This window comes from Pteronotus mesoamericanus, unplaced genomic scaffold (assembly GCF_021234165.1).
Source record: "Pteronotus mesoamericanus isolate MK-2021 breed Mesoamerican mustached bat unplaced genomic scaffold, CSHL_Meso_final scaffold_31, whole genome shotgun sequence".
NCBI lineage: Eukaryota > Metazoa > Chordata > Mammalia > Chiroptera > Mormoopidae > Pteronotus > Pteronotus mesoamericanus.
Genome location: NW_026555312.1, coordinates 6,956,364 through 7,244,721, shown reverse-complemented (window position 1 = coordinate 7,244,721; position 288,358 = coordinate 6,956,364). Strand labels below are relative to the sequence as shown.

At 38.5% G+C, this 288,358-nt stretch overlaps 2 protein-coding genes and 1 pseudogene across 2 annotated transcripts; 2 read left to right on the top strand and 1 right to left on the bottom strand.

The window, feature by feature from the left end:
• Window positions 1-15,819: 15,819 nt before the first annotated feature.
• On the top strand, window positions 15,820-20,660 carry LOC129085768 (eukaryotic translation initiation factor 3 subunit E-like; annotated as a pseudogene).
• Window positions 20,661-30,862: 10,202 nt separating this feature from the next.
• On the top strand, window positions 30,863-50,108 carry NRSN1 (neurensin 1). The gene is made up of 4 exons (XM_054592063.1): window positions 30,863-30,971; window positions 32,784-32,850; window positions 38,054-38,251; window positions 48,470-50,108. The coding sequence occupies exons 3-4, from the start codon at window positions 38,063-38,065 to the stop codon at window positions 48,866-48,868; spliced, it is 588 nt and encodes a 195-aa protein (XP_054448038.1). The 5' UTR covers window positions 30,863-30,971; window positions 32,784-32,850; window positions 38,054-38,062; the 3' UTR covers window positions 48,869-50,108.
• An 18,393-nt stretch (window positions 50,109-68,501) lies between these two features.
• Window positions 68,502-231,513, bottom strand: DCDC2 (doublecortin domain containing 2). Its single transcript, XM_054592062.1, has 10 exons — window positions 231,221-231,513; window positions 227,290-227,344; window positions 175,646-175,722; window positions 175,383-175,514; window positions 170,829-170,975; window positions 168,883-168,937; window positions 158,358-158,520; window positions 89,597-89,697; window positions 71,412-71,717; window positions 68,502-68,606 (listed from the first exon to the last, which is right to left on the bottom strand). Exons 1-10 carry the CDS (start codon window positions 231,511-231,513, stop codon window positions 68,502-68,504), a joined length of 1,434 nt encoding a protein of 477 aa, XP_054448037.1.
• Between the last annotated feature and the right edge of the window lie 56,845 nt (window positions 231,514-288,358).

The following is a 288,358-nucleotide window of genomic DNA, read 5'->3' as shown; positions in this document are numbered from 1 at the left end:
GAACTACACACAAGACAAAGGTTTGGATAATTTTCAATACAGGATTTAGTTTCAGAAACCTCTCAGGAGTAAAAGGATGTGACAACAAACTGAGGTCACATGAGATAGATTTGCATCTTCAATTAAACCAAAAATGCCCTGGAAGAAGAGTTCCTTATCTGTCAGCACAAGGGATTCCCCATTTCTGACAGATACCAAGCACCACCTACAGCTAAATGAGTATTATGTTACATACATATATACCCATTTGGTGAATGATAAATCACATTTAAGAATCACTTTACTCACAGTAGCATTTTAAAATTATGTGTATTCTCAAACAACACTTACTAGAATAACTGCTTTCACATAAGACTTGTCATATTTGAAAAGGGTAATCATATGCTATGTGGTTTCCTGGCCTGAGCAGCAGTGTAAGATCTGGGTATGGATCTTAGATTCTGAACCCCATATGATCCTCAGAAGATGTGTGAGCAGGTCAGATGGCTGATTGGAGTATGTACTATAAGCATCACTCTACTGACTGATATCTGACCTCAACAGGCACTCTCTTCAGATATCATCTGTGCTGTGTTATAGGGAGACTTAACTCATAAAAAAGGGTTCATCTAGGGAAAGAAATGGTACACAGAGAAGATGGCTCATCACCCGTACTATCTTCATTTGTCCTGATTCTCTTTGGAACTCCAGAAAATGCTCTCTCAGAGATCAGAAATCAGTCCTTGTCAACCTTATCAACACCATTGTTATCGTTATTGATTCTCCAAAAATAAATCTAGGCATGCAATATAATTTCCATCAAAACTAGACAGTTTCTAAAAAATCAAGATGGCAGAGGAGTGAATGGAAGTCACACTGACCTCCTCCCAGGACCAACCTGGAATTACAACTAAATTGTGGATAAATCACCTGGAACAAACAACCGAACAAGAGTGACAGAGAAGTCTTATAACTTCAGACAAACAGAAGAATCAGCTTTAGCACAACCTAACTGGTAAGGAATTCAGTAGAGACTTGAAAAGGTGGGCGGGGTGCCCATGGGCAGCAGCAACAGAAGGATATTGAAACAGCCAGTTGAATCCCCCTGAGAAGAGCAGGGTCTAAACCATAAGTAGGGACCTCCAGCCTACAGCACCAGAGCCCAAAAAGCACACAGATAACAACCAGCTGTGAAAAGAGCCAGGGTTGCTCTCTGCCAGAGACAGGCAGCTGGAGATACAAAGAGCTTTTAAAAGGCCAATACATACATTTTTATTTGCACCACTTACCCAGGTCTCTGGCAAAGGTGGGGGCAGAGTGGACTAGAGACGCTAGAGGAGAGACTGGAGGAGGCGGCTCTGGGGAGAGAATGGAGAGAGTAGCTGGTGGGATCCTCGTGCTGTCTCCTCCCCCAAATGGCAGCAGCCATCTGCCACAAGCAGACCACTTCCCTGAGCAGCAGCAGCAGCAGCATGAGAGGACCCTCCCCACCCTGTGGTGTCTCTAAGCTGGTCTGCTGAGTGCAGAGTGACAAGATTAACAGCTGAAGGAGACAGCCACAGACAGTAGATTCCTGGAAGTCTCAAACAGACTGCTTAAGGTCAGATGGCGTCAATATCTGATATCATTAGAGGCAGATCCAGAAAGTAGAAACAGCGGTCTCCTACCATAGAAGTTCACACCACAAAGTCAAACTGAGGAGATCAAGACAGGTCAATTTAAGAAGCAGAAGCATAAAAGAAGAGTCTCACAAATAATAGGAAAACAAAGAAACACCACTCAGTCAAAGAGAAAGGAGGAATACCCAGAAAGAGAACTAAAGAAAATAGAGGCAAGTAAATTATCAGATACTGAGTTCGAAACAATCATTCTAAGGAAGCTCAATGAGCTCAGTGAGCTCAGAAAGAATTACAAAAAACTACAGGGAAACTACGAGGAACTTACTGCAAGCTATATCAGCATGAAAAAAGACATAGAAACTATCAGTAAGAGATAAGAGGAAATGAAGAATACCATTTCTAAATTGAAGAACACAGTAGAAGGAATCAAAGGCAGGCTAGATGAAGCCAAGGATTGAATCAGCGAGCTGGAAGACAAGGTAGAAAAAAGCTCCCAGAAAGAGCAAGAAAATGAAAAAAGATTCAAAAAGAATGAAGAGGCATTTAGGGAAATGCAGGACAACCTGAAGCGTAATAATATCTATATAATAGGGATACCAGAAGGAGAAGATGAGGAAGGGATAGAAAACCTGTTTGAAAAAAGTAATGATGGAAAACTTCCTTAATTGGAGGAGGGAAAAAGTCACACAAGTCCTGGAAGCACAGAGGGTCTCATTCAAGAGGAACCCAATGAGGCCCACTCCAAGACACATCATCATTAAAATAGCAAATATCAAAGACAGAGAATCCTAAATGCAGCAAGGGAGAAACAGGTAGTAACATATAAGGGAGCCCTGGTACAGCTAGCAGCTGACTTCTCAACAGAAACACTACAAGCCAGAAGTGAATGGCAAGAAATATTTCAAATCATGAAAAGCAAAGGCCTGCAACCAAAACTGCTCTACCCAGCAAGGCTCTCAATTCAAATGGAAGACGAAATAAGGAGTTTCCCAGACAAAAGAAGGCTAAAAGAATACACTTCCATGAAACCAACACTACAAAATATGCTAAAGGGACTGCTTTAAGATGAAGAAAAGGAGTCTATGAATACCCAGTTCCTTTCACAGTCAACAATACTTGATATTAGCAATATTTTTAATACTTATTAATCAGATTGGGACACTGTGTTGTTTTAATTGTTACTTTATTATTTGTTGAAACTAAACCTGTTTTTGTATACTTCTCGCCTATTTCTATTATTTTTAAGAAAGCTTTAAGTGACTTTTTGCTATTATTTATCCATTTTTTGATTAAATGTTTGTAGAAATTTTTCCCTAAAAAAACCTATTAACCCTTTTTTAAATGTTGCAAATACTTTCCTATTTTATTACTTGTCCTTTAACTTTTTTATATGTATATTACTGTATTGTCTTAAATGTTTAATATAGTCATATTGTCAATATTTTACTTTATAGCATCTGGGTTTGAATATTTTACTTCAAGGTAAGAAAAATATTATTTTGTATTTTCTCCAAAAACTTCTTAGATTTTACATATTGACTTTAAACTCACTTGAATATTTTTTGTATAATGTGTGAAATAGGGCTCTATGTTTGCTTTATTTCAAGCAATAGTGGTCCATGCACTTTATTTGTTGAATAAGCCTTATATTCCCCATTGATCTTAAATATCAATTGAATCATATATTACATTGTCAGACAGATACATATGATTGTTTCTAGAATGCTCATTTTATTTCATTGATCTACTTGATTATTTCTATGCTGGTGTCATGATGTTTTAATTGCTGAGACTTTATAATGGATTTAAATTTTTTAATATTTTATAATTAACCTTGACATGTAAAAATAAATAAATAAAATCAATCTGCATTTTAAAAAAAGAAATAAAGAAAGAAGGAACTCCTACCTTTTGCAACATAGGTGGAACTGGAGAATATTATGCTACGTGAAATAATCCAGTCAGTGAAAGACAAATACCATATTAGCTCAAGTATAAGTGGAATCTATTCAACAAAATAAACTAAATAAACTAATGAACAAAATAAACCACAGGCATGGAAACATTGAGCAGACTGAAAGTGACAGGGGGCATGGGGATGGAGGATAATGGTGCAAAGAAGGGGAAGGGACTAGACAAAGAACAGGTATGAATGACCCATGGACATGGAATGGACAACAGAGTGGGAACTGACTGTGGGAATGGGATGGGGGGTGGGGTAGGATGGGTGGAAGAGGGCAAAGGGGGAAAATTTGAGACAACTTAATAGAATAAAAATTATTTAAAAATAAAAATTAAAAAAAAAACAAACAGTTTCTTCATGTAACACTCACACTGATTCTAGAATTCATTTGGAAGAACAAATGGGCAAGAATAACAAGCCTTCCTAGGTGTCAGTACATAAATTAAAAATTATAGACTTATATGGTATTGTTGTAGGAATAAGGAGGTTATTTGAAAAGAATTAAGAACTAAAAGAGATATATTTAAGAATTTAATATTTGATAAAGGTGACACTGTAAATCCATGAAGAAAGATTAGTCAATAAGTGATACTAGGAATAATATACTTTTTTTGAAACAAAAGAAAATTTCTTCATATGGAGATTCTATATGGATTAAAGATATAAATATAAAAAATATATAAAAGTACTAAGAGAAAACATTAGAGAATGTCACTGTGATTTTGAGGGTAAGAGAAATTCTCCTTAATCAAGATGCAAAAAAGCAAAAATCACCAAAAAATGATAAATTTAACTAAATCAAAATGTAAAACTTTTATTTTTCAAAAGATACCATAAACAGAGTTGAAACATAACAAAAAATTGGGAGAAAATATTTGCAACATAGAGAACAAAAAATTAGTGTCCCATATTAATAAGAAAAAGTCAAACAAGCCAGTAGAAAAATGGACATTTATTATCAGGCAATTCACAGAAAGGGAAATGTAAATGGCCAACAAGTATACAAAAGAATATAAAACCACACTGGTAATTAATACCTTGAAAGCACAAATGATATTTCTTTTCTTTTTCACCCAAAAGATTATGAAAAACATTTACAGTATTGACAAGTTTGACAGAGTACAAGGAAAAGATTACTCTCATGTGCTGTGGGTTAAGATTTAAACTGGTATAGCCACTTTGCTCGTTATTATACAGAACTGATTGAAGCTAAAAATGTACATACCTTATGATCTTACCTATCTCATTCCTGATAGTTCCCCTTAGAGAAATACCTGCACAAGTGAGCAATAAAGATGTTGCAACATTGCTTGGGCAAGTGAAAAACTAAATATCCCTCAAGGGGAATGGCCCTTAAAAATATGATGCACACACAAAAAAGGGGATGCTGCCATAGTTAGAAACAGTAAGATTATTCTACATGTTAACTTGGATAGATCTCAAAACTATACTGAGTAGAAAAGAAAAAAGCTGTAGAATAATACTATACATTTTCTCTGAGAGGGGAAAGATGATAGAGAGAGAGAGAAAGATTTAGATAGATGATAGATAGATGATAGATAGATAGATAGACAGATAGCTGTAGATATATAAATATAGAAATGTATAGCAAAAGACCAGGAAAGATACATTAAAAAATGTCAAGAGTAATTGCCTCTTGGGGTGGAGGAGGTAGGGAGCTAGGAATAATTGATATTGGGGATAATGAATTGCTTGAAGGGAGCTTTGACCATATCTGTAATATTTCTTTCTTTTTTTTTTTACAGAGACAATATCTTTTTATATAATTAAAAATTTAAAAATAAAACTGTAACTTGGTATGTATTGAAAGTTTATGTGTCAGAGACTCTACAAAGTGCTTTATGTGAATTATATTATCTGAAGCTCAAAAAAAGCCTCCATGTATTACTACTCCCATTTTACAGGTGAGAAAGCTGAGCTTAAGAGATCGTAAGTTGCAGGTCTGCCTGGCCTTGGTAGCTATATTTTGCTGCCTTCTCTTCAAGTGAATTTGAGGGTTGCTTAGGCAGGTTTTGTCTCCTTGCCCATGAATAAGTCTTTCTCTAGAACAGATGTCAGGAATTTGAATTTCTGCTTCATAAAGCATACACAGATTCAGCTTCAACAGATTTCAGTGAAAATTGACCCCTCAAAATTACTGTGCCAGTTTATACTAAAGCTTTCAATTTTTAGAGGAGGAGATTCTGGCCCAGGAACAAAAGATTAGTCCCAGCATCCCTGGTCATTGTCTTACCCACCATGCTATATCCTATTATGGAACTCGATTCCAAGCCCAGACTAACATTTCCCAAATCCAAATGCTGGAGTTGATGGGGCACTGGCTAACATCTGTTAAGTGAGAATCAATGGCCAAACAGTGCTAATCTTCCATTTAAGGGTCCCTGCAGCTACTGACAGTGGGTTCTAATTGGGGCTTCTATTAAAGCAATTTTTCCCTCAGTGATTTATCATAAAGATATAAAACAATTAAGTCTCATTTGGAAACACTAATGAATTAATTAGCATGGGCCAAGCAAAAGAAAACTTGACCTGTGTTAGCCTCATCTGAGATAAAGGAAAAACATTTTGAAGAAAGACTAAAAACTGTAGGTGGGAGAGTGGAGAGTTTTATATTACAACAGCCCCCCAGAGATAGTCATCCTCATTCTAATGGATTTCTCATCCCAATCTATTCTGCACCAATTCACAGGTAAATCTTGGGAAAGTTCCATTTGCTCAATCTTGTCCTTGTTTTTCACTAACGCAGGAAATTCGGATAAAGTCACTTAGTAGGGCATCCAACTCTCATTCTACCAGTTCCTCCCTTTTTGTGTCTTTGTCTTGATCATCACACAGAAAAGGAAGGTGGTTCGATCTCTGACCTTCGCAAATGTTTTCTTAAAGAGCCTATCCCCAACGGTACTAAATACCATATGACCTCTGCACAAAAAGAGACTGACTCAGGAAACTAGGCCGTTTGTTTTCACACCAAAAAGGACGCAGGTATGTCCAGATCTAAAACACTAGCACATTCTCTATAGATTTCAGCTAAGCTTGGCATCAGAATTAACCATGAACATGATTTATTTCTGCCTGTCTGATGAAGAGAAAAATGTCACAATTTATAGCAGCCATTTATGCCTTCAAGGGGAATGAATGGAAAGATATTTCTCCACATGTAAATTTTCTGAAGTGGTGGTCTACCACTAAAATGACTCACCAAAACAATACAAAAACAAACAACTATTTTGTCGCATTTGTCAATCTTTGTGGTGTAAATACTGCTACTATGGCCAATTCCAAGCTACCAACAGGCCCCAAATTCCTGAATATGTTATGATCAGCTCTTTCTAGCCAGCCCTAGCTGACTCCAGCACACAGAAGACTCTGATTGGATTCTTTGAATAGGGAAGATAAGCCCCAAAGGCAGAAAAAGAGACAGTAACTGAATCAATCTATCTGTTCATTGAAATGAGCAGTTGACTTAAGCAACTAAAGCAGTAAGTAAAGGTGTTTGGGGAGGAGAGGAAGTCAAAGAGAAATTCCTGTGGTGGTCTCCTTTAAGAATTTAAAAATCAGGCATGATATGTTCATTTAACTTAAATAATTTGCAATGTTATAAATTCACTCTATAACTCTGAAGCTTCAGGATAAGTCAGCCTCCCTCTAGATTCTGTGGAGATAGTATTCTTAGGAGCAAGAGCACACCTGACATTTCCAGCACAGAGTAATATAAAAAGGAGAAAGAACAGCACACAGAGGGTGCTGAGGCTAAGACAATTCCAACAAACTGGGTGAATTCAATAGAAGCAGATAAACAGAGTTAATTAAGGAAAACTGCCCAGCTCGCTGCATTCATCCAAAATTTCCCCAGAGACTGGACGTATCCTACTGCCAGAGGAAGGAAGGTTCAAGTGAATTCCACTTAACCTTGAGATGTCAGGGTGGTCCCAGTGGACACCTGTATTACTGAGTCAGAGTAAATGGCTTTCTTTCCTCTTTTACCTTTATGTATCACGTCAGACACAAAAAACAAAGGGGGCAAGAGGACAACCTCAAAGAGCTGAAGTCCCAATGTCAGCTGACAAAAATAGAAACGAGAATAAAGTTGGATATGAGGAAAGGTATCGGCTAAGAGGTCAGCAGCTGTAGGTACAACAAGAGATCTGAACCAAAGTCTGAGAGGCAAGCACAGGTGAAGGAGGAAGATGAGGGAAGCATTTTCCAAATGGGCAAATAAAATTTTTGGTTCAAAAGTCCATACAGTTGAGTACGACAGAAATTCAGTGAGCCAAAAACAGATGAACTGCACTTGCAGGACCAAGGACTCAGTAGGAGCAGGAGGGGGAGGCTGGCATCCTAATAAATGGCTCAGGAGCTAAAGGGACAGCTTTCCCAAGGTGGCACTTGGGGATTTTGATTGCTGCTCACCAAGACATAAGCAGATGCTCTCTGCCCAGGCTCCCTCCTCCACGTGGGTAAGCAAATGCCAGGCTATAGCCTCAGCTGTTGGAAAAAGGCAGGGAATCCACAGCCTGTGGCTGAAGCTGACAATCTCCCCTTGAGATTTTAATGGTTTCCCAGCTCTGCTCTCAGGTTACATGTCAGCACTGTAGGCTACAAACTTCCTTGATTAAACTACAGGTGGACAACAAGTCATCATCTTTTGTCACCTTTTTCTTTCTGTGGGAAGCCAGTCCTCAAGAGGAAGGTCCTTCCAGTTGATCAGTCTAATTCATCCCTGGGAAATGAGCCTGCTAACTCTAATTGGGTGACTCTAATTGGGTGACTCTTGTTCACCTTTGGAAACCATAAAGGAAAACAAAATATAACGACTTTCATAATGGAAGGGGAATATTTTAATGGACCTTACAACAATCTGCAAAATAAAAACCAGGAAGCAGTACTGAACATCAAATACCCAAAGAGCCCAGTAACAGCAGCCACATTATAGACCAGCAACATCACCTTTAGCTGTCTGAGTCCTTGTTGTCCCTTTGGAACAGAGAAGAATAAACTCAGGGGCAACATACTTATGAGAGAACTGATTGTTTTGAAACACTGGCCCAATTTTTCTCCTCATTGGAATAAATGGTTTTGGTCCTTAGCATCATGCAGCTCAAAAAGAAGAAGCTTGACAATTAACATGCTGTGCACACACTCAGAGAATCTCATACGGTCAGAGATACCCTGGAATTCATCTTGGCGATTTTATTACACTCAGCTCTAAATTTGTTATTCAGAGCTCAGAATTGGTACCACAGGAGGCTGAAAGAAGTCATCTGGATTCCCAACGTTTCCATGTCCTCCTGGTCATCTGGTCAACCACTATTACTGAGGAAATTTGGCAAGAATATAAAGGACCAAACCATCTTTTAAAGCCAGCATTCCCCCCCAGCTCACTGGTCCCCCCCCCCCAGCTCCGACCCCAGTCCTCTCCAGAAGGTTCTCCTGCACCCGGGTTCTCCCTTTACTTTCACAGAGCAATCTAGAGTGATCTTTTTTCAAGAAAAGAATCTCATTATTTTGTTGCTCTGTTTAAAACAATTCAAAAGGTTCCTATTGCTTTTAAGATACAGAACAAACTCCTAAACATGGCTTAGAAGGCCCAGCATGATTTAGCCACTTCCTTTATCCCTAACTTCATTCCTCAGCTCTGTCTCACCGCAACTACCCCTGTCCCCTGGCTCCAGTAACACCAAACTTCAGGTCGTGGAGTAACCTCCCCTCCCCCATTTCTGGACCTTCACATCTGCTATTCAGTCTGGCAGAAACAATGATCTCCTTGCTCCTTTGTGTAATTAAGTCTGATTGACTCATCCCAGGTCAGATGCAGTTTACTCTGGAAAGCTTGTCTAGAGTGAGGGACTCACAGCTTTGGCCAGCATCTGCCACAGTCTTAATTATGCTGATTTCTTGTCTGCCAGTCATGGCCACATGGTCTAAATTCTGCAAAGCCAAGCGCAAGGTTTGCCTGGTTCACAGATACATCTGCAGCACCTAACAGAAAGCCTGCACATAGTAGGTGTACAACGGATATCTACTAAATATATGGAAGAAAACAAGAAGCACTGAGTAAGTATAATACACTTTATATGCATTATCCCAAGTAAATTTTTTAAAAGACAGAAATACTTACATAAAAATTTAATGTTTTTTCTCAGTCTCTGATTTTTAAAATTTTTTGCAAATCTCTCACAACTAATAGATTAGGGGTCTAACAGAAATTTCCCATAACTAATAGATTAGGGATTTGACAGACAAGTGTTTGTTCACAACCTCAGAAATTTCCATACACAAAGGGCAAGAAGAGGTGAAAGAAAGAGACAGGCCACTCAGATTGTTAAGTGACAGGTTCAATAAGCAAGGGAACTTACACACATAGCTTGTCCTGTGCAGCTGGAAGATGAGTAGATGCTGCACCTGCTGGCCAGAGTCTTACAAGTTTAGATAGAGGCCTTTCCTAGGTTCAGTTACATATACTATCCAGAAGGTTACAACACCACATTGACCTCTCAAGTTTGTGTCCCTGAAAACCTCCAATTGTCCCAGTCTAGCCTGCAGATCAACTGGTGGCCATGTCCTCTTAATGATTCCTCCCACAGCAAGCCATAGAAGTTGGGAGATTTGTAATTTGCCTAAGGTCCCCATACAAGGTGTTGCTAGACCCTGCACAAGAGAGTCCTGCCTGAAATGTTCTCCACTGTACCTGACCACCCAGTACTTCACATAAGAAAAAAAAAATCTGATTTCTGACAAAAGAAAGAGCTTCAAGGGATTGTTTTACATAACATTTAGAGAACAAAAGAAGACATCATGCAGTCTATGATTATCTTCAGATTATTTTTATGTTGTTAATAGTTGTTATTTTCTTCAAATTTTTGGAAGAAAAATTCACAGAGTAGGCAATTTCATTTGTCCATTTTATTTCTTTAAATGGGAGAAGGAAAAATTCTAAAAAATCAGAAAAGAATAATTTTTATAACACCATATACATCAATCAAAGAAAAATGCAGGGAGGAGGCCAACTGAGGTTGAAGAGGGAAGATGACCAATAAGAGAGCCCAACTCATTTGTTTCTCTGTCTTCTTAAACGTGTTATTGCTGGCCAGCTCTGGACGCAAAAATTGCCACCTACACCCTTCTTACCAGTCACGGCTGCTAACGAGCCCTGACTACTGGTCAAACTTAATTACCTAATAAAAGAGAGAGTGAGAATGTGAGAAAAGGGGAAAGTGAATAAACCAGAGCCAGTCTTTCCAAAGATATTTGAAAACCAAAACATTTGTAAGGGTTTGAAAAGCACTTGATGGTCATAGCCTTTTCTCCTCTGTCCTCCTTTTTGTAGACTAAATAGTCTACAAATGTTTCTTGGTAGCAAGAAATCAACCAACAGAATATTTCAGCACCTGCTATGTTCCTGGCCCTGTGTTTCATCTGGTTCAGTATGTAAGGGAACCTCTGACCTCACAGAATTTCAAATCTCATTGGAGTACCAACACACATAGAAAAAAAAGAAATGTAAATAAATATGAACAGAGAATTCACAGCTGAAAATGAAGACATTAAATTCCAACTTGCCAGACCAATGAGATACCTCTAACAACCAACTGTCAGAGCTAAAAACAAAAAAGCTCAAATAGGAAGTGCAACTCTCTTACATTGCTGGAGGGATTGCACAATGGCACAATCACTTGGAAACCTGTTTGGCAGCTCCTGGTAAAACTGAAAATACACTTGACTAACAAGTGCACTCTGGTACCCACTGGAAATGAAAATGTATGTCCACAAAAAGACTTGTATAAGAATGTTTATAGCATTCCTACTCATGGTAATCAAAACTGAAAACAACCCAAATGCCCATCAACTAGTGAATAGATAAATAAACTGTGGTATATCCATACAATGGAATGCTACTTAGTTATTTAAAAGAATGATTTACTGATATATGAAATAGTGTAAATGAATGTCAAAATATTATATTGACTAAAAGAAGCCAGACACAAATGATTATAGACTGTATGATCCCATTTATAGGATGTACAAATATAAGAAAAACTAATATATTGTGCTATAAATCAGAAAGTTGCTGAAAGTAAAAATTACCAAAAGGGTGCAACAAGCTTTTTGAGGGAGATGGGAATTTTATGTATCTTATTTAAGGTGGTAACTTCATAAGTATATATAATTGTCAAAATTGATCAAATTCTTAAATCCATGAGTTTTATTTTGTGCTGTTTACTTCTCAATTTAAAAAAAAAGCACCTTCTTCCTTCTTAAACCCTTTATATACCCAGACCTCCCAAAAGAGGAACTGCTAAACATCTCCAGCCTTTGGGGATACATATTGTACTAACAGAAAGCTAATATTATTATTCCATCTTACACTACGAAATCAGAGTCTAGGGAGGTTAAGGAACTCTCCTAATGTTTCTTACCTGGTAAATGATAGAATCAACACTCAGTATCTGTGTCTAAAGTTTATGCTCTTTTGAACACCCCTATGACATCATTTGTTACAGTAGGTACTTCTCATAAATGCAGTGTCAAGATTCTGTATCTAGTGTTCCAAAATGGGAGAGAATTCTATGACCCACAGAGCTGCTCAGGGAAAGTGAAATTAATACCCATTAATAGGGAGAAAGGGAAGGTTTAATTAAGAGTAAAAAGTAAATCCTTACATGCCTTTGATAAACAAATTCTAACATCCAAAATATATAAATATCTCCTACAATTCAGCAAAGAAAAATATTAACAACCCATAGAAAAAAAGGAAAGAATGTTATGAAATGGTAGTTTATGAAAGAAGTAGAAGAGCCAAAAATCAAGCTCAGTCTTGTTAACAATAAAAGAAACATGAGGTAAATAATGAAATATGAATTTTGTCCATAAGTTTGTCAACTGTCTTTGAAAAAGATAATATCCTATGTTGGCAAGAAGGCGGGGTACTCATATACACAGTGAAGAAATAGTATAAATTGGTTCCACCTTTTTGGAAGATTTGATAGTCTCTATCAAAATATAAATCATAAATTCCCTTCAACCCAGTTTCCCTTTCATCTCAGAAATACAAACACTGAGTCACAAAGATAAGGGTATAAAGATTTTCATTTAAGTATTGTATGCAATGGGAACAAGTAGTAGCAGTGTAAGTGCCCATGAAGAGGAGACTGATTAAATATTTAATGCTAAACCACATGGTAAAATACTACGCAACTGTTAAAAGAGTCAAGTCGTCTTAAAGTTGCAAAAAATGTACTATAATTGGAAGGTTGTCCAACCTAACTAAATGAATAAAGCAAGCTGCAGAAAATGTATATAAAATGTTGTCATTTTAATTTTAAAACAGAGTAGGCAGGAGCTAAACTATATCCTGGGCAATGATGCCTGATCGACTAGACCTTCAGGAATTAAACAAAATTAGGTTTTTGAACATAGAAGGAATACTGTTCGAATTTGAATTGTAAGCAATCAGCAAAGAGAACAGGAATTCTTTCTCTTTCTTTGCAGGAATCCAGGAGTTGAGACAAGGTTTGGTCTTGAGAATCCGTGAAGATATAAGTGACAGCAATGGTTTAGATTTCTTTAGCACTTCAAAATTTATAAAGTATATTCATATATATTCTATTAACTTAGTGTGCTCATCAATTTTTTGAGATTGGCATTGATGTTCTCACACTGTGATAAGGAAATATGCAGAAAGCTTAAGTGAATAAACCATATCAACTTTATTTTGATTTTATTTATTTTTAGAGAGGGGTGAGAGAAGGAGAAAGAGGGAGAGAAATATCAATTCATGATGCCCGAGAGAAACATTGACCTTGTTTCTCACAAGCCCCTAACTGGGAACCTGACTGGAAACTCAGACACATGTCCTGACTGGGAATCAAACCTCAGCTTGGTTTGTGGGACAACACCCAACCCGCCGATCCACACCGGTCGGAGCTCTCCATGTCAACTCTAGGAAGACAGAGCTCTCTGGCTATTTCCCCTACAAAGTCCCAGGCTCCTATCACAGTATATCACACACACAAGTGCTCATAAATTTATTTAGTATCTGAGAGGGAGGGAGGGAGTAAGAGGAGGAAAAGTAAATAAATTTGCCCCCAGGTCTTATTTGCAGACAGAACATCTTTCCTTCCAACTTCACCACTGCCAGGAAATAGGCAGGAAGGAGGTGGTTAATATGAAACAGAGTATTTCAAGAATGGAAACTAAAACATGTGGCAGCCACATCTGCATTTGTTATAGTAGTGAAAGTCAAACTGCCTAGGTCAGAAGCAGTGTCGTCCAGTTCTGGGTGCCTCTGCCATAGTCACCGATGCAGACAGAACCCTCAGTGCAGCCCAGGAGAGTCCCTGCGACACTGCAGTTCCCTGAGTTCCTGCTCCATGATACTACTGATGTTTCTTGCATCAAAATATGGTACGATGGGGCAGAGACCTGACTTCATGTCTCAGCTCTGCCTCTTACCACCTTCATGGATTGAGGCAAATCATGTACCTTCTCTGAGCCTCTTTTGCCTCATCTGTAAAGCAGGGATGGTAATGATTGCTACACAGAAGGGATATGAAGGATAAATGTGATAATGCAAGTCAAGCATAGCATCTGATACGTAGCAAACACTCAACAGTTGCTAATAGTTTCTAATTATGACATTGTAGAATAATGATCAAAAGAATGGCCGCAGAAAACCTACAGAGAGCCTGTTAAGCAAAGTATATGTGTGCACTATGTGCATGTGTATGCATGCACATTTGTGTGTGTGTATGTGTGTGTGTCCAAGGAGAGCGGGGAGCCTGAGACCTGAGCAGAAGCAGGTTAGTGTTTTGATACCAGGGCTACTTCAAAGAAGCTTTCTGAAGAGTGGGCTCTCAGGCTGGGTTACTGCACTTTCAGAAAGCCATCAAGGCCCATACCAAAGACTGGAGTCACCCCAGGTATTTCTTCCACACCTGGGAAGCCTTTCGAACATCCTTTCACACATATGGGTACAATTAGGGATCCTGTAAGAAAAATGCATTCTAACTGAAGGCTTGCTGTTTCATCATTCAGTCCCCTCAAGTTCTGACGTTTTTCTACCTGATTGTTGTAAAAAATGAGGGTGATGTCACAATTGCTGTTCCTTCGTATCTCAATCACATTTATTAATAAAGAATCTCTATTCCAACATGGTACCAAAATGTTATTCCTTCAAATTGGAGATGTCTCCTTTAGCAATTTTGCACAGAGCCTAAAAACACTGGGGGAACAGGAAAAAAAAAAAAAGCTTTCCTGTTATCACTCTCCTTTCCCACCCAAGACTGTTCACATTCCTGCTGTTAACAGAGTGGCACCAATCACAGGAGATCAGCCCTGTTTCCGTCACTGGCAGGGTTGCCACAATACTGTAAGTAAGCTCCACCAGCAGGGCAGAGCCTGGGCAGGGCCTGCTTTCTCTTTAAAACCATCTAACACAAGATCTTGAAAAATGTCATGGTGTGGCACAGGAAACAAAGAAGAAGAAAAATTTTCAGGACATTGTGTTTTTTTAACTCCACACCAACCCTTTCTCAAAATTGAGCTTTTCCCCAGGAGAACTGCCTGTGCTTTCTGTTTCTTTCCAGGAGAGAGAAGAGAGCAGTAGTACACTCCCCACTAGTCTGTCAAAATTCCGGCAAGCTCACCCGGGCACAGCCTGTGCTGAGCCATGGAGGCTGTCTATTCTTTACCAGAAATGGCTCAGCTTGGATGTGGGGTCAGGTGCCCTCTTGTCTATTTTAAGGGCACTGAAAACCTTTGATTCGGGACACTAAGCAGAAACACAGAAAGCCATAGTGTGGTGGTGGCCAGTGAGAAGGGAGGCAGAGTTGGCTCTGAGTGTTGCTAAGGTAACAAGAAATCTGGGTGGCCCTTTCTAGTGGCCTCTACATGAGCTGTCTACTAACCAGGACTACCCATGAAGGGTCAACACAAAAGTTTGGTTGTACCAACATATGTATATCATTGTCCTAACGCTAAGTATGTAAAAAAGAGCTCAGCACTTGTCTGGCCCTTGAGGAGCTCAGAAGCTAAGGCTCATTTTGCAAACTTGTCAGGCCCTGAGCCTCTGACATCCCTACAGGAGTTTTATGGTCTTTGGGATTGAAAATAGAGTTAACCTCATCTAAGTAGTAAACAAGGTAAATTATGTTGCCCTGTTCATTCCATTTCAGAGAACCCAGGCCTAAAGAAGGTGGTCCCTCTTGGAGGTGCTGCTAGCCCTGGGTAGCCCTAACCATGCCGACTCCATTTTACATGCCCTGGGAATTCAGACCTGCTACTGCTTTGTCATCAGGTATTGCACACTTCAGGGCCTTTGGAAACCAGCCTAAGCCAGGTGAGAAGCAGATATGTAGGCAGACCTTCTAATCTTTCAAAACTTTACCAAAACCAAGTGTAATCATTTCATTTTTCCATGTTGATAGATATTTTAATTATGTTACATGCATAAAATGGAATAGTTCATAACCAGCAAAAATCAGATTTTAAAAAAATGACAAAATACGATATTGTTTTTCATGGCTTGTATTGTGTCCCCCTACCCCCCAAAACGGTATGTTGAAATCCTAACCCTCAGTTCCTGTGAATGTGACCTTATTGGACAAGAGGTCATTGCAGATGTAATTAAGTGAAGATCAGTTCATTTAATGCAGGCTCTCGTCCAATGCAATTGGTGTTCTTATAAAAGGGGAAAAACGCCAGTGAAGGCAAAGACACACAGGGAAAAGGCCACGTGAGAACAGAGGTAGAGATTGGAGAGATGCAGTGGCACGCCCTGGGACATCCAAAATTGAAGGTCACCACTAGAAGCTATGCAGAGGCAAGGAAGGATTCTACCCAGAATCACAGAGCAAATATGATCCTCCCAACACCTTGATTTTGGACTTCTGGCTACAGAACTGCTAGAGAACAAATTTCTGTTTTAAGTGACCTAGTTTGTGGCACTTTATTACAGCAGCCCTAGGAAACTTATACACTTACCATATACTGTTAAAAAAAGACATAAACTCTTATTTGGTACCTACTGAGCTAATACAGGGTCCAGTAGAAGTAACATCACTGAGTGTGGTTGGTAGGGTATGTGAATGTCTCACATGAGGTGGACAACAATTTGAACATGTCATATGGTGTGTTTGAGTGTGATATTATGTTACAGAATTACATGCTTATGATTTTGTAATAAAAGATTTGGTATAGATTACCAGCTCATCAAAAGGGACTGTCATTTGTGCTGGACCTGTATTTTTCCCATGTTTATTGACCCTCTTAATTTCTTATGTGAATGTTCTATTCACACACTTCCAGGAAAAGTAATTCCTGAGGTTGAGAATTAGTCACCGTTGCAGCTCAGGGTTCTGGGTACTCTAGGGATGAATTCTTGGCCAGCCCCAATTCCTTTTGCTCTACTCTGAACAGGAGGCCAATGCTGAGGGTTAAAATCTGATCCCTTTTATTGACCCTTCCGAGGTGTGCTGTGGCCGCTGACCTAAGCTTCATCTTTGGCATATAACATATTTACTACAAAACTATTTAGCTTAAATTACTTTCAGTGTTTTGAGTAAATTTCCCATTTTAGGACCATAGAATTAACACAAGTACAATCGGTTAGGAAAATTAAACTGCATAAATTGCCTGATTGGATTCTTAACTATCGACAGGTTCTTGGCTGAACATCATGGGAATTTAAGATGGCTCCAACTGGGAAGGATGTATATGTCTTTCCTACTCCTTCCCTTCCTCACCCAAGTGCTCCTCATAACTCAAACATTTTGCAGTGGGCATTCATAAGCATTAAAATCTGCAGTGTTGGTCTTCTTCTACAGCCCTCCTCTCTATAGTAAACCACAGCCTCTGTCCCTCTCCAGAGGAAGCTGGCCACAGGGCAAGGCTGGTGATGCAGGGATAGGGCATTTAACAAGAGACCCATTATGGCATCTGTTGCTTGCTGAGTACCTTCAAACTATATATTCTTCTCATTGTAGGGATTTTCAAACATCTGCAGTTGTTGTAATTTTTCCACAAGTAATCTGTTATCTGTTTTAATCTCAAACTAATGACCCTCAAATTGGGAACATTCAAAGCAGTTGCCAAGCATAAACTCTGATTGTATTATAGCCCATATCGCTCTGTGTTGTTTTATGTATGTGTATGGATTTCCATACTAGATTATTATCTTAAATTCAGAATCATGATTTACTTATTTTTGTATCTTCCAAGCTTGTGTCTCAAGTTGTACATTGGTCAATGTAGCCAATGTTTATTTGAAAATAAGCCTTGACTTAACTGAAAAGTGTTGAGAGCTTAATCTGGATCTCTTCAGCCTGAGTGGAACAGGATAGAGGGACATGTGGAAAGAAGTTGGGGAGTGATAAGTATTCACTTGTGATGTGGTAGCCAGAGCAGTTTAAAGAATGTCTTCCAGTTGAGGTGACCTTTGATTCGGGCCTTGAAAATTACTACAGTTCCACCAAATGGAAAGGAAAAATGATGGAGAGAGTAGCATGAGATGGTAAACAGGCAAGTTTTTGGAAAACTATAATTTACTTGGTGTGTCTGGAGCATAAGGAGGGGAAAGAACCTGATGGAAACTTGCAAGCAGTTGCAGTGTTTTTCCATATTAACTTTTCATCAGTAATGAGCATCATCATTTTACTGTTGTATGCCCCTTACTTTAAACCCAACTGGTCTTTTTCTCATTCAACAAACACATTGACCATCTGTAAAATTTGGGGCACTTTGTTAGGAATCAGTATCTGGCTCAGTTCCCCCTCTCCAGTAGGTTACTCATTGCTTTAGAAAAGTTTTGTAGATGGTTTATGTAGTTTGCCTTAGTACTGATCCTTATAAAACAAGCTAGGAACTGCATCTTTGATTTGTTTATATCTTCCCACAAAAACCACATAAATGTTTGATGGACACTTTTGTTTAATAAATGCTTTTGAATTGAGTTAACTTCATGTGGAACCATAAAAGAAAGAAGAGGGCTAATAGGCAGAAGAATACATATTAACAAAGAAGACCTTGAAAGAAATATATTAATGCAAGGAGGAAAACAATTAGAACTGAGATTTAAGGAGGATTACTTAGAGGATGTTAAAAAGCATATAATCTTAGGTCTTAAAAGGATAAATTTAGGTTTAGATGTATTTCTAGAAGCCACACTTAAGGACACCTAATTAGGAAAAAGGATGGATTAGACTCTATCATTTTCTCTATTGCTAAGGTTCTAGGAAGCACACAGCAATATTGTTTTAACTCAGGTTTGACTAAGCAACCTGAGGACTATTTAAATAACCCCAAATTTGTGGTCCTCATGCCCATGTTTTGAGTCATCTGGAAAAAGGTGAGATGGTAGTTACAGCAGCTGAACTAACTCTTCAATACTGGGTAAACTAATTTAATAGAATTTCAAAATATGAAAAAAATCACAGTGCCCTTTCTTCTCTATTTCCAAAATACAGTATCCAAGTTCTGGGCCGGAGGACCCTGGCTATACTGCATTATGTATCCACATTCATTATTTTGACAAGCCAAGTTAACTGCACTGTTTCCAACTTGTGCAAATCAAACTGCTTCTCAAATTTGTTGCTCCCTGATAGGAGAAACAATCCCTCAAAGTTCCATTTCTCCTTTATGGCCCTAGTGGTCATATGGGTGTCACAGTAGTGACACATAACTCTCCTGTAATGTTTTTGTTGCATCTGGTTTGAGTAGACCTTGGGCAAAAAATGACTAATGACACCCCCTCCTCCTTCGGTGAGAAGCAAATGAATCAAACACTACACCAAAAGGCAATGGAAATATGAATCAGGTGTCTTAAATTTTTATCTCTAACTAGTGATAAAATATTGCAAAAGTCCCTCTAGGCATCATTGATTTCTTCCTTTTTAAAATGTGTCCCCATTAAACTTTAACATCTTGACTCTTGACTATTCCTTCCAAATCTAATTGAATTGCTATTTATTATGGAACAGATTTTATATTTTCACTGTCAGAATATTTTGTAGGACAAAGTACTCTGTTCAGGTATTTGGACACCTGATGAAAAACACACCAAGCTTATGCATAAGATTTATCTCCATGGCAGCAATTTAAAATAGAGGAAGCCTTTGGCACTGATTCTTCCACAAAGGAAAGAAGCTGCTGTGCACAGGGTCTGCCATTTCATTAGATGGACATTTTGAGGGCATCTGCATCCACCTGGCAAAGCTGAAGCCAGGATCAGCTGAGGAGAATGCTATAGTACAGAAACTGGCCTCTGAAATCTTAATGCCAAATTGGGATAAGCCATGGAAGACCTTAGATAACAACCCTATGACTTTTCCACTCCAGTGTCTTCAGCAATGAACATGGCTCATTCACTGGTCTCTGTTTGCTTTTTTTCAGCCACCCCAAAGGGCATAACATTACTGATCTCTACCTTAACCATCCACAGTATTTTAATGTATCTACATATTCTTTGCTATTGGACTATAGCAGTTCAAAACAAACAAAGATGCTCAAAAACATTGGCAGGCACTAAGAGATCTGGTCAAAGTTATTCAACAGGAGTCTTACACATAGAAAGACCCAAATAGAGAGTTTGTTGAAAGCATATGCGTTAACTTTGACTTCGACAGGTCTCAGAAATAGCTGAGGGAATGTGAAAATATGCTTGTGAATGACTTCTTGGTCGCTTGTCTTGAGAATTGCACTGAAAATATCTGTCTCTTCATATCTGAGATTTTTTTTGTCACATCTGCCATTGTGTCAGCATTAACATGTTGGCAGATAAATTGAACATGACTCCAGAAGAAGCTGAAAGGCAGATAATAAATTTGATTAGAAATGCAAGACTGGATGTCAAGTTTGATTCCAAATTAGGTCATGCAGTTATGGGTAGCAATGCAGTTTCACCCTATCAGTACGTGATTGAAAAGACCAAAAGCCTCTCATTTAAAAAACAGATGTTGACCATCAATATTAAGAAAAAACTTAATCATATTAGTAGATCAGAGGTTCCTAACTAGGCAACTCAAGACTCTGGCTTCTACAGAAGAACTATAAAGAAAATATTTAAAAAGTGTTATGAAAGATGAAATAACAAAACTATAAGTGACACAGTTTAGAAACAATGAAAATATTGAGTATATATTTTAGGGAATTTGAATAAAATTGGCTGTGCTTCTAAAAAAAGAAGCTATAGCACACACTTAGTCATTTTAAATTATAAAACTGTGCTTTCATTTCTCCTCCGAAAATTCAAAGAACTCATTCATCAGACCATTAGACTATACAATAAAACAGAACTCAGAGTGAAACAAAGCATTAGTCACTTGCTTCCCAAGAGGTAGGAATGTTTCAAGTTTTTTGAGCTACTGCATTAACGTTGTAAGGTAATATAAATATGCTAATCTTGGTACTGATAGTTCTTATATTTGCCACAATAATAAAGGGGAAGTTTCCACCTTTAACCCAGAATTTCTTCTCTGGCCCCACTGATACTGTAGTCACTTCCTTTGATGCTCTCAGGCCCTTTATTGACCAATAGATATAAAGAATTGCCAATCCCTCATGGAGAAATTAACTGGATAAATTTATACACTGGAAGGGGGATATTTTGGAATATTTTAGAAAATAGAAGTTGGGAAAGGACTTTTTGAGCAACAAGCTTCCCTAGAGCCATGGAAATCACAGTCCTCCTACATGTCAGCCCATTTTGTATCCTGTCACATAGAATTCCCTCAGCAGGCATGATGCCAACCAAGTATAATTTTATGGATCACCAGCAACTTGTAACATGAACCAATTATCTATAAGTCAGCTCAGGCCCTGCCAGCTTTTCTTATGGTTTAAAACTGAACTCCTAAGTCTGAAATGATTTTTGAAACTGCCTAAGGCTGTAAAAGTGAGCCGGAGAAATATGTACCTGGCCCAGATTACCCTTCAAAATAAATCAGGAGGTTTTCTGGTTAGCAAAGGTTTAAAACAAAGGGAATCAATATTTCCTTCTAAGCACCAAGCAATGGTGATTGAATGACATCACTAAAGGACCTCTGCCTGGAGCAGAGCTGGAGATAATCTAATGAATTCTACCTCTTAGATTCTAAGTCTACATTTCCCCTCTCACTTCAGGTATGACCAGAGAGCTATGACTTGAGTAACAGCAGAGGTGAGTTAGGACAATACTCAAAGGCTGGTCCAAGTATAAAGATGGGCAAAGAAGGCAATGCAGAATCAGGTAAGTTGCTGTGTCACTCCATTTAACCATTGAACCAGTTAATACATCATGCAGCAGATGTGCATGTGGTTAAACATTCCTGGTGGTAATCTATGTATTGACTTCTTGTGCATACCTCATTCCTCCAGAGGCCTAACCAAAGTTTGGTGGCCTCAGCAGCCAGTGTGAAGTAAGGAATTTATCAAGTCAGAGGAGCTAAGATCTATTATAGGCATATTGCCACTTATACCACATTAAACTTGGCAGTTTAAAAAAGTAGGGAGGCCATGTCTGTACTCTTCTGTATGATTTTAAGAGGAATTTCATGTTTCACCAGTCACATCCTTCGATTTTTTATAACTTTCTGTACCATCAAGTCTTCAGTGCAATACACAAGCCATGACCTACCCAAGAAGGCAACTGAATGTGTTTTAGTGTTTTGAGAAACAACCTAAAACTCTGGGCTATATTTGAGAGATGTTCTGGTCCTACCCCCAAACATCTTTTACATATCCATATCCATACTGCTATCCATAACCAACATATGTATATATTTACTAACTTCTGTCTCAGTTAATAACCTTATTCTTGGCATTAAAGCCACAGTATAGTGATCTCTCTGTAGTCCAACGCAAAGCATACCAGAAACCTGCATTTAAAACTCCCTATCATAATGTATCACATAAATATATCCCAGTCCATTCTCACATGATACCAACTAGTTATAAAAGCTTCTCTCTCCAGACATTAAACATGGTACATGATTAAATCTTGACACATCATATCTCTATTTCTCTATTTTTCATAAAGAACATAAAAGTTCAGACAGCAGCAATCATTATGATCACAAAACATTTACTGATCATGTGTTAAGAACTAGAATTAGGAATACTTGAGAAGATTCAAATCTAATCAGAGGAGGTAGGACATAAACGGGGTGGGGGGGAGGTGGAAGGACAAACTCATAGATTTTCTTGAGCTATAGGAGTCCACAGTGGTTACTTCTCCAGTCCCATTTCTGAATTTCCTCCCTGTCATCATGAGTTTAAAAATCACGCTTAATGTTTTAAGATCCAGGTCACTGGCCACACTTTTTGCAAAACCTTCCCAGATCTATCTCATTTATTCCAAAATCAGAAGTGATTTCTCAGTTCTTTCAGCTCCCACAGCAGCTTATGTTTCTCCTCTAGGATACCCTCTACTCTACCTTGTATCATAATTATTTATGTGCATGTCTTATTTCTGGGGCCAGATGAAATCAGAAACCTCTGGGGAACCAAATCTATTTATTTTTGAATCATAACTTCACCTAGAAAAAACACTGACTGTAATAGATAATAAATATTTGAGGATTTTATCATGTTTTATAACTGTCATTTGACAGTTAAAACAACTAAAAACTAGAGAAACTATTTAAATATCTTGTGGAGGGTCATGCCATTGGGGCTGATATTCAGCTGGGAAGCTCCTGTAAGACCTTACAGAGTGGGAGAATACTGAAATACATCTCTCCCAGTTTATAAGTAGTTTCTGATCCTAAGTGGCCCCTTGCTGTCCTAGCATGCTGGGAAATCCCTTGGAATCCCCTGGATCCCTCATTTAGCAACTACAAAAGTGATAACCAGAAGAGCAGGGAACTTCCAAGACACTCTATCTGTTCTGCAGTTGACAACCATTTTTATTGTTCCCTGCTCCTGCCAGACCAGTTATTAACATTTTGAATATCACCTGGCATACAATACTTACTTATAGGGCTCTGACAAGGAACAAATGTCTTACTATTCTTCCAAATATATTGATGCTAACTTAACATATGACAAACTGAGTTCTATGAAAAAGAATTCCGAGTAATGAATTATTAGTAATTGGATTTTTAAAATTAAGTGGAACCAGGCCTCAGTGTTGAATGACATGAAAAAGCTGAAGAAGCAGAGTTGGAGGAGGACACTCCAAACATAAAGGTGAAATTAAACAATAGCTTGGAAGTAGACTTTCATTTGACACATTAATTCAGTGCAGGCTACATAATTTGCAGAGCCTGGCGTAGAGGAAAATTGCAGAGCTTCTTTCCCCAAAAAGTAGAAAAAAAGCCTTTTTCCCTCTTTCTGTAGTCTCTCTCCTGACCTTGCATGGTGTTTTTTATTTGTTATTTAAGGATGTTCCCCATTGAGGACAGGATGTTCACAAGAGGAGTACACACCCTCACAAGTGTCCAGGGCTCTGCTCAACACAGAGAAGGTGGGGAGGCAGCAGGAGGTGGAACCACATGTAAACGAGGCCCACGCATGCTTCAGGTTATAAGCCAAAAGACCTCAGTCACAGTAGCAGACCCTGCAGTGGCATAAACTGGCTCCAACCCCTCTTGGCTATGGTCCACTTTCTTAGAAAACACTTTCTTAGACAAATTACCCTAAAACATGACAGCGTTTGCGAGAGCCCGGCAATGTCCCATATTGCCACTAGACTTCACTTACAAAACACAAATTCAAAGAAAATTATTAAGAATTCCAAGAGGGCAACCATGGAGCATTAAACCCTAAGTGTGGGACCAGCTTTTGGGCACAGAACCCTGAGCACTGCCCTGTGAAACTGTGTGCCCATGAAACTGGAGCTGGATGTGTCTGGAAATCCAGAAGCAACAGAGTTAGATGGGAGTGTGGGGTGAATGGAGGCGAGGAGTAGAATGGAGCATCAGAGACAGATAAATGTGTGGAGACAGCCACAGCGATTGCATGTAGAACCTAGAATAATTTCTATATCCCAGAAATCAATTACTTTGGGTATCCAAACAAAATTAAGCAATAGATGAAATTTCCGTCCACCTCTGTAGGATCATCTCCTCAACTTCTAAAAACAACCATGAAGGGAACTCCACCCCCGCTCCACTGTTGCCACCATCACCAGTGCCACTCGCAGCCCCACTGGCCTCTCTGCTGCTGCTGGAAGTACATCAGCATCACGGTGGCAGCAGACATCCCTCACTGTTGCCCCTCTACAGAAAACTGTCTTCCTTCCACAGACAAAAGTATCTCTGAGGGAAATATGGAATCCAGTCCCTTATGCTAAGGGACTTGGGAGGAACTTGACCACCCATGCATAGGGTAATGGGCAGACAGAAACCTGATCTTACACCACTTACAAAAATTAACTCAAAATAGATTAGAGATTCAAACATAAAGTCATACATCTCCTAGAAGGAAAGTTCCTTGGAATTGGTCTTAGCAATGATTTTTTTTGGAAATGACACCAAAAGTACAAATCACAAAAGCAAAAATAAACAAGTGGGACTACATCAAACTGAAAAGCTTCTGCACAAAGAGACAACAAAATGAAAGGCAAGGTATGAAAATGAAGAAAATATTTGCAAATCATACTCATATATCTGATAAAGGGTTAATATCCAAAACAGATAAAGAATTCTTACAACTAAATGGTAAAATAGTTCAATTAGCAAATGGACAAAGGACCTATGCAGATGACTTTTTCTAAAGACTTGCAAATGTCTAACAGATACATGAAAAAAAGTGCTTAACATCACTAATAATCAGGAAAGTGCAAATGAAAACCATAATAAGATGTCACCTCATGCTTGTTAGAATGGATTTCATTAAATCACAGAGAGAAATAACAAGTGGTGGTCGCATGTGGAGGAAAGGGAACCCTTGCGTCCTCTTGGTGGGAATGTAAATCGGGGTACTCATTATCGAAAACAGTATGTAAGTTATTCAATAAATTAAAAATAGCACCACTATTCCAGTAATTCCACTTCTGGGGTATATCCAAAGGAAATAAAAACAGGTATCTTTCACCCTACTGTTCATTGCAGCATTATTCACAATAGCCAATACCTGAAAAACAACCCAAGTGTACATCATTAACAAATAAATGGATAAAGAAAATGTGGCATGTATCTATACAATGGAATATTATTCAGCCACAACAATGGAAATCCTGCCACTTGTGACAACATTGATGGACCTTGGGGCATTATGTTAATTGAAATAAGTCAGAAAGAGAAAGACAAATACTGTATGATCTCACATGTGAAATATATAAAAGTCAAACTCATAGAAACAGAGAGAAAAGTAGTGGTTGCCAGGGTCTGGTGAATGGAGGAAATGGAGAGACATTGGTCAACAGTTACAAACTTTCAGTGATAAAATGAAAAAGTTCTAATTTAAGTGTGGTGTCTATAGTTAATAATACCATATTATGTACTTGAAAGTTGCTGAGAGTATATCTTAAATGTTTTCACCAGAAAAAGAAACAGTAATTAGGTAACACAAGGGAGGTGTTAGATAATACTGTGGTGGTAATCATTTTGTAATATACGTGTATCAAATCAACACAGGAAACCCTAAACTTACACAATGTTATATGTCAATTATATCTCAATAAAACTGGGGGGTAAACAGAAAAAAACTACTATGCAGATGTACCACTCTGAAAATATACATTTCCACTCTAGCCCTAACTTATTCCTTCTCCATCCCCAAATCATTGTTACTAGACAGGATCTGACTGACTCTCTTACTGGTAACTAAAGATCAGCAAACATATTTCCCTTTCCAAACAGAATCTTCTAAGAAGAAACTATGTCAAATGTCAAATACTTTCTTCTAGCAATGCATTTAGAAGATCAGCAAAGGTCCTACTGTTAGTGGGAGTGAAAACAATGCAGAAAAGCAAAGCAAATATATTGGAAATATATTTGGGTGGAGACCATGCCTGGTACTCCCTCCAATCACCTGCCTCACCTGAGTAAGGCTAAGTGCTGCTGCCACTCATTGCCACTGCACCCTTGGTCAATGCTAATCGGTAAAGTGAAGATTCACTCAAAAGGGGAGGATGGGCCTCACAATGGGCCAAACAGAATTTCTCAGCCACAGTGTTTCAGAAAATGTGAAATTGGATCTTGATCATGGAGAACCTGTCATTATCATTAAGCAGAAAAAAGCAGACAGACATCTGCTCTGTCTGGGAACACAGAGAGCATACTAATTACAAGCTACTGCCTGGTACAGAACACTGTAGCCTCAGATTGGACAGCTGTCAGCCAGGCTGACAGAGGCTGACCACGCAGTCATCCCAGAACCAATGTAAACCACCATTGAAGTGTCTAGGGGCTCAGGGCTCTGCCTGTCATGGGCGAGTCAATGAATTATATGGTACTCCTTCTTCATCACTGTCCCATCCTCCTCTTTCAGACCCTGAATTTTAGGAACAAATCTCTGAACTAAGCCTGCGTCCTGAACCTTGTGCTTTTCATAGCCTAAGTGTATCATCATAATACCCTCTTCTCTCCTGCTTTTTCAAAGAGTTTACCCATGTGACAAGGCTCATCTCTACATCCACATCATTAATGCACTAATTTGTTCATTCACCAAAAATAAGTACTTAATTTGTACAAAGTGATGTATTAGTTATTTGCAGAATACAAAGTGAATTGAGGTTAAGTCCTTCTTTCAAGTGGCTTACAAGCCTACCAAGGGAAGAGTAAATAGATACCCAAACAATGCCAATACAAAGCAATAAGTAAGTAAATAAGTAAATGAATACATACATACATACATACATGCATACAAACTGGCAGGTAACACAAATAGGACTAGATGCTTTAGGAGGTTTAAATAAAAAACAATGAATTGTATTCAAGCATATTCAAAGAAGGCTTTATTGAAAAAGTGGTGCTCATGTTAGGACTTGGCAGTACTCAAAGATACACATATATGGAGCAATATGCGTAGAGAGCCACCAAAATAAGTAAAGAGAAGGAAGAAAATGCAAGCTGCGCTTGAAAAATACAGAATAAACTAAGTATGATAAGAAATAAACTTCTAAGGAGCCTCATGAAACATAAGGTTATAAGGAGAGGTTGAAGCTTAGTTGCAGCCTTTTGGAAAATAACCCAGGAATCTACAACCTCTGCTGACCTTTCTTCTCTGTGACTTTCCATAATGCTTGTTTGTGTCCCACCCTTTGTGCTCTAAATGAAAGACATTCAATAAATGTGTGTTGAATAATGAATTAAGATATTCACTAGTAAATGCTTCTGTAACTATACACCGGGAAATTATGCAATATGTTATAAATGAAAACTTGGTTGTTTCAAGGGTTCTTTGAACATCTTCGTTCCCTAATGTTTGCAAAACTAATAAATAACAGCTATGGTTGGCCAAAAGCAAGATAATGGTGATAATTTACATTTTAAGGGCATCCTGGAATGTGTAAATCATATTTTACTTTATCTCAGTAATTCACGTTACTTCAGATTGAGAGAAAAGCAAAGGCGGATGTACGGGTGGAATCTGGCAGGCCTGTGCTGTGCCCAGGCTCCTGCATAGGCATATCCATTCCTGTGACACCTCATCAGAAACTTCCACTGAGAGGCTAGTGACAGCACAGGTTGGAAGCGTATGTGGTAAAAGAAGAGATGGGGCAAATGGAGAGTGCTCAGAACACTTAGAAGCCTTGAGACTCCAAGCTGAAAATTTCCTTAGACTCTCACAACATTTAGCGAATAACAACAACAATAATAGTTATGATTATAATTTATTGAGTATTTACTGTGTATCGGTGTTTATTATTTGTTATAATACTTTATAATTGTAACTTCTCTTAATTCTCATAACTACTGTATAAAGTGACATTATTATAACCATTTTCTAGATGAAGAAAATGTGGTACAGGTTCGTGAAGAAACTAGACCAGGTTAAACAGCAGGAATTGGCAGAGCCAGGATTAAAACCCAGGTCTGTCTGACTTGAAGCTCTGTTTAAACTATCTCTCTGAATTAATGGATTAAGGATTCTTCATGCATTATTAAAAAAGACCAGGACACTTATCAGAAACCAACATGGTAAATATCAGGAAGTCAGCCCTGCCCTTGCTGAAGCCCAATCTCTGATAAAGTATCACTTAGAACCTCTAGATTTTTGCATGTGTGCTGATGTTTATCAACTTTTAAGGATGGCAAACACATTGGTCATGTCACAATCTAAGAACAAATAGATGTTCACAAGACCCACACACTAAATATGAGACGTTAACAAGCAACATGTCAAAACACCCAAAAGATGCACTTTCATAAATACTGAGAAGGGAGAAAGAAAGAAATGGCATCTACAGGCTTAACTAGTGTTGAAAAGTACAGTAGTCTCCACGCTCCCCAGTCCACGGTTTTGCTCTTGCGTTTTAAGTTGCCAACATTCAACCAGTCTGAAAATATTAAGTGGAAAATTCCAGAAATAAACAATTCAGAAGTTTTAAATTGTGCGCTGTTCTGCATAGCATGACAGAATCCACACCATCCCACTCTGTCCCACCCTGGACGCAAATCATCCTTTTGTACAGCATCTCCACCCTGTAGATGCTCCTGCCTGTTGGTCACTTAGTAGCCACTTCAGGTATCAGACCTATGACATGAACTGTTGAGGTATCACAATGCTTGCACTCCAGTAACCCTTATTTTACTTAAGAATGTCCTGAAAGTGCAAAAATAGTGATGCTGGCAATTCAAATATGCCACAGAAAAGCTGTAAAATGCTTCTTTTAAGTGATAGGTAAAAGGTTTTGACTGAATAAAGAAAAAAATCCTAATTTATAAATTAAACTTTGTCACAGGTATGGATTATAGGGGGAAAAAAACAAAACAGTATATACAGGATTCAGTACTATCCATGGTATCAGGCAAATATCTGGGGCCTGGGACCATATGCCCGATGGATAAGGGTGGGGACTACTATGCTGTTGAAATAGTAAGAGTTGTGAACAGGTGGAACAGAGATACAACCATCCCTGTCCTTGGTTCCTTTTGGAAAAATTGCTCAACTGCTTTGGTCTGTCCACTTTTTAATAAAAATAGTTGTTTCTTGTGTTTTTTAGGCAAAATATCACTTACACCCTAAATCTTCTCTAGAAGATAATCCTGTAGATTCCAGCTCACCTCTCCCATTTAGTAGTTGTGTGGCCATGACAAGTGGTTGTAAAGCTTGTACCATCATGGATGCAAGTCGCTGCCCTCTATGCCTCAGCCTCTTCATCTACAAAATTGGAATCATAAAGAATACTTACCACTTAGGGCTGATGTGAGGACTGAATGACTCCATGTTCACATAATTAATGTATATGTAATGTACTTAAGACAATACGTGGCACATAGTAAGCACTATGAAAATGTTAGGTGTTATTTTATATGTAGAATGGCTGTGCAAATATAAACTACTTTAGGAATAATTTGCATTAAATGTCACTTACCAGTGGTCTGCAGAAAATCCCATGAAGCAGAAGGGTCATTGTGTTTATATGTTCTCTTGCCCACACCCACACAAATTATGAGATATTCACAGGTATTTTTCTCGTGTGTTCTTGTCTTCGTGTGTGTGTGTATGTGTGTTTCTTTAATCTCATCATATAATCCATTTTCTTAATTGTTCTTCTATTTCACTGGCTGAAACTCCCTGATGTTGGTTGGGGTAAGGGGCAAAGTGAGGCACTGAACGTGCGCAATGCTGACAGAGGTGAGAAGGTTCTTTCAGTTGGGCAGCGCCCTGGGAGCCAGAGAAGCTCTTCACCTATGTCTCCCGAAGGATTCCCCCCCGCCGACCCCGCAAAAAAAGAAAAAAAAAAAAACGGTGGGGAGAAAACTCTACACATCCCAAATGGGGCGGTGGTTGAATAAGCAGACATCTGCCTGCTTTCTCCACTCGTTAAAAATATACGTGCATTCGTGTACTCAGCCTGTCATGGCCAGACGTTGTGCTGGGCAAGAAAAGAAAAGGGTGGACCAGACAGAAAGCCAGACAAGATGCCCGGCCCTGACCCATGAAGCTTCCTCAGGGCACAGCGCCAGATCTTCCACATGGCAGTCGCTCTCCAGGGAAGCAGAGACCTGGGGTGCTGGCGGTGAGGAAGCCGACGCGCCGCGTCGCTCGAGGCCCCGCCTACTCACCACTCGGGGCCGCCCACTCGCTGCGCGCCCCGGCAGCGCGGATCCCGCCCCTTCAGCTACGGCGGCGGCTGCGCGACCCTCGGCTGCGCGGGCACGCGGGGCGCCCAGCTGTCAATCTTGAGCAAGCTGAGCTTGTTGCCGAGGGAGCGGCGGCAGCGGTGGCGGCGATGGGACCCCGGCGAGAGATCTGCGGCTAGCTGGCTGCACTTGCTCCACGGGTCAGGGAAACGAAGGGAGCAGGTAAAGCCCAGCGGTGCAGGGATCTATACTCGGTGTGCCTCTCCAGTTCTCCCTACCCTTTCTCTTTCTTTCTGCACAAATATTCATATTCATTCTCTCCCCCCCACCACACACACACACACACACACACACACACACACACACACGCTACTCATTCATGTTTATTATAGGTGCACAAATCTCTACAAAAACCATGGTATTAAAATCTGTGTATAAATAAGGGTTAGCCAACTCCATGCTTTGACGGTTTGTGGTTTGTGTTATGTAAGAATTTGGGAGGTATACAGGGAAAACTTACGAGTTTCTTTCCTGTGAGACAAGAAAAGTTGTATAATAGGTTAAAGTTAATCCTATGTATTTGGAGATTGGAAAGCTGGTTTGATTTGTTTTCCAGGATGAATTTAACCCCCACTTGCCCTCCCCACTCCTTTGCCACGTCTAAAAATGTTTAAGTATTTTCATGTTACCTCAGAACCTACTTCTTGTGTAGTTAGAAAGGGGCGCTGGGTGGGGGTAAGACCAAGGGTGATGACCTCAAAGAAAACAGAGCTGGAGTTAAACAGCCGTTGTTTATTCAATTGGTTCCTGGCTCAGCAGCAGAAATGTTTTCAGAACCTTGGAGAGCTCCTTGGGCTCCAGGCCAGCCTTTGGTGAAGGGCAACTGTGGAGTCAATTCCGGCAAAGAAAATGGGGCAGGCGACAGATAAAGGAGGGAGATTTAATCGAAAGGCACAGGCACAGATCAGGGAGGGAGGGAAGGAGGGGGAGAAAGAGGGGAAAGTGAAGAGAGAGAGAGAGAGAGAGAGAGAGAGAGAGAGAGAGAGAGAGAGAGAGAGAGAGAGGAGGAGAAGAGTAGGAGGAAGGAGAAGTGAGGAAGGAAGGAGGAGGAGGAGGAAACAGGGAAGAGGGGAAAAATAATAGTGGCTTGTGTTTTGCTTATCCAGATTCAGGATGCCCACAAAATAAAATTTAGGAGCAAAAAAGTGAATCTTGGAGTAGGTTTGGCTATGGTTCATATACACTGAACCTTCAAAATGCTGAAAACAGTTTGTCAGTTCTCAACTAGGCTTACTCACCTCAAGTCTTTGAAGTTCTCCTGAAAATGGATGGGAAACTGTTTATCAGAAAGAATTATTAATGATCTCTTGAAAAATATGCCCCAGTTATTATTTTATTTTACATGACTAGAGTAATGCAGGAAACCAATAGCTCTATAGCTGGCAATGGCTTTTTAATTTAATCTTGCAGGCACCTGGTTTTCTTAGTCAGATGGAAAGTAAAAATGATCATGATGGGAAGAAAAGGATATAGAAGTGAAGATCAACTTAATGAGTAAATCATCCAAAGAGCCTTACTAAGTATAAAATGCATATAAATAGATCAGAAAAATGCAATGGCTATAAGATTCATTTATTTTACAATGTAATGGAACGGTTTATGTAGTATCTTGGAAGGAAGTAATCTTTTTACTTAGAATTCATAAAATACAAATGAATCCATCTAATTTGTATCATTGATTGCATGGGACATAATTATATTGAAATAAGAATAGTGTTTGTATAGTGTGTTATAGTTTACAGAGTCCTTTTCATTTATATTGCCTTATTTACTCTATAAACTCTCATAAGTCCATTAAAAAGTTACAAAATATATACTTTTATAAAAAAATACTATCTCTGCTCTTGAACAAAAAGTTTTTTGTTAATGTTTTTGTCAATGTGAAATGATTCTTTATAAGTTATACGAATGGATCGTGAAATTTAGGTTTTTATTTGGATCACATTCTGCAGAGATTTTTTTTTTCTTAAATAGGACTGAAGAATGTGCCGTTAAAAAGAAAGTTTAAAGAATAAACAAAAAGAGGAAGAGGACTTCAAAGGTAAGACTCAAACCTTATCACATGTTGATTTATAAGCACCTTGTGATCTGCATGTAGACAAAGAAGAGATTTAAAGAGAATATGAGTTCTTTTCATTTTGGTTTTGGACTTTACATACCTTTCTTAAAATTACATCTTGAAGGAGTAAAATAATAAGATAATTGCATATCATTACCCCTCTGTTAAAAATTACATGGTGGCTGCATAGCCAATGGCTTAGAGGTATAAGAAAAATCTCATAATATAGAGCAACAATCTCTACAACTGAAATGATCTGTTGGTAAAAACACATTTTCAAGTTTTAAAGTCATGCTTATGTAATTCCAGAATGCCTGATTTAAAAGTGGAAAAGCTGTTACCAGGCTTTCATGTCTTCCTGCATCCATTCTGAGTCTTTTAAGTGAATTGGCCATTTGGTTTGGTGCTGAATAAATGGCCTAAATCAGCTGTGTACCTATACCTCGCAGCACTGGCCCTGTAGAAAAGTGACTCTAATGGGAACTTCACTCTCATTATCTCAAAATGATTTTATGGAAGGGAAAAGCAGTATGAAAATTGAATGACAATTTCAAATAGAATAAATAGAATAGGGACTGTGCCTGAACTCACAACTGACTCACACAGAGCCATGGGGAAATATTCATCCTTTTTGTACCTCAATTTTCTGTCAACCTTCTCTTAAGGAGACCATGAAGACAAATACAAAGTCTGTGATACTCTTAGAGAGTTTCATGAAGCATATATTTTTTCTGTTTTCATGGTTATGTACATTTTTAAAGTAAAATAAAAAGTAAATGCATATATTAGACAAATTCAAATTTCCTGTAAGTTGACACTGTAGGATACTGGAACACATAGAGATCAAAATAACATGTGTATGGATTTGTTTGTCAGATAGAGGAATTGTTCAAGGGATCCTCAGCATTTGTACTTCCTCCTGCGGCAAATATCTCATTTTGGTTCTTGTTTTCTTGCAATTATTACTTTCTGAATGCTTCTCCTTCTAATCCAAGAGTCTATTAAGAGCAGACTATGCCTTGCTCATCTTTGTAGCCATTATCTCACATAATCTGGCACATAATTAGGGCTTTAAAAATACTGAAGGAACAGAGGGATGAAAAATGAAGGACCATTCTGGCTGTCACCCACACTGACCTATGTAGAACTCTGTGCCAAGAAGTTTCAAAGTGGTAAACACTCCCTGCCCTTCTGTAGCTTACAATCTATCATGTGCCTGGGCTATCAGATATGACACAATGGAACATCAGTCAATAACAAATGCTATGAAGACAAACAAATTTGAATAAGAGGATAGAGAGTGACAGAGGGCTGATATTTAATATTCTGATTTCACAAAGCCTCTTGAAAGATTTAAGAAGGGGAATTAAATTATGATTGATTTCCTCCTTCTATGGGTATCTGAGGTATGATATGTGCACTGTGTTGCTAATAACTGAATATCCTTTCAATGTATAATTGTACAAGAAATTGAGATGACAGATTATTAAAAGAAAAAACAAGGATGGATCCTCACTTATCAGCCCCTATAATGTCCTTCAGGAAGAACACAAACAACTGCCTCCTCCTAGGTGACCAAGCAGCCAGACACTAATGTTGCCTGTGTTCCATCAAGATGGCCGCACTGGCAGTGAGGATGCAGTGGACTCCATAAGAGCATCCATAAAATGAGTATTCACAGGACTCATTCAAACACAATACTGGAAAATATTTTCACTCACCTCTCTACACTATTTATGCACTTCCTGGAATGTTAAGGCTTTCTCTAAAAAAAGGGAGCCCTCCAGGATCTGTCACTTAACAACAGTCATAGATTTAATGTTACTCTTTTTGCTGCTGTTACTACTATAACTATTGAAATATAAATATCAGAATTCTCATGAAACTTGATCATTAAGTAAATGCCAAGTCAAAATAAAAAGACTTTGACATATCTTTCATTTCTCCTCAACCCTAGTTTGTCATGTAATAATTTCCCAGCTTTTAAAGTGACTTTATAATGTGACTTTGTGTATCCTCTTTATGATACTGGAGGTGTTAATCAGTGAAGTAGATTCCAAATCACTGTAGCATTTTCTATATTGGGTCAAAAAGTTACTGGCTTCCCTATGAAGACTATAACTGCTGAGATTCTGTAGGGGAAAAATTCTCATTCTAATGTGTTATATTTTAAAATTCACGTTCTTCTAAGTGGTCATTCTCCTCTAGGAGTAAATCCTAAGTTAAATGTTTGGTAAGATATACAAACCTCTAAGACCCCCAGGAACTACTAGTTTAGGCCACATACATGTTATTGAAGTTAGCGTATTAAACAAACCATTACACAACCATTCATTCTACTTAATACCAAGTAATTAATCTAATTAATAGCTTAAATGCTCTTTTGAATGGACGATTCATACATACAATAATAAAGCAGAATTTTGGACAATGGCAATCAATCAATGAGGGTTTAGAAAGAGGTGGGAAATTAGTAAACCCAGTTGTTTATCCAACAAAAATAATTTACTCAGTCTGTGTTTCATGGCCAAAGACTACTGGACAACTATATCTGGAAGGAGTCAGAGGTTATGTGGTGCAACCATCTTATCTTAAGGTTGCTAAAACCAGAGCCCAGAGAAGTTAATGAGCTTGCCTGAAATGTCATGACCGGTAAGTTGCAGATCAAGAACTGGCATTAGAGCCCATTCTCTGCTCTGTGTGGTTAGCACAGCACAGGCCATGTTCCTATGTTTGGAGAGGGGGAAAGCCTTGTTAGGATTCCTTTTCTAGAATGTACCTAGCATTGCTAAAAATCCATTTCAACTTAGAGTAGAGCCTTCCATCACTCAGCATCAAAAACATTTGTTTTATGACACTTTCTATATCTCTTATGTGTTTCTATATCCATATAGTGTTTAATAAAGTTAGATTACTGAACCTCATCCTATAAAGCAGAAATAGTTAACCTGGTGTGCTGGGAGCCAGCTGTGCAAGAAATGACTAAAGTGCGCACATGGTTCTACTCTGCATGAAATCTTAATCCTGAGAAAGAATTAGTTCAGATCTAAGAAAAATAAATCTTACTGTTGCTATAACATCTACTTTTTTTACTTGTTTATGTTAAAGTCTCTGATACTTTATAAAAATTTGAAAAACCTATATTTGAATGATTTGGTTCTAATTATCTAAATGTGTGATTCAGTCCATGTATTGTCATGTTTCATCTGCTCCCTGACTCATGGAATAACCTTTAGCAGATGATTCTTCTATGCCTCAGTTTCTTCAATGACAAAGCAGAGGAGTAATAATAACCCTGTCTCCCTTTGACTGAAATTTTGTTAGAATGTCTTAAAAGAAAGTGCCTTTAAAATTGTTCTACTTATATATCACTAGCAATAGGCCCTTATTAATCATCTTCATTGTACAAGCACTAAATAAAAGGTACCAAAAAGTCATCTTGGCATTTAAAATATGAAAACTAGGTTACAAAGGAATTTGATTCATCTGACTTTGCCGTTCTAATCAGGCAAAGTACATTCTAAAACCTTGATTTTTAAATGAAATGGTAATATCCTTCTGAAATTCTTAAAAGTTAAAAAAAAACCCTGCCTACCTGCTCTCTCCTCCTGGGTGATTTCTGTCATGGTAGCTCCACTGAAACAGGAAGAGGGCACAGGCACGGGGAGTTGGGCACTACATGTCATAGTAACCAGTACTTATAAAGATGAGACTATTGGTCACCATCTTCAGTGTCTGATTGCACCATTTATTTTTAAAGGTCGTAGCCATATTTTCCTAAAATTGACTACATTTTCTAACTAAAACCCATTATGGCCAAGGGCAAACATTTACAAGACATTCTTATAGGTTCACTTTGTGGCCATGGGACAGGAAAATGCTAAATATCTCTGGCTTCAATTTAGATTTTAACCCATGATTCTAGCCATCGAAACTAAGTGGCTACACGGGGGCACTTTGCGGAAATTTAGATTAGTTTTTTCCTTGTAGATATACATGATTATTTGATTTTTTGATAAGTAACTGGAAACATTTAATGTCTTCTATTAACCTGAACTATGTACAAGTGCTGAGGAAACCTGGTTCAATTGGGAAAATACCCTTCTGTATTGTTCCTTGCTTTCTCATTTTCAGGTTGTGTCCACACAGGGGAAACCATCTAGAGGATAACTGAAAACTCTAAACAACATTGCATGTCTCCAGCTACATATTAATCTGCTTATATGGAGATCAGAAAACCAAAGGACAGAATAACTCAGAATTCCCTTACTCACCGAAATTGTTATCTTCCAGTAATTCCTTTTATTTTTTGCCATGAATTAATAATCAGGTGCCTCTCTCTATTGGTAATTATTAGGTCAATAAAGAAGAAGTTGGAGTCCCAAACAACCTGTCAGAAATAGAGTTTAATTTAATAATTCTCTGAATTTCTATTTATACTAGACACTTAATGGGAAAAAATAAAAGGCTGGGTCTACTCTCTACATAACACGTTAGCATCCCACATGGACAGATGTATCCACAATAATGACTGAATTACCTGGTGTTAAAGTTAATGAGGTGTAAATTATTGTCCAAGTCATTTGTGATTAATAAAGTATGCAGAGTAAGTTGCTCAGAAGCTTTTTAATAAAGCTTCTGTACAACTTGACAATTAGTTAAAATGTTGAAACAAGATATATTAGATCCAAAGAAAGGCAAAATTTCAAACTGCTAAGAGTAACACTATGTAGTTTCCACAAGGAAACACAGTTAAGCATCTGAGAGGACAGGCCAAAACAAATTCCATCTGTAGAAAGTGAGTGCCTGCCTAATTCTTTATATGTATGTGTAAAGGCTACTGGATTCCAAGAGATTAAAGATTGCTTGTCAAGACAGTAAAAATCTCAGCTTCATTCTTTCTATTTTTCATGTGCTTCCTGCTTAAATGTACGCGTAAATTAAGTGAGCTGTGATGTTATGTCTGGTTTCACTAACGGAAAACCAGTTCTAATCATTGGTAATTTAGGGAAAGTTTGTATTAAGCTTATAAGAATGGCAGGTCTTGAAAAGTGTCTTTTCTCTCAAGAAAAGAGTATTGTTCAAATAAGCTGATATTGCACAGCCTGGTTCTCATCTTTAATATGCCTTCTGACCCTGTGGCCAGAGCCCGTGGGGCTGATACATATGGATGTTGTCATTCCAGCTGGGAAGGATGAGTTCTTGCAGCAATGTCTGTGGGTCCCAGCAGACACAGGCTGCTCCCGAGGGTGGGTACCAGCGCTACGGAGTCCGGTCTTACCTGCACCAGTTTTATGAGGACTGCACCACCTCAATCTGGGAGTATGAGGATGATTTCCAGATCCAGAGATCACCTAACAGGTGGAGCTCAGTATTCTGGAAGGTAAGTCAAGAGCATGTGTTTAACTTGGGAAATGGAATAGTTATTGGATATGGTAAGTACAATACCATTGCTGTAGAGAGTTGTAAGGTTTGGAACTTTGCATGTGCACCCCTCTGGTGATATGAAATGCAGTGTTCATCCCTTAGGAAAGTAGAATGTAAACCATGGGCTGAAGAAAGCCTCTAAACAGCATTATTGTTGATTTTTAAGTTAAACATGAATAAGTACAATTACCATCATTAATTATTATTATTTTTGCTACTGTTATTAATGTGCCACTAAATTCACCAACTGTGAAGCCGCCCATAGGCAAAATACTATATGCTTCTAGCACCCGTTACAGTCATAGTAAGTATCATTTGACAACTTACAATAATTATTAAAAAGAAATAATTGGGTATTTAGAGAGGTTAATGCTGAGACATAATAAAACGTCAGTATTCCAGCTCTAGCTCTACCAGATATGTGATCACGAGGCTCTCTGAGCTTCAACTCCTCCATGAAGGAGCCTTATTGGACAATGTATTCAGTCATTCAACATACAATTAGTGAGCACCTATTCTGTGCCAAAAAGTTTCAAGGTGCTGGAGATTAAAGTGGTAAACAGAAGAAGAAAAAGCCTCTGCCCTCACAGAACTTACCATCTATCATGGTAAACAGACCATTATCAAATAAGCCACATGCTAGAATGTAAGGTAGTGGGACAAGTACAATGAAGAGAAATAAGTCAGGGAGTAATGAAGGACATGTATTTAGATATGCTGATCGTAGAAAGGCTTTCAGAAGAGATGACATTCAAGCAAATACCAGAGTGAGCGGGGGAGCAGACCTTAAAACCATCTAGCTGAAGGCCATTCCAGGGTTGCAAAACAGCAACACAAAAGCTCCTATATGGAAACAAGTTCGATGTGTTTGAAAAAATAGCAAGAGGTACAGTCTGACTAGACTAGAATGAAAGGGGGAAAGGAAAGGCAATGGATTCAGAAAAATAGCAGGGCACAGATGATTTATGTAGAGCCTTATAAATGATAGCAAGGACTTTGGCTCTTACCTTGAGAGATATGAGAAGCCATGTGGACATTTTATACAGAGGAGTGAAATTATGCTATTAATATTTTAACAGGAAAATTCTGACTAATGTACAAAAAAGAGGTTATAGAAGAAAAAAGGTAGAAGCAACTAGATTATTTAGGAGACTATTAAAGCACCTCAGCAAGAGATGATGGTGGCTTAGATTAAGGTGATGTTAGTGGAGATGATGATAGGTAGTCCAATTTAGCTAAAGTTTGAAGGCCAAGCTGTCAGGACATGCTGATGAATTAGATAAAACCAAGTGGAGTCAAACATGACTTCAAGGATTTCAGCCTGAGCTATTTCATGAATGATGTTATCATTTACCAGGATGGAGAACCAAGGAGAGCAGTGGGATGGGTAGGGAACTGAGAGTTTGATTTCAGTTGTTTTATTGCTGATGCCTATTGCAAGTGGTGGTCCCTAGTGACAATTTAAATATACTGATCTGCGGCTCATGGATTGGGAATCATTAGTATATAGAATGTGCATAAGGCACTAGGCTAGATGATACTACCTGGGAAGACAGCTGGACATAGAAGAGAAGGGTCATTGGGACATTCTAACATTTAGAAATCAAGGAAAGGCTGAGGATTTGGGAAGGGGTGCTGAGATGCAGCCTTAGATGATGTCTCTGGTCCCATCCAGCTTTAATATTCGGTGCCTCAGGGGTTGCCAATCATCCTGACTTTCTCCCAAAATATCTCAGAATTTTGGACATTGATATTGACATAAATTTGCAATTAATTGGCAATAGTGTAACAGGAGACAAAATACAGCATGATTGTGAACATGGACTTAGTCCTCCTACTATGTGGTTCAAATCTCAGCTCTTCCATTTAATAGCTCTGCAACTTTGGGCAAATAGGTGACCTTAATGGGACTCTTATGGTGATACTTATAGTGCCAACCTCATCAAATTGTGAGAATTAAATAAGATAATACTTACAAAGAGCTAGAACAATGTCTGATATGCACTTGTGTTTTGTTTTGTCCATGAGTCCTTGCTATATGTTCCTTGACTTTCCCCTTCCCTTCCTTTTCCCCTGCCCACCCCTCCCTCCTTCCCTCTTGTCTCTGTTGGTTTCTTTTCCTTTCAGTGTTGCTGGTCTTATTTTCCTTGCATCTTTGTATTGTTGGTTAGGTTCCACTTATAGGTGAGATCATATGGTATTTGTCCTTTGCCCCCTGGCTTATTTCACTTAGCATAATGCTCTCAAGTTCCACCCATGCTGTCGTGGAGTTTAGTAGTTCTTTTTTTCTTTCTACAGCATAGTATTCCATTGTGTAAATGTACCATAATTTTTTATCCAATCATCTACTGATGGGCATTTAGGTTGCTTCCAACACTTGGCTATTGTAAATTGTGCTGCTATGAACATTGGGGTGCATAGGTTCTTTTGAATTGGCGTTTGGGGATTCTTAGGATATAGAATAATAAGCTTAAGCATTCAATGCCACATGGAACATTAAGTCCTGAAATGGAAATAAAACCAGAAATCTAGTTAATAAAATACTGGATAGAATAGTTGGTAACATAAGTTACCCGAGACCTGTGTTAATTCAAAATTTCATTCATGTCACATGCTCTGTATTAGAATTGATCAAGCTATCATTTTGACCCTGTCACTTCTGATGAATTCTTACTGGCCTCGACCAATGAAATAAGTAGCCAAGCTTGGCACATATTGTATTTACCCACATAAGTGGGTGGTTGTTTCAGTATGTGTCAAAAAACAAATATTTGCCTCACAGATCTGTTGTGCCAAGAGCCTAAAATGCCACTGACATATAAAATATTGTCAGCATTTGTGTAGATCCAAAGCACTGGTGGTTATGTGATTTGTGGTGCTATAAATTCATCAAACAACCTAAAGGTATGGATTTAAAATAAAGAACTCACAGTAAATTACCAAACCCAGAATTTAGATTTCAATATTTTTTCTCTTTTATTTTATACAAACAAGATCCAAAAGTATTTGTCCCTGTTGTGCTAGACCTACTGCAGAAAGAAAGAAAAAAAAACAGGCAAAATCCATGGCCTCATAGAGATTATCGTCCAGCAAAATCTAAATTTTAGGTTCCTATGGGAATCCGTAAACTTGGACTTTCAGTACCCTACAGTCAACCCAAATAACATAAGAATTACTGTCTTAAAGACCTCACCTCTACCAAGGGAAAACCAACCACTCTTGGCTTCTCTCCTCAGAAATTTAAGTGAATTCATTTCAGTAGGTTTATGAAGTGCTTTCTACCAATACAGAGAAAATCACTGGTTATACATATGGTTCTATTATGATTCTTTTCCATGTTTTTTTTTCTTTCACTTTAAATTGCATCTTAGATGGTTCAAGCTGTGGGCTTCCCCTTCCCCCTCTCCCATCACAGGGTGCCTCTGCTCATAGAGCCTCAGTGGGACTCTGCCCTCAAGCCAGGTCCTAGCTGTGGGCAGCATGGAGGCACTTCATGAGGATGGAGATGGGAATCAGATGGGCCAGAGTTAGAATCTTTGCTCTGTCACATGGATCTACACATTATCTATCTCACAGTGCTATCCATTCTACAAATGTATATATGTCCACTATGCACAAGAATATGTGGTAGGCTCTAGGATTCAATTGTGAATATGATGTTATTCTTCACCTATAAATAAGATATAGCCTTAACTTAAAAGAGTTAGAAAATAGGAAAGGTAGATATATACATATTGTTACAATCTAACTAGTAAACATTCCCCTAAAAATTGTCTAGGTAAGTTACTAGGGAGCACAGGGTGGTGAGAACCTGATGTAGTCTGAGGAAGACATAGCTTCACAGAAAAGATCAACTGTGGTCTTTGCAAAGACAGGAAGGAAGCTTTGCAAAGACAGAGTCATGATAGAAGATGATATGATTGAGAAACTGCAAATAGTTCAGGGTGCCTGGGTAGTTAGAAGTTAGAGGAATGAGGTCAAGAGATCAATGTTGGATTCTCTTGACCTCATTCTCTGTGCTTCGCAGGTTCTGTATTACCTCATGGTTGCCTCAGCCTTTACTAATTTATCCCAGTGCCTGAAAGAGCTGCCATATGGAAAACTCTGTGACATGGTCCCACCTACCCCCAGCCACCTTCTGCTGCTGCCAAGGTAGAATTCTTCTTTCTTATCCTTGCCCTAGACCTTCACCAAAGCTGTTGTGCCTTGATTGTGCAGCAAACAGCCTCAGCATGGCAGGTATGAACTAGTGGGAGCAGTCTCCTCACACCCAGTCATACTCTCCCCACCTCAGGGTTATTCTCCTTTTTACCTTCTCTCTTCAATCCATATGAGAAACCACTCAAAGGTACAAGGCAAGTGCCTCCTCCACAGCTTTATGAAAAGTGAAAGTGACTGTAGTCCCTCTCTTTTCTCTCAAGACCCTCCTCCTATCACTCCAGTTTCCCCCCTAGGCTAAGCTAGAGCTTCAGCTTACATCTTAGATTTCTCTCCCAAGTTTTGCTAGACATTAAGGAGATATTTCCATACTAAAAATGAGAGGAGCTATGGGAACCTCTTAAGAGAGAATTCATGTGGTATTCATCCTGTTTTTAAATGTTTCCTCAGATGACACTTGAAGAAGGATAAGACTAGCAATGGAGGCCATCAGAATGCAATTGTGATGATCAGAATGAGACACAATAATGGTCTGCACCATTAGAGTAGCTGTGGCAATGGAGAAGAGAGACAAGATTCAAGAGAGTTTTGTGAGGTAGAACCAATAAGATTTAATTAACTATTGACTGAATGTGAGGAAAGAGTCAGTGAATGGGTTGCTGGCTGGAACACAGATAAGAAAAATGAGAAAGGAAGGAGGAAGGAAAGAGTATAATTTTGTACATTTGGGTTTGATGAGCCTTTGAGACCCCCTATTGTCTACCCCACCCTGTGCTCCCAGTAACTCCTAAGACTACTTTTAGAGGAGTGTTTATCACATTGGATTGTAATAATTCTCCTATTGACTGTCAGAAATATGAGGCTCCAGCCCAAGAGAATGATTTAGGCTGGAGTTACAGATTTGGAAATCGTTGGTATATAGGTGGTAGTTGAAACGTTAGCCACAGATAAAAGCCTAGAGGAAATATTGAACAAAAGGTATGAGTCAAGGATGAAAGCCTGGAGAACCTGGCAAAGCAGGCTGAGAGTGAGTTGTTAAGGAAGTAGATGTAGAATGAGAAGAGTTTTATCAGGAATAACAACAGGGGAGAGTTTTAAGAAAGCATGAGTGTTTTACATCAATGACTGCAGAACATTCAAATGAGATAAGTAGAGAAAAATCACCTGGGATTTGAAAATTAGGAGGTCATTAGGGACCTTGGAGAGAGCAATTTCAGTGAAATCATGGAGGACTAAGCTTGGCTGTCAAAAGGAGGACTGGCTTCAAGCAGTAGCTAGGGACGAACACAGGATCTAAAATAGGTTTTGAAGACTGAAGCAACTGAATGTGTTCATATGTTAGAGGGACAGAGCCTCTGTAAAGCAGAAAAGCTAATGCAGGATAATGGGTATCACTACCCAGGCGAAGGGGGACTGTGAAGACAGTAGGAGGTAAGGCATGTGAAAGGACCTAGATCATAGCCTGGCATAGGTTTTTGACTTTGTTAAGCTCCATGTCCCTACAGGCAGGTCAGGCAAGAAGGCCAGGACATAAGTTTGAACCTGTCATCACTGCTGGCAAGTGACACCACTCATAGCTCAGATCCTGCTAAGGAGAGGTCAGCAGCAGCCCCTGGGGCTAATGAAGAAGAAAAGCCAGTCTTCACTCTTGATGTGCTTCCTTTGAATTACCTCTAACCCAGATGGCTCCTTTCACATTTAGCTCCATCCAGCATTTCCCCCTACACGCTGTTCTCCCCTGCCACAATAGTTCTTGCTTCCAACAGTCATTACTGCCTCCTCTCTGCCAGAACAGCTGCGTTGCTACTGCTGCCAATTCTGCTTATTGAAGGAAACTGCATTTTCAGAATTCATCAGCTCACAGCGATACAACAAAGGGGATATTGGTCACAATAACAGCAGTCTCTGGCTTATCGCCCCAGCAGCAGAATTTCTGGAACCCAAATTCTTCTCCCTATCCAGTCCTCTTTGCCAGCAGTGGGGACTGGATTTTCACAGATGGTCCCCACAGCCAGGAGAGTCATCAGAAGTTGCAGCTCAAAAACTGTCCTTGCTGTTGCCTTGCTGTTGTCACAGCCTCGGAAGGTTCCTATCTCTCAGTATCAGTATTGTTCAAACCACCCCATGGCCCAGGCTGTTCTGGTAAGCGTTGGGGAGGCCCCAGGCCCAACAGCATTTAAACTCTTCTGAATGACCCTAAACAGGGCTACTTTGACCTCTTAGACCCTTAAAAGACCTCTGTGTTGCATTTTTAAAAACTTTAATAGAGCCCCTATCCTCCTAGACCTAGGACCACTTCAACTTAGAGCTGTGTCCAGGGACAATTGTTATGATAATGTATAGCCTCGCTCTCCAATTTTTTTTCTTTCCAGTATTCCAACATGTGCCAGAATTAAGCTCATGTATGCCAACATCCTTCCTCACCTCCATTACAGGCTCTGGAAATTTAAGACACAGGAACTTGGGATCTCATCATTGCTCCTTCACGCCCACCATCCCAAGCTCTCCCTGACATGTTTTAATAGATTTGGAGTTCCTCTCTGGGCACACCTCTTGAAGATTCTCATTAGACTTGCATTGATGGCACCCTCACAATCTTTGGAGTTAGCTGTTCTTTACATTGTGCTCCCCTCCGCAGACATCTCTGATCCATGGATATAACAAGGAAAAGGGAGAAGGCTCAGGAAGCCAGCCACTTTCCAGTTCTTAAAGTGAGCAGAAGTTCTGCCATCTGCAAGTCATGGTTTGCCTTTTTAGCTTCTGAGTGACACTCCAAGAGTGGATTTTAATCTGTAAAACACTTGCTCAGTTGAGGAGCCAACTGCTCTGAGAATCAATCACCTGGCTCCATATTCAGCAGTCTGGTGGTTTAGGTTAGTCAGTCAGGAATATTTATTGAGCATGGGTTGGAATGAGAACTGTGGAGAGACAAGACAGAAATAGAAGATGGAGAGCTTTGGCCTCAGTTGCTCTTAAGAACCTCAGAAACTAAGATGGATACATTTTTGCTGCCCTCAATTTTTGAGAATTAGTGCCAGCTCTTGAGGAGGGAAGTAATTTAGAGACATATGAAACATGTCACCATGGATATTTAAGTTAATTTAGTTTGTGCATTCAGAATTTTCCAATGTGAGTCATTTTTTTAAAGTTATTTTTAAATAATGGTTAGTCTTTGAAGGTAAATTTATTCACCACCAGTTTTAGAAAAATGTAGAAAGTCATTTGAAATGTTATATTTTACAACCCAATTTCCCCTGTACTACTTATATCTTATGGAGAATAGTTTCTATTTTTTTCTGAAAAGATTATATTGACTCTTTTTGTTTTTCAGTATCCTCACAATATTACATAATGGAATTTTGTCCATGTATGGTAACAAAAGCTCTGTTACAATAAAAAAATAATAGCAAGTAATATACAAAATAGTAAGTGGTGAAATATCATGAGAAAATAAAACAGGTGGGGAGGCTTAGAAGACCAGGGAGGGTTAGAGTCCAGTCAAGTCATCTCCTAACTGAAGGACCTTGAACTGTGCCTCTTCACCCCTATGAACCTCAGTTTCTTATAAGTGAAATAGGAATAAGAGTATCTACATCTCCTAAGGCTGGTGAGGATAAAGCAAAAACCACACCTAACACTATGCCTAAACCATAACAGATGCTGTCAACCAAAGGTCACTGCCATCAATCCAATGCCAACAAGAGTTTCCAATCTGGAGTGTGGTAAAAGGAGAAACTTTACTCAGGTAAAATAATTTGCAAACCAGAGAAACTCAGCTTTTGGGAGAAACTGAAAGTCAGTTCCCCAGAGACAAAGGGAGGTCTGCCTTATATAGAGAAAGTTCCCACCCTGGCCCCTGATTGGCCCGTTTTCGTGTAAATGAAGAATCTAAATTTGTGGTTTCACTGGTCTAAATAGCACTGTCATGATTGGTTGGAATTGCCTGTTCTGATGGTCATTATGGAGCTGCTTTAAATAACTGGTTAGTAAATATGCAAATGAGGACATAGCTGTGTGGCTCTGATCAGATGAGGCAGATCTCAGCCTGTTGGTTGAAGTAGGAAGCCAGGGACTCCTTTATAAGGGCCAGAGCACACTGTGCAGGAGCACCATGCAAGTGGCCACAGCTCAGCCTGTGACTTTCTCCTGAAACGCAGTGTGTATGAGAGGCCCTGCCAGCAATGGTTGCTAGACTCCAAATAGGAATTTGAGCCCAATTAACCATAAGGAATTCTTGCTGGCAGATATATTTCTTCTTGAGGTTCACAATGCTCAATAATACTAGTTCTCCTTTCCCCCCTTTGTTAAAGTGATGGATTTGCAAATGTTTTCCTTCTATTATCTAAACCCTCTTTATTAGTGTCTTACCCTGAAGTTTAATAAGTAGACATGTTAAATAAACATACTTTAAATATTCAAGATTAAATGGTGTTATGCATTGGGTTATTTTTCCAACCTTGTTATTCTACCTAAAAACAATTAGAAGCAGGAGGAAATGAAAATTATGTTTAAAAAATAAATAACTATTATCCGTTCTTTATTCTAAGTACTGAATAATTGTTGTAATGCAGTTGTTAATGTAGCATAATTTTACGAGAGATACATTTCCAAATAATAACAGCTACTTATGACCGTGTATTACTTAAGCAAAGGGCTAAGTCTTTCATGCATGGTCTCGTTTAATCCTCACAACATCTCTATGAGGTGGGTGCTATATCATTTATCATTTTATAGGTATACAAGAGCATTTAAGTAACTTTCCTTATATGATTCAGTGCTAGTTCACACTGCTAGAATCCAAGCCTGTGGAATTAACTCAGAAGTTAATTCCAAACCTCTGAGTTTAAACCACCACATGGTATATTACTTTCCATCTTCAGCATGTTACATTTTATTAGAACTTGAGCTGTTGCAGTGTCATTTCCATCTGCTACTCCTAACACTTCTCAGCATCTGCCCAAGCCCAGCCCAGTGGATCCATGTTAGAGAAAGAGCCCTGGCCTCAGGTCAGATCTGTGGCTGCCAGCCCGGCCTCTGCAACTTGCTAGCTGTTCGTCCTGGGCCAGTGACCTGCCTTCTGCAATGTTACGTTTCCTCAGCTGTGAACTGGCAACTATGGTTCCTTCCCCACTTACTTGGGGAAAGGGTGAGTAGGTACAGACTGTCAATGTCTTCCAGCCAACATACCAGGACATATCTCTACATTGAATGAGTTAAGCTTATTACCCATCACAGTGAGAGAGATGGCACCATGAGGGGTCCTGAGGTAATCCAATAAGGGAGTGGGAGGAAGGATGTGTTACAGGATGTGGGCTTTGGTTGGGTGATTTGGGGGAGGGCTGAAGGAAAGAGGAGTTCACTCGGGATTGTTAGGGGCAATTCTATGATTGAATTTCTTAATGAGTCTTACCTATTGGGAGGGCAGCTTAGAGTGAGACAGAAGATGTCATTGGTAAAGGAACAGCCATCATTTATATTGGCAGAGAGGAGAGGAGGTGCTGGGTATTTGACCTTGTTTTTATCTATGCTTAGAGAAAACTATGAAGTAGTCTTACTTCATCACCGGGGCAGAATGAGCTTGTCTGATGATATTCTGTGAGACTGATTGTGCCAACAGGAGAAAAACATGGCCTCGCTGTGAACTCCAGGCAGCTTCTAACAACATCAAGGCCTAGTGAAGAGAGTCAGGCCAGCTCCTGGATGTCAGGGCTGCTTTTCTCTTCCTCCAGACCAAAAGGGACAATGTAAGCAAAAGGGGATTTTGTCAACTGCGAAGCATTGTACACACCGAAAGCTCAAAGGGAAAATCAAGACAGTGATGTAGTTTCTGGTTGGCAACAAAATCAGAAAGGTGCTCCTTTCACCTTTTTGAACCAGATAATTATGTAGGCTTCTTATACATATTCGGAGTGACTGGGAAAATTCACTTGCCCAAAAGAGAAGTCCTGCCTTGCAGGACCCACAGAGAGCAGAAGCATTGTGCTTATCTGTCTTGTCTCATTGTGTCTTTCTCTAGGTCGGACTCATCTCCGGCACAGTCTTTGTGATTCTCGGACTGATTGTTCTGGCGGTGGGCTTTCTTGTGCCCCCCAAAATCGAAGCCTTTGGTGAAGCTGATTTCGTGGTGGTCGACACACATGCTGTTCAGTTTAATGGAGCCCTTGACATGTGCAAGCTGGCGGGAGCCGTGCTCTTCTGCATTGGGGGCACATCCATGGCTGGGTGCCTGCTGATGTCAGTGTTTGCTAAGAGCTACTCCAAAGAAGAAAAATTCCTGCAACAAAAGTTCAAAGAGCAGATTGCAGACATCAAGGCCCACACCCAGCCTATTACAAAAGCTCCAGGCCCTGGGGAAACAAAGATACCAGTCACTTTGTCCAGGGTTCAAAATGTCCAGCCTGTATTGGCAACCTGAACCATCCTCACCCCCACCACCACCTCCTCATCCTCTCCTCTCTAATTTACACACATGGTTACAATGAAGCAGGCCAGCTTTTGAGGTGATAAGGATTGGGCATTGATTTGTCCCATGGCTATGCTCGGCTATGGGCAGCATAGGGCATGAGCTCACACACTCAGCTCAGTGGCTCTAATGAGGGTGGATGCCATGTGTCAACCTGAGTACAGGCACCCAGCTGCTTAGAGGGTGCTGCTGTGTGCCCGCCAAGAGCCCTCTGAAACTCCCCTCTCATAGATTGTGGCTTAGTGTCATGTTCCGTGTTATTGGAAAGCCCTGAACAGTTTAGACCAGCCTACCAAACACTGACGTGGCCTGTTTTATTTTCTAACGTTGGTTTTTCTAATATTCCCTGTGTGGTGCTACCTACCATTCCTGTCTCACTGTGTGTAAGATATTGTCATATGTGGTCTTAGAAAAATCAAGTTCCCTGATTTTGACCCAAACATTATTAACCTTCTAACTATATAAGATATAGTTAAGAACACGAGGTTCTTGAGATTGGATATATTTATCAGAGTTCTTCACAAATCTTTTTTCTTTTCTCTAGTTTTCTTTCATGTAAGCTAAAATATAACCTTAGGAGGAAAATTTGTGTTGGGAGTATCTATTGATGTAAGCAGTATCCAAATGCACTTAATCAGAAGCCAAGAAATTTGATTCCTACTGAGAAACAGCTGTGTGACCTTGGGGAAATCATTTAACTTCCCAGGCCTCAGTTACCCCATTTATATGGGGTCCTGGGCTGTAATGTCTGAGATCCCTTTTCCTGCCATGTGTCATTGGGTCTCCCCAACCCCCAGAATGTTTACAATGTCCTATGGCCCTCGCCACAGTGAGGTGAGGTTCTTTGAGACTTGAACTCCAGGAGAGTCTCCAAGTCAGCGGCCTCCGTCCACCTACCCTTAAACATGTAACCCAGCAGTTTATATGAGGCTGCAATATTTTTATAAAGACGAAAGTAAGCCATCCTCAAATAAGAAACCACTGAGTAGATATTAACATTAAAAGGGATTTTCTTTCTCCAATAAGACATTTTATTCTCCAGCAAGATATTCATCTCATCCCTTTGCACTTTTATTTAATCTGCGAATTTCAATGGACTGAGGAAAATGGAAGATGTGACCTTGGTATTCATTCTGTCAGAATTGGTGCCCCTTCGTATTTTGTTTCCCCCTTTTCCCTTTCCTTCACTGGATAAATAAAATATGTGAACCAGCAGAACTTGAATTGCATTGTCATGCCTTCAGTGTAGCTATTTTCTCTCCAACATGTAATTTTCCATTCTGAGGCTGAATAAGCTCTGCTCTTCCCCTGACTAAATGGAGGAATGAATGAAGCAATTAGTGCTCTTTGTGCACACTGTTTATTTTGCCTAGTCCAGCATAAAACACAGGGAAAATCAGCCCCTCAACAAGTATCGTTGGCCAGATTTAGGGGAAATCGTTCCAGTTTCCTCAGGTTCTCTCCCTTCCTGTGGAAATGCCATTTTAACTTTAATCTTTGAAGGCTTCTACAAGCTCCCAAGCATCTGTTCAAGGCAACAGCATATGAAACTTTCCATGGTTGCTTCTGTGCTGTGTACCAAGGAATCTCTGAGGATGACACTTGACTTTTAAAAGACTCCAAAATGAGAAGTAGTAGCTATCTAGCATGGAGACTTTCAGGTACAAGCATGGTAGCAGCCATTAAAAAAAAAACAAACAAAAACAAAAACAAAAACAAAAACAAAAACAAACAAAAAAACCCAGCTCTCTTCCTCAAAGGCCTGAAAGAAACCAACATGAATAAAGTAGGAGCTGGGTCTCAAAGCGTACCTTAGCCTATCCTGCCTTCCCTGTACTGTCCAGGTTTTGGGGGACCAGGAACTTGTAAGGAGGAGCGATTGGGGGGTCTTGTAGGAAAGTAGACGAGGAAGCTGAATGGCATAAGACATACAAAGTACACCTTGGTCTTTGGAAAAAGGACAGGCCATGTGTAATCAGAGGACAGGGAGCAGTGGACTAAAGACTTTTAAAGTGGCCCTGGCCGGGTGGCTCAGCTGGTTGGAGCATTTTTCCATACACCAGAAGGTTGCGAGTTCAATCCCTGGTCAAGGCACATACCTAAGTTGTAGGTTTGATCACCAGCCTGGGTGTGTGCAAGAGGCAACTGATCAATGTTTCTCTCCCATGTCAGTGTTTCTCTCTCTCTTCCTCTCCCTCTAAAATCAATAAACATATCCTTGGGCGAGGACTTAAAAAGAAAAAAAAAAGAATTTTCAAGTGATTTTCAGGCCTGACTGAGGTGACATCAGTGGTATGACAAACCAGGTAGTCTTAGAGCCTTGGCCTCAGCCTGGTTGGCTGCACCAAGCCAAGCCTTCCCTCCCTTCAGGACTGAAATGTCTAGAGCAAAATGAAACCGCATACCTATCGATGGGGATGGAGGTGGGAGAGGAGGTGTTGAAACTGAGAAATGAGTTCTGGCCTGGAGATCGTGTAAGCAGGGGCGAATGGAGTTGGTACAAACCTTAGATGATATGAGCCCACCGCAGGCAGAAGACCCCCACCCACCTCATGTCAGCACTGACACAGCAACCTCTATCTGCCTGGGCGCTTCCAGTGGCTGGACCCTCACGGACTCAGAGTGCCAGCCACCGCATCTTATGATGGCCCTATATGGTTGGAAAGCTTACTCTCATGTCCTTCCAAAATCTGCCTTTCTCACCCCTCTGTGCATTGGACAAAGGTCTAGAATTCAAAGTTACCTACAAGTTTAACCCCTCTTACAAAGGACCCCCTAACCCACCACCACTGCAAGCTATGAGTTTTTAAAATTCAATTATTTTTAATCCTGTCACCTCTGACTTCTTCAAGAACATTGTTCTACATAGTCCCAATGTTCCTAATTGTCCATGCCACCTACCAAATGGGATTCCTAGAAGTTTTAAATTATATAGGTTATAGATTCCCTAACTTCATTAATTGCCTGACTAACACAATGCATAAGCACACAGGACTTCCAGCCAGAAAACTGATGACAAGAGATGTGTCAACAGCTCCTCTGTGCACTTCCATGGCTTCCTGTGACCTGCCCTACTCCCTCCCAGTTTTATTCTGGAACATGTCCTGGACCTGCATGCTAGTCATATTTAGCCAATCTCTCCTCTAAGTGTGCCTGCATTTTCTTGCCACTGGGCCTGCACTCAAAGCTTATTTTCCTAACAATAACCACTTGGCCATTCTCTGGCTCTTGAACTTATTCAAGGCCACATCAAGAAACAATAATAATAATAATGAGCTAATATGTATTGAATGGAAGACATCATTGAAGAAGTTTATGTATAGTGATTCATTTAATTCTCACCAAAAACTTAGAAAGTCCAAGCTATTATCATATGACCAATTTACACAGGAGAAAACAGGCAAAGAGATAATATGTGCAAGGAGAACTAGTAAGTGAAGGAATCAGAGTTCAAACCTGAACAGCCTGGCTCTGCAGGCTGCAGCTGCTCTTTCATTCCACATACTCTTCTGCCTCTAGAAATGTCACGTGCTCTCTGCAGCTCTCTCTCTCTCTCTCTCTTTCTCTCTCTCTCTCTCCCAGTTCAGACTTAATGTCTCTTCCTCAAGTACCAGCATTCTGTACAAACACATTCTGTTGCACTTATCTCTCTTTATTATAGTGATTTGTTTACACATCTGTTTCTTCCATTAAAAGCTAGACTCTTAGTTGCTTGGGTACAGGCAGCATGACTTAATGAGTGGTGAACCCTTAAGAGTAAATACATAAAAGCTGAATGCTACTATTATGTTGTCATTTAAAACAATTATTGCATTTTTTACCTAGAGCTAGGCCTTGTGCTGGCATTACAGAAAACAAAAGAGATGCTTAATAAGGAGATAAAAAATTTTTCATATTTAATGTATATATGTGTGCATGTGTGTATCTACACGAAACCTGAGAGTAAGGCTATGGGTACCCCAGAGCAAAGCTTCTCCTCAGTCTAACATTTGGGTTTGGGGGAGCCCAGCCTAATGGCTATCTTGCCTTTACTCCATCTAAAAGCAAAATCCTCCAGCCAATGAGCCCTCATCACAGACATAGAGCTACCAGTCTGTCTTCTCATTCCTGGGAGAGTCTGATGAAGATCTGGACCTGCCTGGTTAAGAGCAGAGTAAATTGTCTCCAGCAGTCCTGGATAAACAGACCGATCCTTCATTCTTAAATAAGACATACAACCAGAATCATCAGACATCTGAGGGAAACCAGCATCTTGAAAGAGGATATACATAGAAAATAATAGACTCTGTGGGAAATATATTTCAGAAATCACAAGACAACTCTTAAAAAATCTAATTAGTCTTCCAAAAAAATTGCATAAATAAGATAAAAATATAATACTATGGAAAGGAACATCAAATAGTTGAAAAACAACACATTCATAAGAGAATAAGTTGAAAGCATTTCTCCAAAAGTAAAATACCCCCTCAGAAAAAGAAAAACATGAGACAAAGAGTAAAAGACAGAGAGTCAATCAAAGAGAAAAAGATAACAGGAAAAAGTAGAGAAGAAATTATAAATAAAGCAATAGAAGAAAATTTCTCAAGGCTATAGAATACAGAAATCTTCATATTGAAAGTGCCTGATCAATATTCAACAAGGTGAATGGTTAAAAAAATCATACTTGACAATATACCAATGATGTATTATAGAATTGTGCACTTGAAAACTATATAATTTTATTAACCAGTGTCACTGCAATAAGTTTAATAACAATTTTTAAAATCCCAATTAAAAAAAGTTAGAAACATTCTTGTGAAATTTGAGAACACAAAGATGAAAAAGACTCAACAAGCTTCCAGAAAGAACAACCAACATCTACCAAGCAATAAAACATAGAATGGGAAAAGAAAAAAGCTGTGCTTTCACACAACTGATAATGGGAAGGTAACTTTTAGTCTAAGAAAATAAATTTCCTCGTACCAAAAAGAAAAAAGTGATAGAAACTCCAACAATAAAATTTAAAAGTAAACTGCACAAGGAAATCATGGCCCAAATATTAAGCATGATTGTGGAATCGTAGGGGAGAATTGACAGAGTATAAGGAAAAGGAGCCACTTGAAACCTGACCTTCCCATTAGGCACAGTCTACTTCTAGTAGAACAGGAGCTGGGATGTTGAATTCACAGAGGAAGAACTGAATTCTGCTGTCCCAGTGCCTTTGCAGAGACCAACATTTTACAAAGCCAAACTAAACATTTACTTCTTTTTGACTTCAAAATCAAACTAGAGACAAAAGAAAGGTCTAAGTAATGATTATAAAATAGACTGCATATGTGATAAATCTGAAGATAATAAAATAAAGGTAGAACTAGCAAAATTTAGAAATCAGATGGGAAAAGATAAGAGGAGATAATGGTAAGAATATTAATATCCTCATCTAATTTATGGAAAGATATAATGGCCTCAGTTTATAATTTGCAGTTATAAAGATAACCCAATGAAAGAACTAAAAATGAAACATTACAAACTTTGGAAGGAAAAGAGGGAATAAAATGAAATATAGATGTGTCAGTTATAAATCAAGAAATAATAAGTATATTACTTAGAGTTATGGAAGAAGCCACTGGAAGAGTTTAAAATAGGAAATATTAAAAGAGATTTCCTTTGAGAGAAGCTGGAGGAGGCCAAGGGGGCAGAACTGTGTTGTTCACACAGTGCTGACCAGGACAGACACAGTGTCTGACCCCATGCCCTTTATATAGACTTTTAAGTAAATCATTGTTGTATTAGAAGCTATTTTTTTAAAAAGCATCAAGGGATTCTGTTAACACGAAGGGATTTATCCTAGATTAGGATTCTGAGCAGGCCTCCCAGAGGACATGATATTTCATCTGTATCTTGAAATATGAGTAGAAGTTAAGCAGAGTGTTCCTGGCCTAAGGAGGGATGTGTTCTTTTGGGGAAGTTGGGGTTGGGGTGGACAGTGGCCCATGGAGAGAGAGAGAGAAAAGAGGTGTCAAGGCAGAGGCAAAAAAACATACAAGCTCCCAGAGCAAAGTGGGTGCACCACCTTGAAAGAATGGTATTAAGTGCTTTGTCGCAGGAGCACTGCCCTCCACGCCACCCCCCAGCCCTGGGGAGAGCGAGCATCTATAATACCAGAGTAGGAAGCCACTGAGCTGTGCGGCTCCAGTGTGAACAACACCCTCTAGAGCTGTGCTGAGTCATGGTGGAGGGTGAGGTTCTGTGTAGAAGGCTAAGATCAGGCCGGAGGAGAAAGGGAAGCTTGAGGACAGTAGAACACAGCTCAGAGCAGCCCCTATGGGGAGGGCCCCAGGGAGCCCAACCCAAGCGAAGTCCAGAGCTGACAAGGAGAATGAATGTTCCATGCCCCCATGCTTAAGGCGGCCTTGACTTTCTCTCAAGGTTTCTGCCTCAAGTCCATCGCCAACTTCAGTCTGCCTCAGAGGAATCGATCCCTTGTCACTTCCTTTGCCTTCTGATAAATAGAAAATATCAGCAAGAAATGCTGAGCTTGTTATTTCCATATCTTGCCCCTGGGCCAGTTTACTTACTGCTCTTGGGGAAAAAAGAAAGATGAGAGGATCTATAATCTCTGTTTGTTTGAGTGTCTCTTCCCAACTACTACATAAGGAGATGGACTCAGAAATGGAAGAAAGTCAAGAAAATAATACAAAGAGCTTACACTTATTGAAAGCTTTCTTTTTTTTTTTGCACACAATATGATAAACATTATCATGCAATTTTGCATTTAATTTATCCTTAAAAGAATTCTAAGGGTGACCAATTTTATTTTCTCTGTTTTATAGATAAGGGAGTCTAAGTTCAGAGAGATGAAGTGGTTCACCCAAGAATATGTAGCCAAAAGTGATCAAACTAGCATTTACACCAAGTTGAGCTGACTCTAAGATGTCCCTCCTGTGAACAGATTCTTCTGGAAAGGATGAGAAGGTAGCTGCATCTCATCCCTGTTCACAGAACATAAAAAAGCCATCAGGGAATATACATGTTACCACTACATGGGAATTCAGTGCAAGTAATAAAGGTGAGACACCTTACTGCTGAGTTTACAAAAGATCAGCCCAAACTGCTGTTTTTGTTTTCTGAGAAATTTTATAAAGGGCAAATCTGCTCATCAGTGAGGTTCTTGAAGGTCCATACCATGTCTTATTCATATTTCTTCCCAGCACTTAATCCTATCTGGTTCACAGAGGCAGCTCAATAAATGCTTGCTGAAGTGAGATGTTTCAGTTCAAAAAACTGCAATAATTTTTCTTACCAACCCAACCTCCTGGTGACCTCCACCACTTTGTACGATGCTGGTAAGAGTTGTGTTCCCTATACAGCACCTGAGGGCCTTGCGTGCTTTGGTCTATCTTAAAATACATTTACAGGAATTCCTGGAAGTTTTCAGTGCTTCAAAACCCATGGGTGGCATGCGCATTTTTTAACTATGGGAGCACAGCCCAACCTGAGTGAGAGAGGCAGCAGAGCTTCTCAGTTAAGCATGCAGACTGTCAACTCAGGCTCCATCCACTCAAATCTTGGCTCTGTTACTTTGCAGACTGCACAACTTTGGCCGAATCATTACAGCTCCCTGTGCCTCAGTTTCCTCAGCTATCAAAAACTATAACAATGTGTACCTACTACGGTTGCTGTTGAGAATTAAATGAATTAATGCCTCTGAAGCACTTGAAAGAGTGCCTTACAAAGAGCTAGCCCTTAATAAATGCCGGTTGTTAGTAGCTGGGGTGTGGCTCATTTAAAACACACGCATTTAAGTCTCCAGTGGAAGGCATAAGGCTCCCACTTGCCTGTGTACACATTTTCTGTCAAGCCTACAGTCACCCCTACTGACGGGTCTGAAGTGATTTGGAACCTGCCAGACAGGGCAATGACCTTTTCAACATCAAGTTAATTAAGGCTGGTGAGTAGCTAGAGTGTAATGTTTCGTGTCTTTCCATGTAGTTCAGCGAGAAAGATTTATTAACTCATTAAAATGTCTTGTTAGTTATTTTCAGCTACTCAGAATGACTGCTACTTTCAGCTAGTGACTTATCCCAGAAGACACTAAGAATAGAATTTGACTTTATTGACTTCCTATGCTGGCATTTGCGTCACTAGATCATGTTGCTCCAACATTAGGATAAAAAGCTTAAACAAGTGTGATGGCTGATTAAAACTCATCTGCCTCTGGTGACAAGCAAAAGGCTGTGGACACATCATGGCAAGGCCCTGTCAGGCTGGCTTCCTATCCTCCTTCTCCTGGCTGTGGAGCGGAACTGGCTGAGCTGGCTGAGCAATCCCCTTCCAGGGAGCTGGGTCTCTGGGAGGCGCTGACCTTGCTACCTGCAGACCAACTGACTAAGCCCCCAACCCCATTACTCCCCCTCTCCATGTGGCCCATCAAACTGTTTCCTTTTCTAAAACAGAATCTCAGTGGCTTCCCCATCTGCCTCACCCTGTCCCTTCAATCAAGTTGCAAATGGATAGTCCCCTCTGTGGAAGCTCACTTTTTTTGTAGAGAGAAGTGCTACTCAAGATGCAATTCTCCATATTTCCCTCTCACCCCCATCTTGCAAAATGTGCTTAACTCTTGTGTGCAATAATAAATCCACACTTATATTTTTGGTCTATATGTGCACACTCTCATATTTTCCATTTTTGGGGCTTAGATGATTAAGGCAGTAGAACTGATAATGTAAGCTGGTAAGGGGTGAAACCAGACTCATTGATGTACCAGCTGTGTAATTTTGAGCAAATTATTGACTTCCTGTCTCATGCACTTCAGTAAAATTTAATAATAGTACCTTCCTTATATGCCTTCTATGAAAATTAAATTTTGAAAAAACAACTAAGGTACTTAGGAGAGTGTCTATTGCTAGTTAAATATCAAGTTAATACTTTCATTTTTGTTTTTGTAGTTGTTGTTGTTACAAGCTGCTGGGGGACAGGGGCCCAATCACTTCCTCATAGTGCCAAGCAGAACTCAATATTTAATAAAGTTCTTTTGATAATGGCTATTGATGAGAATAAGAATGAGAGGAGGAATACTAAAGTTTAGGTTTTTAATAAAGTAGGCAAAAATGATTTCCTGAACAACCAAATTTATGAATGTGTTTCCACCATCATCTCAAGCTTCCTATTTATTATGACAATTTCCTGCTTTCAAATACTGAACACTAAACAGGAAATTAGTTTGAGGATGATGGTCTGCAGCCAAAGAGTAGAAAGCAATTTCCGTGGCCAGTAACCAGATACTCTTCCTAGGAAATTTTCTTCAGAAAATTGAATATAATGAACATGGGCCTCAAAATAATCTCAGTGGACTTAAAAATTTCACTCCTAGAAATGAAGGGCAAAGTTGCATATCCTTGTCTCAAAAGCCCGAATCACAATCATCGATTTTATTTTCTAACTGGAGATTGTCTTTCAGAGACACAAAGAAGGACCTGAAAGTAGAGGGCTCTCTGGTGACTCCCTCACTGTGCAGAGCCACTTTCGGGCACAGGAGCAGAGAGGCAGGGAGGCAGAGCCTGAAGGGAGGATGTGGTACTCTGCAGGGCGCTCAATAAATATTTTGTTAATGATAAAGATGGTATTTTTAAAACTTCACACTAATATGATGTCCAAACGGGTATCTGGTTACAAACTAGACCTCATAGAAAGCCCAATGCTGACTACTTGGAAGATAACCCTATCGCCTAATAGAAGCTTTCCAATATATATTCACATATTCTGTGGCTATACCACCTGGGCTAGAATCAAGAGTAATTGAGACTAGAAGGTAAACACAAAGACAAAACCACAGAATCTCACATGTAAACAGATTGCATGTTCAACACTGTAAAGCTTACAAAAAAAATCAATGCCAAGACAATAAAATGTCAAGCAATAGAGCTTGATCCATCCCACTCTCACACATGCTCACACCCTCATACACCTCCATCACCATCAACACCATCTTCCCCTCTATACCTGACCCATCCTGAAAATTAAGCAGTAGCTTTAGTAATAGACAAAGGCTGTGAACCTAGCCAGTCCAAGGTAACACAGATGTAGATTAAAGCAGTTTTGGGGAGTATTTTTGTCAACAATGGAAAAGCACAAATAAAGAATCAATTCTGACTCAAAGGTGGATAGTAAAGAAGCAGTTACAAGCTAGGGAAAGTTGGCAGGTGTTTCAAAAGAGGATGCCAAAAACCGAGTCAGAAAGCTAATAACCAAATATCTAACAGCTGTGCCGGGCTTGCTCTGTGCTGAGCGCTGTAATTGCATTCTCTCTTTAAATCCTCCAAGTCAACAAAGTAGCTACTATTATTTTCTTCTTTGCAGAAGTGTTAATAAGCTTGATTCTGGTAATCATTTCACAATGTGTGTGTGTGTGTGTGTGTGTGTGTGTGTGTATCAAATCATTACATTGCATACCTTAAATATACATACTTTTCATTTGTCAATCGTACCTGAGTAAATCTAGGAAAAAATGACCAGTGTTCATTTTTAGAAGCTCTACTTGGTTTTTCAAATTTGTTCTTTTGTCTATTTCAGTTTTACTCTTTTACTGTTTTTTCTCCATTTTATAATTTTAATAATTTTGAATATGCTTAAATTTTAATATTTAATTACAGACCCAGAAGACTTTGAAAGATATTACTTCTACTTCCTTGGGTGTCTATTTCCCTCCTTGTTGTGTCTACTGGCTTGACCTCATGAAGGTCCCTGGGTGGCTTGCACATTGATTTTGTGAGCTATTTGTGGATTACTTTGCCTGAGACAATTATACTCCAGGGTGTAGAAGTGTCTCTGGAGAGGTTTTACATTTTCTTTCCCACTGCCCTAGAGGTTTCATGGTTCTTCTATGTACATCCTTTGATGGAAGCATCCCATGCTACTGGGGTGGTATAAATGTGAGACCCCTGCCTGAATTGTGCAAAGTGGATTTTTATTTTGTGTAGATTTCTTCCCACCAAGAAGCTAGGGTGGATACCAAAAGGGTCATGGTATCTTGGAGACTGTGAGCATAGTTATCTAAGAATGTAAGAATGATTTAAGATTAGGGAAAAAATTAGTGTAATTCAGAACATTTTAAAAACTAAAGAAAAATAATGAAAACTTTAATGGATTCAGAGTCTTTTACTCTTTCAAAATTTTCAAAAAAAAAAAAAACATGTCTTAGAAAACTAGGAATAAAAGAGAAATTTAACCTGATGTAAAGTATGTACCCAAAACACAAGCAAACATCACATTTAATGTTAAATACTGGAAGCATTCTCTTAATGTCAGGAGAGGACAAAAATGTGTGCTGTTGCTTCCATTCAGTTTGTTCTAGCTAGTTCAATAAGATAAGAAAAAATGATTTTAAGAAAGGAATAGAAAAAAATGTAATTTTTCAGATAATAATATAGTCTTCATAAAAATCCTGCAGAAACTTACAAACCATTTCTAATAACAGCTCAGCAAGGTGCTGAAGAACTATAAACTACCTGGAACTAAACATAAGGTGCTCAAGACCTTTACAATAAAAACTATACACATTTTTGGAAGGACTCTTTTAAGACCTGGACAAATGGATGTTTCAAACTTATAGATAGGGTATCTCAATATTATAAAGACCTATGCATTCTAATCAAAATCTCAACGGGTTTTTTCACAGAACCTGACCAGTTAACCTCAAATTTTTATTTAACAGTAAAGAGCCAAAATATTTTTAATTGAATAGAGTTTCACTCAACCAGGTATCACTTCTTATTATGCAATCATTTAAAATTTAGTGAAGTTTTGGCATAGGGATCCTAATAAACCAAAATGGAAACAGAACATCAGGCCAGAGGATGTATGGATAAACCCTCTTCTATAGACCTTTTTTTTTTAAATGAACAATATTTCTTTCATCTAGAAATACAAGGATTTAATAGGCTACCACAAAGACGGCTGGGTATTTCCAGGCTTGGGCCATTCCCACCCTAGAAGAACATATCTAAAATTTACACAAAAGGGAAGAAATAAACATGGAGTATGAAATGTCCTTTTATACGACATTTTGTAATGATCTTTTTTATGCTTACTATTTTCTATTGTTGTTTTATTAGAGAGGAACCCTACCTTTCAATACTTAAATGGGACATGTTCCCCATGGCATCTCACTATTGTCAACCCTCCTGAATATTAAAGAATAGTGACCACGCAGGTGAAGCAGCAGTGTCCAGATCACAGCCCTCTCAGGTCCACTTCTCCACTAATACAGCTGCTAATCTAAGACCCTTCTAATGATGGGAGCTCATTAGCAGAAGACTAAGAAATCAAAATGGATACTATGTGGCAAAAACTTAATGCTATCTTGAGTGTAAAACAAAGAAAATTTGTGGGGAAAAAAACTTCTAAACCACTATCTCCTCCTCTTGTATATTCACCTACCAAGAAAATATTAAATAAGTAAATTCCTATTATATAATTTAGGACTCAGGAAGGAGAAGGGATTCGGATTAGTCTGCTCTGGCTGCCATGACAAAATATCACAGACTGAGTGGCTTAAACAACAGATACTTATTGTATCAGCTCTGGAGATGGAAGTTCATAAACAAAATGCTGGCCGATTTGGTTTCTGGTTTCTGATGAATCCTCTCTTCCTGGCTTGCGGATGGATGCCTTTGGCTGTGTCCTCACAAGGCCTTTCCTCTGGGTGTGCACAAATCAAGAATTAGCTCTGCCCTGGCCAGTGTGGCTCAATTGGTTGGAGCATCATCCTGTAAATCAAAAGGCTGCAGGTTCGATTCCCAGTCAGGACACATGCCTGAGTTGCAGATTTGGTCCCAGTCAGGGTGTGTGCAAGAGACAGCTAATCAATTTCTCTCTCACATTGGTGTTTCTCTCCCTCCCTTCCCCTCTCTCTCTTAAACAAACAAAAAAATCAGTAAGCATTTCCTTGGGTGAGGATAAAAATAAATTAAAAATCTAAAAAAAAAAAAAAAAGAATGAGCTCTGATGTCTCTACATCTTCTTGTGAAGACATCAGTCCTATAGAATTGGAGTCCCACCTGTATGACTTCATTTGACCATAATATCCCCCATAAAAGCGCTGTCTCCAAATATAGTTACATTGGGAATCGGCGCTTTAGCATACAAATTTGGGGGAACATAATTCAGCCCATAATAGGAATCTCCTCCAATCTTGAGCCAAGAACTTTCCTAAAACATATGTGAGCTTGATATAATTATGGAGGAAAGACAGCATGTTCAATAAGTGGTGCTAAGACACTTTGTTATCTACATGGAAAAGTATAAGAAAATTAGGTTCCTAACTCCAGTGCACACAAAAATATATGCCTGATAAAGTCCTAAATATGAAAAGCAAAATTTTAAAAGCATTAGGAAGTATTATAGAATATAACTGACATCAAGGTTTAGACAAAATGGTTAAGTAAACCACAAGAAAATCCATAAACTGTAAAAAAAGATTAATATATTTGACTACATTAATATGAAAAACTTCTCTAGGCTAATATCGTTTTTAGAAAAGCAAGCAAGGTAAACCATAAGCTGGCAGAGATATTTATAAAGCACATAACCAGCTGAGGTTATAAAGGATATATAAAAAAGCACTTCAAAGCAATAACATAAAGCCCAAAACCTAGTAGAAAAAAATGAGATAAGCATGTGAATCAATGAAGAGGAACCCTCATGGCCAAGAAACAGGATCAGGAAAATGCCTATCAATACACAGTGAACTAACATTTCTAAGCATTCGATAAACAAACAACATAAAACTTAATGACTGAGCTGATGTGGAGAGAATGGCAATCATTTAAGATGACTCCCACATTTCTAGTTGGGCAGTAAAATGCATCATTAACCAGGATAGGCAATGTAAGAATAGAAACATATTGTCAAAAAAATAAAACATTTGAGTTTGAGGTAACTAAGGGATATCCAGCTGATAGTTGTATATCAGGTCTGGAGCTCCCAGGGGGAAGTTGTTTGGCCCAGAGATAGAGTTGGGAGTCAAGAGCACATAGGTAGTCGTTAAGAACACGATTGTGTTTGAGATTGCTCATGGAGATGGGAGAGGACTGTAGCCAAAAAGAACAAATGCAGTGAAACCTATTGGTGTTTTGTTTTGTTTTTGTTTTGCATTGTTCAACCATTTTTGTTATCACTAACCAGTGCATTTGAAGTGCAGGCCATCCCTGCATCATTTTTCTATTTAATGGAAGATGAATTTGTGTTGCCAATTGAGAGCCCTGTGAAATGATTTAATAGATTAAGTTCCCATTAGGGGGAGAAAAAACACTTGGAAATCTCCAGGAGAACTGTATGTTTATTTTTGTAAACAAGAATTTTATAACCGATCCATGCTAGCCATTTTTCAATACCTTGGAGAAATTACCATCATTGTTGATTGTGGAAGGTTTCTAATGTTGATTAGCCAAGCAGTCTAAAGAGATTTGACATTGACAAACTAGATGCCTCCTTTGCTGTGGAGATTCGCCTTTTCACTCTCACAGAATAACAGACACATAGGCCAACTGCACAGGAGGTGCCCTACTGTTTCCTCTTGAGCTAGGGTCCCTGAATTACACTTATTTTGTTATTACATATCAAGAAGGCAAAATGCTTGTGCTTAATTAATGGCTTTAGTTTCTCAAAAATGAAGAAAAAACAAACAAAGCTACTTTAATCAGGACGAATTAATTTAGAATGAAAGCAGTACATGTCTCACAAATGGAAGTATAATTTTAGCCAATTTTTTGTAAAACTGTGAATTTATTCCTATAGCTATATCATTACAAAATGGGTAATGCCTGTAATTTATTCTTTGTTTTTAAATATATCTTTATCATAACAAAATTTCTGCACCTATGTTTCTCTAATACCATTTCATAAGAGAAAAAAAATGATTTTTTAAAAAATTACCTAAAAGTTTTGCCCAATAAACATGCATATATAGATATAAAGATGTTTCCTTTATATAATGAAGTTTGATATCCATGCCAAGTAGAAACAGAAGAATCTTATAATGTGCTAAATTTCTACATGGTTTAAACCAAAAAGTTTCTATTGCATTTGAAAAATGTCATGTGAAGAATTAATACATGAACCATTGGCAACACAACATCATAAACAAACAATAAAGCATATAGACACATTTAATTATAAAAACACAAATCTATTTATTTTTAACATACAGTGACTTCTGTGATTTAGAATAAGCACTGATAAAGAAGTAAAAGACTAAATGCTCAAAATTTGATCAAAACAAATAATTTTTCTTACAAAGAGAGGTTCTAAACATAAATCACATAAAAATGATGAATTAAAATTAATCTTCATTTAAAACATGGATAACCAACCATTATCATTGTATATATTAAAAGATTTAAGGCACAAGAAAACAATGAAGCAAAAACACAGTAGATTTTCTCCAAACAGCTTCTAAAATTGACTCCAGTCATTCCATCTTCTCAGATGCCATTGCATTTGTGACAACAACTCACTCAATTATACTATGTGGTTTAAGCTGATGAAACTACAGAGAATTCATTTGGTGCCATCCATGGATTTAAGCTGTATTGTTTTGGCTTAAGTCAATGGATCAACCTCTACTAGTTACCTCTTGATTTTATAGATGCTTCGTAGTTATCCAGATATTTTAAAATTCTTTCCTAATTTCCCATATCTCACAGGATGGTATGACTCTTCACAAACAACATCTTTCTTCCTTGTCAACTTGTGGGGACAAACTTTCATGCTTCATCCAAGTCACTTAGACGTCATTGTAGGAAATATACTAATTGCATGTGGTAAGAACAAAAATCAGACCCCTCTACATACCAGGACATTTTCTGAGAAGCAAAAATTTTATAGTATTTATAAAAATGATATTTAATAACCAGAACTTTATGCGTTCATCACATTAGAATGACAGACTAACCTTTTTTAAAAAGAGGTCCAGTCTAGGACATTACATTCACACAAGGAAGCTACAAAGCTGTTGCACTGAACTTTAGCATTAGATAGCTAGTTGACTAGCTTTATACTATATGCAGTAAATCTGGCTGCTTGTTAGCAAAGAGTCCTCTATACATTGATGTAAATCACATACACATGCACAAACAGTAATAACCTCCTGACCAAACCTGTGTTGGTATGAAATATCCTGCACTTAAAGTATATGGTACATAAGACTGGTGACAAAGAACTGAAGAATTATATGCAGTAGCTATTTCAGGAAATAAGATTTATATATATTCACCCCTCCCTAGAATAAATTTTTCATTGAAATGTTGGTAGCTTTCTTATTTTGAGAAGAAATTTAAATCTCTTAAAAGTCTTTGGGAACCAACTGTTAAAACACAATGATACACATCATTTTTTAGCATTTCCTCTCCACATGTTTTTATGCATTGCTTCTTTCAAAACAGCCTATTCCATTAATAACAGGAAGGCCTTTTCAATATTTTAAAGTGTGAGTGCATCTGTGTAAGTATTTGCTATGTATATGTGTATATCTACATACTCTATTCCTATTCAGATTGGCACCGGTTTAGATGTGATGCTTTCTGCTTAGCAATTCATCCATTCTACTTTCTGAAATTTTGTTTCTGCTGCATTCTGAGCAAACAAAAATGAAAGTACAGAGCTAATTCTGTAGGAAAGTCAGTTAACAAGATAAAGATGCCCTCCTGTTGTTCTACAGCCACAATTTTAAATACACAAATTTCCTAGCTGAGTTAACTTCATCTTTTGTGAAGAAGGTAGGTTATTTAGTGAAATTTTTGAGGACGTTGATTTTATTAACTATAAGTTGGAAGAGTTAGTATGAATAATTTCGTATTAGTATGTCTTCACAACCATGAACCTACAGAGGTAGCTGGCTGACTCTGAGCCATGCACACATACACAGGCTAGTTCTGTCTTTATAGACAACAGCAGGAATTAACACTCAGAATAAAACAGAATGCATGGCATATCATGATCCTTCTATGAATCTGGCATTCTAATATTCCCCAAAAACATAACCAAAAATGTTATAATAAATAGTCACCTTATAGCCATAAGAAAAAAATAATGAGTAAAAAGTTATCTTATGGTCATAGTATCATGTTCTTTACCTAGAAGTCCATGAACTCTCAATAGTTACCTTAACAGATGTTAAAACAGATAAAGCATCCTTAGCACGAAAATGACTTTAGTCAAAATCTCCTTTATTTGATCTTCAGAACTTCTGATGTTTCAATTCAACAAGCCACTTGTTTACAAATGTCATAAAATCAAATTAAGATTAATAAGAGTTCCATGAAATTAAAACTATGAAATCTATCATGAAATACTAACATCGTAAAGCATTCTATTGGTTATCACATAAAAGCTACATGAGTTTTTTTATAGCACCTTTGCTCTATAAAACACTACCCGAAGCCTAACCAAGATCTCCACTGCTCAGCAGGTAACGGTCTCAAACCCACCAGGGAGTCTCAGTGCGTGAAGCTCCTCAGCCACGGAGGCTGCCCTTCCCACGGAGAAGACCATATCCGTGAGGTGAAGTAACTTTCATTTTTTATGTTAAAGTCATCTCCAAAATGATGTCCATAGTTTTCATTCTCTGTGAATGGTTTCTTCCTTGGTTACATAACATATTTTATTCTTTCTTTTTTTTTAAGGTAATTAGTTGTTGTTCATCCCCTCAAGTTAGGTCACAGTTGTGGCCTACCACCTTCTTCAAATATATTTAAAATATAAAACTTTGTTTTTAATGTAAAATAACATTGTTTTCCATTAATATGATTTTAAAAAGCTCCTGAAAACTGAGGCTTCATTGTATGATGAAGAAAAGGAGAAAAATAAGACAGAATATTAAAAGAAAAAGAGAGAGAAAATCTCATAAAAGAAAGAAAAGAAAAAAATTACCTTGATAATTTGTTATCATTTCTTATATTTAATCCCTTATTTTTATAAATGATCTAAAGTCATTAACCCTGGGTCCAGTATGGGAATTTAACATTAAAAAAACAGGTGGTCTATTTTCCCAGCAACATGCTTATAGTCTATGGTGGTTTTATTGTCCCATTTGAAAATAAGCTTACTAGTAGCACAATCTAGATTTTAAACTAGAAGTATAGTGCCTCTTTTATAATTCAACCTCCCAGACTAATATGCTCTTTTATCATTATCTCTTTCTAATACTGTTACATTATAGTCTCTGCTTATACTTCCTATTTATGGAAAATATTAAAATAGCTTCTAGGAAAAATACATCCATTTTCTATAGCATTATTAAGTATTTGATATAACTACTCTGATTCAAAATGGTTGGTTATAAAACCTGGAGGGGAAATAATATTTTAACCTTCGATTAATAATGAATTCTATGAAAACACTAGTTTAAATTTCAAATTTATAATTTCTACATAACAAAAATATTATTTATATGTTTTTTCCCCATATATATTTAACAAGGCAATTGTGAGTTAATCTAATCAGCCCACAAACTAGTAATTCGATACTGGTTTGATTATGCCAATTTTAAACTTTTTTTCAACAATTTCTATCAGATAATTTCTAATTATTTAAAGAAAAGAATTTGCAAGAAAGTCTAAATATAACTGGCTTGAAAATAAATATTTTCTGATATTCTTAGGGACAAAATGTAACAAGTCAGTCCCCTAACACAAATAAAGCAAAAAGCAAGTGAAACTGAGCATGAGAAACTCATCATAAGCCTACATTCTCTTTTTGTAAAATTCAATCTTTTGAAGAGCCAACATTCAGTTTCCCAACATGAAGAAGTACAGAGACATATTATTGGTAAAGGTAGGCTGAGTCAGTGAAAATTCATAGGATACCAGGAATTTGCAAACCATCCATCGAGGCTCAGTAATATAATTGGTGGTTCCTTTATAAATTCTGTCCTGAAAGCCACAAGGATTAAAACCTGAAGCACTTAAGGGAGGAACATGACAACATTAATCACTAATACACTAAATGAATACTTCCTCCTTTCAAAATGAATACCTTGCATTCTTTTTAATTATTTTAAGGTAGATTTTGGCTAAGGAGAAAGAGAGAACAGAATGTCAACAAGTCATGGAGACATTTTGATCTATTGCCATCTTCAAATTATCTCTGAAACTAAATTATACTTTGTTTACTCAACAGTTATTGCTTTAGAAAACTACATGCTTTCCTATTATCATTTAAAATTCTATGCATTCTTAGATAAGTGCTTTAGCATATGCTGCCATCTAATAACCTCACTTTTAACTATGTAAGAAATTATGCAACAGGAGTAATTCCATTTTTTTCATCCTTTACAAAAACAAGTGCCCAACTATCTTCCAGTTCAAATTCTCCTCTACCTCTCTTATTTTTCTAAATGACTTTTAAAAACACATCCCATAATAAGTCACTCTCCTTTAGTAGCTATTCAAAGTTATCTAGTCTTTCCGTTAGGCCTCTAGTTTTAAAATTCAGTAAGTAGTTTTCAACCACATTGTTGTGTTATATGTAACAATAACTATACTTATTATTCAAGTGTTATAACCCTTCATTTTTCTTATAATCAATATACCCTCTTTTTAAAAATCATCTATGCTACAACAGCATAGTCCTTGTTTTGTTCGTTGTCATCATTTTCCTGTGGACTAGTGATTTTTACTTCTGGCCTTGGTGGTTGTTGAGGGTCTAAGTCAGCCTGGAGAAAAACAGATCAAAACAAAGATATTTATCTCTTTAGTTACAAAGGTAATAAAACTTACAAGGAAAAAAATTACTCAGTATTGCATTTAACCATATAACTATTCAATGAAGAACAGTTCCTTGGGTTCCTTTGTTTTCCAGGGAACCACCACCCAGTGGATACACCAGGCTCAACACCACTGTGCAGAAGCTCTTTGGGAACCAGAATCCACTCTGTGCTTTAAGGGCACAGCTTATTTCTTGTGCTCCAGGCTTTTTTTGTCTTGATGTTTTTCTTTATTTTCCTTTGAGCTTTTCTTCTCAACAACATATTTATACATTCCATTTTAGCATTTTCAGAGAAAAGGGAAGAGAAAAATATAGCAATTCTATCCTCATGTCACATTAACCCAGTCCCATACTAGCTGTTCTTCTGTTAGTTTTCTACTAGACTTCACAAATTCTTTGTGACTATGGCACCAAGTAGCATAAAGTATCAAGCAGGTAAGAGCAGAATAGATATGAAAACACAAAGGCTCCAACAGCGGCCCTTGTCCCTGCTACTTGGATGCATCATGTGCTATTAATGGTATTGTCTCATTTAAAATTTGTCTCTCCCCACTAGACTGAAAATGAAGGAGGTGAGATTAGAATTAGGTGGTTCTCAAACTCTGCTCCGTGGAATCCTGGAGGCTCCACAGCTGCCACAGTGCCCACCAGTTGAGGGAGAACGGGACTAGCTCCAGGTCCCCTCCCCTACAGGCTATGATTTACGCTCTAAAAAGAAAGATTACTAGAACTATCTCTTATTTCAGATCATTATCTTTTGAATCATCTTGAACACAGTACAAGCTCAGTAAATGTCAGGTGGTTATTGTGTACTTGTCATGTATTTCCTGCTGTTTTCCTGGAATCATATCACACCTTCCCTAAGAACTGTTACATGGAATAAAATGTTACATGGTAAACTAAATTTTTAGTCATTTTATAAGAATCCTTTTGAAAAAGTTAATTATTAATGTATAATTAATAATTCATACAAATCTAATTTTTCATATAATTGGTATGCTTAAAATGTACTTATACTATTACAAAAAGAATGAAAATCAAATATAGTATCATTCTAAGAGGAATAAGTCAAATAAGATTGAGTCTCTTGCAGGTAACTGCTCTGTCTTAAGCATTTGTATACTTCTTAAATCCCAAGAACTTAGATCTACCCTCAGTACATACCATTAATACCTGTCCTTCAATTATATAACCTTGATCTTGACTCTTACCCAATTCCTAGGAAAGGCTTATTTTTAAAAGTTAAATTTATGGAATGGAAGGACAGGCAATCTATTTACTTCTATAAAAAATTATTTGGGTTATAACATTAAATGAAACTAAAGCACTGGAAAAAATACATAATTGGATTTTACTGTCTAGGTGCCACATAGAATTTATACTTTGATTTTATGCTGTAAACATTCCTCAAAGGCCACTATAATAGCAAAGAGCTTCATGACACTGAAGACACGCTACATTATTGTGCTTCCTAAATGAATCCGCACACAAGAGATTCTGCTTCCCTTGAGAAACATTTTTCCATTGCCTTCCTTGGGAAATTAATTTTGTTTCCTTATGGAAATAAAGGAAATCATGTAATTGACTGAATTCTTTTTTTTTAAATTTAGCTACAAACAACTTCAGAATTAACTACATTTTTAATAACCATGTAGAACTGTATATGGGAAATTTCTTACAGATTTATACTGTGATTACCTCATGCAGAGGAAAGATGAGACACATTGAATGTTTTAATTTAGATGTTAAGAATATTTTTGAATAAGCCATACAGTGGATTACAGATAACTTTGTGCTGGTTACTGAAACGTGGTCACAAAAATATTTTGCATTCTAAACTTGGTCTCCGTAAGTAAGATAAAACAGATGAATCACTAAAAAACAATCAAGAAGACCCATTCATCATATGGGGTTGTCAGGGGTGAAGAGACCAAGGCCCACATCAGAGGTTACAGGCTTGAAGGAGCTAGACCCTGAGCTGCTAGATAGACAGGAAGGAAGAGCACAAGAAGATCATGAGAATGCTGTGGGGAACACACCTGCCTCTTACTAGGAAACTCTACTTTAGCTTGTTCATCCTCAGCATCTAACAATCTATCATATCAAACTCTGTCTATCCTGTGGAGGAATGTCGCGACTTGAGAATAGCCTGCTCTAAGGCTGTAGTGGTAAAATAGGCTGAGAAGGAAGCTTCAACATGTATTTCTTCCCCTTGCTGTATAATGAATAGTACAATATATATAATTAAGTGCCTGGAATATTGTGCACTTAATTCAATTAATCCATTTAAAGTGGACTAAACAACTAAAGTTTGATATTTCTAGAGAGCAAAGAAGTCACCTATAACAGAGACAATGTTCTTTAAATCATGTCTATGTCTCACTAGTCTTGATATTTTTTGCTGGTTTATAACTTCATTGGTCTTAACTCACTTGTATTTCTTACTTCTATGTTTCTTATTTGTTGTATATGTTCTTAGGAGCCTCTAAATTTTTTGGTAGAATAAGGTAGAAGATGGATGGGTGGATGGAGAGATGGATGGATGGATGACAAGAAGGTCAGACATATAGACTGTCAGATGGGTGGTTGACAGTAGTTCTTAACTTACTGAAGTAATATCGTCAAGTCAATGGTACTGATAGACCACTACTCAACAAGTGGTTTCAATGCAAGTCCTAAGTGCTTGAATAACTCCCCAGTTGTGCACATACACACATGCATGCACACAAGTGAGCAAAGGCAACAGAAATACCTCCTCTTGTTCATTGCCAGGTGCTCCTTGAGACTTTATTTCCTCCTCCGCTGCCTCTTGAAGCTTGCTATTGACCTGATCCAGTTCCTCGCCATTTTCTTCATCAGTGCCTCCACTGACATGCAGGGGACCTCCCTGCTCCTCCCGCTGCCCTGGCATCTCCTCGGTCTGCTCAGAGGCAGCTGTAGCCTCCCCACCTCCTTTCTCTTCAGCTTCGCCATTCATTCCTGAAAACTCTTCTTTCTTTTCTGCATCCTTGCTTTCTTTCTCTCCATCTTCTTCTTCATCTACTATTTCTGCTGGCCTCTGATGGATCAAAAGGAATAATGGGTAACAGTGAGAAGTGAAACAGACATTTTCTGTACATTATACTAATGTAATAGTTATTACATTACAGTCAAGTAAAACTTCCTCACATTTGCTTAACACTTTACTGTATATATTTTGTTAACCTTTACTGAGTGCCTACTGAATGCCACTCTTCACAAGTGTCTTTTCATTTAATCCTCACAACAATCCTGTGAAGTAGGTATTTACTCTTATTTCACAGGTGAGAAAACTAAGGTACAAAGAGATCAAATATCTCATTCAAGATCCCGCTGTTTATAAATGGAAGAGCCAGAATTGGAACTAAGCATGTGAGTCCAAAACCAATGCTCTTAACCCGCACAGCAGAGAGAAATCCACACTGCAGGGTCCTTGCTGATGTCCAATGGAGTGTCTGGCCCAGAGGAGGAGGTAAGAGAAAATTTTGGTGGAGAGAATATCATCCTCACCACTGGTGCCTGATGTGTATTTTTATCTCTAAATGCAGAAAGGGCGTTGGTGATGGCCCCAGGATGTAAATCCATCAGGTTTTCTAATGCCAGATGTGGACAGCTTTCTACACAATGCTCAAGAAAGTTGACAATATACCTCCAAATACTAAAACTGATTGTTATGCACATGTGGGACTGCATAAACTGTTAGTTCTTTCTATAAAAATAATAAATGTTCAACTATTTAAAAAAGTATAATTAGGTATTTTTACTGTTATTCAGATGTGTATAAGTCCACTTTAAAAGAGAGCAGGATGCTGAGTTCTAGAGCCAAGAATTGGAAAGAGAAAGACTCGGGGTCAGTTCCCAGCCATGCACTTACTGGCTTGACCTAACTTCTGTGAGTTTCAGATTCCCACTTATAGAATGGAAATACAATAAAACCTCTATGGGGATCAAATGAAATAAGTTATATACAGTGCCTGGCACAGCACAAATCCTAAAAAAAAAACCAAAAGAAAAAAGATTAAAATCCCTTCCCATTTATTATGATACATTCTTTCCTGGAGCTATTATATTTCTTGATTTCCCCAAACAAAATAATAGGCCTTTTTTAGGTTAGGTAGAAAAAACAAAGAAGGTTAGGACTGCAGACCTGCCTCTTTCCAACTTGTGATGTTGGACAGGTCACTTAATCCTCTGGCATCTGTGAAATGAGGGTTTGAAACACAATTAACTGTGGCCTCCCTTCCAGCTCTGGAAGTACATTCTCTTCTCACTGCCCAAATACTTGTTACTGACTCTTAATGGTCTTAACAGTTCATGTAATGAGTTAACATAAGCTTTCAGGTTTAGAAGTAAAGAAGGAAATAAATGAAGAGAAGTAGATTAAAAGTTCAGGATAAAATTCCATACATTATTTTGAAGAAGAAAGAGTTGAACCATGAATTCCTATATTCCACCAAAAAATAAAGTCTTAAATTTGATTACACGATATCAAAAGTGCACTTTTTAAAATGAAGGGGAAAATGCTTGTTTTTAAGATATTCCAAAAAAACATAGAGTTTGTCATCATGCAGGTTAACTAATAGGACAGTGAGGCTGCGTCTTTCAAATTTTCATTCAGACGCTTAATGTGAGACAGTGTCGGCAGGGCCCCAGGCCTGTCTAAGCTGCCCAGGGCGGGGCCTCGGCAAGGCCAGGTGCGCAGCAGAGGAAGCTAAGGTGGAAGGGAAGGAGATCTGCCAGATGGCACTGAAAGGCAAGAGATTTATGAAATGTAACCCATAGTTTTTGCTAAGGATTTCTGGGTTTTATACCTAAGACCTAAATGAATAAAGATGAGAAATATCTCTAAGGTCCAGAATTGAAAATAGCATATTCCTCAGATGGCCAATAGACATATGAAAAGATACTCAATGTCACGAATCCTCAGAGAAATAAAAATTAAAACCACAATGAAATATCCCCTCACACCAGTCAGAATGGCTATCATCAATAAATCAACAAACAAGTGCTGGTGAATATGTGGAGAAAGGGGAAAACTTCCATTGTTGGTGGGAATAAAGATTGGTACAGCCACTGTGGAAAGCAGTATAGAGATAACTTAAACAACTAAAAATGGAACTGCCTTTTGACCTGGCAATCCCACCTCTGGGAATATATATCTGAAGGAACCCAAAACACTAATTTGAAAGAACATAAGCACCCCTATATTCATTGCAACATTATTTACAATCGCCAGGATATGAAAGCAGCCCAAGTGTCCATCAATGGATGAGTGGATAAAACAACTTTGGGACATTTACACAACAAAATAGTACTCGGCTATAAAACAGAAGAAAATTTTGCCCTTTGGGACAGCATGGGTGGACCTAGAAAACATTATGTTAAGTGAAATAAGCCAATCAGAGAAAGACAAATACCATATGATTTCACTCCTGTGTGGAATCTAATGAACAAACTGAACTAACAAGCAAAATAGAGACAGACTCATAGATGGAGAACAGTATGACAACTATGGGGGATAGGGTTAGAAGGTAGAGGGACTAAACAAAAAGCAAAAACATACTCATGGACATGGACAACAGCATGGTGACTGCAGTAGAGAGGGTGGTTTAGGGAGATAAATGGTAATGGAAAAAATAAAAGGAAAAAAAAGAAAGCAGTATATTCCCCATGTCCCACTCTTTCTCTATAGGAACAAATGTGACAACGCCTTGAGGCAGACACACTTTAAGTGTGGAGCAGAGAAGAGTTTGGCAAAGAAAAGGGTGGGAACTGTCTTTATAAAAACAGAACTGAGGAAATGTCCTCTGTCAAGCATCACTGAGGAGCAAAGGCTTCTGGGGGAGCAGGAAAGGAAACAGCACCAGAAGTTGGAGAGCTTCCTCAATAAGATACCAAGTCAGGGAGGGGGCTCGTGACATGAGAGAGCTGCAATGAGGAGCCAAGTGAGAGAAACACTGTGGGTAACACCCCACTAACATGTCAGAGGAGGCCAGGAAAAGGCTCAGAGACAGCAAGGTCCCTTCCTGGTGGCTCTGAGGGATTTAGGGCGATACTCACCATAGGACCCTAACAAACATTTGGGGGGTTCTCAGTCACCATGACTTCAGCAAATGGGCCTAGAGCACTGGTTTGTGCTATGCAGGACTCCAGATTCTGGGCATTTGGAGACAAACACAACATCCGTGACAACAAAGAGCTCAGAGCAGTGCAGTAACAATTGTGTTAGAACAGAACAGAAGGAGAGAAGCTGTAGGAGCACATGTCAGGAAAGGGGCATCCGAAGTGGGGTGTGGCAGCCTGCTGCCAGCTCTCACATGCCTGGTCACTGAGATTTCCAAAACTTGGTACGAATGGTGTTTGTGGGTAAAGAGAATAGACCAGAAGCACACCTGTCACCTGTCTGTGCCAAAGGCCATGCTCAGCACTCTTCATTTCATGTAACCCTCACAGTAAATGTACGAAGCACGCTTCCAATACCCACTTCACTAATAAGGAACATGAGGAGTCACTCAACACTTCCACACACAGGTGAACAAGCAGGGCTAGGATTTGACCCCGAGGCAATCCTGCCTTGAAGTTCTGGCATTCTCCCTTAAACAAACCACACAAGATGATGCTCCTTCACCTCGTCGCCCTGTAAGCACGTTCAAGTGTCCTTTCAATGGTCAGAAAGGTGACATCTGCACTAGGCAACATTACTTCAGGGAGGAAACAGTATAAAGTTTTTTAGGCAAAGTACCTGAAGCAGTACATTAAAAGAATTCAGAAATACTACAGCACTAATGGCAAATAAGATTTATTTTTAAATGATCTCTGAGAATTGGATAGATACAGATCACTCTCCTAAAATTGTTACAATCTTTACTTTGCCTAAAGTTCCCTATTCAGAGCAACTTTTGGTTTTAATTTAAAAAGAGGTTATATTTCCTAAATAAAATATTCAAAAATAAAAACACTCAAAATTTGCTGTAATCATTTAGAAATCTGGATATGTTCCTTGACTCGCTGGGAATATATTACGAGGGTTTGCTAAACTCTGGTAAGGTGTCTGACTACCTCCTAAGTGGGAAAAGGTCTGTTTTCCTTTCTTGACACCTGGATTTACACCTGTAAGCTGCAAAAGGATTGTGTGTTGCTTTTTAGTTTTTATTTCCTATCTTACCCCTTTCTAAACTCCCAATTCCCAAATACATATACTTTTTTTCTCCTTTTAATGCAAAGGGCTGGTAAATTCCCTAATCTCTTTTCAAGGAGAAGGAGATACCAAGCCCCAAATTCAGGCTCTATTCTCTTCACTATTATTACCACCACCACCACTAACAAGCAGGGAAGCAGGATTATGTTTTCAGCCTGTTATTTCTATTAGACTTTCCCAGCACAGCTATTGCAGTAGTCATCAAATGAATCCACATCTGGTTAGCTCAGCTTTAAGAAATGCAAGATTATGGTGCTGAAATACCAATTTGATCAATTTAAATAAGACAGTAACATTAGTTAAAAGGCTTATAGTCCTTTAAAATATACTGAATGTAAAACAAAATTTATTAGTACTATGACACTACAATTCAGGGCAAAAAATGCTGCTATGACAGATCTGTAATGAATAAATGAAAAGCAATGTGCTTTTTGGTGTAATCTCCTTTGAAGTAGGCATTAAATTATTAAAGATGTTTTCAGTGTATACATCAATCAAATCATCCCCAGAAGGAACAGTGGTTTTTACATCCATGCACACACACATAGATAAAATCTATACCATCGTGAGGGCCTGTGAAGGAAAAAGAGCCCTCCTTCTACAAGAGGGTGGGTGTCCATGGTGGAAGGGAGCTATTCCTTAGGATAAAGAGAAATACAAGAGGCAAAGTGAGTGAGGTGCACATTTCCTCAATCCCCTTCCTTCTTTTCTTGCTATAGAAAAACTATTGAAGAGGAACCTGGTACCCCGCCCACAACCCAGAGCTGACCCCCAGCCCTGGCAGTGAGACGCTCACAAAGGAGAATTCACTCAGGTGTGTGGGATTCTTTGGAGGCCACCAGCAAAATTATGCTTCTCTCATGTCACAGCTAGGACAGCTCTGTCCTGAGAATTGGGCCATGAGCTACAAACCTATATGCAAAGCCAGACACAGAAAGTCACATACTGTATGATTTAATTTATATAAAATATTCAGACTAGGTAGATCTATAAAGACAAAAAGCAGATTAGTGGTTTCCAGGCCTAGGTAGAGGGGAGAGGAGAGAGGGGAGGATGGGGAGTGACTGCTGAACAGCTATGAGGTTTCCTTTTGGGTGAGGAAATGTCTTGGTACCAGATAGAGGAAACGGTTGCACAACACTGTGAGTGCACTAAATGTCACCTAACTGTATATTTAAAAATGATTAATGGTTCATTCTATGTTATGAGAATGTTACTTCAATTTTTTTTAAAGCTATATATCCAAACTTTTGACCATCAGGTAGTAATCTATCTGGCCACCTCTCTGTGCCTACTAAGGCACCCAAAGAATGTGCCCCTTAACTTAGGGTCCAACCTCAGGTTATTTCCCTGCTTTATTCACAATCTGACTCTTGGCAATCACCTTCCTTGCCTCCAGTATAAAGAGCTTCCCTTCATGAAAAGTCGGTGTGATTTTTGGTAGCAAGTCAATGGTGGTGTTGGATGAATGAGAAAGCTGAATGAATAAACTAACAAAGAAATCTGAGAATATCAGCTTACCTAGAATTGAAATATAGAAAGTGCTAGAAAAACACTTATTAAGATAGCTACAATCTGTTTTAAAAATGGGTTCCCATTCCCTTCCCCTCTCCCCCAAAAACCTTTTTATTTAATTTCTGCAAAATTCCTAAGTAGATCTCAACCTCTTCCCATTTAGCTGAACCTGCCTGATTGCCTGACAAAGTGGTGACAGTCACAGCCAGACGGACACCAGTGTTAGCTCATCAAACAAGGGATGTCACATGCACAGTAGCCCATGTTCCACCCCACCTCAAAGAACCTTACATATATTTTGATAATGTTAATAGTTTATATATAGGAAGGAGCAGGAGTATCAAAGGAAAAGGTAAGAGTAGCAATTACAAATGCAATTTGAGGGCATGAGGAAGAAGAAAAACAAGGAGAAAACTTTTTCCAGCATCCAATTGCTCTGACTGTCCTTCTACTGCCCAGGGAAGCAGAGCTCCCACACATGACTTTGCCTCTCCTACCTGCAGAAGCCAATTCTCATGTGATCCCAAGAGACCGTGTTCATGCCCAAGGAAAATCACTGGGCAGGGGGTGTTTTTGGACAAGATTTATGTCTTCTGAGGTTTTCTGCAACGGGGATGTCAACTGGCAATGCAGAATTTATACTGTGCAGGATGAGGCACCTGTGGTCGGGTGGTTATGCTACAGCTTCAGGTCAGAGCATTCATCTCACCTGGTCTCAGAAGCCTCTTTGGAATTTGAGGATAATAATAATGACCTCATGTCTACGGTCATACCACCCAAATGTGCCCAGTCTCATCTGATCTAATAATGACCTCACAGGGCTGTCGTAAGGCCCAAATGAGATCATGTACACAGAAGGCAATTGTAAACTGAACAGGCTGTATGTACAAGTATATAAGTTTATTACTGTTGTCACTCCATTTTTCTTGCTATTGAATAGAAGGAGGTGAGAGGTTGTCTGATAAAATGTTATAGTACAGTATTTGCACTAATGAAGTTGTAAACTAGTGGACGACTTAAGGTACAATCACTTCTAAATTTCATGAAAACAGACAAAAAATGAATCAAGACATTTAACAACTATCTAGCCCTTATTAGTTAACACAGTTAAAATGCACCTTGATGTTCAACTTCTGGTCCATTAGACTGTTAGGTGTAATTCACATAAACTAATCATCAAAACGAATCATCACTCGTCTTACCTACATTTATTTTTGGCTTCTGAGTTCCCTAGTATTCATTTTCACAACAAATTTAACATCCAATAATAGTTTTTTTCTCTCTGAGCTGCTATCCACTGTTAAAAGGAGTACAAATGTGCCAGAAAGAAACACCAAACAAGGATGATTTACATAAATTAGTATATGGACTTAAGTAACACACAACTATCTTCAGTTGGAATGACAGGATGGCCAGCAGCCAGTCAGGGGTATAATAATGACAGACACTTAGGTAGCACATTACACTTCTGAAAGCACTTCCATTATCTACTTTCTCTTTATAGCTTTCCAAGTAGTAGGGCAGGTATGATGATCCTCACTGTACTGAGTGGGAATCTGAGCCTGATTAAAAGTTAAGCAACTTGTCAAGGATATGACCAGTAGGTGACAACATCTTTCATTTACATAATAAAAAATAAAATAAACAGAAGTTCCAATTGAAAGACAGTGGTCCTGGTAGTTTGTAATCTGGTCATCATGGAAACCTGTCACCTGAAAAGCCCCACCCCTACTAATAGACTGATGAGGCAGAGGGACTGGCTGAGTTGAGCTGGGTTCCAAGTCTCTGCCCCTCCCTTTTGTAATAATCACTGATCATCTTTCTTACAGACATAAAAAAACTGACTCTGTTGCCTGAATTGTTTTTGTTTTGTTTTGTTTTGTTTTTTACCTATTAGGCAGCATCAAATCAGAGACAAACCCCTTTTTCTCATTGTTCAGGCCTGAACTGTGTCCCCTCAAAAATTCATATGTTGAAGTCCTAACTCCCAGTAAGTATCTCAGAATGTCACTTTAAAAAGGTAATTAAGTTAAAAATAAGGTCATTAGGATGGGCCTTAATCTAATATGACTGATATTCTTGCAAGAAAAAGAGATTAGAACACAGACATGTACCAAGTAAAGACAATGTGAAGACATAGGAAGAAGATGTCATCTAGAAGCCAGGGAGAGAGATCTTGAAAGAAATCCATTTTGATAACATCTTGATCTCAGACTCCTAGGATCCAGAACTCTGAGAAAATACAATTCCACTGTTTATCCCACCCAATCTGTGGTATTTTGTTATGGTAGGCCTTCGAACCCTTACCATTGTCCTCTCTCTCCCCGACACACATTCACATCTATATACATATTCTTCCTTGCTCTTCCTCCATACCCCCTCCCCTCATTTCCTTAAAAAGCCCTTTAGTACAGTCTAGGGAAGTCAGATTCCTCATAAAGGTGAGAGGGCTTCAGAATGTGGCAGAGCAGGAAAGCCAAACCCAGCCCTCCTTCCTGCAACAGCAGTACTGTGGGGAGAGGCAAAGAGAGGGGGTGTCCTCTGTGGAAGAAGCAGAAAGGCGTCCCGACCACTCCCCCCTGCACCCAGAACATTCTCCTTCCCCTCTGTTCGATGTACCTTACCTTCCCCAGTAAGCCCTCCTGGCTCCCTCAGTCAACTGTACCCTCATCACACCTGTCAGGGTTCTTTAGCCCACTCTAATCAGTCTGTGGTTCTTCTCTATTTAGGTGTAATAAGAAAATGGTGCACATGGATTGCTATCAAGTAGACATCTCAAACAATGTTTGGAATAATTATGGAATAATGGGGAAATACCAGCCTTAACTCTATGGAAATTTCTAGAGACAAGGGCTCTTTCTTACTTATCTTCATGTCCATCACCATATTTACCAGGATATTGTGTTATTTGATGTCTTAAATTAAACGTGCCTCCCACCAATAAAAGCCAGTATGATATGCACCCTCAGGAACATATAGATGATAATGACAGGCTCACATTTTTGCACACTTTCCAGGCAATGCCTGGTATTATGCTCTATGCACTTCATATTCATAATTATATTTAAACTAACCTCACAATTATTTGAGATAAATACTGTTATTGTCCAAATTTGCAGATAAATAAAAAAGCACATAGAGTTAGGTAATCTTGTCCCAAATCCCAGTGACTTGTCCAAAATTGACAGAGGGATAGGAACTCATTTTCGACTACTAGAATGTAATAACTATTTTCCCAAGATAATGTGTAGAGCAATGCCCCAAATTCAATATGATGCTAAATAGTTCCTTCCAGCCTAGTATCCTATCAGCCAGTGCTTCTCCATCACCTGGAGGTATTGTTAAATGCAGATTCTAAGTCAGCAATTCCGAGCTTCTGCATCTCTAACAGATCCCCAGATGACCCCTTACATGGTAAGACTCTAAACCACATATAAAATAAGATGATCATAAAAATACCACTTTAAAAGAGTATTCTTGGTTAAAATTTCTAATTTCAGTAATGCCTTGCAATAATCCCTCTTTAAATGAAGACTGCATTTTTATCTTAAAAAAATATAAATTTTATTGAAAGCTGGAAGAAAATAGGATGGATTGTTGACAGAATAATGTTTGGCCATAAAGACAGGACTATTAGATTTACTCTAAGTCTATCACTATGTCACTGTTTATTAAGAATCACATTATAGAACAGAAACATATCATTGCAGAGACAATAAATCAGGAAGCTTAAAGTCTTCTGCCCTGACCATCAAATTTTGACTAGTGTGTGCCTACAATTTAAAGAGAACCAATTTTCAGGTAGAAATCATTTCTCCAAAGAGTACATCCATCCTGGAATTTCAGGAGTAGCTCACGCCTATGAGTAATTGTGGAATACTACATTCACCAGAAAGCACAACTCTTGTGTTTCACTGGAATCAATAAAGGGTACTCATTATATTCTATCCTATATATTCACTAAACTGAAGTACACAATAGCAAAATAGTGATCACACAAGCCATCCAGATGATTCCAGCCCCGCAGCCTCTCTAACTTTAAGAACATCAGAGTACAACCAAATTAACAGACATATTCCACATATATGTACAATTACAGGTAATATGTACCCTTAAAGAGAGAGGTTTTCATAAGACCTCTATGAGGTCTTTTCCTTTTCTGAGTCTTTTATCATATTTATCACTTATTTATGCTGTTAATATGTATTAGAAAAGTGACAGCAGATTTTCTCTTTAACACTAACATTGGCATTTCAGATGTCTTTGCCTGAGTTTGCCTATATGTGTATCTTACTATTTATTTTGTGACAAACATCTGAGAAAACAGTTGATTTGTGTGGCAAGACAGAAAAGCTCTGGTAGCTATTATCTCTGGCTACATCCTTGCAGGGATGGCTCAGGGGAAACCTTAAGTATTCAGGTTTTCTGGAGAATATGCATGTAGTTACTGAGATTAACTCAGGTTTCCTGGCTGATGAAAGAAAAGAAGATGGAGTATGGAAATAAGCCACAAAATATCAAAAGCATCAACTATTTGAAGGTACTTTCACAGACAGATGTTGCCGCACAAATGATTTACACTTTAAGGTCACACCTCTGACAGTAGCAGCAGCTCCGAAAATTAGAAATGGAAAAGGCACATAAATACAGACTACAGCTAAGGTCCTACCCCTGTTAAAGTAAATGTTGATGTTTCTTATATTTACATCAGAATTCTCTGAGTAATATATTTTAATGTTTAAGATATTTGCTGTCTGAAATAACAGCACAAGTTAGAACTTTCCAGTCAAAATATCCTACGTGACCACCCTACCCCTCCATTCCCACCTGTCAGGTCTTCCTTCCTGGGCCTAGAAACTGACCCCCCACCCCCAAATGAAAAGACCACTTTAGATGTCCACTTCTCCAAGTAACATTTGCTATACTTGAAATTTGGTAAGAGCGAGCACATGTTGCAGGGTTTGGGTGGAAAGTGAAGAGGTGGATTTTATGACACAGTTGTTGAAAGTACAGAAGTTACTGCACTTGTTTTTTATTTCTGTCCCCATGGAAACTAAAATCATCTTCCACCCAATTTCAATGAGGTGTTTTGAAATAATCAGTTTCAATTTTTCATTATTGCCAAGTACAGCTTCCTGCTTTCAGCTTTCAGAGACTTGCTTTCACAGAGGGGGAAGAAAGGTTTCTGTATGGTTCGAAGTACAACGACCTACGGAAAGTGAGGTTGTGACTCTGTAAGGGCGCACGTAATGTGAAGCTCTGGCCAGCTACGTGCTGAAAGCTGGCTCATTCAGGCCATTTCCAGCTCCACAAGTTCCTGCAACAGGCATATGAGAAGATATAATACATTGGAAACTTAGATTAGATAGCAAGGGAATATTTAGTCATCATTTTTAAAAATTCCCATTAAGCTTTCTCACTTTAGAAGTAAACGCTGATTTTCTCTCACATCAAAAATCCCTGAAGGTTACAGTTTAAGGTTTAATACCATTTCTACCAATCAATCACAAACCTACGATCATGATGTCACACACAGCCTTCATGATGTACAGAGAAATTAAGAAGCCAGATCATCCTCACCTTCACTCTTCCAGCTGTGTGTGAGGCTGCAGCACCAAACATGAATATGATTCACTAAAAGGCTATGACTAGAAAATAAAGAATGGTAAAAATACTGTTCATGCATTATTCATTGCAGTTCAGGGAAGGCAGTAAAGGCCAAGTAGCCCTCCACACAGATGGAATATGTTGCTGTGTGTAGGATAATAAGTCCCTAATCTCCTCACTTCCCTTCCTTGAGGTTATCAGAAAGAGTGCCAGACTGGAAGCCAAGAGCCCCACGCACCTACATGGACTCCCCCATCAACAGCTGTGCTTTGTGGGAAAAAGATCTTCCTCACTATGGAGCTTTATTTCTTCAACAGTAAAATAAGGAGTTTGAAACAGCTTCCCTTCTGGTTCTAAATATTTTATAATTCTTATTTTAATAGCTATATTTCATTGAAGCAGAGTTGGGGTCTGGTCTGAGAAAGCAGATTCCTCTATCTTTCTGTGTAATTTAATGCATATGAGAAAGTAATAGAAATAAGCTCTCCATTTAGCTTGCCTTTTGTGAGAGAAGCTGTAAGTGACTACTGATTCTCCGTAAGTAGCAGGTAGAGCAAGTGATGAGACCAGGGCGTGGAGAACAAAACTATGTCAATGGGCATATTTGGATTTCAACCCTCCTGTTTCTGGGTATAGCCTCTAGGCTACAGATTTTTTAGAACAGCATAATGTGCTCTATGTGTAGACCAGAAATTGTAAACTCAAATGTCCCCAAGGGCTGGGAAAATAACATAAATGTGAGTTCAGGACAGGTGTTTGAAAACAGGGAGTGCTGCGGTCCATGGTGAACTGAAGAGTACATGGCCTGCTAAAGAGATTCGGGTATTGTAAGCCCTGTTCTAGCCAAAGAAAACTCTCTCATAGGAGATCTGGTCACAGGCTGCCAGTTTGCCATCCCCTGTTTAGGTTCTATAAAAATGAATTAATGTGAAAATGATTTCTGGTTAAATACAGAAGATTGAACAAATGTGGGTTTTTCCCCCACTCCCTTCTGGTACCCCTTTAAATTCTGATATGAAATTGGAACCAAGTGGCAAATCCCAATCACTCTACAGTGAGATTCCCCCAATCTGATGAGCCCTGACTATGCACACACGGTGTCCCTATTGCTTCACTCTAAAATCGAGCCAGATATACAGCTCAAATTTGTATCATGTTGCATGTCAAATATACTTCAATTTTTTTAAAACTAACCAGACAGGCATGGAAATCCTCTGACATGGAGATGGAGATCCAAACATAGAAACAAAAAAAGAAACTCAGAAGAAACAAGAATAATATTTTTTTAAAAAAGAAAGTTTAAAATAATAGATCAATCTTTGGAAAGATAAGACATATCACATCCAGAAAACAAAAATAGGATGCTATAAAAAGGAATATTCAGAGAATATAAAAGAACCCTTTGAAATTAAAAATATAATGAATAGAAAAATCAACATATGGAAGATAAACACTGGATTTTTGAGTAAAAAAAAAAAGTTGAGAAAATAGAAAAAAAATCCACAGAGATGAAAAGTAGAAGCAAGTATAGGATGAGTCCAGAAGGGCCTATATAGAAATATTTGTTGTTTCAGGAAGAGAGAAATAAAGGGAAGAAAGTTATCAAAGAAATAATTCAATTTTTTTCAAGAATAAAAAGTTCATTAAATGTCCAATCCTAAAACAAAAAAAACCTGCACCGAGGCACTGGACTGGACATTTTCAGAACATCAAAGACAGAACGTAAAAGCTTCCAGAGAGTGAAAAAGAGTTATTTTTTTGAAGACTCAGGAAACAGACTGGCACAAAAATTCCCAGCTGCCATTGTAGGTGAGAAGGACAACTGAGTAACGCTTTCAAAATTCTGAAAGAAATGATATCTAACCTAGGATTGTATACATTGTCATACTTATAGTTAAGTTTGCATAGGGGGAAAAAAACATTTTCAGACGTGCAAAGTTTAAAAAAAAAAAATGTGTTTTCCATGAAGGTATAACCAAGATGTAGAATCCAAGAAATAGTGGGAAACAAAGGAAATTCCTGAAAGAATGGTGAAGAAAGATACCAGGATAACCCTGACAAGCAGATCTACAAAACAACTAACTAGCTTGAGGCAGAGGATTGATGGTCTTAAAAGATGAAACTGAGATTTCATTATCACTGTGTATGTTTGGGTAAACCAAGAGGGAATCAACAGTTCTGGCAGAGTTTGGAGATGGCTTGGTAATAACAACACACACACACACAAAACTAAGCTAATGAAAAACAAACAAACAGTTACTAAAATAGGGAGGAAGCATAAAGGGTTAAACAAGAAGGGAAATGTACGCAGAGTACACTATATGGCTCTGCTAAGAATAATATTTTACTTACATAGCAAAAATAATGTAAAGGTTAAATATCAACTTAGCCAAAAGTTATTATGAATTATAAAGGAAGAAAGAAGGGGAAAGGCATGTGTGTGAAGTTTTGTACATATGTGGCCTTATTTGGGGAGGAGGGGTGTGAAGGAGTTGGTAAGAGATCTAAATAATCATCTTCCATAGTCATTAGAGATAAAGTTAGTAAATAATATCCAAATCTGAATCAGGAAATGTATTTTATCAAATTTGACATGTCACCAATTAAAAGGATCTTTATTGCTCAAATAGGTTATCGCTGTGGGGAAGGCATCCAGATGGGGAGAAATGGAGCAGGAGGTCGCCATTGTTGTTGTCATCTTTGTTGAACTGGTTGACTTTTAAAAATATTATGGCGTAATTTGTATTAAGAAGTTTTAAATAAATAATAAAATAATATACATCACAACCTATGATTAAAAAAAAACAAAAAAGCTTTCATGGCTCTGCTCCAGTGCTCACGCCACTGACTTTAATGCTATTTAATGAAACTGTTTAACATAAAAACACATTTCAATTCTCATTATTTTACTACTCAAAATCAACTACAAACTGATGGGGATCTTGTGCTCTCTTCTGTCAAATGGAACAAAATCTACAACATAAGTGCTTATTTGCCTATTTCATATGTATTTATTTGCTCGTGTTTCTGAAACGGTGAATTCCCCTTCCTAATCCTCACTTATTAGGGGCAGCCTATGAAAATATAATGGAACAGGCTCATTTCTTGCCTCCTTAACTTGGAAAAGTATCATTTTATAAATGGAGTATAACATCACATGAGTCCTCAGTGCCAGGGCACAGCCACAGGTATTAGTGAATCGGGCACCTGTTCCACTGCTTTTGAACAACCAGATTGATTTGGAATGTGCATGGCACTCTAATAAGAGTATCAAATTCTTATTGGAACTAAACTCTTCCCTAAGAAAAGCCATTTGTTTTGACCTTTCTGAATATGTCAAAGAACGTGACATTTTTCAGTTTCCATGAGTTTGGAAGTACCATTAACTTGTTACTAAAAAATGAAAAGAGTCTCAACCTTGGGACAGACTTCCTACTCTTCCTTGGCTGGAATTTCTCCACAATACCCAGTTACACACACTCACACACACAAACACACGTGCTAGTTGATGCCAGTAGAGGCTATCGAGAACTGAAAAGTCTGAAATTTTACCCTATTTGCCAGCTGACGCACTGGCGTGCCACTGTTTCATGGGTGCTGGCAGAAGACATAAGACTCATGGGTCAGAGACAGGACTGCACTGCTCACAGCAGCGTCAGTAGCTCGAGTGCCACCACTTACACTCAGTCCCGAAGGCCCCATTCCCCAGGGCAATGTGAAGGGCGCTAGGTGATAGGCACAGTGGCCTGCATTTCAGGGGAAACCCCAAGCTTAGAGAACCCAAATCTTTCATTTCCAAATACTTTTATTGTAGTAAAATATACATAACATAAAATTTGCCGTTTTAACTAGTTTGGAGTATACAATTCAATGGCCCAAATCTTCTCTAATGGATAGTAAACCTGCCCAACTTTTGTGCCTTATGGAGACATTTACTTCATTATAGTAGACAATAAACAAACCTCACCTTTGCTTGACAGCAAGATTTCTCAATCTCAGCACTACTGACAGTTGAGACTGGATGATTTTGTGTGTGAGAGGGCTGTCACGTACCAGGATATTTTGGCAGCTACTCTGGCTGCTTACCCACTAGATTACCTCAGCTACAACGATCAAAAATGTCCCCAGAATTTGCCAAAATCTCCTCCAGCTGAGAATGAGTCCTCCTGAGAAGTCACTATCCCTGTTTTTCAAGCCTGTTCACTATACTAAAAAGATAGTCCAGAAAGAAGGCAATTAGTGCCTCTGCTCACAAGGTAGAGAGAAACACACGAGCTCTACAGAGAACGTTTCCCAACAGAGGTCTTGATATTTACTTCTAAAACTTAATCTGCTTTTCAGGCATGGATAAATTACTTGGCCAATTTGCACATGACATTTATACACACACCAACACACACATACCCTTCTTCACTGAAGTTACGACATGAACCATTTAGATGAGAGGAAACCAACTCAAAGAAGTTAACTAGGAATAACCCGAAAGGAAGTGTATCGCTTATATCTGAGCCAAGTTGTGTAAGATGACTACATTTCCTTTCTTACACAAAAATTTTGATCCCTGGGTTAATGATTGTTTTTTTGATTTGTTTGTTTTTCTCATATAATACTCTCCCTCCATGTCACTCAAGTGCTTTGGAGTTGAATAGACCTGCATTCAAATCCCAGTCCTTTTATTTCACAGTACAGTTTTGGACAAGTAATTCCACCTATGTAAGCTCACTTTCTTCCTCTACATAAAATGGGAATAATAAAACCTATCTCACGGGGTTGTCATCACAATTATCTGAGATAAAAGTGCCTACTACAGTGCCTGGCACTCAGTAGGTCCTTAAGGAAAAGTAGCTATTGTTCCATGAAGATCACCATTGAGATCCCATCCTCAGTGCTGTTGTGACTAAAATGGACCATAATTTCCCCACACTCTCACTTGGTTTTTGACAATATTTATAACATAGCCACTTAGGATATAGAGCTAAAGTCACCATAGAGAGAAGGACTCTAAGCCCTGATCTGGTAAGCAGCTCATGTGGTCCACATGAGCTGGACAATCCCAACTCTATTATGCACTGGGCCAAAGAAGAAAACAATTCTGGCCTTTTGTTACCTGGTTTTATTTCCTTCAAACTGACATCAATTAATTGGTATTGCTCAGCTTTTACCAATCTGTCTAATCAGCCTCTCTGGCATACTTGTATTATAAGTTAGCACTCTGCAGTCAAATGAGAAATCAAGTTCTGAGGACACTTATTCAAGGCTGCTCAGCCATTGTCAGTGATCAATGCCCCCTGCCAGCCTCCCTACCTTGTGATCATCAAACTTGCAAGTAAAAAAAAAAAAAGAAAAAAACCTACCACAGACTTCATCTCGTTAAATGATTAACAAAGAGATTTCTCTTTTGGTTATAATGCTACAATTTTTTTCTTGATATTTGGCTTTTTGTCTTTAGAATATTAATTAGTCTTGGTTTCAGCAGCTATTAGGTGTGGTATACATATCTCTTCTTTGTCTTATAATATTTAATTACAGTTCCACAGGGGACTTAAAATTTCATTTAACCTCAGGAAAAAAAATACTCATAACTGGAGTTTATGAAAAATTATTAGTTGTAGCTAATCCTGAATAATGAATTGGATTTTTGAAATCTATGATTGTTAACACATTAGGCTTTTCCTTGGGACAGCGATGCTTACAGAAAACGCCTGTGGAATAATCAAGCAGCAACTGCACTGATATACTGTCAAGACAAACACAATTGAGAAGATCATCTGTGGAATTTGCTGGATCGTGAAATTTGCATTTTGAAAAGGAAATATCACATAGTAATTAGAGGACAAGTGGCAATTCCTAGTGACTTCTCACTCCCTTGAACCTAGGATTATGATTTTCGCTCTTCACCTAAATTCCCATCCTCCACTCAAGATTGTGAGAAACCTGGTTGAATTGTATGAAAAAGTCTAACTGGTTTATTTCTGGCATCATTTAGCCAAAATTAATATTACTTAATCATTTCTATAAGCACATGTGTATAAACACACGCACCGTACAGTGTTCCACTGGCCAAAGAAATAAAATCAATACACACATAGCAAATATTTGAGTTGCATTTATATAAGCAATTACTTTATGACAAAATTCCAACCACAACAATTTAAAGGGCGCTAAAGGATAAAATACTATGGCATTTTAAGAACAAAACTACACAACAAAACCCAGCTTCTCTAAATGAAGGGCTTTTCTTGTAGATAAAGCCCCAGGCCAATATTCTTTTTTCTGTATCAAACTTTCTCCCTCTTTATATCTCATACTTAACTCCAATCCACCAAATTCTTCAATGTTATTTATTAAATATATACCATTGTCCATAATAATAATTTAAAAATACTCCATCCAAATGACTATTTTTTGCGGGAGTACTAGGAAGAACTGAAGGTGTTTTGTTTTGTTTTGTTTTGTTTTGTTTTTAAGGTTTTCAGCCACACTGCACCTGAGAGGGTTTAACTAACATAGGCACAGAAAGAGCATGGAACAGATAACGTAAAACTTGAAATAAAAATATTAGTAATTGGTATACGTATTTTTAAAGGCATGGTGACTACCTGATCCACTGGAATCTCAACTTGAGTATCTTCATCTTCTTGGACTTCTGCTGCCCCCCGTGTTTCAGATCTCTCTGCTCCAGCTTTGAAAATGCCTTCATCTGTTAGTGGAGACAAATACACAGTGAAATCAAAATCCAATTGTGACATCGTGTGGCTGAATGTAGAAATTACAATCAAATACCTGATGAAGATTGTTTTTTAATAGGTATATGGGTGCCCTTTGTATTGATAGGGTTTTTGTAGCTCTCTCCTTGGAATTCTTCTGCATATTCACTGGGGAAAGGTTTAATGGCCAAAGCAAGGCTGACCCATCAGAGAAGAGGCCTGTCCCACACTCCTCAAATGTTGGCTCTGATTTAATAACCCAACACTGCAAAGCTATTTAGCACACTTATTACCTTCTGTTCTCCCGCTCTTACCCATAAAACAGTGATGATGCTTCATGCTTTAAAATACTACTTTTATAAGTTTTACTTTCCCAAGAGGATTCTATATACTGAATACAACGTATTGGAATAATTCTCTCAGTTCAGAGTAATATAAAAAATATTTTTACCACAACAGAATCACAGAGATGACTCCACATCACACACAAATTGATCTTTTATTTTGAAGATTTCCACAGGATTTTCACAATCTATGTCATAAAATCCCTAACTATAAATGTAACCTAAATCTATAAGCTCCTTTGACTTGTTTTCCTTTGGGAGCAACAATACCTATTTTCCATACTTGAAGTAGTTTTAATGTCTTACCCCTCACTCTTCTTTTCTTCAGACCAAGGAATCAAAAGCTCACAAAACCCTGTGTCATTATGTCTGCCTACTCGCTCCAAGGCAGGTTGAATGCTTCAGCCACTCTCGCAGATGTTTTCTCTGTCCAGTTTTTAAGGATCTCCCAGGATGGAGATTTCACCTTCTCAGGAATCTATTCCACCACTTGTTACCCCTGCAGTCTAGAAAATATGTTTTTATCTTTTGTCTTAAAACCTCCTCTACTTCTCTAAGGAAAGCTTATTCCCAGGGCACAATTATTGAACACATTTCACATAAAAACACTTCATGTTGTTAAAAAATGAAATCATTCTTAATTAAATGTAAAATCTATTTTTGCATTTGTTGAGGACCAGTTATAAGTAAGACACGATGTGACACTCTTAAAACATGCACCGAGATGTAGAGCGTTCCCTGACGTCTCCTGCAGACCCCTGAGTAAACAGAGAGATAAACAGCAAAGTGCTGTAACAGGTAAGGCCTGCAGCCAGACCCTGTGGGGGCTTGGAAGACTCAGCCAGGTAAGGAAAGGAGGGAGAGGGGAGGGAAGCAGGAAGACAAAGCCAAACTCCTTTTTGTTTCTCATTAAAAAAATTTCCCTTTTTAATTACTTTTTTTGGTAACTTGATTGAATGAAGGCTCCTCCACTCTCTTTTTTAAAAACTAGGGATAGTAGAGCTACCATCACAGCTGATTATACACATTAAATTAATGCACATGGATTGATTCATTTTGAAGATGATCTACAGCAATCATTTAATCCCACACTGGATTTTCCTATCCTCCAACAAAATATTTTCATTATCTCTTTCCATTCATCAGATCTTACATGCTTAAGCAAAGCAAAGCAACTTTCATTCACTAGAATTGTCTCAATTAAATCATCCTACACGTACATGTAAATTGCAAATATACACACACAACAGGATATACTGCAAAATCATTACCAAATGGTGACTTCAGTATTGGCAACTATTTTGGATCATCTCTACAACTAATCACCTCCCGCCCTCACCCCCTGAGGATGTGGCCCAGCATGTCTGGGGATTATGTCCTGACACCGTTGTGTCTTACAGCTGAGGACAAGGATCCAGAATGAAACTGCAGCCAAAGGCTCAATGATACCAGAAGAAGGGATACAGAAACTAAAGCAGAGAATGGGGTGGTGTTCTCGCCAGCGCATGCCTGAAGTAAATGCAGGCCTTTGCCCAGGCTCTCAGCAAAGCACAGGGAGGGACCCTCCAAGGTGTGAGTCAAAAAACAATCATTCTGTCCTGAAGGAGGAGAGTGAAAGGGGGGGAATCCAAGCCTATAAAATTGGAGTCAAAGGGACAGAGTAAACCAATATATGGCTCCCCATCAAATCCTGGAACTTGGAATTCAAGGAAATAATGATAGAAACAATAAAAATAAATAAATTTTGTTTTATCCACATATGGACTTCATTAACTCTGAGAATGTGCAGAGGCAGAATAAACTAATTTCAGAAAAGGGTTATACAATTTATTAACTGTTACCTCCAAATGGTTTAAAAAGGAAAACTAGGCATGTTTGACATTCAGTTCTACCTTCTGAATTACCTTAGAAGATAACAATCACACTCATCCACAAAATGCCCCTTGAGTTAACCTCTAGAGACAGATGTTGGCTTCAGCAGAGTATAGCTTTGACCTACATACATGACTTTTTTGGATGACATTTTTGCATCCAAGTGTTGCACTTTCTTTCAAAGAAACTACAAAGAGAAACCTACCAATACAAAAGAAATATATTCTTAAATACTCACATTCAATGAGATGAATAACTATCCAAGCAGTGCTATGAATGGCTTGCAGATGTGTGTTAGAATAAACATTTCACCAGAAAAGAAGAATAAGATCGATAATCACAAATATAATGGAATTGAAAGGGCACTGGAATGGAAAATGGCAACCATAGGGATATAAACAGCAAAGAGACAATCAGCAAACCTCAACACTGTGTACAGTGGCACAGATAGAGAGAATACAGAGATAAAAGGGTTTAGCTGCGATGTGGGGGAGGGTGTTAATCATAAGTGAACTGACATGCGCGAGCCATCTTCTTCAGTAGCAGAGATAGAAATGAGGTCAGAAAGAAATTCATAGGAATAAACAGTGAGGAGAAAAGGAAGAACAGCTAAAAAGTTACTCTGTGGTAGAAGAAAGCCTATCGGGATTTAATTTTTTAACTATAAGTGCTGTATAAATTTTAAAAGTTACATGAATGACTAGGGAAAATATTTTAAATAGCATTGTCTGATGATAAGTTGTTTATATAATACATATGCATTTTAGAAAACTTGGAAGATGAAGAAAATAAACATTCTTCTAATCTCATGGACCAGAGATAACGACTAATATTTTGACAACTGACATTCTGTCTCTCCCTCCATCTCTCTCAAACACACACACACATTCATAAAACTTGGATCATACTGTATATATAATTTTAAAAGATCTTTTACTTTAAAATCACATCATGAACATTTCCCATGTTAATGAATATTATTTTAACACATAGTAAATTGCTGCACTTGCTGGTACCACATATAATTAATGCACAATGCTGAATAATAAAAAAATAAGAGTTTTTTTTTAATCCTCACCCAAGGACATTTTCATTTGCTTTTTTAGAGAGAGAGAGAGAACGAAAGAGAGAGAGAGAGAGAGAGAGGAAGGGAGACAGATGCAACAGAAGCATCGATTGGTTGCTTTCGTATGCACGCAGACCTGGGATGCACCCACAACCTAGGTATGTTTCCTGACCAGGAATCAAACCCTCAACTTTTCAGTTATGGGGATGATGTTCCAACCACTGAGCCACACTGGTCAGTGTCAAAACAGTGGGTCACTGAATAACATCATTTCATTTAAGGTCATTCTGTTATAATGTTGATGAGGAAAACACAACGATTCCCAGCTAGGGCCACTGTCTGTGTGGAGCTTGCACACTCTCCCGTGTCTGCGTTTTCTCCAGAGACTCTGGTTTCCTCCCACATCCCACAGATGTGCACATCAGATTCACTGGCATGTCTCAAGGTCCCAATCTGGGTGTGGGTGTGTATGAGTGGCCCCGAGATGGAAGGGCATCCAGTCCAAGATGGGTCCCACCTTGCATCTGGACCTGCCAGGACAGGCTCTGGCCACCTGAGACCAGGAACTAGAATCAGTAGGATAGAAAATAATGATCTGAGCTATTTTTATTCATCTCTCTTAAAAGTATGTAGAGTTCATATTTATTTCAATGTTTAACATTAGAAGTGTTTGGGATCTTTATTTAGAAGTTTGGTGATGTTTTTGTGACCAGAAATATGTCACAGGAACCTAACTCTTGTTTTTATCAATCAAGATTGTAGTAAAATTGTTTTTGTTATATGTTGTTTTGCCTAAAGTTGCAGGTTCCAAGAACCTACTGATGATGTTACACAAGGACTTACTGTATACATCATGATCTGCTATATAAAAGTCATTTCTGGGAAGCCTGAAAGGGTTGATCTTTACAGGTTTAGCATCTTGTGTTAAGGTCACAGAGACATGCACTATTTGTCTTTCCGAGTACATATCCTATGGCTTCTTTCCTGCCTTACAAGTCCTGTATCCCAAGAGTAAGCGTGGCCCATGAACACGTAAGTCCTCAATAAATTTTTATTGAAGAGAGACAAAAGACAAGTTGCTGGTTTAATCTCTTTCTCACACACTGATTGATTTCCTTCCTTCTTTATGCTCTCTACAACCCTCCAACTCACGTCTCTGCTAGCATTTAACTCTCCCTGCCATAACCTTCCCCCGGGCATGCTGACAATTAACTCTTATAAATCTTCAGCCTTGTCACCGAATGCACCTTCCACCTCTTCTTAAAGGAAGCCTCCCGGCCCAGGCTTCTCTCCGTCCTGTACCCTACCATCTCCATAACTTCAACACCCACATGGTGAGCTCTTCTGATCCCCTAACAACCCCTTCACCTCTCCCTTACCACGTATCCTTCCCACCCTGTGGAGATACTTTGGCCACAGCCCATGGACAATCGTGAACAAAGAATGCGTAGGTCAGGGAACTGTGGTGCTAGTTGTCTTATGCCTCTGCCCTCAACATCTAGTTTAGTGCCTTTACCCTTGTCACTGTGTGGCTGGCCGTAGGAATCATCTTACTCATGATTCGAACCCTATTGGCTCTACAAAATCACCTCAGGTCTCCCATCACCCCATAACTAACCGGAACCGTTTGCTTTCCCCATGCACGACTTTTCTATCACACCTACTTTTTTTTATTCATGAATTATACTTACTTTTAATTATTTTTTTTAATGATTTCTTGTGTCAGTTCTGCCCCCTTCACTACACGCCCCTTCAAGCACAGACCATAACTTTTGTCTTTTCAAGTCCTGTGCCTAGCTCAGTGTCAGCCACAAAACAGGTTTTGAAAAGATGTGTTTCAAAAAATGAATATACAAAACATTATATAAACACCAAATTTTTGGCATTGTATAGAAGGATTATTTGTAATAGAACCTGTATGTGTATACACTTCATCTGGGGCCAAGATCAGTGAGCCAGTGTGAATGTTCAAAATTATGTCAATATTCAATATGAAAATTTAAAAGCAGGCCTTAACACCACAAAATTAAAATTATTTAACACCAAAGAATTGCCAAGAAAGTCAAACTGCAATGGAAAGGAATTTGAATGATAAAATAATATGTTCCCCTTCTGTCAGTGCCACAGTAAAAAAGCAACTAAAGACACACTCCAAGGAAAAAGGCAAAGATAAAACATTAAAAATTTAAAACCCCTGTTTGCAAGGATAGATTCCATAAGAAATCTTCAAAAATATTAAGTTTTTCATCAAGGGCAATATTATTCAAGCACTTCAAAACCTTACCACTTTCCCTTTATTATTACTGCTAATAAACTTGCATAGTAAATTGGTGAATTTAGATCATAATGGAAATTGTTATTTGCAATGGTTGTATAGTTATTGTTATAGATACCTCAGACATGCTAACTGCAACACATGAGGGTAGGTACCACCTGCAGTGGGGGTGGGGGGGTAGCCTCCAAATAGAACATGGAATTAGTTTGAGCATCACTGCCTCCATCCCTCACCCACACACTCTTCCCCATGCTTTCTAATCCAACTTCTGCAGCAGCACCCCACAAGGACTCCTCCTGTCAAAATTAGCAGTGACCACAATGGTCATCTTTATATTCACATCTTACTCAATCTCTCAGCAGCTTTTAATACAGGCTCTCTCTCTCTCTCTCCCTCTCTCTCTCTCTCTCTTCCCCCCCCTCCACATATGTGTACATTCAGACACATGTCCATCTGTCTGTCCCTCCATTTCACTCTCCTGGTTTCCGCAGCTGCTTCTTCTCAGTCTCCATGACCAACCCATCTTCCTCTGTTCAACTTCTGAGTGTTGGACCACCCCAGCGTGATATCATGGGTCTACTTCTCTATACACTGTTCTTAATAATCTCATCAAGATCTTGGTTTGAACTCATCAATATGCCCATGATGCTCTAATCTATATCAGCCTCTTCATAGATCCAAAACCTTATATATCCAATTGCCTAACTTGATGTTGACTTCGGTGTCTAACAAGCACCTCGACCTCAGCATGGTCAAACCAGAACTTTGTTTCTCCACGCCAAGCCTTCTCCTCTCTATTCCTATCCCAGGAAATGGCACCACCACTCAATCCTGAAATCTGGGAATTGTCCTTATTTCCATCTTGCTCTCACTCCCTGTATACATTCCATTGCTGCCTTGTCAAGTTAATCTCCTTTTAAATATATCCCAAATCTGTAAATACCATTTCCATCTCCTCTATCAACTTGGTCTAATCATCATTATTTATTGTCTGGGCTACTTCAATAGCTTACAAATTAGTGTCTCCCTTCTACTCTTGCTATCCTGCCATTCATCCTCTGTACAGTGGCCAGGTGATGTTAATATATTTTTTAAAATATTTAGAAACTCTCTAATGTCATTCCTCATACATAGACTACAAATTTCTCACCAGGGCTTACAGAGATGTGTTCTGACACTTCCCTCCCTCTTGGACTGCATTTCATTACACTTTCCCTTGGGCCATTAAACTCCAGCTACATTCTGTTTCTGCCACAGAAAGTTCATTCCTATCTTATGGCTTTGTACTTCTTATATTCTGTGCCTGGGATTGCTCTCCCCCCTCCCCTTTTTACATAGTTGGCTGTTCCTTGTCATTCAGATTCAGGAAACCCTCCTGGTTCCAATTCCAGTAGCCACCCAGTCATTTACATCGCTCTGTTTGAATTCTCTGCCTAGCATTTCTTATTAGCTGATATTTTTCTTGTTTATTTGGTGTTTCAGCATTTGTCAGTCTCCAAGAAAGTGTAAACTCCAGGAGAGCAGGCAACATGCCTAAATCGTTCACTGTCCTATCCCTAATATGTAACTCAGTACATAGGTATTTCAAAGTTATGTGTTGAAAGAATGTAGAACAGACATTCAAAAATATTTGCTGCAGTGACGTAGAATGTAAGAATCATAGAATTTAAAAGCCACTAGCCCAGTCCATTAATTCTTTATGTTGTTGTGGGGGTTTTGTTTCAATCTGGAGGCAAGTGCTACACTTGGCCGTATAGCATTTGGATAAGAAGGGGGGAATTAAGAGGGTTAAAGTGAAAGAAGACTAGAGTACAACCTTCCATAGGGGTCAACAATATACTCTGTGTGGTAGGTAAAGTCGTAGCCCTTCCCCCTTGACCAAAGATGTCTACATCCTAATCCTCGAATATGTTACGTCGTATGGCAGATGTGAATGCAGGCTGCAAGTGAATGCAGGTTGCTAATTAACTGATCTTGAGATGGGGAGACTATCCCAGGTTATTCATGTGGATGAGATCGCAAAGTTCCTTATAAGTTAAAGGGAGAGGCAGGAGACTCAGTGTCAGAGTGATGCACTGTGAGAAAGACTTGACTGGCCTTTGCTGGCTTTGAAGATGGGAGGAGGCCATAAACCAGGGAACGGCTGACTACTTCCACAAGCTGGGAAAAGGGAAGGGTACAAATGTTTCCCTTAGAGACTCTAGTGGGAACACAGCCTGGCCAGCACCTTGCTTATATAGCCAAGCATGGACCACTTTGGAATTCTGAGCTCCAGAACTACATGATAATAAATTTGTATGTTGTTTTAAGTTACAAAGTTTGTGGTAATTTGTTACAGCATCAATAAGAAATACCATGTGTCCAAAAATTATGGTCTGCAAAGAATATTGGGGGCAGTAGCCATGGCAAATCTGTCTGATGCCTGCAGGTACTTGCTGGGTGAGGACAGATAGCTGGGCACCCTCTGCTCCCTCCTCCTCCTCTGTGGTTACTCCTCTTTCTCACTCTTTCACAAGGTGCAAAAACCATCCGAACCCCCAGCTATGCAGGTATCTGCCTTAAGAAAAGGGGTTAGAATTTTTTTAAAGGCCTCCCCCACTCTAAAACCTTTGTAATAAAAGCCATTTGCTAACAAACTAAAGAGCAAGGATAAATTTGATGCACAATACTACTTTCATTCAATTACTACACTGAGGATCAAATGCAATGCTTGGATGTACCCTGAACCCAAATTTAGCTCAAACCTTTTCTTTTTGAATCATGAATAGACACTTTAGTGTATATTACACAGTAAAGCAATAACAAACACTCTAATAAAAATAAAATGCTCCTCAATTATTTCTCACTTACCCCTTATGAATTTTATTGCCTAACAATTGAAAGCAGAGCTGGTGAGGTAGGGCAGTCATATCATTACTGTGTCGTTCCTAATAAATATGAAACTGTTTCCCCCACAGAAATGGAAAACAAATGTGTGAGCTTTTTTAGCTTTTCTGCAACTAGAACCAATGAAATGAAAGCATTTCCTAGTTTCAATGCATCCGTATTGCAATTTAACATTATAATACTTCAGTATTCTCAAGTAAGAAAAGTTACCAAATAATTAATTCATGATATATTTATGTAATTGATGATAATCAGTGATTTAGTCCCAATAATTTTATGTAAAGAACACTTTCTTACCAGAATTATTAAATATTATTTTTCAGTATTAGCAAACTATATTTTAATATGTTCAGTGTTTTAAACTGGTTGAAACTTATCAGGATAAATAAGATTTAAAAAATAACAAAATAATGCCCAGTTCTGAATACTTTATGGAAATACTAGATATCTATTAAGTGGAAGCTCTATATGTAAACAAGAAAGTTTAGTGTGACTATAAACATTTTACTATGGTTTGCTATTAAGGCTGGATCATAAAAATGTTAAATTAAAAAACAAACTGTTAATTTTAGAAAGCAGTTCATTAAACCCAGTAGATTACTGAGAAAAATGTGGAAACAAGGAGTTATATGCTTTCAGTATATAATACTCTAAGAAGAACAAAATATTTAGATCTATTTCTAAGGAAAATTATGTCCTCTTTATAAGTGTCTCATATGTTACCAGAGGCAAAATTAAAATTAAAATTGTAAGAATGTGACATAAAAATGAATTTCATTAGCTAACGTTAACATATAAACTACATTCATATGTGAAATACATTAAATTTATAATACATAACTCATCAAAGATACATATTGTTGTCATCACAACATCTTATTGAAATTTAAAACAGTAATTCCAGACAGCCGACCTGATACGAAGCAGATTTTACAATGATGAGCAAGGGGTGAGAGAGAGAGGAAGAGAGACTCACATGCCCTGCCACTTCCTCATGGGAGGATATCAGCCAAGCCTCCTTATTACAAAAATGTACAACATCCTTCTCACATTCCTCCTCTGAACTAATGTGCATTATCATTAGGAAGGATGAAAAACTAATCAAATAACAGCTAATGCTCTGAGCGCGTCTAACTTAGTACAGCAATATAATCCAAATGGTTTTTTAATCACTAATTTTCTCCGTATGTTTTGTTATAGCCCATAAACGCAAATGGAAACTCTGGAAAAACAAGTGCTTTTTTTGGCAATTTAGAATATTACATGAAAATAACTTTATCCATACACTTTTACCAAGGCTGATTTTTCTTGACTGTAGTTTGAAATATTTGGCTTTCTTCCATTCCCCGACTCCCACTCTACAGTATTGAAAATATCATCTGTTAGGCAATTGCTGTTTAAAATTCACTATTAACTATTTTTATAGACTTGATCTTAACCATATTTATTTTACCTTGACACTAAATGGGTGTAACAAAGTTTTCTAAGTGTGGGCAGAAAGCATGAGTAGGATTAGTATCATTGATTTCCCCAGATCACAAGTAATTTTGCTCTTATCCCTATATTTTATTTTAACCTTTTAGACACATTTTTGATTTTCATCAAAATCAGTACTATTCAGAGTACCAAAAATAAAGCATATATTTACTTATAATATGTAGAAGTCATGACTTCAAACTATTTTATAACATATATATATTTGAGTATAATTTCCAAAGGTTACATTAGATGATGGGACTAAAAATAATAAAGTACATCTGAGTAGGTTTACCTAAATGAGCAAGTATATACAGCTTTACTTTCTCATTTCTAATTTTGTAACCTTAAAAAAAGTATACTCCAAATTATTTTTAGTTCATCAGAGTAATGATTGCTCCTCTTTGGACCCCAATGACCTGGAGTTATTTAATAAGTGGCTTGAGATTCATGATTCCTGTTCTTAATCCTGGCTGACCTGTGTTATGTATTCCAGTCTATAAAAGAGCTAGCCATACTTTAAATACTTCTCTATTCTATAAAATGTATCATGATAACAAATGGAAGACTTGAACAGAAGTACACAGTACTCTTAAATTCCTCAATTTTTGTTCATTCACTCATTTATACGTCAATATTGACCAAGCCTCTCCATGGTCAGGCATGTGCTGGATACCAGCTATAAAAAGATGAATAATACGCTGGCCTCAAGATGCTAATTGTCTGGGAATGCAAATGGAGAAATCACAGCACAGTATGGTAAATGTAACAAGTACTATATGGGCTGTCAAAAGTGCATAGGAAAAGGTATTGGGGGTGGAAGGGGAGACAGTCAAAGAAAGCTTCTGAGAGACAGAAGCTACAAATTGGAAGAGAAACAGAATTAGTCACTGAAGAGCAGAGGGAGGGTGTTCTAGACAGAAAGATCAGTGTATGCAAAGACTTAAAGGCAATAAAGTGCATGGTATGTTTCAGCAGCTGAAAGTAGATAAACATGGCTGCAACAAGAATGTGGGACTGGGGATTGGCAGGTGAGGAGGGGAATTCTTCAGAACACCTTGTCTGATAGGACCAAGAATTTGACCTTGATGCTGAAGATAATGAAGAGCAAGCAAATGACTTCAAGCTGGAAGCAGGGCACACAGGACTGGGGGAGTATCCTGGAAGTAGCGATCCACAGACAGAGAGGGGGAGTGAGAATTCACAGCAGGGTGTGTATGGAGGGGGAGGCATAGAAGTGTCACTCCAGGCCCTCTAGGACTGTGCTGCTGAAGTGGAGATACCAGGTCAGAGTGAGAAGACCTGCTGAGATTGACAAAAGAAAGACTGGAATGTGGATAAGACTGAAGCAACAAAAGGCTGGTAGCCTGGGAACTTCAAAGCAATAAATGGGAAAGAAAGTATAGAAAGTGAGCCATGAGGTGTGAAGCACAGGAATCTGTGGTAGAGGGACAAGCACTGATCTCTTTGATTTTGGCACTACGCTAGACATGGCATGTCCTGGATGAGAGCAATGAGAGTGGGATGGAGAAGGCAGGACACATGAGAGAACTCCAGAAGTGCCTGGGTGTGCGAGGGGAGAGAGAGAAGAGTTGAAGGGGAACTCTAAACTTTATAGTTTGCGTGTCTAAGTGGTTAGAATTGTTATTTGCTAAAACAAGAGAAAGAAAAACATAGGGGTAGTAAGAAGGTAAATAAAAATTTTAATTTCGATATATTGGTTTGAACCACCTGGGAGAACCATGACAGAAACATCAAGAAAGTAGTTCGTAATGTAAGCCTGTTAACTAGGATAAAGATACAGATTAGAGAACCATGAAAATACAGTAATGTCATGAGTCTGAATGAGAACTGGAATGAGAATGGAAAATGGTTGAGGACAAAATTCTAGGAAACAATATATAAGGGATAGGCAGAAGAGAAGCAAAGATTGGAAGGAAAAATACAATATAGATAGGTAGAAGAAAAAGAAAGAGAGAAAGAAACAAACAAACAAACATCACAAGAGGGACAAGAAAAAATAAGACAGTGCGCTGTCAAGGAAGCCGCAGGAAAGTATGAAAGCCAACGATAAAGGAGTAATCAGTGTTAAAAAGTGTCCTCTAGCTTTGGCATCTCAATGATCTAGATGGTCAACTAGGTGAAGGTAATTTTAATAGAGCATGAAAATCAAGTTATATTGGGGTGTGAGAGACAAGCAGTATAGACCACTCTTTCAAGATGATTGGCTGTGGAGGAGACCATAGCCCTTAAAAAAAAACACCTAACTCAGAGGCATAAGGCCATGGAGTTAGTAAGGGATAAAAGGGGGTTAAATCCATCTCCTCTGACTCCTGTCTTCCAATGAATTTGTCACAGATGTAAGCACCCTAAAGACGTTGCTAAACCTATCTCTGTTGCACAAGTGGGTCTAAAAAAGTCCTAGCATTCTTGTAGAAACTCGAATTATTCCTATTTACTTACGGTGAAGTTAATCCAAAACAGGCCATCTTCATCTTGATAATACCAGTATAACTAGAACTGTATTTTATAAAAATACCAATCATTCTTGCTACACGGACATTCATTGGAGTTTGAACTTTAGCTAAAATACTTAAATGGATTATAGCATGGTATTCTGGCTGCTGGAAGTAAGAGGCTGTGAGCAGACAGGGCGAGAGAGAGAGAGAAACCTACACAGCAGCACCCATCTCAGGAAGCAAGGCTCCTTCAAGTCGTCTACCTGAGTTAAATCATTCTCTATATTATGGTCATTAGTAATCATTTCAGCCAAAGAAATAAAAGACTCCTTAGCTTCAGAAGACTAAACATTCATGTAAGGAATCTGATAAACAAGAGGAAAAAGTGAAACCAGGACTGTGAATTTTCAAAATCTATCTGCAGTTGGTAAACTTGAGAGGGAAGAGTAAACTAATTCTCTAAATATTTGTTTCCAAATAATATAATATATTGACACTTAAAGGATTAAATACCTAGTATGAATATAAAAATGAACTGAATATGCATTTTCAGAACTTGGTTATTAATCCCAATTATTACTAAATTACAGCTTTGATACTCTAAGGCTCCAACGTTAACTTTCAACCATTAGCCATAATGAGCTGTAAAATAGTACGCTTAACAATGCCAACACTGCTATAAGTATAAAGCAGATATCACCACTTTCAAAGCCAATCTAATGGAGAGACAGGCTCTAGTGATTCTGTGAACTGTGGTCCTCACTCAGGCTAAAGTGACATGCAGTGCAAATGTGAAAATCGGCCTCAATCAGTCATCCTAAATAAAGGGATTGGATTGTTTTTCATCTAATCTAATTGGCACAGAAAACATGTCTGAATTGTTCATTAAATCTGCTTGAGGGTGTTTTCAATTTAACTGTTTTAGCATTTTACAGATTAGTATGCCTCTCCTTGCTTTCAAATCAAAATGAGACCTCTTGAATGCTTAGCATTTGAGGTGTTTATATAGGCTCCATAGTACATTTTTAAGAGGGTGATAAATTTATATCAGAGTTGATGGCTTGCTAAAGATATAACTTAGCTTTCTTTGACTGGCAGCTAAGCTTCTCTCTTAATATAAAATAGAAGCTAAAATATATTCAATTTAGCCTATCTTCTTTGCCTATGCATAAATCCTACAATTCAAGGAACTGCTGTCAATAATGGTAGATAAAAATAAATATTTTCATAAGATATTTTTATCTGCAATATCTATTATGTTCCAAATTTTATTTAAAATAGCCTGAGATAAATCCATTTAAATGATTCTATTGAACTCTATTTTAAGATGATTATCTAATCACAAATCAACAATTGATATAGACATTGAGCTATAAAATGCCCATATATCAACTTAGTGCCATATTTGAGAGAATCAGAAAAACGTAAAATGCCAAACCATCAGTGGGAAAAGATCTCAGCCTCAACTGATGATGAGAAATATGCAAATGAGCTACAAAAGTACTATTTATTATGAAACTATCAAGAAAGAAAATTCAAGCAAATCAAGACAAATCAGCTAACATTTTCCTCACTTTGATTTAATGTTGCTCCAACAACAGGTATTAACTGAGAGTCCACCAGATTCTTAACTCTTCATTTAGTGTTATGACTTAGCGATTTACTCTACCTAGAAGAAAAATCTATGTATGCTGTATACTTACAAAGATAGGAAACATTCTCCTCTAGTATTTTAACCAATGACTGAGGTATTATTATGTTATCTAATAATTTCATTCCAAAAGGAATAATTCTGGCCCCTTAAGCTCAGAAAATGATATCTTTTAGATATCCTTGCTTACTTCTTAACTGATTATTGAGGAATACTAATAGTCTACTTGTGTTAATTTTGGGAGAAGGAAGAGAAATACAGCAATATTTATTGGATTTTTCATTAAACTAAATTTTTAAGTGTTTCCATGATATTAAGTTTGGTATAAATTAACTTTCATTTGGTTGTTATAATAATTCACATACTTCTAGTCAAGATAAAATACAAATATTGGTAAACTAAGAAAATATCTTTCATAGAATAAGTGGAAGTGTTTATTGTTCACTCAAGAAATATTTTTTCTTCAGCATTTACCTTGAGCAAGAGGTAATTAACAATAATAGTAACAATATTAATAATGATGATATGCTCATTATTGAATATTTATTATATGACAAACATCAGTCTAAGTATATTATATGTATTAACTCATTTAATATCCATTAACAGCTTTATGAAATAATTACTCATTATTATTTACAACACATATGAAGAACAGAAGTCTTCTAAATTTCATAGATAGATAGCGGAGGAAGCAGGATTCAGAGACGGCAATCTGACACTAGAGTCAAGGTTTCTAATGGCTTTACCATGCTTCTACTGCCAGGTTCTCTAATCTGCTAGTCATGACCCATTAGTGAATTGTGACATCAATTTAATGGGTTGCAACTAGTGTTTTTTTTAAAGCAATTTAAGAGAACAGAAAAAAGTTTTTGGGTCCATGACCTGCGCAGTCACAGAGGGTCACCCACTTGGCTTAATGCTGAGCCATCACCATCTTCAGATTCTTAATAATTGTATCTTTGTGTTTGTGTTTTGTAAGTGAAATCCATTGAGACAAGGGAGCACGTTCATGAGGAGAGGGTATATACACAAAATGCGTGGCCATGGTTCCTTGTCCCCATTCACATCTAGTGTTTCACAGTGCCCCGTGAGGACAGAGTTCAGGTGGGTCCACAAGGCATGGGAGAGCCTGTCGAGACTCAAAGTGAGTACGAGATAAGCATGTTGTGTCTGTATCAGAGTAACAGATGGTGGGATTGCAGACTGATCCTTAGAGGCCGTCTTTTCTCTTAAAATCAGGACTTGCTTCCAAGGAAGAAAGAAGGCAATGACATCCTAAGAAATAAGAAATACCAAGGATAATCCTGTGCTCTTTCGTACTCATGTTACTTCCCTGTAGTAGTCAATCACTTTCTGAAAATGAGGAGATAGAAGAAAGGGAAACATAAGGCCACCTGTGGCTCCTTCTCTCCTCAGAACTTCCTTACTCATTAGTAGTCTAAGGTAGAAAATATTGGTAGAACGTGTGCATGTCAAGAAATGAAATAAACAGTTCAGTTAGTTTTAGACAGTTTTTCCAGTTTTCTGATAAGAAAAAAAAAAAAAAAGTGGATATACAGGTATGAGCCAGGAAACGCAAGTTGTATAATTTTGGTCATTCTACACTTTAGTTAAATGCTCCTATATTTTCATTTAAAATTAGCATTGCACAATACAAAGATTGAATTAAAATTAGTTAAAATTTAATTTTTCTTTACTTAGAGTAGAATAATAGTAAATAAAAAGCACCATGATAAGTCAAGAAAGAGAGAGACTCTGGAAGAAGGGAAAGATATATTCAAGTACCTTTAACAGCAGTTTCCCTGTCTTGTGATCGAAATGTCCCACATCTTCCCCTGGCTGGTGTTGCTCAGTGCATTGAGCACTGGACTGCCAATCTAAGGGTCACTGGTTCAATTCCCAGCCAGGGAACATGCTTGGGTTGCAGGCCAGGTCCCCAGTAGGGGACATGTGAGAGGCAACCACACATTGATGTTTCCCTCCCTCTCTTTCTCCTTCCCATCCCCTCTCTAAAAGTAAATAAATAAAATCTTAAAAAAAAAAAAAGTCTGACATGTTCATTTTGCACTGGACCCTATGAATTATACAATCAGTCCTCTGCACTACACATAGTAAGAGTGTCTACTGTGGTACAAAATTTTTACTTCATGAAAAAAACATACATAAGCATATGGAGGGATATTGAATCATGATGTAAATTTTTCCATAGTATGGGTCACAGCAAGTTTAAAAACACTTCACTACACTGAAGAAAATAAAAAGCGTAAGAACTCTTTCTCCTTGCCACCCTGAAAGATAATTCACTTACGAGGGCAACACAGTTACCTGAATTCCTGCTCTCTGTTAGGTTCCAAAGTCCAGACTACCATACTGTGACCTAGCTTTGACTTTCCAACATGTCCCACATCTCTGCAATGAGACACCTCAACCCCAGAGGAACCAAGATGGCTCTCTCTTCCCGGCCCTCTCCGCCCCTCCCTTCAGGTAGCTGACTCCTCCTCACCTCTGTGCCTTTACTCCAGCAATCTCCTCACAGCCATGGTGCCTGTCCATTCTTCCCTTTAAGATGCAAGTCAAGGGCCACCTCCCCAGAAGTCTTTCACTTCTCTGAAATTTTCACACTTACTCTCTGGACCCTAACAGTACCACATTATAGATAATTCAGATATTGACACAGAGAGGGTATGAGATTGTTTCATACTTACTTCTCCCAAAGGCCATAACAGCTGACATGTCTGGGCTGTACCTGAGAGGGAGGAGGGACTTAGTTGTTTGTGAACACCTACTGTGTGCTGAGTACTATGCTAAACATGCTCCTCACAACACTGTATGAGGTAGGTACTTTTATCCTGCTTCATGGACAGAGAACCTGACATTTAAATAACTTGCCAAAGATTGGACAGAGCTAGGACCACAGCCAAGCTCCTATCATTACAACACTTTATAAATGACATCCCCCTTGGAAGAACCCTGGAGAAAGCATCACACTATTAAGGTGACCAACTGCAATTTATGCCAATTAGACCAAATCTGAACAAATGTTGTAAGAGTCACAGGGGATATCTATTTCATGTTTGTATTTTCAGGCTGCCTTTTAAGCTATGGATGAGAAGAAGTAAATTTGAAAGTTAAAAATGGAAATATTGACAGCAGGCCTAGGTAGAGAGGTGCAGGGTCATGGGGGAAAAGGGTAAGTAGTTGTGAGATCATTTTAGAAAAACAAAAGAGGAAAACAAAGAGAATATTCTTAAAAATTTTAGGAAAGCATGAGAAATTAAACTTTGCAGAAACAATATAGAGCAGAGAGCCTATCAATTAAAAAAAATTTCACCTCTCAGGCATAGAACACAAATCAACAGTTTGAGTCTGGTGTGCGCCTTGCATGGAGTTTGAGGAAGAAAAAGTTTTGTCTGTTTTTTGCTTAATGAATGGAAAGTCAAGAACTCTACGAATTTTTCTTTAAAAATTTTAACTATAATTGAATCTTCAACCAATGTTTTAGCATAATTCTTCCTCCAGATAATGTAAAAGTTTATTTTTCCTAACTCAGGGTTTAACTGATAAATATCCTTCCATAAAAGGCATAATTGCCAAAATAACCACAGGTTTAATACCTGATTATATCAGAAACCCCAGTGGAAATATAAATGCTAATGTGGGATATGAGTGTAACATGCACTAATACGCAGTATGAAACCATCCATAACAATTTTCTTCTTAGCTCAAAAGTGAAAAGTAAGAGATTTAATTTCAGGCAAAGGAAATCCTAAAAAACCATCTGTTTTCCTTTGATGTTCCTAAGTTTATGTACGTATTTTTTTCACTGAAAAAAGAGTTAAAAATAAGAAAAGAAGAATGAGTTGAGCTACATATGTAATAATAGCATACCCATAAGGCAGTAGAATAAACTAGAATATAAAGTAAAAACAATAAAAAACATTGAATAACTACTTAAAAAGTGAAGCCTCAGAGCTCCATCATAATCAAAGCTATTTTTATTTTTAACCATATTTGCTTATTTGAATATACAAGTATTTTCCTTTCAGGGGAGCAAATGCTGAACTTATTGTGGAAAAACAGGACTGATTAAAGTGTATATTTTTGTATGGGTACGTGTGTATAAAAAAATCAATATACATCTTTTCAAAAGACAGTGGCCAAATGAATTTAGCACACATTAATGAATTTCACAGCTGGGTTAAATGGATTCTGGCAAACTTCTATTAAAAAACTTTCAGAAGAGCTTTTAAGTAAGGAGGGAGCTTATAATATTGAAATTGTGTGTAAGTGAATTGAGTTCATTACAGATGCTATTCTAAGAACATGCACACAGTTCAATTTTATACTTAAATGTATTACATGTTCTTAAATACATTTTAAGATGCACATTTTATAACTAGATGATAAAACCACATGCAGTGGTTTAACACAGTCACAAGAGAAGCAAAGGTTGACATTTCTGCACATATGTGAGCAGGACTAACTCTATGCCAACAAAGACAGCACTTCATTGCTCCTGCTTAACTCCACCACTACAAAACTATCTTTTATGCATCAAGCATCTTCTCTCACTCTTCCAATTTATCTACTTTACAAAATTCATAGAAGTTGCAACAATTTTACCTTAATTTTGGAAAGGCCTTTGAATTGTTAGGGAAGAAACACACTGTCAAATTAATAACTAAAGAAATAAATGCACAATGAATTTTTATGTTAAATAAACAATCCATGCAAATGTTTCACACATCTGACATGTGTCTTTGATTTTATTAGCTTGCAAAAAGAAGCTATAAATTGCATTGCATAGGGATTGTGCCAGTCAGGCTGTTTGTAAGTTATCCTATGTCTGAGGACTTGCAGCAAGCAGCAATTGCCATATACTTGCCTACATAACCACCAAACTGGCACTTGCAAAGTAAAGCAAAATTGACAAAAAGAAAATAGTTAAGACTACTGTTCATTTGAAAGAGTTTAAGAGTAAAAATTACTTCAATTTCATTGTACTAAGCTTTCTCATCAATTGGAAATAAAAATGAGAAGTTGCTAATGCATTAAGCGACCTTGACACAGAGGACTGAGACAATCTGGACCATCTGCAGATGTCCATCCAGAATGCGAATTCTTAACCCCTTCAGGAAAGAAAAAAAGGGTGTGGGAAAATTTCTCCCTGACAGGCGGAGGCAGCATGGAACTGGCATCAGCAGTGTTCTCTGGGAATGGACTCTAGATCCAGCTTCACAGTTAATAAGCACTTCCGTTGGTTTACCTGTTCATTTATTTGTTTGCTCTCTAAGCACCAACTCTAAACATACCATTGCAGTTGCTCTTTCAGTGGACCCTTCAAGAAAATGGCAAAGTACTCAAGGGGGCACACCAGGTGTTCCAGAGGTCTGATGGACATCTGCTTAGGGAACAATGGGTGCACAGAGGATTGAGTAGTTGAATACCCAAGGTGAGAGACATAGAGGAAATGACGCTTATGCTGGTGTGGAAGAAAAAGCAGCATGAGCAAGGTCATGGAGACTATAAAGCCCACTTGGTCGGGTTCCTCTGAGGAATGGCAAAGGATGTCTTATGGATGATGCACTCGCAGAGAGGGGTCTATTGGTGCACATGGAGCGATAAGATGTGCAGGGTGGGCTGGGAACAGCCAGTGCAAGATTTGCCAAGTAAAGGGGGTTGGTCCTTTAAAGGGGAGCCTCTGGCAGGCTTTTAAGCAGAGGAGGAACATGTTGAGATTTGAGTTTTAGAAAGACCACTCTGGAGGCAGTTCAGATTTGAACTGTACCGAGAAAACGGGGGAGGGAGGAGAGGTCTGGGAGGTGAATCAGTGTGTTAACCTGGGATTTCAGGGACAAACCCTAAGACTTTAACATATAAGGGTAGGCAGGATAAATAAGAGGGGTCAATGAAGAAGGCTGAAAGACACAGAGAGGTAGGGGGAGAAACAAAGAGGGCCATCAAAATTACCAACACAGAGATTTATTTTTAAGTGATCAGAAGAGTTAAATAACAATAACACTTTAGTACACTTGCTTTGTACATAGGCACTTTGCATATGTTAACTCAACTAATGCTTACAGGGTTGTGATGATGATGATAATAACACACTTACCTCATTTTATAATTGAGGAAATTGAGGCAGAGATAATTTAACTAACTTGTCCAAAATTATACAAGTGTTAGGTGACAGAGCCACTTCCCTAGGGCAATGAGGCCAAGCAAGATGAAGCTACAAAGACACCATTGGATTTAAACTTCAGGAGGTCAAGGACAATCTTTGGTAGTGTGTTTTCATTGATAAGTTGAAAACTGAAAAATGATTTTAATATGCTGAAGCAGAACTTGTAGGTGAACAATTAGAGGTATTGAGGGTAAAGTGCTGTTTAAAAGAAACCAACGAGATTTGAGTCTTTACTAAAACGGTCCGCTAAGTTGTCTTTGGCTAAAGCATTTGAAGAGGGTGTGAGTGTGTGTGTGTAAGCACATGCACATGTTTGTACACACACGTGTGTGGCATGTGTTGCTCCTTGAAACTGAAGAGGTGACAGAAACCAGAAGGTGAGAAAGCCCCTCTCAGGAATGTTGTCCTGTGGATGACAGGGAGCTACTCACAACACCCTAGCTCTTCCCTCAAGACTGCGGTCCTCCAGCAGGCTCGTCCCGGCCTCTCAGGCTGGTTTCAGTTATCTCTCTTCTATGATCTCATAGCCCCCTGGACATGTCTCTTTCATAGGTAGCACTTACCACCTAGATTATAGACTAATTAGCTCCTCTGACTGCGATTCAGATCACATATTGTTCATCTTTGTATCCTTAGTATCTAAAAGAATTATGAAAATTTTAAGTATATTTTATTGATTATGCTATTACAGTTGCCTCATTTTTTTCTCCCCTTTATTCCCCTCTGCCCTGCACCCCCCATCCTCCAACATCCCCCTCCCTTAGTTCATGTCCATGAGTTGTACATGTAAGTTCTTTGGCTTCTGCATTTTCTATACTATTCTCAACATCCCCCGTCTATTTTGTGCCTACCAATTATGCTTTTTATTCCCTGTACCTTTTTCTACTATTTTTCCCATTCCCTCCCCACTGATAGCCCTCCATGTGATATCCATTTCTGTTATTCTGTTCCTGTTCTAATTGTTCGCTTAGTTTTTGTTTTTTTAGGTTCAGTTGATAGTTGTGAGCTTGCTGTCATTTTACTGTTCATAGCTTTTTATCTTCTTTTTCTTAGATAAGTCCCTTTAACATTTCATATAATAAGGGCTTGGTGATGATGAACTCCTTTAACTTGACCTTATCCGGGAAGCACTTCACCAGCCCTTCCATTCTAAATGATAGTTTTGCTGGATAGAGTAATCATGGATGTATGTCCTCGGCCTTCATGACTTTGAATACTTCTTTCCAGCCCCTTCTTGCCTGGAAGGTTTCCTTCGAGAAATCAGCTGATATTCATATGGAAACTCCTTTGTAGGTAACTCTCTCCTTTTTTCTTGCTGCTTTTAAGATTCTCTGTTATCTTTAATCTTGGGTAACATAATTATCATGTGTTTTGGTGTGTCTCTTCTTGGATCCAACTTCTTTGGGACTCTCTGAGCATCCTGGACTTGCATGCCTAATTCCTTTGCCAGATCGTGAAAGTTTTCCTTCATTATTTGTTCAAATAAATGTTCAGTTTCTTGCTCTTCCTCTTCTCCTTCTGGCATCCCTATGATTGTGTTGTTGGGACATTTAAAGTTGTCATGGAGATTCCTCAGCCTCTCCTCATTTTTTTGAATTCTTATTTCTTCATTCTGTTCCTGTTGGGTGTTTATTTCTTCATTTTGTTCCAAATCATTGATTTGCATCCCAGTTTCCTTCCTGTCACTGTTGGTTCCCTGTATATTTTTCTTTATTTCACTTTGTATAGCATTCACATCTTTCTTTATTTTGTGGCTGTACTCAATCATTTCTGTGAGCATCCTGATTACCAGTGTTCTGAACTTTGCATCTGATGTGTTGGATATCTCCTTGTTGCTTAGTTCTTTTTCTGGAGTTTTGATCTCTTCTTTCATTTGGGCCATATTTCTTTGTTTTGGTGTAGCTGATTAATTGTAAGGGTGCAGAGCCTTAGCTAACTGTCAGGGCAGAGCAACCCACTTGGCTGAGTTGTGGTGCTATATGGGGGGGAGGGGGTCAGAGAGGGAAAAATGCCATTTGCTAGCTTTCTTGGCTGTTGTACCACTTTCTGTTACTCCTCTTGTTTCCCACAAGTGGATTGTGCCCTTTCAGGTACTGATTCCCAGATGGGTGGGCAGGTGTATGTTCTAGGACCCCTTGGGCCTGTCCAATGGATTCTCCTGTGAGACTGGGAGTTTTTCCTGCTGCCGCAATCACTACAGGTTTTTACAACCAGAGGTTCTGCGGCTTTAGCTTCTTGCACTGGAACCCTAGGTTGTGTGGTTTTTCTCGCTCCCCAGCTGTTGTTCCTCCTGCTTATCCACACATGAATTTAGGATATCCTGATCTGCCACCCACCACCTTGTGGCATGGCCTCTCCACCCTGGCTGCCTGTCTTCACTCCTCCTACTTGGATGGATGAATGTTTCTTCTTTAACTCCTCAGTTGTTGGAATTTCATGCAGTTTGATTTTCTGGAAGTTCTGGTTGCTTTTTGTTTTTAAATTGGTTGTTATCTTTCTTTTGGTTGTGCAGTGAAGCAAAGCATATCTACTTACACCTCCATCTTGGCCAGAACTCAGAATTATGAAATAACCAATAAAAAGACATGTGGGTGTTTCACCATATATGCACTTTAGAAATATCCCTCTTGGAGTTGTGAAGGAGATGGCATAGGGAGCATTGAGAAAAATGACATTTATTTTAAGTAATAAATACTTTGCTGCTTTCAAGTCTCCTCCAATTTGGGAGTTACACCCAGATTATTAAAAATTGCTGCTGAGTTTGTACCCCAGTTAAAATTAGGAAATATATAGCTGCTGTGGGACTCTGGGTGCCTTTGTTTAATTTTAAAAATGGATCTTAATGTAACATTTCAATTAGATATTCAAAGATAATCATGTAGTCAGTAATTCTTGAGCATCTGCTACTTGTTGAACATTTATTAGGTGTGATTAATCTAGAATAGGCAGTAGACAGAAATCAATAAACAAGTCTGTTTCTGATATGGAAAATCACTCAGGTTAAATGAACAAACACACAGACATAAAGGTGTGTGCATATCTATATGATGAAGACATGCCCATATGAAGATGGATAGAGAATTAACAAAGAAATATTAAAAAGTAAGTGTTAACATGTTTACTGAGTCAGTTAACTACACTGAATATACTAACTGGCTCTCCTTCACAACCAGCCTCCAACACAATGAGTCAGATTGTTTAATTCTTCATTTAAATGGTATGGGGCTTCCAACACTGGCAAGCACAAGATTTACATATATTCTATACATGACAGAAAGAGAGCCTTAGCTAGGAATATGGCCTATACCATTACAGACACACACGTGCATGCACACAAGAATGTCCATGAGGCTATAGCTCTTTGGTATGTCTGAAACTCCTTTTTTCTTTCTTTCTTTCTTTCTCTCTCCCTTTATCTCTTTCCTTTTATTTCTTTCTTTCAGGAGGAGAAGGGAGGGAGAAAGAGAGGGTAAGAGACGTCAATGTGTGGTTGTATCTTGCATGCCCCCTACTAGGGACCTATTCAGCAACCCAGGAATGTGCCCTGCACTGGGAATCGAACTGGTGACCCTTAGGTTCACAGGCCGGTGCTCAATCCACTGAGCCACACCAGCCAGGGCTCCTTTTTCTTTTTTTTTATTTGACTACCTAACTTAATCTAAATAAACATTCCCCCCAAATCCTGGCAATTGATTTCTTGCTTTAAAATCATGTGCTTAATGATACCAGAGCAGTAAAAACAGAATATTACACCAAATCAAAATGCAGCCAACTCTCTATACACTACTACACATCACTGTGAAGCATTTACATCTAATATGTCAGCCACACACCTATCTCCTACTCTTCCACTTTCCCTTGCTCACAGTCTTAATCATAAATTAGCCAAAAAGTATTTATTCTTTGCCACATGTGTGTTCAGCATTGTATAAGGATAAATGAAGTTTAACAAGTAATATTTTCTCAATAGTGGATTGGTATTCTAATTGGAAGAAAATAGCCATTTGGTTTACAAACTCATTGATACCTGCTCTCCATGATCCAGGTATTATGCTAATATTTAGGATACAAAGATTAAAAAGAAGACATAGAACTTGGCTTCAAATAGATCATGTTCATAATAAATAATATTTTATGTAACAGATACCACAATGGAGATTTAGATAAAGGGTTAATCGTATCCATAAAAAAAAAGGGCTTATTTCTGAGTGAAGGCTCAACGAAGATTCCACAAAGAAACTGAAACCTGAGCAGGCTTTTGCAATATATTCACAAGCACAGTGGCAGTACTAACCCCTTTAGGAAGGCTACAGCAGGCCCGATAAGACTCACAAGCTTTGAGAAAGAGATAGGACCCGCTCAGGTGAACCAGAAACCACCAAAGTTGCTAAGGCAGACTCATGATTATATTTGCATTTGAGATAATAAGTTGTGACTGTCAAAAGTAGATTTAAGGGGAATGAGACAGGAAGCCCAGAGCCCCTGAGGTAAGACTGCTCTTGGGCACAGAGGACATGGCCAAGGGCAATGGCAATTGAGTCCAGAGGTAGAAATGATCCCAGAGATATGCTATAAATAGACTAACAGACTTCTGTGGGATGTAGCAGGGAGAGACACAGATGAAGGATGACTTGGAGGTTTCTCACTTAGGCCTCTGAGTGGACTATACCAGGAAGATGTGCTGGAGGGGATCCACAAAGAAAGGGTTTAATTTAGAATCTTTTAAGTATTAGAATCCTATGGCAAATGACAAGGTGTTCAGGACATGGCTGGGATGCAGGGCTAATGTTCCAGGGAGTCTGGAGGCCAGAGGTACAAAAGGGAGCATCTATGAGATGACTCAGAGGGACACTACACTTAGAGAAGGAAGGTGATCTTTCTTCTCGACTGAGAAGGAACAGAAATGTAGAGCAGGGAAACGTAGTCAGAACTATCACAAAAATCATGGGGGGAACATTTGAGAAGATGGCAGGGTGACGCACTGTTTTAATTAAGCAGTAAGTAGCATGGACACATTTTTTTAAAAATTGATTTTAGAGAAAAAGAGAGAGAAAAGGGAGAGAAAGAAATATCACTTTGTCGTTCTGCTTATTTATGCTTTCATTACTTGCTTCTTGCATGTGCCCTGACTGGGGATCACGCCTGCAACCTTGGAATATCAGGATGACACTCTAACCAATTGAGCTAGCTGGCCAGGGCCAGCATAAATATATTTTTGAAAACAAACCTCTATACATGATGCCAATGTTATTTATGACTCAGGGAGTAAATGCGAGAGGTTAAGATAACAGAGAGGGAGGATTATAACGTTTCCTAGGCATAGTTGTACTTCCTTGGGACTTTAAGTACATAGACACGGAAAAGAGAAATGGAGTTGCAGGACGCTCCAGGCAAGAATCAAAAACAGGAAGAGAGCCTTGAAGAAGCAGGGGTCATCAAGGGACCTAACTAAGGAAACCAAGCTTCTGGTAGTCATGTTGATGGGCAGTGGGAGATGAAGCAGGACCCATCAAAAGGACTATTGTGGAGAGCCTTGAGAATCAAGCAGACACACTGGGCCCATAGCTACGCCATGGTTCCCATATGCCAGGACTTCCCTGCTCTGTACCAATAGTCGACCTCAATAGCCCCCCAATTCCGGCAACTGTTTTTATATTGGCTCCTGTCCTGATAACCGGCTGGGCAGGAAGACAGAATGACAGGAGAATCGGCTTGCTGGGTTTGCTGTCTGCACATGCTGCAAATGACCCCACCTGCCCATTTTTCAGCTGACCCTGCCTGCCCAGTGTTCACGGCTGGCTGCCCCCAGATTAATCTGACAAACAGAAGGGGGCACATCAGAGATGTCCAGTGGCTTTCCCCTAGGAAAGTCTCATTAATCTGAACATCAGGGTGGGAAGGAAGAGATGAAAGGCCTGCACTCTCTCACTCTAAAATTGCTCAAAGGTGGTGATTCTCACACCTGCTGACTCCTTCTTAAACGAGCCTTGCAAGGCAAGAAAGAACACTGTACTCTTTTTCTCCCTCACCCTTCCATCTCATCCATGGTTCCTGCAAAAACACCCGTGTTTTAATTCACAGGTAGAATGTTGGCAAGCTTTGATAACCTTCTTTCACAATTTTTACTAAACACATAGTAGCAGATTATATGTGAGTTACCATGATTTTAAATAACTGAACCTGATGAACAGAAATGGGTTTAGCTCTTAAATAATTAGGCGAAAATCAGTCTGGCTTCCTTTTGGAATCTGGAAGGTGCTTCTTACTACAGATAGGAGCAAAAGGTTACAGTAAATTTGAAGAAATGTCTGCACCCAGCTTGCACAAATTTACACATTAGCTTTTTAAATGAAGGCAATTTTTATAGCATTAATTGGAGATTTTAAGCAGTAGGTGGTATAAATTTCATTTTATTTTGCAAGAAAAAGTCTAATAGTTGTCAAATGGCCTGAGTAGAAGTGAATTATTTTGAGTTTTTTCTCAGGCTCTCTGAAATGAAGCTTTTACTGCCTGCGGCGTAATGGCCTTCTTTTGCCATATGAATGTGGGATCAATCTCGTTTTAAACAGAAAGATTTTTCTAATGCATTTTTGGTATTTTTCAAGCTGTGATACAGCTGATAAAAATTCTTGTAAAATGTGAATTACAGGAATTTCATATTTATAAGCTTCTGCGAGTAATTTTAGAGTGCTGACTTTTAAACATCTGCTAATGAAGAATTCCAAGAGCAGCTCTGTGCACTAATTTTTAACATTTCCCATGTATGCCTCTTTCTCTTCGCAGGCCCTGGTGGAAGGCTGGAGGCCTGCCCCGCCTGGGTCTCATTTCGTGAGCTTTTGGTCACTGCTCCCAAGTGAGGGTGAGACTCGGAGGGCAGACGTGGTGATGGGATGGAATGGGGTCACGGACCCCAATGCCCGCAGACAGGTCGGCCTCCCTGGCAGTTCCTCAGGGGCCACTGCCAGGTTTGGCAGTCACAGACTTCCAAAGTACGGTGTGATCCTGTTTTGGGATTTTAATTTTCCCTGGGAGAATACTGGAAATCATAGCACTGCAAAGTGGACATATGCTAAGAACACGTGGACAGGTTTTCCTTAGCTCTTTCTGTATGGGCTTCCAACTGCTGCTGTAACAAATGACCACAAACTTGGTGGCTTAAGAAAACACAAGTTTTCTATTTTAAAGTTCCAAGTTCAGAGTCGGAGATGCACCTCAGTGGGCTGAAATAAGGTGTGGGCAGGGCCATGTTGCTTTCTGCAGGCTCCAGGGGAGAACCCAGTTTCTTAACTTTTCCATCTTCTAGAAGCCATCTGTAGGCCTTGGCTCCTGGAGTCCTACCTCCAAAGTCAGCAATGACCTGCCATTGAGTCTTTCTTACAATGCTGTCTCTCTGGTTCTGGCTCTTCCACCTCCCTATCCCACATTTAAAGGACACATGGTTTCATTGTATCCACCGAGGTCATTCAAGACCATGTCCCTGTTTTAAGGCAGCTAGTTAGCAAACTTAATCCCTCCTTGCCTTATTACAGAACATAGGCACAGATACTGGGTATTAGGACATAGATCTTTGGGGACCATTATGCTGTCACCCAATATATCTTTCAGAGTAACAATGCAAAAGGTTTTCAAGACCTTTTTAAGGTAAATTAGCTAGTCAAATTGACAACCTGGTTTACTCTATGGGAGCTGTTCTTTCAGAACTCTCACATTCAAATATTATTATTTTTTAAATCCCACTTATCATCACCCTAGCTGGATGGCTCAGTTGGTTGGACCAAAAGATCCAAAAGGTTGTAGGTTCAATCCCTGGTTGGGGCGCACACAGGAGGCAATTGATCCATGTTTCTCTTTCACACCAATGTTTCTCTCTCTTTACGTATCTCTCTCTCTCCCACACCCCTCTTTCTCTCTTTCTAACATCAAGAAACATATCCTCAGATGAGGAGTAAAAATAAATCCCACTTATCTTATATCTTCATACAACCTGTAAATGAAGGCAAATTATAGATGTTTCCCTATTAGATTATTTTATACTAATGTCCTTCAGAAAAAAGCAACCACAGAGTCGCCATGTCCACACTTATAACTGACTAATCAGGACTATAGGACAAGGCAAAGGGTGCTGATCTCAAATCCCGCTGCTGGCCGGCCCCCGATCATGCCATTCTCACTTTGAGAGGCCCATGATTTGGTTACAGCTTCCCTCTGCCCCGACCCAGCCTGCTTCTTGGACCGCACTCCCTCTCCTTCCCTGGACAAGGTTTAGGACTTTTCTCCCAACCCATAAGTCTCAAAAGCCAACAAACCACCCTGTGAGATTGTTCTAAATGTTTTCATTGTCAGGAACACTTGAGAAATAGTGTCTTTTAAAATCTTTCTTTTTTTCAAAAAAAAATTTATTTATTTTCAGAGAGAGGTGAGAAGAGGGAGAAAGAGGGGGAGAGAAACGTCGATGTGCAAGAGAGACCCATCAACCTGCTGCTTCTCATACTTTCCCAACCAGGGACCTGGCCCGCAACCCAGGCATGAGCCCTGACTGGGAATCCAACGGGTGGCCTTTTGGTGTGTGGGATGATGCCCAACCCACCGAGCCACACCAGTCAGGGATAAAATGTCTTCATTAATTCAAAAATATGTATTTAATGGTCTTTGTCATAAGCACTATGAATGCAAATGTGAACATAAGCAGAAACTTGGCCTCATGGAGAGTGGCAGCAGTGAGGACAATGGAGAGAGAGACAATAAACACAGTAAGCAAGAATATATTATACAAGTGATAGAAAGAGGGTGCAATTTTAAGTGGGTTAGTAAGGGTAGGCCTCATTGAAAAAAAATACCGGGTAAATAAAGGCTTGAAAAGCATGAGGAATGGATATGTGAAGGGAAATTGTTCCAAGTAGAGGAAATGGAAGGTGCAAAGTTCCTGAGGAGGGGCAAAGACAGAAAAAGTTACCAAGTATTAGGAGGTTATAAATTTTTCAATAAAAAAGCTACCCCTAAAATTCATGTGTGTGCAAAAACACTAGATCTATTCTTTAAAAAAAAATTCTCCTCTACAACGGTCTTCATTTTTAACCTCCTTTCTACTTTAGGATCCTATCTACTTTATTCTTTTAATCACCAAACATTCTGTACTGACCAAGGGAAACTAGAAGTTTTCATCACCGAGGGGCAAAAATGACACAGAAAGGTGGGGGAAGGGCTTAGGAAAGACACGCTCTGCCCAACCCATAAGTGGCCCTCCATGCAGGCAGAATTCCAAATGCAAGAGTGGGAATAAGGAGAAGGGGTGAGCTCAGGCACGGCTCTCCTTCCCCCTACTTTTCCTTCGTACTTCACTGTTGTCTGACCTGACCTGATTTCTGTATCTGTTTCCTTGCTTGTTGTCATCTCCTTCATGAGAGCATTCCCTCCCTGAGAGCAGGAATCTTGCCTGACTTGCTCACCCCACATCACCAAGAGGACTCAGGCTGAGTCTAGCCCTTGGTGTCATTACATGTGGGATATCCTTTCTGAGACCAGGCCAGATGTCTTGGTTACAGAAGGCCTCTGAGAAAGGAGAAAATGCCAGTCCAGAAGCTGATTCTTCCTCTGGAAAAAATATTGCAATTTCTACATGCAAGGAAAGTTTTCTGTTAAAGAACACGAAACTGTTTCCTGGCATAGTTCTTTCCAGCCAGCACAGACCTAGGTCCTGTTGGGGCAAAGAAACAGCCCCTACCCGCCCCCAAGCCCCCACTAGCACTAGGGAAACCTTTATCTGCGCATGCCATCTTCCTCACTCAAATGGAAAGCAGTTGAGAGGAGTAGTGAAGTAAGGGCAAGAGGCTTTAAAAAAATAGAACTGTAATTATTTATGTGATGAAAAGGTTGTTCTCAGGATGCTATGCAGAGACGCGATGTGATAGAACTATTCCCATCACATTAATAATAATAATAAAAAGGGCCTTCACCTACCATGACCAGAAGCTGCAAATATAAATAATTTTATCTTCCCCTCTGAATATTTCCCAGGATACAACAGTAGCAAGATCTCAGGCAGAAATTATTCACTGAGAATATTAAAATACTCCCTTTCAAAAGATAGTCTGAGATAATATTTGTTATGTGACTTTGGTAAATACACACACCCACACACACACACACACACACAGACACACATATTTATATATACAGATATATACATACAAACACTTATAAATCTACTTTTTGATGGAACAGTTTAAATTTTATACAGCAATTTTATCTACTGTAACAAATATAAAATGATATATGTCTATGCCACATCAAATATAGTAATATCCATGCAGTTAAGCAGTGCATTTAAAAATTTATTTATATAAAATGCCATGAAATCAAAATACCCCATATCAATTAATCAGGCACAGAAATATCTTAACAATTCTCTTATAGCAAAATAAATATTAACACGCTAAGTTTCCAAACACCTAAGCAATAAAAGTTTATGCCTCTCCCACAAACAGAAGGACGTCTTCTGGTTTAAATGAACACACTGCTGTCACTGTGTTTCAGAACTTTGTTTTCTGTGCATGTTTACAAAGTCAACTCAATCAGCATGTCCAGGCACTAAACAAACTCACAAATACTAAAGTGTAAGCCAGGCAACTATCAAAATTAATTAGGTCATTATATTTTAGAGCCTCAGAAGACTCTAGAAAGCAAATGGTTCAACCCTTTCATTTTCCAATTGAGAACAGAATTGTTGAATAATTTGCCTAAGGCATGACTAGACCTATATTTCTCACACAGGCAATGCTGTTTAATTTACAGTAGGCTACATCTGGCTGATAGACTAAATATTATTTTGGGAGGGGCAGTTGAACATGGGAAATCAATTCATAATGTTGCTTTAGCAACCATGGAATTGTCTTATAGCTAGCTTTACAGTGTCTTCCAGATAGGTGGGACTCAGTAACAAGCTGCTAAATGGGAATGAACAGAATGAATGAAGTTGTCGGAAAAAGAAGTGTATTTGCTTCAAATTATACTTCCTTCTGGCCATGAGAAACTCAGCAGCCTTCCCTTCCTGTATCTGCCCAGGAGCAATCTAGAAAATGGCTTTCCCAATCTGAAGCATCTTGGGAAGCACTTGATGGTTTTCCCTATGTTGAATTCTCCTTTTTATTTTTCCTGTTTTAATGTGTTTCTAAAATGACACACTCACTGGACAAAAGGTCCTGATTACAGTGTTATCAGATTCTGTGAGAGAGTTGGGATACAATCATCTACCCTTATTTCCATATGTTATATGATTTTTAAATTTATGTAGTCTGTCATGTCTCTTTCTAGAGTAACCAATTAGCCTCAAAATTAGCTCAATATAAAATAAAGGGAAGTTCTGTTTCCTGCACCTTTGCCTGATTCCTTTCATAAATAATTTATAGTTTTCATAAATTAAGCCCCTGCCCATTCCCATGCGGTGTGGTTGGTGGTTTGCTTTTTGTTTGTTTAAATCATCACTGTTTCATAATAATGACCAATACTTCTCGTCTGTGCCATTGGTTTTGATACTTGACCACTTGCTGAATTTATTGTTACCTATTTCATGCAAGTGTCCCTTCCTCCAATGAGATTATAAACTGTTCAGTGTCAAAAGGCACATCTTATAATATCACAAGGGGTAGTCAATAAATTCAGATTTAATTGTTTAAAGTTATGGGATAGAAAGAACCATGTAAAGAGTGTTCTCTGGTCAGGCAAGTTTAAACAGAAATCCACTTCTTCCAGAATTGTTTGTGTGTATTTAGGGAAGGACACAGTAATGAAAAGAAGTCCAAAATAAGTTCACTTAGCACATCACTAAAGAGAAAATTTCTTTCTTAAAAAAAAAAAGAGTTGCTAACTTGATAAATAAAGAAAATATCAAACACAGAATATTTGCATTTCATCGTAATGGTTAATGGATTCACTAGTCTGCATATATTTGCATATTTGTTTGTAAAGTTGGGCTAAGATAATTATGTGCATTTAAGTAGGTTCATTCACCTATCATTTTATTCACCAAATATTTACTGAGTATCTGCTAACGACCAAATTAGATTAAATGCAAATTATACCAAAATGAGTGAGCCATGGACCTGCCTTTAACTGGCTCACTATCTACTAGGAGATAGACATAAAGTGTGGATAGAGTTCTGCATGAAGGTATAGAAATAAAGAGTAAGAAGCCAGGCTTAGATGGGAACAGGAGCCAGGCTCCAGGAGCAGGTCTAGGAATATCTTGCAGATGAGCACCCCTAAGCTGAACCTGAAGACAAGTAAGTTTTGACAAGAAATGTGGAGAATGGTGGGGAGAATTTCAGACAAAATAGACCATAGGAACCAAGAGATAGTTTGGGGCATGGAGGAAATTACAAGCCATTTAATGTGAAAGCATTAGAAGTGATGAAAGATGATGCAGAGTCAGATCATGAACCTGAGTGCTGTGTTGAAGACCTTTAGCTGTGTCCTGTAGGACAGGGAGCTACTGGAGGACTTGAACCATGTGAATCACACATGGTCAAATTATGATTCAGACAGATGACATTAGAGAGAAGTGCAGAACAAAGTTCAAGAAGGAAAGACTGGTTAGAAGATTACTGTTGCCTGTTGACAGCAAAGGAGAACTTCAACAAGGGCTGTGGTAGAGAGATGAAAGTTTATTAATATTTGTAAAGTTGTATCAGCAGGTGGTAAACAATTGGGAATATGTGGTAAGGGGAAGAAAAGAGTCAAGGTTGCGCCTAGATTCAGGCATAGGGAGACATTGATGGTATGGATCAAAATAGAAAGTTTGAGGGTTGGAAGCCAATTAGGTTAGTTTTAGAAATGTTAGGTACAGGCTTTTCAATCCCCCAAAATGCTCGTCAGGGTCCAGATGTCAACTTGAAGAACAATCTCTTTCATTGACCTATATTTGTGCCAATAAACTTATAAAAATAACAGAATACCACATAGATAGCACATTGCCAAATATATAAATTATGGTAAGATAAAAAAAAAGATAAATCAAGATCCAAAATAATCCTAACAGGTTGAAATATAGATCGACAAAGTTAAATTCAACAAGAAAATACGAAAAATCCTGCATTACAAGATGGCAAGGTGTGACTTGACAGCTGTTCATATAAAAATAAATGAAAATTTTAGTAGCCCTTAAACTTAGTATAACCTTTATTGATTCTGAAAACCTGGGATTCAATTCATAGACAATGTAATAAATTTTTTAACAAAACATTTTCAGATTGAGGTAGGCCACAAAACCCTCAGAGTTCCATCAAAATGTCTCACTGGCCACAACAGTATATGAGAAGGGAAAGCATGGGCAAGTGAGCCTACCCACCTTTCCAGAAAACTCCCTTCAACCAGCTAATAACTCCCTTTATTTAAATATACAAAGTGGATTTTGTGAAAAATTTCCTTTAACTAAAGGTTTCTACTTACTAAACCACTGGCTCTGATGCTAAGGTATAATTAGCACAAACTAAATTCTGCACAAGTCAAACTGTATTTTGGATGTTTGTGTTTGGTACCAGGCATCTCATACTAAGGTGGCCATTGAAACACCCAAGAATTGACAGGTAGACTGTAACCAGGATGAGAGAATCCAGCAATCCTTCTCACTGAGGAATGGCTGAGAGAATCGAGGATCTTTCAGCTGGAGAAGGACTGAAATAAATATATGAGTATTTCAAGGGCTATCAAATAGAAGAGTCATATTCTCCCCTCAGTCCTGATGGCTTCCCTGGAGCAAAGAGTGGAGATCACCAGAAAGGAGATTACGGGCTAACACATGAAGAGATTAAACTCATTCAGAGTAATAGAAATGGCTGCTTTGTGAGGACATGAACTCCTTGAAGGTATGCAGGCAATTCTATCTGCTAGAGAAAAGTTTACTAGTTTTAACAGCTTTGTTTTGCATCTCTAGAATAAAAAGACATGCATAATCTAACTATATTCTCATTTGGTGTCTTAACTCTGTGGTAGACTGCTATACTTCCTAAATTCATTCATTCAGCAAGTACCAATCATTCACATAAGAATATGAATATTTCAAACATGAGTAAGACATGGTCCCAGCTTTCACATAGCTCATAGTCCAAGAGAGGAGGCAGATTTGTGAATAAATCCTTACAGTACCAACCTGAAGAAATAATAACATGAATGGCATTCCCTTCAGGTCAATAGGAAGAGGGAAAGGATATTACCCGCCTGCCTGACCCAGACCCCTTTAGAAACAAATGTTTCCCCAGAACTATTATCTTACCTTCAATCCTAGGTGGACCCCCAGATCAAGGTCATGCTCATTTTATTCTGTAAACCGATTCACTCTGTTAGAGGTTCACATTGGGATGATTGACTGATTGACAGACAATCCTCTTTTCTGCTTATAACAAGAATTATCCCTGTAAACACTGAGATGGGCATGGTACCCAGTTAACCATAAATCACTATTCCCTGACCATGACAGGTCCAAGAGATAGACACAGATATTAAACTGGGCCAGTCAGAATCCTTCCCTGTCATATTTTTTTTTCAATTTGAATTTAAGAAAAAAAGTTCTCTACTTTGATGTTCCTGGGCTAAAAGGATATAACCCAGGAGCTGCCTACAGCCATTTTCCCTTATTTAAGGGAAGTTTGTGTGCAATAAGGAAAAAGAAGCCCAGGGCTGGAAGAATTAGATCAAAAAGACACAACAGAATAGTGTGGGTGGTGTTTAACTCCCTGGTTTCAGTTTCAGAAGTCCCTGGCTTTGCCCTAATCTTTAAAGTTCTGTTTTTCAATTCTGTAAATTATCTATTTAAATATTCTAAGTCACTTTCAACAAAAAGATTCATATAATGAGAGCACACTCTGTAAAAAAAACTTAGAAAATAACACACCAATCTAAGCTGGTGTGAAATGTGCAAAAGACAGAAATAAAAAAGATTATGTGTTTTCATTTGTCCAACTCAGAATATTTTTGAGCACTAACAATGTGATAGGCTATGTGTAGGTGTTGGGGACAGAGTAGAGAAAACAGGTATGTAAACCAGCAAGGACAGGTGTATGTAATATAAGTGCATACAGATTTGAATATAGATGAAATGTAGCTAAAATATGCATAAGGATCATATATGGCATTACTTGTATGTTAGAAAGTCAGAATATTTCAGAACCAATTTCAGAACAGTAGCACTGACCAGTTAAAAAACCATAAACTACTGTGGCTGTTGACCATAGAAATACCAACTAAAAATCAGCCCTGATTATAGTTAGAATCCTTTTGTTAATTCACCCTAAAAATTAATTATCACCCTTGAATCCTCAGTGGCTTTAAGGGGATACATCAGGAAGCAGAAAGAGGTCAGAGGTAGCGACTGAACGCTGAGTTTATGCCAGTTTTTCTGATTACAGGCATCATGCAATTTATCTCTGCTGATTGAACTGCAGAGTTTCTTCCATGGGAATTTTGAACTAAATATGAAATGGGTGGACTTCCACAAAATTATTTGGTCAACGAGGTAAGAATAGACCTATTCAGTCATATCGTTTTTTAAGCTATTTCCACTAGCTAATTTACATAGTGGGCCTACATAATAGAAAATCATAAATGTTATTTTTCTATTATATTTTATTGGTTATGATATTACAGTTGTCCTAATTTTCCCTCTCTGCCTTTTGATTAACAAACACTTGGGGTAAAGGGCTTACAGTCTAAGGGACTTAGTCAATTTCAAAATCAAAGCAACCCGAAGAAGCTAATCAGTGCTCTGCCATCACAGGCTGGACTGATAGGATATGTTTACTAGCATCATGCTGCGGGCAGAAACAAGACATAGCCCACATGATGAAGTATCAGATAAAGCCAGGCAAACAAAGAATTGATCCTTGCTGCAGCTGAGAGTTTAGGGTAGTCATACAGCATCCACTGCCCAAGCGCAGCAGGGACAACTTCGTTTCAATTAAGAGAACCGGAAGAAAGCTGAGTATTATAACAACATAATGGGCTCCTGCATGTACACAGCTATCTGTGTGAAGTCTGAAAATCTGTTCACAAAGTGCCTGATACTGGTATCAAGACAACCAGTAACAAGGAAAGTAATTGGTAAATGCTTCCTCAAGTGAAATAATTTTTTGCTAATTGTGGAATTCAAGGACTTGTCAATCCCTGTAATAGAATACAGGCTGAGGTTTTACCATTTACTTCTAAGACCCATGTCCCTTGGCCAGCTGGGCTTTGAAATGGAGCAGTCTGATGATCCATTACAGCCAGGCGTAGGGTATGCGATTAGCCAAGATAAATGTTTAAAGAAAAAAGAATGGCTCATGTGTTTACTTTGCAGTTCACTTAGAGAGCTTTCTGAGATTATCAACTGTGAGTCCTAAATTTCTACAATGCTGCATTTTCGCCATGAAACCTCCAGGAGGGCAGGATGTTTGACACAAATATATTTCATGTCATTGTACACCAAAACTTGGCTATGTCTCACAATAAGGTCTCATTTACAGGTCACAATAAAAGGTACAATCACCAGCTAGCTTTGTATTTTTATGGGAAGTCTTAAATAAAGAAATCAAAATTAAAAGATTTGGAGGAAAAATAGGCAGTGGGCCATATTTTTAAAATACATGTATCTTTTGGAATTTTAAAATAATTTCTAAAAATTCCTTAACTTAAAAAACTCTAGATCAAATAAAACAAAAAAAAAAATTCCATATTCATGAAAAGTTCACTAAGAAAAATATTTATGTATCTTTTGGCAGTGTTCTTAAGGACTTACATAGTACTCAGAGTGTAATTTCCAAAGACCTTATTTAAATAGGCCAACCTCCCCCAAGTTCTTCAAGCCTGAGACTGTCTACTGTGTTTTAAAACACAGCCTTATTCTTGAAGGACAGTAAGATATAAGAGTGTACTTCATATTTTACAGGCCTTACGAATGGAAAATACTATTTTCTCACAAAAAGCAGTGGCCCAAATAACAAATTAATCATTTGTTATTATTTCATGGCACCCATATCATCCATAATACAATGTGAGTCCTTACTCCTAGGCCCTCTGAGTACCACATGTAGGTTTCTTTCCCAGCCTGTGTCTTCTCACTGTATCCCTATTATTTATATTACTGTTATCATTGTTAAGGGAATGGCAAAATCCCTCTTGCTGTCAGGGGCTACAGAGCTTATATCGAGCTGAGGGGCTAGTTTAGCAGGAAGGCCCAGGCATGGCCTGTGACCACAGCCAAACCAAGTTGTCATCACTCATCTGTGACTTATTCTGCCACGCGCTGGAGATCCTATGTGGCAGAAACCCCAGCTTCTGAGGTAAGTCAGGGTCTGGCCTGCACATTCAGATAAACAGGCAGAAGCAACCCAAAAGACACAGGAATGGGAGAGGAAATGGTTGAGTGGGCAGCAAAGAGGGCTCAGGAGAGAAGCGGGAAAGAGACGGACTAATGAGAGACTGGAGATAAAACTCGGTATGTTCTCACCACCTGTTTTATAATTTGAATTAATATTTACTTCCAGTTGCAATGCTTGTTTTTCATTTCAGAATTTACACCTATAACGAACATTAGCAAGGTTTATTACTACAGTCTCCTGCTAAAGAGAACTTACCTTCTAACCAACAAACACAGCATCACCTAAAAGACCTCTAAGCAGACAACCAAAGTGTCTGCTTTAGGAGAAAATAGTTGGCAGAAACAGAAAATTTTCAACACAGATAGTAAAATCCAGAAGACATCAAAAGGAATAGATCGTATTGATGTTAATAATCAAAATTTACTTCTGTTCCTAACATTTCTTAAGGAAAATTCAGAAGTGGTGACCTACTGAGTTTGCTTCTGACAGTCAGGATGAAAACAGTAGTAAGTACAAAATGATTTGAAACCAAGACTCCTGATCAAAACACTTTTCTTAAAACAGAAATATGTGAGGTTGGTTTAAAAATGAATCAGCGGAGGTGAGAAAGGGACAGAAAACTTACCCACTAAAAAATTACATGAGATGAGTAGAAACTGCTCTGACCTTTCATCACCCGACTGCCTCTGATGCCTGAGACTCTTCCCTTCGTGTGATCTGGTTGAGTAAACGTCACCGAGTTCAATGAGAACAACGAATTCAGTTTCTGGAGGGTGAGGGCAGAGTCACCCTTCTGCGAGAGTCTGAAGCTGGTTTCCCGTCCCTTCCCATCCCACTTCAGGGCTCTCTCCTCCTCTTCCTCTCTATCCCCCACCCTGCAGACCAGCACTCTTTGTCCTCTTCCCAAGCTCCTGTCAGTCCTTACCAGCGCCCCAGGTAGCTGGAACTTAGCGACATGATGGACTGAGGTTCCCTCCTGCTGCAAACACACAGAATCACACATGAAATGTGAATTCAGAAGTTTCCGTCATGGCCAAGCTCAAAGAAAGGGCCTTCTGTAGGTACTGTGAATAAAAATTGGTGTCTTGATGCCTCAGGGGAAAATGGACAGAGATTCAGGCTCTAGAGCCTGGGAGCTAGGAATTCAATGTCTACAAGATTGGGGGCTGGAACTGAGACCACAGCATAAAACCGGGACCACTGCAGGGGGTCCCAATCTGTGAGAAGTGGACTTTAAAACTGATCTGGATTAGAAAGCCTGGAATCTCCTTGCAGGCCTTGAGAAATCAAAGCTTCAACCATGTACAACTGTGCAAAAGGCTATAAGATCCAAGTTTATACTACTCAAGTAGTGAAAAAACCTCCAGCCAAGAAGGTAACCATAATACTGGTGCCAAACCAGGAAAATTCCCATGGCCTCAGCAGAAGCAAATGCAAACACTCTGAAGGGATGCTTCCTCCATCCTAGGCACACTGGACTGTCTTAGCAAAACAAACAAATAAACAAACAAACTCTCTTTGAAACTTACAAATGTAGTGTAGAAACTAATCACCATGAGCGAGAGTCAATAGGATAAAGAGAATTAGTACCCTCAAGTGCAGGAGATAATAACACAATTTTAAAAGAGATTATTTAAAAGTTCATTAATTTGCATTCTCACCAACAGTAAACCAAAGTTACCTTTTCTTCATATCTTCCCAAACATACATCTCTTCCTTTTTGATGACAGCCATTCTAAGAGTATGAAGTGAAATCTTAATGTGGTTTCGACTTGCGTTTCCCTAAAATTAGTGATGTCAAGGATCTTTTCATGAGCTTGTTCTCCATCTTTGGAGAGTCTTCTTTGGAAAAATGTCTATTCAAATCATCTGCCCATTTTTAATCTGTTTTTTGTTGTTGTTGTTGTTGTTGTTGCTGTTGTTGAGATGTATGACATACAGCAATAGATAGAAACTAGACTTTGGGTGGTGAACATGATGTACAGATGTCAAATTATGATGATGTACACCTGAAACTTATATACTTTTATAAACCAACATTAACTCAATAAAATAAATGAAAAATAAAAGTACATTAAAATGATTAGAGAAATAAAAGAGAATAGAAGCAATGCTGAAAGAAAAGAACAGTATAAACAAAAACGGGAAGATTTGGAAAAGGGTCAAATAGAACTGGCAGCAATGAAAAAACATTGTCATTGAAATTAAAGACTCAATGGATGGATTAAATATCAAATAGATTATCCCAGCTGAAGAGAATATTAGTGACCTGGCAGATAGATCTAAAGAAATCACCAGAATGCAACAGAAAAAACAGTAACAATCATGAGAGATCAAATTCCATCTAGCCAAATTCTAAGAAAGCAAGTTGAATATTTTGCCACAAAATAATTGTAAATCATGACACGGTATAATGTTTACTTTCTAATAATTATTTATATTTCTTTTAAAAATGTATTATTCCAAATCACTAGATTTTTAGTGATGAAATGTTAAAGAAAATAAATTATCTAACAAATTTAAATTATATGCCATTTTACAGGCATTTGTTTAATGAACCTGATTTTAAGATCTGTCTTAGATAATGACAATAAGTCTTAACTTGGCAAGTGGGAGAAAACCAGTTTTTTAATTAACTTGTGTCTTTCCTGTATCCATATACTTTCTCTGGCTTTGCTTCATGGAGCACATATATTGAAGTGAAGAGGAACTGTTTGTGAAGTGAGTCTCATTTCTTCATTAATTTTCATAAAATCAGAAGTGTGTACCCAAAGAAAAAGGTAACCCTAAAAGAGGTTAGAATATCTCATAAAACGTGTATTGAGGCTCAGGCCAGTCTTCATATACATAAAGGGAGTCAACTACTATTATGTTTTGAAGAATCCCAAGAAAACCACACAAAAAACTTTTCTCAGTCAGTGCCCCTGGAATTCCATTAAATTATCCTAGCAAATGTTCACACCTCTGGGAAGAGCCAAACAATAATACATTATTATTATTTGTAACTTAATGCAGTTGAGTTTACTGAAGTCTTTTCAACATGTTATTTCATTGGGGAGGGGAAGGAACAAGAGATGGTTTGAGGTTCCGGTCATGCAAAGATGGGTACACTAAAGATGGGTGTGCCACAGAAGGCAAGCAGATTCTGGAAGAGAGAAAGGAGAATGCTACAAACTTTCTAAATAACTGGTCAGTCACTCACACACACACGCTGGCCTCTCTTCAATTCAAATAAGGACTGATTACATATCATTATCACACACAAAAAGAAATTGATTTAGAGAAGGCCAGTTTGGACCACAGGTATAACTATGTCCCTTAATAGCTGTATAATCTTAATGTGCTCTTTAACCTCTCTTCAGCTCAATTTCTGCATTGGTAGATTGGAAACAAAATACCTTCCGTTGTTGTGGGTATTACATAAAATCATGTTGTAAAGTATTTAGTAGGATACCAGCACTGAGTAGCTGCTCAAAAAATTTAGCCATCCTTGTTACTGTCAGAAATGGTATCTTACAGCTCTAGGTGGCAGGGCTTTGAGTATAAACAGCAACCCCTTCACTTACCAGATCTAGAATTGCACACAAAGGTACATACATAGTCTAAACATCTTCTCAAGTCTCAGATTTCTTATCTGTAAAACTGAGATACTGGCTGCCTTATGACACTAGTACTAAAATTAAATGATGCAGGATATATAAAGAACTTAGTATAGTGGCTGGCACATAGGAAGTCCTTCATCAATGGTAGGTATTATTGTTATTTGTAGGCATATTTTACTAAAACCAGTTTAACTGGCAGGGGATGTATGATTAAGCAAAGATCACCATATGACCTTTAGAATACTAAAGCACTAAGTGGCAAATTTTAATTCGTAATTCCCTCTAGGGCAGAAACATCTGTGGGGTGCATGGCAGATACTCCACCTAGCGATGTCTATACAAAAGAGATGCACTGATCCTCCTCATATAAAAGGCACAGCAAACAAAAATAACGGCAAACATTTTCAAAATATGAGCTTCTGCATAAATGTTAAATGAAAATGGAAGCTCAACAGGGAATAACTACTAAGATGTTTGAAAATATAAAACAGCTGTCTTCACATTATGCCAATTAACCTAATGCCCTTACTCCTTTTAAAACTGTAACTACCAATTACCAATGCACCACCCAGTGAAAACCTTTAGTTTCTTTTTTGCATTTAATAATTTTAGGTATTTGTTTTTAGAAGTGAAATAGAAAGATGTAAAATGAGGTGACCATAATCCGAAAAGTTCCTCCTACTTTGGTTTCTGTTATTTTTGTTTAATATATTAAAATTCAATGCTACAATAAGCCTTTCATTCTGAAGTGACTCACTTAAGAATACTTGGTAACTCTCTAAACAAAGGAATTAGCAGAATGAAAGACTCGCTTTATGATCCTATTGAAAAGAAAGTTAATGTGAGCAGATCGCTTTCAATTCTACCATAATTAAAAATATACTACAATCACAGCTTCACGGAGATAGGTTTGAATTGCAGAAACCTATTTAACTAGTATAAATTGCTAAAATTTTACTTAGGAATCTGTTAGCTTGAGTTCCATGGAGAAAGACAATTCTCTTTTTACTAAGACACTTTCTTGTTATTCAGTTGAGAAATTCAATAGAGCTTCACTTCTAAACTTTTCAAATAGTAAAGCTCCCACTTTGCCCACAGCTGTGCTGCTCTGACATACGGTAAGTAATGTAGCCTTTCCTGAAGGAATAATTTCGGAAGTGAATGTGGTAGTTGCAAAGTGCCTATATTTTAGGTTTCTATCTTCATTATGCCCCTGTGTGTATTTTATCCAAAACTAAATAAACCCAACCAAAAGTGTTAAATTAAAAAATAAAATTGCTAAGGGATAGAAAGTGAGGCAAGACTTCATTGTATGACTGCCGATGTTTTGAGAACCACATTCGTCAGGAATATTGTACCCTAGCTCAGTGCTTGAAGATAATAGATAGTCCACATAGATTTGTTGAGTGAGTGATGATTCTGGTCCCTCCCAGGCCATATTTCCCTTTATATTAACTACATTTAAGTTTCAATATTCTTTGAACTGTGCCCTGGCTGGTGTGGCACAGTTGGCTGGAGCATCATCCTATAGACTGAAGGGTTTGTGGGTTTGATTCTGGGTCAGGACACTTTCCTGGGTTGCAAATTTTGTCCCCAGTCAGGGAGCATGCAAGAGGCACCCTATTGATATTTCTCTCTCACATCAATTTTTCTCTCCCTTTCTCTTTCCCTTCCTTCCCCTCTCTCTAAATCAATAAGCATGTCCTCGGGTAAGGAGATAAATATACGTGTATATATATACACATACATGCACAGATTCTTTGAATTGTAAATTTAAGGTTAGAGCTCTTCTTTTCCAATTCAGAATGAGATCAATGATTGTAGTATAACAGGATGAAATATATTATGCAGGGGAGGAAAAACCCTTTCCCTTCTAAGGTTTAGTGATTGAGATGTGTAAATTAACAAAAAAAATTAACAAGAGAAAGGGTTTATTTCACATGCACATGGAAGCTTCATGGAAGAAATGTGTTTTGGGTGGCAGGCTTATAATACCATTCTAACAAAGGGTGATAAATTATGGAGATTAGACTAACAAAGGAAAAGAAGTTAGGAGGCTTCTGGGGGTGGTAAATTGTGAGATGATAAATACATGAGGAAAACTAATAGGATGTAAGGGTTATTTTAGTAAGGTTTATTTATGCAGTCTCAAGTTGGTGCATCTCCGATGACAGGAGCTTTCTCTGGTGATTAAGGGTTGATATGGGTAAAAGGAGACAACTTTCCAAACGGAAATGTATGCTCTGCTTTTAGGCAGAAAGGAAAAGGACAGGGAGTTCCCCCAATGTCTACTGTTTATCAATGGCCATTAGCTCAAAATAATTCTTATGCCAAAGTGGCATATTTAGAGGTAGCATATTCTGATCCCCCTCTCACTTTAAGAATGGCTAGAATGTAGCAATGAGAGAATATAGCAGCAGGCTCATTCATTAACAGTGGTTTGTACCTTAAGCACAACTATAATTTGGTATCTTACAGCTCTAGGTGGCAGGGCTTAACTTGTAGGCTCAAGTCCTTTGTGACTTGTAAGCTTTTACCCCAGTTCCTGGAAGCCTCCCTCTTCCATCCTCCTAACCTCAATGGATAGTTTCTCACCTAAGGGAGTAAGAGGTGCAAGATGAATGGTGGAAGACAACTGGCCAAAAGGATCCTCAAGCAAGTTGGAATCCATTAAGCCAGAGGTGGTGGCAAACAGTAACCAAAAGCAAAGAGGCCAAACTCACATGTCAACTCCAGATTACAGGGCCTTCAGGTAGAAGAGAACAGAGCCAAGGGTAAGCAGTAGGTGGCCTGAATCATAGGCCCTGTCTGTTGCCAGTAATTATAGCTGATTAATGTATAGCACCAGGGTGGCCCCACTGTGCTCAAAGGGCAAAGACTAAAGGGACACAATAAAGGTAACAATTTTGCAAACATATATACTTCTTCCATAGAGCAATAAAAAATGTCTTGAATGTACATATATTCTATACATTCAATTTTTAAAAGCACGTTGTGCCTTCCAGTGCTATCAAGCAAAAGTTATTGTGGTACAATCACAATATGTACAATTTGCATACACAAATATAAATAAAATATGTGAACAATTCTAAAAAACAGACTGCTCTAGAAGAATGAATGTAATACAAATTATTCTGAAAAATGTCATTTCCCAACTTACATCCCAATCTTTACACCTATCCCATTAATTCAGTACTTAAAAAGACACACACACACAGAAAATATAAATCATACTCCTAAAGCACTGCTACACCAGGCACCAAAATTACATAGCATGATGATGCATAATTATGGCACTTTCAAACAGCATTTGAGAGCATGTCACAAGCGATGAAAAATGTAATTTATTTCTACTGACAGATATTAATTGCTCTGTGTTACAAAATTTTTGAACCATTACTGATAAGCAAAAATGGTAACATTAATGCCTCGAAAACAACTGCAAGGAAAAGAGGTATAGTTCTAATCATAAAAACTCCCATAGCACAAGGAAAGGCAATTTCTCAAAGAGGACATCTATTATTAAAATTCTGAAATTGTTGCCATGACACAGTAGGAAAAGGCTCAGATGTGAAGTCACTTCCAGCAGGTCTAAAGTGTTATTAATCTCTGATAGCACTGGCTAATTGGAATTTAGAATTTTGCTGTTTCCTTAGCAAATCACCTTTGCTAAGGCAAACCTGGATGGTTGCGGGGAACCTGCAGAAGAAGAGCATATGAGAAGAACAGATTATTCCTTTAAAACTGAATCCCAGATGGTTGAATGCATTTTACATGTGGTTTAGGAAGGCTGTGGTTTTCCCTTATTACTATTAGTGCAACGATTACTGTTAATTGATTTTGGTCTATTATTTCAAAGATTATGGAATTTGGACAGCAATGTTGGGTTATACTGGCTTCCACAGCTGACATCGCTAAACATAAGTTATCACAAACCTCATGTAACTCAGCTGTCTTCAAGAGAACTCTAAGGGAGGTCATACCATCCACTGTCAACACCGCCTCCTGACACCTGCGTCAACACCCATGCTCTTTCCATTCTCAGAACCGCCTAATCTAATCCTAACCTGTAGAGCGCTGCTTCCAGACTCTAGTCTTGGGCACTCTTCTGACTCCTTGTGGGTAAAGTCTGCTCTGCATCTTTATGGCACTATTTCTGTCAATAGCACTGCTAGTCTTTTAAAAACCTAGGCTGGATTTCTTGAGTTATCATTGAAGCTACCTTATCACTTCCCTTAAAAGACTCCTTATTAATCTATTACTACTTTGCTACAAACATTATTATCTCAAATCAAATATTTTTTCCAGGATCTTTCTAGTATTCCTTCTGATTCCATTCTGTACACAGATATCAGACCATTCTCCCTAAAACACTAGCTTTACCGCATCAGAATACTAATCACATACTTGTAATTGTCAATGCCTTGACTCTAGCTGCAGAACAATATCTAGATGCATTAGCTTGATATTTAATGCCCTTCATGATTGGACCTCAACCGACCTCTATGGACCAGGCAACTATCACTTTGCTAATACTGTCCCCACTTGCTGTGATATAGGAAATACTAAAATAGGGTAGTTAAACTTTCTTGCCTCTGGATTTTCACTCACACAAACTCTCTGAAACTCACTCCTTGTTTTCCCAGTTTTTTTATTTCAGATCAAATATCAGGTTCTCTACAAAACCATTTCAGCCTATAATGACTGCCTTTCTCTCCCTACTACTCATTAAGTTGGTATTATTATACTTCCTTGTATTGTTAAATCTCTGTATGTGGGGGTCCTGATTCCAGCCAGATCACAAGCCCCTTAAGGGTGTGGATTATATCAAATATTTTTAGAATACCATAACCTGTGTTCAATGAACTCCTGCTGACAGAGCTGCCTGATCAGCTCCTCTAAGAAGTAGAGTCTGAAAGAAAGAAAGAATGCTATGACAGCCTGCTGTGCAAAGCCACACACCCAAAGGGATAAGGGCAATGACTGAAACTGGAGTTTTAAGCAGAGGATAGGTCAGAGCTAAATGGAACCATGTGAAAATATATGAGTATACAAATTCAATACAGCTAGACCAAAAGAGAAAGCCATGGTAAAAGCAAATGAGAGAGGAAGGGGATGAGCTACCAAGTTTGGCCCTGGGCTGAGCCATAAAGCAAGTCTCGACAAGATTGCTTTAAAAAGATTGAAAATGTTTAAGTATGTTCTTTGACCATGTTGGAATCAAGCTAGGAATCAAAAAAAGAATAACTAGATACCTAGAAAATCCAAAAAAAATACTATTTTAAAATAAATAATATAATTTTAAATAAACCTGGGTAAAAAATATGGCAAAAATTTTAAAATATTTTATATAAATAATAAAAATAAGACATATTAAAACATGTTGGATACCGCTTCAGAGATAAAAATAGAGAAAAATCAACAAAGTCAAATTTGGTTATTTTAGAAGACTAATAAAATTGATGAACCATTAGCAAAACTGATTATGAAAAAAGAGAGAAAACGAAATTTACCAATACAGGAAAATCAAAAACAGTACACAGTATAAATCCTAAAGATGTTTCTTAAAGTGCATATTAGGCATAACTTTACAACACTAAATTTTAAAATTCAAGTGAAGTAAACTTTTAAAAGAAGTTGAACCTGAAATTAAAAAATTCAGATAAAAACAGAAATAAAGAATGCCAGGTACAAGTGACTGCAACAGTGAGATATCTAAAGAATAAAATACCATAGCCAATTTGGATTTACTACAGAAATACAACGTTCATTTGATACCCAAAAGTCAATGTAATTAACCACATTATTAGCATAAAAAGAAAAATATCATAATATCATTTCAACAGATACGGAAGTCATTTAGTATGATTCAAAACTGAAATTTTAAAACATCTTTGCAAAAAATACCAGGAATCTTTTCAGAAAGTTAGTGTCAGAATCAAATTGAAACTGTAGGACCCCCCCCTAGGTGGTGTTGGATAGTAGGAAAAATGGTGTGGAAACTATACCACTTATTTTGTATAAGGAAGGAAATAATCCTCACACTGGTAATGTTCTATTCCTTTCCTAGCTGCTGATTAAACTTTGAAGATTCATCAAGGTGTTCATTCAAGATCTGATCACCCTTATGCATGTATTTCATATGCCAGTAAAAAGTTCATTTTTAAAAAATGTGCCCTGGTTGGGGTGCAGTGTGCGTATGTGCGCGCGCGTGTGCAGCCATTCACCCTATAGCAAATAGTTGGATGTTTGGATAAAGAGAAGACTCTCCAAAAATTGGGATGTCTCTGCTAGAGCCTAAGAGAATAGAGCATAAGAAAAAAATAAAAACGGAGGAGAGTGAGTTGCCCAAGTCTGTGTGTGAACAGAAGACGTATCCATCAGAATGCTGAGGATTGCGGCTTTGTAAAATATTGTTTTGGAAGTGGGGCACAATTTAAAGTTATATACTACCATTTAATGTGAGAAATTAGAAACCTAAATAATCTCTAGTCCAAAGTGGCTTTTAAATCCTTTAATAATGGAAAATCCATTATCATGTAGGCAGCTCTATACAAAGAATAATTTCACGTTATAAATTGAGGAAAATTGATCAACTCAGTTTGGTTTTAATAATCTCCATTTTTTTGGTGGCGTCTTTTTAAAGCTGTTACTTTGGCAGCACAGTGCACCAAGTCAGGGCCATTGGACCATGCTTGTCTTGTTTTGTTTTGTTTTGTTCTGTTTTTAAATTACAGGTTAATTTTTAAGTTTCCCCCATAGGGCCATATATTGCACCTCCATCCTTACACTGATATCTTCAGTCAGGTAAACTGTCTTTTCTCTAACCTACTACTTATCCTTGAATTTGAATAAAGTGTCTCTGCTTCCACAGATATTTATCTACTTAGCTTCAATGCTGTGGCAGGCAGAGACCCTCTTAATCTCTTTGCCACTGGGAGATGTTTGATTAGCAAACCTGATTTAATCAAAATAATGTTGATTAAGAAATATCATAAATAATTATAATGACTAAATTCAAATAAAAGCACAGCAAAAAATCATACAATATTTGAAAAAGTCATTCTTTCATCAAATGTTACAGAGAGCTAATGGCACGTTAGAAATGGAACCAGATGATGGGCCCATAAAGATAGATAAGGTAATAATAAGGAGAAGTCCTAGCTCTCAAACTGTTCATGAACCAGTGGAGCAGTGTGAGAGAACAAGACACACTATTGTAAAGTCCAGGGCTGCTATGGACATAGAAAAGGAAAAAAGGCTCTACTCTGAGAGTGTCATGGGTGGACCTAGAGGGTACTACGCTAAGTGAAATAAGTCAGAGAGAGAACAACAAATACCATATGATTTCACTTATATGTGGAATCTAAATAGCACAAAAATAAACAAACAGAAATAGAAACAGACTCACAGATACAGAAAACAGACTGATGGTTGCCAAAAGGGAGGTCGATTAGGCAGCTTGGTGAAAAAGGCAACATAAGCAAGATAGTCAATAATAGTCTAGCAATTATGTGTGGTGACAGGTGAATTGTTAGGAAACGTCCCGCCTGGTCTCAGGGACTGTAGCCCCACCGACAGGCAAGAGGGCCCCAAGGCTGGAGCTAATCAAGGAGGCCTGGAAAAAACAGGCCACTGAGGAGACGACACCTGGCTCCCTGGCAGGGACGCAGCCCCTGCCCCCGTCGCATCCCCCTGCTTGACCCTGTGATGGCTGGTGATCCATGACAGGTAAGTTTTTCTCATGCAGAGAAAACAACCTCAGACAGACATAGGCCGGTATGGGCAGGGGGACAAGGACTTGGGGGGACACAGAGAAAGGACAAAAAGGCCCACACCCCTCAGCTTGGCTTAGATTGTGGTCAGAGTCCTCATTCCATCTGAAAGAAGTCTCCTTATCTCTTGGCGGCTCTGCCCCACCTGCCTGGCTCAGGCTTGAAACAATAGTAAAGGCAGGTACAGGCCTAAACTGAATGGGACAGTTCCCAGGGAAAATCAGGCCTAGAAGTAAGTTCCTCTAAGAATGCTCTGTTCTTCCCTCAAAAGGATGATAACTGGCTCTTACTGGGAAGGAGATTCGCAATATTCGTAGACCCTGACCTGAGACAGATCTCCTGTGTTCCTCCAATTGTTATCTATGATCTCTATTTGTTTTCTGTAAACTTAGCCTTTTGACATTGATTGATGAGCTTTGCTCCATACCTCTGTGCATATGGTTCTCAATAAAAGCTTTTGGACACCAAGGGGGGTTTGGGGAGTGGTTCAGGGCCTTCTCTTTCCTAGAGGGAAGAGTCATGTCCCCTCTCCTGGCAAACAGAGAAGTGTTTGCGATGACTCGTGTTTATTTCCCCATCCGTGACAACCCCAGGACAGGCTCTGCAGGACTCATAGCCCCACTCCCTCCACACCTGGCTCCAGACAGTAACCCTCAGATCCAGGAGCCCTGTGCTCCACCGCAGCGTTCCCTGCAATGCATCGCTCCCTGCAACAGGTGGGTACTGAAAATATGGGGAGGAACCACTATATAAAGTATATGATTGCCTAACCCCTATCCTGTACACCTGAAACTGATACAAAATAATATTGAATGTAAACTATAATTGAAAAATAAAATTAGGAAAAAAGGATGGAGGTGGTGACAGTTAAGGGGATTAGAAAGGAATGAGGCCAGGAGATGTCCCACTTTACCATGGCAGACTGATAGAAACTATGCCCTTTTCTTCTGTACCCCATCAGCTACTATGGATCACTGCGGGTGTTTGGCTTGATGGTACCCTGAGACAGGGAATATGTGAGGAAAACAAAGGGTATTTAGAGGCAATTCAGGGCTTGAAGGATCTTCTACTATTATTACTATTATTATTATTATTATTACCACCACTATATGCATTTAGGGTGTCTGTGAGAAATCAAAGTAAAATTTCAAGTAGTCAGAAATATGGGCTTTAATATAAGAAAAGTGGTTGATCCTGGAAACAAATTCCAGTCTCACAACTATAAGGAGGCTGTTGAGAAAGTAAGGGCCTTTTAGTGAGGGATACATAATAATAAAACATGAAAGCTTATCAGTCACTTTAATGAAAAGTCACACTTTCATGTTGTTTTTATGGGCAATGGCCTTTGGTGTCAAAAGTGATGTTCACTGTCACTATTACAATTTTAAGAAGAGTATAATGGAATATTCTGAGCTAATCTGAGAAAGAGTATAAAAATAATATAACATTAAACCATTCAGGAAAAGCTGCCACCACTGCCAAAAAAAAAAAAAAAAGACAATTATAGCAATTTCCCATTATCTAATAAACAAATTTCTGAACAATAGTTCTCCTTCCCTGCTCATATTAAGTTACTATTCCGATTTGGAGGGTTAATTAACATTTAAATACTCTGGGTTTAAAATGCATTAGAGATTTAGCCCTGACCTGTGTGACCCAGTTGGTTGGGTGTTATCATGCAAAGTGAAAGGTCTCTGGTTCAATTCCTGGTCAGGGCATATGCCTGGGTTACAGGTTCAGTCCCTGATGAGGCGCATATGAGAGGCAACCAATTGATGTTTCGGTCTCACATAGACGCTTCTCTTCCTCTCTTTCTCCCTCCCTTCCCCTCTCTCTAAAAATAAATAAATAAAATCTTTAAAAATAAAATAAAATGCATTTGAGATTTAAATTCTGAAATGGTCCTGGTTTTTCTTTTTTTTCCTCCAAATCCTATATCCAGAACTTCCTCTCTCAAATAAACATCTCAACAGTCCAATTTCACCTCTCTCCCGTCTCCAAGCCTTTTCATGTTCTCTGTTCTGCTCCTTGCCATCTACTACCTTAACCTAGAGGCACTTTTGAGCCTCCAACTTAATTTTAATCTTCATGAGAAGAAAACCATGCTTTTCCTCATTTGCATGCCTGTCCTCCAAAGAGAGCACTCACCATGCTGACAATTCAATGTTATAGAGCAAGGTGAAACAAGGAGAGTAACCTGGAAGCTACCTAGAGGGAAAGAGAATGAATGCTTTAGGTCATTTTTAGTTTTTTAAAAATTTTATTAGAACGAATGATTTTGTCTGCCCAGCTGACCTCTTTCTTCTTTATGTCCTTCTACTCCTTTCTAACCCTACTGACCTTTAACTTTTTCATTGTTTTTCAAAGACTTCTTCAGCATTGGGCTTCAGAAAAGAGTGGCAACTGAGCCTTGGGAAGGAGAGTTGGGGGCAGCAGTAAGAAGGCAGCTACCTAGGGAACCAAGAATTAATAACAGGTACTCTCCCTCCCATCTCCAGGCTCCCCAATTCCAGTCCTCAGGTTCCTTATTTCTGGCTTGGAGATCAGTCCAAACTAATTTATACCTCCTTACATAGATACTGTTATTAACCAATAACCTCTTTTGGCACTTTCTACTTTATAAAGGTGTTTTCTCATTCATTTTCCTTAATGTTCTGTTATTATAAAAATGCTAAATAATTGTGCTTCTAAAATTACAACCTCGGGGTGAACCTGGGAATAAAGTCTAAAGAGAATTTGATTATTCTCCCAACTAATTTCTAAAAATTAAACAAAAAACTTGCCTCACAAATGAAAAACTGCCTTATACCCATCTGTCTATCAAAAAACTTCTTATTCCTTTGTCCCTTCTGTCTGAGACTTGCTCAGAAAATAAAAACTCCTAAGGGGTGGACTCATCCATCAAAACATTATTGAGTGCTGGACTAATTAGATCTGGAACTCTGTCTTAGTTAGCAAACCTTACCAAACTGAAAATGTAATAAATCTCAAACCTGCTAGGATGGACACCACCAGAGAAAATATGAAGTTCATTTGTCCATCATGGTGTTCACTGAATGCTCTGAAGTTTTTTGTCCCAGCTGGCTACTCATTTTGACTCCCAGAACAATGACAACCCACACCACTTATTCCAAAATTAGACAAAAATTATTGAGAACTTTGGTACCAATGAGGGGTAATAATAGTATTCTTTTATTTAATTAAGAAAAACAGCCATTGTTCCCCTTTACTTCTAATATGTTCTTGGGCTAATCTGAGATGGAAACTATTTATTCTATTTTTTTAAAGATTTTATTTATTTATTTTTAGAGAGGGGGAGGGAGGGAGAAAGAGAGGGAGAGAATCATCAATGTGTGGTTGCATTTCACACACCCTCTGCTGGGGATCTGGCCCACAACCCAGGCATGTGCCCTGCACTGGGACTCGAACCAGCGACCCTCTGGTTCACAGGCCAGTGCTCAATCCACTTAGCCACACCAGCTAAGGCTATTTATCTTTCAACTGGACTTTTTTGCTGATTTTACAGTTACAAAGGAATAGTCATTCATTCTCAGATTGAAAAATTTTCACCTCATACAAAAAACAATTTTAGCATTCTGAGCTATCAATTTCTTCATATCCTTCATTAACTACAGTTTAAATCAATTTTCTTGCTATTATTTCTTGGTGTTCAATTACTCTACAGAATGACTCTGCCTCTCTTTTTAATCTGAGTTGTGAATGCTTTTTTACGTTTACTGGTGCTATGCACACAAGGTTTTCACACTCGGTAAACTGTGTACGGAGGATCACTGCATTTATACGGCTTAGGGTTTAGTGCCTTGCATTGAGTCGTAGATTAACATAAACCACACACAAAATCTCTCCAATACATTTAGGCTACGGACAACTATAAATTCTGGTTAAGGCCACTATGATCATAGGAAAAACACTAAACTAGGGAGTTTAGGTGCTATGATAGCTTGAAAATGAAGAGCTACCATTTATTAAATGCCTTCTGGCTTGCTGCAAGCTGCAATACACTAAACGTTTCAGTATTCTAGTCTTCAGATATATGAAATGGAAATTTTGACTTCCACTTATAAATAATACAATTTCCATTTATAAATAATACCAACCCCTCAGTGTTTATTCCATAAAACAAGGGAGGTAATTTGAAGTAGTGCAATACAAGTGTTTTTAATTTCTACATCTTCGCATCCTCTTCTTGCACTTCCTCCTGAGTCAGGGTTGCCCTTCTCTTCTAAGGCTATAAACCTACTACCTCATGCATGTTCTCCTTCACCTTGGCTTCAGGTCTCACCTACCACTACTGGCTGCATGTCTGTTCATACACAAACTTTTTAACCCTTCAGTGCTTCCGTTCTTTCATCAGTAAAATGGGGATGGTGATAACAACAACGACACATACACGATAAGGCTGATATGAAGATTAATGAGACTGTATGCCTAAAGTGCTCAGTCTAATCGCTAGCACAGAGTAAACAATCAGAAACTGTGAGCTGTTTGTGTTAGCTATTGATCTGCTCAGACCCACACAAGAAGGTGTCTCATTTGATTTTCATCAGAAATTTCCCTGTGCCCTACAATCTGCAAAGAAGCAGTAATGTGTGGGAACCCTGACTCTTTGGGTACCCTAGTGCTTCTCAAATTGTGCTCTAGGGAACAATAATCCCACCCCATGCTCCTCAGCAACAGGGATCCAGAGTCTGAGAAAGCACAGAATGTTTTCTATATAAAGGCTCTGAGAAATCCTGTAGCAAAGAAAATGGCTCAACTTTGTGTAATCCAATGTTTCCAAAGTTTATATTTGAGCATGGAACTCTCATTACAAGAAACATCTATTAGAAGCCTATAAAACTACTGTTCCATGGAACCCACGTTAGGAAACGACAATGAGTTCTCTGGGTAGCAGCCTCCACCTTAAGGTTACTCTGAAGCTCTATGCAATCCCACAGGGCCGTGGACCAGTGCAGGGTGCTGGGCTACCAGCCTGGGCTTTGGAAATCTTCCTCAGTGATTTGGGTGGAGGCTTCCCTTTCTTTTGTATGCCACAACACTTTCCAAAAAAAAAAAAAAAAAATGACTCCCATTTTGTATTGGCACCCTTACCATTAAGCAAAACTAAGCCTGGCTGAAAGCCAGCTGCAGTCAGTCCGAAGGTGGCAGACACATGCGGGTAACCCATGCGGCAGCAGGGGGGCCTGCCAGCCTTGCCAGCTTCCCCGGGCAAAGTGATTTTTATTACAGCATTTTATAAGGAATGAAACCTTGACCAATCTCACAGAGATAATTTGGTATTATCATCTGATTGCATAAAATAAGAATAAATGGATAGATTTAAGCCTGTAAAGCTCAAAAGCACTTTATAAATATTTTCTCTTTATCATTTTCCCCATTGTGATAGAACAATGCATGCTGATTTACAATAAAGGTTGTATCTTATTTCAAAAATAACTAGGGTAACTGAGGATAAAAATAGTGTTCATATATAAAATAGGTCACAGTCTACAAAGGAAGCTGAGCATGTTACATGTGTGGGGAAATATCCTTGCCCTGTGTGTACTACCAGGTAGTATTTAGTAATTGTTCCAGACACCGTGCTAAACACAGTTAAGCAGAAATGACCTTGTTCTCTGCTTCTATACTGGTACTTCCTACATGAACCAAATTGATACAGAGGCCTCAGACATGACTTACCAAGAAAGAAAAACATGTCAATGCTTACAAAATAAACATGTTTTGGCATTTATGAGTAGTGAGTTGAGTTTGGTCATTGAAAAGGAAAAAGAAATTGCTTCTTCATTGAGGAAAATTTCTTTTTTGAAAAGAAAGATTTTATTTATTTATTTAATTTTAGAGAGAAGAGAAGGGAAGGGGGAAAAAAGGGAGGGAAACATTGATGTGTGAGAGAAACATTGATCAGTTGCCTCTCACTCATGCCCCAACCAGTGACTGGGCCCCCAGCCTAGGGATGTGCCCTGACTGGGAATCGAACCAGCGACCTTTCACTTTGTGGGACGATGCTCTACCAACTGAGTCATACCAGTCAGGATGAGGAAAATTTCTTGATAAAGATAAAATTCTGACTACTGGAAGCAAATGCGTAAGTGCTGAGCAGTTAACAGGAAACAGAAAATGGAGTTACCCTGGTGATTAGCAAGGTGTGTGGTACATGGTAAGCACTTAGTAAATGTTTATGGAAGAAATAAAAGTGGTATTCTAGGATGGGGGTGGAGTTCGTAAGTCTGAAGATTCATGAAACATAGGAAGGAAATTCAAGTGCAGAGAAAAGGCTGGGTTGTAAGAGTTTAAGTCCTAAGGAAATTCAAAAAAAATTATGTACAGGATTGATCATTGATAAATAAACTACAGCTCAGTCTCAAAAATATCCACCTTCTTCAAGGTTTCCAAACGCTGAAAAAGTGGGTCTAAATGCTGAAGACTTAGTCTCGGTCCTGGCCTGGTCTCTGTGAGAGCAGAGAAGACCCTTTATTATACAGCATTGCTAAAGAGGGAATCTTGAAGTAATAACTCACTCCTACCACCTTACAAAACAGAAAAAGCTCCAATCAATCATCCCCATTTAGAAGGGGAATATGAAATACTGAAAAATGGAAAAGGAGAAAAACAGGAACTCCTAACAATATCTCAGATAAGCTTCAGGGTCGAGGGTGATACAACAACACTTACAATTAAAGGAAGACAGGTCAGGGCACATGCACATAAAGGCCTCCCTCATTCCCCGCTGGACTCTCAGCTACCTGTGCCCTACAAATAATCACATGGGCATGTCTACCTCTTAGTCAGCTTTCAGTCAAAGTAGCAATTTCCAGAAACCACTGGCCATTCATATACCCTTTCACTCTGAGAAAACTGGTGTCTCTTTTTCCTCCATTTGTATATTAGGAAAATATTCTTTCTCTAATTCTGAGGCTTTGTAGATAAAGCTTATAAAATATCAGATTACAATCCACAATTGAGATGTTCTAAACTATGGGCATCAGAACTGTACCATTACTCAGTGTTTGAAATTTGTAGCTCTTCATTTCAATTGTCACCCCAAATGTAGGCATAAGGGACTTGCAAACACACACGCACATGCACAGCAAAGGCTGAGCGCTCCTCTGAGCAGGAGGCTCTGCTGGGTGCTTACCCGTGCCTCACATGTGAATGAGAGCTGAGAAGCCTCGTGTACTCTAATGGGCCAGGCCCCCATACTGGTTTTATTTCACCACGGGGCTGGCACAAGAAATAGGAAGAGTAATAAATTCCACAGTTACCTCTTCCTCCCCGCCTCCACCCTGTGACCCCTGTGATCAGCATGTCAGAGACATTCCTGACTTCAGACCGCTCCCTAACCATGGCTTAGTTTGGGCCCTACCTCAGGTTCCATGATGAAATGCCCAAAGTAACCCAACTTTAGCTTCCTCCTGAAAAACAGACGAATTGCACTTCAGTCTTTGCTGTGTCAGGAACTCACCATTACTATGGATCTATTTTCTCTTTACTAAGCTTTAGAAAACTTTAGAGATAACTTTGGAGGCAGAATGGAGGAAATGCTAGGATATTGGTATGGATCCTTGATGGGCCAAGGAAAGTGTCCTTGCTTTGAAGTAATGGGTTACATCTATGAAAAGGTGGTTGGCAAGCCAAAGCCTGAAGCTAGGAGAAAAACTAAAGGTAAAACATTCCCAACATTATCCTTTTGCAGAGGGTCAACTAGTAAAAGAACCTAGGCCCAGACCTCAGTGTCCCCAACCCTGTATCCAGGCCTAGCCCCTCAACCTTCATATTCTTCCTCAGACCAAACCCAGCTGGATCCCTCTCCTCGTGGCCTGATCAACACCAGGAATTTGACCTAAGGCAGTTCTGCATCCTTTGGCAGCAAGGTACCTTGAGTTCCTGGAGCTCTGAAATGGAACTTGTAGTTAACATTCCCACTAGAAGCATCGTTGCACACTGCAGGTACTTTATGTGGCATCATGAGTACAGCGCAACAATTAAGATGCAGCATGTGTTATATTGAGCTTTGTGGGCTACTTGCATGAAAAATGTCATCTGAGTACCAAATACCGACTTAAAATAAATTTCTGGAATAAAATTTTCCCAAAGTTTGGAAATATCTATGTAATTCAACAGCTCACAAACTTCTCTTTTTAAAAACAAAAAGCATCTTTGCACCCCAACCCTAGGCTACAGAAAAAAACAGCCCCCCAAAGAAGTTTACTGCAGAGGCCTCAAACCTCTATTAGTGGTTTAAAAAATGCTTTTTTTCACAATACTTCTCCATCCAGTGTACAAAGTGTATAAGAGAGCAGAATATGAAAAGAATTTTTTCTATAAAGGGATGGTATCATACTCCTGTCAGATTGAGTTAAACACCTTAGTGGTATTCAGTCAGCCTCTAATTCTTCAGTCTCTCAGTAATAAAGTGAACAGCAAAGCATATATTACTAAACTAATTTTTATCAATAGAGTTAGAATGCCATAATAAAACTTCAAGAAATGACTATAACTCCTTGCTGTACTAGAATTTAATTGTATAATATGTGATTCCAACAAGGGTCACTGAGGCATGGTAAAATGCTTATTTTACAAATTTTTAACATACTAGTACTAAATTTAACCATATAAACATTGTCATTGTGATGAGAAGTTAGGATCAACAAAAGAATAGAAAACTTGTATTTCTCTGCCTTAGGGTGAGTGTAGTGGCAACAGGCACCAATGAATCGTAAATCTTACCTTAGCCTGTTAAGCAAAACCAGGACCCTGCCTTGTAAAGTCATCGTAGTGCCTTCTTATATACTTTCCTCCAGTATATGATCCTCCTTAGTGAGCGAGACTTGAGAGAGCACATTTGGAAAATGTGCTGCCTGTTTTATCTCCCAAATCTCTTGTGACTGGGAACCATGCAAGTGCCTGAGCCGGTTCACCAGTTGAACCAAAGAAGCTCAAGTTTCAGTGCCCTGTGATCTGACTCTCAGGATGGATTGCAGTAATACTTCATGCTTGGTGTGATGCAGCAAGCCATGTGCAGGTTGTAGCTATTAGAAAATTCAGAGCATGACTGCTCAAGGGCAGTCACCCAGCAAGGTCATAATATTCCAACATCCTTTCCAGGCATGGCACCTGCTCCCTATCATTCATCGGGAGGCTAAACAACACAGTATCCTTGGGAACTATGACAGAATAATGCTGGGAATAAGCCAGGAACTGCATCAAGAAGAATACTAGTGTGTGTGCACCCACACATGCAGAGAATCACATCCTTCAGAAGAAAACAAGTCTTGGTTTTGCTTATATTTTAATACTCTGATTTTTTAAAGTATTTATAATTATTACTATCGCATAAGCCACAACAATACAGACCAGGCTATTTTCTATGCAGTCTTTACAATATTTCTAAGAATCACTAAATTCACTATACTTCCTGTGTTCTAAGAGTACTAAAAACACTAAATTTTTTCACAAAGAAAATATTATAAATACTAATGAATATAGTCAATTCTGAAATACTATTTCAAAACAATTATCATCACTACTTTGCTTATAGTGGAGAGTATAGCTAGTTAACAGCCTCTAAAACATATCCCAAGGCATAGCACTCAAGTGGAAAGTGTAACAAAAACATAGGCTGGCCAGTTAAGCTGGTATTTAAATACACCACTAAAAATGCATTTCACACCCAACTTCATCAATCACCAACCAATCTTACTTTGCATCTTGGCTACCAAAAGAAAATGGAATTTGTCTCCCTGAAGAAATATGTCACTGCTTTGCTTGAATTATTAAGCTTTACTATTACGGAGGGAAACAGTCAGAGGGGAAAAAAGAAAAAAAAAAAAAGGCAAAAGAAATAAAATTAGACCCAGGTTGCCATCTACAGACTAATATCAGCACTGCTCATTCATACAGCATTATATATGGGGATATCAGTAGACAGCAGTAAAGGACAAAATTTACGACTATAATCTTCATTATAAAAAAATTAAGGAAACCTACAAAAAATTAAGAAAGCCTCTTTTTTCTAATTAACTTGAGAACAATATATAGGTAAAGAATACTGGGTCAAAAATTTTGCACAATATAACACATGCTATAAAATAATCATAGATATTCATCCTAACTAAAATTTAACACATTGAAATAAAGCTAAGTAGATTACTTAATTCCACATTAAAACTATTTTAAGCAGAACAAACCTGTTCATCTCTAAAATTAATTTCTTCCATTTTAATAAAATATTTGTATACATTGTGAAATGATTACCACAATAAACCTATTTAAAATTTGTCCCCACACATTATTACCAAAATGTTTTCTTGCGATGAGAATTTTTAAGATCTACAGTCTCAGCAAATTTCAAATATGAAGTGTGGTCTTAAATTCTTGTGTTTTTTCTCATTCTCTTGATTCACCACATCCCTTCCTTTTCACTTTGCTTCCAGTTATTATTGTTTTTTATCTTTCTAAAGAAGAAGACACTCTTGAAACATCAATATCCAAAAGCATATACTTGGTTAAAATTGCTAAAATAGTTGATATTAAAGCAAAAATAAACTGCAATAATAAATGAATATAAAGGTTGAATTAAGGAATAAAAAAAGGAAGAGAGATATATCTTTGATATTATAACCTGGAAAATTTCTATAGCCAAAGACTTCTGGAGGGATATCTGATAAGGAGAAATAGCTCAGTTATGGATTTAAGATAATCCTTAACTCATGAAATAATGATTTAATCTAGTGAACTGCACAAATTTTATTTTCATTTTCCCTGGAAAAATATTTTCGGAAGCCAAGATTAATTTTCCAGGTCATAGGTTCTCTTTATCAAGATAAAAAATACCAAATGCTTCATCTAAACTGTTAAATGTGCTTCTAGATCAGTAGTATAAGCTTCTTACTGGAAAAAAAATTCAGAGAAGAATGGACGTGTGAAAGATTCCCTTTGTTTCTCCTTTTGAAGTTTCAACAATTTGAACACCTATAATTCAACAAAAGATTCCCTGGTCAACACAAAAACATGTCTGAGAGATCCATGCATTGAAACATTTAAAGGTGGGCAGGTGGGAACAAACCAGGGAGGTGAGAAGGGGGAAATACTGAAATGAGCCACCTGTGATACAGCCCTGCAGCTGGGAGCTCATGGCAGGGCTCAGCCTGGAGAGGGGAGGAATCAGGCTGGCACTCTCTCCAGCCAGGAGGACCGACGAGATTTAATGAGCATTCCTTCATGAATGGGCAGTATGAGCTGTGGCTGAGACCAGTGATCTGGGCAGGGACTAAGCACAGAGGTAGGGCCTTGGTAATCAGGTGGTCAGCATTTCAGGCAGAGAATCAAAGCCATTAAGCCTGGCTGCCCCTTAACCTCCCAGAGCTCATCTCTCTTCACCCTTGGTGTCAGGTGGCAGAGCACATTATCTGCAAACCCAAGAACTGGTACTACAGAATCACTCAGTGACTAATTCCAGGCTCAAGCAGAGGTGCAGGGGGGGTACCACAGAGGTCCACTGGTTGCCACTGCTGGGAGGGCAAAACGACATTAGAGGTTGCTGAGTTCCCACAACTCACCCCACCCCACATATTGCATCTACACTACCTGCGGGGTCTTTGGGGGACAGCACTAAGATTTCACAGATTTGGAGTCACATCACCTACCATATTTCCCTACATGGTTGGTCCCCTGAGACCAGGATGACCAATCACAGGGGAGGCACCCACCTTTCCAGGGAGCACAGGCCATCTTCCACCACCCTATACAAATCTAAAAAGCCAGAAAAATGCAAGATAGCTAAAAAACAAAGGCAAAACAAACAACAACAACAAGAAACCACTTGTGATTAAGTGCCACCTACTGGAAAAAAAAACACAAAGATGACTTCTTATCAATCTACTAGATAAATGCTACTCACATTAATACATAGATGTCCAAACAGAGAAGGAGTTCATCAAATAATATGAACAACCAAAGTAATGAGGCAGCTCAGAAAGAAAATTTTTAAATCTCCAGAAAATAAACTTAGAAGACATGGAAAAATGTAACTTAAATGACAGAGAATTAAAGATCGCAGTTCTGAAAAAACTCAACAAGACATACACACACACCAAAAAACACAGACAGGAAATTTAATAATTTCATGAACTCAGAGAAAAAAACCAATGAACAAAACAAGTACATTACCAAAGAGATTGAAACTCTGAAAAAGAACCAAACAGAAATTCTAGAGCTGAAGAACTCAGTAAAAGAAATCAGGATGAACTAGCGAGTACAGAAAATAGAGCTGACCAGATGGAGTAAATAACTAGTGCTATCTAAGATAGAAATCTAAAAATGATGCAGAAGGAAAGAGAGAGAGAATAGAACATAAAAGATGAAAGAACTCTACAAGAACTACCTGCCTCCATCAGAAAGAACAATATAGGAAAAATAGGCATGCCAGAACAAGAGGAGAGGGCAAAAGAAATGGATAGCCTATTCAAATAAACAGTTGATGAGACCTTTTAAAACCTATGGAAAGAGCTAGATCCTCAAATTGAAGAAGCAAACAGAACACCTAATTACTTCAATCCAAAAAGGCCTTCTCCAAGACACATTATATTAAAATTGTCAAAAATTAATGACAAAGAAAGAATTCTCAAGGTAGCCAGGAAAAAGAAGTAACCTATAAAGGAAAGCCCATTAGGTCATCATCAAACTTCTCAGTAGAAACTCTACAAGCTAGAAGAGAGTAGAACCAAATATTCAAACTACAGAAAGAGAAAAATTATGGTGAAAAATAATATATCCAGAAAAATTATCCATTAGATAGAAAGGAGAAATAAAGACTTTTCCAGACATACAGAGTTCAGGGAATTTATCACCAGAAGACTTACATTGCAGGAAATATTCAAGGGGGTTATTCTATCTCAAATGAAGAACAAAGGTCACAGAACTACAAGTAAGATCACCAACAAACTTATGGCATAAACAGGGATAATTTGTGACAATAAAAACGTAACAGGAGAGAGGGTAAAGGTCTGAATTTGCAAAGGAGGATGGAAAGACATCAAACTCATTCAAAATAAAAAGGAATACAGTACATATGAAACTTTCTTTTTCCTACACCTAGTGGTAACCACACACAAAAAACCCAAGACTGACACACATAACTTTAAAAAAAAAGAGGAAAAAAAATACGGAATGCCACCGAACAAAAACAACAGACAGAAACACAAAGGAAAAGAACCAATGGAAGCACAGAGCTACCAGAAAACAAAAGATAAAATGGCTATAAGAAATCCTCATACATCAATAATTATCCTAAATGTAAATAGACTGAATTCACCAATAAAAGGGAACAGAGTAGCAGATTGGATAAAAAAAACACAACAAAATCCAACAAAATGCGGCCTGCAGGAGACACATCTAAGTTGCAAACACAAACTCTAAGTGAAAGGGTGGTAAATGGTTCTCCATGCAAGCAACATCCACAGAAAAGCAGGTGTAGCCATACTTACATCTGACAAAATAGATTTCAGAATAAAAAAGGTAACAAGAGAAAAAGATTAAAATTTTATAATGATAAAAGGGACACTACATCAAAAAGAAATAACGGTGAAAAATTGGGACAACTATAATACCATAATCAATAAAATATAATTTAAAAAAACAAAAAGACATAACACTTCTCAATATATATGCACTCAATCAGGGAGCATCAAAATACAGAAAGCAACTACTCACAGAACTAAAGGGAGAAACTGACAAAATCATAATCAGAGTAGGGGACCTAAATACTCCATTGACAGCTTTAGACAGATCATCCAACAGAAAATCAATTAAAAAAATTGGCCTTAAATGACACAGTAGACTAAATGGACATAATTGATATTTACAGAGCATTTCATTCCATAATATCAGATTACACCTTCCTCTCCAGAAGAGGGCACAAAACTAGTCTCAAGAAATTTAATGACTGAAATCATACCAAGCTTATTCTCTGAGCACAATGCTATGAAATTAGATATCGACTGCAAAATGGAAGTAAGGAAACCCACACATATGTAGAGCTTAAATAACATACTACTAAAAAAATGACTGGGTCAAAGAAGAAACAAAGAGTGAGGTCAAAAGATATATGTGAGTGAAGACAAATGAGATTGACAATACGACATACCAAAACTTTTGGGATGCAGCGAAAGCAGTAGTAAGAGGAAAGTCTGTATCATTATAGGCCTATCTCAAGAAACAAGAGAAATCTCAAGTAAATGACTTAACATTGCACCTTAAAGAACTAGAAAAAGAAGGACAAAGCAACCCAAAATTAGTAGAAGAAAAAAAATAATAAAAATAAGAGCAAAATTGAATGAAATATAGGACAAAAAAAGGATACAAAAATTAATATAACAAAGAGCTGATTCTTTGAAAAGATTAATAAAATTGACCAACCTCTGGCTAGACTCACTGAGGAACAAAAGACAAAAGACTTATATAAACAAAATCAGAAATGGAAGAGAAGTTACCACAGACATCACAGGTATACAAAAAAAATCATACTAGAATACTATAAAAGATTATATGAAAGACAAATTCAATAACCTGGAAGAAATGGGTAAGTTCCTAGAAATACACAACCTTCCTACATTCAATCATGAAGAATTAAAAAATATGAATAGACTGATCTGCTGTGAGGAAATTGAAACAACTATAAAAAATCTACCCCAAAAATAAAATTCCAGGACCAGATGTCTTCACTAGTGAATTCTACCAAACATTGAAAGGAGATTTGATAGCTATCTTTCTTAGACTCTTCCAAAAATAATTGAAGAGGTAATACTTCCTAATACATTTTATGAGGCCAACATAACTCTGATACCCAAACCTGGAAGGATAAGACACAAAAAGAAAACTACAGACCCATATCTCTGATGAATACAGATGTAAAACTCCTAAACAAAATACTAGCAAATCAAATACAACAACACATTTAAAAAATAATACATCATGATCAAGTGGGGTCCATTCAGAGGCAAAAGGGTGGTTCAACATAAGCAAATCAATCAATGTAATACAGCATATTAAGAAAATCAAGGGTAAAATGCATATCATCTTATCAATAGATGCAGAAAAAGCATTTAATAAGATACAGCATCCATTTATAATTTAAAACATAATAACATGGGTATAGAAAGAAAGTACCTTAACATAATAAAGGCTATATATAACAAACCCTCAGCTAATATCATACTCAGTGGTAGAAAACTGAAAGCTTTTCCTCTAAAACAGGAACAAGACAAGAATGTTCACTCTCATCACTCTTATTCAACATAGTTCTGGAAGTCCTAGTCAGAGCAATCAGACAAGAGAAAGAAATAAAGGGCATCCAAATTAGGAATGAAGAAGTAGAAGTGTCACTTTTTGCAGAGGACATGATTCTATATAAAGAAAACCTTAAAGACTCCACCAGAAAACTATTAGAAACAATAAACAAATACAATAAAGTTTCAGGATACAAAATCAATGTGCAAAAATCCAGTACCTTCCTATACAGTAACAATGAAATTTCAGAAAAAGAAATTTAGAAAAACAGCTTTTTGCAACTAAAAGAATAGACTAGCAAGGGATAAACTTAACAAAGGATGTGAAGGACCTATATACTGAAAACTACAAAGCATTATTAAAACAATTGAAAAAGACACAATGAAATGGAAAGCTATTCTGTGTTCATGGATTAGAAGAATAAACATAATTAATACGGTCATTTACCCAAACCAATATACAGACTTACTGCAATCCCTATCAAAATCCCAATGTCATTTTTTAAATAAACAGAATCAAAAACTTATCAGGTTTGTATGAAACCACAAAAGACCCAAAATAGCCAAATCAATCCTGGCAAAGCTAGAGGTATCACACTACCTGACTTCAGATTATACTACAGATCAATAATAATGAAAGCAGAATGGTACTGGCAGAAAAATAGACTCACAGACCAATGGAACAGAACTGAGAGCCTGGAAATAAAACCACATGTATATGGGCAAATAATTTTTGAGGAACCAAACGCACAATGAGAAAAGAAAGGCTCTTCAATAAACAGTGCTAGGAAAATTGAAAGCCACATGCAAAAAATGAAACTAGATTACATTTAGTCCCCATGTACAAAAATTAATTCAAAATGGATCAAAGATCTAAACATAATATCTGAAACAATAAATTACTGGGTTGGCCAAAAAACCCATTACATTTTTTCTGTGCAGTGGCTCTGGTAGTGCTTAGTTGTCCTTTAACTTCATTTTGTTAGATTATATTGTGACAGCTGTCATATCATGTATATTTTTTAAAAACTTATCAAAATTGGTGAATTTTGTGCAGCCATTTTACTATTAAAGATGGAAGAAAATATGCAACATTTTTCATGTATTATGCTTTATTATTTCAAGAAAGGTAAAAATGCAACTGAAATGCAATAAAAGATTTGTGCAGTATATGGAGAAGGTGCTGTGATTGATTAAATTTGTCAAAAATGGTTTGCAAAGTATCTTGGTGCTACTGACATTTGGGCCAACTAATTCTTTCCTGTGGTGCTGTCTTACACATTCGAAGATTTTTATCAGCCCTACTGGTCTCTACCCACAAGAAGACAATAGCAAGAGCTGACATAGTCAAAATATCCAAAACAATAAAGTGATGGGTGAAAATGAAAAATATATCTTTTATTTTATGGAAAAAACCATACCGACTTTTTGGCCAACCCAATACATAGAAAAGAAAACACAGGTACTAAGATTTTATGAATTTGACCCCCAAGACACAGGAAGTAGAGACAAAAATTAATGAATGAAACTATATCAAACTGAAAAAGCTTCTGCACAGCAGAAGTAACCATCAGCAAAACAAAAAGGCAACCAACTAAATAATAGATGATATTTTCAATCAACAGCTCTAACTAGGGGTTAATATCCAAAGCATGTAAAGAATGCATACAACTCAACACCAAAAAAAAAAAAAAATCCAATTAAAAAAATGAGCAGAGGACCTCAACAGACACTTCTTCAAAGAAGACATACAAATAGCCAACAGATATATAAAAATATGCTCACCTTCACTAGTTATTAGGAAAATAAAAATCAAAACTACAATTAGGTACCACCTTGCACCTGTTAGAATGGCTTTTATCAACAAGACAAGTAATAGCAAGTGTTGGAGAGGTTGTGGAGAGAAAGAAACCCTCATTCACTGCTGGTGGGATGTACACTGGTACAGCCACTATGCAAAACAATATTGTGGTCCTTCGAGAAATTAATAATAGAGTCACCATATGACCCAGCAATCTCTCTCTGGGTATTTACCTGTAAAACTTGAACATTTATTCACAAAGATATAGGCACCCCTCTATTCACTGCAGCATTATTCACAGTTGCCAAGACATGGAAACAACCAAAATGTCCTTTGACAGATGATAAAATAAAAAGATGTTGTACAAATATACTATGGGATACTAGTCAGCTGTAAGAAAAGATGAAATACTGACAAATTTGTGACAACATAGATGGGCCTTGAGAATATTATGCTAAGTGAAATTAGTCAGTCAGAAAAAGCTAGGAACCATAAGATTTCAGTCATATGTGGTATATAAACTGAAACTCAGAGACAGAGACAACAGTATGGTTGTTACCAGAGGGAACGGGAATAAGAAGTACTAAAGGGTAAAGGGAGCCAAATATATGGTGACATAAGATGATGTGAGTTTGGTTGGTGGGCATTCAATGCAATAAACAAATCATGTGTCATAGAACTCTACACTTGAAACCTATATAACCTTATTAACCAATGTCACCCCAATAAGTTTAATTAAAAATTCAGTCCCAAAACCTTCATTTGAAAGATATTAGGAGTTGTTCTGTGTAACCATGAGATACAGCACTTAAACACTCATCATTTGCACTTTATAAAACTATATTGTAAAATATACATTTAAAATGAGCAAGTACCTAAAAAAACTGCAGAGTTCTCTAAAAACAGGAAAAGATAGCTGAGGGCTTCTAGTCTTTCTTAGCACTTTTAGAATATGATTTGCTTCCATGTTCAACATATTTTTTGTTATTTTCATCCCCAAAGATAAAATTTTTGTTGAAAACTATTTGTGAATTTCCACAAAAGCAAAAATACTGATAATTCAACTTTTCAATAAAGATTGTCTTCTTGTTCAAGAGGGAAATATTGATACAGCCTCTTGTGTTCCCAAATTTCTACATCTGACAAGATGATGGTTTTCTTTCTTCTGAGAGACAACTACTAAATCTAAAGACTTTTAAAAATATACTGGAAGTAGAAGTTAGGATTTTCATGAACTATTTAATAGGAGCCTAACAGAAGATAAGTAATTAAAAAAAAAAAGCCTGTAATAAAAAATATTCATGAAAAGTTTTTGAAAAGGATCTCACAAACTTAAAGATAAGCAAAACTTTACAGATAAATCTTAATATGAACCCACGTTTTGCAGATGACTAATGGGTCCCAAAATGGTAAGTGACTTGCTCAGGGGTCAATAGCAGAAGTAGGGCAAGAATCTAGAATTCTCAGCTTCCAGCTAACCTCCATTAGTTCAATCTTTGAAGATTTAAAAGCCCCTCCACTCTTTGTTCTCTGTGCAATTAGCTCCTTCATTTAGCCTGTTCTTTTAACTTAATCTCAACACATTTTTCTTCCAACTCTTTACTCATCTGTGCAGCATCCTCTAAACCCGCGCATGAATTCATGCTGTCTCTTCAATTTTGAAGCCCACACCTTAGCTGTAATTCTAACATGAATCTTCATATAAACTCTGAGATGAGCTGGAGTTTCCAGGCAAGAAAGTGGAGCTCTGGCCATCCATCTGAAACCTTATCCCACCCACCCTCTCCCTAGGCACCCCGGGCTGTCTTCCTGTGGGGTGTGTGAGTGGATCCCAGGAGGAAGGAGAAGCAGTCACTGCCCTGGGCTGCCCCAGCCCATCCTCCCTGACCACAGCATCGCTCCTCTGCCCTGTGCTCGCCCCACTGGGAACACGTTGGGAACGAAACCCAAAAAAGCCAGTCTTCACAAAAAACTAGTGGTAAAATTCACAATCCCAATGGCGTATGTGCTTAGCTTATCACACTTTTCTCCTGAAATCTACTAATACAAATTTTTTTAAAACTATTTTAGACCAGCTTTCACCTGGTAATGCAAGATACATAACTAATTTTTGTATATATTGCTTATTGGTAGTTCTGGGTGTGTTTAGTATTCTTGTGGATATCAGCAAAACTAGTAAAACATGTTTTTTTTTGGAAAGTGATCTGTGACTAAAATGTAATTTATAATGAATGTACACAAGGCTTGTAGACACACAAATAAGAGAGACCATTGTCAGTGGCAGTTGGTAAAAATGTTGATCAAGCACTTTCAGTAGGAGCACAGGATGGTAAAATTTACCTTGTTTTAGAAGACCCCACCACTAAAAATATTTTACCTCAAAACATGTGTCTTTGTAGCAGAACCTCTAACTACAAATAGAAATTAATCATGAAAAACACCATCTCTCATACGTACATATTCTTTGTGAAAACTCTTATGTATGACAATTAGGAGTATCTTCTGTGTGCCCCGGGAAGCAAATGGACCTACTTAAGCATTAAAATTGTATCACAGCCTTAAGAGACTAATAAGCAATAACAACTATATAATCATAACAAACTTACCACTGTTTGGAATTGTTTGTGGTGAGTTCTTTAACTTTAGATTTTGTTTCCCTTTTGTGGGTTTTTCTAAATTCACGTCCTCTTTTTTCCCTTTCCTCTTTGGGGGCTGAGGAGATGAGTTGTCGCTGGATCCTATGGTTGACTTAGAGTGACGATCATTTCCCTAAGTGGCAAAAGATTAGACCCTTATTATTGGCTAATGAACTTCCAAAGTGATTCCTAGTCAAATACAAGTCATTAACTAAGCATTAGATAAATAGGTCAGGGATCAAAGGTGGGTTGTACTGTGTTGATTCTGCTTCTGTTCATTTTAATACCTACAATTAACTCTTCCTAGTGGCAGAGGAAGGAAGGAGAGGGAGAAGAAGAAGGAGGAGAAGGAGGAGGAGAAGAGGAAGTGAGAGAGGGGGAGGGGAAAGGGGAAGCAGAAGAAGAAGGAGGGGGAGGAGGAGAGAAGGAGGAGTGAGGGGGAGAGGGAGGGGATAAAAGGGAAAGGGGGAGAAAAATAGTAATTGTTGAAGAGTTAATATTACCAGGTATTCTATAAAATTATGTCACTCAATCTTCATGCCCCTCTCCTCTCCTTAGGAGGGAGAGGGAAGGAGACAGGTACTATTATCACCCCATTGTAACAAAGAAAGGAGGCTTAGAAATTAATCCTTGTCCAAAGTTACAGCCTGCAAAAAGCAGAGCAGGTCCTCTGCCTTAACAATTCCCTCCCTCCTGTGCTTTCTGAAGAATCGGCATCTATGTATTGCATGAGGAATAGTGCAGCTCTCAGTTTGATTAGTTAATCAAGAAGTACCTTCCTAACTAATTGTCACTCTGAATGAATAGGTATCTCATTCAAACAGACATACTCTGTGCCTGTAAATTCCCAATATTTACTCATCTGTTGGTGACTGCAATGGTCTCTATGAATTTCAAAGCCAGAGCAATGTAGACCCTAGCAATTCGAGACCACATGTCCACATTCCTGCAAGGCAACCATTGATGATCACACCTTTGGTGGTTGCCTCTAGTCCCAAGCATGCCACTCGAAATGAAGACCTTGCACCTGCAAAGTGGGCTCCTCAGCAGGAAGGTGAGGTTGACTTTCAGCGGCTCCTCTCACTGGCCCTAGTATGGCTCCTGAGGATCCACATAATAGCCACTACCGTGGTGGCTACTACTGTAGGTGCTCAAGAACAGCTGTGCTGATTTCAGCTACTGCTTGGCATTGCTACAAAAAGAAACTCCCTCCTAATAAGAGAGCCATGGCTCTCAGATGCTCAGGTGCTAAACTTACCTGAATGTGTAATGTGTGAAGCTACAGATAATAGAAAAAAATATGTTTTAGAAACCCAAAATACCTGGCTCAGAGCCACTGCTCTACCACTAAGCACCTATGGGAACTTGTGCTAACTCCTACCTTGTTTGAACCTGTCTCCTCGTCAGTTAAGTGGGGTAATGTACTTGCCTTTATGTCTATAATGAGAATGAAATGGTAATGTTTATAAAGTAGCTGGTAGCATGCCTGTCATATACTGTTTATTCAATGAGTATCAGAATGCTTTCTCTAAGAGCAAAGAGATAATATCTATTTCTTAAAGTCATATCAAACATACCATATTGAGTGCAATCTTTATGCAACGTTTGTACTATGCTAGTATCTGAAAATAAATGTAGTAATATTAAATAAACAAATCTGCCTTGAAACCTATCATAACTGCTCACTTTAAACATTTATATATTCAGTCATTCAGAAGCACTTACATAGTTTTAGCTATCACCCAATTAAGAATAGCAAAATTCACAGCTTTATAAATGAAGTTATTCATGCTATTTTGTCATAGTCTACAAAAATGAATTATGCATAGATTTATTAACAGGAGGAAAACATGTCCAAATCTATAACACTTTTTGCATAATTTAATTTCCTATTCCAACTGCAATTTAAACATACAGTTCTCATTTAATTATTGCATTAACTGCTACCACAGTTGGGTTTTTTCATTTCTTTCCTTCACTGAATCTTTCTTACAAGGCCATAAAATGGCTGGCAGAAGAAAAAGATAATATGATTATTGCAGAGATTCAAAAACTATCAGCCAGGTCTCATGTTCCAGTCTATTTTCAACCAAGTCTATCCATCCCAAGATTTAAAGACTTTAAAAGCCTTTAATGAAAGGAACAACCATTCTAGCAAGCCTACTGGAATGTTCAGAGATGCTGTGGAACTTTTAAGGGCTAAAATGGAACCTCCTGAATGAGAAACTTTGAATCTTGGCACAATAGTTTTTACAGCTCTCTGGGAAAAGTCTTAATTGCAAAAAGAGTATAACAAGGAAGAAGCAGAAGTCCCATTCTGGAATGGAATGCCTGGGGATTTATTTAATTTAAAAAGCTCTCCTGTTGAATATTCAGGAAGTTCTGATTTACTGCATTTCTGGTAGTGACACTCAAAAGAGTGATTGTGGAGCATCAAGAAAGACTAGTTGATTCCAATAACTGCAGACAGCATGGCGTTAGTAACTGTTACTCATGGCTTCAATTATTGATTAATGGCTAAACACTAGGCACTTTGTAAGAACTAAAACTGAGAGCAAGGGAAGAATTGTTTTTTAAGTAGAAGACTGGAAATAATTTAAATGCTTATCCTTTTTTTAAAAAATGTTGATTCATCTAAGGTCTTAATATAAAAAATATATAAGAAATTATATAGAAATTATAAATTATATGTATATATACACATAAATATATATACATATGCACATGTGTGTGCATATATATACACACATACACACACACACACACACGGAGGGAGAGAAGGACAAAGGAATGAAGAGAGAGATTTTCCTTTATTTTTGCAGATTTCCACCTGTTACTAATAACTTACTAATAAGAGATAGTCGTAGCTATATGGGGGCCAGAGTAAATACGGGAGTTTGCCATCTCATATATCTATGCCACTTGAAAAACAATACTATTGAGTACCTCTTATGTGTTAAATACCCACTAATACAAATATTTACCAAATTTATGTGCTTAACACCCCTTAACACACATATTTACAAAATTAATGTGCTAAATATCCACTAACACAAATATTTACCAAACTTACAGACGCTTATCATTATCATCCCTTTACAGATAAAGGAATTCACTTTCTCAAGATGACCTAGGTCTGATTTTTCTGCTACACTAGAGCTTCATTCTGCCACGTCACTAGAAACAGCTATTACATAGAATGGCTCCCTAAAACAAGCCATCCAGAAGTGAAAAAGTATGGCTTTATCTTGAAGAGGAAGGAACCAAGAAAACATCCTAATTTTACAGCATGTCCTGTGCAAGAACTAGACCCCAGTGATACTTAAACCACTGTCCTGCCTTTTGCCTCACACACACCTCACCTTATCTGATAGGAGCTTGTTGGGAAACGCCCTGTTTGGTTTCAGGAACTGTAGCCCCACCAACAGATGAGAGGGCCCCAAGGCTGAAAATAATCAAGGAGGCCTTGGAAAAACAAGCCTCTGGGGAGACGAAACCTGTCCCCATGGTAGGAGCACAGCCCCTGCCTCCCTCACATCACCCTGCTTGGCCCTGTGATGGTCAGTTAGTCAAAGACAGGTAAGATCTCTCACAAGCAGGGATGACCTAAGACAGACACACCCAGTATGGGCAGTAGACAAGAACTTGGGGGACACAGAGAAAGGGCAAAAAGGCCCACACACCTCGGTTTGGCTTGGACATGGCCAGAATCCTCATTCCATCTGAAAGAGGTCTCTTTGTCTCTTAGTGGCTCCCTCCCCCTGCCTGGCTCAGGCTCGAGACAATACTAGAGACAGTCCTAAACCGGATCTGGCCATTCCCAAGCAGGCCTAAAAGTAAATTCTTTAGAGCATGCTTTGTTTCTCCCTCCAAAGCTAAAATAACCAGCTCATGCTGGGAAGGAAATTTACATTATTCACAAACCCTAACCCTATACCCTTTGGTGCTCTCATATTTATGCTGTCATGTTTACTAGTCTCCTCTCAGACCCATGTAAATTGGTGTGTTCCTGACATTTGTTTTCTTCAAAACATCATCTATTCTCTGTAAATATTAACATATTGATGTAATGAGATCGCCTGTGCATTCTTGTCACATAGTCCCACTGCTAACCCTTTCAATAAAAACCTTTGGGAAAAGGGGTTCAGGGCCTTCCCCAGTAGAGGGAAATGCCCTTGCCTCTGTCCTGGCAAACAGAGAAGTGTTTGCAATGACTCATGTTTATTCCCCTATCCGTGACAACCCCAGGATGGGCTCTGCAGGATTCAGAGCCCCACTCCCTCCTCAACTGGCCCAAGACAGTAACCCTCAGATCTGGGAGTCCTGTGCTCCGTCCCTGTAGCAGGAGCAGCTAACCTCTTGCTCAAACCAACAGAGAACTAAAAAGAACCTTTCAATCAGCTCCTTGCTCTACTGAAATTGGGATTTTTAAATAGCTCCTAAGGCAATTTCCAACAAGGTCCAACCAACTCAGGTTCCTTTCATTGCTATAGAAACCCATTTCCAATCCCCATGACAACATGCCATAAAACATCAAGTTTAAAATAATTCTGTGAGGGATTTGCCTGAGTGGAGCAGCATTCACCACTGCATCTCAGGAATGCCTCAGGGAGGGAGGCCTGAAGAGCAGGAACTAGACGTGACTCAGGCTGGTGTTTCTGTCACTTGCACGTAAGGGGAGAGCAAGCATGAGAAGCCCTTTCATGCACACTGGACTCAGTTTCTACACCAAGGAAATGGAGATTTAGGGACAAGCACAATTTTTCTTGCTTCACCATTACTTTGTGATATGTGGATAATCATGTGGGGCTTTTTGTTCTTTACCAAAACCTTAACAATTATAATATTTGAATTGGTAAATTACTGATCACAAGATGTATTAGCCACATGGTAATAAGAACAACAAAAGACTGCGATTTCATCTTTGGCTTTAACTTTCAAACAGTTCTCTGATTTTGCAGCTTTCCCACTAGAGGGTACTTTGATTCTACATGAGGTGGCCTCACTGCTAGAGAACAGCCTTTCACTAATGGGTTTATTTTTCAAACTTTATAAAACTTTAGACAATTCACTTCTATCTTCCTTTGGTTTTCAAGGTTAGAATCACAAATTAAAAATATTCAGAATTTGCTCATTTCTGTGACTTTCCCAGCACTTGGAGCCTGTATCAGTGTGGCTTCTGGTCTTGTCCTCTGTTACACAAGGCATTCCCTGTCTCATTTGAAAGGACTTCTTGAGCCCACGAACCCTTCGTTCCCCACATTTCCTACCACAAGGGTGGGCAATGACCAAGTCACTGGTGCACCAGCAGCAGTGCACTGTGCAGGCTATAGCAGCTTCCGCTCGCTTTAAGGTCTCTCAGGCCTACCCACACACCCCTTCATTATGCACTACAGAAACTCCTAGAAAGCTGTGTGGAAAAATGAATTCCTAAAATCCAGTTCTATGTCCCTTTCATTTGTACCATGAGTTCAGGGGTGCTTCCCCTGCCGATCTGGCAGTGGTTCCCCAAGTCTGAAGCTCGCTTTCCCACAGTCCGGCTCGCTCACCCCCAACCCCAACTCAGTGCCTAGCAGTTAATGATCTTAAAAACACATAACACTTTCCAGGGAACCAATAAATTAAAGGAAAGGAATAAATGAATCCTTCTGTTGAAAATGGAGTTTGTGACTTTGAAATTACGATCTAAGATGTTTTCTCTGTGCGGCTCACTGCCAGTCATGCACGAGTCCACAAAACAGGTTCTGAGAACTCACCGTATGCCACATGGGTTATTACTCGGCTCACATAGGACCTCCTAACAGAGGCCTACCCTGCCCACCCAGGTGATTTGGCACCCTCTCTCACTCTCACTTCATATACTTGGATGTATTTTTCATCAAGCTTCTCACTAACTAATACCAAATATATTGTGTATTTGTTTGTTTTTCTCCTCCTCCAGAATGTAAGCTCCACACATTTAGTGTTTTCTCAGAAATCTTTACCTCCCCCTCTTGGCCAAACACTAAAACAGTGCCCAGATGGACGTGTCACAGATCATTACAATATACTCAAAGAAGATTGATCATAGGTGTCCATCTCCCCAGCTGCCACCTGTCCACGTCACCTGCATCACATGCCTGGACTCCAACTGTCTCACAGCCTCCTGCTCCTCTTCTTGCCCCAACTGACTCCCTTGTAAACATCACAGCCAGAATGATCTTTTCAAAATGTAAATCAACTGGTATCCCTCTCTCCTCCTAACCCTCAAATGGTGTTCCTTCAAGGAATAAAACCCAAACTCCTTGCATGGCCTCCGCATTGGGCACTGCCGGCCTAACTTCAATTCAGACTACACTGGCCTTCTTCCTGCCCTCCTCTTGTGCCAAGCTCTTTACCAAAGGACCTGGTGACTTTTTCCTCTGCTGTGGTGGCTCTTTCTTCCCTGCCCCAATCTTGAATGACCGGCTCCATCATTCAGGTCTCAGCCTCACAAAATTCTATGTCAGTAGGTACCCTGCCACATTTTTTTACACATTGCACTTACACCATCTGAAATTATTTACCTACAGGATTTGTCTGGGGAAAAAAGTCCAGCCATTGTTAATATAATGAGAATGGTTTGAGTGACATTGATGTAATCTGGCAGCCAAGAAGAATGGACTGGAATGTGCATGCATGAAAAATGACAACTTCACTATCCTACTCAGTGGGGGCGGTAGACACCTTTGAGTGAGCATGTGTACTGTGTGTCCATTGCATTCAAAATAACTGAGTGAGTAGAGCAACAAATCTGCATCAAATTTTGTGTTCAGCTTAACATTTTCACCATGGAAACTAACCAGATGATTCAGAAGGCCGCAGTTATGGGCAACTGGTGACTGGCAGCTTCATCACAACAACACACCTACTCATGTATCATGTCACATGCAGATTTTTTTGGCAAAACATCAAATCACCCAGGTGACTCAGCCCCCCTACAGCACAGATTTGGCACTCTGCAACTTCTGGCTTTTCCCAAAATTAAAATCATCTTTGAAAGGGAAGAGATTTCAGACCATCAATGAGATTCAGAAAAATATGATGGGGCAGTTGATGGCAATTGGGAGAACCGTGTGAGGTCCCAAGGTACCTACTTTGAAGGGGACTAAGGTATCATTGTCCTATGTACAATGTTTCTTGTACCTTGTATCTTCTTCAATAAATATTTCTATTTTTCATATAACATGGCTGGATACCTTCTGGACAGACTTCGTATTTGCTTGGAAGCTAACAATCTGTCTCCATTCTTCCACCCTCTCCTCTGTTTGCCCCCCATAATCACTTGAATGAAAGTTCCTTTCGGTTTAAAACCATGTCTATATGCAAAGTGCACTGGCTGAGTAGCTCCTGGCATTTAGTAAGTGCTCAGCAAATATAAGTTGAGTTGATGACTGAATGAGCAGATGAATGGACGGGCAAGTATTTAACATGTTTTGGGAGCTTTATTGAAAGAGGAACAAACTCTGCTATCATTTTATTTTTCTAAGTCAGAGCATGGAAATATAATTCTGAGTCTTTGCTTTCTGTGAGATGGAAATAGTCTGTCATTAAAGGTCACTTATTTAAAGAGGCCTTTCCTGACACACCTAGCTAAATTAATTCTCCTGGGATTGTCTCTCATATTGCTCTGTACTATTCATTCATTTTCATCACACTTTTTGATTATATATGAGTTTGTGGAATTGTTTAACCTTTATCTCCCCCAGTAGGCCATAATCTAAAAGAAAGTAGCATGTCTCTTTGCTTATCACTGTCTCCCCACAGCTTCAGTCCAGGCCGGATACATGGAAAACTCAATCGATCATTATCAGATGACCGAGTATTCATAACACAGATTCTAAATTGGACGTGAGTGCCTCCTGCACATGAATTTTAAGCAGGAAACACATCACATATTTTTAATAAAAATTTAGACATTCCAAATTACAGAATAGTAAGCACATAATTCCAAAGTTCATTAATTGTGAATGCAAAGAGTCACAATCTTGATTCTAACATCAACTTTCCCTTTGACCTAGGGTCACTTATTCAACTGCACTGTGTCTCTATTTAATCTTCACTCTTCCAACTGTACTGTGAGAACTATTGAGCTCATATTTGCCTGGTACACAGAAGAGATTGCACTCCAAAGTACTGAAGAACTAGAGGACAAATTTTCCAAACCCTAAACTCACAGGTTATTTAGCTCTATAGTGGCTAACATAATTTTCCAGCTTCTGGAATATTCTCTCTTCTTTCTCTATGCCCATGATTTTAGTTCCCTCAACCTGGGTACTCACTGCACTCTCTCTCCAAGCTCCATGACGCATCCTCTCACTCAATAGCATGACAAGGCCTGCTCCCTGCCAGGCTGTGCAGAGTGCTAGGAGGGAACACTGCAATGACAGGTGTCTGCTCTTCAGCTATGACCATTACGTGGATGAGCTTGCAAATCTACATCTGATGTTCATATCAGGCCTCAGACTCCACCATCTATAATTCCTTTCTACTAGACTTCATGATGACAATTCCAATTTATATGTTGGAAATTAGGCAGGTCATTATTTCTTCTGACAGCCTCCATCTTGGCCACAGTACTGCCATTTTCTCAGGCATCCAAGCTCAAAGACTTGCAGTTACCTTTGGCTCCAACCTCTCCAATAACCCTGGGTACCCAACCACCAAGCAAGCCTTTCATTTCTTCATGAGCAGCAATCACCTCCCACTACCTCTACCACCTACCCAGTCTAACCTCTCAACACTTTCTACCAAGGCTACTGCTTGCAATTGCCACATAACTGACATCTCATCTATGGCCTCACACCATATTAAGCCTTCCTCCACATAAAAGACCTGATCTTCTTAGAACGGATTTGGATTAACATACTAACCTCTCAGGAGCCCTCAGGAGCTGTCCTCTACTCGAAGATAAAGTCATTCAAAGTCATCCAAAACCGCCATCACCTACCATTTCAGGCACATCAGCTTCCACACCACGATGGACCTTCTGTTCCAGTCAGCCTGAGCAACTCATTGTTCCCTGGGATCAGAAGCATGAACTTCCTCCAGGACAGCCATTTGGATGGGTCCCTCCCCCACCATTTACTCAACATGAACCTTTGGATGTGGTACTCCTATGCTCTGTGCTTCCTTTTCTCATTTTTAAATGCAGCAATAATAGTACCTGCCTTGTGGGTTGAGGACTGAGTAAATCACACCTGTAAAGACACTGTCATAGTGTTGAGCCCTCAAGAGTTCACTAAATATCAGCCAGCATTATTGCTTCTCCAGGTGTTCATCACCTTTCCTCACACTGCCCATTCTGTCTGAATCCCCTCTCTCCTCATTGACTTTTGCCTGAATCTTAAACAGTCCTCAAAGGCATAGTTCAAATTCAACTTCCTCCATGTACTTTGACCAATGTACATTGATTCCTTCTGTCTCTCTCATGTTTACCAATATCACAACACCTCTGTTGTTTAGCTTGTTAGTTACGTTTCCAAGCCATCTTCTTTATTTCAATGAAATTATAAGTTTCTGAGGCCAAGTGCTTTGTCACGAGGAGGATGAGTCTCAGCAAATGAATGGGTGATAAAAGTCTATTGTTATGCTGAATTCAGCACTTCTTCCTCATGCAAAATTATTTTTCTCTTTTTCAAGAATTTCACACGATATAACCAAGAGGATAGAAGAGATATCTAAATCATCACTAGGAGACAAGATTTCATTGCCAGTCACTTACTTCACAAAACACCTTTATAAGAATTTTGCTCAGTTAATTCAGAGAGGGGAAATGTCAAATCAATCCTGATCACTACTGGTGTAGAATTTCCAAAAATCATTTCTCAAGCTGGGTAGAAAGACAAGCCTCAACTAGAAAAAAATCTGTCAAAGCAATACTGCAGCATGACATAAAACTCAGCTCCACAAGAGGGCCCAGACAAAAAATACAAAGAAGGTAAGAAATTACCTACAAAACACTTGTCACAGTTCCCACATAAGTAGGTATTTAATAGATGTTTGTTGAATTAACAAATAAATGAATGATTGATGAATGGAAAAGATTCTGATAGGGAATAAATATTTGGAATGATTCTCATTCTTTTACAGAACTATATTGGAGGATTACCATTTTCTTACAGAAACTTTCTGACTCTTAGTCAGAGATAGGAAACAGGACTGGATGGACCACTAACAGGACCTGCACCGCAGCATTTCTTCTAGTTTTATGTATTATTGCCTGGATTTCAACTGCGATATACATTCTATCAGGTCTACACACAAGGAAAAATATACCTATGTTGAAATCTATATTTTAAAAATGTTAACTCTCTTTTAAGACCTTATTTGTAACATTAATGTTCTAGTGTTGTTTCACATAATTGCTTATATATCAGCTAAGTTTTTTCTTCAAATGTCATTGAAACCCAAAGGACAGTCTCTCTATACTGTATAGAAATATAGAGCCTTAATGAGTAAACCATCTGATACTTACACTCCCTTTAGACTTTCTGGATCCTACAATAGGAGGCAGTGAAGACGCTTTCTGGCTGTGGAAACAAATTGTAATTTAGGAATATGAGTGTTATTTACAAATAATAAATAGTGGAAGACAACAGTCATCCCAGCTCGTCATCCCAACCCACAAGTCAACTGTTTACTGCTATCGGTGTTTCCCAAAAAAGTAGTATATACTACCCCAATTTCACAAAGACTACCATAAAATTGCCAAATTCTATTCCAAAAGATGTATAATGTTTTCCTGTAGACTACTGTAATTGATATTTATAATAAACTTTTAGTAACAGCTTACATTTTTCATAGCATTTTTATTTAATTCCCAAAATTTTCTATATGAATTTCAAAAAAATCATTTCTCAAGCTGAGTAACAGTTTTGCCAAATTGAGTGCCAAACAATAAATTTCCCTCTCCTTTTTAATATCTATGTTGCCTACCTCTGACAGAAGCTTAGACTGGTAACACACTCACATTTATATTCAGTGAGTTTCTAAACCAGTCATTCTTGTCAAGAAATAAAAAAAACTCTCTTCGGCTGTAGGAATGTTGTTTCACAGATGGATGTCTCTATATTATTAGGAAAAGACCTATTCTAGAACCCAAATGAACCTCACTGTAAATAAGAGGATACATAGATAAATGTAAATCATACTAACGTGTCTGAGAAAGGCCACCATGAGTTACACTTTTCTCACTGCCATTAATTATACACAGAAGCTAACAGCAGACGAATCCAGTATTGTTAGCAGATTGTGAACGGACTTGATTTTATGGATGGGTAAGAACGGGTAGCAGTAAGTCTGCTGGTAAATAATTCTAAAGTGCTGGAAAAGCATGTGCTCTTGCATACTTCAAACAACGCCCCTGAAATTTCACTTCATCTAATACTTATCTAGAAACAGCTGGCCTCTCCACTAGGCTTCACAAATTGAGAATTAATGGATAACATATTGGTGATATTCTGCTCTATCTCTACCAGTATCACCCACCCAAGCAGAGAACAGCCACAAAAACTATGTTTCCAATAGCAAAGTGGCCACAGAATATCTGTAAAAGGCAGCAGAAGCAGACCCCCGGGCACCATAAGCCAGCCAGGGTGAGGGTCCCGGTATGTGCCGCAGGCCAGGGCTCTTCCTGCGTGCCTCTGCAGTCCAGCCACTCAGCTGAAGGAAGACATGTTTCAAAAATATATGACATTTAATAGAGAAAAAAGGTTCGCAATGCACTGTATGTAATTAAAATGGTAATCTTTAAAATTTTGCAGGTATTAACTAAAAAAGCAGTCAATCTACTTATTTTGCACAAGTGAAATTATGTTATTTTTATATTTTACAGTTATTATTAAAAGGTGTATAAAATATAATGTTTTATAAACACCTTTAGATGTTTTACATGCACCAGCTGAAGAATTACTTAATCTAGCTATACAGTTATTATATTAAAATTTCTAGTAACAAATGAACTATAGAAATGATCCCTGAAAGTATAGTCTTAGAGGGAGACAAAGAGGGGAAAATTGAGACAACTGTAATAGAATAAACATGACTTAAAAATAAAAAAATTAAAAGATTAAAAAATAAAATTTCTAATAGTGGATGCTCTGTAGAAGCTCATTGTCCTGTATCTTCTTCACAAATCTTTATATTTATTATAAAATCACAAGTGAATAGTAAAAACAATAAAATTATGTAGTAAAAAATAAACTGTATAGTCTTTCATATACTATCCCAAATTACTGTGCAATAGCTCTCAATCTCCAATCATGGCAAAAATAAAAAAATGGATCAACATATATCATAGGTTTTTCAGTCTAACTGATAAACAATATTATATATTGTAACATACACTAATGGTCAGCAAAGACTCAATGCTATTTCAAGTGATACCTAAAATGTGTGAAGTGAATGGGGATGAAAACTTACCCATAAGACCTCCTCATAGTTGACTTGTCAAAAAGTAATTCACTGTAAGGCAATTTCTTAAACTTATCTCTGCCAACAGCCACATAAAACTGTCCATTCTCCAACTCTGCCCCACTTTCCACAAGTTTTCCTTCTAAAGTATAAAGTCTGCCAAAATATGAATGCCAACAATTAAAATTTTAACAAGCACTGCAAGAACTGCTTAAAATTACAAAGTAAATAAAAACATTCTGTTCTTAACTTGGCTCATCTGTTACTATCCTAATTATTGAGTTACAAATGCTTCAAAGTCATTAGATTAAACTAAATGCCAATGTTATAATGCAGACAAAGTTGCTATCTAGCTGTACAGTGTTTCATCCCAATGAACCTGATAATCCAATGAGTATCTTCTGTGGCTGCCATATTATGGTTTTAGACGGAAAGATTTAACTTGTACAGAATGTGGTGCTTTAAATAAATCTCAGCCTCTGTTGAAGTTTGTTCTATTTATATTCGCTAAGCACTTTAAAAATTTATTTTTTAACTTATTTGTCAGATTGATATACTTCTTAAAGCATTCTGTAGAGGAGCAGCTCTCAGCCAACATATAACATCCAAACACACAAAACTGCATCAGAAAACTGGAAGTGAGAGGGCAGGAGGTGAAAGAACCCATTGCCAGTGTTAATGATGCAGAACTGCATAACATTCATGCTTCTTTCTTTCTTTTATTTCCCCCAGGCTTCCTTCATCTTCCCATAATGGATTTCACAAGAACCTCCCTTTACTGTAAAACTACTGCTGCAAGCTGCAATTAATATGTTACTTATTAAAAGAACAGAAATAATTTTCTAAACAATTTAAAGTGTCCAGAGAATTTCTTCAAAGAACAGGAAAAAACAGACTAGTAGAAAAACTACATAGAACAAGAATGCATATATTTGAAGGTTATAAATAAGAGTTAGCAACTGGAAGGATTTCAAGATAACCATTAAAAAAATTCTCAGACTTCTTATATTACATATAAAGGTTAGTGACATTTGCAACTTTAAAGAAATCCATTGACCCGTCTGCTTGTTTCCTGATCATGTAAATGGTCATATCATATGGAGCCATGACGTCCAAAGAAAATAGCCACCAAAATCCCTGGAGTGTGTTTGTGTAGAGTTAGTATAAAGATGCCAAAATCTGTCCTTTTACAACATTGTACACCTGTCCCTACAGGCCTAAATGTCAACACTTCAGCATTCTGGTTTTCCTGCCTAGGGTTTCTCAACACTTTTGACATGGTGGACCTGACCACTCTCCATTGGAGAGGTGGGGAGGCTGTGCTGTGAACTGTAGGATAACAGCACTCTTGGCTTTTACCCACTAGATGGTAGTAATAGCTGCCCTAACCCCAGCTGGGACTTCCAGAAATGACTCTGTACACTGCCAAATGTCCTCACGAGGCAAAATGGCCCCTGGTTGAGAAGCACTGGTTTAGACCCAGACAATCTTATTTCATTTTCCTTCAAAGCAGAAAGATCTGAATCAGTAACTAACTTTTACAGCCAGAAACTAAACGGCAGCAAAGCTGTGGATCTGGAAACAGCTAAGATTTGACTGATTTCCTCTGCAGGTAGGACAAGGGTACTGAGGCTAGTCTTTCTTTATGTGACTCTTGTTGACCTGCTTTCTTCCTTCGATACAAAATACAAGAAATACAAACAGGAAGTTGAACCAATTTTTATGGGATGCTTTTAATATATAAATGTACTGATGTGCAGGGATAATCCAACCATAAGATTTTTTAATGTTCCGTTAAAGGAAAACTGGGCATGTCCAAAGCGAACAGCAACCAAATCTCACTCGTACCTGGTATTATATTAAGAATGAACCTTCTCTAAGTATTCAAGTGTTTGGGGCACATATCACTATATTTTGTTTTCTGTATTTGTATTTGCATAAATTTTATTTCTTTACATGAATTTGTTCATATTGATATATGTATGAATAAGTGTATCTTGGGCATGTAGTTGTGTACATATATCTTTTTGTATTTTATATTATTTATTTAGTGGGTATATATTTTTGTATATGTCAAAACACACAACTAACTATATATCTAAAACAAATCAATATTTGATTATTGAGGTCTGCCTTCTCTCCTAATCCCAGAATACAATCCAAAGGATCAAAGGTTTAAATAAAATTTAAAAATATTAGATGAAAACATAGAATATTTTTATCATATTGGAATGAGAAAGACCTAAACTAGTCATGAAACTTAATGGTCATAAAATAAGATTGAAAATTCAACATATCTGTATGCAAAAAGAAGCATAAATAGTATCAAAAACAAAAATTGGTAATACATTTAAAACTCATTTGAGAAAGGGTCAATTTAATCAGTAAGATAAACATACAAATTATGTCAAATTATGACAGATAATTCACAGATAATAGGAGATAAACATGTGGCAGTTATTTAGAGCATAACTTAGTAATTAAGAGCACAGGCTCCGGAGCCATGCTTGCTCACATACTTGGTTAAATCCAGTCCTTCTAGCCACCATCTACATAATCCCGGGCAAGTAGCTTTCCCCTCTCTGTGTCTCATGTTTCACTAAAAGAGAATAATAACACTACCTACCTCATAGGATTGTTAAATTAAGTTAAAAGATGTAAAGCACTTGGAATAATGAATTGCACAAAAAATACTCAATAGATGTCATAATTATAAATAAGTAAATAAAAAATCAACAGTGAAATACTGTTTTTACCCAACATGAATAAAAAGACAAAATGTTAATTTACAGCACAGAGGAGAGTATGCAAAACAAGCCCTCTCAAGCACTTTTAGTGAGAGTGCAAGTTAGTACAAACTCTTTGGAAGACAGCAGGCAGTATCTATCAGAATTTAAAATATATGTACCACTAGGCACCTCAATTCTACTCCTAGACTTGAATCTGCTGATAAACTCTGCTTATATACAAAGACATGAGCAGGTAATAGTGAAATATTGGAAAGTATCTAAGTTTCCATCAAGGGTAGACTGTTAAAATAGATTAGGGCACACCAGTAAAATGGAATATCATATAGTCATTAAAAAAATAAGACAGAGCTATTTGTGCTAATAAAAATCTTCAAGATTTGTTATTACAGTAAAAAAGTAAGGTATATTTATATATTTATTCAAGAGCATATGTGTGTTCCCATTTGTATTTTTAAAAAAATAACAGATGCATAGGCATATATGTGCATAGAATATTTCTGGATAATACAGAAAAGTACTGGGAAGGGAGACTGGGAATGCTGAGGGGAGAGGAATAGTTTTTATTTGTATCTTTTGTCCTGTTTGAAATGTTTTTTTACTACATGTGAAGTATTACTATCAATTATATTTATACATTAAATATGTATATTTATATATACCTGATTATATTTAAAATCCAAATGGCTATGAAATTTTATATATATATAAATATATATGAATATGTATACATAGCAAATTGAAAGACATAATATGCAATCATTTGAGAACTCATTTTATCATATGTGTCTATAGATAGATACATAGATTTGAAAACAGGCATAAAATCTTGAAGGCAGGAATGTATTCTACCAATGGAGTATGTTAGAGAGGTTGAGATGAAGACAGGACTGAAAAACTACCAGAAAACTCTTCATTAGATTTCAGGTATTTGTATATCACATATTATATATATATTCTTAATATGTTCTGTACTTGTATATATTATTTGCAACCCTCTCACCTATAAGAAAATAAGTCAGCCTCCATCAAGGGATAATTTCATAGGCTTCACAATTAAAAAGCCATGATTTTAATCTTCACTTAAAGTTCAGAAATTGAGGAAAATGCTTTTGATTTCTAAAGTTTAAAAACCTCACTTAATTATCCTTTCTAACCTGCCTTTTCGTAAAATCCACTAACAGCTCCTGATGTCTGTTTTATGCCAGGCAAATAGCTTGGACCATAAAAGAATCATACATATCTCCTGAATAAGAAGACAGTTAATTAAGAGCCAAGAAGCTGGCTCACTCAAAGAAAAGTTCTCAACAAAGAGAATGCTCCCTATTTGTTCTAAAGCAGAAGAATAAAACTAGTTAATATTTGTTAACACGCTACTTACTGTGTGCCAAGAACTGTTTTAAGCTCCTTTTTTAAAAGATTTTATTTATTTATTTTTAGAGAAAGGGGAAGGGAGGGAGAAAGAGAGGGAGAGAAACATCAGTGTGTGGTTGCCTCTCTTGCGCCCCTACTGGGGATCTGGCCCACAATCTAGGCATGTGCCCTGACTAGGAGTCGAACCAGCAACCTTTTGGTTGGCAGGCCGGCACTCAATCTACTGAGCCACACCAGCCAAGGCTGTTTTAAGTTCCTTATGTGGGTAATCTTACTTCTTAGAGCAACCCTATAAGGTGAGTAATATTATATAAAGATACAGAAACTGAGGCATAGAGAGCCTAAGTGGTGAGCCAAAATTTGGGACCAGCAGCTTGAGAGCCTCCTGGGAATATTCTCAACAGTTCTGAAAACACCTACTCACAAGATTATTTTTACTTACCTGTGAACAGCCCCACTCCTCAGAGTTATTTTCTCCGTGACCATCTGTAGGACACGATCCCATTGATTCAAGGCTTTTCTAGGGATGAGGAGGCGAGAAGCTGGGCTTATGAGGTCTCCATTTGCAATCAAGCTGGACAAAAAGCAAAGCCAGTGAGCCACGCCATTTGAAACAGTAATGCCGTTAAAACTGCAATGCAAACCCCAAACCAAAAGGAGACCACCAGCCAATTTCAATTTGAACTGTAAAGGCCTTGAACTTACAAGATAGTACAGGGTTCCTGAAGAGGTTTTCTAAATCGAGCTGACACATTTATCCTGCTGTGGATTACTGGTTTTACCTTTAAAAGCAAAGAAATACAAATCACTGAGCTTATGTTAGTTGTTTTTTATATTGAGGAAAAACTACAGGCTTCCAGGGAACTGGCAGAGACCTGTCGTGTGCCTGTGTTAAAATCTTGCTGTTTTCCCATTTATATAAGCACTCCAGGCTCGCCTTCTATCCATATTCTGTGGCCTTAACAGCGCTCTCAAGAAAAACTTCCTTGAAGTCCTAGGAATACTGCTTATGATCTATGCCAACACAGAAACTGTTGGACTGCAATGAGAATTTCAAGGCAACTTTTTAAAACAATGCTTTCTGTAAAACAAAAATAAAATAACCCTATAAAATATAGAACACTGAAAATTCCTCCTCTGGCCACACACCCTATCTTGTCATCTCTCCTTGCCCACCTGCTCCCTGAATCTAGACCCCACACATTTTTAACCCGATCCTAGTCTCTTTAGAATGACTCCGTCACTTTTTTTTTCCACTTTGCTTCTTCCCTTATCCGTCAGCGCCCTTGAACCAGCACCCTCAATTCCTGAACTCCTTGCATCTGGGTGGTTCTAGTCATCTTTCCACCTGCTCTGCTTCTGGAGTCCAAGCTGCTGTTAGCAAAAATCACATGACCCCGTGAGGTGCCCTCACCTGTGACAAAGCTTCTATGTCATCCAGACTCCTCCATCTCCCAAGTTAATAACTTTCTACATTTCCTAAAGTGGATAATCCAAATCCCTTCCTCTCATCTTAAACCCTAAAGTCCTTCCCCAGAAACATTCACTCAGCAGATTGTTTCCTTCCAAACTTAAAGAACAGAGGCTAACAGCCATGCAGCCTTGCAACCTCCATATCCTGTCCAGCCCACCTCATCTACACCTTCACTGCTTTTCACCTTTTCTGCCTGTCTTGGAAGAAGGATCTGTATCTCTTTACAAAGCTAACTCCCATTTGGATTTTGTCCCCTGGTGCTTCTATTTGCCCCATAAATTATCTAGGCCCCTCCATCCCATCTGCTGTCTTCAATTTCTCCCTTGTCTCTTTGGCCCTATCAAGCACTATCCCATCCCTACCTGTCCTCCTCATCCTTCATATTCCCACTTCCTCCTGCCCCATCCTCTCTTCCATTCCCTGCTACCTGGTTTTCATCTCTACCACTGAAAGATAATGCCCAACTCTTAAACATGGCCTGTAAGAACCCACATGACCAAACACTGCTTTCTCAGTTCTCAACCTCCTACCAGTGTAGACCCCAAGTCATGCACTTTAGTCAAACTAGCCTACTCTCCTCCATTCCCAAAACACATCATGCATCTACCTCATGCCTTAGTTCATCTTGCCCCTCTGCCTACGATGCCCTTCTCATTTCTCCATTTGCTGGACCCAGCTCAATTACCATTGGTCTTTCTCTATTTATTCATTAGCTTTCTGTCTCAAACTGCTACTGCTACAATAGTATAGATGACAGCACTGTTTTTCTAGGACTCCCCCCCCCCCAATTTGAAAAGAAAACTTACAAGCAAAGGGAACTGATTAATAAAAATAGCTAATATTTATTGCACTATATTTCATGGAAAGCACTGTACTAAGTAATTTATATGTATGTCATTTAATCCAAAGCCATGCCCTGAAGTACTACTGTCCCATTTTACAAATGAAGAAACTAGAGCTTAATTAGCCTAAAATCACACACAATAAGGGGCTAAGTTTAGTTAACCCATACATATGAACCTCTAAGTATCTGTTATACATTTTAATAGCTATTTTAGAGATCAGATATTAACCCTAAATAATTTTTAGGACTCTCTCGTCAAAATATGCCATTTTGAAAGTAACAGAAAACATGAATTTTTCTGACTCTCACTAGTGCCTAAAAAGATCCTTGCAACGTCTGCTAGCCATACAATAAATGTTTGTTAAAATTTAATTAAAAGATGCTCCAATTTAAGGCACATGGATCAATGGACCAAATTAGAGAGCCCAGAAATAAACCCACACATACAAGTATATGGTCAATTAATTTACGAGAAAGGAGCCAAGAATATATGTACAATAGGGAAAAGACAGTTTTTTCCTGCAAATAAAACAGCCACGTGCAAAATAATGAAACAGGAATGAAACAGGTATCTATCTAATACCATACACACAAAAAAAATCACATCAAAATGGATTAAAGATTAAATGTAATACCCAAACCCTAAACTCCTAAAAGAAAATATAGGGGATAAGCTCCTTAACAAAAGATAACAAGTATTGGTAAGGATGTAGCGAAAAGTAAATCCTTGTACACTATTGGTAGAAGTGCAAACTGGTTCAGGCACTATGGAAAACATTATGAAGGTTCCTCAAAAAGTTGAAAATAGAACCGCAAAATGATCCAGCAATTCCATTTCTGGGCATTTATTCAAAGAAAATCAAAACAATATTTGAAGAGGACATTTGACAAGGTATCTGCTGTCCCATGTTCACTGCAGTATTATTCACAACAGCCAAGACATAGAAACCACTTCAGTGTCTGTTGATGAATAAATGGGTAAACAAAATGTGATCTTTCTGTCTCTCTGTCTCTGTCTTTGTCTCTGTCTCTGTCTCTGTCTCTCTCTCTCTCTCTCTCTCTCTCACACACACACACACACACACACACACACGCGCGCACACACTTGAATATCATTCAGCCACAAAAGAAAAGGAAATCCCGCTACTTGTGACAATATGGATGGACCTTGAGGACATTATGCTAAATGGAATAAGCCAAAGACAAATACTGCATGCTATCACTTATTGGGCTGGCCAAAAAGACTGTATGGTTTTTTCTGTAAAATAAAAGGCATATACTTCATTTTCAACATTAACTTTATTGATTTGGGTATTTTGAGTATATGTTGGCTATCTTTTGCAAGGCATAAAATTGATTGTTCACAATTAATGTGTCCATTTGATCACTATCAACTTCAACTGTTCTACCTGACCATGGCACATCGTTCAGCAAGAAATCTCCAGCATGAAGCTACAAATCACCTTTGACATATTTGATCAGTCACAGCACCTTCTCCATACACTGCACAGGTCTGGTGGTCTGTTGTTGTTGTTGTTGTTTTGCATTTCAGCTTAGTTTTTACCTTTCTCGAAATAACAAAGCATAATATGCCAAAAATGTTGCATATTTTCTTCCATCTTCAATGTTAAAATGACTACACAAAAATTCATCAATTATGGTAAGTTAAGTTTTTAATGCATATGATATGACAGCTGTCACAATACAATCTAACGAAATTGTTTTGAATGAAGTTAAAGACAACTAAGCTCTCCTAGAGCCATTTTACAGGAAAAAACAAATGAGCTTTTTTGGTCAACCTGATATATGCAATATTTTTTTTTAAAAGTAAAACTCATAGAAACAGAGAGTTTAAAAATGATCCAGGGGTGGGGCATGTAGGAAAAATGGGGAGAGTAAAAGGATACAAATGTTTGGTTATAAGATGAATAAAGTCTGAGGATTCAATGTACAACATGGAAGAAAATATATTCTGATATTTTAATTCAATCATAATAATTTTACATTTTAAACTGAGACATTCTTGGACCTAAACTAACATTTACAGTGATGTTGACTTTTTAAAAAAGATGTTTAATAGGAAATGCAGGCATCTAAACAAAATTTAAATGGTAAAATGGGGCATATGGTGAAAAGGAAGCATTCTTCCTACTCCTGCTCCCCAACCCTCAAATTGCAATATTCCTTCAAAGATAGTCTGTACATACACATGCCTATTATCTTACATACATGCAATTTTTAAACACAGGTGAGATATCCTGCTATACCTTTTCTTCTGCATCTTTCTTTCTTCATTTAAAAATTTATCATGGAGACTTCCATATTGGTACTAGGGTAAGGGTTGCTTCATTCTTTATAATAGCTGTGTATATCCCACTCTATGACTATGCCATAGTTTATTTAACCTGCCCCTTAATGATGGTTTCTAAACTTTTGCTATTGTAGATAATGTTGTGATGTGTTTCCTTGAAAATACTTACTTGCACAAATACGTAAGTGTACCTATAGAATAAGTTATTAAAATTGAGAACTTGCTGAATAAAAGATAAGCAATTTTTTTGTTTAATGGAATTTCTTGCAAGCTTACTCCTCGTAATCAATCTCAAGAGTCCCTTGATTTATTTAGTTCATACTATAGCATAAGAGAATAAATCAATTTACAAGGAATGCTGTTATGAGGCCAGGTGTAGTTTACAATGCCTTTAGGTGACTACAAATCCCTTTCACATCAATCAAATTGCTCACTTATAAGGCTCAGCATGCTTAACTGCGAGTAAGTTTTTACCTGCTTCAAGAACCGGCCTTTCTGATTCTGCCTGTGCTAACAGTGTCTTCCTTTTGAAATTCTCCACACTTATTAAATATAGGCATACTGCCTCCCTGATCACTTGATTTAAAGCAGCTGCCACATCTCTGGTTCTCTGTTGTCCTTCCCTGCTTTATGTTTTTTTCCCATAACTCCATCATCTGACATATTGTACATTTTTATTTATTTGATTTTCTTGTTCCTATTGTTGCCTTTTAGTTACTCTCAATATTAACTAGTAATATACTTTATAATAACATACTTTATACTCAGTTGTTAATTTTTCAAAAGTCTCGCCTACCAACCTTGGTGGTTTAATACCTGTTGGATTGTTCAAGTCAAGATAAAGATGAATAAGTTATATAAATAAATAACTTTAAAACTTCTGCTACATCGGCTAGAATATGCTACTTTTCAATGGCGCATACATATTTATAACATACAGAATTTCATAAATACACATGAGTTTTAAAATAATTATATAACTTTATTCTGAGTCTATAAGTTTTTGCTTGAATTAAAGCAAACCATCTGCTTGAAGTTGTTGTCTTCACTGAGCACAACAAAAGTATTGCCCAAATGTTCATGATTTACCAGCTGAGTTGTATATTGATCTTAAATATGTATTTCTTTGAGTCATTATAGTTAAAATAACCAAAAAATATGAAAAAACAGACTGAATTAGTCTTTTTTAGGCATACTAATAAAAGAATCTTAAGAAATGATCCAAGTAATACATCTGAAGTGAAAGAAAAAATATCACTGTCTGAAACAACTGAAGCTATTTGGAAAATAATACTATTTTTCCTTTAAAATGCACTTTTCTACTTGGCATTTTAAACAATAACTTAATAATAAATTAAGCTAAATTTACTGCATTAAGTGAGCTTGTCTAGAGCCCTAATCAGGGATTAAGTATTGGTCACTTGGCGCTTATCTACAGATATCATGGTTTTAGATAATGGAAAACACAATAAACTGGAATATGTTTTTTAAATTTATCAATTTTCTTAGTAACCCATAAACTTTCCTTACCTTTTGAAAATAAATAGTATTTGAAATATGAGAATAATGTTAAGTGTCAACATACCAAGTTACAGAAGATAGGCACACAGTGATGGACTATGAGGTACTCCCACCCCACCCCTTGGGACCAGGAATAGCTCTCATTGGTGAGTATGCTGACCAGCATTGGTTGTGCAGTCTGTGACCATGCAAATCAAATGAAAATATATAAATTTAAAATTCAAACTTTGGCCCCAACAGAACTAATACTTCTATTTGGTGCTGTCAGTTAGTGAGGGAATCCCCACCAAGCAAAAGTAAAACATGCTTATAGCTAACTTCTGCCTTGAGTCTGCACTGGGCCAATAATATCTTAGAAAACACAGTTTACTTGGATATCAAGGAGTAGGTTAGCCTGGTGAACCAGAGAGAAGAGTCATTCCTTGAGTAAGATAAATAGATAGACAGACAGACTAAACACTGGTTAACTTGCTTCTTAAAAATATTTCCAAAGTCAAAGGTGGAACAAGTAAATTAACCATGTTCACTTGGCTAGAATGGGGTAGGCCAGGACTCTTGTACAAGTCTTTTGTAACAAATCACATGTGCTTTCCAATGTGTCACTCTGTCTCTGGTACCTTATTCATGTTGAATTTATGTCACAAATGGCCATTCCAAATTTAAATCATATATAAGACAAACAAAAAAACCCACCGATGCTTCATGTAAAATTGATACCTCTAAGTATGTATCAATAATTTACCCTAAGTTCACAAATTCCATGTGACATGTAGCAGGAAATCACAGCAACTGAGTAAAATTCAAGTTAAAACCTTCATGGCGCGAAAATATGAATCTATTTGTTATGAAAAAACACAGTGAAACTAAAATTGTTGTTGTGAAAATATATATTTGGAATAATAAGATTAAAATCTACAAACTGAGTAACTAATTAAGGTCTAAAATTCCAAATTATAGGACTAAATTGCCAATTCAATGCCTCACACCCCATTTTCTTGACCTGTAAAAACAGGGGTAATCTCACTAAACTAGCCCACAGCGATGTTTCATGAACTAATTAATAAAGCGACAGTCAGCCTCCTGAGGTTGGGAGGCTGCATGCTTCAGAGAACCCACCTGCCTTAAATCTCGGCACTCGCCGTCTGCAGAAACGCTGAACCACAAAAACCAAACTCAGTCTAAGGACCAGAGAGACTGATGCTGCTAAACAAACACCACCACAAAAGCCTAATGACCACTGACCTCTTGTAAAAGCTCACTATACAATTTAGAAACTCAAACTTAAATCGTATATAAAAACTCACTTTTAAAGAATATATCAGGATTTTGTAACTATCCATAAAGCGGATTTGAACATTAAGGAAAAAGTTAAGTACTAAAGTTATTTATTTGCAAAACAGGCCAACCTGCACAAAGGTCCTTTGACTCTATTTTCCTTATTCTATGGATTTAAGAAAAAGTGAGTTCTCAAAATGGTAATCTTTGAGGAAATTTTGTTACTACTTTAAAAAGACAGAACACAGCAGCAAAATGGAGCACAAAGCCCTTTACAGAATATTTAATCAGTTTCACCACTTTTTATAAATGAGAAGGAATAAAAATTTTTAAAAGACACCAGAGTAAGAAAATAACTTACCCTAGACGCAATATAACAGATGCATGCAAACTATAGATTATTCCAAAGAGCTTTCTTATGTAACCATACATTTTTTAAATATTATTATTTTTAATATGGGAGAATGACTGGCTAAAATGCCTGATGCATGGTAATGGTATGACTCACCAGGCTGAGCCTGTCCTGTGTATGGTGTGTATCATAACTGACAACTGGAAAGTGCCTCTGTCAAAAGATATTTCGTGCTGGGAACATCTGAAACAATTTATCATGAAGATATTCCAGATGCATGGACTGAAAAAGAAAATTAAAAAGGAAAGTCTATACAGCAAGAGGTGAGGACAATAACCAAACTTTTCAAAAGGAGAAATCCCCTCCTTGGATTTCTACCAATGGTATATTATCTAATCTTAATAATTATGAGTTTTGCCATACCCTAAATCTGAAAATGAACACAGGTCTTCAGAGATGGATATATTACATAGCTTTACTATCATCTGCCATTTTTTCCCTAAGGAAGTAAATTCTGATAATTGGTTCAAAATTTGAGAAATAAAATGCATCTGCTGTGATTATATCATTAAGGTTATATTTCCATCACTAAATACTTCAGTGGTTTTCTTCCATTTTCAAGTAAACTAAGGGATAGTTCCACCTCTGTATGTAGAAAGTTGTGGAAGACTAGTATTCCCAATATGACAACAAAAGCTGAGAGACAAGCTAGAAATTATCATTTTTAAAAATGCATTAAGGAGTTAGGATGCGAAGAAGTCTAAATGAACTAAATTCCATACAGGGATGAGCCTTTTCTAAGAGGAAACCCAGAGCTGCTTTCATCCCCAGGGGCACAGTAAGCAGAAGAGCAAACCTTCCCATAAGTGGTCAGCAAGTGTGTGGGCTGGCATGACAGCAAGACCCAAGGGCAAGTCTACACTGCCCGCCAATTCTTCCCCATGGGACCTTCCTTAGGTGCACAGAAGTGTAACAAAGCTAAGAGAAGAGTAAAAGAGCAATGGGGGAAAGCCCATGGCGTGGAAAGCTGTGGGGTGGGAGAGCTAGCAGAGTGGGGGAGAGAGAGGTAAATCTCCAAGTATGTAAACAGCTAACAGTTGACATAAGAGCAGAGCGATCTCTCTAGAATTGCACCAGTATAAAACCCAAAACCCTGCTGGAGAGAAAGTCTTAATTTCACCTGCTAAATGTTTGAAACCACTGGTAAACTGAAACTAACTAAAGGTGCCACTTTGTCCACACCCATCTCGATGATGGACTACATGGAGATCAGCCCCTCACACTAGCAGCTCAACGGAAAAAAGGATTGTGCTTTTTTCCTGTGAGTAGATATTGTCTGCTTTCAATGTCTACAAAATTATTGGTATACAATAAAATTACAAAACATGTAAATAAATAGGACAATATGACCTATTGTCAAGAGGAAAAACTAAAGTTAAATTCACAAATAATTATGATGTTGAAATTAGCAAATTAGGATTTTTAAATAGTTACTATAAGTATGTTAAGTCAATAGAAAGGGTAGACAAAATAGATGAAAGATGGGAAATTTTACCCCAGAAATTAAAACTATAAAAAGAACCAAATGAAAATTCTAGAACCAAAAAAATGGTATGTGAAATAAAGAAGTTATTCCACGGGCTTAATAGCAATTAGACACAACAGAAGAAAGTCAACTCAAAGACAAGGATTATTAAAATCACAAAGCACAAAAAAATAAAACTGGTTGGAACATAAGAGATATGTAAAACAGATGATCTAACATGTGTAATGGAGTCAAGAAGAGAGAATGGGCTAAAAGGAATATTTACAGAGAAAAATGGACAAAAGTTTTCCAAAAGATGAAAGACATCAATTAAGATCCAAAAATATCAGTATACTACAATCAGGATAAATAAACACACACACACACACACACACACACACCCCCCACCCCTCCTACCCCCAAGTTACACTATAGACAAACAGCAATAAGAAAAAATACACACATTTAATTCAGAGGGCTAACATGAAGAATTATGACTGGCTTCTCTCAGAAACAATGCATGCCAGCAAACATTGAAATATTATCTTTAAAGTGCAGAAAGAAAAAAATATTTACCTGGAACTCTATATCCTGAGAAAATACCTTTCAAAATGGGGGGTAAAATAAAAACATTTTTTATAGACAGACAAAAGCCAAAAGAATTTTGTTAGCAGACCCACGCTACCAAAAAATCATAAAGAAAGCTCTTCAGACTGAAGAGATATGACATAAAATGAATGTCTGGATCTGCACAAAATTATGAAAGATAGTGAAAGAAAATATGGAGTAGTTCTAACCTCTTAAATTTTTATAATCTTAAAGACTACTTAAAGCAAAAAGAATAGTAATGACTCACAAGGTTTATAATATATAGAAGCAAAATATTTAACAAGAAAGCAAAGGTACAAGTGAAGGTAAATTAAATTATATTGTAGTGAAGTTCCTCATTGTTAATGAACTGGTAAAATATTATTTGAAAGCAAACTAAAATAAGCTAAGGACACACACTGTAAACTCTAGAGTAATCACTATAAAGAAAATATCATGAAGAAGCATAGCTAAAAATACAATTGAAAGAGAAAATGGAATAATTTATAAACTATCCTTGAATCTAAAAAAGGAAAAAGGAACAAAAACCAAATGGTAGGTGGAACAAACAAAAAATAATATAGTAGGCTCAAAACAAATCATGCCAGTGATTTACATTCAGTAAGTGCATATAAACAAAAAAACTTCAATTAAATGACAGAGATGGACAGACTGAATAAAGAAACAAGATCCAGCTATGTACACTGTTTACAAGAGATACACTTTAAATACAAGGATATGAATAGATTTAAAGGAAAAGGATGAAAAATATAACATGCTAATATTAATCAAGGAAATGCAAATTTTCTGATCAATCCATGAAAAATTATGATACATAATGCTCATTTGTTATATTAATTTTAATAATAGATTTATATTAAAGGGTTTTTTAAAATGTATATTTCAGAGAAGTGTCTATTCAGGTCCTTTGTCTATTTTTTCATTGGATCGTTCGTTTTGTGTTGAGTTTCGTAAGTTCTTTATAATTTCGGATATTAACTCTTTATCAGAAGTATTGACAAATGTGTTCTCCCATTTCATGGGTTGTCTTTTTATTTTGTTGATGGTCTCCTTTGTCATACAAAAACTTTTTAATTCAGTGTAGTCCGATTAGTTTATTTTTTCTTTTTACCCTTGTCTGGGGAGATATATCTGATAAAATATTGCTATGAGCAATATCTGAGATTTTACTGCCTATGTTTTCTCCTAGGACTTTTACAGTTTCAGGTATAATCTGTAAGTCTTCAATTCATTTTGAATTTATTCTTGTGTGTGATGTAAGAAGGTGGTCTAGTTTCATTTTTATGCAAATTTCTGTCCAATTTTCCCAACACTATTGAATAAACTATCTTTAGCCCATTGTATGTGCTTGCTTCAATATTCTGTTGAATATTCACTGACTATAAAAGTGTAGGTTTATTTCTGGGTGCTTTATTCTGTTCCATTGATTTATGTGTCTGTTTTTATGCCAGTACCATGCTGTTTTGATTACTGCAGCCTTATAGTATAGTTTCATATAAGGTAGTGTGATTCCTCCAATTTTGTTGTTCTTTCTCAGGATCACTGTGGCTATGCGGGGCCTTTTGTGGTTCCATATAAATTTTTTAAATATTTGTTCTGTGGCACATGACATTGGAATCTTGATAAGAATTGCATTGAATCTATAGATTACTTTGGGTAGTATGGACATTTTAGTGGTGTTAATTCTTCCTATCTATGAACACGGTATGTCCTTCCCTTATTTGTATCTTCTTCAATTCTTTCTTCAATGTCTTATAATTTTATGAGACATATAGGTGGTTAATAGACATGAAAAGATGTTTAATGTCACTTATAATCAGAATAATGCAAATTAAAACCACAATGAGATATTACCTCACACTTGTCAGAATGACTATCATAAATAAATTAACAAACAAGGGCTGGCAAGAAAGTGGAAAAAAGGGAACGCTTTTTCACTGTTGGTGGAAATACAAACTGGTGTAACCATTGTGGAAGGCAGTATGAAGATACCTCAAAAAATTAAAAATGGATCTGCCTTTTGACCCAGAGATCCCATTTCTGGGGATATATCCAAAGAAACTCTAAACACTGATTCAAAAGAATATAAGCACCTTTATGTTCACTGCAGCATTATTTACAATTGCCAAAGGGTGGAAGTAGTCCACGTGTCCATCAGTAGGTGAGTGGATAAAACAACTGTGGGATATTTACCCAATGGAATACTGCTCAGCCATAAAAAAGGAAAGATTTTACCATTTTTGACAGTATGAGTGGACCTGTAGAATATTATGTTGAGTGAAATAAGCAAGTAAGAGAAAGACAAATACCATATAATTTTCCTTATATGTGGACTTTAATGAACTAACTGAACTAATGAGCAAGGTACAGACTCAGAGATCAGGACGACAGCTATTGATGGGGAGGTTAGGGGATGGAGGGATTGAGTAAAATGGAAAAAGGCCTCATTGATATGGACAACAGTGTGGTGATTGCAAGGGGGGAGGGGACTATAAAGGGGTTAAATGGTAATGGAATTTTTTTTTATTTTTTTAAATAATAAAATAAAAAATAAAACAAACATATATTTTAAACTTGGATATTTGTTACAAAATATATCCTACACAATATATGACATACTAAAATACCTTTTTCTAGTGTTGTTCTCGTTTAGACTAAGAAAATTAAGCTCCAGAAATATTATTAACTTGAGATAGTATAGTTCCCAAATATTGTGGGTATATGCTCTTGTATTGTATTGAAGGAAAAAGAAATGAGGAATGTTAACTGGAAACTCCATCACAGTTTGGCAATATGTTGTCTGAACTCCATTTCCGGTTACCATTCTCAGTTTCCTGTATGAAGGACTCCTCTTCTGGTCATGCCTAAATGTTGGTACATCGCCCAGGGTTCCATCCCTGCCCTCTTCTCTTTGTAACTCAAACAAACTCTCTCCCTGGCCAAATTTATCCAACCCAATGCTATTTATTATCAACATGATGTTGCTAATGATGATCAAATCTCTATCGTAGCCAGATATTTCTCCTGATTATCATCAAATCTCCATCTTTAGACCAGATCCTTCTACTGACTCCAAACCTGTATAACCAACTACATATGTCTAAATCTTTACAACTGATAAAAGACAGATAAGACAAAGACTTGTAAAATCTTTTGTACCTAAACACATCAATTCAGCAGTCACTGTAAGGATTTCTTTTTTTGTGCCCTGGCTGGTGTGGCTCAGTGGACTGAGCGCCAGCCTGCAAACCAAAGGGTCAGGTCACCCATTTGTTTCCCAGTCAAGTCACATGCCTGGGTTGTGGGCCAGGTCCCCAGTAGGGGGCACACAAGAGGCAACCAATCAATGATGTTTCTCTCCGTTCCCCTCCCTTTCCCTCTCTCTAAAAATAAGCAAAATCTTTTTGTAAAAAAAAGAATTTCTTTTTTGCATTATTAAATTTGCATAAATCTGAAATTTTTAAAGCAATGCAAAAATATCCACCATAAGACACATCATTACTCTTACATCCAGACAATGATGAAGTCAATAGCTTCTTCCTCCTCAAAACTGCTTCATTTATCTCTTCCTTTACACACCCCATCGCCCAGATCAAGGTCCTCACACATCCTGCCATAAGCTACATCCAGCATGGTCTAACCAGTATTTCTGCCTCCAGCATCTTTCCTCTTTCATCTACCTACTCTTGAATTAGCCTTCCTGAAGCACAGAGGCAAACGTGTGACTTCCCCATGCAAATAGCTTCCAGGGCTGCCACTGACTTCATATAAAGTCAATATATGTTAGAATTGAATATTTGAGATCATATTTGAGTTGGAGCGATCCTAACACACTCTGACCTCATTTCTCACAATTCTACCTTTACCCTTCACTCAGCTGGATGTAACTCTTTTGTCAGTAATTCTGTATCATTTTGTCTGAATAGCTCATACATTTTTCATAGGTATAACATATTCCCCTTATATTACCAAAATCTATGTGGACCACCTCTCTTTTTTGTTATTTTAGTGAAGAACCTCAGCTATCACTCAAAGACCTATTCATGGTGCTTTAGACATAGAATTTACTCAGTAAATACTTTAAACAAAATTAGAACCAATTTTTTTTTTAGTATATACCATGCCCAAAACTGTATCAAATAACTTCCATATGTTACCTTGACTTTTATAATATCTTTATAAGAGCTATTTTCAAATAAGTTTACAATTGTAAAATACATCAAAATTTATAAAATGTTTTCATTTATAGTGAGTGACATTTGCTCCTCAAAATAACATTATGAGGTTAGTATTACTCCAGCTGTGTAGATGTGAAAATATGAGCCTCTCTACGCCTCAAGGGCACACAATGAGCAAGGAAGCAGTCACATGAATCTACTTCTGATTCCCAGTCCAGGGTTCATTCTTAATGTTAACGTTGCCCAAGACAGTAACTGGCCACTAGTAGAAACAGTAGGCATATATTTGCACCCATTTAAATAAGATATTTCTTGAATTATAAAACAACGAAGATACTCAAATATTTACATATTGGCATATCTAGACTGCACTCTTATTCAGTGGTCTCAGTATCTTTTCAAGGGCATTCAAATCTCTCTCTCCCTCTCTAGCATCTGTCAAGTATTCTTTACATGATTATACTAGCATAATATATAGAATCCCAACTGAATGAAAATTGAAATCCTTTAAACCCCAAAACTCCTAGAAACTTCAGAAAGGCATGGTGACAAAATCAGCCCAGCCACTTAAGTATTTTGGAAATAATATTTCCATCAGCATTGTTATATAACAATAAAAATTCCAACCACTTAAACTTCAGCGAGAACCTAGTAATGAAAGATATCTCTAATTATAATGAACAAGCTGTGGAGAATATTCCCAGAAGGGTCCAATTAATTTCTATGAGCTGATGAAACTACTCGTCTGTGCTTTGGCCCTCTACAGGTCCCCATGTTTGCTGTACCCAGTCCATGGCCTGATTCCCTGAGGAAGGGCTAGGAGTCCCCTGCTAGGCGTGAATTATCATCGCTTATTCAAAGGGTTATTTTTCCACCAATAATGGATACATTAGCATCAGTTTGCAGATTTGCCTTTTAAACTATTCTCTAAAATAAAACAGGATTTTTATTTTGAATGTAGGCTCATCAATTGTAACAAATGTGCCACTCTGATAGGATATAATGATAACAGAGGTAGCCGTGCATGTAGGGTGTACATTGGGAAATCTGTACCTTCCTCTCAATTTTGCTGTGAACCTAAAAGTGCTCTAAAAAATAACATCTAATAAAGTGACCCAAAAGATAAGATATACATAAGTAAGATCTTCCTTGGAAATACTTGAGCATAAGCATATATTTAAAGTATCCATATTGTTAAATCTTCCCTTAAAAATAATGCCCCCCCAAAAAATAAAGTATGAATTATACTTTATAAAAAAATAAAATAAAATAATGCCCATCAATTTCCATCCATTTTGAACCATCAGGTTAATTTCCCAGCATACCACATATTTTTAAACAATTGGCATTCTAGTTTAATATTCTCTTTATTGTATTTTATTAACTATTTTTTATAATCAGATAATCCTAAGTATTCCGAATACATAATATTAAACCTCACATTTACTAACTTTATAGTAATTATTTGCAGTGGCCACTTTATCTTATAGGGAAACTGAATAGGACATGAGTCATTTTTAAGGCACTCACTCATAAGTTAAGTCTGCATGTGTTTCCGTGATGTTATACTAAGAGAATAATATGACCCCCATAAAGTTAAAAAATAACCTATTAACCCAGGAGAATTCTTAGAAGAAATTACGGGAACTACCACTAACCAAGCATTGAAAAATATTTTTTTAATTGTCTCTTTTCTTTTGCATTCCTCCTTAACTCACTAGTCATGTTTACTTTTCACCATTGTCATTTTTGTTTGTTTTGTTTTCCCAACAGGATTTTGGATACCAAACCAATCTAGGCAATGGAATGTAAAATTTCCACTAAAAATGCAGAGCAGCTATAAGTGTATACATAACAACGCGAGATGAAAGTTAACAATGCTGAGTATGCAGGGGCAGTCCATGTGGGTGGAATGCAGCTTCCACCTGCATTTAAATAAGTCATTTAGTCCCCAGGACTCCCACTGAAGAATGTGCCAACTGTACATGATCTACATTCAGTCCCTCATAAATACTAAGAACACTATTAACCCACTAACTGATAGCAATGGAAGTGCCACTAACATTTTTAGCAACCATTAATTTTTCACCCACAGTACACTGTCTCTGTGCCCCATGCTGAGGACTCAGTACTAAAGAGGGCAGACAGGGGCCTCCACTCTCATTGAGCTTATGTGTGGGGTGGAATGTGGGAGTGAGAGACAGTAAAGGAGCAAAGGAAAGAGTGAGTAGCACAGCATTTTTCTGTAGCACTGGCCTGGGAGTCAGCTTCCAGCTCTAGAAGCTCAACATCTCACTTGAGGCAAACGAGTTCACCAACCTGCACAGCCTTGTCTACTCAGCTATAGAATAAGGGGACCGCATTTTGATCATCTCTAAGTTCCCTTAAGGTTCTCACATTCTCCAGAAATATTAAAGTGTTATTAAAATACAATTTACCTTGAAAAAAAGTTTTAAAATTAAGCTGTCATAAATACGACCTTGCTAACCCTAAGTGTCGAAGAGTTACTAAAGCAATTGGGATCTCTATGATTTAGGAAAAAACGTCATTGTGTACAGCAAAATGTAATGGGATATACAAATCCTCTTATAACTGTTAGAGAAATATGTAAAATTGACTAGGTTAACTAGGTTTTTGATAAAATCATCTAAAAACTTCCGTTTCAACTGCTGACTAGATACCACATAAACAATCATACACTTCCCAAAGCAAAGATGATGGTAATTAAATTTGAATTAACAAGAGTCAATGTTTCAAAAAAGTCCTGAAGGCCAGAAATACTTCCTAACTGGTTTCAAGGGGTGTCCAACCTTTAGGTGTCTCTGGGCCACACTGGAAGAGGAAAGGTTATCTTGGGCCACACATTATATAGACAAAAACTAACTAAAACTGAGGAGCAAAAAAAAAAAAGGTCCTAAGTAAATTTATCATTGTGTGTTGGGCCGCATTCCTAGCCATCCTGGGCCACATGCAGCCCACAGGCTGTGGGTTGGACACCACTGACAGGGTTCTCAGCAGACCAGTGATACCACTTTCTTGCATTGTTCTAAGTGGTTTAAAGATACTCGTAGTTACCATATATCATGACCTTAACCAAAATTCTCTGATGTTCTAGTGCTACATACTTGAGACATTTTAAAAGACATCTATTTTTCTGGGACTAGGACTACAATCTAAATTTAAAAATTTAGGCATGCTTCTCTCCTAAATTAATCCAGTCTCAAAAATTAATGTCCTCTTTTCCCACTTTTGTTTAACTACTACACTTCCTTAATAGAAATACTGATGAAATACAGTTTACCTTCCAGGAATATACTTTAAGGCTGTGGTTTCAAGCTATAAAATAATATATACCTACTTATGTGTTTTTTCAAACACCCAGCCCCATAAATTGTCCCAGATAACACATGTTTCTGTAGCCCTTTAGTAGTACTTTCAAATGAAGGAACCTCACAGGAATCAAGTCACCCACATCAATCCCCAACCATTACTGCAGTAGATGTGGACACAGGAAGCACCCCAATGCCAAGAAGGAAAGCCACCCATGGGTGACACTTCTTCCAAAGGGATAGGCAAGTTCTAAGAGGCACCCACATTCTGAAATCTGAAGCTGTATGCACTGAAATCATCTCAACATCTCACAGTGTGTCTGTCAGCACAGAGGGTCCATTCATTCCATGGCACCTGTCACTTCCATGGCACCTGTCACTTGTCCAGTAAGTCAAGATTACTGCCCTCACAAAGCCCATAGAATAGCAGAAGGGGTCAGTAACAAACAAAAAATAAGAAACTAAACCAAAACTATATGTACTCAAAAATTATGAAAAGGGTTTTGAAGAAAATAAAGCAGTTATGAGATATGACAGAGGTGAAAATCCTATATAGAAAGCAAGCTGAGCACACTTAGACATGAGAAGGAGGCTGGAGCACCTGGAGTGTGGTAGGTAGGAGGAGAGAAGGACAAGCTGGCAGGCACAAGGCAGGGCCTCATAAGCCAAGGAAAGAAGGCTGGCTTTTAGCCTAAATGCAATTAGACTCTACTGCAGATATTTTCAAAGATCAATCTGGCTGCTATATGAAGAATACATTGGAGAAAGCAAGATTTGAAGCAAGGAAACAAAAAACAAAGCTGTTGAGTTATACAAGCGAGAGACGGCAATGGCTCTTCCTAGGGGATGACTAAAGAAAAAGAGAAAAGTAGGTAGATGTGAAATATAAATTAGAGGTAGAAATTAGAACTTGCTGGAAGAAGCATCTGGATAGCGAGGGAAAGAGAGCTTGAGCAGTCAGGTACGAAATAGTTGCTATTTGTGAGACAGAAGAAAAACTTGCATTGGCTGCAGAATCAAGAGTTTAGTTTTGGACATTTCTTTTGAAATGCCTATGAGACCTCCAAGTAGAGGTGTCATCCACATAGGCAAGCTGGAGCTCCCAGAAGAAGTCAGGGCTAGAAATACAAATTTGGGGATAATCAGCATATAGACAATACATAAAACCATGAGACTAAATGAGCTCACCAAGGAAGGGAGTTGAAAGCAAAAAGTGGGGCTCACGACCAAGCCTTGGAGTTGGACAATACAAGAGAAAAACTCCAAAGAAGATGGAATAAAAGTGGACAGAGAAGAGGTAAACCAAAAGAGTACAATGTTCCGGAAGCTAAGAGAGAAGGATCAGCTGCTAGGAGACAGATTAAGATGAGGACAGGAAAATGTCCTCTGAGTTGGTCAACACAGACACCCGTGGAGAGCATTACGACAGGAATGCAAGAGACAGAACCCTATTGAAGTGTGTTAAGGACTTGAAATGGAGGTAAAGGAGTGGAGAGGACTCTTTCTGCTTAGCATTATAAATCTCTGTAGGAAACACAGAATAGTTTAGGATAAGCTTCTTACCATATATAAGTAAAAGCCAGGAGATGTAGGAGGCATTTATGACAGGAAGAAAAAGGATTTGCAGCCTCCCTGGAACCAGAGAAGCAGCTAAACTCAAGAAACTAACCAAGGGCAGAAATTGGAAGTCTCACAATTACATGTGTCACATGTATAGGGTCATAAATGAGGAGTAAGTGGAATCCAACCAGGAGAGGACTCACATGGGACTTTGCTGATGAAAAGACGCACAGAGTAGGTTGGCTGGGCAAAGGAAAGGGAAGACTGAGCCCACAGAAAGCAATTCACCACATCTGAACCAAGTCAGTAAGTTGGACATGCAATACAACTGGTACCTGGGAAAATTCACATTAAATTACTGTCCTACTTTTCTGTTTCCAAAGAGATTGCTTGAACTATTTTTAACAGCAAGTAAGAGAAATACATGCCAAAATACTGCCAAATTCAAATGCTTTAAGAAAATCTAAGCTACATATTCTAGAGAATAATCAAACACTATTCCTCCAATTCTATAATATTTGAGGCAAAATTACATTACTGAAAATATTTTAAATTAATATAATAGTTTTTCAAAACTCTCACATTATGTACCTGGAAGCATAAAATGTGCTATGTATGCTCTTTGACACTGAACTTCTCACTGATTTATCCTGGTAAATTAATTCAGAAGTAGAAAAACCTACATACATGAAGATGTTGACTAGAATATTACATAGTGAAAACAAGGGGAAATATCTAAATATAATTTGTTAAGTATGGTAACTTACATCAACTCAATAAAACAGTATACATTACTATCAAAAATGATGAAGACTACATAAATGTGAAAAATACGAGTAACAATCTAAATGAAATACAGTGAAAAAACTTTGCATAAAATATGTAGTCTATGATAACAACTCTCTATAGGTATTGATACATATATGTTTATCCACAAATCTGACTACATAAAAAACAAAAATTTCTACATACATAGATTCAGGGAGACAGACATATATGGAGAAAACCTGGGAAAGAATTTCCAAAAATGAAATCCCACTGTTTGAATGCTTTACTTAGGGACAATATAGTTTTCACTCTAAAATTTTTTTCTTATTCTTAACTACTATTTTGATAATTAATTTTTTAAATATAATTAAAAAATTAATTCTAGTGGGATGGTACTTGTGCATGTATAGAACAACAGGCCAGTGGAACAGACTAGAAAGCCCAGAAATAGGCCAAAGTAGGTACATTAGCAATTTAGTATATGACAAATTAGGCATCTCAAATCACTGGGGCAAAAAAAAAAAAATGAACTTTTAATAAATGATGCTGAGATAGATGAGTAGCATAGATATCTTTGGAAAAAGATAAAAGTAGATCTTCATCTCACACTATATATAGGAACAAACTCAAAATGGAATAGTGATATAAACATAACAAAATAAAACCATACAAGTCCCAAAAGAAAACATGGGTGAATTCCTCTTTAACACTGGCATAGAAAAAAGGATTTCTAATTATGACTCCAATAAAGACTTATGAATTTGACCACATAAAAATAAAATATCATTTTCCATGAGCAAAAAACACAATAAGCTAAGTCAAAACACAACAAACTAGGAGAAAATATTAGCAAAATATAACACAGAAAACTAATAGCCTCAATATGTAAAGAATTCTTAAAAATTGAATAATGATGGACCAAAAATTTGAAGAAAAGTGGAGAGAAGAGGGGGAATTGACCAAAAAAATCTAAAAGTGTCACTTGAACCCATGAAAATGTTCAAACTTTAAATTAGAGATGTGCAAATTAAAACACCACCAAGATACCATTTCTTAACTATCAGATCATTAAAAAAATTAAAAAGCATGACAACACCTTCTGTTTTCTAGGCTGTGGAGACAGGTACACTCGTACACTGATGATGGGAATGTAAACTGGCACAAGGCTTCCAGGGAGGAACCTGGCACTCTCTAACACGACTACGCGTTCCCTTATCTTTTGACGCAGCAATTCCACTTTTAAGAATTTATTGTAAACATACACCTCCAAGAATATAAAAAAATACTTACATACAAGGTTAATCACCACAGTACTGTTTGTAACTGCAAAATATTAGAAACCTGAATACCCATGCACACAAGAATGGTTGAGAAAAGTATGGTACAGCCATACAATGAAGGGCTCTGAAGGTGCAATAAAGAAGGAGATTTTTATATGCCATTATGGAGAGATTTTTTCAGGGAATATTGTTGAGTGAAAGATAAAGTAACGGACAATATCTATAGTGTGGGTCCTTTATGTAGGAAAGAAATTAAAAATACCTCTATGAGTGTGTGTGTAAAAGATAGGATTTAAAAAGAAGGATAAATTAGAACTAAGAAGAATGGTTTCGTGCAGGGAATGGACAGGAACCAGTTGTAAAGAATGTGGGGATGGAGAGAGAAAAGGGATACTTCTCTAACTATACGTTTTTGTACAGCTTATGATTTTTAGGACCAAGGCAAGAAATGAAAATGCGTGAGAGAGGGACTCAAAATAGAACATACACAGCAACAAATAAACCTAACTGTGTTACAAATAAATAACACAACCATACTGAAACGGATGAGGACAGAAACCAGTAACCTAAGTAACCAGGGGAAAAACTGTGTTCTTAATTATACTGGAAGGATAAAGACAAAAAGAACTATACAAATAGTTATTCTAGCTAATTAAATGTTTCTCAGAGAAGTATGGATTCTCAATTCTAAAATTATTTTCTGTGTACATTAATACTGAACAAATACATACATTGTGGATAATGAGAGTGGGGTTTTCCACTTGAAGAAAAGAAGTTACAAATAAGGATTTGGGAAAGTTAGAATGAATTCTGTAGTGCTGGTGTGGAACTGGAGGTATCAGTATGAGCTCAGTTTTTTAAGTGAATATGTGCATATATATGCGGATGGATAGAGAAATAAATATAGATGCATGAGAAAAAAACAGAAATTTACTAAAAATTGTGTATTTATTCTTAATGTGTTTAAACTTCAGTCACTTTCAAAGTACTCTCCACTTCATGCAATACACCCATCCAGACATTTTTTCCACTGCTCAGAACAGTTTTTGAACTCGTGGATTTTGATGCCTTTTAGGGCTTCTCCCATTTTTGTGTGTGTGTGTGTTTGTTTGTTTGTTTGTTTTACCTTTCGCATTGGCAAAACATTTACCTTTGAGGACTTTTTCATCTGGAGGAACAAACAAACAAAAAAAAAAGTGGCTCGGGTCAAGATCAGGTGAATAGGGAGGGTAGGGCATGGGGTTCAAGCTGTTGTTGGTCAAAAACTGCTGAACACACAGCACAGTGCAGGCAGATATGCTCATAAATCTCCCATCAGGAAACAGGCAAACACATTGAAAGAGTCTTCAAAAAGAAAAATTCACTGAAGCTGGACTCAGCCTCTCATAACAACACCATCTGATACACTGATGCAGATGGGTTCCTAGAACACACACCTAGCAGGGGAAGCCTGTACTGCACTGGTCCCACACTCGAAAAGATAACGCTGGTTTTGGGGGGTCCTCCCTCATATGTATTTGCACATATACACATATTTTCTTGATTTCTCAGTAGCAAGGAGCATACCTAATGCCCAGATGTTGGTTTCTAAATACCATTCTCCAATAAAAGGAGCTAGGACCGAAGAAGGAAAAATAGAGGATGAGCCTGGGACATTTTGTGATGCCAGAAAGCAGGGACGTGCTCAGAAAATGACATGTTAAAAGGAATCAAAGGCCACCCTGAAAGAGTTCCCAATGGCCAAAGCAGGGACAATTTAAGTAATAAAATGAATAATGACACTACTGGATTTTAACCCAGAGAATAAAATAAATATCCATGAGTCTATACTGAAATAAAGAAATGATTAAAAAAATAAATAAAAGGAAAAGGCAAGTCTTCCAAACAGAGAATTCCCACTAATAAATGCATAAGAGATGATGGAAACAGAAAATCATCAATAGACGAACATCACAGAAATAATTTTTACATGCAAGATTCACCCATGGATAATAAAATTTGTGGGTGAAACCCTGAATGATGAGGAACAGTACATTTGCCTAGTCTCAAGTTATCTCCCCACAAGACACTTATTAATTACAAAAGGGAAAAAAAGTAACTCTGCAGTAAAGAAGGGCAGACACCACCTTAACCAACTGATCAAGGCTAATACATTCTGGAAGAGGTATATCCACATCATGTACTTGGAGGACAAATACAAATTAAGAGTACTGATTCTCCCTGAGGAAATTAGGAGTTTCTGCCACCCACTTTTTTTCTTAGAATATTTACTTTCGAAAACTTGTAACTGTAAGCACTTCTTCCTCCCTTTGAAATATATATGAAATCTTTTTGAAGATTAGATGTCTTTTTGTCACCTCTATGACCCAGGAATGTCTTTCTCAAGGACCTATGATGTAAACATCAAGGGAGTGACACCCCCACGTCCCAGTTTCTGTGGGAGGATGGGAGCCTAACATTGGTCCACGCCTTGCTCCAAGTTGCAAAACTACTTCCTGTCATGAAGCTGTGAGTAGTTTATCTTCTGGATAAATCTGATTAGCTAACACAGATGGTCACCCCAACTACCAGGTAAATGCAGAATGAACCATGCCAGATGGTGCTGTCAAGTCCTCGACTTGAGGAGTAGTTATCTATCTTATAAACCTGCTTGCAGTGGGTTGCATCTGCCTAACTGTATAGATTCTTTCTAAGAATCTTTCTGTCTTTACAGTCTCTTAGTGGATTGGCTGTGATGTGTATCATATTCTGATTTAACACTTATTTGATAATAAAAGTGACGGCTTTCTTTATTGAATAATAAAAGTGTTTTCTTCCTCTACCACCTCTGTGGACAGGATTTCTGGATTAAGAGATTTTGTTTTTAATTCTATTTCCCCAACAATAACCTCTGATACGATGGATTGAGTAGGGCACAACATCATTTTCCTGTATTCTTGCCAAAATACAGTCTCAGCCCAACCACAAGAAAACATCAGACAAACTCCCATTGAAGGACATTCTACAAAATAACTAATGTTCAAAGTTCTCAAGGTTATGAAAAACTGGGGGAACAGTAACATAAGCAGAAACTAGGAAATGTGATAACTAAATGCGATGTGAGAACCTAGATTGAATCCTGGATCAGAAAAAAGACATTAGTGGGGAGACTGGCAAAATATGAGTAAGGTCTATAAATTAGGTGATTGTACTCATTTTATTTCCCTGCTTTCTAAAACTATACTATGGTTATAGATGATGTCAACAGAGGAAGCTGCATAAAGTAAGGTATATGAGGGATTCTCTGTACTATTTAGCACTTTTGTCTGAAATTATTTCAAAATAAAAAGTTAAACAAATGTAATGTTTATCATAAGTTAAGCATATCATAACTAAACATCTGATACATAGGAAGCCCCCCTTGTCCTGTCCTCACCTGCATTGCCCTGTTTCCTCCCAATCATTAGCCACGACCAACTCTGCACTTAGAGTGTAATAAAAACAATACCTCCTGAGACACCCAACAACAGTTTTCATTTGTAACTAAAATAAAATTAAACACTTCTGTTATGTGATCTCATTTGGCTTTGGGTTTAGTTTCAAAGAAACTTGAGCATCTATTCTTTGTCAAGCCAAGAGACAGGTTGAGAAGAACAATAACAAAAAAAAAGAAAGAAAGAAAGAAAGGGTCAAACTAAACTTGACACTAAATCATTTCTTGAGCCACTGTAACAGAGAAGAAAGCACAGCTACCTCCTGGAGATCAATCATGGGTTTTGTCACTAATGTGCAAACGGAGGGGGGGGGGGTCTTTTTTCACATACCAGGCTTACTAGCTCAGAACAATAAGAAACAATGGTTTGTTGTTAACCAGTGAACCCTAGCTTAATGGGGAAAATATTTGCATTCGTTTGGAGTCAAGTCAGTCAAAAGAAATCCACCTCACATCAGAAGAGCACCATCCAGGAGGGCAAAGCCCATGATGTAGATAAAAAAGAATGTTCAAGTTCAGTGAGGGTTTTTCTTAATTAAAAGCTTAAGAAAACCTCCAAAAGTGACGGTTCAAGGCTATCAATGGCATAGTGACCCTCCTTACATAATTAGCCCCGTGTGAGCTTATCTACAGCCTGTTCACAATGAAATACACTCACCCGAGAACAGAAAATGAAGGCGAATACAACTCTTTTAAAGAAAAAGCATGAAGAAATTAAATCTGTATTTGGCCTACCAAGACCTAAGAGACCTGCCAAAAAAACAAAAAAACAAAAAACAAAAAACAAGTTTTATACTTTTTTTCTCACTTGCAACTGTTAGCAAGAACATCAGAGTTCATTTCCTCTTTTTGTCCCATCTTTTTTATATTTTGCTTCCTTTTCTATCTGGATTGGTTGGATGAGTATACACGGTCTGGCAGAAGTAACATCACTGAGTATGGTTGACAGGGTATGTGAATGTCTCGCACGAGAAGGACAGCAATTTAAATAGTTCACCTAAAATGTCACATAGTGTGCTTGAGTGTGATATTGTTATGTTACCGAATTACATGCTTATGATTTTGTAATAAAAGATTTTTATGTAATAATAAAGGGGCGTTATTTGTGCCAGACCCTGTAGTTCATTAAAGAGTCTTGGCATTGTGTATCTGAAATATTTCAACTAAATCAAAAACAAAAAACACAAGAGAGAGAAAAAAGGGTTCCACATCAAACACAATTAAGTAAGGCCAAGTTCATTTTACTCCCAATCTGCCCATTGCAGGGAGAACCTTGGAATCAGGAGGTCCCTGAAATGAACCTCACTTCTTGGAATAATCCAAAACCATAATCTCTAGAACCGCCTGGTCCAAACTCAAATACTCCATCTAGGAGTGAGGGAGCAAGGCATCCACTGCCTCACACTCTGCCCCTTTTTTCCTCAGATTTGCAGGCCACCATCTTTAATTACTCCATGAACAGTTTTTGCATTACAGTCAATAATAAATCATAAAATCCTCCTGGTGATAGTCAAAGCAGCCTGGAAAGTAGGTTGTGATGCTCTGTGGAGGAACTTTGAAAGTTTTAAAGGCTCAGTCAGCTCTCTACCTTAGAAGGGTACCTTAGACCTTGGCTCACATGTTCAAAGGCAGCTGTCGTTTTTGCCCTCGACCCTGAGAGAGCAGATGTCCCTCATATTGTAACCTACAATATGTACACACACACACAGCCTTGCAGGTTGCCTTGCAGAGACTAATTTTTATTTAGAATTCATAACTTTACTTAAGTTAACCTGTAAATCCATTTAGATCACATGAAACACTATAAGGCTGGCATAACCACATCCTGTAATTTGCTAAGAGTTTAACAAAAGGGCCGAGACTTAATTAAACTTCCTTCCATATCTATGCTATCCCTGACATTGCTGCCAGACCTATCTTTTCAGGGAAATGCAGGGATGATTTGCAGAATCAGAGAGCTGATCAGGCTCAGACCTCCTGGGGCCAGCAGAAGGGGCAGGAGGACCCTCTACTGACCTCCTCATGAACTTCTCTCATTATACCCTCACTATAATACTAAAACCCTCTCCCCGGGGAAAAGATTTCCCACCATTTTTGAACATGTCATGTATGCATTGGCAGGTTTTTGAACCTCAAGGATGTGCCCACCTATACATGCGAGGACAAAGCTCACCTTTGTGTTTATGCACAAGTTCCTTGAATAAAGATGAATCTGATCTTTGGTTTGGGGAAACGGCCCTCCCCGCCATCCTCACCCGCCCCCGTGTGTCTTTGCCTGCTGGCACGTAATGAGGTACCTCCTTCTCATAAAACCTTGAAGCTGCCTTTTTGGCTGGCAGCTACTGAGTAGCTGAACCCAGTTCAGTCTGGTAACGATACCCTGCAGACACCACCAGAGAAGCCCTGGTATCGTCATCTCTACAAGGTTGTTGCACGAACCATGAGTAAAAAAATTTCTGTTACATTATCACTATTTTCTAGTCCAGAAGTTTTCAACAAACACGTTCCATAAAATTTTCTGTAATTACAAAGCACGTTTAGGAGTTGGAGTGGATTCTTATCATTTTTAAAAATAAATTACTAGAGGAAATCCAGAACGTTTTTCTTACTGCATCTGTCTTCTTTGTCACCACACTCACATCTCAGCCTAAAGTAGGGTTTATACCTCAGCATGATAGCAAGGCCTGGTTACAAAAAACAAATGCATACCTATAAGTGCAAGATAAATCACATTTATTTTACCACATCTCTGACTTTTAATAAAATTAAGAAGACTTAAAACTTTTTCAGTCTAAAAACCTCCTGATTCTTACTACCGCAAAATTTACTGGCCACTTTTTCAGGCCTCTGTTACCCACTACCATATTGAATCCCAGAACAAAAACTAGTGTAATTTTTCATTATTACCGTCATATATAGTAGTGTAGAATTTGATCAGGTTTCACACAAAATTCCCAAACAAGGGAGAGAAGGAGGGAGGGAGGAAGGGAGGGAGAGGCAAACCAAGGTAACTGAAGAAGCAGGTGTATTTATGCAAAATTTGCAACTTTGTTAGGAAGCACACCTACACAAAACTTCCAATTCTCCCTGTTGAAGGAGAAGAGAAGGGATATGAATAATCAAAGTGCAGGCCAATCCAAAAGTCATTTAAAATTAAAATTCATTAAATCAGCACTTTTTGGTCTGCCAGTAGCGTATATTTACTATCTCCCTTTTGGAATCAATCTAATGTTAAAATGAGTCTTCAGTTTTAGAACATATCAGCCAACAAAAGGACATCCTCTCAAAAACTGCACTGATTATTAAGAGCTGGCTGACATAATATAGCTATAAAGAAAACAAATACAGAAAAGAAGCCAAAGTTTATCTAGCAGAAGGAAAAAACACCATCATCTGTATCAATAAAAACCAAGAATAAAATAAACAAGTAAGAATGTATGAAGAACTTTCACTTACATCCTCATATAACACATACCATACTGTGTTCTGCTCATAGCATTTGTTGACCGTTGTCTTCCCAGACAGGCAGTTCACTGGGTGAATCCAGGGACTGTGTTTTATCATCATTCCTCCAGCATAGCCCTGTGCCTGGCACACTGCCAGCAGCCACAGCAAACACCTGTGAAGTCCTCTATACGATCATGAACAAGTCAGTCAGGGCGCCTGGACTATCAGATCTTACAGTTAACTGGAGAGTATGTGTTTGATGTGTTGAGTAGAACTGAATTACAGGAAAACCTAAGTTAGAATAGGTATTGTAAGAACTAATTCACAGTTGAGGAAACAACTGTGAATTAGGCCGAAAAGCAACATAATCCATGATTTTTTACTATAAATCCTGAGCTCATTTTGTTTTACATAAAATGCTGTTTGAATTTCTATTGACACTTTCTATGTTAACCTACTTACTTGAAACTAATCTCTTCAAATATCTTCACGGTCTTTAGAAACTGGCAGCATGTGATGTGTCTGAATTTCACATACATAATTTTCACTGTAGTGATTCATTTTTAATCAGTCTATTAACACTATAAATGTATAAAGAAGATATAAGATGTTACTAGTAAACAAAATAAATATGCTGTAAATAAAATAATTTTAAAGCCTACCCAATGTTCTAATTTGTCTTTCCTCTTGCATTAATTAGTTTTTGCTTAATTTATATATTTTGCTTGATTTATACTTTAATGCCCAACATTTGTTACTCCCCAACAGATGGCTAAAATGACAAGCCCAAGAAAATAAGATCTAGATTAATGTTCTTCCATTTTCAAGCAAGAAAGTATACACTACTCTCTGAGTGAGGTATACATTCCCTGACAATAAACAAGATGGGTCTGTGTATCAAAGCTGTCTATAAATGTTATTTCTTCAAGACTAAAGAGGAATACTTTCTGCAGGAGCATACATTTGTCCCTATATGAGTATACAGAAACTTGACAAGATTTCCTGCTCAGGTCACAGAGTAATGCTAAATCTCCCACCTTTTGTCAATGAGCTGTCAAAAATGAAGATTTTAAAGTGAATTCGCCTATGTAGCTTTACCTTCACAGGTTATTAGGCCTCCAGACAATAAAGAGTTTGGATTCCTATAAAATAGGCTAAAAGGAATATTGGCACTGGCTGTGCTTTGGACATCTGACTATGCATGCAGTGCTTATGAATTCAACTAACTGGAGCCACAACTTATATAAATACCTTTGGGAAGCGGGGGGTTGAGAATCACTGCTTTGGGACTTGTTAAAGCCAAAGTGTATTTCTGTCAAGTTTGGGTCCCATGAACTACCATACTCCAAAGGTCTGCTGCCCAAACTAGTGGCCATCACACATATGAAATGTTACACTTTTATGCCCTTGCTCGTGGACTTCTCACCTTATCCTCAGTAAACTTGCTGAACTACTGATTTCCCAAGAGCCAGCTCCTCTCCAAAGAGTCCTTTCTCTGATCCCCTTGACATGGAATATTCGCTGCATCCCCCTTGTATGCTCATCAACGTTGGGCTGGTCCGTGTTCATATCCATGTGCACACCTGTCTTTCTGGCTACACAACAGGCTAATCCCTGGAAAGTAGGAACCACATATTTCTCATTTTTCACCCCCATCATGACATTCGGTGGGTATTCACTTAGTATTTCTTGATTACTGCAGTGTCAAGGCAAATATAAATTTTTTCCAGTTTCCAATGAGGAAACTGTACTTTAGTCCCAAAATCAGGATTAAAACTCAGGGCTGTTTGGTTCCAAAATCCATGTTCTTTCCACTATATCATACCGTCTCTCAATGAAACATTGCTAAACTGAAGCATTCACATAAAAACAGATGGACATTCCTTACTGACAGAAACTTATAATTTAAGGTTTGAAAAGATCAGTAGGACTAAATAAGTTTAGTTATCCAGAATGTATATAGATCTGTAGTAAGCAGGGAGACATATACAAAATAACAAGTAACCGTGTTAGAGGAGAAAGTTTATCATCACTCCCTTTGCATAAGAGAGAGTTCTTGGGAGACTTTATCAAGTTTGTTTGTTCATTTGTTTAAGCATAAAGTATCGTATTAAGAAAAAAAGAGTTCAATTAAATCTATTATCAACTTAGGTTTATTGAAGGATTAGCTGGAAAAAAAAATACCACTGCATTTCAACTCCTGATTTTTACCCCGCAATTCCAAAATTATAAAGGTAAGGTGAGGAAGAATGGCGATAACTCGGAACTAAGAAAACTGTGGAGACATACAATTGAGGCAATACTTAACATTAGCCATCTAATGTTCCAAACAGATTGGGGAACTGGATAGGATTCCTTCTATCACCCCAAAATTGGTATCAACCTATTTCTATGATTAATCTGTTTTACAATAAGAGGCTTAGCTTACTTTGTGCCTTAATTTTATTCAATACAAATAATTTAAAGGATCCATGATATGACACAAAGCCAGTCCCATGTGAAACACCAAGTCTTCCCTGCACTATTTTCTATACCATCAGCATTTATTTATAATGAAGAAACGAATGAATATAGTGGGGAAAGAGGCTTGTTTGTGTTTAAGTTTCCATGCTGTGTTCCTTTGCATTTAATTGTAGTTCTTATATGATATGAAATACTAAAAAATAAAAAGCATATTTATTTAAGAAAGCCAGTCTCTTACACTTTCTTAGATATGGAGCAGGGGAAAAACAGCTACTTAAACCTTTAATTTAAAAAGAATGATACTTCATATAATGTTGGCTCCTCCTAAAATCTTCAGTGACACATAACAAGGGACTGTGTAATTATTTTTTTAAAAATTCCACTAAACATACCTCAGAATTACTGAACCTCAATTAGCAATAACCATAAACTAGAAGCCAATTTTGTTTGCACGGAATAGCTAGTCAATTCCTGGCTGATCCCTCCTGGTATTACTTTCATTATGAACACTCAGAAGAATAACTGGTTGGCTTGTTGTTGCAATTAGGTTTCTAGGTTACCAACTACCAAACAACCCTGGGCTGAAAGTAACTTCCAGACAGGCTGTTTCAAAGACTCTAAAACTTGCCATAGGCATCAGGAGATAAACTGCAATCTTCACACCCATGGGGAGCAGAATAATAAACCAAAGGAAAGGGTCACCCTATACAAACAGTATTGGTTGGGCAACCCTGCACAAAAAAAGTTGTTCTGTCTGGTTTTAAAAAAGGAGGAATTTGACCTCCTAAACTATCTGAAAACTTGGTCTTTTAAAATGGACCACTACAAAGAACAGTTAAGAATTTTTATTGCATAAATGTGCTTTGCTAATGTGGAAGTCAGGCTATCTTCTTGATTCAATGCTAGTCCATCTCTTTCTAGATTACTGTGGGCAGATAGGATCCCACAACTGAAGAGGAATGGAGAGGATTTGGGAGGGAATAGTGGAGAGCCACAGCCACTGAGAGACAAGGAAGCAGGACCCACAAGGAATAATGTTTTAAATGGACATTATTCACTCTGAATAAAGGAAGGCTGGGCTCTGATTTAATACATATTTTTCTACACTGTGATGAACTCTACTGTAGCACAGAAGTGCCTGGTTCTGATCCCAAAAGGCTTAAATTGCAGTTTTAGAAACTAGGTATTTTCCTCATTAAAGTGATTTACAGTTAAAAGCACTGGACCATTTTCCCGACTCTGCAAATACAATATTTGGGGAGAAAAGGAACACTGATATAAAAGGCAAAAATCAGATGCCCATTCCTTGTCCTTTCCAGTTTGATAAAGATGCATACTGGTATATATCAGACTTCTTGTGTTCCCAGCTCAAGATTCCTCCTTTCTTTTACTCAAACAGCTGCTGTAATCTCACCTGTTCTATAAAATCTTTCCTACCTAACTGGAGCCTGGGAGAGGATTCTCTCTGGTGATGTGTAATTCCCACAGCTCTCCCTTCACTCACAGCCTTATAATACGCATTGAACCACCACCTGTACACGATGTTAATAAATCAATCTAAATCTTAGTCCAATGTTTTTAACTCATCTTATACTTTATCACAACTTCCTGTCTTACATTACAAGCTCCTAAATGACTGCCAGTCTCCTCTTGATAAGCAACCTAGGGCAGTGGAGCAAGGATGTTGAAACATCACAAGAGAGAAGCAGACTTGCCCTCATGCAGTGCAAATGATTTAATATAAACAGCTTTATTTTATAATTCCATATGAAGTCCTCATTAATTTATTTAAGTAAAAATTGACAGGTATCTGCTTCTGAAAAAGAAATGTACTTCAGATTAGTTAGGGAAAAAATCCTTATGTGGTTTAAATAACAAATGAAACTGACACATTCTTTTTTTGCATTTGCAGTTCTAATAAATATATGAAAACCTTTCATTTTTTTAACTTCTAAATCATGTATGTCATCTACCATATTTGAAGGAAACAAATTACTTCTGCCAAATTACTAATAATTTCTCTTTCTACAAGCCTTTCAGTTAGACAGGAAAATTTTATATCATATTCTTCTCCTTGACCTCAAATAATTTTAGCAAATCGGCTTTTAAGAACTGGCAATAGGAAATTCTATTTCCTTTAATTAAGATGGATGATATATTATATGTAAAGTGGTAATATTTTAAATCCAATCCTTTATTAGAAAACAATCAGTAAACACAGTGCAGAGTCAGTGATGTTCAAATGACATTTAGATCAGCAAGGTATTGAATGGAGTTTCCTAGGCACTTGTTCACTCATTAAGCAGCGCTTTCATTTATTAAACGTTGCTAATTGTAATTTGTTTTATCTTACCTATACCTTTGATACCCTGATAGTTCATTCATTTTTCTATCCTAATTATTAATTCATGTCAACTTAGAAAACCACTTACTAAAATGATCTGGAGTATATTTTGCCAAAATTAATATGTTAATAAAAAATGTTATCAAGAAATAAAATTCAATTGAGCTGTAGGTAGAGGTCAAAAATGCATATATTTGACCCTTCAAAAAAATCTATTTAATCAAGACATCACTGTGTGTGTCTGTGTGTGTGTGTGTAAATATATATATAAGTATATATATATATTTTAAATAAGATGTTAAACACACTGGAAAGAGATGAAGTGAGAAGCTGGGTGCTGAAGTTTTCTTTTTTTTTTTAATCCTGTTTAATAAACATAGTAAAGGCTGGAAGGGGAATATGCAAGGAGGTCAAAAATTAGTGAATAAAGTAAGAGGACACAGAAATGAAAGGAGGATGGGAGAAATTAAGAGCGGTGGAATGGAGATCTCCAAAATGCTGAATATAAGACATGAAGAAAAAGAAAAAATATTTGGAAACAATGTAAATGTGACCTAGTTTAAAAATAAGCACAGAAGTTATTAAATAATATTTAGAATTAACATCTCTCTAGTTCTTATATCCAAATATGTATATTTGGACATAATAAAAGTAGATATATTTAGGAATACCTAAATGCTTTTATATAACATTTTGTCATAGTTATATAAATTACTTTTTTAGATTATCTGCATATGACTATTCAAATTTATCAGATTAAGTTATACATGTTAACAATATATTTCTACACAATTCTAGTGACAATTCATATTTTTAAAAATCACATTTTCTAGTTCCTTCATGTTCTTTTCCTATATTGGCAATAATCTACAGAAAAAATACCCCAGAACAGAGTGGCGCTCCCTCAACAACCAGAAAACCAAGAATGAAAAATCATTTATAGATTACAATAAACCATACGTATAATTCTGAAAGCAATTAAGTGAACAATCCATTCTTTAGTTCCAGAAATAAAGAAGGAGAGCCTGTGTGACAATTCAGAAAGTAAACATCAAACATATTGACAGCAGAAAGTATGCAATAACCACACCTAAAAACATTAAGTGAAAGAAATTCCTGCAGTGGCAGACTATGTATTCCAAAAATGACTACAGCAATATTTCCGGCCTACTTTCTTTTTTAGAGTCTTGCCACTCCCCACCTAAAGGTGAAGCTTAGTTCCTCCCCTGAAAACCTGGGCAGGACTTTGGAATGCCTGGAAGAACAGAGTGCGACAGCAGTGACCGCAAGACTCCTGAGGGCGCTCTCTCCCTCTCCCTCTCATCCTTGCCCTTGGAACCCGCCGCCATTCTGTGAAGAGACCCAATCTAGACCGCAAGGAGAAACCACATGGAAAAGAGCAGCTGTAGAAGGGCTAAGGCCCAGCTGACAGCCGACATTAGCCACCACTCACGTGAGTGCACAAGCCTTAGATGATTCCAGCATCCAACCTTCAAGTCTTCAGCCAGGGCTCCAGACATCATGACCCAAAGAGACACCATCTCTGATGTATCCTCCCTGAGTTCCTGACACACAGAATCTATGATCAAGATAAATAATTGTTTTATGATACTAAGGTTTTGGGTAATTTACTATGCAGCCTTAATAACTGGAAAACCTTGTTTTAAAAAAAAAATAAAGATTTTTTTTAACATAATGGAAACAGTGGTATTTAAAGCAAAAACTGAGTGCATTCATTTTTGTGTACCAGGAAAGCAGCATGACTACTATTGGTTTGGGTTGTTTTTGTTGTTTTTTTTTTTAGTTCTGTGTGCCAGATTCTGTGTTTGATGCTGGAGTGGTGGGGTGACACAAAGATGAGTATAAACAGGCATGATACCTGACCTCTTGAAGCTTACAGTCCAGAAAGAGAAATAGACTTCAGTCAATTATTCAACTACACAAAGGTACATTCAGCAGTAACAAGAGCTTCAAAGCAGAAAGGCCCAATGCCTAAGATAGTGAGGGATTTGATCTACTTAGAAAGATCAGAGAGGGCTTCCGTAAGGAAGTGACACTTGAGCTGGTGTAAGTATGAGCTAAAGAAATGAAGGGAGGAATAGGGGGAAATATTCCAAACTCAGGGGACAGGGATGCACAAGGGCCCTGAGGTGAGAGGTAGGCTAGGTTACACTATGGACCATCGAAAGGCTGGTAGTCATGGACTGTCACTTCCATTGGATTCTAGTCTTCCAGGCAGTCCATAATTCCATCTCGGTTCATGGTGGAGGTGGAGTGGGTGGGAGGAATAGACTCTACCTCTTCACAGGAAATGTCACGGTCAGAGAAAAGAAAAGGAAGCAAAAGGAAGGATTAGAAGAATGGATCTGGAAGAATATGAAGGCACAAGAGCACATAGGGCAGTATGTTTCAGCCTTTAATTGACGACCACTTGGGAGTAAGGAATACATCTTACTTAATTCATGCATACACACACACTACATCAAAATCAGCTTCACAAAACAGTACTTACCCTCACTACCTATAGTGCAATCTCATTTCATCTATTATACATGTATATATGAATATATTATAGTTTATATATATAAATTGATTTTCAATGGACTCAAGGGTCATGGCCTGAAGTTTGAGAAACATTGAAACATCAGTTTAAGGCCTTTTAGGTTAAGGTATATGTTTCTATGAAAGTCATTGAAGAATTTTAATTTTGGGGTTACAAGGAGACCAGGTAGAAGACTACTGAGGTAAATCAGGCAAGATATGACAGTACCTTGAATTATGATGGTATTGGTGGTAAAGGTGAAGAGAAATGAATGAACTGCAGATAGTTAGGAGATATAGCTGATGGGAGTGATTAATTAAACACTGAGGATGAGGGAGGTTTTTGACTCTCACAACTGGATGGAGAGCAGTACCCTTCTATGGAAGAGACACAGGATAGAAACTAAGTATGGAGCAGCTCTTGCAGACAAAACTGGCATCTTGTTTATGGTTACTGCTAATTGCTGTACAGGAAGTCTGAATCATGTTTAGTGGAATTTTTAAAAAATTAATTCCATAGTCCCTGGTAATGTATTTACTTAAGTCTTTACTCAAAACTAACATTGGATGAGGTATCATTCTTTTATTTCCATCGGTGTACTTACTCAAGAGTCTGGACAAAATACACTATCTTAAGCAGCTAAGAATAACCCTAAATTCTTGCTTAACTAGTTGATTAAAGCTGGGAGTTAATGGTGGCCCACATTAATTAAAGTTAGGATGCCAAATTCACAGCAGTTTGGCAAACTATGGCCCATAGGCCAAATTCTGTCTGTTCTGTTTTCTGCTCAAGTTACATGTGAACATAGCCATACCCATTCGCTCACAAACTGTCAACAGCTGCTTTCATTCTACAACAGCAGAGTTAAGCAATCACAACAGTCACTACAAGACCTATAAAGCATATCACATTTATTGTCTGGTCCTTCAGAAGTTAGTTGACAGCTGGCTCAGTAGAAGGGATCCAAAAACTTGAGATAGAAATCAGAGCAGGTTTTTCCCGAGCAATCTACCCACGAAATCCTCTCTGTGTGAATCAAGTGAGGGTCCTAAACATACTCCCTTCCACAAGACCTTGAGAGGCACATTGGTGAGGAATGTTGTTCCAACAACACTAGAAGTGTTCTAGGAGTTGTTCCGCCTAGACCAGGCATGTCGATGGAAGGTGCTGCATTTGAAATGGGCTCTCTGGTTTCAACAGAGTACTAGGATCTGGGTGTGGCAGAAGAAAATGCAGCACTTATTTATACCCCAAGGCAAAGCAGACACAGTAACCATAGGAGGCGGCAGGGTCAATGTGCTAACGAACTGATCTGTAAGGATCTATGATGCTGACTAAATGATCGTGGTATTTCTAAGGTTAAAAGAACTCTGCAACCCACTACTTAGTTTTTATAACAAAAATCTCCAGATCTTGTAAATAGAGGCCTGGTCTAAACTACCAGTTGTTAAACTCCACAGTCAATTACCAGACCTAACACCCCCTTGTACCTGAAGGACTGCTACTCTTGCCGAATGATCCTACAATATCACAAATAAATATTTTTGAATATTGCTTAAAATTTTTTCAGTGAGACCTGCAACTATTCACCAGAAAAAAAAAATGTATCCTATGAGGAGTGGAATACTCATCTCATTGAGGAATGAACAGACACTGGATCTTAGACACAAATTCTCACCTAGAATGTTGCTTCCGTCCATAGGTTATATTTCTTAGAAAGAAGCTCTTGCACCTGTGAACTGAGAGGTGCACAAACTAGTCACAATAGTAACATAAAAAAAGAAAGAGGAAGGAGTGTTTAGAAATAATCCAATTGTAATTAACTGAAGAATGAATAAAGAGTGTTACATGCATAAAGTGCAATACGGTGCTTCAAGGAGCATGAGAGAAACTCAGCTCCCCTCAACATGGATGAATACTACAAAACATAATGTTGAGCAAAAAACATGTTGTAAAAGAATATGTAGAGTGTGGTCCCATTTACATAAATTCACGAACCTAGCTGTATATTGTTTAGGATTATAGTGTAAAATTACTAAAAAAGCAAAGGGATAAATATAAAATTCAAGATTGTGTTTACATGTTAGGAAGAAGCAGAAAGTGAGACTGAGGAGAGACACAAGAAGTCCTAACCTGTCTGTTCTGTTCTATTTCTGAAGCTGAATGTAGTAAACAGATGTCAATTGTATTGTTCTAAAAACTGTAGGTATAGTTTCTCTTTGGTATGGAATACATAATCACAGTTTTTAAAAAAATAATAAAGTTAATGGACATCATCAATCCTACATAAGGAACATTACTAGGAGCTCAGATCCCTCCAGAATAAACATTTGAGCCACCCCACCAGTTAAGAATCCTTAGCAGATTAAGTACTAATTAAAGGTAACAAGAGAAAATGAAAAGATAGTAGAAGAGAAAGTCATAAATACTATCTCCAGTCTCATGATTCCTATTTCCTTTCTAACAGTGTCCTGTAAATATTGGATATTGTGTTTATGAATAATATCCTTTTTTCACCTCTCCCTTTACCCCACTGGCTTATATGAGGTAATAATACTTAATACATTTATAATCTAGTTTATAGGTTACAAAATATGAGGTGGGGGCATCAGAAGAACTAGTAAAAGAACAGACATACATCAGAGATCCTAACTTGGAACAGGATGAAATAACTAAGGAAAATGTAAGTAACTTCCCTTAGAAGAAGAGGACAGGTATGTTTTCAGAGGTATGAGGAACAACAGCATTGATGTTGGCATAAACAAAATATAGGCTAATGTTAGACTGTCCAGGGAAGTGTAGTAAATTTGTCATATTTTGGCTTTCTAACACCTGAATGCATTTTCTACTTGAACAGAGTTCCCACCACAGGAAACTTAGGAGGGAAGCAGATCCCCACTACCAACCACAGAAAGTAAAGGAGGCTGATGTTCACTTTACTAGCCCTCTTGAAGTTAAGCCTCCAGGACATGACCTTTGTTTGGCCCAACAGTCCCACCCAGGGCTTTACACCAGTACTACAAATACAACAAAGCAGAGAGGGTAAAGTGGTGCCCACCAGCAGTCCAACTTCTATGGGTAGTGCTTGCAGCATCCACTGTGAAAAGTGTGGGGCAGTGGTCTGAGAAGCCAAGTGTCTCCGTTGCTTGATGGTGGTGGCAGTGCTGTCCTTAATGACAGAATGTGGTCTGCGTTCTGGCTGCCTCAGTTCCCCTGTAACCGTTCATTCTCTGAGCTGAGTTCTCCAGCTCTTCCAGAGGTTTAAAGGATATCAAACATATTTTCAAAAACCCCCTTATGCTAAAATAAGACATAGATGTTTTCTTTTGATGACTGAAAATAAACTGTTTCATCACATGGATGTATTTTTACTCTCTCTCAGTCTTTGTAAAATAATGTAATCCCTCAATATTTAAAGAGCAACTCCAAGATTCAGTCATAAATGGAAGTTTATTGCATGCTATTTTATTTACTAATATGTTTCCTCTTTTGTATATTTACATAATAATAACTCCACCATTTATCAAACATCTGTTCTATGGTCAGGAGTGATAAGCATCACCTAACATCTATAGAGGGTTTAGTAGTTGAACAAGCACTTACATGTACATTTTCTCATTTTGGCCAGAGCCTGTAAAAGCATTCAATATGATGTTTTATTCCACTTACCAGCTACTCAAGTCACACGGCTCTTAGCACCGGCAGCAGCGCAGAATAATTTCCATTTACTGGGTTCTAACTATACATCAGGCATCATGCTAGGGGTTTAGTCCATGTCTCTGTGTTTCTAACTTTCACAACAATTTTTTTAAAGAAGGTATTATTATTTCCATATTTGAGATTTTTTTAAAAGTGAGGTTTATATAGATCAAGGGACTCATTCCTTGAGATCTTGGTGAAAAAATGCAGTTTGTCTCCAACGCATGATGCTTTCCATATTCCATTCCTCCAATCCTGCAAGTTGCTTTGTTTGCCTGGTAACTTGTTATATGTTACTCAAAACATCTGGTCAGAATAATAAAGAAACCAAATGGTCCTTTAACACTAAACATGATAATCTTTTTTAAAAAAATTATTTATGGTTCTTGCCTCAAAATCTTTTTCTCTAATCTCTTCACAATCTATGGTAAATTTCCATCTAAAAATATTTTTGGTTCCCTGTGGGAGCCCTTTATAAACAGACATGCCAAAGCCATTTCAAGCGCTGTATTGGAAACATACAGCACAAATAACCTCTCCTACAGGGAATAGTAGCAAAGGTGGGGGGGGAAAAAAAAGGTAAATTGAGAATAATACAACTAAAAACTCTAGGCAAGATTTTGTGATTAACAATAACTTGTTAAATAAGGAAATTTAATTTTTTTTAAATTGTGCCCCTTTTTCTGGTTTCACTTCCTAATTTTTAGCCTATATATATATATATATATATATATATATATATATATAATGATGATAGGAAGATCATCATTATAAATATATATATTTATATATATTCTTCCTATCATCATTAAAGTATAATAAATATATATATTTATATATATTCTTCCTATCATCATTAAATTAAAGTATAATAAATAAATCCCTTCACCTCCAAATGCCCTTTCAAGAACAAGAAGCCACTAAATGATCAACTGTATTTAATTCTGCTAACTTGGTAGGAAATGCTTTCCTCTACACTAACACACACTCTTGAGTATCAGCTCCGCAGGACCATTTCTTAGTCACCAACTTCTTCCTCCATAAAATATAACCATCCCTACTTTATAAGGATGTGAGGATTAAATTAGATAATCTTTGTACAGTGTCTAGAACACGACCAAGCACACAGTAAAGAAACACACACACTCACAATGAGTTCAGGTTCTGTTCATCTTCCAACATTCAGGGTTGCTCAATGTACAATTAACATCTCAAATATTTCTCACTGTCACTGTTATCAAAAAACAGCTTTTCCCCCTGTCCCATCTATCCAGTGGCCCAGGCCAGCCATCCAAGAATCACCCAATTATCCACTCTGCATCCCTTCCACACTCAAACACTAAGTACTGTCTCTCAGATCTGACCCTGCTATCCTCTCCATGGCCTCTCCCATCACGAATACCGCATTGACCTCCATTAAGTGGTCCCTGGCCTCCAACCTTGCTGTGGCAGCAAGATTGATCATGTCAGTTCACCGCTGAAACTTCAACACTTTCCAACTGGTTTCAAGAGAAAGTCAAAACTCTTTTTAAAAAACGCTTCATGGCTTGGTCTCTTCCTACTTCCCAATCTCACTTCTCACATACCTCCACCCCACTCTTCCATCCCACCATCTACCCATGCTTCAGCCAAATAGATCCTGGGTACATTTTATGAATGTGCCACGTGCTTGTTCATCTGCAGACATTCACACATGTTGTTCCTTTTGCCTGGAATACTCTTCCTCCCATGTTGGCCCAGCTGACACCTCCTCATCCTTAAGTCTTAATGTGTCTTCTCCACTAGACAATAAGCTTCGTGAAGTCTGTGACTTTGCCTGGCTTCCTCACCACTGTAAATCTAATTATGATGACTGGAACATAAATAGGTACTCAAAAAAATTTCAGTGAAAAAAGTTGTGATACTATTTTTTACTACTAAAAAGTAAGAAAAATAAATTTGTGGTTGGTATCATTCCACGGAGCTCCAAACCTAAACACATGCAAGGAGACCTAAAATAATAGTTGAGTCACAGAGGAATTCATCTCCAGACTCCCTTTCCCAAATTACTGCAAGCAAAGTCATCTTTTATAATCCTTCAGCATCACTGGAAGGTGGCTATTATGATTTTTTTAAGATTTTATTTATTTGATTTTATAATTCAGACTGATCTCTGGTGTCCAGGACACGCAGTTAAAGTAACACTGCTATAGATTAAAGTGCAGAAGTCTAACCAAGACTATCTTTCTATGAATGAATACATTTTTAATAAGCATTGGACAGGTCCTCTTGACATCAAATTTGATGCACGGGACTCCACTAATTTGATATCATAATATAGAGCAAAGGGAATTCAATTCCTTAATTGATGGAGAAATACAATTTGATATGGAGATATATAAGCAAATGGATTAAGGAAGTGGGAGAGGGGAAGAGTTTAGGATTAAGTAAAAGTCATTAAGTAAAAATGCTGAAAATTCTCAGCAACAAATCACATTGCCTACACTTCATTTTATATATGTATATCCATGTATATGTGTATATATATATCTATATATATGTTCAGACTGACTAATAGATGAGAAGAGCCAAAGTTAATCAATATTATTGATAAAATAATTGAAACAAAAATAACACAGGGGAATAGCAATCTGATTAGGGGAAGTACCAGCTAGGAGAAAGGCAATTTAATTTAATTTCCATACACCGCTTGGCTAAATTAAATATCAGCCAGTTAAGCATTCATCAGAAACTAGCTATATACATTTGCAAAAGCCATGCTAAGATAATCTCTTCACAATAGTAAAAAATGTACATAATTTAAAAACTGATATTTCAAATCATTTTTAATTCTGATTTTGAAAACCAGCTGTGGAAAATCCCATACTAGCTAATGCAAAACTGGTAGTACTAAAAAATGAGTTATCTGTTCACTTCTAGGAAAACAGGCTGTGAAAGTGGAGTTTTGTCAATTAGCATATAACTTACAAAATGCAACTTGGGTAATATTAGATGACTTATTTTATAACAATTTCTATACATTAAGTTGTATAAATTGAAATAGCAAAGATGCCATGGAGGTCCATAAATCTTTTTGAAATTCAAAAATACTTACTACTAGAAGGTGAGAAAACACACAGACACAAAGCAACACAGACTGCCTTTAGACATTCCCTAGAGAGAAATGTTCCAGGTTAAACATTAGACATTGCAAATATACCAAGTCAATTTAGTTTTTACTTTCTCACAATCCCTCACCATTTAGTTTTGCCCCCAGCTAACTGGTGGGCTGAAATCAACCTTATTTCAACAAACCAAACATCCAAACTATGTAATCATGGATGACATCTGGGCTTGATCTGCCTGGCTGCTTAAAAAGGAGTCTTTCACATGGGAATGACAAATGGAAATTTTCATTGTTGACCAAACTAAACACTAAGCCACACCACCTTCATACTTCATGCTGAAATCAACCAAAGGCAAATAAATAGCCCTACTTTTCAAAAATGCCTCCATCCATCCATTTTGAAGTACATTGAAATATGTATTATTGGGTACATAAAGATGAGACTATCCGATATGTTTTTCCAGTATGGTGATAGATGAAAGCTAGATTACGCATATACTCTTGCTCATGCCTTAACCATCACTACACTTGAAAGAATAGCTGGATGTTGGGGGACAGTCTGGGGCCAAGGACCGAGTCCCATGGGGCCCAGGTAGTCCTTGGCTTCATTAGCATAGTGTTCGCACAATGCTACTCCACGAGAAAAAGCCCAAGGATTTAATGCTGCTCTGTGCTACTCTGGATCTTTGAAACAAAGTCAGGCATTAAAGAGTAATTACAAAACACAAATACACACACAGAATTTGTTTGAAATTAGAGAAGAATAAAATGTAAATTGCCTAAACTGACAGGTCTTTATATACTAATGAAAATCAATGTATTATCACAGATGAATTTACACGCTTGTTTCTTATTATTGATTCCTCTGCATCTCACTTCTCTTTCTCCTTTAACACATTCCTCTCTTGAATTTTCTTTCCTGGGAGTATAATGTTTAGGTGAAAAAATGGAAACATCTCTCTGGATAGTTGCTCTATTTATGAAGGATGCTAAGCTACCTTCAGTTCTAAATACAAAAACCACACTCTAGAACAGGAATTTTCTCCAAGACCTTTACTTTGATGGTGTTGCTTCAAATTTTGTTGTTGTTGTTTTTTAATCGACTGTGCTTTCCAGCAAATCACAGCACTACATGCTTATTATTGACACTGAACAGCTCTCTGAAACAAGGAATCACAACGGAAGGGACCAGCGTGGATTATTGCCAGTCGTTGCCCCAGCTGTCCCCCACCACGCCACGACCTCCATGGAAGAGGGGGACAACCTGCCCAGTGGTCTTCCTGGGCTTCCCAGGAAGGTCCTGAAAACAATCTAACCCACAAAACCTTAGATTAGAGGGTATTCTGTAAATTATATCAACCTCAATTCATCTTCAGTATACAACTGACTAATGCAAGTCAGAAGCATGTATTTATAGTTTAAAGTAGAAGATATGGCACTTTTAGTGAGTGTTTAGTAGTCTTTGCCAGTTTTAAAAAAAAAATGTTTTCTTTGATTCTGATCTACATTCTTTAACCTTCACACCACAGCTTAATTTCCCCCCCGCCCCGTTTTTGGTACCTAGCAGCAATAAAGAAGAGCTAGTCACCATATTCTTTGTAAACATTGAAGCCAATTATTAATAGGTCCAAATAAATCATTTTTTCCCTTGGGTTAACAATCTTTGGTATTATTTTTCAATCATTTTATTTTCTTATAGTTTTTATTTTAAAACTTTCTTTTTCTTTCTTCCTATAACAGTTGTTTTATTGTAATATCTGACTGGCAGGTGGTCAGTGTCTTTTTACATCTTTATGGCTAGAATCTAGCCCACTGCCAGGCATTCATCAGGATCTTAATAAATATTCTTGATGAAATGTGGAATTATATATGAGCAATGCTTAATAAGTGGTTGAGCATGATTTGTCTTGCTTGACTATACTTTGCTATTTATGTAGTCATGTTTTCCTGTTATTCCTGCTGTGGGGAAATAATCATACTTCCATATTGAAGACTCCTTTGACTTCATCAGAAAACTCAATAAGCTCCTTCTAGGATAAATAACAATTTATCCTAAAATGTGAACTGAAGTATTGATTTTTCTAGTAAGTAGATGCACAATTATCCATCAATCAAAAGTATGGTAAACCTTGGCAGAACTTCACATCTTACTACATAGTCCCTAAATTTATCTTCTATGTTTCTGAATCTCATGCAGTTTAGGAACAAGAAGTTCTCTGTTCAGTAGCGGCTGCTGTTGGAATTGCCAAAAGCACCTTACTTTAGTGGGGACTTAACTAAAATTTCTTACTGAGTGTGGTTTGATACTTCAGTTAAGTGACATTTTTAAGCATACACATTTATTTATAGCTAGCAGTTTTACTGTTTTATTAGATACTTTCTCTACTTTTCCTTAAAAGGTTGATAATTATTTGCTAAATGTTTATTAAGTGTATATCTTTGCTTAAAACAGCTAAGTACTATAAATAAAAATTATAATGCTCTAATTTGCATGTTGTCCAATTTCACAGACATTTGATTTCCTAAAATCATGCCAAATAGAGTATAAGATATTTGGAACAACTGCCATGATACATATTAATGGACAAACTAAAATCACCAAACTTTTAGCTTTTTATCAGTGTTAATTAGGGTTTATTAATGGATATTTTTCATTATACCAATATTTTCTAGGTAGATATAGACACCTCTTTTTCACTCTTGTTCAAATATCACACATACTAGCATGCACATACACACAATTCAACACTGATAAAAATATAAAACAAAAAAAGTGTGAAAGAAAATTGAAATATAGCCAGTCGTCTTTAACAGAAAATTCTATCTTCACAGGGCCCTGGCAAGATCACCCACACCTTGGAATGGCTGTGATCATTGACGTGAACTGGCTCCTTAAAAGAATGCTTCTTACTTAGCCATCACATTAGAGAGGTGGGGGGAAGGTGTAAGATAAAAAAGTGGGGAGATGCTTCGATTATTGTTGAAACGACTCAAAAAGGGGGGTTTTATTTCCTTTCAATTTTTCACTAAATCAGCAAACCTGACTAACATAATCTAGAAATCTTTTCCCAAGTTAAACAAAAAAGAAATACTTAGGAGTTTAACTATTTAGTAGTTCCCCCTTTGAAACCAGAATTCCCAGGCTAAAGATTAGTGAGTTAAACCACACAGCCCCATGCCTTTCTATAATAAGGTTAATAATTAACACTCAATTTAATGTCTAGAATCCCTTTCCCAACCAAAAGCCTTGAAGTAGCATATCTCATCGTATGTTTCATTAGAGATTATGCCTAATGATTAAACTGAAATGTGAAGTTTTAATAATGATACTCAGAACCGTATAGACATTCACTGGAGTAACCAACCCAAAGTACAACCCGCACTCCCACAAACTTTTCAGGAAAGAGAAAGTTTTGAGGTTTCTGAACTCTAGTTTTGAGTTGTTGACACTTCTATACAACCTAACAACAAAATCTACTCCATTTTGACAAACCATTGTTAAATTCTACCACATACAAACTTATATGAATAGGGTACTTGTGTGGACATCAATGGAAAGATTTTACCTCTGAGTTGGTGGGGTCTTAAACAGATAGAACCTGTAGGGGAACAAGATAACCCATAAACTCAGCTAATACTTTGGAAACAGAAGTTCATAAGAGGTGAGCATGAGATAACAATCCCTTCAAGAATTCACAGAAATCTTGGGGGAAATGTTGGGCATTCCAAAGGCTAAGTAATGTAGGTTTAAGCTAATTTTATCCTGATCATAAGGAGATGGATATCCCCAGCTATTAATTCAGGTTACAGTTACTTTAGATGTTTATAACTCCACAAAAACGGAAATAATTTTCTAGAAATTAAGTGTTTGTTACTCCTCAAATGTTAGTCCAATAATTCCCTAACCCATTATTAATAATAAAGTTCAAAAATTCTTTATCTAGCCCTCAAAATATAGCTCTTGAATCAAAGAAGTCTACTTTACACCAAGTTCTGCAACAAAGATCAATACTGGTAGAGTTAAAATCGAAGCATAGCAGGCAAGGAAGACTAATGAGTATAATAACCTCCATGAGATCAGGGCCACATTGTTTGGTTCCCAAGTGATAAGCACCATGCTGGAATGACAGATACACAATAAATCCTTGTTGAGTGAACAGCAGTCATTTAATATAGCTCCAAATTATACTAATGTGACAATAAATGTATCACATAAAGGTTTAACTACAAAGAATTTTATCCCTGAAATAAAATCTAAACAGGTAGTGGCCATGACAACTTTTGAGTTACTTGAGACATCTCACTCTTATATTAAATTCAGAATAATCAGCCATGCACAAGGCAAACAGATGTCTTCCTTAACTGCATGATAAGGAACATTCAAAACTAGAGAATTAAAATGATTCCAAGCTATTCATGCTAGGACTGTATAGAATTAGCAGACCTCCTGGAGACTTACAACCTAACAGGCAGTTTTGATGCATACGTTAATGCCTGATCACCTAAAGACTACCAGGAACAGGAAGAAACCTGCAGTCCAAGCAGATCAGATTTGCTGACGTGGTACAGCAAGAGATGGCACTGGGAGAAACCACAGAGTGATGCTGGGAAGAGAGAGGAGGGGCTCACCTTCAGTTAGGTTTGGGTTCTCATCAAAGGATGCTGAAGAGTGAAGGGGAAGCAGAGATCAGTTCTGGACTGATTACAAATTTTGAGGTGAGATGAGGAGAAACAGGGTTTAATTAGGGGTTGTTGTGAAGTGAGGGCAGTTTAGTAATTAAAGATCCCCAGAAAATATGGTTACAGCAAAGCAGGTCTGGGAATGACAGCAGTGAGGAAGCAAGAATCACTTCAACAGGGGGCCCTCCTGGCCTTTTACAGCTGCGGCATGACTGTGGGAGAAGCACTGTTCTCTGCTAACTCTGCAGCGGGCTTGCTCTGTGTGTACTGTCCAAGCCTGACAAACGGCAAGGCGGCCTTTGCCTCTTTCCTTCCAAGTCAATTTTCACTTTTTGTCAGAGATAGGCTTTGACTCATTCACACATAGAAGTATTAAATAATCCCCTTTAATCAAGCTGTAGAAAGGAACATTCTCAAAACTTTGAAAGAAACAGGCAAAAATTAAAAGATTCTGTTATGTAGATTTTCTTTTTTTATTTCTATTTTCCTCTTTCTGTATTTCCTAATTTTTCTATATGGCATGTTAATTATACGAGTAATACATATTCTTGAAATAAAAGTTCAAATAATATAATAAGCAAAAAAAAAAGATTGTTATATTTAAAACCATTTTAAAACTGGCTGACACACATCCCTAATCCAATTTGCACCTTCTCAATCCTCTAGCCCAGCATATGTGCCCCATAATAGTTGTAATATATCATAGCTGTGATAAATAATAATAGTTGGTTTGTTTCCCTGTCTTCTCCCTAGCTTCTAAAAAAACAAACACAGTAAAGGATTTATTTCATGCCTGCTGCCTGGCACAGCTCCTGACACATTGTAAGTGCTTTGGAGCCAAGCTGTCTGCTGATCCCTTCTGTATAAAATGTGCACCAAGGCTCCTCACACAATAAAACAGATTTTGCTCTCAATAACTACATAAGAATATCATAATCTGAAGAATTCATTACACGATGAGACATGGGGCCAGTGATGACTGGCAGGATCTACAACTCTAGGTCAAAAAAGAAGGAATCTTAGCCCTGGCTGGGTGGTTTGGTTGACTGGAGCATCGTTCCATGTCCCAAAAAGGTTGTGGGTTCAATTCCTGCTCAGGACACATACCTAGGTTGCGAGTTCGATTCTGGGTTGGGGAGCATATGGAAGGTAAACTGATATTTCTTTCTCACATTGATGTCTCTCTCCCTCTCTCTCTCTCTCCCTCTCTCTCAAATCAATGTACATACCCTTGGGTAAGGATTAAATAATAATAATAATAATAATAATTTTAAAAAGAAGGAAGCTTCCATTTCAAGAGTTCACAAATGGCTTTGTTGCAACGTGATAAAGTCAAAACACTTCAAGTAAAAGCTCAATGCAAACTGAATTGAAGCCCTCCTCAACTGAGTCACTTATTATGTGGTACCAGAGATGTTCATGCATCTCTTTTTATCAAGATTATACACATTCCTGGAGGTGAGATGTTATGCATGTCTTGTTCATTTTTGCTCCTACTGCTCTGCCTATTGTGCTAAGCAGTACCGGCAGGCCTCAGTCACATAGGAGCAAAGCAGATAAAGTAGAAAAAAAAGAAGAAAGAAGGCAAAAATCACGCTCAAACAAAAAGGTAAGAGCACAGCCCAGGCTGGTGAGGGAGGTGCCCCATATTCAGATCAGAGGCTTCCATGAGGACAGAGGCCTCCTGAAACTGCTTCTGCTGGAGAGGCAAGAGGGAAGCTGAGAGTAACTTGGAGCACAGAAGCAGAGAATAAGATCTGAAATTGGGCTGAGAAAAGGGTAAGGAGGCAAAGAGAGGACTGGGAAGACGTACAGAGGGGATGAGCTACCAAAGTCAGCTGAGAAAACCATTTCCTTTAAAACCACCAGTGATGCAGGGGAAGCAGTAAGATGAAAATCCAGCTATACAAAGTGACTGAGGAGCAGAGGCGAGAGTTCGGAGGTCTCTCGGAAATCTCTCCATCTGAATATCAGCAGCAGCAAGCCCTGTGTGGGGAGAGGCAAGGGAAGGCTGCTCTGAGCATACAGTGCTGTCTGCATTTGGAGCTGGAGCGAACCACACAGAATCATCTTTCATTTTTCTTATTCCTGCCTTCTTTTTCTTCTCCCTCTTTTTATCCACCCTTCCCTTTCCTGCTGCTGCCAGAAGTGCTGGCCAAATAAGACCATGTGCTTCTTCTGGGTTAGCAGAAGAAGCCCATTAGAGTCCTGTCTTTTTCTGTCCTAATGATCCACTCACAAGGAGGAAGAGGAAGAGGACTGGGTTGTCTATTTAGTGTCTCTTCAAAGATGAGCTTCATGGAACAGACAAGCAATGACAGGAACCACAAAAAGATCTTCACATGTCACGGTGACATGCACATTCTAGTTACCGTGACCTACAGTCAGCAAGTGGAATACCATCATGTCTAAATTATTAACTATCTGAACAGCAACCAGAATGCAGTATGCACTTGGGTGAGGGTGCTCTGAAGGAGGGAAGGAATGCTGTTAACTCCCAGTCTTTACTGGCTGCATTACCTGTCACATCTGAAAACTTAGCCACAGTGGCTGGGACCCAATGCCGCATGTTCTATGGAACCCCAATCAACTGTCAAGGCCTTTCTACAGTAACATGTTCTAGGAATAATTAAAATTAATATGCTGTAAGCAGTTAGGATAACTGAATCATGTCCACTGGCATGGTGGTTTTTACTTCACATCCCTGGCACTGAAAATTCTAACAGTATGAAACTACCACAGATTTGAGAGAAATGCCTCCAATTTTGATAATTAATTTTTCTCACACTTTATACTGAAACACCTTTGAATAAACATTATTTTGGCTACTGTTGCACTGAAGCAACTCTAAACCCTTCAAAAGTACTTCTGTGAATCCTTCCCTGTGATAGGGAGGAAAACATGTTACTTACTCCAAATAATAGTGGCCATCCACAGTATTCAATGAAGTATGCAATCTTTTCTCAGTAGACACAAATGTTGAAAGAAAATTACCATCTTAATTTTTCAAAAAATAGAATCTATAATTTTTGTGGAAGTCCAGTGTTGACCAAGCATGTTTTGAAATTTTTAACATACAGTATTTTGCCATGTATAATGCACAATTTTTGCCCAAATTTTTGAGGGAAAAATAGGATGGGTAGTACTAATCCCCATGTACAGTATTAATTCCATGCAAAGTACTGATTTACATTACACAATGGAATTAGTTCTAAAACATGGGTGTGCATTATACATGGCAAAATACAGTAGATATTCCTCTAACTAAAAAACTTACTGAGTTCTAAAATTTGGTTTGTAAAAAATTGTGGAAAAGGAAGAGGTATTTCTCCACAGTGAGAATTACACACACAATAGTTAGGTTCTCAGAGAAGCCCACAAAAGCCTTTTTATTTTGTGCTCTACCTAAAACAACAGTAATAATACTGTGGAACCAAGAGTTAAAGTGATATCTCTATGAGGAAATGCATTCAGAGTTCCCTTTGGGACGCAAACACTCCCTTTCTGGCAACGAAAACCGAGGTTCTCGTCGTTCAAGCAGGCTTTGAGTGTGTCCACGGTGTGGACTTGGGGAGGAGAGTCTCTGTGCTGAACACCCAGACTGCGAAGGCAAAGTGAGGGGAGTGAACACACTGCCTGTGTAGCCTGGGGAGAAAGTTTGGGGAGACAGCAGCAGGGTGGAGGGCTCCGGGAAGCAGGTGGGGGCGTGGGGATCACAGAGGGGAAGGGGTGCTAAAGCACAGGGGCCGCCAGTTTATCACCCCCTCCTCCCATTTCCTTTACATTCCCAAATTTCTTCTACTTCTTCCTTTTATTCTCCTTTGGAAGGTTTTACGGGGAAGGGCTGAGAAGAAATGGAAGGCTACAGCAGTGTCTGTTCAGTAAGAGGAAAGGAGAGGGGGAGGGAATTACCAGAAGAAATAAAGGGGAAGAGATACAGCCTTCTAGCTGGAGATAAAGGGTGGGTTTTTCACCATAAGGTTTATATTCATAAATCAGGAGCTTGTCTGTGTGGCTCATGCATAGGCCCAAAGTAAAGAGAAAACAATATTTACTATCCCAAAATGGAAAAACACTTAGAAAATTAAACAGCGTCTTTGTGAGTGCTTCCATTGTTAAACATAATCTTTTCTAAAAAAGTATATTTGAAAAATTTATTGCACCCCTGTTGCACTTTGCCAGGCACAGTTTCTTCATCAAAGATACTGTAATCCAGAATAAATACCTGCTCACATTTTTGGAGAAGTCACATATCTCAAATCCTATTGCAGAAATTCGGGTTCAGTCACCAATTTCATGCAAGGTAACCTACTTCAAACAGTGTGTATCCTTCAAACAAAATTATATCCAGAACTAATTCACTAATCTGTCCTTTTCTTCACTACTTGATACAGATATTAACAAGTACTCATTCTTTAGCTGTAACATAAACACAACATAAAAAAACATTTACCTTTGTCTACTTTAAGCTCAGAAGCTCATCACTTTTACTAATAAGCAGTTTTACATACATTGAAATCCTAACATGAGAATGTTAATTATTTTAAACAATGTCTGGAATTAGCACCTCTTTCTACAAATTATTTGAATAATGAAATTAACCTCACATTCTTCAGATACTGCACTATTAGAATTTCTGCTTACATAGTTTGTTTTTTTTCTAGAGAGACTTATTTGGTCCTGTTGAGTATAAACACAGTGCAAGAGGAATGGCAAGAGTTGAGGAGTCTCCCTGGGGTTCTTCACTACAAATGAGAAAAATCTCCTTCTATCAGCCATTTCTTCCCTGGCAGAGCACACCGTTTGGAAGCACTTGTTCATGCAGGGTCAAAATAGGAAAAAGGGAAGATTGGACTAGTGAACGAAGTCTCAGCCTGGGTTTAACTACAATTTTCTCTGTCTCACTGCAGCATTTAAGGCTGTTGCTTTAACTTTGTTTTAATTTCTTTTTCATCCACAAACTAAAGAACACCTCCTACAGAATATCTGAAAATTCCACTAGGAATTCAGATGATATATATAGAAAGTGGTGTTCTGAATACTCCTGTTCTCTCTTTCATGAAACTCATTTCCAATCTTCATGCAAGTTTTGGTGATTACGCATAAGTGAACTTTAATGCAAGTTAACATGGAGGTGTTTTCCCAACATCATGAGAAGTCCAACAGGGTCCTTCGGAAGCCTTGGGCAGTCAGGGTGCCCGTGGCTACTTCAGACACAGGACTCTCAGAAGCACCTGAGGACAAGTGTGTAGTTTTGGTAAAGATTTGTGTAAGATGCTCAGGGTCTCTTCCCACTTAGCAGGGAAAATTTCTGTGGATTTCAACCAAAGAACATGTACCTAGAGAACAGAAAAATAATAACATACTGTGCCTAACCTACATGTTTAGGATACCTACTCAGTCTCTTCATTTACAGTGTTGTTGCTTGAAGACATATATTGCCCCATTTATAAACATTAGTCAACTCATCTGTTATGATGAGAATGCCATCTAAATCTCTAAACACAGCATAAAAAACACAAAACATGGCACTGTTATTTACTCAACCTTCAAAATATTATTTGTTTTACCTCCGTATTAACAGCTTCCATAGGTTTTTTCTTGATTTCTCCTATGTCCAAGTAACTGTGGAGGAAAAAAAGGGGGGTTTCTTTTATTGCATTTGAGTCAGTTGTATAAGTTTGTTTTTAAAAATTATTACCATAGGAAACACTTAAATAAGCCACAGGAAATACTTAAGCCTAAAGCAAAAATCAATTGCTACTAATTAAAAGCAATCATAGTAGAAAATGCTTTCAGCATCACCAACCAGAGCTGACACATGTCTACTCTAAACTTCAATGTAACTGAAGTCTTAGAACCACACACTTCTATTGGAGAACATTTTCCCTCAAAATGGCTAGTTATTTACCATACATATATGGGGGAGATATATATCCATTAATCACACACTTTAATATATTAATATTGAATACTAATATTAATATTAAATATTAATATTAAATAATATCACACATTTTATATATTAATCCATTAACCACAGATCCATTAATCACAGACTTTAGGTTTTAAAAATGTACAGAGAGCATGCATTAGAATAACAACTGTAAAAGGCTGGGATATCTTTTTCCCTATAAGAGCACTTTAATGATACAGAGATACTCAGCCATGTGGGATAGTTTAGTAATTTGCTCAACTGACAGACAGATGGGTGGACTAGTTAACCTTTGGAGACCCCTATTATTCTATTACAATTTGCTGCAGATATTAACTAGTGATCATTCTTTAGCTATAGCATAAGCACAATCTGAAAATTTTATACCTGTGTCGACTTCAGGTTATAAGCCCATCACTGTGATCTGGTTTCACTGTGCTTCATGCATAGAAGGTGCTAAATAAATGCTTTAATATAAAAATAAGTAAAAACCTAGCATTTAATTTATAACCTTAGATAGAAAGATAGATAAGTAGATTCTCTACCTCAACTATCATAATTGCTGAGTTGCCAAAAAAAGGCTATATTAGAATTAATTTTAGCTATGTTTCATTATTGTTGTTTGCTTTTTTGGACAGAACACTTTAGTTAATCCTTACCTCTGGAAATTATCATATATTTCTCTCAGATAACAGTATTTACATAAGACAGTGCAAATACTCCTCTGTTTAGCAATAAATGGCTCATTTGCACATCTGAAGAGACCAGTTTCTGACATTTTAAAAAAAAGAATTCTCTCATGTGCAGGAAAGTGATCTCAGATCCACAAGATTAACCTAGCAGAGTCAAATTCCAAAAATGCACAGGAAAAATAACAAATCCCTAGAATTCTCTGCTATTAAACAAAGGTTAAATAGCTACCTGAAGTTTCATATAGTTATAAAAATATTAGAAAAATATCTGAGTAAAAGAAATTGAAGAAACAAGTTGATCGTTTTCATTTAAAAATATTTTTCCGCCTCTGTTCTCTTCCCCAGTATCATTTAGGCTCTAAATGGCATGAATTGCCCTTGATATCTTTTTTACTTTTTTTTTCTGCCAGGTGATTCATTTGTTATGTAAACTTACAACTACTAAGCTTCAAATATATTAAGCATTTAAATCTTCTTGGCTCCCATCAGTATAACCATAGATATTACTACTTTAACACAAATAAACCATTCATCTGTCAGCATGGAGAACAAACCATGGACACTGTTATAACAAGCTCAGTTTGTGTGTCTGTGTGTGTGTGTGTGCGTGCACACTTATGTAAGAAAAGCAAAAATAACCATGCAAATCTCTTATATGTAAAAAGTGATTTTGAAGTGCACCTTCTATTTGTTTTGGAACTGTACCTGTTTTTAACCTTTTGAGCTGGTAGTATCAAATAAACAAAAGAGAATATGAATTACTAAAATGAGTCTACAGTGTTGAGCTGTTAGTAGATTCTGAAGCAGATTTCCATTCCCACAACATTGTTTTATATGAAAATTATTTAATGAAAATGAAGTATATGATAAAAGGAACTGGACATAGTTCCTTTACATTTATGTAACATTATGGTGTTTACAAAACACGTTCCTATCCATATCATTTATTTTTATCACAACCCTGTGAAGCAGAAGTAATTATGTTCCTTTTCTGTATTAGGATATTGACGATCTGAGTCAAGAGACTTGCCCAAGGAGCTAACAAACTGCTCAGTCTCAAGTCTCCAGATTTTCAGTTATAAGTTTTAAGTTTCTTTGAAGCACACTTTTCATTTAGCTCTTTTCTAAGAAGTTAGATAAATAATACCAAAGGAGGTTTCAGGGAAGGGAAAACTAAATCCAAATGTATCCCTCACCTTCCCTAAAAAGAATGTCTGGCTTAACAAAAGTAGAATACCTAGAACTCAATTTAAACAAACTTAGGAAAGGAAGGATGACATTAGACAACTTTAATGATAACTCAGGGTATCATTTCTATACAGTTAAAATCAGAATTCACAAGCCCAGAGTTTATGGTAAAGATTTTTTTTTTTTGCTATCTTGAAGCCCAAGCTGAATTTTAATTCAAATGTTATATTAAAAACTATGGAATATAGAGTTTCCATACGATCCAGCCATTCCCCTGTTAGGTATATACCTGAAATAAATGAAAACTTAGCAGCATCATTTATTCATGATTGTTCAAAGCAGCAATATTTATAAGAGCCAAAAGTGAAACAATCCAAATATCTATCAACTGATTAATAGATATATAAAATGTGGCATATCCATACCCTGGAATACTATTTAATGATTTTTTTTAAAAAAATGAAGTACTGATACATCCTACAACATGGATGAGCCCTGGAAACATTATGTGAGGTGAAAGAATCCAGAAACACAAAAGGCCACAAATTATATGGATCCATTTATATGAAACATCCAGAAGAGACAAATTCACAGAGACACAAGTAGATTATTGTTACCAGAGGATGGGGAGAAGGCGAAGTAAGGAGGCACCAGGTTTCTTTTTGCAGTGATGGAAATGTTACATTAGTTTGTCGTGACAGATGCACAACTCTGTAAATATGCTAAGACCCACTGAAATGGATGAGGTTTATGTTACATGAACTGTATCTCCATAAAGTTGTAAAAAAGAAAATAACCTAAGGAATATTACATTTTACCTGTCATTCAATACCCACCCACACCAGAAATAACTTCTCCCAACTCTGAACTCCCACATAACTTCGTTTTTCTAATTGTACTTATTCCGTTGTGCTCTACATTAAAATTATTGGTGTGCATGTAGTTTCTCCTGTTAGATTGTAAACTCCTAAAGAACGACAAGGACTCTTGTCTTGTTCATCTTAGTACCCTTCACAGACCTAAACAAAATTCTGTAACTCACTGAGCGAACTCCTTGACAGCAACTGGGGATGAGCAGCAATAATGACATCTGTCCTGGAGGGTCTAGCCATCAGTTACTTAGAGAAAGACACGTGCACAAATACAATAAGCCAATCAACTTTTCCAAGCATTATGCCAAGAGCATAAACAAGCAGGTGGTGGGAGGATGGGCACAGTGGGGCGTGGTCAGTTCTACCTGGAATGAAAGGTTGAAGGAATTTAAACGGGGGGCGGGGGGTGCAGAGAAAAATTTTCTCCTCTGGTGATTATATAGTATTCAATACTTACAAATAATTCTAACTAAAAAGACAGGTTCCAAGCAAAAAAGGGGGGCGGGGGGAGACAAAAAACAACAAAACGCTAAAGTATCAGTTTGGCCACTTAAAAAAAAAAAAACGATTCCTGTTCCTTACACAGGAGCTTTAAGATTGTTCCTCCTGTGATCCAAGTGAAGTTCCTTCTCCATCACGCCTGCAACCTCTAACCCCAACTGCAGCAGGATCTTTGAGCGCCACCAACCCGAGCGGTCACTGCCCCTGGACCTGCTGCAGTTTGGATGAAAAAGGGGGTGGCAATCCTTTCCTGGCGCCATCCGCACACCTTCAAGCACCCAGAAATGGTGGGCGGCGGGACAGACGGACTCACTTGAGTTTCTTGAAGGCTTCCGGGCCCCCAGCCACGTAGTTGCCCCCGCTCTGGATCTGGTCTAGCTTACGGATGCGATGCCCGGTCCGCGGGGTGTAGAGATTCCTGACGGCCCCAAAGGGCGCCTGCACGCCGCCCGTCACCTCTTTCAGAAAGATGTCAAAGCTGGACACCTTCTTCTCGTGAATGACGACGCGGCGCCCCGCGAAGAAAGGGTCCCCGTTGCGGTACACCAGCACGCTCTTGACCACCGGCTGGGCGCGGTGGCTGGCCCGGGCGCGGGTGCCGCTCATCCTCTCGCCGACGCCGCCGGCTGGCGCCCAGGGGGTCCCGCTGCCCCCGGCCTGGCAGCGCACTCCGGGTCACGGGCTGAAAGGACAGGACACAGACAAACCAGGGTCAAAGCGAGCAACGGCCAAGCGGCCAGGGTGCGCCCCGCGGAGACCCCACGGGCGGTAGCGCTCAGGGAGCACCGTCTAGTACTTCACGGGCCCCACAGCCAATCAGCGTCCGCCGTGAGCGCCGCACCTGCTCTCACGCGCCCGGCAGAGCCCAGGTGCGACCACCTGGGACAGCAGCCGCGTGGGCGCAGGAGGGAGAGGTGGGGACTCACGTTGTAAAGAAGTTGAAAGTCAATTTCTCACATCGTGTTCGCGTTATTCTTTGCAAACAGCTTAATTATCTATGTTCTCCTTACTCCCTCACCTCTCAATCTCCTGCTTGCTCTCAAATTAAAGCAATTAAGATTACCGCTGGAATTGACCAGATCATTCTTTGCGGAAAAATGAATGCGGAAGTTGCACTGACAGAGGGGACGAGAGCGTCCAGGACCCGCCACCCCTCCCCGAAGCCGGCGCCCCACGACGAAGCTTCCATCGGCATCTTCGGAGCAGGGCGGGCGGCGGGCGCACGCGAGCAGCGGCAGGGCTGTGGGGGATCCCTACCGACGCAGTGGGGCCTGTGGGGGAAGAGCGCCGGCTGGGGCCGGAGTTTCGCAGCTCTGCGGTGACCTCCGAGGCGCCGGGCGTCGCTCACGCTGCTCCTGCCGCTGCCGTCGCCTCCAAAGGCCCCGCTTACCCAGCTGGGACCCGAGTTGTTAGTTCCCGCCGTTCCCATAGCAACTGCAATCGCTGGGGAGCAGGGTTCCTGAACTGGGCCTGGCGTTCGCCTGGGGCCCTGAGCTTTGCTCCAGCCCCGGGCAGAGGCCTGAAAGCAGTGGAGAGATTCGGGGGGACTGAAGGGAAGCCTGGTGGCATCCTATACATGGACGCCTACTGTGCCAGGCACTGTGCTAGGTAGGAGTTGGGAAAACAGCAGTGAAGAGAATAACGGGCAGTAATATGCGTGCCTACCACAAGCCTAGCTTTTCGCAGAGAAAAGGCTTTTCAACAGACACGAGAAGGCTGCATGGCTACAGAGCTGCCTGTGCCCAAAAGCCCACGTCCATGCACTCTGTGTAGATTAGATCAGTGTATAGGAAAGATAGGAGGGAGGAGCTTTGTTCAGCCTACTCTGGGACAAACATCATGGGATCAGAAACATTCTATTTTTTTTAATTAATTTATTTATTTTTCAAATACATTTGTCTCTGCCTTCTCCCCACCACTTTCCCTTGCTCCCTCTCTCCCTCTTTCCCTCCCTCAGCTCTTCCCCTTTGGTTCTGTCCATGAGTCCTTGCTATATGTTCCTTGACTTTCCCCTTCCCTTCCTTTTCCCCACCCCCCTCCCTCCTTCCCTCTTGTCTCTGTTGGTTTCTTTTCCTTTCAGTGTTGCTGGTCTTATTTTCCTTGCATCTTTGTATTGTTGGTTAGGTTCCACTTAGAGGTGAGATCATATGGTATTTGTCTTTCGCCCCCTGGCTTATTTCGCTTAGCATAATGCTCTCTAGTTCCATCCATGCTGTTGCGAAGTGTAGTAGTTCTTTTCTTCCTTTCTTCTGCGTAGTATTCCATTGTGTAAATGTACCATAATTTTTTTATCCAATCATCTACTGATGGGCATTTAGGTTGCTTCCAACACGTGGCTATTGTAAATTGTGCTGCTATGAACATTGGGGTGCATAGGTTCTTATGAATTGGCGTTTTGGGATTCTTAGGGTATAGTCCCAGCACGGGAATCGCTGGATCAAAAGGCAGTTCCATTTTCAACTTTTTGAGGAAATTCCACACTGCTTTCCACAAAAGGAATGGCTGCACCAGTCTGCATTCCCACCAACAGTGTACTAGTGTTCCCTTTTCTCCACAGCCTCGCCAGCACCTGTTGTTTGTTGATCTATTTATGATGGCCATTCTGACCAGTGTGAGGTGGTACCTCATGGTGATTTTGATCTGCATTTCTCTGATGGCTAGTGATGGCGAGCGTCCTTTCAGATGTCTCTGGACCCTCTGTATCTCTTCCTTGGAAAAGCATCTGCCCAGGTCCTTTGCCCATTTTTTGATTGGATCGTTTGTCTTCTTGGAGTGGAGTCAAGTGAGTTGTTTATATATCTTGGCGCTCAAACCTCTATCTGATGTATCATTAGCAAATATATTTTCCCATACGGTTGGCTCCCTTTTCATTTTTGCGGATGTTTTCTTTAGCCATGCAGAAGCTTCTTATTTTAATGAGGTCCCACTTGTTTACTCTTTCCTTTATGTCCCTTGCTTTAGGAGACATATCAATGAAAGAATTGCTGCATGGGATATCTGAGAGTTTCCTGCCAATGTTCTCCTCTAGGACTTTGATGGTGTTGCAACTTATATTGAAGTCTTTTATCCATCTTGAGTTTATTTTTGTGTATGGTGTCAGCTGATGATCCAATTTCAATTTTTTGCATGTAGCCGTCCAACTCTCCCAACACCATTTGTTGAAGAGGCTATGATTGCTCGATTTTATGCTTCTGCCCCCTTTGTCAAATATTAGATGCCCATAGAGACCTGGGCTTATTGCTGGGCTTTCTATTCTGTTCCACTGGTCTATGGGTCTGTTCTTGTGCCAGTACCAGATTGTTTTGAGTATAGTGGCTTTGTAGTAGAGTTTGATGTCCGATATTGTGATTCCTCCTACTTTGTTTTTCTTTCTCAAAATTGCTGTGGCTATTCGGGATCGTATATGGTTCCATATAAATTTTTGAAATGTCTGTTCTATTTCTGTGAAATACGTCATTGGTATCTTAATAGGGATTGCATTGAATCTATAAATTGCTTTGGGTAGTATGGACATTTTGAGTATATTAATTCTTCCAATCCATGAGCACGGTATATGCTTCCATTTATTTGTGTTTTTCTTAATTTCTTTCTTCAACATTGTATAGTTTTCTGCGTACAGGTCTTTTACCTCTTTGGTTAAATTTATTCCTAGGTACTTTATTTTTCTTGTTGCTATATCAAATTGTATTTCTTTTCTGATTTCTTCTTCTTCTATTTCATTGCTGGTGTACAAAAATGCCTTTGATTTCTGAATATTGACTTGTATCCTGCTGCTTTGCCAAATTCACTTATTAGGTTGAGGAGTTTTTTGGTAGAGTCTACAGGGTTTTCTATGTATACTATCATGTCATCTGCAAACAATGATAGCTTTACTTCCTCCTTTCCTATTTGGATGCCTTTTATTTCTTTTTCTTGTCTGACCGCTGTGGCTAGGACTTCCAATACAATGTTGAAAAGAAGTGGTGAAAGCGGACATCCTTATCGTGTTCCCGATCTTAGTGGGAAAGCTTTTAGTTTTTGCCCGTTGAGTATGATGTTGGCTGTAGGTTTTTCAGAAAACATTCTTTTTAAAAAATTGAAATCTTCCAGCCCATCTCTGCCAGTGTTCCACTTATTCCTGAGACCTTGCTACTATGTGTCATGTGCAGATTTGATTATTAGGTGTTTATAATTCATCACATATGAATAATCTTTATAATAACTGCCATTAATTGAACACTTACCATTGCCAGGCATTATTAGGCATTTTACATAGATTAGCTAATTTAATGTCCATGATAACCTTCAGAGGTAAATATTATTATCTTCTCAAATGAGGAAACTGAGATGTAGAGAAACGGAAGAAACTTGTATCAGGTCACAGCAAAAATTCGAACCCAGAGCTCTGATTCCAGAACCACCTTAACCACCATGTGATACGAAACTGAAAGGTGAGCCTGTAGGACATAGCAATCTGGGCAGAAATATTTTCATTAAAATTACTGATATTAATGTCTTGTAAATTAGCACAAAAGAAGAACAAAGAGAGGGGAAAATAGAAGGAAATTTTGTGAGCTGGTAGTGAAGAATACATGGGCTGAGAGAACGGGTGGGGAAAATAGCTGCACAAGCACTACCAACTGGTGAGTGAGGCAGAATACCTGTTTTGAGAGATGGACGGCAGTAAATGAGCAACCCTCCAAACAGTCCACGCTCCCTACCACCTGGACCAGCCCAGTGCAGAATGAAAACACATGGCCCCTTGTGTGAAAATTAAGAATTTTAAGACGGCAACAGCAGAGCATTAAACCTAGCACCTGTTCCTTCTATGTGTGGGAACCTGTCACTGGTCCAGGAAGCCACCCCACATGTATATTCTAACTCCCACCACAGTTATCTCCAGCCTATTTTGTGTCCTGAGCCAAGACGTATTTATCCATTTTCCTCTTAGACAGAAATGTAGCGATAAATGTTTAACAACTGGTTTTCAGGACGGAGTAGACCTTGATTCACAGCATTTGCCAACTTTTATAGTTTAAATCCTGAAAACAAGACCAATTTCCAGCTACCAGTCAGATGTCACTGATGGCAAGCGATGCTCAGGAGTGTGCTATTATTATACATGGTATTTCTAGCACACATGTAACCTCATAGATAATAGTACAATGTAGGCGGCAATGAGTTTTGAGTGTTATTTTTGTTTTTAATGTAATTAATTGTACACTTAAATGATTTAATTTTTAATAATAACCATGTTTAAAATTCCTGGAAATTTAATAATTGGCTCTCCCAAGGCACTACAAGGTGGCTATCAGGCCTGATCAAGAAGAGCTGAGGTACAATGTGAAGCCATTTCAGATGGATGCTGGGGGACCTTTGGGAACACACATAGAATGAATGAGAGACAAGAGAGAGTTTTGTTTTTAAGCTTTTTCCTAAGTGTGTAAAAGACATAGAGAGTGAGAGAAAGCAAAAGAGGATTCTTCAAGAAGATTCACTATGCATTAAAAATAATATCATAAAGAGATTTGCCTTTTCCTCCAGAGCCTGAGTAAATCTCTGAAATGCTTCCAACTAAATATCTCCTCCAAAATAATAATTATTTTAACCTAATACTGCACTGAAAGCAGACCACATTGCACCCTGGGTTTATAAGGGTTCTTCAATCACCAATCCTATCAATCCTACTTCACAAATGTTTCTTGAATTTGTTTATCTCCAAATCCATTCCCACTTTCTGAATTCAGAGCACTATCATCCACTAAAAGGTTACCCTATCTCCAAATTTCCTTCTCTGCTATCCATTCTCCACAAAACACCCAGCATGAAAGACTAGTAAAAAAACAAAAATCTATTCAAGCCTCTTTCCAGCTTAAAACTTCAAATCATTTTTCTTAAGATAAAATCCAGTATCATCAACACTGATTATAAAGCCCTGGGTATGCCGCCCTGACAGCTGTGAATCCCATCTCTTCTAGCTACAGAGAGATCTGATAAAGACAACTCAGATCCCCGGGGAGATGGGAGGGCAGGGCGCAGGAGGAGTTTGCTGTGGCAATTGCGGGCAGTCTAGGACCGGATTGGCTGAGACGCTGAGGGGCTCCAGAGCCAATGAAAGTATAAAGAGGGCTGGCGCTCTGGCTCCGGAGCTGGCTCTCTCTCGGGCTCAGACTCTTCTTCCTCGGGGATGCTGGCATGATCGTGCTGCAGCTGCCTGCCTTTCCCAGATGGTATTTAGGATGGGAAGGAACTCCGGGCACAGCCTAGGATCAGGCTGGCCTGGCAGAGGGTGTAGCAGGTTTCCTCTTTGGGTGCTCTAGAGGGAACAGGCCCTGAGGCAGAACCCGGCCATTCTCCTGAAACTGTGTCGTTTCTGCATATGATGCTGTTTTTAGTTTCTAAACTAACCCTATTGAGTATTATAAATTTTGGTACAATTCTGTTTGTCTTTTTACATGTATATGTTTAATCTTTGTAGAATTATATATTTATATGTATAAATTCACTAAAAGAAAGGACTGTGGCCATTTATTCATCAGTGTATCTACAGTGCCCAGTAAAGAGGCTGGTATTTTGTAAGTACTGAGTAATTACTTCATGAGTGAATGAATGCAAAATATATAAAGTTTAAAAATTAAGAAAAACTTCAAAACAATTAGAAACTGCTCCTCTAGGAGGAAGCATATTTTCAGATCAGCAAATAAAAAAATATTGCTCATCTACAAAGATTGTAAAACCAATTGCTTGGCTTTAGGCCGAAAATGCACAGCCAGGTGCAGAGGCGAGCACCGACACAGGAAAGCGGGCTCTCGTACTCAGCACGTAGTTGCCATAGTCTTTCAAGGCAATCAAGGTATTTATGAAACGCAGGATATATTGCTCTAGTTTTCCCTTGAAGAGCGTCGATGTCCATATCTCAGTCTCATAAACAGCGAGAACTTCAGCTTCTTGAGAGTGTTTCCTGGATGCACACTTGGACAATGGTGACTATTTCTGACAAGCCCTGAATGCCGCTTGTGTGGTTAACACTTTCCATCTGGTAATGGCTAAATTCTTCATGTCCATGAACTGGGTTGCCTACCTCAGCTGGCTTATTTAAAGTGCTTAAGAGTGACTGTATGAGGGACCACTTTCATCTCCTATGCACAATTAAATCATGTAGAGTCTACCGGCTTAACATGTCTTAAAGCCCTACCTTGGTTTAGAGCTTAGTAGAAATACTGTCCTACACATTGCCATGTGACTAAGAAGTTAAGAATGACAAAGACTAATAGTTTCTTTCTTTGGTTGATTTATTGCCATTTAGAGTGTAAGATGAATAATCACAATCTCCTGAAATAATAAACACTGAACCTTCTTTTATTTTTACATTGCTTCCCATCATAAAGCAAATACCAAAGAAATCTATACCTATATATCTTATATATCTTTAAATTGCACATAAACCAAATATCACATTCCTCTAAGTTACTATTTTTTTCCTTTGAAAAACATTTACAATATTATGTTAGAAGATTTTGTATTAGTGAAAAAAAATGTCAGTTCATTAGGACATGATCCTCAAGCCCATTAAAATGGCAAGTTTAGAGACACAGAAGGAAAGTAGAAAGAATTTGCACCAAGGGCTTCTATTTTTCGCTGTGTTACAGAAGGAAATATTATCTTGCCTGGCTCTTCCAGCATTTAGTATGATGGCAAAGGCAGGTGTTTAATAAATATTTGTTAAATGAATTAACCTGAGAGTGAAGGATGGTATGGACATGAAAGAAGGGATGCACCTCGAGGAGAGTTGAAAAGTGACTATGATGTGTCTTGCATTGTTTGAGGTGCTATTGTGAAATACATGTGTTCATATATGGTTTCTGCTTTTAGTGATTCTTTAAAAAGATTTTGATAAGACTCCATTTCCAACAACATGCTGAGCAAAATATCATGAATCACTTTCCTTCTAAAACAATAAAAAATGCTAGATTAAAAAAAGTCTAATTTTTTAAAAAATGTATTGCTAATTTGGCAAGAATGAAAAGAATTCAGAAAAGCTGAAAGTTGAGCAAAAACAGAAACCTTGGGAGGTAAGCAAGCACTGAAATCAGCCTTTGCCCTAAGTACACCCCTGCCCACGCCCTGGTGACCCAGAACTGCTGTGCTGACAGCTGCATAAGAAAGAAGTCTATGTCCTTCCCAAGATGGACAGTGTAAGAGGAGACCCTCCTGTAAATCTGGAACCTGAAATAGTTACATTTAAAAATTACATTTGTGCTAAAGGCCGAGGTGGGAGGGAGAGATCAAAGAATTTCCCCCTGATAATTCATAATTGGCAGTTGACTCCCGAATTAACTATTGAACAAAATTGTTCTATGTTTATGATCCAAAAAATGCGAAGCAGAGTTAAAGTGATTCTGGCTTGGAAATGCTTTCAGATGGCTGAGAAAGTCAGCACAAAAACACAACAGACCAAAAAAAATCCTCCAGTAGGAAGCTAAAATACTGGCATATCCATACTATGGAAATATTATTCACTCATTAAAAGTCACTGATGCATTTACAGCATGTATAAAACTTGAAAATGTTATGCTAAGGGAAACAAGCCAGATGCAGAAGGTCACATGCACTGTATTGTATGATCCCATGTATATGAAATGCCCAGAATAGGTAAATCCACAGAGACATCAAGTTGATTAGTAGTTACCAGAGGAAGGGAGAAGGGGAAAATTGGAAGGCAAAGGGTGTGTTTTGGGGTGATGGAAATGTTTTAGAAATAGATAGTGGTGACGATTGTATAATATTGTGAATATACTTTAAAACCACTGAATTGTACGTGTCTTCATATTATTGTTAATATTTTATACCCCTCATATACATTTAAAATATTATAATTATATATTCAAAATTTAGTAGTAATTCTTTTTTTTCAAAAAGAGTTGAGATGAATAAGTTTATTCTTATTTAGAAGAAAAAAAGGAAGGAAGAGGAGGAAGAAAGGGGGGCAGAAGAAGGGGAGGGAGTGGAGAGAAACCACTAGGAGTTTATGACTAGATTGTGGCATTCAACAAGAATAAATTAATGGGAGCAATAGCAATCAGGGAGGGCCACTCAAAGGAGGTGAGTCTTCAGATAGGCCTTTGAGAATTGATTTAATGTGATACGAAGAGATGGAGAAGGGAAAAAAAGGAGTCCTTGTGAGGAAAAGGAGATGAGCAAAGACCATATGGGGAAATAAAACTGGGAAGACTCCAAGAGGCAAATAGCTGTCACAGGCTTGTCATACAGAGATGAGCCAAATGTTTATCTCATCAGACAGGCCTTCTAATAACACCATGTAAAGTGGCTACTAGTTACTGTGTATCTGCATGTAAAATGTCACTCTTTGTCACAACACTCTATTCTATTTCCTGTCCATAGCACTTGCCACTCTCTAGACTAGTGGCCAGGAGAGTGAGCCATTGTATTTGTTGTCACTGCTCTATCTGAAGTGCTTAGAGCAGTGCCTAGCACAGAGTTGGTGTTCAATGAGTGAATGAATACTACATATGTGTGTGTGTGAAAGCAGAGAGATAAAAGCTGGGGTAGAGGGAGAATAGGAGGGGAAAGGGAACTGAAAGGGAAAGGGAGGATGTCCTAGCTTGAGTCTTGGCTCTGTGTCCAGTACAGGGATTCACCTCTATCTGAGCATGTCTGGCAGGCTGTTAGATGGGCCTGCTAGGAATGTGTTTTTGTGAGAAACTGAAGCATCTCCTGAGGAAAAAAAATACTCATCCTGAAGTAAAACGTAGTAAGAGAAGAGTTAACTTGGTCTCAGTAAAAACAGCTTGCTCAGGGGTATCCAACCCATGGCCCAGGATGCCTATGAATGTGGCCCAACACAAAATGGTAAATTTACTTAAAACCTTTATTTTACTCATCAGTTTTCATTAGTTTTTGTGTATCTAATGTGTGACCCAAGACAACTCTTCTCCCACTGTGGCCCAGAAACACCAAAAGGATGGAGAAGGGCTAAGTTAAGCTTAGCTCTCATTTGTCAGCTTCCAGTCCCCGGGTAGCCACTCTGGGGAGTTAGACACAACTATAAGGAAAACCCGAAATAAGGATTTCACTCTAAGTCCTCTAAAGCATTAAGCACAAAGAGCCCTTCTTTTACGACATGTGTAAAATATAATGTGGGAGAGTGAGGGAGAAGGGAAGAGGCATTCTGGTGCAGGGAGCAGAGTCACCTTGGCGGTGCCTCCCTAGAACCCGAAGACCCTCACGTGGCACCCATGGCAGCAGTGTCTGGCCAGAGACTGCGTCATCCAATAGTGATAATGGAGCCCAGGTGCCAGCACCTGGCTTCACAAGCAGTGCAGGTCTCAGTGGTAACAGCACCAGAAGGAGCTAGAGCAGGAGATGAGGGGCATCGAAAAGCTGTTCAGACTTAGGGGTTCGCTCCCTGGGAACTCATAAAATAATTGGGAGGAACTCTGATGGGGTGGGTGTGGGATGCACGTGTACTTTTCATAGGAAGTGGGAGCTTGCCAAGCTGTGCCTAATCCTGACCAATTTCACCCCCTGGCCTGACATGGTCTGGGAAAATATAGGTCTTCAAGCTGTGAGAATGAGGAAGAAATTTATATGAAAAAAATCAATAGAACCTTGTAAGAGTAAAAAAGAAAAGTCAGTAACTATTTTAAATATCAGTGTGGGTTTTTAAAGATGAGAGACCACTCTTCATTAGAAAGTTCCATCCAGAGATACTGAGATGCAGCATCTCTGCAGTTCCTTCGCAAACACACCACTTCTGGAGCTGCCATTCTGAGGGGTATGATTAATGAGATCCTTTGACCAATAAGGCCACTTGTAAACTACAGAAATCCTCAGAGGGACTCATCAATGCCCCATGCCTTCTGGAGGCATTTAACTAGCCATCTGGAGGATTCCCTGTCTCTAGACAATCATTTCACAGCAAGGAAGAAAAAAATATTGCCTGAGGTTTTCGATGAGAATCAAATTCACTGGAGTCAATAAACATGTCAGATGATCTGTGGCGCTGCCACAGGTCAGTTAGGCACAAAACTTTAATCTTGAAGGGCTGCTCTTTCCTACGTTAGATAGCATGTAGATGTGAGCAAAAATCCTATATTCCAGATGACAATTATACCTCTGAAACTGATTCCCTCAACATTTCTTGGTAAGAATAGACTTTTATTATAGGGGAGAAATTAAGAAAAACTGCTGACTAGAGATTGCACTGCATTCATCAAAGTATTTAACTCTTCTGACTTAGAAAGATTTGCATCTATTTTGCAGGGATGGTCTCAAAATTGACTTTAACTTGCTTCACTGAATATGTCAATATACTTCAAAATAGATTGTGTTGTTTTATTTATATATGAAATGTGTAACCTAGTTTTGAATCTTGGCTCCATCACCTAATAGCTGTGCTACCATGGCATGTCCCTTAATTTTTCTAAGCCTGAGTTTCTTCATTTATAAAATGAGTAACACTTTTTAAAAAATAACTTTCTTCTTCACTTGTGCTGATGAGTACAGTCAATTCCCGCTGACATACACACAGCAAATGGCCAGACTCATAGAATACAACAAAGCAGAGAGAAAACAACCCTGTCCTCGTGTAGCCTTGAAGCCGGCTGCCACCTGAGATGGACGGACACTGTCAATGATCAGTCCAGATCCTCTCAGATCCCTGCGACCCTGTGTGTCCCACCCCTGGCTTCTATGTGCCATCTGTGTGACCCTTCTTCACAGGCAGCCTTCAGGTGCTGGAACAGCATTATCTGACCTGGCAGAGAACAAAGAGTACCTGAGAATTTATTTCTCTCCTGCCACCTCCACCTACCAGCACCCCACATCTACCCACGGTCCCTTACCCTGTGACTGACTAACCAGTGTACAAGGGTGCAAAAGCCAACATCCCCTGCTTTAGGCTAGGCGAATTCTGAGCCATAAACTATGCTTCCGAGCTCTCTTGTGGAATCTAGTTGAAGCAGCCCTCAGTGACATATTGTCTGAAATCCTACTCTTACCCAGCTTCTTATCAATTAATTACCCTGAAAGCACTTCTGTAATATGTCATTGTATCCAAACCTATGGCCCTACCTGTTCTCCCAGCCTATTCTCTTATTCTGACTCTTTAACCTCCAGTCCTGGACCTTAGCTCTCTACCTAGTTCATTCGTTAATTCACTCATTCGTTAATTCATTCATTCATCTTCATCAAATACTAGCTCAGAACCTACTCTGGGCAAAGCACCACTTCTTATTTATACAGTAGAGCTAACATTTTCTCCTTTCTCCACCAATCTCCTCTTTTGTTTCTCTCTTCTGTAATTCCCACTTAACTACTTAACACTTAACTGTATACCCTAGAATGAAGGGAGAAAGGGAGAGGAGGAGAAGAGAAGAAAGAAAAGAGAAGAAAGTGTTGTTGTTAATTGAGTTCAAGCAGCAGATTTTAGGCGCGCGCGCGCGCGCACACACACACACACACACACACACACACACACCCCGCCCCCCCCATCAGCACCCCCTCATCCTCTCACCTGTGAAAAACTCCAAATTATGACCAACATGTGGTCAATTTCACCCTGGCTGGTGTGGCTCAGTGGATTGAGCACTGGTCTGCAAACCAAAGTGTTGCCGGTTCAATTCCCAGCCTAGGGCACATGGCGGGGTTGCAGGCCAGGTTCCCAGTAAGGGATGCACGAGAGGCAACCACACATTGACGTTTCTCTCCCTCTCTTTCTCCTTCCCTTCTCCTCTCTAAAAATAAATAAATAAAATCTTCAAAAATGTTAAAAATTAATTTAAAAAAAGATGTGGTCAATTTCTTTTAAGTTGCTAGACATTCTTAATACAACACTCAGCAACTGTTGGAGCTAAAACCAAGTTTGATTTTTTGAATGGAGAAGACAGAAAGTCCTGCAAAAATATGACAAGGTTTCTGGATGCCCTGAGATTCTTACAGAAATTTTGAAGTGTTTTAAAATGAATGCCCTACATTATGCTACATGAAATAAGTCAAACAAAGACAAATACAAATACCACATAATCTCACTTATATATGGGATCTAAAGACAAAACAAAACACAAAAACACCAAGCTCATAGATACAGAGAACAGATTGGTGATTTCCAGGCTTGGAGGATGGGTTAAATGGGGTGAAGGTTGTCAAAAGGGACAAACTTCCAGTTATAACATAAATAAGTCATGGGATATAATGTACAGAATGAATGACTATTGGTAACAAGATGGCATTGCATAATTGAAAGTTGCTATCAGAGTAGATCTTTAAAGTACTCATCACAAGGAAAAAAATTTTGCATGTATATATAGTAACAGAGCTTTGTGGTAATTATTTTATAATATATACAAATATTAATTCTATATATATAGCATTATATATAGCAATATATATACATATATATATACATATATAATTCTCAATAATAAAAAAGGATTGCCCTGGTTTACTATTTCAGAAATTCATTATGTTTCTCAATGGGGAAAAGAACAGATTTTTTTTTTAATTCTTTTTCAATGGTGGTCACAAATGAACCATTCTGTAAATAAATTCTCATTTGTCAACAAAAAAATGTTACTTTGTAGTTCCATTATGTTACCTTTTTTGAGTAAGTTATCCACTGTAATTTGTGGTTTAAAGTTTCCAAAGGAACACATTTCCACATCCTAATATATGATGCATAATATCAGCATGTTGTTCATCTTGTTATGAATTTTTCCATTGTGCCAGCTATGTCTTGAAAAGAGTAGGAAGGCAACTAGCATTTAATAACTATTGTGTGCCCAGCAAGGACCATGCTAAACACTTCATATGTGTGCTGAATCAAAGAATGTAACATTTAGAGGAATGGGCTCTAAACCAGACCGACTGCCTGGCACTGAATTTCAGTTCTGTACTTTGGATGTGTTACTTACCCTCTCTATTCCCACAGTCTTCTCGTATATAAGATGGCAGAGGGAGAGGATTACCTGTTTCATAGTTTACAGTGATGGCTAAATGAGATAATACATGTAGAACATTTAGTACAGCTAATTATAGATTCTAGTGTTTGTTATATTTTGAAAAATTATCTAATAGATCTTTTTCTAATTCTTATCTTTAAATAATCTTCAAATTATAAAGTTCTTATATTACAAAACATCTATTTTCTGTATGATCATAAGAAAAATAAATAAAACATGATGGTAATATTCTGAGGCTAAAATATTTAACCCACAATATAGAGAAAATATTATATATTTACATTTTAAAAGAACAGCATAACCTCAGAGTTTTTAAAGTAATAAGTTGCTATGGAGGGACTCTTCCCATCTGTTTACTACTTATATGTCATTTGCATTAGTTTTCTAGGGCTGCCATTAAAAACTACCACAGACTGGGGGGCTTAAGCAGCAGAAGTTTATTGTCTCACAGTTCTGGAGGATGGAAGTCCTAGATCAAGGTGTCAGTAGGGTTGGCTTCTCCTAAGGCCTCTCTTGTGTGGCTTGTAGGTAGCTATCTTTTCCCTGTGTCCTCACATAGTCTCCCCAATGCACCTGTCCATGTTCTAATTTGCTCTTCTTATAAGGACACCCATCATATTTGGATTAGGGCCTACCCGAATGACCTCATTTGGACTTAATTACCTCTTTAAGAGCTATCTCCAAATATAGCCATATTCTGAAGCAAAGGGGCTTAGGCACTTCAATGTATGAATTTTGAGGTGTCCACAATTCAGCTTATAATATCCATTATTTGTAATGTCAGTAGTGCCAATTCTAGCCAGTCACCACTCTTTTTATTTTACACATCTATTACGTAACTATACACATTTACTTCCTTTCTGGAAAAGTGGATAGGCCTAAACGTTTTAGAGTGAATTGAGCTGAGCTTAAAGCTGGGGGTAAAGGAAAACACACTCATCATAAAATGTCTAGAAGAGACTTTAAATGCAGGAGGTACCAGAGAAGGAATAGTGGGAGATGGGACCACAGTGATTATGAATTCATTCATTGAAGTAATTACCAATTTGTTCCTCTTTGATTTGTTTCAGTGTATCTGCAATGTGTATGTCTTTTGTATCATCAACTTGCTTAGTTCTTATATGCACTAGTTTCTGAAAACTGAAGAACAAATTACTACATTATCTTACAGAAAAACATAACCCTTGTGAGACTTAATCAATTATGACAAGTGAGGACTAGAGCAGAGAGCTTGGCTTTTTAAATGATGTCTGCCTCCGTGGGAGGTGTAAGAAGCTGCTAGACTGACTTTACTCGCCCACAGGACAGCAGGAAGTAGATGTGTAGTATTGAAACTTTTCATTGAGTGACTCCACTTATGGCCCAATTTACTGTCTCTCACAAGGAGTTTGTTGTACAAAGGAACTTCTCCTCCATTATGACTTAACAGTCTAGCTATGAGGAGAAAAAAACTTTCATGAAACTAGGCAACCTAAGCTGAAAATTCTTTCAACACTTCAAGCACATCTCCATTCTCTTCACTTACAATTAAATTATTTTTGCCAGCCTCAACAGAAGCAAGACTTTCTTAGATTCCGAGTTAAGATTGTTAGTCATTGGGGGGGTGGGGGGAATGAGGGGGCTTGAATCTACAAACTGGCAAATACTTTAGGAAGGGTTTTACTATGTCAACATGAGTTTTGCTTTTCCATCTCTCAGCTTTCAATTATTTATTCCCATAATCATTAATTAGGTATAAATATCTTATTTACACAAGTCAGAAGCGGTGTTTATGAAAACAAATCAAGCCAAAGCTTAGTAAGCAGTTAATGCCTCCCCCTACACCCAGAGAATTCAAGGTATTCTGGATCGATAATTTGACTTATTACCTATGCTAACTATTACCAAATTTCATTAAAGTAAAAATAAGAGTAATGTCCATCTAAGGTTGATATTTTTGTTGGTAAACTGTGCTAGTTCTCTTGTGACTCAAATCTGGAGTAATAGAACAATGCAATAAAACTGGATTTAGGCCTGCCTCCAATATTCCAGAAGCTTCCTTCATATTTTCACACTACTAAGAGGCTAAATTTCTCCCCTGACTTAATTCTACACAGCCTCAGAACAAAACTTATTTTTTCCTTTTTGTAATTCTAAAATTCAAGACACTATTCTTTTACACCAACAAGTGTGCCTGGCCGGCTGGCTCTGGATCCATAATCACTGAGAGGCCTCTGCGGGGACAATGTCAGATGTCCAGTTTGGACCATCAGTTTTCTCGTTAGTGCTTTGACGGATCTGCCTTGGCTCACAAACAATCACTGAGATAAAACAGTGAGATCTCTTAGTGCCTTGGAGGTTTTTGTTTTGTTTTAGGGTAAAATGTCAAAGCCACAGTGAATTATAATAAATAGAAGACTCTGATAAAAGAAAACTACCCCCTGCTGTGAACAACTAAGAGAGAAGTTAACCATTACAAAGTAACAATTTTGCAGGAAATTATGTCACTGATACAGAAGTTATTGGTTAACTGCACTCCAGTTTCTGGATTAATAGAAAGAGCTGCATTAGTGAACTATTGTGTTCTAATGACATTCAAAGCTTGGTAATTCTAATTTAAAAAAATTTTTTTTCAGGCTTATAAGACCATAACTAGCATAGGAAGTAGGCACCTTACTTAAGGCTAAATACCCTAATGTTTTCTATTCACATATATTGATTTCTAATTTAATGATAAACTAACTCTGAACGTGTCAGTGATTACACAACATAACATTCTTTTAACCCTCAGTTTTTATGACCTATTTGATCATTTCTCAATGACGTTTTCAGAGTTTGCAGTAAAACCATACGGGATGTGAATTTGAAAAGCTCTTTTAAAAACATCTTTGTGAACAAATGAAAGGTCTTTAAGAACATTTCAGTTAAAATGCAGTCAAACTATATCTAATAAGAACCCAGCCAGCATACCCTGTACCCTGACTGATTTTTCCCATGAGTAATTTTAGCCTGAAAGAGACAAATTACAAAACTAGATAATATCAGGAATTTGCTCAAGTCCAAAGGAAGAGGACGGGAAGGAAGAAACTAAACACTGCATTACATTTATTCCATAATGTGTATGTTTGTCACATCTTTAAATCTCTGAAATCAGGATGTGCCTTACAGTAAAAGAAGTCTTACACTTCTCCTTGCCCAGTTGGTATATTACACGAGCAAGTGAGAAGCACCTGGCCGTACAATTCACATTGCCACACTTGAGCCAGGATATGTACATGGTGAGGACCTCATATGTAAATTTTCACTGACTGCTTTTTTTTAATCCTCACCCAAGGATGTGTTTATTTATTTTATTTTTTTAGTCTTCACTGTATTTTCCCATTACCATTTAGCCTCTTTATACTCCCTTCCCCACAGCAATCACCAAATTGTTGTCCATGTCCATGAGTCTTTTTCCTTTTTTCTTAATTCCTCCACACCCATATTCCCCTCCTTGCTGTCATCCTGCTCTCCATCTATGAGTCTATCCCCATTTTTTTTGTTAGATCAGTTTGTTCATTATATTCCACATGCGAGTGAAGTTATATGGTATTTGTCTTTCTCTGACTGGCTTATTTCACTTAGCATAATGTTCTCCAGCCCATGATGTCCACCCATGATGTCACAAAAGGTAAAACTTTCTTCTTTTTTATGGCCTATTAGTATTTCACTGTGTAAATGTACCGTAGTTGTTTTATTCACTTATCTACTGGGGGAAACTTGGGCTGCTTCCATAACTTGGTGATTGTGAATAATGCTCCAAGGAACATAGGGTGCTTATGTTCTTTCATATTAGTGTTTTGGATTCCTTTGGATGTATTACCCAGAAGTGGGATTGCCAGGTCAAAGGCAGATGCATTTTTAATTTTTTGAGGTATCTCCACACTGCTTTCCACAGTGGCTGCGCCCGTCTGCATTCCCACCAACAGTGCAAAAGCGTCCCCCTTTACTCCACGCCTTTGTTGTTTGTTGATTTATTGATGATAACCATTCTGACAGGTGTGAGATGATATCTCATTGTGGTTTTAATTTGCATTTCTCTGATGATTAGTTGAGCATCTTTTCATACATATATTGGCCATTTGTATGTCCTTTTTGGTGAAGTGTCTGTTCAGGTTCTATGACCATTTTTTTTATTGGGTTTGTTTTTTTGGTGAGTTTTGTAAGCACTTTACAAATTTTGAATATTAACCCCTTATCAGGTGCACTGGCAAGTATGTTCTCCCATTCTGTGGGTTGTCTTTTTATTTTGTTGATGATTTCCCTTGCTGCGCAAAAACATTTTAGTCTGATGTAGTCCCACTTGTTTATTTTTTCATTATTTCCCTTGCTTGAGAAGATATACCCGATAAAATATTGCTACTAGCAATGTCCAAGATATTGCTACCTATGTTTTCTTCTATGATATTTATGGTTTCAGTCTAACATTTAAGTCTTTGATTCATTTTGAATTTATTCTTGTGTGTGGTATAAAAGGTGGTCTAGTTTCATTTTTCTGCATGTATCTGCCCAAATTTCCCAACACCACTTATTGAATTCACTATCTTTCGTCCATTGTATGTGCTGGCTCCCTCTGTCAAATGTTAATTGACTATTAAGGTATGGGTTTATTTCTGTGCTCTTTATTCTGTTCCATTGATCTATGTATCTGTTTTTATGCCAGTACCATGCTGTTTTGATTCCTATGGCCTTATAGTACAGTTTCATATTAGCTAGTGTAATTCCTCCAACTTTATTATTCTTTCTCAGGATTGCTGGTACTATGTGGGGCCTTTTGTAATTTCATATAAATTTTTTAAATATTTGCTCTAGTTCTGTGAAATCTGTCATTGGAATCTTGATAGGAATTGCATTGAATCTATAGATTGCTTTGGGTAACAGAGACTTTTTAATGATGTTCTTCCTATCCATGAACATGGTATGGGCTTCCACTTATTTGTATCTTCTTCAATTCCTTTCTTTAGTGTCTTATAATTTCCTGAGTACAGGTCTTTTACATTCTTGGTTAGGTTTATTCCTAAGTATTTTATTCTTTTTGAAGCAATTGTGAATGGGATTGTTTTCTTAATTTCCTTTTCCGTTAGTTCATTATTGGCATATAAAATGCAACAGATTTCTGGATATTAACTTTGTATCCTGCTGCTTTGCTGAATTCATTGATCAGTTCTAGTGCTTTCTTGATGTAATCTTTGAGGTTCTCTATATGCGGTACCATGTCATTGCAAATACAGACAGTTTTACTTCTTCCTTTCCAATTTGGGGGCCTTTTATTTCTTCTTCTTGTCTTATTGCTGTGGCTAGGACTTCAAGTACTATGTTGAATGAGAGAGGTAAAAGTGGACATCCTTGACTTTTTCCTGATCTTAGGAGGAACACTTACAGTTTTTGCCCATTGAGTATGATGCTGGCAGTGGGTTTGTCATATATGGCCTCTATTATATTTAGGTACGTTCCCTCTAATCCCACTTTGCTGAGAGTTTTTATCATAAATGGGTGCTGGATTTTATCCAATGCTTTTTTAGTATCTATTGATATGATCATGTGGCTTTTATCCTTCATTTTGTTTATGCGGTGAACCACTTTTATTGATTTGTGAATGTTGTACCAAACTTGCACTCCCAGAATAAATCCCACTTGATCATGGTGTATGATCTTTTTGATGCATTGCTGTATTTGGTTTGCTAGTATTTTGTTGAGGATTTTAGCATCTACGTTCATTTGGTATATTGGCCTATAACACATGAAAATGAGGATACGACAATCCAAAATCTGTGGCACACTGGGAAAGCAATACTAAGAGGGAAATTCATAGTGTTATAGGTAGATCTCAACAAACAAGAAATAGATCAAATAAACAATCTAAGTTTACTCTTAAAGGAACTTGAAAAATACCAATAAACCAAGCCCAAAGTGAGTAGAAGGAAATAATAAAGATCAGAGCAGAAAAAATTGAAATGGGGTCTAAAAGATGTTACAAAATATCAGTGAATCCAAGAGCTGGTTCTTTGAAAAGATAAACAAGATTGACAAACATTTAACCAGACTCATCAAGAAAAAAAGAGATAGGACCCAAATAAATAAAATCAGAAATGAAAGGGAAGAAGGAACGACTGACACCAAAGAAATACAAAAGATTATAAGAAAATATTATGAACAGCTATATGCCAAGAAATTGGACAACCTGGGCAAAATGGATAAATTCCTAGAAACATACAATCTTTAAAAACTAAATAAGGAAGAATCAGAGAATTTGAATAGACAAGTCACACCTAGTGAAATTGAAGCAGTAATCAAAAAACTGCCAACAAACAAAATTCCTGGACCAGATGGCTTCATGGGTAAATTTTACCAAACATTCCAAGAAGAACTAACACCTCTCCTTCTCAAGCTATTTCCTAAAATTCAAGAGGATGGAAGGCTCACAAACTCATTTTACAAGTTGAGCATTATCCTAACTCCAAAACCAGATAAAGACACTACAAAGAAAGAAAATGATCATTCATTGACTTCTAAAATAAATTTTTCCTGGTGCTGAGTCAGATGGGAAAACTGTAATAGAATAACAATAAAAAATTTTTTTCATTAAATTCAGGTTAATAAAATAAAATAATTTTTTAAAGACTACGCCATAACTTAGCCTTGAAACAAAGATCAGTTTTAGGAATGCCTTAACCAATATTTTTTCTACATTTTTCCATTTATATACAAGAATGTGATATGATAAAAACCTGTGTCTAAACAGGTTGAAAAGATTATATTCAATAAGTATTAAATTTATGTTATAAGAGAGCATTGTGTCATCCTTTATTTCAAAATTTTTTCTTTGTTCAGTGTACAGAAAATAATGGTACATCTGTAATCAGAGATATCTTAGATTGGAAGAAGTGGTATCACCCCAGTTTGTAGGGTCAGTATTCATAAATCTGTCCTACAGCATTACATCTACAGCTGGAACCCCCCACACACACCGACTTGATCTTCCCTGTCAAGTCTGTGCCCCAGCTGCCACCATTATTTGTCCATCTCCAAAATCACAATCTCCCAGTAAAGGAGGCCAAGCCAACGGCTGCTTTCGCTGGATCCAGCCATCATCTTGCACTCTCATCAGCCAACATGATTATCAGATATTACAGAAATCAAAAATAAGTGTACCTGGTGTAAAAACTAGCACTAGGGTATTAAGCAATAAGCTATTACATTTAGGATCATAACCCAGATTACCAAAGATTGATTTTATTGTTGCAGAAAAGAGTAACATAGTTTTAGAAATATCCCAAGTAAGGATGGAAACAAAAATGGGGTCTAGCTAACCACCCATCAGCTACACCTGCAACCCATTCCCTGCGCTTTCTGGTAAACTTAAATGAACACCACCCTGTACTATAATTTGGATCCTATGAGACCTTTCCCTAGACTTTAGGGTCATGTTAAGGTGTATGGATCCATCTCTATCAAAAGTTTCAAAGCCTCACTTCAATGTTTGGTAAACCGGAAAAAGTCTAGAACATTTCCAACCATCGTGGAAAAGTGATACTAAATTCTCCTCATATTATCCTACATGATTCATATTTGAACATGACTTGTGTTTGGCAGAGGGGGTAGAAAGTAACAGTGGCTTCCGCTAGGGCAGGCAAGTTGTAAAAGAGTAAAATGGTAAAATTTAACAAATAGCATACCATGTCATACAAGGTTTTACTCTATTTAACTCTGTCTCCCCCAATCTGAATTACTTTAAAGTAAACATATCAAATTTGCTATATCATTCATAGCTACTGTCTAGAGCCAAACATATTACAGTAAGAAGCTTGTGCATATTTATTTTTTAATGTATTCAGATGTGCACTTATTAAGGCCATCTTCATGAGCCAAAATTTAAAACATTTTGACAGACACTAAATCTTTATAAAAACAAAAACACTGCCTTATACTTAACACTTCAATATACCTGTGGATAGTATATAACAATGCAACAACACCAATTGTCAAATAGGACCACACACCATGTGTTTTCTTCAAAGGAAAGGATGTTAGTTTTAATACCTTTATTCTGAGTTCTTTCAAACAACTGTATTGCAGCAATCTTTCTTCTACAGGTGCTTACACTACTGATTTCAAAATGTATAACTAAAAAAAAATAAATGCAATAACAGATGAGCCTGAGCTTAGACCATGAGAATGGAAACATGGTTAGATTCTTAACCTTTAATTTAATTGTGATGGTTAATTTTATGTGTCACTTTCACTGGGCCAGGTGACACATTATTTCTGAGTGTCTGTGAGGGTGTTTCCAGATGAAATTTACACTTGAATCAGTGGACTCAGTAACCTGTTATCTTCAGTGTGGGTGGACATTGCCTAATCATTTGAGAGCCTAATTTTTTAAAAAAAGGCAGAAAAGTAACAAATGAACTAATAGAACAAACAAAAACAAACTCATGGATACAGACAACAGTTGGTAGTTAGCAGAGGAGAAGGGGAGGGAGGGCAAATTGGGTCGAGGGGGTTAAATATATGGTAACAGAAGGATAGTAGACTTTGGGTGGTGAACACGCAATAGAGTATACAGATACTCTATTTTAAAACAAATTTATAATATTGTACACCTGAGACTTATATAATATTATTAACCAATGTTACCTCAATAAAGTTAACTTTTTTAAAAAGCAGAGGAATTCATCCCCCCTTTTTTTTCCACCTCACTGTTGAGCAGATACATCTTATCTCCCTCTCCTGCTTTCAGACTGGCATTTACGCCATTGGCTCCCTGGTTCTCAGGCCACAGCCTCAGATCGAATTGCACTGCCAGCTTTCCTGGGTCTCCAGCTTGCAGATGGCAGACCTGGGGACTGAGCTAGCCTTCATAACCATATGGGCCAATTTCTCATAATAAATCTCCTTTTATCCTATTGCTCTGTTCCTGTGAGAAATCCTGATTAATATACTGGCCATGTTTCTGATTTCTAGATTCAAAATTCCCTGCATCATTTAACTCTCTCTAACAAATGTATTAAAGAGTTAATATACAAATAAGCAAGCACAGGAATAGTGCTCCCTCCTGTGGCCAAATCTCTTGAACATTTTCGGTTTTGGATAATGGACACAAATCAAAACACGTTTAAGTTTTAAAAACATGAAGAAAAATAAAACATAATTCAGTGCTGGAGTCTGGTAACATTAGACTTGCCCTTTTTAATACCTACCATGGGTGAAGAAATGTCTTTCTACTATTCGCTTTCTATTATCTAAGTGAAAAAATGGTCTTGGGATGTGTGGATTCTTATTATAACATACAGCAGTTCTCAATCTGGAGTGAGTTTTCCTCCCCAGAAGAGAGCGGCATCATCCGGAGACATTTTTGGCATCAAAACTTGGGGAAGGGGTTCTACTGTGACCTTGGAGGTAAAGGTCAAGGATGCTGTTAAATGTCCTGCAATGCACAGGACAGCCCTCAACCCCAGCCACTAAGCATCTGGTCCAAAATATCAATAGAGCTGAGGTTAAAAACCCTGATATGAGAATATTCTAGGATCACTTTCACTCATATGCCATATGTAAACCTTCAACTTGGAAACAGTACTTATTCAATGCAGAACTAAATATATTCTGATGAAATTCCATTAATAAAGTCAGAAATCCAGGAAGGATGATTCTTAACTCAGTCTCATGTCTGACTATGTTCTTTCAGGTTATATATTTTGTCGTATAATGTGATACATTTACAATGTTCAGTCATTGTTTTCAAAATAGAAGATATATTTGAGTGTTTTGGTTCAGAGCCTCCACAAGATAAAAATTCAGATATTCTTGTCCCTTTGGGGAAATACAAAGAAAGTCAAATTGTTTCAATTAACTCCAGGTGGGTCTGAAATGTTTGCATGAGAAAACCATGCCTGCCGGCCACAGGTGCAGGAGAGCAGGAGACGATACAGAGGAGATTGTGACAGGGTCATCCCTCCGGCAACCAAAGGAAAGCAATTCTTCCAGGACCGGGATCCCCAGCCTGGGGTCTTTGAATCCTTAAATTTTATGACAGTAAGAAGAGTCTGAAAGCTACTTTCAACATTTTAGAAATGATCTAATAACAACTGCACATTCACCCACAAGAAAAGTTATTAGACTCACTAAAATGAAAAATTCAGTGTGTAGACACTTATATTACATATAAGTCCATTTTATCCGATGTAATATTTTAGAAATGTCCAGGTCCTTTGGAAAGAATAATAGAGTCTTTCATGGTTAAACAAAAGTTGGAAACTATTACCTGGAGGAAACCTAGCAGTTGAGAAGAATAAATATGGAAATGTAAAACCAAAATACAATAATGCACCGTTTTTTTTTCTTCCAGTTCATTATTTACAGCACTTAGTACAATGCTTGATATATAATGATAAACTCAATCAATGTTCTAGCTGAAGCCAAAACTTTTTTAAAAAAGGAGCAGGAGGCAATGACAGCAGTAAGAAAGCCCCAGGGGAAATGATAGAGGGATCATGGGCCAGACTTCCAAACCCATCTCAGAGAACCCTCCTCCCTCATTAGCCCCGGGGATCTGCATTTTATTAAGGGGGCCTATGGGTTGTTTCCTTACAGAGCTCAATGAAAATCAGAGCTACAGTAACTCTTAGTGCGCTCGTCATCAGTACTTCACCACCAGGTCAAAAGCAGTGTGCTTTCATGTTAACTCTGCTCTTTTACTTGGGGTTCCTGCTGTTTGGGCTAGCCCAAGCTAAGCACAGGCAAAGGCCCCAACCCCTCAGTCTTCTTTGCTGGTCTCTCCTCCACCCTCCAGTGTTGGCTGGTTGTCTTGGGGACTGCGATCTGGACCCTGCTCTTTTCTCTCCTACACTCCTCATAGGCCATCTCCTGCTCTCCCACAGCCTCAATAAAACCCACATTTATATATCAAGCCTAGACGTCCTTCCAAGCTCCAGCCAATATATCTGTTTATTCATTTGGATAGTCACATGGCAATCTCAAACTCAGTAGGTCCAAAATCAAATTCCCACCTTTCCTCTGCGCTACCTCTTCTTCCAGCTTCCCCTAACTCACCGCTAGTATCATAATTTACAGTTTTGCTTCTCTCACAATCATGGGTTTCATCTTTACATTTTTTTATTTAATGAATTGTATCCCAAAACTCATATTTTGAAGTCCAGACCTCCTTTACCTTAGAAATTCTATGACTGTATAAAGTGGGGCAAAAGTAGGTTTACAGCTGTTGGTTCAGAAAATAATATAATAATTAATAATAATATAAGAATAACTGCCTCATGTACTCACAACTGTCAGCCTACATTTGCCTCATCCTGTATTTTGATATAAGATCTGTAAAGAGGCAATTAAGCTTAAAATGAAGTCATTAGAGGGGAACCTAATCCAATTTAACAGGTATCCTCATAAGAAGAGAAGAGTAAGCCATACAGAGGAACACCAACGATGTGCAAGTGCAGCAAAAGAAAAAAAAAAAGGCCAATTGAGAGCAGAGCAAACCAAAGAGAGAGGCCCGAGGAGAAACCAAACTTCCCAACACCTTGACCTTGGGCTTCTAACTTCCAGAAACGTGAGAAAATAAATTTCTGTTGTTTAAGCCACCCAGTCTGAAAAATTTTTTATGGCCTTAGAAAACGAAAACACTTCTTCCTCTCACCAATCACCAAATCCTACCCAGCCTGCTTCCTAAATATTCTATCCTCTCCACACCCATTTCAACTGCCCTCACCCATCCCCCATTAGATCTTCTACGGACGCCTCCCAATGGTCACCCTGCTTCCACTTTCAGCCTCTGCAATCCAATCCCCGAAGAGAGGCCAGAGGGATCATTTAAAATCTGCCGTGGAATCTTCCCTTAGTTTAAAACCCTTCGCTAGTTTCCCCATTTCTCAAAAGATGAAGTCAAAACTCCTTAACTTGGCTGACAACGCCCAGCATGACCTAGCCCCTGCCTACCCAGGTGGCCTCATTTGGAATCACTTGAGCTCTTCATCCACCGTGCCACAGACATAGCCACCTCTGACAGTTCTTACAATGACCAAAAACACTAGTCGTCCCACATATTTTTTTCCTTTGTTGAAAAATGTTCTTCGCTCCTCCTCTTCATTTGGTCAGTGCTCATGCAGTCTTCCGGTCTCAGCCAAATTCTCTCTTCCTAAGAAAGGCCCTCCCTGACTTCCCATGTTGGTTCACCTCTTATAAGTCCTCAAAGGGTCCTGCACTGGCCTTTCATAGTACTTCACAAGTGAAATTAAACAATTATCCATATAATCATGTTTTTAATGTCTGCCTCTGATAGTAAGCTACTTGAGGCTCATATCAGTTCAGTATTTTCTGCATTCCTAGAGCCAAATACAGTGCCTGGCACATGTCTGTTGAAGGGATGGAAAATGGACAGAATACAGGGTTATCTTCAAGCAATGCATCTGAGGCTCCAAAGGAAGACTATTTCCTTCTCCTAAAGGCCCAACATACTTTGAGACAAGGATTTGATTTGAATTCTGAAGCCAAATATTAAAGAGCAATAAAAGCCAGAACTTACAGAAAGTTAAGCTAGAGAAAAACATGAAAGTGGAATATGTCTTATTTTCTCAGGGTCTGTATCACTTTATGTCCTGACACTATAAAATAATTTTGTACCTTAAATGACTGCAGATTATACACCATCTGTTACAAAAGAGTAGAGTTTGGCTGGAAAAGAGATTGGAGGAGGTGAGTAAAGATCTAAAGGAGGTATTGGTGGAAATAAAGGGGACTGAGAGAGCACAAGTGAAATAATTGCCAGCCAGTACTGGGGACGGAGCTGGGTCATAAATTTTACGGGCCACAATCAAGTATAATTTAAGCTACATGAAGGCAGTATATGAATTTCCTACAGCTGCCATAACAAAGTACCCCAAACTGGGTGGCTTAAAGCAGCAGAACATTATTCTTTCACAGTTGTGAAAGAGGCTAGAAGACCAAAATCAAGATGTCAGCAAGCCCTTCTGAGGGCTGTGGGGGAGAATTCTTCCTCCACTCTTTTGGCTTCCGCTGGCTTCTGGGGCTGCTTGGCTTTCGGCAGCATCACTCCCATCTCTGCCTCCATCTTCACATACCATTCTTCTCTTTGGGTCTGGGTCCTTTCTCTGATAAAGAAGTTGATCATTGAATTTAGGGTGCACCCTAAACCTAAGATGACTTCATCTTGAGATTCTAACCACTTACATCTGCAAAGACTGTACTTTCAAATAAAGTCACATTCTGAAGTTCTGGTGAACATAAATTAGGGGGCCACTATTCAACTCACTGAAGACAGGAATTTTTTTTCATTTGTTCCTCTATTCCTAGAAAATAAAATAATACTTATCACATAGTTTATGCTTATTACATAGTTGTGAGATGAATGACTGCATTAGCAAATAAATAAAAGGCATGCAAAAGAAATGAGGGTGCTAAGGAATGCAGGTACTTCCACAAAGATAGAGTATCAGTACCAAAGTCAGTTACCAGATAGACCATCCGATGCCAGTTCTAAAGGGAATCATCAGAGAAGCCACTGCACAACTCTTGGACCTCTCGTCCAAATGCAAGTTATAAAAGGATTGAAAAAATGAAAACACAAGGAAAGATATTACCTGAAAGACTTGGGAAAGGCTCTGCTGTGGAAACCCCACCAACTACCATGACGATCAAGAAAAAGTCCAGTGAGAACCCCCCGAGACCACTCCAAGCGTCTGAAGAGGTCTCAGACTCACACCAGAGGAAAGGGTAGCAGCTCTGTGCCCGAGAAGTAACTGCACTCCTTCCTAGGGTGCATCCTGGGGGCGTCAATGTGAAATAGGAATATCAGTCTGGGGGATTTTTAATAAAGATACTGCCCAAAAGAGCAACATGTCAAGAAGAGAGGAATATTGTCATTTAAGGCAAAAAGGGGATGAATCTGAAAGTGATCAGGAGGGTCATGGCCCACATCAAAGGAATGGCTACGAGATGAGCAGAGGTTGGGGGCGGGGTGGGCGGTGGACGAGGGAGGTCGAGGTGGGAGGGAGGCCTTCTGGAGAATCCATGAATGTGCCCACAATGAAATCAGCTTTAAAATTTGCCCTGCTGCTAGAGAGCATGATGCCATCTTAAAAAAAAAAAATTGGTTCATCTTTACTAGCAAAGTCAAAAACAGCAGCCATGCAGTAAGAAAAACAGTAGGAAGAGGAATGAGGAGGCGGCCAGGAACTGCTAATCCCACCCAAAATTCCTATTTGCCTCCAGGCCCAACAAGGAGAAAAGACTAAGTCTTTCCTTTGAACAAAGATTGAAATGGTAGGTAGTATATTGGATCTGATACTGCAAATTACTAAATTGAAATGAGTATATGAAATGATGTTTTAAATTACTGAATTGAGACCAGACGGAGTCTAAGACCGAGAGACGCGAAAAGTCATGAGGCCTGTCCAAATTTTCAAGAGGCAGAAGGACTAGTAGCCCCACTCAGCTGGATTAAAGGGACAAAAATAGAATGGCTCCTGTGATTATACCCCATGAATGCTACATGTTCCAAGTACTAGTCATGATGGTTTTAGATGATCTGTTACATAATCCAGGCTGGGCAGAGAAGGAAGAGCATCCAGAGAGGGTCTGATGGGAGAAGACAATGGTTGTGTGTTTAAAATCTCCAGGAGGCTACAGTCAAAATGAGTTATAAGTATAACATTTCTGAGGTAAAAACAGTTCTGGCTGAGAACACAATCCAGAGTGTGAGGCTGGGATTAGGTAACCAATGTGATTTGGAGCTCAAGAGGTAAGAAAGAGATTAAAGAACACTTAGGTTAAATTGTTATACAGGTGCAGAAATCCCTGGGATCCTGTCATGGCTGGGGATGAAAAGGAAGACTCTGATCCAGATCCCGCTCCCTACCACCCTACAAAAACTGCTCCTATCAAAATCACCAGGAAACTCCACAATGTCATGTCCAGCATAGGCGATTCTCACTTCACATCTTACTTACCAAACACATTTGACATAACGGATCATTTTCTCATTCTTGAAACACTTTCTTCTCACAGCTTGAATGATCCCATCCTCCCTGATTTTACTTCTCTCTCCTGGCCACTCCTTCGCATATTCTTCCCCTGGGCCCATCTCCTCGCTTGAACCATTAAATGCTGAAGGATCTAGAGCTCAATTATGGGAACTTTCCTCTTGGCTGTCTCACTTCTTAAGAAATCTTACCCAACCTTACAGCTTCAAATACTTCTATATAGACTAAAATATATATATCTGGCTCCAAAATTTCCCCCAAAATTCAGATTGATTTTTTTCCACAACTATGTTTAGTAGAGCTCTGAGGTTTAACATGTCCAGGACCAAACCCATGCCAGAACCTGTTCTTTACCCAAACTTGTTCCTCTCCAAACCCCCTATTTCAGTAGATGGCCCAGTTGTTTAAGGCCCTAAATTTTAGAGTTAACTTCTGTGCCTCTTTACTTACGTCGCATCTGCAAATGTGGTCAACTCAGCCTTCAATATATAGCACCAAGCTCATCCTGTCTCCTCTTCTTCTCCATCACCTCCACCTTAGCCTAAACCACCCTCACCATCTCTGTGCTTCCACATACCCGCCTTTCTGTAATCTCTTCCCCGCATAACCAGAACGATCCATTTAAACGTAAATCAGATCATTACCTCTCTGTTCAAAGTCCTCTCAGTGGCTCCCTCCCATCTCAGATTAAATTCCAAACCCTTGACATGAATTACAAGGCCATATAACTGACTACCTCCCACAGTTTTCCTAAGGCTTTGCAAAGGTCATCTTAAGCAGAGCTGTCTCATTGTGCTGGGGACCAAGTTTTAAAAAACAGTTATCACATATTGTCTCCAAGAAATGTCTCTGAAATCACGTAATGTTTTTGAAAGATGTATTTCATCATTGAAGCCCTTAGTAAAATAAAAAAGCCACCAGCCATATTCTATATAGCCAGGGTTCTTTCCAAACTTCAACCCCTACAGGAAGCAGTACTTGAAGTCCTCCTTCACGCTGGATACTTAAGTCAAATATTCCCTCTTCTGTGAGCCCCTTCTCTGTGTGAAGCCTGCTAATCCATCCTCAGTCCCAACACCCTAAGACAAAACAGTTCTCTCTTATGCTTCCTTTGCTCTGTGTTTACACATAGTGATTGAACGGAAATCTGTGAAACTCATGTCTGCCTTGCACTACTACTGCATGAGGGTTAAGTCTATTCACTCACACTTTAAAATATGCATATATCCTACATTTAATCAATTTGAAGACTTTTCATATTTTAAAGAGTAAAATTGGGAAAAGTCTTGAATTACATAATTAGAAAATGGTTTATCAGCATTCTTTCTTGGTGATATATAAAAAAATGGTACCTTGAAATTTATACTATCTTACATTGGATCAAATATAGAATATAAATTCTGTGCATTTATGTTCCTCCATCTTTATTAGGAAAAGTTTAATACGTCACTCCATACGGCAGTTAATTATTTTTGCTACATTACACTTACCCACAAATTGAGTTGGGAATGGGCATAACTTCCTCATTTCCAAATTGCATATTTTATAATATGTGTAAAAATGCTCCAGAAACTGCAGAGATTTGTACACATCTTGGGTACATTTAATGATTATTAATTAATGAAGTAATCGACAGTGCTTGCCAGCCTGACAACTCCAAGGGCCCCAGGGTTGAATTCGGGTTCTCTTGGTCGTCTCTTGAAGGTCTCTGCTTACCCAACCACTCAAGCTCGTCTCTCCACCCAGCACAGGTAATGGAACAGGTGCGGGATGTAAGCTCAGGTTGGCCACAGGACACAGGGAGAGGTCCTGAAACCTCTTTCTGAGCATGCGCACAAAATGAGGCGCGGGTGCAGCGCGCCCGCCGCAGCACTGCAGGGGGCACCTCGCCTCTGTCGCGCTCTGGGTCGCGCAGGGCCGGCTGGACCACTCCTCTTTGGCATGGCATCATGGCTTGGGTTTTCGCTGCTCCAGCACCACGCCTACCGACCTGCCCCGCCCTGGCTCCCGCCGCGGGCGGTGGGGCCACCCGGGTGCAGCCTGTGGGTTCTGGCCTGGGGCGGGCCGCGCCGAAAAACTTGGAGAGAGCCCGGTCCACCTGACGGGTGCTGCCTTCCCCGCCCCGCGGCGCTGGGAGGACGGCTCACAGGGACCTCAGGCCCCTGACCCACCGCCAGACTCGCGTGGCTGTGGCCGTCCCCTGTCCTGCGCTGCTGTGACCCCTGGCCCAGAATGTGCACAGGACCTGCCAGGTTCCCACCGCCCACCCTTATCTTCCTCCTCGCCCTTGGGCAAATACCCATGCTTACATGTTCTGGTGAGGTTTTTGTTTATTTGTTTTAACAAAGAAAAAACAAGTTTCACCCTTTTTCATCATGATAATTCTGACGTCAAGATTGAGTCCAGCCACCTTAAATAGTCGTATAAGTATTTAACATTATCTTCCCTGTTTTCTACCTCTTCCTTGTGGACACATTCATGTATCTGTCCCGTTACTATGTGGCAGTCAGTGCTAACAAAGGATTTTTATTTCTTTTGTTACGTGTCAGACAGTGGTCCTAGTAGTTTGCATGCGTTATTTGGCTCAATCAATTCTGAAAATGGATGTGTTATTCCTACTTTATAGATGAGAAAACTGTGGCTCAGAAAATTTAAGGAACTTGCCCAAGGGCACATCTAGAAAATGAGTTAGGGTTTGAATCCAAAGGCTTGCTCTCTCTACTTTATTTCCTTTCCATATTAAGACTGAGCAGAGCTTTTCGTATAATTGCAGCCTTGTGTTTTCAGAAAACAGCTTACTGTAAGATTTCTAAAAATGAATCTGAGTGTGCATTTGACACACTTGGGCTCTGGATTGTGTCCTGATTAATCTAACAGGTCTATTCTCTGTTTCCGTGGCTGCCACCCTAGTCTAAACCACATCCTCTTTCATTCAGGCCACTGTTCACTTTTAAAAAGTGGTCTTTAAGAGAAGCAAATCTGACAGTCACTCTTATGCCTGAAACTGTTCACTGGTATTTGGATGCCCTTAAGATAAACATTCAGACTCCTTGACCTGGGCTGCTGTGCCTACATCTTGTCTCCAGCCCCTGTCCATTGTTTCATCAATATTTTTTCTCATTTACTCTGCCACTACACATTTCTCCTCAGCTCCCATTTTTTTTTTTTACCTAGTTTACCTATATTTATCTCTCATGTCTCCACTTACCATGTCACTTCCAAAGAAGATCTTCAACGGATGCACCCCAAACCCAGCCCAATACCATTATTCCCTTCATTAGATGTGTCCAAATGATTCCACACTTCCCATTTGCCACCTTCCTCAAATTTGAAATGACTTGTTCAAAGTCTGCAAAAGATCATAATAAGCTCCCCAAAACAAAGCATGCATCAGTAATTTTAAGTGCTCCTTATAAGATGTAAAAGTAAATGAAATATACTTGTTCATTCATCTTACAAACACATTTCTTCGTGTCTATTGTATATTAAACGCTGCTTTCAGCAGTGAGGTCCTGCCCTTGTAGAGGCTACACTCTAGTGAAGGAGAGTGAGGATAAACAGATATACAGCATGTTAAGTGATAGGTGCCCTATAGAAAAATAAAGCCAGATAAAGGGATAGTGAATGTCGAGAGGTGGTGAGACGAGGAGCATTTTAGAGACAGGAGGGGGAGGAAAGATCGTTCTGAGCAGGTCCCAGTAAAGCAGAGACATGAATGAAGAGAGAAATAAGACCAGCAACACTGAAAGGAAAAGAAATCAACAGAGACAAGAGGGAAGGAGGGAGGGGGGTGGGGAAAAGGAAGGGAAGGGGAAAGTCAAGGAACATAGAACAAGGACTCATGGACAAAGCCAAAGGGGAAGAGCTGAGGGAGGGAAGGAGGGAGGGGGCAAGGGAAAGAGGTGGGGGGGAGGCAGAGACACATGTATTTAAAAAGTAAATAAATTTAAAAAAAGAAAAGAAAAAGAAAGTGGGAAGATGCAGGAAGGGTGTTCTAAGCAGAGGGTACCACACGTGTAAAGATTGAGGCAGGAATGAGCTGAGCAAAAAGCTTGTGGTTAGAAGAGGGTGAGCCCAGGTGAGCATATTTGGGAATGAGACAGACAAGGACAGAAGGACAAGCAAGTGTGAGATGATGTTGAATCTGTAGAGCATGGCAAGGGTTTGGATTTATTTGAAGTGCGATAGGATCCTGTCAGAGGCTTTTTGGCCCAAATCTAGACTATGAGAAAGTTCAGAAGTAACCAAAATGGCTTACGCACTCTGGCCAGTGTGGCTCGGTTGGTTGAAGCGTCACCCGGTTACCAAAATGTTGCGCATTCAGTTCCCCATCAGGTCACATGCCTAGGCTGTGGTTTGATCCAATTCAGGCACATACTGGAAGCAGCCAGTCAATGTTTCTTTCTTGCATCAATGTTTCTCTCTCTCCCTTCCTGCCTGTCTTAAAAAAAAAAAAAGGCAATGAAAAAAATAAAATAATTTGTGCAATATACACCAACCCTTGACATTCTCAGAAGGTACTTTAAAAGACTTTTGTAAATTCCCTGATTTGTGACTACAGAACTCCTCATACAAGTTCCTGTCTTTCGAAACATTTTGGTTAAGAACCGTGTTTACGTACATGTATTCACTCTACAAGTTAACTCCATTTTATAAGTACTCTAATTATCTTCTCTCACTTAATGCCTTTTGTAGAAAAAAGAAAGGGTTTTTTTAGAAATTCCTGCTTAGTTCCAGCATATACAGTCCTAGGTGCGGAGCCACCCAGCTGTAATGAGACATGAGTGGTAAGTAGTAAGCTGGGCTTGCTCAGTAGTATCTAGGTGACTGGCTCACACAGAACAAGACTCAGATAAGTGCCTTATCAGAGTTACAAATTACACATCTCTAAGTTTCCCAAAAAGTCGTGAGCACTGTTCATTAAATCCATGGATGTCAAACATCTCTACTCCTGTGCAGTTAGGGTTAATAATTACAAGGGTGAATCTAGGATAGGAAATTTTTTTTACTTTCATTTTAAGATAATTTCAGACTATTCCAAGAAGAGTCAAAGAATTCCCATAAAGCTTTCACCCAGATTCTTTAAATACCAACATTTTTCACATTTGCTCTATTATCCTATCTGTATTTACAAACATTTTCCCCTAATGCATTTGAGAGTGAGCAACAAATGCAATGCACTTTTTCCTAAATACATCAGTGTATTTTTCCTAAATACATCAGTATATATTTCCTAAAAACCTGGACATTCCCTAACATAACCACAGTACAGTTGTCAAAATCAGGAAATTAATATTGAAACAATACTATTTTCCAGGCTATACACCCTGTTCATGTTGTGCCTTGTCTCAGAAGTGCTCTCCCTCTCATAGGAAACCTTGGATCACATGTTGCATTTAGTTGTCATGTCTCCTTAGTCTCCTTTAATCTGGACCTTTGTTTCTATCCTTGTCTTTCATAGCCTTGACATTCACAAAGACTTCAGGTCAGTTATTTGACCCTTGATCCTCTTTCATTATTAGGTTCTGATTATGCATGTGTCGGTGTGTTCTTTACATCAAAACCTGTCAGGAGCTATGATGGCAATTTATCCCATTACTGGTGACATTAACTTTGATCCTTAATTTAAGTGGTGCCTGCTAACTTTCTCTCTCTTCAGTTACTCATTCTCTCCATGGAATTAAGTATCTTAAGGGAAAAACTTTGAGACTATGTAAAAGTTCTGTTATTAGCACCCACTGATTGATCCAAAATTGATTCATGCCTGAATTAAGTATTATTATTATGATGGTTACCAAATCATGATTTTTCTAATTCCATAATTCTTTCTACATTTATCAGTTGTAAAATTGAGGGTTGCCTTCTCTATCAGTTATTCATTTATATCAGCATGGACTCCAGGGATCTTATTTTAGTCAATGAGTTATAATATATACTAATTATTGTTATAAAACAAATGTGAGGTTTGGCTGCCTGCTAGTGAACACAGACATAAGACAAAGGTTAGTGGGGATGGAAAAAGGTCTTTATTAAAATGTTGCACCATTTAGGGGAACAGGAGACTCTCCAGCACCAGGCTCCTCTTTTGCGCAGAACACAGAAAAAAAAAAGAAAACCACTGTTCCCCCAAAAATTGAAACCCAAAACCATGCCCAGAATTCACATTCCATTCTTATCTGTCCTTCTGGAGCCTAGGCTGCTAAGCGATAGCTCTCTGCCTTGAGGCCCCCTCCCCGCAGTCCAGGCATGTGGGGCCCGTGCCACCATCACTGTGTTGCAGCTTCCCATGCTGAGGGCCCAGAGCCACTGCCAACCACTGCAGCCAGGCCTGAGGGGGCTCCGTCTGTGGGGCCCCAGTGTCGAGGCTTCCCAGCCACCAGGGCCAGTGAGTGCTTTGGCCCACACGGGCGTGTGCAGATCTTGGAGGAAGGGAAGGGCAAGGCTCTGCCTTCCCTCCATTTGAATCTCTTGGCCCAAGCTCCTGCATGCTCCAAAAAGATGCAGTTCTCCAGACGATCTCATCTGTTTCCCAGGTTAGACTGGCAGCTCTGCACCTCCCCCTCTGCCATGTTAACCTTTAGGTGCAGGTGCCACTGTGACCTCTGGCTTCCCCTTCAATCAGGAAGTGAAAGGGAGTAGGAGGGCTTTTCCAATTGTCCATCATGCTCTAGCCGTTGCGCAGGCTTCCTGCAAGGCTTCCTCCTGCTGTCTCTGCCTGGCGCAGGGAATCTGTTGCCAGGCTCTGCGCGAGCTCAGCTGCTGGGGGCAACATGATGCTGCCCTCTGCTTTGGGTGTTTACCCTTTACCAGGGGAACACAGCCTCTCCCATGCCACCTTGGGGCCCTTCCCTCACTGCCCAGTGATCTGGCCAAGTCTCCCTGTATCACTATTATTATTTATTTTGATGCTCAAGTGTGTCCTTTGAGTACTTTTGCCTTCTCCCCATCAGTGTCTTTTTAGCATCTGGCACACCAAGATGTTTTAGACATTGCATTTCTAAGTGTGTAAATAGACTAAACAGGGGTGGAGATACAGCACCAGTTTGAAAATTAGATATTTAAACACTCAATATTGCAAGGCATATTCAAGGCAGACAGAGCATTAAATCTCAGAAGCTTGTCCAGTCCCTTAATTTCCTAGTGGTCTCATACTGTCCTCTGTGTATAGTTTTGTAACACGTAGAATTTTGAGCTTGGTTTGAACTTGCTTACCTCTGAAGTTTAGCCCATTTTGGCATTCCTAGATTTTTGATTTATAGAGGATTACAGAATCAGTCTACAACAGAGAACAGCAGTAATCTGTATATGCTAAATCTCATTTAAACAGAATTTTCACTTAATTAATTGGGGCTCTCCTTTTGGATAACTGGAAATGTGTTCAAACACAGTTAACTCATGTTAGCACCTTTCTGATATCTTATGTCTAACATCTAACTTCACGTTAAAAGGAGGCAGATTTCTGTTTCTTATGTGATGTACATTTCCATTAGTGACTCCCGGTCACTTGGTCACAGACTGCCTTGAGGGAAGTAAGCCCTCAGTCACTGGAGCGCACCAAGCTATGGTTGATAACCACCTAATGGCATAGCTGTAGATGGGACTCCTTCCCTGTGGGCGATAGATAGCAATCTATGATTCTGTACACTAATGCACGCACTAAAAACATTACACTGCAAAAATATTTCAATTTTGAAAATTACAGGGACAATGTTTACTGTAAGTCAGAGGATCCCAAACTTCATGGGTTCACAATGCTTTTAGTGTCTTCATAATTTTTTCACAGCTCCCTAGACCAAAAGTTTCCTTAATTATGTTACAGTTTGTTATGTTACCTAACACTTTCTTTTATGAAGTAGTTGGGTCAGAACAGCTGAAAAGCAACAGTTCTCACAGCATCCACAGATGTCACTGTGTTTCCCCTGAAAATTTAAAATACTCCAGGGTGCTGTGACATCAGCTCCTGGTTTGGGAACTCTGGTTATAAGCAAAAAATATCAGTGAAGTTGTATGTCCTATGTGGTCATAGCTATTGAAATTTGTATATGTGTAAACAGAGACTAGAAGGAAATACAAAGTAAAAGCAATTATATTAGGCCTACAGATAATTTCAAAATACTTAAACCCTTTTAAGTCATGTTTCTCTTCTGATTTTTTCCTGATTCATGGTCTCTGTGCACTATTAAGGTCCTTGTCCTTAATTTTTCTCTATAGGAAAGAGATGTAAGAATAAAAAGCCTTTTAAATCCTGGAGCAATAATAGTTCAGGAAATTTTATTACTAAGGACCTAGACTTTTGTGGTTGAAATGAACTGTGTGTTCTCTTAAAGGACAATAGAATAGTTTGGCTGATTACAGGAATGATGTTTATGGGAAGTGGCCTATGTTGGAAGGGTTTGCTGCCATTCCTTGAATGACGATGAGAAGCTCCTTGCCTCCTATGGTATGAAGGGTCTGCACAGCAGTACAGGAGAGTGACCACAATCACAAGGTCGAAAATCATTCAGCCTGGGCTTAAAGTTGTTGTAGGCTTTATGACCCTGAGCAAGTTATTAATTCTTTAAGCCTCTCTCAGTTTCTCCATCTGTCAATTAAGTCAATACCACCTCCTTCATAGAGTTAATAGGAGAATTAAGAAAGAGTATGTGTAAAGCACTTACTAGCACAGTGTCTGGCACAATAATTAAGTTAGAAATATTTTGTATGTAACACCGTGACAAGCATTATACATTTACACAGATGTTAGTAATTTTGGTGCTGGTTTTGTCATAACCAAAATTGAAATGCAGAAAACAGTGTTTTCATTAAGATACAATGTTTACTTCCTTCTTACCTATCTACTTGTAGTTCATACCACTAGAATATATACTTAAAATACATATGGCCTGCAGTCCTTCTCTAGTGGCTTTTCTCTTAAGAAAAAAGCAAATTAAAATTATTTTATTTTCCTGTTTTATTCAGGTGGCCCCGTCATCTAAAAAAAACCCTTCAGGTAAATAGAATGATGGAAATGAAATGCAGCTTCAGGCAGATAGACTTGGATCAAGCAGGAGTGTCCTAACGAACCATTAGAAACAACTCCGTGAAAACTGACATTTTTTTTTTTATGGCAGTCACAGGAAACTTATGTTACCCTTTTATTATTTTCTTCCATAGACTCAGAGACTTGAAAAAATCACTGATATTTAAGTTATATTGTCTGGCCCTGGCCAGTGTGGTTCAGTAGGTCGAAGCATCGTCCCATAAACTAAAATGTCACAGGTTTGATTCCCAGTCAGGGCACAAACAAGAGGCAATCGATCATTGTTTCTCTCTCACACTGATGTTTCTCTCCCTCTCTCTCTCCCTCTCCCTTCCCCTCTCTCTAAAATCAATAAGCATGTCCTCGGGTGAGGATAAAAAATTTAAATAAATAAATATATTGTCTGATGGTAAAAATAGTATAGCAGTCACAATATTAGAAACTTAATTGCATTTTCTGAATAAAGAACCAAAGTAATTGCTTTGTAGAAAGCCAAAACTCTATTTCTTACAAACTTAAAAAGCTATTTTTATAGACATGATGTGACACAAGAATAGATGGTTGTATAGATTTTATTTTATATCAAGAAAAATGCTGTTTCATGCCAAATGAAACTGGAAGCTTGACAAACCCACAGTTAAGAGATAAGGTAGCAATAGTTCTTAGTACAGGACAGGGCATGTTTTGCTTATTTCCTTACTCTCGGGTGACTAAACAGCTAAGAAAATATATGTTAACCTTAAAACCAACTCTGGAAGTTTGTGCTTAAATCAATCTTTGAAATGCCTTATTTTCTTGTATTTGCTCCCTCTTCATATACTATGTCTAAAAAGAAGGAAATGATCATTTAAAATAAGCTTTATATGGATTCCAGAGCGACATCAGCATCATGGCAGCATGAGAAGTCTCCTTTGTTTCTCCCCTTAAAGTTAGAACAAGTTGAGCAACTACAAATCAGCAAAGGATCCTCTGCTCAACACACAAACACGTGTGTGAGAGGTCCACATGTGGAGACTTCCAAAGGCTGAGGGTATCAGAACAAGCAGGGGAGGAGGGTCTGGGGGAGGACAAAAACTGGGGCCACAGAAACACTCTGGCACCGGCCACGGCCCCAGCTTATGCGGTACCAGTTGAGGAGACAGGCTGTAGCCCAGAGGGTAGACGGGGCAGAAGCAACATTCTGGCCTGTGTAGCGAGTGTCCATTGAGGCTAAACCTAGTGACAGGTAGGAATGTGACAGAGCGGTGTGGCAGCCACAGAGTAGGGGCCGCCACTATCAGTAAGAAGGCAAACCCGCAGACTCAGGAATCTGTCTCCACTTTCCCATCTCTCACCCACCCATCACAGCACAACCCAGTCGAGGCAATGGAGACGCCGCCGATAGCCCAGCACAGGAGCAGCCACTTGTTACAAGGAGGCAAGGCCTGGAGCCCTACCACCTTCCATGTCCCACAGTGGGAGTGGTACCGTGAGACTGAGGGAGCGCCTCGGACACAGAGAGGGCCTCTACCACCTTAGGGAATAAGGGACATTTTCCTCCAGCAAAGTGACTCCCCCCACCGAGATCCTGGAGGTGCTTGTAATGTGGGTAAGAGAAAACAGAAACCTACATTATAGCACCATCTACTGGAAAACAAAAGAAAGACCTCTACTTAACAATCTGCTGGATTGTTAAGAGTAAAATAGTGCTTAGAAAAAAGAGCTTACTACCTCAACTGTGCAGACAGAAACAATTCATCAAGTACCATGAAAAACCAAGATAACCAGGTAGCTCAGAAAGAAAATAAAAAAGTCTCCAGAAACCAAACTCAAAGACATAGAGGGCTGTGATTTAAATGATAGAAAATTCAAGATGGCAATTATGAGAAAAAAACTCACAGAGATGCAAGAAAACTCAGAAAGGCAGTTTACTGAGATCAGGAATAAAATCAATGAACAAAATGAGTACTTTACTAAAGAGGTTGAAACTATTAAAAAAAAGAACCAAACTAATTACAAATTCTGTAGCAGAATAATTCAATGATGAAGAATGCATTAGACATCATAGAAAATAGAGCAGACCATATGGAGGAGAGAATTGGCAAACTCAAAGATAGAAATCTAGAAATTACTCAGGTGGAAGAGAGGGAATTAAGAGTCAAGAAAAATTAAGTAACTCTATGAGAACTGACTCCATTAGAAAGAGCAACGTAAGGATAATGGGTATTCCAGAAGGAGAGGAGAAGGAGGAGGGAACAGACTGTCTATTCAAAGACATAATCAATGAGGACTTCCCAAATCTATGGGAAGACTTGGACCCTCGAGTTCAAGAAGCTACCCCCCTAGTTACCTAGTTACCCCCCTAGAATCAGAACACCTAGTTACCTCAAGGCAAAAAAATAAAAATAAAAAAAATCACAGAACAAAACAAAAATCTTCTTCAAGACACATTATATTAAAACTGTTAAAAGTTAATGACAAAGGATTCTCAAGGCAGCGGGGGGGGGGGGGAAACAAGACTATAATCTACAAAGGAAGCCTCCATTAGATTATCATCAGATTTTTCATCAGAAACCTTACAAGCCAGGAGAGAATATAATGAAATATTCAAAATATTGAAAGAGAGAAACCAGCAGCCAAGAATAATATATCTAGCAAAGCACACACAGACAACAGTATGGTGAGTCCCAGAGGTGAAGGGGGTGGGGGGAGGTAGAAGAAGGTAAAGGGGGATAAATGGTGACAAAAGGAGATTTGACTTTGGGTGGTAAACACGCAATCCAATATATGAATGATGTGTTATAGAACTGTATGCTTGAAACCCATATATTTTATTAACCAATGTCACCCCAATAAATTCAATGAAAATTAAAAAAAAGAAAAACAAGAGCCAACTATATGTTGCCTTCAAGAGACCCATCTAAGCAACAGAGATGAAAAGACAAACATAGGCTCAAAACGAAGGAGTAGAAGATGATACTCCAAACAAATGACAAGCAGAGAAAATAGGTCCTGTGTAGGTTGGGGACTTACTTGAATACTTACCTTTTTAGGATCATGTCCTGCCCTGAAAGAGGGGCCCTTTCTCCTGGGGAGTTCTTGCCACACACATTGCCAAAGCTATTGTAACCAAAAAGTAGTCTTCCTGTGGTTTCCAGCTGCCACCAAGTTGCTCATGATGAACGTTTGGCAAAACCTATGTGGCATAGGTTTGAGAGCCTGGCCAAAAGGCTGAGAACCTGCTCCACACCCCTAAATGCTGACATTGTATGGAACCAGGTAGAAAATGAATCTCCCCAGCAACCTTGCACTTCTCTCCTTCAGCAACAATGTCAGTTGGGATGCTGCTGTTATTCTAATACTTGCTTTAACAGGTTAGGTAGGAAGACTTTTCTAAAACTCTGAAACAGATTCCTCTCAGTTTTCTCACCTCTTTGTGCTTCTCACTCTCTTCTCCAAGAGGCTTGTCATTTTTTTCTTCTTGGCCTAAGTTCACCAGGTCAACTCAAATTTTTTCCCTTAAGGTTCTTGTTTTTATTTAAGTATATGAGGGTTATGCTACTTTCCCTGAGTTTTCATCAATCCATCTATCTCCCCCTTTCTTCCTTCTCTTCCCTATTCCCTTCCCTCTTTTTCCCCTGAGCTTCCTTTCTCCCTCCCTCCCTTCCTTCCTCCTCTTTCTTTCTTCCTCCCTTTCTCCCTCCTTCTTTTTGTCTTAAAGAGAATTCTGACCATCAAGGGTTGAAGCAACACAGTTGACATGAACCAAAATATTGTTCATAATAAGTGTGAAAATGGTGTTTTGAAATAAGTGCTTAAAATACACAAAGAATCTCAGGAATTCTGCTGGACAAGAACATCTTCTAATTTATAGTGACTTTTATCCAGTTTCATATTGAATGCGGGATATTTGAAATTTCAGTTGACAATTTCAGTTCCATTAATTTTCATTGATAGCCTCTCAGTCTCATATTGAACTGTAGTTGTAAGAAGTGAGGCCAGTCTCAAAACTGAGGTGCGACTGCTGCCCAGTCACCCCCAGCCCGACTCAGGCCATCACCGCCACCAGGGAAAGGATGCCATGATCCAAAGGAACCAGGGCAGTTGATAAAACTTTTAAAAAACATATACATTAACAGGCTTTTTATCAAGATTGAGTGTGGGCCTGGCCAGGGGAGTCAGCTGGTTGGAGCATCATCCCCTACACCAAAAGGTTGTGGCTTTGATCCCCAGTCAGGGCACTTATGTGAGGCAACCCATTGATGTTTCTCTCTCACATCAGTGTTTACCCCCCTCTCTCTTCCCCCTTTCCTCTCTCTCCCCACTTTCCTCTCTCTCTAACATCAATAAACATATCCTCAGGTGAGGATTAAAAAAAAGATTGAGTATATATCTTCCCATAACACAAACTTAGCGTTGTAAGTTTCCCCATATACAATGCATAGAATACCATTTCATACTTGGTACCGATAGAATCATTCCAAGAGAAAGGACATAGTACACCATTTAATAAAATAATATATTGATACCATATGTTCCAAAGGTATGTTGTCCCACAGTTATATATGATTCAGATATTCTCCATTCATTATTCATTTAGAAATCAAAATAGTAGTCTTCAAGTGTCCAGTGTGTGCCAGAGACTCTGTTTCTGAGGAACATAAAGGTGAATAAAATGGAGTCTCTGCCCCAAAGGAACTCTGCCTAGAAGATAAGCAAGAGGTACAAACTGCAGACCTAGAGGAAGGCTCTCTGCTCCTCCCACTCTCCCACACCTCCTCAGTCCGTCAGATTCCAGGGCAAGTAGGTCACGTCTGCTGATGGACAGATCACCTACCCACCAGTCACAGGCTGTGGGTATGGGTGTGACTGTGTGTCCACGGAGCTGGCTAACCCAGCCCCAGCATACTCTTCTCCTGTACTTCCCACTTGGAGTTTGGTAAGATCCTGATTGGGTTGGGAACTGGAAAAAAAGGGGTCCTTGAGAAGCTTGTGGAGAGGAGTGGAAGGTTTTCTTTGGGCAAGACGGGGCAGGGGATTTGGGTAATCCTGAGTTTCTGACATAACTACTACTTTAAACTATCAAAACTTTGTTTTAATCTCAAACACAAAATTGCACTTCCATATGATAGGTGGTGATTCGGTAGGTGCATGTACCAGGTACGGTGTGGCTACCAAGGAGGTCTCTGTAAAGCGTGCTGGGGGGAGATCAGAAAATGGACTCTTGAGACATAAGTAGGAAAGTGCAAGGTGGGAGAGGACACTGGAAAGGTAAGTAGAGACAGAGATGGCCCAGAACAGAGACATTCTGTTCTGTGTCTTCTGCAAATATAAACAAAGGATGGTACTCTGTATCTGCAACAGACCATCGCTGCTTATAATTCCAGCCCTTTGCCCCAAAACTCCTTTATCCGGCCCTAACATGGGGCAGCACCATCAATACTAATCCTGCCCAGAATGTCATCAAGGTCAGGATGTCACAAGGCCCGGAAGCCAAACAACAGATGTAGAAAAAAACACTCCTTGCTGCATTTTAATTATCTGTGGTTAAAAATGGTGCAGAAGATACCAAAAGCCAATCAGCTAAGGAGGGCCTTTCATTATTCAAATTTAGTATAGTAAGAGAACGCAGGCATATTGAAGCCTTCAGATTTATTTTGCAAATGACAGGTAATTTTAAAGCAGCTTCCAGCTCTGTGCCACCTCTCAATGGTTCATAATTTTTCAGGCTGTGATAGCCCAGCTACAAACCCTTTCCCCAGAGAGCCGTTAGGCTGGGAGTTTGGTAGTGATGTACTAGGTGTGATAGGTGTGAGCCATGGTGGGGATAGGGAAACTCATTAAATAACATTAACAGCGCAAGGTCAAAGCCCCCAGGCACAGGCAGGAAAGCTGCTCCCTACATTTATAAAACACAAGACTCAGAGAGGAAGTCGAGGAGGTGCTGTAGGTGCATCGACTGTCACATCTCCTAGAGAAGAACACCAAGGGCTGTGACAGAGGCAACACGGCATTCAGTTACACCGTTAACACCCAGCCTTCCACTGCACCTGTAACCATGTGTGCCTGTGTGAAACCAGTCAACAAGGGAATAAACGCTTTTCTAAATAGAGAGGAACTTGAAAAGAGAAACAAACATAATCTTTTAAGGTCTGTTCAAATTCATATCTTGTTAACAAAGGCAACTACTATCTGGTAGCTATTATCTGGCTTTATAAATTAACCACTTACCACGCAGCAAATGCTTGCCTCAATCTGGAATTTATGATTTCATCAACATGGTCTTTAAAGTGAGGTTTTTCCTGCTACTATCTATAACTCTAAAATAAGTATCAAAACATCAAGATTCAGCTTCCAAGAGATTCTCCCAGGACTAAATGGTACAGCTTCATGATGTGCACCAGCAATCACACATACCTGGAAACAAGGTGGAAAGAAAGCGGGAAAAATCATCATCTAACTCAGAGCTAAGAGTATGTGTGTTCTGCTCAGCTAAATAATTTCTTTCGAGGCTCACCCTGGATTTTCTTGTTAGAAAAACAGCAAACGGTGCAGGAATATTTAATTTGGGGAACTGAAATACTGACAGAACTTCTTCATGGTGAGCTCGGGTGACAGACCACTTGCTGGCCTATTAAACAATCCTGCTGCAAAAGCGATTCTCATTTCCTAACGGAGTCTTCCATTAGAACGTGGACTCCAGCAACAAGACAGCTTCTCCAGGTGGGTGAGTCTAGGGTGTTAAGAGATATACCTGCCGGGAATTCCCAAGGATTCCTGTTTATTCTGTGGCAATGGCAGATGTCTTTCCCCAAAGCACACACTGTCACCTGGTACCAACTGGAGCCCTCGGCTGCCCCAGGGAAGGCACTAGGAATGCAGCTTACATTTGGGGCGCAGATATTTCGAGAAACACAGTCTGGTCCATTTCCCACCAGGCACCTGCGCTTACCAAAGTAGTCCAAAAGGGAACAGAAATAACCACTTCGTACCTGAGCTTTCTCTACAAATGAGGTCACCACTCAGCCTCAGGGTCCTCTCTGCAGAAACTTTCGGAAAAAGAAGTGAGAGAATTGAGGAAAAGAGGATAAAAAACAACCTGAAAACTGAACCCAAACTTACTCGAAGACTGCCCCAAGTAATCACTTTTAAGGTGGCCGCCGGGAGCTTTCGTGGAGCTGTGAAACACCTGTTCTGTGCGGAGCAGACGTGAGGTCCCCTAGTCGCCAAGTCCTTACCTGGAGGTGCACCTGGAGCGCCCCAGGGTCGTTGACCAGCCTCAGACGCAGCATCTGAGCGGAGTCCGAGGTCTCCCCGCGGTGCAGGAGAGGCCTGAGTCTCCTTCCCCCGGGGCAGGCGCTACCACCCAGGCCCTGCATGCTGCACTCCCCGGCCAGGGGCCGGGAGCCAGTGCAGCATCCGCTGCGAGAAGAGAGCGAGCCCCGGGCAAGGCAGCCAAGCGGAGGAAACGGGCGCAAGGCCAAAAGCTTCGCCTTCGAGGTGGTCACGAGGGGCCTGGGCCTCGGCTTGTACCCGCCCTCCGTTTTCAGTCAGTTGTCAGCAGAGCGCTGTCTTGTCCAGAAGACTCCCTGGACCCTTTCTGATCTGCCTGCCTCGGTCACTCAATCCTGAGATAACCATTTCTTGGACTAAACTGCCGGGATTCCCGGCTGGCCCTGGCCTGCGCTGGGCCGGCTCGCCACGACCCTCAGCTGGCACTGGCTCAAAGGAATGTAGTGAACCTATCGGGGAGAGGTCTCTAATCGAACTATGGTCATTAATCACAGCTAAGGTCTAACTTACATGTTGTCATAGTTATTTACTTCTTGATTTACATACATATCTCACCCCATCATGGCCTGAAATGATAGCCTGTACACAGTTTCATAAGAACTCATTTGAATCCCATTTTGAGGAGCCACCCTTAACCTGAGCAGCACAACAGATAAAACCTGATCCCAATGGAGATGAGTTTCACGACATTTTTCTTCAAGGTGTGATTCATCTTCTCTACCTTCCCAGAAGCCTCAGGCCTCCATGCCATGTGGAGTCTCCCCTTGATTCCTAAAAGTTTACTAAACTTCTGTGTGATTTCTGAAACAAAAGCAAATCCGTTATTGCTTTGGATGCTGCCAGGCAAGCCAAAGCAAGGAATTATTTCCTTCAGTAGAGCTTTCATTACCTCTGAAGATTTCTCAGTTCTAGCAGGCTAGGCCTCTGACAATCCTGAAAAATGTATCGACAGAGACTAACAAGTATTTCCGTCCTCAAACGCTCAGCATCTGGGTAAAGTCTATTTGCCAGTCCTCAAACAGGCACTGCCCTGGGTATTGTTTCTCTTCTTTTTTCTGATGGGGGTCTGTCTTAGGATTGTTCTCCAGGCACACATGGCTTTAGAGCACCCAAGACCTGTGAGCCATGGTTTGATTTGGTGGTTCAAAACCCCAGCCCTTAGTTTCTCTAAGTCTGCAGTCAAATATTTAGGGTTGAATTGGGGCAAGCCTAGAATAGGTCCCAAAGGCATTATAAATGTCCCTTTAGCAGCCCCTTTTGCTGCTCCATCAGGCAGATTGTTTCCTGTAGCCACTTCAGCGTCCCCTTTCTGAGGCCCAGGGCAGTGCGTAACTGCCACCTATAAATGTACCTAAACAGCCTTTAATGTCTTAAATTTTCTGTTGTATGCTTAATTGCCTTTTTATTGGAAGCTAATCGTTCTCTTTCCTTCCAGATACTCATTCATTCTCTTTTAAATCAATTCTGCTAGAATGAAGCTTCATCGATTATTTCAGCACTGTCATGCATTAACATGACCAAGTCGGGCTCCGGAGGAAGGGAGAAGGATTTAACCTACTTACAGTTTCAGATTCCTTGGTGCCTGCCCGTTCTTCCCGCAGTGAGCCACAAATTTCCTTTGTCCCTCTAACAGGCCCAACACTCGGTGGGCTGTAGAAATGATAATAGGTTGTCCTAAGGAAAACTTTTCAGCTTCCTGCAAATTCTCGCAGGTGTTTGTCACAGCTCTCAAGCATGCTGGCCACCCCTAGACAGTGTGATCTAGTTTCTTCAACCAGCCCAATAAGACTTCTGCCAGGTTCAAGCAGGAACCCAAGACGCCATACTGCTTGTTGGAAAATCTGGGCCTTCTGTGCTGATACTTTATAACCACAAGACATCAAATGGTTCAAGGCAGCTATAGTATCAGTTAAATGATGCATCTACATATTATAGCTAGAGTTTCTCCTTCTAGTTTTAGATCTTTTAAGTTCTGGCTCAGGGTCTCCTCAAAAATCATGGGAGAGTTCTTGAACCTTTGTGGTAATATCTAGCAGTATTGAGTCTTGACCCAAGATTTTAGGTCCTGCTGTTGAAAACCAAACAATGGTTAAGAGTCTTTGTCAACTGGATTGCAAAAGAAGGCATCTTTAAAGTCCAATACCAAATACCAGAGGCTGTCCCCAGATATACTGTTCTGTATAGTGTCATTTATCGCCCTTAAATCTTGTATTGTACAGGGAGTGGCAGGGCCAAATGAGTCCATATTCCTGAACCTTATGAATTATTGGGCACATTCCTTCTAAAGTCTCCTTTTGCATGGGATACTGTATCTTATTTGGAGTCCCTGTCCCCGGTTTAATCAACTTTAACAGGGGAGGCTTGCTTAGCCTACCTTGCCTGGCCTTCCAACAGCCCACACAATGGCTTTTACCTAATTCTCAGTTTATTGTGGCCAGAGTTGCTTTCTTCCTTTTTCCCACAGCCTCACACGGAACTCCCCGGTGTACTCTGGAAGGGCCTGGAGGTGGAGCTGTTTCTTTGGAGAGAAAGTGATTTGAGCATGGAGTTTCCACAACAAATCCCTTCCCAGAAGAGGAAAACTGTATCTCCTACAGTAAGTTTTAATAGCTTCAAGAAAAATTGGCTGCATGACTTCCAGAAATTCCAGTTATAGTTCAGTTAGAGGTTTATTGACCACAGAATATGTTGTTCCAGGATCCATCAAAAATGTCTACCATTTGTCCCCCCACTGTTAGTCTTACCTGAGTTCTCAGGCTCTGACCTCCTTTTGCCTTGCTTGGGACACTCATTTTCCAGTGCCCTTCTCTCTTGCAGTATAATTGCCCTGCCCCAGGAGGGGTTTGTCCTCCACCAAATTTGGTTACCGATGGTTCAGGACCGAGAGACCAGTCCAGGCTCACCTCCTTCAGCTCCCTCACCTGAGAAAGGAAGAGGATCCCCCAGGGCTGGAGCGGCCATGGGAATCCTGACCACACTCCCAGCAGCCAGACTGACCTTCCTGGCCCCTGTCCTCTGCGCTTCTGCTGTCTGCCACAGGCAAAGTCCCTTTTCTCTGGACCATTTTCCCATTTCCCTAATCTCTAACAAAACAACTCTAATTGTAGTATAGTATAGTAGTGTAAACCCGTTCGGCAGCCAGTATTCTTCTGAGTCCGAATTATATATAGGCCAAGCAATATTACAATTAAAAAACCATTTCCTTAGGTTTATAAGCATAGGTCAACCAGTTAATCAGAATTTACCCCAAAGGGCTGTTTCCCAGAACAAACCATGCCCCCCATTCTACCAGAGAGAGCTCTGTGATATCCCACAAAACAGAAGGCACCCTAATTCCTGACGGCTGTTCTAAGTGGTAACCCAGGACTGCAATTCTCAACCAGAATATGCAGCAATTCATTTGAAAGTGAAGGCAACGGGGGAGTTCCAGGAATCAGAGAAGGAAAGTCCCCGAGTGAAATCACTTGGCGGCCGCTGGGAAGTTCCTGAATCTGCACTCCAGAGTCCCCCAGCCCAGGCAGCCAACGGGACATTCTGCCCAATACCCAGACTTAGAGGAGAGTCCTGCAGGTGTCCCACTAGAGTTGCCAGAATATGAAACAGGAGAAGCTGGTATTTGTACTGCCTGTCACTGCTAGAACCAATAAGTAGAGACAAAGATTGACTATTTGGGGGCTCTTTGTTCAGATGCCAGAGATCTGAGAATACAGCAGATTATGTTCCCTCAAAAAACATCTTAACATCTCATCTCAAGCCAACATTTTTATGAGGAGAAGAAAGGGTAGGTAAGAGGTTTGGGAAAAAAAGTTAATCAGGTAAGAGTTGCGGTCCAGCAGTGATTTTACTAGTACTTCTCTACCTGTTGATCAACAATTCTTTATCTTCATCAGGGACATTCCCTCCCTGGAACACAATGGCTCAGATACCCCCTGCATTACTTGCTAGCCCCCTGGGTCACAGAGGCTGAATTGCTTGTCAACCTTCTGGAGTCACATGGGTCATGCATTCCAGTACCTGGAATAACAACCTTCCACACGCATTAATCACTTAAGCCTATCAACTATGACTGAAGCTAAAATCTTTAACCCTTGAGTTTTCTAATCAGATGGGCCCAACTTATCCGCCATTCCCTTTCTACTCCTCCCTCCCCACATCACAGGGCTGGGAGATTACCGTTTTCTTTTAATACTGCTTCTCCCTGAAGGTATATTTCAAATACTTTTATTGTTTGTTTTAGGAATTTCCTAAAAATCCATTTACTAGAGCAATAGACCAACTACACAGCGAGCTCTCCTCAGGATAACAGCCTCTCCTCAGAATCATAGATCACTCTTCTAGGTCAGTAATTTTCAACCTTTTTGACCTCATGGCACATATAATAAACTAATCACTAAAATTCTGTAGCACACCAAAAAATATATATATATATTTTTTTTTTTTTTGCTGATCTGACCCAAAAAGATATAACCTTGATTCATGCACACTTGACAGCTATTGTTACGTTGGCTATTGTCATTTTTTATTTGGCAATCTGGTCAGTGCCCCTAACTAAATAGTCAGATATTGCATGTTTTACAAAGTCTTGTGGCGCACTCATTGAGAATCTCTGTTCTAGGTTATCACGTGACTGTACCGTTCAAGGATCATCTCCCCTTGCGGTGTCCACCAATCCTCAACTATTATAAGAAAAACTTGTTTGATCTAATTAGTCTTCTTGTATTGAAAGACCCATCTTATACCAGGCCCTAAAAAACCTATAAATACCCTATTCTTGAAACGCATCAAAAACGTTTATATTCATAAATTCACAATATTACTAAATTAAGATAAAGCCTCGTTGATTGCCTATGGAAGATTCTAGGGGGCAAACTCATTATTTCGAAAACTGGTAAGTAAAGGAAAAGAACCAAGCATGTATTCTACTTTTCCTACATGAGCCATATTTCTGGGTAATCCTATAGCTGATGAAGGAAGTTTCTCTTTGTAGATATAGTCTGGCTTAGAAGTGTGGAAGAAGTGATAGAACTTAGGATATCACAAACATCACAAAAAAGGAACAACAAGACACTAGCCTCCTCCCAGTGAAGAACACAATGATACCTGTGAAGTATCCATGCAAGAAAAGTCTACCTGAATCTAACAAACAAATGATAAGAAAGAGAGAACAGAAGAACAAGTAAAAATCACACCACAAGGATGCCTAAGAAAATGGGAATGTCTTCAGACACATGACCTGGTGTTCTAACATCATCATCATGGACAACAATAGCAAAAAGATTACAAGAAAAAAAGACAGGAAGAGGAAACCCATAAATTAAAGGAGACATGGGAAATATTTTAACTAATTACAATGTATAGTCCTTGTTTAGATTCAAATTAAACTAACTGGAAAAATAAAAAGAAAGAAAGTCATTCAGAGGACAATCTGAGAAATGTGAATCCTGATTGGATATTTGATGATTTTAAGTAATCTCTATTAAGAAATTTGGGGATCTGATGATGTCATTGGGGTTGAGTATAAAAAGCAGAGTCCTTATCGTTTACATTTACATACTGAAACTTTTACAAAATGATATGCTGTCTGGGATTCACTTTTAAAAATTCCAGGACGAAGGGAAATAGATGCAGGTGTGAGGGCAACAATATTGACCATTAACTGATAATTGCTGAAGTTGGGGGACATGTATGTAGTGCATTAAGTTGTTTTCTCTGCTTTTGTATGTTTGAAACTACACTTAGCTGTCACACACACACATGAAACAACAATGCATGTCACCTCCCAAGCCTCCTCTCCACTGCTCTAACTCTTGTTATACACATGTACCTGTCGTTAGACACGCTTGCCTTTTCTCCCTTGTTTCTGCATATTTTTATTCCTCACACCCACATGAGCCCTCAGGCCAGACGCTGTGCACTCCTCAGGAGGTAACACCCCTGCTGGGCCTTAGGCTGGCAGTGTCTCCGAACGCATTGGCCTAGTCCACGTGCCACGCTCACATGGTTTCCCTACCCCCCACCCGCCTCCCCCTGCCCACCTGGGTCCCTGGTGCTTCTGTAGCACTTTGGCCATAACATGTCTCCTCTTCTACATGAATTTCTCATCCCCTCCTTCACCCTGCCTCTTTTGCCCATCTATCCCTAAGTTACTTATGGTTATCTTTCCCGATATTCTAATCCACATTTTTTCCAAAGATCTTTGGCACTTTCCTGACTTCTAGCTGCTCTCCAAAGATGCTGGACTCCAGCTCCTGCCCCGATCCAGCCAACAGAGATGAAATCAGAATGCTTCAAGTGGCCTGCTTTCCTTTCAGGTGCCTGATCATTACCACTCTGGGTCGGGTCTCCCAGGCACAGACTAAAGCTTGAACTAAGCTTTATTGACTATACTTTGGGGCCAAAACCTTGGAAAAGCTCCAATTTTCCACCCTTCATGGCACTTTTCTCAAGCTTCCATCCTCTCTTCACTAGTGCCTGTAGCTAAGGGCCCAACATGCTTTGAACCATGATGCTGGACTGTAATAAAACAATTTCTGTCCCAATTTCTAACTCTCCACCTTAGAGAGTCAATTATTAGAGGCTCCAGAGGAGGCCAGGACCATTGATTGAGGCCTAAGATCTTTCATCCCCTTGCCTTCCTTGTCAGTTATAAAGACTTGTCAGTCAGATTGGAAGCCAGAAATGAAATGAAGGATGCAAGGGGTCTTTGGTTTGAAATTTGGTCTTTGTAGATGGGTCAGGAATAGCCCAAGGTGTACTAGGCAGGTAAGGGGTCCATTTGGCTATGAGGCGGGAAATGGGGTGGGAGGAAGAGAGTCAAGCAAAGTGTGTGTGCAAAGGAGCCCCAGCCCTTTGGGGCAGGCTCAAGGTAACTTCCGGGTGAAGAAGTTGGAGGCTCAGAAAACCCTTTCTTTTCTCCTTGTGATCTTTGGATCAGAAATCTGGTCTTTGGAACCTTGGTTCTTTTTAACCTGTCTTCATTCAATAAGATTGAGCAATTGCTTTGTGCCAGGACTTGGGCCAACTTAGGGTCACAAACACCAAGCAGGAAGATTTGCCCCTTCAAAGGGGTTGTGCTTCCCGGGTGTTGATGGTGAGACAAGTGATGAAGGCTCTTTGTTTGGTGCAAAGTTCTCAGAAACCTTCCTGCAAAAGGGTGGCTGGCTTGAGTAGCAAAGGGTAAATAAGAAATGGTAAGGCAGAGAAAGGTAGGGAGAGCATTCCAGGCAGAAGAGACAACAGGGACAAAGGCTTGTATGCATGGAACTGCACAGAGAATCCTAAGCAATGTGGTATTGCTGGGGGAGGAACATGAATGAGGGAAAGAGAGACGGTTTGATGAGTCTGCGAGCAGAGAGCCCCCAGCCATGTAGGGACCAGCACACCAAACCAACGAGCTGCTTGCTTTTCCAAAGTTGTATCTTTACCATTCACCCTCACTTTGCAGAACAGCTTTTGGAAAATGCAGCCCTGCCCTGGTTGTGCTCATAGGACTGGAAGGAGAGGGAGGGGCTTGTTTTTGCCCTTGTACCTCAGAAGAGTCAGGAGCAAAAGGACAGTTCAGGGCTGGGCTTGGTGGAGGCAGCAAGAATCCAGTAAGCAAACCCTTATGGGGAAGTGGGACACAGGGACAATAAAGCCACCATATTCCCTTCCTAAATGTGGTCCTTGGAACGCAGCTCTCAAGCCCAGAGGGACTTTCAGTTTGGTTAAAAATGTAATATAAAAGGTTATGTATATTAAATTATATTATTTATGTTATATAGTCTTTTTATATATCAAATATTACATAATTAAATTATATATGTACCACATGTTATATATGTAACATAAGCATGTAATAAGGCATAATAACATGAATGCCCTGAACCCTCTACACAATTTAAGAACTAGAACATTACAATAATGTGCCTTCTGAATACAACCCCTGCCAAACCTAAATCTAGGAGGTGACCACTATTTTAAATTTTGTTTACCAAGCCCTTGCTTAAACATGCTTATCTCACATTATTTTATTCCTTAAATAATATACTTTATTTTGCTTTTGGGGGGATGACATAAAAATGGTAGTGTGTGGTATAGAGTCATCTGGAATTTTTTTCACTCATCATTGTTTTGTCTTTTTTTTCATGCTTACTTTTAAAAGTGAGGCAAGACCTTCACAGACTTAACCAACCAATTTAATCAGACTTTCTGACTATAATATGAACGAGCAGAGCAATCAGATTCTGAGTCCTCAGGTTCTGTTGACGATAAAATGTTTGCATTGCTAGGGTCTGAATGCTTAGTCTAATTTATTGGCTTTCCTTTGTCCATTTCCATTTAGTCAGGTTGTAATGTTATTTATCTATCAATCAGATCTCTTATCCCCTGGGTTTCTGCATTTGTGCAGGGGACACAGTCCTATGATGGCCCCAAGGCACCTCTACTTTCCTTCACCGAGTTTTCTGTCTCTAGGACACCTCTTGCTGTAGCCGTTCACGTCCACACCAGTCTTCAGGAACTTATTCTTTTTAGGTCTTTTAGTGAATAATGACAGTTCTCACAGCAAAGCTGTAGGAAGGTCTTTAGAATGACTCTTTGGTGGGGCTGGAGGCTGAACTGAAGGAAGGACCCCTCAGTTCCTTCCTCTGATCCCTCTTATGTGTTCTGAGGAACATGGGTCTCATATTAATTTCCTAGGGCTCTGTGATGCATTACCACAAATTTGGTGACTAGAAATGGTAGAAATGTATTTTCTCACAGTTCTGGAGGCTAGAAATCTGAAGGCAAGGTATGGTCAAGGCCACACTCCAGGGATGTTAAGGAAGGGAAAATCCATAGTGTTCCTTGGCTTGTAACTGCATCACTCTAATTTTTGTCTCTTTCTTTACAAGGCCTTAGTTTCTGTGGGTGCCATATGTCTTTTCCTCTTCTCTCTTTTATAAGGATACCTGTGGTTGGATTCAGGGCCCACCCTAATCAATACAGGATGATCTCATTGCAAGAGCCTGTTACCTTTATTCTGAAAAAGAGTCACATTCTGAGATTCCACACAGACATATCTTGGGGGAGGAGGATTAATTACCCCACTAGAGACCTGCAGATGCTACTAAAAGAAAATGCCCTGTGGTTAGATAAGTTTTTAGAATATTCTTCTCTGTATCTGTCTCAGAGCATCACACTGTTTATCAGTATATTAGAAACTGGATCACTCTGTATGTGCGTGTGTGTGCGCACACGCTAACAACTATTACACTGTTTTGGGAAGTGCTTTTAGGGACTACACATTTTTCAAGGACATGATCAACTTAATGTGTTGAAACTGACAGGGTCTTAGAGTGTGCAGAGTGATTTCCAAGGCATTGGGAAGACCTCCTCCTCCATGCCTGCTGGCCTGGTCAGTGCTACTCAAATTTCTTAGGCAAGAAAGCCTTTTGGCCCACATTGGAGGAAAACCTACAATACAAATGCCTTGAGTAATATCTCCATGCTAAGATATGAATGACTAATACCAGCTTCATTTCTTAGCAAAGATTTTGATCGAGGGAGGAAAAGACCTAGGCCTCAAGGCCACCAGGGTCTCTGAAGCCCAAGAGGGGCATGAAACAGCAGAACAGATGCCCAAAGGTCAAACTCCTGCCTCTTTTTAACATTTTCAGGGTTAGAAATAAATACATTATTTTTTACACACAATTCAATACACTTCATGGCGGGAAGTGTTCATCTGTGTAACCTGAAATGTAAGACTACATTTGCATTCTGACACCAATAACTGATACATTGAGATACCATCTATTTTTACTTCTTACCAAATACCTGATATAAATATCAGATTTTTTAATAGATACAAGTATAAACTTTTAGAAGGCAGACTGAATTATTTTTCTACAGTTGTGTGGTATTTGATTACCTGTGATTCTTTTTCTCTCTTCTCAAGTCAATAGGTAACCTGTCCATTTGGATTAAATGTGTGATGTTGTAAAAATAGGAAAATAAGTAGCCACCAATACAAATGTGCTGATTTAAAAAATCTTACATACAAATCTTTGGAGGGGGAAATATCCCGATTTGAATTTTATCAATCCAAGAATTTTACCTGTTTCTGTCTATCTGGGGGAGGAGGAAAAGAGGAAAGTGAGAGAAGAGAGAGGAGGAGGAGATGTGGTGGTATGGATGGAGCAAAGCAGTGAATACAGAGTATGGCAACCTAGCCGCCAGCTGTAGGAGGCCAGGCAAATCTCCTTTCTGGACCTCTTTGTAAAATAATGGAGGAGAACCAGGTTCTTCTGTCTCCTTTCAGCTCTGAACTTCTATTACTTAAAACCACATAGCGTAGGTATAGAAACTACAACAAAAGCAAATGAGAGAAATGAGCAGAAATAAGTGAAAATAGAAATGAAAACGTAAGAGATGCTTAATTAAAAAAAAACAAAAGATTTTTTTGAAAAGACTGAAAAGAGGGGGGAAAAAGGCAAGCCTGTGTAAGACAGATTAATCAAATAGGTTGAAGATAAAATATGCAAAATACCTGGCACATACTAATGACACAATTAGGGGTGATGTGACACCACCTTCCTAATTAGCTATTCTTTTTCTCTCCCATTTTCCTTATTTTTCCTTCTCTTATATTTTATTTTTATTCTTATTTTCACATTTATTCTATATCCACGCAGTGTATCTGATACTGGCACTCCACTCTGTTAGACGTCTGCGGGTAATAAAGAACTTAGAACCCTCGGACCGGTGTTCTAGCGAAGCCCTGGCATTAAGGACTAACGCAGTTGCCACTTTCTCACAGCAGGTGGCACTGTAAGCCAGTGGATACGTAGTCCGTGGTCTACAAATGAAAACGGAAAACAACCTTGTACAGCTTTTTTTTCCTTTGATTCTAAGATCTCTTCCTCCAATTTTATTTAGGTGTTGTTGTTGTTTTCAACTAATTTTGAGAAGGGAGAGGAAAGAGGGAGAAACCGATTTGTTATCCCAGGTATTTACGCATTCATTAGTTGTTTCTTGTATGTGCCCACCAGAGATGGAACCCGCAACCTTCGCACGTCCAGAGGATGCTCTCTCTAACCAACTGAGCTACTCTGCTAGTGTTTTTTTTTTCTTTTATATTTCCAAAATCGTGAGTCCTCTGACACTCAGTATAAGGATTTACTACTGTAGAGTTTTATGCCCCCTGAAAGATGTTATTAAATTGATGTTGCTTCTTATTAAATCTTAACATTGTCTTAGAATGGAGGACGTTCAATATGTTATAAATGTTAGGACTATCTGAAATCAATTAATTACCTGTAGAAGCTTTTCAAAGTCACTGAACATAAGTCTTTACTAAAGAATTGAAAGTGATGCATTATTTGGTCTGAGAATCATGCATAGAAGCTCTGCAGTTAGACAGACCCAGGTGTTTGAAACCAGGCTCTAACACTGACCTACTAGCCCTATGATCTTGGGCAAATTTTATACCATGTATAAGCCTCAGTTGCTTCATCTTGAAGGTAAGAAGAATGGCTGATTTGGAAGATTGTTATTGTATGACTACCCCATAATTTTGGGCTCTAAAGAGCCTCAGTAACCTCCAGCTAGTGTTGTATCTTTTTTAAAAGCTTAGGTTAACAATGAAATACAAAACAAATCCCTATTAATTTACAATGAACAGGGAGAATGCACCCATGCTACTCAGTGACTTAGATGATGGTGGGTATGAGCCCGTGCTTGGCGTTTGGCCCAGAGAGCACTGCTTTGTCACCTCCAGCCTATCATCCTTGGGATAGAATCTCCTGGAGTGTTTGTTACACAGACCCACTGAAGTAAATTTCCTGGAGGTGGGACACAGAATGTTTTTTAAACAAGTTCTCCGTATAGTTTGTAGGAACACTAAATATAGTAACTGACCTAGAGTGTGATTTCCTATAGACTAGTGTTGGGATTGTATCAATTTAGCTTACTTTCTGTAGTACTTGAATGATATGGCTATTTTAATTTGTTTGTTTATTGGGTAGAAAGACAAAACTTAAGGACAGCTCTGGTTCCTTCTGTGTTTTCTGCTTCCGTCCATGTGCTGTTCATCTCTCACAAGTCAGTTCCATTTGCAGCAGTTTCTACCACCATTATTAGTGGGTTTTGAACTTACAACTAAGAGACCAATAAATTCTGGAGATCTGATGCTCACCATAGTGATTATAATCAACAGT

Excerpts from the sequence above, each read along its gene's own strand:
- DCDC2 (XM_054592062.1), bottom strand. The coding sequence starts at position 231,513 with ATGAGCGGCACCCGCGCCCGGGCCAGCCACCGCGCCCAGCCGGTGGTC. Across the intron at positions 175,723-227,289 it reads TGGAAGCTGTTAATACGGAG|GTAAAACCAGTAATCCACAG; the intron begins GTAAAACAAATA and ends TTGCTTTTAAAG. Across the intron at positions 175,515-175,645 it reads CAGGAACCCTGTACTATCTT|CTTGATTGCAAATGGAGACC; the intron begins GTAAGTTCAAGG and ends CTTTTTGTCCAG.
- NRSN1 (XM_054592063.1), top strand. The coding sequence starts at position 38,063 with ATGAGTTCTTGCAGCAATGTCTGTGGGTCCCAGCAGACACAGGCTGCT. Across the intron at positions 38,252-48,469 it reads GGAGCTCAGTATTCTGGAAG|GTCGGACTCATCTCCGGCAC; the intron begins GTAAGTCAAGAG and ends GTCTTTCTCTAG.